This window comes from Podarcis erhardii (assembly GCF_964252035.2).
Source record: "Podarcis erhardii genome assembly, chromosome: 5".
Classification (NCBI taxonomy): Eukaryota; Metazoa; Chordata; class Lepidosauria; order Squamata; family Lacertidae; genus Podarcis; species Podarcis erhardii.
Window position 1 is genome coordinate 81,496,553 of NC_138509.1, and position 288,358 is coordinate 81,784,910.

A 288,358-nucleotide genomic window follows, 5' to 3' on the forward strand; every position below is an offset into this window, starting at 1 on the left:
CTTGTGACCATCACCGAGCCTTCTGAACTGCCATGGGAACACTGAAGACTATCGACACTCCTTTGTCAAGTCCAGATATTGCATGAGGGCGAGCCACACTGTTAGCTCTGCTCATAGAAATCTAACAGGAAAGCCATAACAATATTTACAGCCAAATGCACGGACAACAGAGTCGCAGGGAAAAACATGCAGGCAGATATTCCTTTCCCCTCCTCTATTAAAGGATATTTTCACAAGGAATTGCATTTGAATTTACAGGTTTGCCAGACGAAAGGGCCCCATATTAAGCAGGAGGTACGCTTGTTTTAAAGATGGTTATTTTAAAGATGGTTCTTTACACATAAACCAGCAGGATTGGCTGCTATGGTCTCTCCATGGTTAACCCTACACCCACTTGCGCCCATGTAAAGCATTCCATCTACAGGGTTCTTCTGATGGTATCCTTTTTTAAAATATATATATATATATATATATATATGTATTAGCATTTTTTAAAACAAGACAAAAACAAAAATAAGCAAAAAATAACAAAAATCCAAAAATCCAAAACTTAGCAACAATTAAAAACACATAACATTTCAATTACTTATTTTCTTTTAACTTGTTTCTCAGACCTCCTCACACCTCCCCTTCTTGTATTCCAATTTAAATTATTAGCTCAGCAAGTCCTTATTACTTATTTCTCAACCTTAACTTAATAATTTATTTTAACATGTTGTTATTTTACTTTTCCTCTTTCTTCCATTTCCTCAATTTATTTCTGCAAACCTTATTTTCATTTAGTTTAGACCATTTTAAAAACCAATTTTAGCTTATCCAAACTTAAACATCAATACTTATACATCACTGCTCATTCTTAAACATTTTTCCTAAAGTCGACCAAAATTTCATTCTGATGGTATTCTATCCTACTTAGTATCTACCAACTCTGTGAGAGGGATGCCACTTGCGTGTGTGTTAGGAGCTGGGTTCAAATTACCGAACTTTTCCATGTATAAGACTAGGTTTTGTTTTTTTTACTAAAAATGTTTAAAATGGGGAGTAGTCTTATACATGGGGGCAATCTCCCCCCCCCTTTTCTCAATTTCGAGACCCCCAAAATAGAGGGCGTCTTATACACAGAAAAATATGGCAAGTTTGCAATTAAAGGTAAACGTACCAAATTGATCACACTTAAGAACATAGGAAGAGGCTGTGGGGAAACCTCAAGCAGGATACTTCCGAAAACAATTCACAAACCGAAACATAGCCCTCCTTCAAAATTAGCACTTTTCCAAATTTTGCAAAGAAGTCCTCCGGCCCAGTAACATGTACAAAAATGCATTATATCAAGGGGAATTGATTTTCAGCAATGTGTATACAGTATTAAGCAGAAAGTCATGCGAAAATGTGCATTTTAGAAGTTGCACTAAAATGGTGGTGAATATATAAACTTCTAAAATGCACATTTTCACATGTGTTTCTGACACACACAAACACAAATAGTATCTCCAGGGCTACATTTGCTGGAAAAAAAAAAACTTCTGCACCAGGGTAGAAAAACAGAACTATGTGACCTATATACATTATGCAGGTTTGCTTGATTTTTTAAAATATTTGAATTATTCTGCTAGTCCTGAAAATCATCAGCAGCAGCTCTTCTACCTTCTGATAGCAGAACGTGAAATTTCATTACAGATGCTTTTGATTGCATATCCTTGTAATAAAAAAAATTCAAAAAGCTGACTTCATCAAGTGCAACATCCTGTCTCAATGTGAACAGGCAACGCTGAGCAGGGTAGAAACAATGAAGAGGTGCGGGGACTGTGGCTGGGATGCTTTAGGGACAAAGCTAAGAGATACTTCTGAGTTTCAGTCTTGGTGTGGCAAAAAATATCTCTATCACAACCTGATCTGGAAATATGGAGACCTGAACTTAATGCTGGGGAAATGAGAAAGGGAGAGAACCCAGAAATGACAAATTCTCCCATTCCTACTTGCATGGGAAGCTAAACATGCCATCTGACGAACTATGTAGATGCAAGCCTTTCCATGGTCCCAGGCTGGCATGAGATTAAACATAACACCACAGCAACCACACTGTTCAAGTGGGGCTTTATAAAGGAAGTTGTCTTGTGCTGAGTCAACACTGACTTGCAGTCTCTTCCCAGGGGTTCAGCCTGGTCTTTCCCAGTCCTACCTAAAGATGCCAAGAACTGAAACTTTCATCTTCTGAATTCAAAGCAGATGCTCTACCATCTGAGCTGTAGCCATCTTTCTTTCTTTTTAAGAAAGGAGACATGCAGGCTCCCATCTACCTCCAGCAGGCTTTAAACCCAGAGCCTTGGCCATGTTAGCACTTTGGTTGTGTAACTAGCCAACAGTTATCTAGTTTCCTACATGACTTCTCTTCCAGATTTTGGTTGCTGTTACTGTGCAAATATTATTCCCACTATTCGTGGCGAAGATGCAATCTAAGGGCTGATTTACACAACATGTCTCCTCGTTAAGCGGTTGATTTTCAATCAGTTTAATTTAAATAACTTTGCATATCATCAAACAGCTCAGTACAGGTGCATTTTTGAGGTGTTATAATTTCATCATTGGATGGATTCTGCTTATTAAATTGTAAGTTCCAATTCATTGCTCGGGGCGAGGGAAAGGACATCCTGTGAGCAATTGCTATCAATGGTGAGCTAATAATTGATTTCACTTCCATCAGAACGGGCAACAAGGTCAACGCTGTTATTATGCACCACTTTTCTCTCCATCAGGAGATCAGACCGAGCTGCAGCTCCACTAAAGTGACTCTCAAAAACATTTCGTGAGCTTCACTTTCATATTTGTATGATCTGGCTGATGCGGAACCACATTAAGACGGGAGGGAAATAGAGAAGAGAAACACCCCATTTTGTTGGCACATCATAAATTATTAACATGCTCTGTTTATTTGTGAGGAAATAGAGATTTTACTTTAAGCAGGGTGGCATTTAAACTTACCTTTTAACAAGGAACACAGTGGAGCGTCGCTTTCGTGCGTTTTGATGTCAAAATCAATGTTCTGTTTTTTTGTTACAAACCAAAGTTCTATTAAAACTAGTAGAAGAAGAAGAGTTTGGATTTGATATCCCGCTTTATCACTACCCGAAGGAGTCTCAAAGCAGCTAACATTCTCCTTTCCCTTCCTCCCCCACAACAAACACTCTGTGAGGTGAGTGGGGCTGAGAGACTTCAGAGAAGTGTGACTAGACCAAGGTCACCCAGCAGCTGCATGTGGAGAAGCGGGGACACGAACCCGGTTCACCAGATTACGAGACTACCACTCTTAACCACTACACCACACTGGCAATGTTTTAATCAAGACCTTAGCATACCCGTAGATTTGCCACACGTCCCTTGTGACAAAGTGTTCTGCATTAGCTTCTTGACTTCCTTGGATGGTGATGGGCCTCTCCTTTACCTGAGTTTCTGAAGCAGAGGCTGGATGTTCATCTGTCATGGATAGTGCTGTAGTGGTGGCAGCAGGCAACAGAGTGAGGCTGTGCCACTTCCCGGATCTCCAGTCGGCTGACTTGCTGTAGCATGCTGAGATGGTTGGCATGGTGCAAACACACCAGCAGCAGCAGGGGATTGGCTGTGCCAACCCATTTGCACTGCGTTGACACCATGTCCCTCTCCTCTACACCCTGGTCCATTGCTGTGCTTCAGTCAGAGGTCTGGTGAGCAAGCAGCCCTACCATGTGGCTCACCACAGAAGACTGGAGGATCGGATTTCCTTCTTTGGATGATGACTAGAATAGATTTCAACGGAGGCCCCGTCCAACCCTGATGTTCTATGAAAGAGGGAGGCTTTCTTTTTTTCTTGTTCTTTTCAGTTGTCTGGAAGTGTCCATGTTGTTGTTTAGTTGTTTAGTCATGTCCGGCGCTTCGTGACCCCATGGACCAGAGCATACCAGGCACTCCTGTCTTCCACTGCCTCCCACAGTTTGGTCAAAGTCATGCTGGTAGTTTCGAGAACACTGTCCAACCATCTCATCCTCTGTCGTCCCCTTCTCCTTGTGCCCTCAATCTTTCCCAACATCAGGATCTTTTCCAGGGAGTCTTCTCTTCTTATGAGGTGGCCAAAGTATTGGAGCCTCAGCTTCAGGATCTATCCTTCCAGTGAGCACTCAGGGCTGATTTCCTTAAGAATGGAGAGGTTTGATCTTCTTGCAGTCCATGGGACTCTCAAGAGTCTCCTCCAGCACCATAATTCAAAAGCATCAATTCTTCGGCGATCAGCCTTCTTTATGGTCCAGCTCTTACTTCCATACATCACTACTGGGAAAATCATAGCTTTAACTATACAGACCTTTGTTGGCAAGGTGATGTCTCTGCTTTTTAAGATGCTGTCCATACTTGACTGTAAACTAGACTCTATCTTATCTCTTAGTCGATGCTGCTGCTGACATTTAATTCCCCATTTTTATGTAGTAAAAATATTGGCCACAATCCCCCACACTGTTACGAACGCACACGAGTCCCATATAAACCAACAGGGATTTAAAACACACATATGTTCTAGTTTGTGGCAATTACATTAAAAGAAATAATGTGTAGGCACTTTATTTCTCAATGAGCTAACTGGGAAAACCAACACATGCTGACCCAGAGATGTCATAAAATACAGACAGCCCCCATAGTAAGTGAGTAGCATTTAAATGTCATGTTCAGTTGCTTAAAACTCTTACATTTGTTTGTTTTTAAAATAAAAAATTGTCAGATAATTCCTGGATCTATCTGCTATGAAAACAAAGAGGCACCCAATAACAGTCTGAAAATAGAAATTGAAGTGGGGGAGTTATACGGGCAAAGGACAAGAAGAAAACTGACAGTGGTTAGTAGATATAGAGGGAAAGAAACAGACCAAAAAAAATTGTTTGACCTGTAGGAACGGCAGCTTTAAGCAACCACAAACAGGAAGTGTTGCCTTCAGGAACCAGGAAATGGCAAGAATGATAGCAAAGGCCAAATTCACCTGACCTGAAAATAAAATGCAGAGGAGAGGGAGTGCGTCAAATTCAGAAGAGATTGTATAACTGTAAATAAAATGTTTCCTGCTGCTCAGAGAAGTTGTTGTTGTTGTTGTTTTCAATCTGATTGTCTAGTATTAGTTATATCAAACAATTAAGTGAGATCTACTGCTTTTAAAAATATTCTGACAGCACTCGCCATTTTCTTTACATGGGTCAAAAAACTCTGAAGACCGGGAACACTGCGGCAGTTCAGTCTTGCTTCTTTCTGCCCCAGTTCCTAGTTGTGGGACTGCACAGCATCATAGATTTGAATTAGATGCAGCCTCAACTTCATATCAGCACATCTGTCTGGAGTGTTTGAATGAATGGGATGAGGCCCCTCAAACATTTACCACGAACACCGATGACTGTGCATATTAACCCCCATCTGCAATCTCCAGTCAGAACATACTTTTTACATAAAGCACTCTCACTTTTAATGATCACACTGGCATAGATTCAAAGCATAAACAGCGGAATAATTATGCTTTTCCCTATGAGTTGTCAGTACTTGTTTGTAGCAACGATCAAGTACGATTGCTGTACAATGATTAATCAATGAGCCCACTCTCATTTGCTGGAGAATGATAGTAGAATTCTTAGAATGGGTTGGCTCCAAACTATTCACAATGAAAAAAGGGGGACAACTTAGTAGCCATGATTCACTTCTCATTTATTTCAATGGAACCAAAGTATGACTAAGGGTGCGATCTAAGCTCTGGCTTGTAGCTTTGGCCCTGCTGCTGGTCATCCAGTGAAGGCGAATGTTTGAAGACCCAGGACTGATAAAAGAAGGTATGTTTTCATGCAATGCATAGTTAAAAGTATGGAACCCGCTCCCACAATGATGGCCTCCTACATGGAGGGCAAGGCTATAAACACTACCACAAGCCATAATCGGGATGCGGGTGGCACTGTGGGTTAAACCACAGAGCCTAGGACTTGCCGATCAGAAGGTCGGCGGTTCGAATCCCCGCGACGGGGTGAGCTCCTGTTGCTTGGTCCCTGCTCCTGCCAACCTAGCAGTTCGAAAACACGTCAAAGTGCAAGTAGATAAATAGGTACCGCTCCAGCGGGAAGGTAAACAGCGTTTCCATGTGCTGCTCTGGTTCGCCAGAAGTGGCTTAGTCATGCTGGCCACATGACCCGGAAGCTGTACGCTGGCTCCCTTGGCCAATAAAGTGAGATGAGCACTGCAACCCCAGAGTCAGCCACGACTGGACCTAATGGTCATTATGGCTTTTTACAATCCATAATGGCTACGTTCTACCTCCACTGCCTCGCAGCACCAGCTGCTGAAATTACAGGTGTGCAGACTTCCGGTCGGCGCCAGCGTTTGATGGCGGTCCTAGCCTCGAGCTCCGAGGCAGGACTGCTCCGTAAGTTCGGGTCTTACCCGCTACGGCAAGCGGGGGACCCCTAAAATCACAGGCGCTGAAGCCTGTGAGCAAGGAGATTCGGTGGGCACCTTTGCGCCCCCCCGGCATCGTGAAAGAGCCTTTTTAAAGGCTCCGGAGCGGCATCGGGGTGAGCGCGGTGCTGAGGATCGCTACCCAGCTTACGGAGTGAAGCCGCGTCGCCATTAACGGAGAGCGCCGATTCCTTTCTGAAACTAAAGATTGGCAACAACAATACCCGTGAGTAAGAACGCAAAATTAAAAACGGGACTTAAAAATCTAGAAGATTTGGCTGAAAACGGGAAGGCAAAAATTAAGGAAGTCAGCCTCCCGGATCTGCATGATTAACGGAGCAATGAAAGACTGAGCTGTGATTAAACGGACTTTCCTTTTAACTCTTATTAAACCAGACATCGAAAGGATCTCCCCCCTGTAGTGCAGGAGAAGGGGGGGAGGAAACAGAATTAATTTAACCTGCAAAAGAAAGGGATAAGGAATAAAAAACCTCTGCTGCTGACACTTCTGGTCAGGCTGCCGGAGCAGCGATCGCCTGAAAAAGGAACTGTCAAGTGAGCTGTCAAAAGACAGTGGCTACAAAATAAGACTTATTTGAAACATATTAACGGGACTTTGGTGGATTACAATTTTAACAGTAAAGTGCTACAAATTAAAGACTCTTAGTGGGACTTTTGCCTTTGGACTTTCTGTTTCTTTGTTGTGGGTGCCTTTGGATGGTTACAATTGTCTCCTCTAGAGGGCTTCAGTTGTATTACGGTGTATCCAGCGGGATTTTCCACTTGCAACTTTCCTGTGTGAATGACCTTGAGTTATGAGCAACCCGCCAGAAGAAATTTCAACAAGAAGTAAAACAAAGCAGGCTCAAAAACAAGCTCAAAAAAGAGGCTCTTTATCAGGAGCAGCAGCTGCACAAGAAAAAATAACAGCAGCATCAATGGAGTCAATGACACAGGCTCTGCTCAAAATAAATCAGTCATTAGAAGTACTCACCAAGCAATCTGCAGAACTTACTAAACAGTCTACAGAGAACTCTAAGAAACTGACGGAGCTGACAACAAGACTAGACCTGAACACAACAACAATCTCATCTAATACAGATTCTATAAACCGTTTGGTTCAAGAGTCTACGGAAACAAGGAGAATAGCTGAGAGTGCTAGGTCTACTGCCGAAGAAACCAAAGGAAAGTTTGCGCCTATTGTAAAAAAAGTACATGAACATGATACAGCATTAGCCCTACTAGAACTGGAAAGGAAAAGCAAGAACCTGAAATTAAGACTGGTTCCAGAAGAGGAAGAGGACAAGCTTGGGGAATTCCTCACAGATAAATTTCAAGATTTTTGGAATGATGAGTTAGATGGAGAAGAAGATGAATTTGTGATAACCTCAGCCTTTCGGATTGGCAGGAAGCAAGGGAAGAAGCCAAGAGACTGTTTAATTACCTTGGGATCAAAGGAACAAAGAGACAAAATACTGAACCTACATTTCCAGAAGGCCTTGGTCATTAAAAATTCTCAGATCCAGATTTTCAAGGATATTCCTAAATACTTTTTGGAGGTTAGATCTCAATTTAAAGAATTAGTTGATCTACTTAAACAGAATAATATCCCATTCAGGTGGGAATTTCCACAAGGGTTGTCCTTTAACTTTAAAGGGAAGAAAATTAAAATAAAAACAAACCAGGATAAAGAACTCTTTTTGGAAAGAAATCAAGAGGATCTTCAGAAAGGAACTGTTAGTGAGGGGGAAGTACCGGACATTTCAAATCTATCATTTGGACTGAACCGAGCACCGACCGAGGAGGAACAACAACTTGGTGCAGTCGGTGGAAGAGCTACCCAGTAACAAAAATGTCTCTGCAACTCTTCAGCTGGAATTGTAATGGTTTGAACCACCCTCGAAAAAGGGGTCAAGTATTCCATCTATTAAAGAAGGAACATCTAGATGTAATCTGTCTACAAGAAACTCACATTGCCAGGACACATAGAAAACTTTTAACAAATAAGAGATTAGGACAAGAATTTATTTCATCAGATAGAGTTAAGAAAAGAGGAGTTGTGATCTATGTCAAGGAAAAATTTGAACCAAAACTGATCTTTAAGGATGACCAAGGAAGATACCTGGCAGTGGAAATTCAAATTTATGGAGAAAAGATTTTGATTGTTGGAGTATATGCACCAAATGAGGGGAAGGCTGAATTCTTCAAGAAGTTGCATGAGACTTTAATGGACTTTTTGGACTTTAAAATTATAATGATGGGTGATATGAATGGAGTTGTCTCCACAAACATGGACAAGGCCCAAAGACAAATAATATCTAATGATGGAAGACTACCAAAGACATTCTTTGAACTGACTGACACTATGGACCTGATTGACATTTGGAGAACTAGGAACCCTCTGGAAAGGGAGGGGACCTTCTTCTCTGAAGCAAAAATGACATGGACTAGAATTGATCAAATATGGACTTCTAGTAATCTGGCATCAAAAGTTAAAAAAATAGAAATCTGCCCAAAGACCTGTTCTGACCACAATGCTGTCAAGATGGAAATGAAACTGACAACAGCTGGAACCTTTAGATGGAGAATGAATGACACTCTCTTTGGAGATGAAGAAATTTGTAAAAAGGCTCAAAAGACACTTAAAGACTACTTCGAGATTAACCTGAGATCAGACACTGAAAAAAGAGTTATTTGGGATGCAAGTAAAGCCGTGATGCGTGGCTTCCTAATACAACAGAATTCAATAAAGAGGAAAAAACAGAATGAGAAGAAAGAGAAAATTTGGAATCTAATAAAAGAAGGGGAGAAGAAATTGAGATCTAAGCCTAAATCTCAAGAGATATTAAGAGAAATAAAATTCTATCAAACACAATATATGGAATTGATGAATCAGGAAATAGAATGGAAAATTAAACAAATGAGACAAAAGACTTTTGAGTCCGCAGATAAATGTGGGAAGCTACTGTCTTGGCAATTGAAAAAGAGGCAAAAATTGAATACAGTGACATCACTCGAAGTAGATGGGAAGTCTATTAATAAACCAAATGAGATAAGTAATTGTTTTCAAAGTTTCTTCAAGAAATTATACAAACAAGGGCCAAAAAACGAACAGGAGATAGAAGAATTTATTGGAAAATACGGCTTACCAAAAATCTCTGAAAATAATAGAAGGAGTTTAAATGAGAAAATCACAGATCAAGAAATAGAGAGCGCCATTCAGGATATGCAGCTGGGAAAATCACCAGGACCAGATGGACTAACTGCGAGATACTATAAAGCACTGAAGGATTGGTTAATACAACCATTGAAAGAAGTTTGCAATCAAATTTTGGAAGGGAAAAAGGCTCCCGAATCGTGGAAGGAAGCATTCATCTCACTTATACCGAAGACAGAAACTGAGAAACATCAAGTTAAGAATTACCGCCCTATATCACTCTTGAATGTGGATTATAAAATTTTTGCAGACATTTTAGCAAAAAGATTCAAAAAAGTTTTGTTAGAGGAGATTCACAGGGACCAAACTGGCTTTCTACCAGGCAGGCAATTGTCAGACAATGTGAGGAATATTATAGACATTTTAGAACTTCTGGAAACTGACATAAATAGAAAAGCTGTTTTGATTTTTGTGGATGCAGAGAAAGCCTTTGACAATATTTGTTGGAGCTTTATGAAGAGGAATCTCCAAGGGATGGGGGTAGGCAAAAACTTTGAAAATGGTATAAGTGCAATTTACTCTGAGCAAAAGGCCAAACTAATTGTAAATGGTATGGTTATGGACGAAATTCCAATAGAGAAAGGGACACGACAGGGATGCCCAATTTCCCCTCTATTGTTTATATCGGTACTGGAGGTTTTCCTAAATATGATTAGAAGAGACCAGCTGGTTAAAGGTATACAGGTCGGAACTAAACATTATAAGTTAAGAGCATTTGCAGATGATCTAGTCTTGACATTACAACAGCCAGAAACCAGTACAAAAAGAGTTTTGGAACTTATTGAAATATTTGGTCAGGTAGCAGGTTTCAAATTAAACAAACATAAGACAAAGGTGTTGGAAAAAAATCTCACGGTGGGGGAAAAAGATAGTTTTCAAAGAGAAACTGGTTTGGAAATTACTAAAAAGGTAAAATATCTGGGGGTGAATTTAACATCTAAGAATGTGAACCTATTTAAAGACAATTATGAGAAATGCTGGGCCGAAGTGAAGAAAGATTTCGATATATGGTCAAGATTGAGACTTTCCTTGTTAGGCCGAATTGCTGTTATCAAGATGAATGTATTGCCGAGATTGTTGTTTCTGTTCCAGACATTGCAAATTTTAGATAAGATGGACTGTTTCAAGAAGTGGCAGAAAGATATATCTAAATTTGTCTGGCAGGGCAAAAAACCCAGAATAAAATTTAAGATTTTGACTGATGCAAAGGATAGAGGGGGCTTTGCCCTGCCGGACTTAAAACTTTATTATGAAGCAGCGGCTTTTTGCTGGCTGAAACCATGGCTACTTCTTGAGAATACAGACATTCTGGACCTGGAAGGTTATGATAATAGTTTTGGTTGGCATGCATATTTATGGTATGACAAGGTAAAGGTACATAGAAATTTTAAAAACCATATTGTTAGGAAAGCATTGTATAATGTATGGAATCGATATAAAGATTTGCTTGAAAGTAAAACCCCCAGGTGGTTGTCACCAATGGAAGCCAAGGCGGTAAAAAGACTGAACATGGATACAGAGTGGCCAAAATATTGTGAAATTATAGAATATGATGGTGAAAAGTTGAAACTACAGAGTTTTGAGAAATTGAAACCTAAAGTTCGAGATTGGTTACATTATTTCCAGATCAATGAAACTTTTAAGCAGGACAGGAAACTAGGATTTCAGAAGGAGAGGTCAAAGTTAGAAACAGAATTGCTAGAACCCAATACCAAGAATTTGTCTAGAATGTATAATCTGCTGCTAAAATGGAATACACAGGATGAAACGGTTAAATCAGCTATGATTAAGTGGGCACAGGATATTGGTCATGATATTATGTTTGCTGACTGGGAGCAGTTATGGACCACAGGTATTAAATTTACGGCATGCAGTGCCCTGAAAGAGAACATAATGAAAATGATCTATAGGTGGTACATGACTCCAGTCAAGCTTGCAAAGATATATCATTTGCCCAATAACAATTGTTGGAAGTGCAATGAATGTGAAGGAACTTTTTATCACCTTTGGTGGACCTGCCCAAAGATTAAGGCCTACTGGGAAATGATCTATAATGAAATTAAGAAAATCCTTAAGTGGACATTTGTAAAGAAACCGGAGGCTTTTCTCCTGGGCATGGTCGGCCAATTGGTACCAAAGAAAGATAGGACCTTTTTTATGTATGCAACAACAGCAGCAAGAATCCTTTTGGCGAAGTATTGGAAGACTAAAGAATTACCTACTCTGGAAGAATGGCAGACCAAGGTGACTGAATTTATGGGATTGGCAGAGATGACCGGCAGAATTCGTGACCAGAAGAAAGAGACAGTGGAGGAGGACTGGAAAAAATTTAAAATCTATCTTAAAAATTGTTGTAAAATTTCGGAATGTTAAGATGTCAAGGGATTGGATACAAAGAATTACAGCTATAAATTGAAATTTATAAAATAGATTTTTTTTAAAGAGAATTAAATATAAAAATGGGATGAAGAATTGCTAAAAATTTTTAAAATATGGATGCAGGGAAGGGGAGGTTTGGGGAAGTCGTGTTATGTTTATTTGTTTTTTGTTTATGTTGTAAAATCAATAAAAAAAAATTTTTTTAAAAAAAATGAAATTACAGGTGTGCAGAGTGCTCATGCCTAGCTCACTGAATTTTCATCTGGTCAGCCATTCTGAAAACAGGATGCTGAATTAGATTGGCCATTGGCCTGATCCAGCAGGCTTGTCTAATGTTCTTCAGCTTATGCCCACCAGAGCAGAAGGTTGGGGAGCAGGCCAGCAAATTTCTGCGCCAGCCTGTAAATATACTGTACACCGGTGAAAGCATCACAACATTATTACACAGCATTATTAAGTTAAAAACTAGCAAGCTTAATGGCAGGATGTGAAAGAAGGCCCTTCCAGGAGATTAGCATTCATGCAGATTTCAGTATCCCTATCCTAAGCTGTGTTTGCTATGATAGTAAAGTCATTTTAATAGTATATGGGAGAGAAAATCCATTTTTTAAAAACAATCTTATAAAATGTTTTAAAATGTCTAAGATTTTTCTCACAGACAAAATATTTATTAGAGGGTGGTCAGTTCATTACTTTTGTCATAATTGCTTCCAGAAAACTCCCACATACTTAAATGTGAGCCAAATATTTCCAAGAGGTCCAACATTACTCACCCTCCTTACGGAATCTATTGGTTTGTGTTACTTTCACACACATACACACCACACTGAAGCATCTGAGCATTGGAATAGCTAAAAATACTCCAAACATCCCATTTCTCTTCAAATAGGATTCCATATGCCAAAGTCTTACTAGTGTAGGAAACTGAAATCATTAACAATATTTTTTCAATAACCTTGTCATATCTTGAGCAACCATAGCCTAGCTCAACCCTTTGATAGGTACAGATGTCCCAGTTCTTCACAGGTATTTAGCCTAGAGGTCAAAAACTGGAAATTGCCTTCCTTTTCATGGTAACTGTTGTCCTCTTTAGGTTACCATGCCACAATGTCGCCATGACAGTAGAATTTATAACCAGTAGAATTTTTTTAAGACAACTTTTATGATATTGTAATTATAGACATAGTGATAGCTTTGCGTACCCCCCCAGAGAAGATAGGCTGCAAACATTATTGCAGATTTGTGCTTGAGAACTGTTTGTGAACATTCAGTGATAGCACACCAACTCGACCAATCAAATTCAGCTATTCATCACCATTTTGGAGTTTAGAAGGCAACCCAGACTCCTAAAAACTGCAGGCAGTAGTTTTCTATCTTCTGACAAGCCACAACAATTGCTCAAGTACCCCTAACTGGAAATCCAGGACCGTCCCTGGAAAATAGGGACACTTGGAAGGTCTGGGGTACCAGGAAATTCAAGTTGCACAATTAAAGCAGATTCAGCGCTCTTCTGCAACAAACACACCCCCAGAAAACCTGGGCTTTTGCGGTAAGGAAAGTGACAGGAAAATGCATTAGAAAGTGTGGGATAATAATTGTTTGAAATGGCATTGTATGTCAGAATCAGAATTAATGCTCAATAAGCAGATGTTACAGTACAACTCTAAAGGTAAAGGTATCTATTCTGCCTTGGTCAGACCACACCTGGTATACTGTGTCCAATTTTGGGCACCACACTTTAGGAAGGATGTTGACAACCTGGAATGTGTGCAAAGGAGGGAAATGAAGATGATCAAGCTTCTAGAAGCCAAGCCTTATGTGGAATGGTTGAAGGAGTTGGGTATGTTTAGCTTGGAAAAGAGGAGACAGAGAAGAGATATGATAGCTATCTTCAAATATCTCAAGGACTGTCACATGGAAGATGGAGCAAGCTTGTTCTCTCCTGCTCTGGAAACTAGATCTGAACCAATGGCTTCAAATTACAAGAAAGAAGATTTCAGCTAAACATCAGGAAGAACTTTCTGACCGTAAGAGCTGTTCGACAGTGGAACTGTCTCCTTTGGGAAGTTGTGGACTCTCCATATTGTCCCCTCTCAAAACTGTTTTTCAGTACGAGAAGCAGTACTATAAAGTTCCACACTGGGCTACATTTTGTTGCTCACCACCCTGCATTATTCAGTTTGCTATGGTATATAGACCCACTTCTGAATAACAGGTACATTCCAGCCATCTTATAATATTACTTTATTCTTGGTGCTGTTGCTAAATTCCCCCCCCCCTTGACTTTCTCTGAACTCATCAGCAATCTATTTATATATTCACAATGTGCAATAAATTAGATCCTGAAGTGAGTTAAGGAGTCATTTTCCCCAGGAAAATTGACCATTCAAACCACAGTTATCCTAGATAACAGACTGACTATGTAAACACATTGCAACGTGTGTGTGTGTGTGTGAGAGAGAGAGAGAGAGAGAGAGAGAGAGAGACCCATTAGAAATCAGATATTTGCACACCTTCACTTATTCTGGCACTGAGATTCAAATTCTCTTACAATTTGTATTTTACTTTCTTAAAGCAAATTGGACCGCCAAGGCTACAATCCTACATGACTGATCATTGCTGCTAGAGTGACTCCTTCTTCTTCTTTTGCGATCACTCGTAGCCAAGTAAGATTGTCATCCATAAACACAGTTTTAACAATGAGTCCGTAAGTGACTGTGGAGGCCAATTCTGGATCCACACATCCTTCCACAGTGGGGACATTGGTTTCTGGGCGGGAGTTGAACTCAGCAGAGTGACTTAGGATGTAGAGCACATGCTTATCCACTGGCCTCCACCACCACAGATCAAATATTACTACATGGTCATAGGACCATGACATGGGATATTACAGAGGTGTGAGCAGAACGAAAGCAGCCATGGGCCCCCTGGATCCTAAGCCAGTCCGCAGAGATCCTGGAGCAGGTGCAACAAAAAGTGATGGAGAAACTGCTCACCCCTGTTCTCCCACAGTGGACAAAAACCAGGAGGATTACAGACACTGTAGCCAAAATCCTGCTCTGCCCCTGACCAGGTTTTAGGATTGCTCGGCCCAGTTGCATTCCTAGACTCACTTACCACAGAGTATGAACATCAAGTTATTACAGCTTAGTCCTAAAAATTTACAGACCAATTCACTCAGACGCAAGTCCACCGAGTTCAGTGGAGCTCATGAGTCTGTACTCATCATCAGAATTAAGCTCTCTACTATATAGCTATGTGTATATAGAGTAGCACTTAGAACACTGGATTATAGTTTCTAAATCCCAGAAACCCTTCACAGACATCTGAGTAGCTTTGTACTTTTGTTTCTATGTAGTTGATTGGTGGAAATTCAGCTGCAGTGCCTTGCATTAGATGCTACTAAAGCGACCTTGTGTATTGCAATTAAGCACAGCACAGTGTATCTATGAGTAGCGGAAAAGCTCACAAGAAAATAGATCCTGAACTGAAGTATGGTTGCAGATCAATTTTAAAGCAATTAAATCATAGGTTTAAAATGCAATGAGTTAATTATGAAATGAATGGAATAGCAGGATGAGCAGGATGCATAATCCATTAAAATGCTATTCCATTTGAAAAAATATTGCTTGTATTGATGACTGTCAAGTCTTGTAATAGCTATCATATCGTAGATGATACAAATCCATTGCTTCTCTAATCCTCTACTATAAATGTGCAGCTAGCAAAAACATTCGTAGGGTGTATATAATTGACACTTGAATATCCTGCTGAAACTCAGAGTGCTTAATTGAACATCAATTAACAAAGAATAAGGTGAATGTTAAAAACAAATCTGTCGGATCACAAAGACAGACAGCAATTTTCTTAGCGTGTTCCAAAGTACACAGGGGGATTTTCTCTCACTCCACACATCTTTCATTATGCACTTAAGACGACCGAGAGATTGATCTGTGTTTCCTCATGTAGTATCACACCAACGCAAGAAGTCTATTTACACGAACTGTTAAATGTGCCCATGTGTCTGTATTTTATAAATCTGGTTAGCCACATTGCGCATCATCATCATTACCTACGGGACCGCCTCTCCCGGTATGCCCCACAGAGAGCCTCAAGGTCCATAAATAGCAACACCCTAGTGGTCCCGGGCCCTAAGGAAGTTAGATTAGCCTCAACCAGAGCCAGGGCCTTCTCAACACTGGCTCCGGCCTGGTGGAATGCTCTGCCTCATGAGACCAGGCCCCTGCAGGATCTGATTTCTTTCCATAGGGCCTTTGGCTTGGAGCCAATTTGATTCCCTCCCCCTCTTTCTTTTTTCTTTTCCTTTCTCCTCCTGCGATGAGGCTACATTTTAATATTTTAATGTTTCAGTATTTTAATGTATTTTAATTTTGTTTTTAAGTTGTATTCATTCAACTTATTTTTATTATTGCTTGTTAGCCGCCCTGAGCCCGGCCTTGGCTGGGGAGGGCGGGGTATAAATAAAAATTATTATTATTATTATTATTATTATTATTATTATTATTATTATTTTAGTGGAATGGCAGGGTGATGCTACAACATATTCATACATCAGGAGTGAAACAGAAGGGATTCCGGATGAGAGACTTCAGGCTTGGCAACCCTTCTTCTGAAAGTTAAGCAATGTCTGCCGATCTTCCCCAAATGCACCCACTCAGGCAGCTTCTGATGAGGGTCCTGGGCAAAGATGTCAGCCGCTGCCAAACCACAACAATGTTTTCCTCTTGCAAGCATTGGCACAGGACTGAGGAAAGGAAGGCGGCTGCTGTGCACGTCACACATGTTTGGCCTAGGTGCACGTATTTGCACAGGTGTGACTAATCCTGGGAATACTTAATGAAACCCAGACAATGTTGAGCAATTTGTTTTGACCGGCTGAGGTGATAAAGCATTGAGACAAAGCAAGAAGCTTGTTATTGCGAGCATAACTGGAGAGTGCTTCCTGTTTACGAGGTTACAACCATGTCGGGGGCTGAATAAACTCCAAGGCCGGGGGCTTGGGTCTATTTTGAGCAAATAGACGCTGAGACGAAAATAGAACTTTTGAAACCTTCTCTCCCTTCCGGTCCTCTCAATTTTCTTCATGCCCTAGAATTCTCTCACCCTTAATTTTTCCCCAATGTGTTTTTTTACAGGGCGTTTGACTCCTACACCAACATGTGGTTATTGGGACCTGCTTTGAAAATGGCCTGATAAGGAGTAATTGCTTCCACAGGCTCCCCTTTTTATTTTATTCTGTTCTAAACTTAGCTGTCCGTTTTAAGCGTGTTTACTCAGACACAATCCCCTAGTGATTTCAATAGGATTTATGCTTGAGAAAGTTCACACAGGGTTAAGTTCACGTAGGGTTACTGTATTAGTTGCTTTTATAAGAAAGAATTTTTTACACCTTAAGGGCAGACATGATGCAGATAGAATGAACATTTATTCTTTATTTCCAATTCCTTTTAACCTTCCTTTTTCCAGTTTGGGGTGGGGAAGTGCTCACAGTAGAGAGAAGATTTTATGAAATGCAAACAAAAGATTAAAGAGGTCATTACAGCAAGAAACATGCAGAGAACAACTCAAAGGGTAAAATGCAATACAATCGGCCGAAATGTATTGCAAAAACACACTTGAAAAACAGGGCAATCCTAGCCCTGCCTGGGGAGCAGCAGAGAAGAACAGGAGATTGAGCAAGACATTCTTACGTCCTGCCAGACCACACAGGCCAAGGCAGAAGGTAGTGACCAGGGATGCTAGCATCCGTCAGTTTTGGTTCTCTCATTTTCCAGTCTTAACTTCCATCCTCCAGGCTGCTGCTGCTGCCGCAATTTGCAATTTATTTATTTAATACTCAGCAAACTTCATCAGCGTTCCAGTGCAAATTTCATTTTGCAAGCAAATGTGTAAAATTGTTGCAAGCAATTCCCCCCCCCCCCCCAGTTTTTGTGGATATTGTTGGACTAGATAACCGTGTTGCAGGATTTGGATATGTATGGATCCTGTAGTGTGACTGTGTTTTGGTTCTCATTCTGTTTCGGAAAGTGCAACTGGTCTAAATCCAGACACACGGTCTAGGTTTTTCAGACCACAACTGTGCTGCAACCCAGATTTTGCTGACTCTTGTACTTTGATAGAAAGACATATGGTGAGGCCTATGATTCACAGAGTCACAGGGACTCCTTCGAGGGGAAGAGGCATGGCTCAGTGGTAGAGCAGTTGTTTCGCCTGCAGAATATTTAGAATGCTGCTGGGTTTTTAGTCTATTGTTGTTTTTAAAAATCTTTTAAACTTTTTAATTGTTTTTACTGCGATTGCCTTGTTCGTTACCCTCATTCTTGAAAGTGTGCATGCTAAAGCTTTGAGTCATGACTGATTGGTAATTTTACTTTTTATCGTTTTATATCCAGGTGAATGAAGTTGAAAGAAAGACGGCGTAGAAAATTATATATCTCTTTCGTTGCCTAACTTGCCTAAAATGGTTTTCTTTCAAACCTCTCTCTTTTTGAGTTCCAGGGCTAAAGTTTACCTATGAATAAATTGAAGCCGAAGGTCCTGTAAGCCAGCCTTGACTTGCCAAATGATTTTTTTTCAAACGTTTACCCAGACTGCATTTCCACTGTGGGCTTATGAGTAAATATCCAATTTCCTCTCCTTTCATTTCTCAGCACTTTGTGACTTTTATGGTTCACACACAGAATTCCCAATGAAATCAATCAGATTTTCATATCTGACAGGTGAAGCCTGTGTCCCTTGGCTAAAGCAAAGGATCGGTGAAAAGGGGGGGGGGTAAATAAATTAGACTGGGAAGGGGCAGCAAAATAGCCCTTGTAAAGTCAATGTACAATCCAGGCAAAGTTAAGAATTTTTCAACCCTGCTTATTTTAGTGGCAAAGGCTTCAGACAGTACACAGCTTTGAAATGAATGACAATGCTAGGATTTCAGTACATCCCCCTCCTTCTCAGCTGCTCAAATATATTGGTAGAATAAGAATTTTTATTTCTTGATTTATTAAATTTTTATACTGCCCTTCATCCGAAGATCACAGGGCAGTGTGCAATATAGAAACACAAAATACATGCCATAACAACAAACAAAAACAATAGCCACACCACACGCACACACAAATTAAAAAGCCGTATATTGTTTAATTAGCTGAAGGCCTGGGAGAAGAGGAATGTTTTTACCTGGTGCCATTATTATTATTATTATTATTATTATTATTATTATTATTATTATTACCCCACTCATCTGGCTGGGTTTCCCCAGCCACTCTGGGCAGCTTCCAACAAAAGATTAAAATACAGTAGTCCATCAAGAAGAAGGCTGATCGCCGAAGAACTGATGCTTTTGAATTATGGTGCTGGAGGAGACTCTTGAGAGTCCCATGGACTGCAAGAAGATCAAACCTATCCATTCTTAAGGAAATCAGCCCTGAGTGCTCACTGGAAGGAGAGATCCTGAAGCTGAAGCTCCAATACTTTGGCCACCTCATGAGAAGAAAAGACTCCGTAGAAATGACCATGATGTTTGGAAAGACTGAGGGCACAAGGAGAAGGGAACGACAGAGGACGAGATGGTTAGACAGTGTTCTCGAAGCTACCAGCATGAGTTTGACCAAACTGCAGGAGGCAGTGGAAGACAGGAGTGCCTGGCGTGCTCTGGTCCATGGGGTCACGAAGAGTTGGACACGACTAAAGAACAAGTCCATTAAACATTAAAAGCTTCCCTAAACATGGCTGCCTTCTGATGTCTTCTAAAAGTCTGGTAGTTGTTTTTCTCTTTGACATCTGGTGTGAGGGCATTCCACAGGGCGGGCACCACTACCCAGAAGGCCCTCTGCCTGGTTCCCTGTAACTTGGCTTCTCGCAGTGAGGGAACCGCCAGAAGGCCCTCGGCGCTGGACCTCACTGTCTGGGCAGAACGATGGGGGTGGAGATGCTAATAGAGGCTAATGTAATGAAGGCGCCAGGCAAGCCTCCCTGGGCAGAGCATTCCACAAGTGAGGAACCACCACAGCAAAGGCCTGCTCCTGCGTTGCTGCCCTCTGGGCCTCTCAGGGAGGAGTCACATAAAGAAAAGCTTCAGTTGATGATCTTAAGCAGCTCATAGCGGCTGCTGGAGAGCGGGCAAGGAAGAAAGGCTACTGCTGCCAAGGCCCTGCCCCACATGATGTGCCAGCTTTGAGGGTCAGGCAGGGGGCAGGGCCACCCTGGTCAGGAAGAAAGGCAGAGCAGAGGGCAAGGAGTCTTGATTTTTTTTAAAGCAAGCTATGTGTGTCCACGTTTAATCTTGCCCCTTTCTAAAATTTATTTATCCGTGTGTGTTTTCCTTTTCATAAATCTACCAAAGACAGGGTTGCCATATTCCCAAATGAGAAAATCCAGACAAAGTTATTGGGGGAGGGGGGCAAAGTTGTTGAGCTTTGGGAACATCTCCTCCCCCCTCAAAAAAAAAACAAGTCCTTGGGCTTCTTTTGGAGTTTTTTACAGCATTTTTCTTAAAAAATCATTGTAGTTGCCATATGTCTGGGTTTCCCCGGGCATTTTGCTGATTCAGTGAAAATCTGCCCAGACGCTATTTTGACAGTCCGATTCCTGGATGTGTCTGTGGAAACCCAGACGTATGGAAGCCCTACCAAAGAAGAAAATAAATCTGGGATTAATGGGTTTTCTCAGGACGGTGGGAGAGTGAGAAATGTCCCTGTTTTCATCTGAGGAATGTTGGAGGGTATGTCAGGTTCAATCTTCAGTATCCCCTAACAGAGCTCGGAAACGACTCCTAGCTGCAACCGTGTTGTCAGAGTAAATGATACTGAGCTAGATGTTTTCTAATATTAGTTAAAGCAGCTACCGATGTTCCCATTTAAACAAGGCAGTTAGCAGCCCTGTGCATTTCCATGCGTTATCATCTGGGGGCTATCGGACATAACACTTGAGCCTAACATGTAATGCTTGCTCACGGGTACCTAATCTTCAGATAAATCTCAGGAACGCTGACCTCACCTGCGATCAGATCCAACTGCTGATATAAATTGCTGGCACACATGCATTTGACCATGAACAACTCCATCTTTCAGTGACTCATAATCTACACAATCTGAATACAGATTAGGAAGAGCAGGCTGGTGCTGAAACATTGTGTCTGAATCAGTTCTGAGCAAAATGAATGAATGTGAGGTTTGAAAGAAAAGTCATGTGGGGTTGGGGAAAAATACCGTATTTTTCGCTCTATAAGATACACCAGACCACAAGACACACCTAGTTTTTGGAGGAGGAAAACAAGAAAAAGAATATTCTGAATCTCAGAAGCCAGAACAGCAAGAGGGATCGCTGCGCAGTGAAAGCAGCAATCCCTCCTGCTGTTCTGGCTTCTGGGGTAGCTGCGCAGCCTTGCATAAGACGCACACACATCTCCCCTTATTTTTTAGGAGGGGAAAAGTGAGTCTTATAGAGCAAAAAATACAGTACTTGTCGGCATGTGCCCAGCATTGCCTTCTTGTCTTACGTGCGTGTAGAAGGACACACATATACAGTGGTGCCCCGCAAGACGAATGCCTCGCAAGATGGAAAACCCGCTAGACGAAAGGGTTTTCCGTTTTGGAGGTGCTTCGCAAAATGAATTTACTATGGACTTGCTTCGCAAGATGAAAATGTCTTGTGAGTTCCTGCGGGGGTTTTTTCCCTTTCCCCCCTTTTTCTAAGCCGCTAAGCCGCTTATCTGCTTATCCGCTAAGCTGCTAAAAGCCGCTAAAAGCCGCTAATAGCGCTAATAGTGCTAATCCGCTTAGCCGTCAATGGGCTTGCTTCGCAAGACGAAAAAACCGCTAGACGAAGAGACTCGCGGAATGGATTAATTTCGTCTTGCGAGGCACCACTGTATATCACTAAATCTGAGATTCTGGCACAAAACTGATTTATTTTTTTCCCAGACAGACATTATTTCACCTCCTTATGTTTGAGGTGACCTTGAGGAGTGTGAATACAATCAGCAAAGTCAACAGAACTGCCAAGGAACAGCTCGGCCAGATGGGAGCCACTCATTCTTACAGCTTCTGACTCATGTGTGTTGCGTGGGTGTGTGGCGGGGGGGGGGGGAGAGAGAGAGAGAAGTAGAGAAAAGGGAATGGGAATGGGAAAGAATCTCTTGCTATATTTAACCACGGATAATAGGAAGAGGTTCGGCTATTGAGTTGAGTTGTAAATAACAGTAAAATGAAATCACTTTTTAGACATTCATGACTCTATCATTATAGCCTGCTGAGAAAATGCATGAGTAATGAAGATTGTGGCTTGGAAAAACTCTGACCCACCCCCACCCCCACCCCAATATGCAGCACAGCTTCTACATTACGCAATATCATGGCAATGGCCTTTCTAAATGGAAGTGTATGTTCTTTTTCTGCTTGATGTAGTTCTGCAACAATACTTCAAGTCTTCTGGCTTGCTAAACCACATTTAAGCCCACTGCATTTTCTTCCCTCGTACTTTTGCCGCTGCAGTGAAAGTGGCTTCCAGACTGTCGCTATTTTGGGATGGGCTTAAATCATGAACCGGTACGTTCAGGTTGGGTAATTATAGCTGATTTGGCTCTCTTTGGCAACAGACCCACTCCCCCCGCCAAAAAAGAAACGGACCTTTCGTGATAAGGGAAGTGTCAGGAAAATCAGCTTAAAAGAGTTGGCCAACAAGAACTTGACACAACATCATATAACCTCCCTGCAGATAAATCAGAATGGATGCCCAGTAAATAGTCCGTGTTGTCCAAGCTCTCTGCAGACTTCGCGCAAACAAATCAGGATGAATGCTCAGCAAACAGGTCCTCTGGAAGCGACCCTAAATGGCTTTTAAAAATGAAAATCCAACTCTTTCTGCCCTGTGATGCTGCAGGACTATGCCCACTGACTGAAAGAATGAATGCATAGCAGGGGTGGCTGGTTCCCATTGCATTGGAAGATGAACAGTAAGTGGAGCCAGAACCAATGGCTGGCAGAACCAACTCATTCTAATTTTGCCCCCATCCTCCTCCCTGCTCCATTCTGCAGGAGGACAGACTGAGGCTGGTTGGGCAGTGTCCCATTTACCTTAATGAACCAGCCTCCACCAATGCACCCTCTTAGTGGTGGAGTAATAGAACTGCAAGCACATTTGCAAAGCTAAGCAAGGTCCAATATGGTTTCAGATTGGATGGGGACCTTGTGCTGAGATTCCTGAATTGCAGGGGGTTGGACTAGCTGACCCTCAGAGTCCCTCCCAACTCTACAATTCTGTGATTTGATTATTTTGGCCATGGGTAGGCAAACTAAGGACCGGGGGCCGGATCCAGCCCAATTGCCTTCTAATTTCGCCTTCTAAATCAGCTTGTTTTTACACAAGTAGAATGTGTCCTTCTATTTAAAATGCATCTCTGGGTTATTTGTGGGGCCTGCCTGGTGTTTTTACATGAGTAGAATGTGTCCTTTTCTTTAAAATGCATCTCTGGATTATTTGTGGGTCATAGGAATTCGTTCATTATTTTTTTCTTCAAAATATAGTCCGGCCTCCCCACAAGGTCTGAGGGACAGTGGAGAAAAAGTTTGCTGACCCCTGATTTAGGCTGTGATTCTGGAAATTTAGGCTGGACTCTAAGCCCTTAGGCAGAGTAACAGCTTAGGCAGAGTAACAGCAGCAGGGTTTGGATCTGATGTAACTGTATATTGGCTTAATTTACACTGGTTTGTTTTACAACAGCTTCTTATGCATGGGGTGATCCTAACACTTTTTGCTTTCCTTCCAAATGAATGCAAAGAAGATCTGTGCTCAATTTTTTCTAGGGAAAGAGTTCTGTTATCATGTGTGTCACAAAGAGAAGCCCCAACACTGAACTCCTGTCTGATTTCACAAGCCAATGAAGTCCAGAGCAGGTCCCCTTATGAGGATATTAGAAAGTGTGTGCAAGTAACAGCTGTGGGGTTTGTGAGGGTTCTGCCCCAAGTGAATTGCTAATTGTCCGATTATTTGGGTTCACCTGAAAGATCATCATGACTAAAGGAAAACTGATTCAAGTTTTTCAGATTATTATAAATGAGCAAGAGCAGAGGGGGCAAGGGTGTCTGGCTTGCTGGAATGCTGAAAACTCCAACAATGTGCTCAGCAGCCTTGACAAATATTTGTAAAATTATTTCCACTTTTACTTTATTTGACTAAAAAAAGCATTATGTTTCTGGAGAGCGCCCAAATATGTTAAGCAAAAGGAATGACCTACTGTGGAAAGGAATCACAGTCACAGAGGAACATTTTCGAGTCCTCCTTATTTTTATAGGCTTCATGAATGTAGTTATTGGAACTGAAGATTTTTGCACGATGAGCAAACTGACTTTTTGCATGTGCAGAGTTGTTGTCTTGTTTCTTCATTCGTTTTCCAGTTACGGATGACTCTGGAGGTGTACTTGAAAAAGTGTTGAGGAAATAACTAGTTCCTTAGCAATTTCAAACACTAGGAATGATTCCTTAAATGGAACAGCATCCTGATGGCAACCCAGGGACAATCTGTGGGCTGTTTTAGATATTTCCATATAACCAGTCAACACATGACTGCAAATGTTTTTTAGTTATTGTGTAATACAGTGGTACCTCAGTTTAAGAACCAACTATTTGGTTTACGAACTCCACAAAACCGGAAGTAGTGTCCCAGTTTGTGAACTTTACCTTGGTCTAAGAACAGAAGCTGAACAGTGGAAGGGCACCGCTGGCAGGAGGCCTCATTAGGGAAAGCGCACCTCGGTTTAACAATGGTTTTGGTTTAAGAACGGACTTCCAGAACAGATTAAGTTCGTAAACCTAGGTACCACTGTACTCCAAATCCCATTTTGGGAGGACAAGAAATTCTCTCTGCATATAATAGACGTGTGAGCAGGGAGTGTTAAGTAGTGGGTGAACATATCAGATGACACAGCGATTCTTCAAACAGCTCTTGTTTATTCACAGGCCAGGACAGAACTGAACTGAAGGGTTCAGTCAGCCTGCTTATATAGAGCTCCAGTACAATGTAACTGTAACAATTTTATAAAACTATCCAATCACTGAACGTCACTTTCGATCCCTTATTTGCATAACTATCTACAGTATCCCCCTGCTGGCCCAGGGTGAGAACTTCAGTACATAACAGGAGAGTAACCTTACTGAAGAGACAACTTTGCAAAGAGTGTCAGCCATGCTGTTGCTTGCTCCGCTTTTTAAAAAGTATCATTATTATTTATTAAATTTGTATGCCTCCCTTCATCCAGAGGCCCCAGAAAATCTCAGGTTCAATTCCTGGTAGGGATGGGAAAAACTTCTGTCTGAGATCATGAAGAACTACAGCATAGCTGTCAACTTTCAGATTTGAAAATAATGGATCAGCAGCCTCACCTGTCCCGGGGACAGTCTACGGGATATCTAACAATCCAGGATAGCAGCAGGAAGTAGCGGAAAACGGCGCTGGAATAAGGAAATTTCCTGCAAAAAAAGGGAAGGTTGACAGCTATGAACTACAGCCAGGTATCATAACACTGAGCTAGATGGGCAGTCTTCTTCTTCTTCTTCTTCTTCTTCTTCTTCTTCTTCTTCTTCTTCTTCTTCTCATACTGATATATTGTAATTAGTTGTAATTGTAATACACCATAATGCGCACTCAACACATGGGAAATGGCAAAGTGGCATTATGTTTTACAAATAGAATTGGGAAGCCAAAGAAGAAGAAGAAGAAGAAGAGTTTGGATTTGATATCCCGCCTTTCACTCCCTTTAAGGAGTCTCAAAGCGGCTAACATTCTCCTTTCCCTTCCTCCCCCACAACAAACACTCTGTGAGGTGAGTGGGGCTGAGAGACTTCAAAGAAGTGTGACTGGCCCAAGGTCACCCAGCAGCTGCATGTGGAGGAGCAGAGATGCGAACCCGGTTCCCCAGATTACGAGACTACCCCTCTTAATCACTACACCACACTGGCTCTCATGAAAGCCCTCATGAAATCAGCATATGATCATTAGGTAGATTCTCCATGAATCTAGCAAGACAGTGTTATTGTTTATAGGGCTTGTAGCAAGACAAGATGCTGACTTATAAAGTTAAGTGCCTTTACACTGCTTCTGAAACAGATTTTGGTTGATAAACTATTTCCCCTACTAGCCTGAAAAAGTACAAATCTCTTATAATAGCAACAAAAATCACAAAGTCCCCCCATCTGCTTTAGCAGGATTATGTTTAAAGGGCCGAAAGTTTTTAACCATATTTTTAGCAGCATCTTTCTGCGTGTGGTAGCATTTAATGCTTCACTGCAAAATTCAGAGCAATATAAAACAAACAGAAAGTTTTCTGCCAAATGAAACCATGGCAAAAAGTCTGAAAGTCAAGTATCTAATGATTTTGTGCTTCAGAAGAATCAATGTATTTCTTTAGTGTTTGCTTTCAATATTGATTATTACACATCACCTATAGAAGTCTGGACTACTAAAAATACATTCCCGTAAAGCACTCATCAAGGCCTCAGAGTTTATAAATGAAAGTTTTTTAGTGGCCACAAAAATGACTTCTTTTTTAAAAACACACACAATAATCTCCAAACAGGAGATTTTGTGGTGAAAGATGTTAAGGTGGAGTGACTAATATTAATTCATTTATGCTGATGCACTGTCTGAGAATTTTTGGCGCAGTCATTTACTACAGTTGCTCTCTGGAATGGACATACTTGCTGCTGCTGCTGCTGCTGCTGCTGCTGTTTTTTGTGTGTGTACTTATAATGGCACACAGAGTGGTTTGTCTGTACCAACATAGCTTCAGTAACATTCTGTGCTTAGCATATGGGGGCTCAGTTGTCCCTGTTGTAGTGCCTGCCAGTTTTGCAGCGTAATGCAAAAGTCTAATAAGGAAAGCAAAAACTGTATCGTTAGCACTGTGGAAGCCAAAATAGCTTGTAGGTGGAACATAGGAAGCTGCCTTATGGTGGTTCATGTATCCCACGATTGTCAACACTAGCTGGCCGTGGCTCCCCAAGGATTCAGGAAGAGGTCTCTCCCCTACCTGGAGATGCTGAGGATTGAACTTGGAACCTTATGCACACAATGCATGTGCCTTACACCACTGAGATTGCTGTAGTCCCATCTTTACTTTCTGTCCACATTAAGGGATAGAGAACCCGTGGCCCAACAGTTGTTGGATTCCACCTCCCATTCGCCATAGTCAACATGGTCAATAGTAAGGGGTGATTTGAAGTGCATTGTGTGTGTGTGTGTGTGTGTGTGAGAGAGAGAGAGAGAGAGAGACTTCAGACCACAGACTTGCAGTGCAATCCATTACATGTCTATACAGAAGCCCCTTTGAGTTCAATAGGACTTTTTTTGCAGTAAGTGTTTATTAGGATTATTTACAGATAGGTAGCCGTGTTGGTCTGCCATAGTCAAAACAAAATAAAAAAATTCCTTCCAGTAGCACCTTAAAGACCAACTAAGTTAGTACTTAGTATGAGCTTTCGTGTGCATGGTATCTGAAGAAGTGTGCATGCACACGAAAGCTCATACCAAGTACTAACTTAGTTGGTCTTTAAGGTGCTACTGGAAGGAATTTTTTTATTTTATTAGGATTATTGCAGCCCAAGCGGAATGGCATGAGCACCCCAGTTGAGTCAAATGAAAGCAAATTTTGGGGAGGGGGGAAATAATGAGCCCTAATAATCTGTTCCTTTCCCATGCAATTTTTTGTTTCGTACATCCAAATCCAGACACAGAAGAAGAAGAAGAAGAAGAAGGGAAAAAAGAAGAGTTTGGATTTGATATCCTGCTTTATCACTACCCTAAGGAGTCTCAAAGCGGCTAACAATCTCCTTATCTTCCTCCCCCACAACAAACACTCTGTGAGGTGAGTGAGGCTGAGAGACTTCAGAGAAGTCACCCAGCAGCTGCATGTGGAGGAGCAGGGAAGAGAACCTGGTTCACCAGATTATGAGTCCACTGCTCTTAACCACTACACCACACTGGTTATAGATCTTCAACATGCATGCTGTTGCAGACTAAAAACATGTGGTTGTTATCGCTTATTTTATTTTGTAAGGACATTTTTTAAAAAACAAATATTTTTTTCTTTAATAATGGATAGATAGCAATGTTTATTGTGGCTTTGCAGGTTCTTGATAATTGCCCTTTTAAAAAAACTTTACAGTTCCAGACAGGCAGTGCAGGTATCAACACCCTGATGAACTGACATGGCTGATGGGCAAGTCATACAGACCTGGTCTAATCTTTACTATGCTGTCCAGTCTCATCTTTATCAAACATTACCAAAGCAGAATGTTTTTGCAGCCAGCAAAAAAGAAGGTTGCTACAAATAACTGTTTCCTCCACCGTCTTATTAGCGCACCTGTCAAAAGTACCTGAAGGAGTTATCTGAGTGGAAATGCTTATGACATTCTGTTTTAAAAAGAAATTGAAGTAGATTGGAGGGGGGGGGGTTGTTCTCAAGAACACAATGTAACTGGAGCCTTCATAGAGCATACTATGGATATTACTGTATGTCAGACCTGGTTAGCCTCTTCAATCAATTTGCAAAAAGCTTTCAGTTTTATTGATGCTCATTTATGTAGGCAGAAATGGCTGGATTCAATTTGGACTTTAATGTACTTGTAATTAATGAGTGTTAATCAGGGTCAACTGCATGTTGTTATGCAGAAGATACACAACTGGATCTTCCATGTCTCTCTCTGTGTGTGTGTACTGCAGGGCCCATGGACACATTTGAAAACTAGAGAAACTGTTGTGGGCATCCAGCCCACACCATGACATATTCTATAGGCTACAACAGAATGCTTATTTAAAGCCTATTTTCAGTGTGGGAAGGGAACCCAGTGCTGGCATGTGCTCACTGGGACTGGTAGGTACAGAGTGGGCAGGCAAACAAAGCAAAGTGCCATCAAATTCAAGCACAATCTGTAGACATATCAAAGAACCCTATAGCGCAGAAAGAAAAATGAATCCAAATGATAACTTTTTTGAAGCCATGGGTTGTTGTTGTTTAGTCCTTTAGTCGTGTCCGACTCTCCGTGACCCCATGGACCAGAGCTCACCAGGCACTCCTGTCTTCCACTGCCTCCCGCAGTTTGGTCAAACTCATGCTGGTAGCTTCGAGAACACTGTCCAACCATCTCGTCCTCTGTCGTCCCCTTCTCCTTGTGACCTCCATCTTTCCCAGCATCAAGGTATTTTCCAGGGAGTCTTCTCTTCTCATGAGGTGGCCAAAGTATTGGAGTCTCAGCTTCAGGATCTGTCCTTCCAGTGAGCACTCAGGGCTGATTTCCTTAAGAATGGAGAGGTTTGATCTTCTTGCAGTCCATGGGACTCTCAAGAGTCTCCTCCAGCACCATAATTCAAAAGCATCAATTCTTCGGCGATCAGCCTTCTTTATGGTCCAGCTCTCACTTCCATACATCACTACTTCATGGATCCCCTTCATGGATCACTGCCTTGCCGTGGCGAAGGGGCTTGAATAACTCAGAGAAGCTATGAACTATGCCGAGCAGGGCATCCAAGATTGACAGGTCATAGTGGAGAGTTTTGACCAAACGTGATCCACCTGGAGGAGGAACCGGCAAGCCACTCCAGTATTCCTGCCAAGAAAACTCCATGGACAAAGAAACCATGGGTAGTGGTTCCCAAATGCTATAATCCTTTGAAAGCACAGGTGCTTCAATGCACACAGACACACAGGCATAACTTCTTGCAATATTGAATTGCGGAAGCCAGTTACTTGTGTATAGAGGTGGGTGGAGCTGTCAATTTTGTTCCCTTCATTTTCTCATTTTTCCGATCTTAAATTCAGTTCTCCACACATCTGCACCAATTTGTGAGTTAAAAAATAATAATTTGTGAACATCCAGTAGTGTTTTAGTGCATATTTTCCCCTAATAAACACATTTTTATGTATGCAATTTCCCCTAATGTACACATTTTTGCAAATCAATTCCCCCTAATATAATGCATCTCTGTATGTCGTTTTGACTAATAAATGCACTTCTGTGCACACTTTACCTCAGTAGCTGTGCTTTTGTCCACATTAACTGGCTGGAGAACTGTTTTGCAAAATTCAGAGAAGTGTGACTTTCAAAGGGAGGCTGTGCTTCAGTTTACATACTGTTTCAGAAAGTGTAGATTTGGTAGGTTCATCCTTAAATATGAGTTTCATAGAATTTCTCCCTCGTCCCTATTTGCGGATGTATTTCCATGGGTGGAAACTGCACTGTTTAGGAATATCTATGAGACAAGTTAATTCAATAGTCATCCCCCCACCCCAAAGTTGCCTCAATCTGCCCAGTGGTGCAGCTGGTTCTGGAAGCAGTTCGAGGGATCCCAGAGGATAGCAAATCTGCAAGGTACCAGGGATCACTAACAGAGAACTCTTAGCGCACACCATCACAGACCACCATTGCTAGGATTCTTTGGAGTAGAAGGTCAACTGGTAAAAAAGCAAAATAAATTTGTAAAGTGGATAAGTTACCTGAGTCATCTTTGGGGAGAGGAGAGATTAGTAGGAGACGGACAAAACACATTCTCTTGGCTTCCATAACTTATTCATTAGGCAACAGATTGCAATGTGTATATTTTCAAAAAGAGTTAGCTGCTCGGTTGTTAAAATATATTCTGCCGTCATAAACTTTTGCAATTGGAAACCTTCTTCTCGTTTCTAGAATCAGTGTGCTTGTGTGTCACCAGTTTCATTCAGCCTCAAACTCCATACTCTCTGTGTCCTTCTGAGAGACCTGCTAGGACCTCCAGTAAATACAAATGGAGTAATATGATACTTGCTACACTGACTCAGTAAAAATCACAACATTGTGTATTCTGTTTCCTGAGGAAATGCCTTAGAACATTGCTCCCGGAGGACTCAGAAAGTATCAATTCTTCTCATTATAAGAGATAATTCTACGCATCCCCCTATTGTAGGAGTCAAGTTGACTGCCATACACACTTCAAGCTGAAAACATAGCATCCGGACAGCAATTTAATATACGGCTGGCTCAGGCAGGCATATGACCCGTGAAATCAAAAGCTGCGCACCAGCTTTGTTTTGCGGCTCTTGCAGGTGTTAGGACAACCCCAACCATCTTTGCAGTCCTGCAGGTGGCAATAAGAGAAAGCTTACTAAGCCTCTAGCAGGCCTCTGAACATGGCTGCCGGGCTGCGCTCAACTTGGTGAGTCATGAGTTGTTCAAGCCTGTGCTACTCTATTCGTTTTAACAGGCAGCAAACCGACAAGACCAAAACAAGACATTTTGCTGACTGAGATGGACTAGCAATTGGACCCCATCTCCCCATGTAAAGGCATGTAATAGCAACTTGACTAGCTGGTTTATTTTGGCACCCAAGACAGAAAATCACACAAGGATATTTTCTTGTTTGCACAACAATAATAAATGAACAACTTACATTTTACTGCCCTTTCATGATTGCCTAAAATCAACCACCTGAGGCAGCTGCCACTGTCTGCCTAATGGTAGGGCTGGCTCTGGTCAGCAAACCACTCTGCCGTGGTCAGAGACAAGAATAGAACAATTATAAGGAAATTGGACTCCACTCAGCAAACATCTTAAATCAGGCCAGTGTCACCCACTGAAGTAAACAATATCAAAAATTGTTTACAGTGCACTTAATTGTTTCTCTGCTAGCATTGATGATTTGTGGTACAGTCATGCCTTGGGTTGAAGTAGCTTCGGGTTAAGCATTTTCGGGTTGCGCTCCACGGCGACCTGGAAGTAACGGAGCACGTTACTTCCGGGTTTCGTTGCTCGCGCATGCACAGACGCTCAAAATGACTTCACGTGCATGGACGGAAGCGGCAAATTGCGACCAGTGCACGCACAGACGCGTGGACGCGGGTTGTGTTCACTTCAGGATGCGAATGGGGCTCCAGAATGGATCCTGTTCGCATCCAGAGGTACCACTGTATCTCTGTGTAATGCAGGGATGGGAAACTCCAGATGTTGTTGGACAACTCCAGTCATCTCTGACCATTGGCAATGCTGGTTGGGGCTGATGGGAGTTGGAGTCCAGCAACATCTGAAGGCCCACAGGTTCCCACTCCTGCTTTAGAGAACAATGGTACATATTGCAACACGGCGCCCACTCAAAAGATTCATAATGAGCTCATTTAAATGACAATGATGAATGCTTGTGATGGATATGCTGATGTCTTGACAGAACAGTTTATTGCATGCATGTGTGTTGAATTTAAGACTCCAAAGATGCCGACATGACTTATCAATTATTTTCTACTTAAAATGCAGAAGGAATGACTTTTTAAAAATATACTTACAAACACATCTTACGATATGATTTGTGATTAAAACTCCATGTTCCCCTGGACTGACACTGTATAATGAATAACATACTCTCTTGTGTGCTACACTCAGTAAGAATTATCAGCTACTACAATGCATTTTGGAAAATGACCCTCTTTGAAAGGCATGCTCACCATGAGGTATGAGTAACTTCCGATCGCCCATTAGCTTTCTAACATTCTCGACATGTCATGTGACATGGAATAACGACTTTTGCTAAATGAGCACAATCTATGCATGCATTTTCAGAAGGAAACCCCATTGAACTCAGTAACTGTGCATAAAATTGCACTCTTAATGAGGGATAGCTTTGCAATTGGTGGGTTATATGAGGCCAGTAAAGCGAGTTGAGCTCCGCAACCCCAGAGTCGGTCATGACTGGACTTACCGGTAACTGTCAGGGGTCCTTTACCTTTACCTTTATGAGGAGGGTTGCAACTCAGTGGTAGCACACATTCTCTGCATGCAAATACTTCACTCCCTGACATTTTCAGGGCTGAGAAAGACTCCTTTGTTTGTTTCTAACAAGTAGTCAATATTCTGGAAAAACCATTCTTGATATAATTCATTTTAACACCACAATAACACTTTGGTCCAAACCCATTTAAAAATCAGTTGTGACTAAGATCACGATCCTGTGCACACTTTCTTGAGAGTAAATCCCTTGCTTTGGACCTTACCTCTGGATAAATCTCCATAGAATCGGGCTCTGCTGTAGCTGAGAACTCTAATGCGTTATTTGGATTTATTGGCACATTTTGCAAACACTTAGGCACTTGGTTCCGATACATTTGCCTGTGATTAACTTTGCCACACTAAAGAGGTTTCTTCCACATCTTCAACTGTATGAATTATTAACATTGGCTAATAGGTCAATGATACTAACAGATTGCCAAGCGTGCCAAATGTGGCTTTCTTTACAGGAAAAATGGCGGGCACCAGAGTTTCATTGCTTTTTCAAGGAGGGTCCAGGGCAGGTATCTGTTTTGGGTTTTGAGGCACTGGCAGCTGCTGGAGGAAGCTGGGCGCTGGCTTTGGCCCAGGGCGGCATGTGGGAGTCTGATCAGCAATGAACTATAAATCCAGCAAAGGAGTGACGTGAGTGAGAAACATTTTTCTTTGCTCTTCACTGTATACCCCATAAAATTATACTGTGTGTGTGTCACAGAGACACACAAATGCAGAGAGAGAGAGAGAGAGAGAGAGAGAGAGAGAGAGAGAGGTTTTAGCCATTCTAAATAAGCACTGCTGATAAAAATGATTATTTATGTTGCCAGTAATGGAGCATAAACAGCGCCCTTATTAGTAGGCAATTTCATGGTATCTGCTCAGTACTTCTGCGATTCCCGATTTTAAATGGATGCGTCCATTAATTGCCTCTCCACCCCCTCAATGTGAAAGCCTGATTTAGTTCAAAAACAGTCAGGATGAAAACACAGTCCTAGCTTAGGGATGGTATTTACATGCAGATCTTTTTGCCGTTGTGCCACAGGTCCATTACATGCTGTGTGAGTCATCACAATGCGCACTGTAGCAGTTGGCTGAAAATGAGAATGTATTCCATGTGTGAAAGTTAATCCAAATATGGAAATTGCCCTGTTTTGTATTAACTACTGATGATACAGCATAATCCCCGGGGGCGGGGGTTATTTTCTAGATGCTTATTCCTTGAAACTTGTGTGTGTGTGTGTGTGTGTGTGTGTCAAACTGGCCATATCTTTCCCCACAGTGAAGAAAGCTTTTTAATTCCCTTGGCATATTAAGAAACCAGTCTCTGGTGTGGCGTACAGCAAACATATAGAATGTAAGCACATTATTCAAGGTATCCAGATCAGGTGAGAGTCTGACATGACATCAGAACACAGCATCCTCCAGCAGCTCAGGGTCACAGGACACAGGGAACTACTACTGATCCATCTAGTTCAGTACTGTCTGTACTGATTGGCAGCAGCCTTCTCTCTCAGTCCTCCCTAGAGGTCCAAGGGATTGAACCTGGGATACTGTGCATGCAAAGAAGATGCTTGGCCACTGAGCTATGGACCTTCCCTGCTGTTGGAGGCCCAGTGTCAGAGACCAGGCTGAGGAGAGCTACTCTGATGAGGAATGGTGGGGGGCCTCCCCCTCCCTCTGCTCCTGACCAGGATCCTGAAGCTGCCCAGGAGCAGTGGAGCAGTATAGACTTGGAGCAGTGGTTTGAAGAGGGACATAGTTCAGAAGACAACAGCTGGGAAGAACTGAGTGGGGAATAGCTAGGAGAAGAACAGGGAAGGGGGGGAGAGAGAATTAACAGACTCCCTTTCGCTGGAAAGTGTCCAACTGATCAGTCCAAGGTCAAGGAGAGCAGATAAGGTGGAATGCCAAATGGTTTCAAGATCAGGTTGCCAGACAAGGAAGTGACGGGGGTGGCTCGGGGGGAAGTGGGTGGAAACCTTAATTGGGAGCGCCTTTCCTCTGAGAATGGAGTCTTTGTTCTTTCGCTGTGATTATTAAAAAATTATTTAACTGGTAGGAGACTATTTTTGCTTTGTTCTGTTTATCCACAGCCAAAGGGAGGGAGGGAGGATCCAAGATGCAGATATGGCAATCTGTTTGCTCATTTGGAAGTTCCATGATACACCTAGCCACCACAATTTTGTCTCCATCCTTTTAGGAGGCCATCTAAATTAGTGGTCACCCCTCCTTCTCTTTCGTTATAGAGAACTTCATGAGTTTTGTTACGTGCTGTGTGAAGGCATACTTTCTTCTGTCTGTCTTGGCCTGAACTTACTAACTAGATTGGCAGTGTGCACATGAACAAAACATACATGCATACATATATATGTGGTGCTTTGCAACATGGCTTCAAATTTAATTTTGGTCTCCGAGATTCAAAGTAAGCAAAATGAAGAAATGTCATATGCTGGTTCTCCTAACAACAGGAATATCGGTTACAGAAAATTTACATTCAAGTTTTCATTGCAGGCCATGTAAGCAGAATGCAAATGACAGTAACAAATGCAGTTTAGTTGCTTGGTATCAGATTTGGCACGTTCAGAACAATGAACCCAGACATGGAGATATTGCTTATTTTGCCATCTTTCATGAATAACCTTTTCCATGATCCACACAGTCCAGATTTTAATAAAACCTTTATTGATTTGCCTACAGAGGTTCTTCTTTTCTCGCAGGATGTTCTGTGGCCAATTTAGCCATGCAATAAACAAGGGTAATCTGTTCCACACTCACACAGTTCAAGGTTTATGAATATGGTGTGATACACAAAGAAGGAAACATAAATAGACATCCTTTCCCATAGCCCGAGACCCCTAACTAAGAAGGAAGAGTGATGTTTCTAAAGGTTCGCTCTCAAGACATGCTTCCAGAAAACAAATTATCCCAATTTTACTCAGAATCACAGACAATTTGTAACAATATTTATGAAACTGCCTTATCCTGATTGAGAACACTGATCTATCTAGCCTGATGCTGCCTGCTCTGACTCATAGAAGCATTCAGAGGTCTTTCCCAACCCTGGAACTCTTTTAACTGGAGGAATCAAACCTGAATCTTGAAGGGTAGCTCTACCATTGAGGTACTGCAGGTAACAGTTAGCACTTTACATTAGAGCACATTTTCCATCCCAGGGACCAGGTCCCCTCAAGGAGAACCTTCAAGTAGATTACCATTATGTTTCCTGGAAATTCACTTCCTCCCAGAAGCCTTAGGCACAACCCCTTATTTGCCCTACGGAAGTAATGGGAAACCTTTGGCCCTCCAGATGTTGATGAACTCCTAGCAAGCATGGACAATGGTAAAGGATGATGGGAGCTGCAGTTCAGCAACATCTGGAGGGCCACCCCTGCTCTACCGTAACAAAACCTAAGTACCAGTATGTGCAACAGAAATGAACATTTTTGCTTTGGTTAACTGCTTCCATTCCCTTCCCTTTGTTTCCTGTGTCAAATTTTAGGTGGTAAGCTCACTGGGAAAGAGACCACACACACAGGGATAGAAGACAGTCACATCCATTGCCCCTATCCACATTTGCCTCTTTACCCATCTCAGGCAGGAGGTCCCTGGCCAGTTGTCCAAAAGGGAATGTAAAAGTTCGAATTAAGCAAGCTTTGATTAAACTGCGGCAAACACAGAAATTCCTGGGCTCAGTTTATGCAAACGAACCAGGTTGGCTTGGCAGGGCCAGCTGAGTGCAAGCCATGAAGGAATAAAACAGAGTAAATGGCTCATCAATGGAAACTGTCACCAAGGGCAGAAGACTTGACAGCAGAGGGAGGTTTCCAATGCAACAGAGAGGTCCTTCCTTGCTGGGCCCTAGTGGGCAGAGGCAAAGGCCCAGTTTAGGGTTTCAACTTTGAATGAAGTAGGCTCGGGGGAGTTCCTTGGTTAGCAGCCAGGAGGAGAAGGAAGGGGAAAACCTCCATGTGAGCTGAGAATGGCAGGCTGAAACAAAGAGACACAGAGGACGGCTTTCTGCTGAACCTGGATAGACCCTCATAGGTAGTCAATGCTCCGCAATCCCTCCACCTAGGTGCAGGTTGTATGTATGTGTCAATAAACCATATATCATAAAGACATCACAGTCTCTGCTGTGCCCAATTTCTGGAGGAAAATTTTTGGGTAAGTGCCTGGAACCTCACGCCGCTCAGAGATGGGGTGGCATGTAGCAATATATAAAGGGGCCAGATTTGTGCTTAACTTCATATTTATTCCATATAAGAGGCAACTCGCCTAGCTTTGTTTGAAAGTAGCAACTACCATGTTATATAAGCAATGGCACAAGCAATTCCAAATAATCAACGAGACCTTAGATAAGATCAGGAGAGTATATAATACTGGATACAGTTGCGCCAAAAGCAACCTCTTGGCATAGTGAGCGACTTCTACAGAGTTAAGAGTGAATTTGGCCCTGTAGGTCTGGTATAAATTTCAACACCAGATAATAATTTTGGCGTGACTTCAAGGCTATTGAAGGAGGACTTGTAAGATGATCTCCCACCCACCCTTTTCTTTTACTTTCCTTTTCTTTTCAAATCAGACTAGCTAGAGTATGCATAACAAAATTTATATATTAAATTCAACTATCCTGAATGTATTCCGCCAGGGAAATCGTTATTGACATAGTAATACGAGCTAGATATAATCCTGGAAGCTCTTCAGGTTTTGTGCATAAGTACAGTCCTCCTTTCCTGGAGCAAGAAGTCAAGTATTCCCTTGGGTCTGGGAAAAGAGCAATTCCATCAAGGATAACAAAAGCCAAGAAAGCTTGATTATCTGTAACATCTGCATAGCTGAGATTGACGGCTGGTTACTGCGAAAGGAATATGAGCAGGTTTGGGTTTTTATCTGCTGCCTCAACCATTTTATGATCTGCTCTTGAACTGTTACGTGTTTTTAATGAGGTGGGTTTATTGACAACAGCAACATTATTTTGATATTTTTGTTCTCTTAGCCACCTTGGCCAGGGTCCAAAACTAATACAGGCATACCTAAACCCATGGAAATCATTGGGCATAAGCAGATTAAGCTGCATGTTGGATTTTGACCTTTGACTTGAGTGTAAGAAAGGCAAGATGTAAAAATAAATAAATGCACCATGTATTAACACTGTAAATGTGTTGGACACGATCCAGCAAAAGCTTATTGTGCTTCATGCCACTTTCTTATGTTGCTGTACATATCATCATCATCATCGTCGTCATTTTTTATTTGCATACAGTCTTTCTATCTTATAATACTCAAGGCGGTTTACAAGCTGAAGAAACAAAAAATGTACATCTTATAACAATCTAATGCAATACCAAAATGTAATAAAACAAAATTTTAAAATAAGCAACCTATATCAAATAAAGTAACACTCAACAATTATCAGAATAGTACAAAATAATAATATCAACATATAAAAGTTAAAGAGAAATCCACTCAACAGTTACAATAAATAATTTCTAAACTATAATCAAGAAAACAACAGCAAGCCACAGTACATATAATATAAAATATCAAAATGGGGGCTAGGAAATCTCCACCCAGTGTCCATTACCTGATTCCCATTACTTGTTTCCCCATGTAGAACTCCACTTCCACTGAAGTTGTCGTCTGCACATGTGCTACTACTCCTTCAAGCAGCACATGGCTATACATGGAACTCCTTCCACAGGAGGCAGTGATGGTTGCCAACTTAGATGGCTTTAAAAGAGGACCGGGCAAATTCATGGAGGATTCAGTTATCAACGATTCCAATTACTATATTCTACCTCCACAGCAGGAGGCAGAAATGCTTCCTGTGTTCCCCAGAGACCGCAGGAGGGGAAGAAGACTCAAATGCTTGGACCCTGCTCAAAAGTTTCCCACAGGCATCTAGTTGCAAGAAGAGGATGCTGGACTAGATGGAACACTGGCCTGATCCTGCAAGATCTTCTTATGTTTTTATGTTCCTATGATATCATCTGCGCAACAGCTAATGCACAGGTTAAACTCGGAAAATTAGAATATCGTGAAAAAGTTCATTTATTTCAGTAATTCAACTTAAAAGGTGAAACTAATATATGAGGTAGACTCATGACATGCAAAGCGAGATATGTCAAGCCTTTATTTGTTATAATTGTGAGGATCATGGCGCACAGCTGATGAAAACTCCAAATTAACAATCTCAGAAAATTAGAATATTAAATGAAATCAGCAAAACAAGGACTGCAAATAGAGCAGTATTGGACCTCTGAGAAGTAGAAGCAAGCATATGTACTCAGTATTTGGTTTGGGCCCCTTTTGCATCAATTACTGCCTCAATGCGGCGTGGCATGGATGCTATCAGCCTGTGGTACTGCTGAGGTGTTATGGAAGACCAGGATGCTTCAATAGCCGCCATCAGCTCTTCTGCATTGCTCGGACTCATGTCTCTCATCTTTCTCTTGGCAATGCCCCATAGATTCTCTATGGGGTTCAGGTCAGGCAAGTTTGCTGGCCAATCAAGCACAGTAATCCCAAAGGCATTGAACCAGGTTTTGGTACTTTTGGCAGTGTGGGCAGGTGCCAAAGTCCTGCTGGAAAATGAAGTCAGCATCTCCATAAAGCTCGTCTGCGGAAGGAAGCATGAAGTGCTCCAAAATCTCCTGGTAGACGGCTACGTTGACCCTGGACTTAATGAAGCACAGTGGACCAACACCAGCTGATGACATGGCTCCCCAAATCAACACAGACTATGGAAACTTCACACTGGACTTCAAGCATCTGGCATTGTGTGCCTCCCCATTCTTCCTCCAGACTCTGGGTCCTTGGTTTCCAAATGAGATACAAAAGCTGCTCTCATCAGAAAAGAGATTTGCATGTCATGAGTCTATGTCATATATTAGTTTCACCTTTTACATTGGATTATTGAAATAAATGAACTTTTTCAGGATGTTCTAATTTTCCGGGTTTCACCTGTAAACTACAGCTTCTGTTTTCAAATTGGATGGAAGCTGGTTTGAGGGAAACCACATTATCTCAAGAAACTACAGAATACAGATGGATTGTGGCTAACATCATGCGTACTCAGCTTCAAACACCAGCAGTGGAAGCGAGCTGGAGCCTGAGTAACCTGTAACGTGAACATATCCGAAGCCCTGTTGTTTTAACATCTTGGTCCTGTACATGTTTGTTCAGAAGAAAGTCCCACAGATTTCAGCCTGTCTTAAATCATAGAAAGCGTGTGCTACTCCAACTTGCAGTGGCAGCACAAGCGATTATGTAACTGGATTCCTCCCATTGTAATTTTATCTTCACACCCGGGGACATCTTCAAAGTGTAAGCTTTCTGTTGTTAGTCAGGCACTTCAAAAGAATCACTCCTTCTTCAAAGGGTTTTCTTCCCCGTTAATGGAGGAGTTCGGACTGATTGGGGTTGGGCTTAGTCATCAACAAGCTTGCTATTCTCTCACCACTTAGAGGCACACAGCCTAGTGACAGTCTCTGCCAAATTTTAATCGGAACAGACTATGGTCTGGGACACCCAAACACTCTGTATGTTTTAGAGATTCAGGACATGCTTAGTCCTATTGATTCCAATTTTGGGGTGGGGGACGTGGAATCAGTTAGAGCATTGGTTTCTAAGATTCTATCAGCAGAAGACCATGATCGTTAAACAGATCTACAATCCAATGCACAGTCAGTTGGGAATAAGCTGAATTAAACACACGTATTTCTGGGCAGATACGTATAAGATGGCACTGTAAGAAACTCAGCACCCTGGTTTCAGGGACAGAGCAGAATGTTTCAGTGCTTCTGAATTCTTCTGCCCTAATGTCAAAGCTGTGCTGGCCAAGAACCAGATTTGGTCTAATAAGAAATCATTGCCATATGGTGGCAGGGTGGAATCCAAACACAGCAGTGGGATATTATCTTTATAAGGACCAAACAAAATGCCACAAGGCCACAAGAAGTTTTTTTTTTGCACTCTCCAAAACTCTCCTTTAAGCTAGATGCTAGCGAAAACAAGCAAGGAAAACAGTAGGGTATGATATTAAAGCCCCAAAATCTTCAGTTTGTTGCTATCTTAAGGTGTCGGGTGCATGTAATTATAGTGTCAGACTAGAAGTGGAAAGAACTGGGTTTAAATGTTTTCTCCACCATGCAGCTCACTATGTTAGTCAGCTGGCCTACCTCACAGGGTTGTTGTTAGGAGATAAAATGGGCAGGGGGACCCTATACATCACCCTGAGCTTTAAAAAAATGTTACTTGCCTGTCTTATTTCCCAAAGAAATTCAAGGAAGCTAAAGGATTAATAAGTAGTATTATTCCAAACTAAACCCAATACAATGAAAAACAGATTAACAAATCTGGTCACCATGAAAATAAACACAACCTAAGCTAGTAGAAAAGTTATTTAATGAGCCAAAGGCTTTATTAAAAAACCAAGTCTTCATGAGGTGCATGAAATAATACATTGAATGAGCCTGTGCTCTTTTGATAATGAATAATAACGATAAAAGGTAATGAATAAAATGGACCCGGGGTGTGACTAGAGATTTGTGCAGATTTTTTTCCCCTGGTGAACACAGCTCAGTTCTTCTAAACTTTGCCTTACAAAGAGTACAGGAAGCTTGGATGCTGTAACCATCTCAACGCTCATCAGCATTTTCCAAGACAAAACGCATCATGGAAGTAAATAAAATCCAGATCACCTCCGCTGCTAATGACTGGGAGGTGATTTCTACATTGGTTAATTTTTGTTCAGTCTTTTGTAGCTGCCATAAATTTGTGCTTATCTCAGTTTGCTTTTGTGATTGTGATACAACAAGCGATTGGCAAAGTGCATTGATTTTTTCTTACAAATATCCCCTTACATTCAAGGTTATTACTGTTTTGGGTTTTTTTTGCCTGAAATGCCATTTAACTCACCCTGGGGATCTTGTGAGGACTGATGCAGAATGCAAACATTTTAAGGGCTTGTGCACTCATTAAAGTTTGCCCATCAGTTCTTTTGCTACTAAGAGACAACTATAAGGCCTAATAAGTTAAAAGTAGAGGTAAGCAAGAATCTGTGATGGAAAGGAAGGTAATTTCCTCCTCTCTGAATTCATCCATCCCCATTCTATCCCTGCCTGTGATTGCTTGGGCTGTGTTTAATGGTGTTACTTATGTTTCTGTTTTGTAAGCCTGTGTTTGATTTTATTGTAGAAAGATGGGGGTTAAATGCATGAAAAAATGCAATAAAATAAACTTCTCTAACTTCAAGGTGCTGCTACAAGACTCCTTCTTGTTTTTTCCTGCAACAGATGGACATGGCTACCCTTTTAGAAATAAATTCTGATTGTACACTCCTCCAGGCAGGGACCTGTCCTGTGGTTATCTGTTTCTGTCTTTAAAAAAAAATGTTCCGTTTCCACAATAAAAGCGTTCAGCAAGGCATTACTTATTTTTGTGAATATCATGGCCACTGGTATGTGACCAAAAGGAAACACCAGGAAGAACTTTCTGACAGCAAAAGCTATTTTGACAGTGGAATGGACTCTCTCAGGAGGTTGTGGACACTCCTTCATTGGAGATTTTTAAGAAGAGGTTGAAAGGCCATCAGTCATAGTTGAGCTTCTTGCATGGCCCTCGGGGTCCCTCCCAACTATACAATTCTATGGAAAGGTAATTCTGCCCACATGTCTCAAGACGTTTAACACCCTCCTTGCTCGACAGCCTTCTGGGTCGTCCTCCACATTCTCCAGGGAAAGGAAGACACCGACCTTTCTCCCTGGCTGGGAAGCGTAAGGGAGGCACCCGGCCAGGAAAATCGCAGCCTCCCCACTCCCTAATGGAAGAGGAGCTGCATTAAGCCCATTAACATCCGCCAAATGGTTATCATCAATTTTTAATCAGAAATAAGACCAGAAATATGGTAAGCAGCAGCTCCCAGCAGCAAGTAAATTTAAATAACGCCAATAGGGGAATCCAATCACTTAAGCGCAGGAACTCGAGCAGCAATGGGGGAGCAGAGGGGTGCGCGCCGCTACTCCAAAGGAGAAGGCGACAGACAGCTATATTAATGGAGATCGAAGCGCTGCAAAAAAGAAAAAAGAAAAAAGCCAGCCGATCCCTCGGACCCATTAACCCCTTCCTAGGTCGCCCTCTCCCTTTGGCGCCCCCCGCGCGCAACCAAACACACACACACACACCAGCACACAGCCGGTGCCAGATTTTCCCGCCTCTCGCCTGCAGGACCCAGCCGCGCGGGCAGCTTTTGCAAAAAGCTGGATCTTGCACGGCATCTCCGCACTCCGCAGCTGGTCCAATGGGCTAAAGGGAGATCCATCCCGCGGCTCTGCGGGGCCGCCTTCCAGCAGCCTGGGCGAGAGGCTCCTTCGGCGGCAGCTCCCTGGCCCCGTCGCCAGAGTTTGCAGCGCGCCCTGAGAGCGCATGCTGGACGGGGCGAGGGTGGAGGGGCCAGGGAGGTCCCCTCCTCCTCCTCCTCCTCCCCTCGAGTGATCCGGTGCCCGAGGGAGGAAGGAGGGCGAGAGGGGGTCAGGAGGAGGATGGGGGCCGGCCTCCCCCCGGGGCTGCTGGCGCTGGGGGCGGCTTTGCTGTGCCCGCCGCCCTGCCAGGGCAGCTGCGCCGAGCTGAAGTGCGGCGAGCAGGAGAGCTGCTGCAGCTACGGCAACGCCACCTACCCGGAGGTCAAGTGCTGCCGGCTGCCCTTTCACACGTTCCTGGACAACGTGGGCTGGTTCGTGAGGAAGCTCTCGGGGCTGCTCATCTTGCTGGTGCTCTTCGCCATCGGCTACTTCCTGCAGCGCGTCATCTGCCCGAGTCCGCGCAGGAACAGCCGTCGGCGCCCGGGACGACGCCGCCGCCGCGACGACGAGGACGACGACGACGACGACGATTGCGACGGCGATTGCGAGGGCGACGGGGACTCGCTGGCCCGGGGAGGCACCCCGCTCAACGCCACGGCCGCCACCTCGCAGGACTCGCTGCTCCACAGCGGCCGGAGCAGCCAGCCGCCGCCGCCGCCGCCGCCCCCCCTCCTGCCCGTCGTGTCGCCCGTCTTCTTGCAGCTGCCCAGCTACGAGGAGGTGAAGTATTTGCCCACCTACGAGGAGTCCATGCGCCTCCAGCAGCAGCAGCCCCTCGTCCTCCCCGTCACCAGCCTGGCCACGGGCGCGGGGAGAGGCCTCGCGGGGGCGGGCAGCTGAGGACCCGCTTTCCCCTAGGGCCCCCTCCCCACCACAAGGAGCTGCGGCTCCCCGAGGGGGCGGCGGCGCGCGTGGCCCGACGGAGCTGCCTCTTTCCGCGGAGACGCCGGGGCGGGTGGAGGGGGCGGGCAGGGGGGCGCCCCGAGGGGGGTCCCGCGCTCCAGGAGCTGAAACGGTATTGGCAACGGAGGGCAACCGACCCGCCGTCAGGGACTCAAAACGCCTTTGCCTCCTTCTGCCCGCCCGACGGCCCCGCCGGCCTTCCACGTCTGGGATTTCGGAGATACATCGATTAATTTTTTTTGTTAAGATGTTCATTAAGTGCCTGTGCCATGCATTCGAGTTGGACACGTTCGGAACTAGGAGAAAGCAAGATTTTATTATTATTATTATTTTCCTCCTCTCTTTTTCTTCTTGCCTCGCGGAGATGCCTTCCATTGTGTTAACGAACCTCTCTTCTCGCCGCAGATTAAAATCCTGGAAGGGGTCGATGAATGTGATTTTTGATTTCTGTTTTAATATGCGGCAAATGCAGCTCAAGTTGTTTTGGAATTTTATTTCTGTCTCCCTCCGGGAATTTTCCTCCGGCTGCAACCCTGAGCCCAGTTACCTAGAATTAAACTCCCATGAAATGCAGTGCTGTTTACCTCCGAGTAGACACGTTTAGGATTGCAGTCTTAAAAAAGCAAAGGGGGGGGGACGACCTCCAGCTGATATAGAGTCTGTGTCTTGCAAAGCTTCCTCTGAAGGCTGAGGTGGGGGTGTCAGAAGACATAGTCACCGTTTTGGGACTTTCATTCATTGCTTGTTTGGTTTCCCTGTTTTTAAGGAGTTTGCCACAATTCTCTTCCGAAAGATTGGGGGGGGGGTGGAGTTATCTTTATTTTTGCAGGCACAAAACTAGGCTTTATTTCACCCAGGTCAAAGACCCAGTTTGGCACACACACATGCACCCCACACATTTGCGTACACACACACACATAGGCTGGGGGCTTCAATGACGCCCATTTGGAGGCTTCATGGGGCAAAAAAACCCTGCTAGCCCTCTCCCCCCACAGCTACTGATTGATTTTTTGATGGTGGTTGGGAAACTCATGGAAAAACTTTCTTCGAAGCAGAGTATAAACTGCTGTTGATCCTTCCACTGATTGCTACAGGGATGGAAGTGATAAATAGTCACAGTTTTATGGCTTTTCTGATAATTTGGATTTTATCATTAGTGTTGGCCCTGACTGAGTACTGGTGGCGTGCAATCTCATCCCCATACAATTGTAGACATGGGTGGGGGTGCCGGTGCAGGCAGACTTGCCGCAAGAGCAGAGAAAGCACCCCACTTCTTTGGGGGGGGTCTCTCTTGGGGAGATGTGTGCTCCGGTGATGCAGCTCCCACTTCTGGCTAGGGCTTGCTAAAGATTCATGCTCGCCCTTTGTAACTGCACACTTTTTTTTCTTTTATAACAGGTGGGTTATAGATTAGTATACTGTATGTTAAGATTACATATAGCCTAACCTCTGCCGTAATATTTTAAGACTGCAATCCTGTACATTCTTAACCTGAGAGTGAACTCCATTTAAAATTAAGGGGGCATTTCTGAGTATTATTATCATCCTAATCATTTATGAATCACTTCCCGTGCGGCATCCAAAAGCTGTTTACAACATAGACACACATAAGAGGATTGCACTGCCAGACAATTGCAAACTTCTCCACCTTGCAACATCTTTATCTCTTATCTCCACCCACTTCTTGTTTGGTTTGTGGTTTTTGTCATTGGGCAGGGCTGATAAAAGATTTTTGATGAACTCAGAAGCTTTGTTCACTTCTGTTAGTTGGGACCCTCAACTGTTCCGTATGCAATTAATGTAGCACAGTTAAGGCGAGTTCAAATGTTGCCCAGGAGGCCTTGCTGGATCCCCACCCCCACCCCGACCAAGCTTCAGCATAAGGATGATACAGTGGTACCTCGGGTTACAGACGCTTCAGGTTACAGACTCCACTAACCCAGAAATAGTACCTTGGGTTAAGAACTTTGCTTAAGGATGAGAACAAATCATGCTCCGGCGGCAGCGGGAGACCCCATTTGCTAAAGTAGTGCTTCAGGTTAAGAACAGTTTCAGGTTAAGAATGGACTGGAACGAATTAAGTACTTAGCCCGAGGTACCACTGTATTTCCTTGGAAGGCTGTTATCAACATGGCTGAAATAATGTTTGCGAAGCATGTACCACACCTGAAACACTCAGCATAAGTGCAAAGTATGAAGATTAGGTAAATGACCTTAGATTAATAAACCATTTACTCTTTCCCCCACTACTTCATATTTTGCTCTGATCGACACAAACATTTAAGATCATTGCACATGCTAGGTCCCCACCTGGGGCCTGGGAGTCATGCAGTGCTGCAGGAAATAAAATTCCATTTTGGATCATTGATGGTGCCATGGAACATATATAAACCTTGGTTTTGATGGCTGTCCATGACCAGTTGGTTGCAGGCAAGAAGTGAGCTTCTGTAGCAGTTTCCAGCAGACTTTGTGATCCCATTGCTTGCCAGAACCACACAGTCCCATTTACATCAGTCAAACTAACTTTTGATTCACTACACTTAAGTGTTGGATTTACTACCCTGCGGCTGCAACATCTACATAAGAGTAAGTCCCAGAGAGCTATATGTGGCTTATTTCCAAGTAAACACGCATAGGGCTGAGCAGGCTTGGTGCTACTGCACAATAAGATCAGGTAAATGCTGTGGCACGTGCAGCTGATAATGCCTGCGGGGATCCATCATTGCCTGAGCCACCCAGGCGGCTTTTTCAAACAAACAAACAAACAAACACATTAGATTCTTAGCGGAAGTGTATTGGATAGTTTAATCATTTGTTATTGTATGTCACCATGAGGTTCTGGCATAATGGTGATAAACAATCAAACAAATAAAATAATAAAGGTAAAATCAAATTTGCAGCCAGGCACAGAGTTTCCTTGTAACTTGGGGCTCTATTCAACTAAATGTGGAAATGTGGAGATCTGAATTTACACATGGAAGAAAGAGAAACTGGGAGAAACAAAAATTGACAGATTCACCCATCCCACCTGCATCTGCAGAGGTCTTCCCAGGAGTCCACAGGGTTCCATTTCTCTGCCAAAACTAGGCGCAAAAGCATTCTATGGTAGCCAGTAGATTAGGTTGTGGTTTGTGCTTGGTTGCTGAGTGTGTGTTGCACACAACGGTTTCTCCAGTTGGCAAATGTACCCACAAGCCCCCAAAGGTTGGCAACCCTTTAATAGATTAACAGGCTCACATGGAAATAGATGGTCCATTAGGTGTCATGCTGGTCCTAAGGCAGGGAAGGATTTTCAAGTACAAAGCAGCAATGGAAACATAGCCAAAAGTGAACAAAAACCAGATAAGGTGATGTAAGATGGGTACCACTGGCTCCCAAGCATCAGCACCAGTCACACCCCTAGTGGCTGTATTGTGGACCAGCTGCAGTAAAACTTAAAAGTCACTTCTAAGCACATGTGGAGCTAAGTTTGCCTTGTCGGTTACAGTGCAAAGGGTTTGGGCACAAATTCAGTTACTGATTTTAGGTAGTCTGTACAAGTCTGTTGCTCCTGCAAGCTCTGTGCTTGTTATACTCGGACCCAGTCTGGGTAGTTTATTAATGTACAGTACACTGTACATGTGGGACGCGGGTGGCGCTGTGGGTAAAACCTCAGCGCCTAGGACTTGCCGATCGCATGGTCAGCGGTTCGAATCCCCGTGGCAGGGTGCGCTCCCGTCACTCGGTCCCAGCGCCTGCCCACCTAGCAGTTCCAAAGCACCCCCGGGTGCAAGCAGATAAATAGGGACCGCTTACCAGCGGGAAGGTAAACGGCGTTTCCGTGTGCTGCGCTGGTGCTGGCTCGCCAGAGCAGCTTCGTCACGCTGGCCACGTGACCCAGAAGTGTCTGCAGACAGCGCTGGCTCCCGGCCTCTAGAGTGAGATGAGCGCACAACCCTAGAGTCTGTCAAGACTGGCCCGTACGGGCAGGGGTACCTTTACCTTTACCTTTACCTTTTACACTTTTTACTTCTATGTATGCATCCCATGTTTCTTAACAGTCCAACTTCAGTCCTGCAATTTAGAACATTAGGTGAGTGTAAAGAAGTGCACTTAACACCAAGACTATAGAAAGTGTTTTGTGTGTGCATGTGTTTACTGACTCTTAGCAGGTGCACCGTATGTAAACAGGGAATTCAGTCAGTCAGATGTGCATTATAGGTGCTTCAAATCAGCATGGACCCACTTTATTGAAAAGAAGAAGCTAATACTGGCAATGCCCAAGTCATTAAAAGTAAGGCCTCTGTGCCAGGAACTCACCTTGAGACTCCCCATCCCCCTTGAAGCCAGAGATATTACATGAGGAGGTGAGGACGACAGCTTTTACTCAGTGTCAAAAGATTTCCTTTGTCCTGTCTAAAGATGAAGACAATCACAACCTTTTTAAAGTGGCAAAAGTGGTTGAAAGTGCTGTCAGTGCCTTCTAAACAAATGTGCATGTTTCTATCCAAAAGGGTGTGTAGTTATTGGGGGGGGGCAGATTTTGCAGGTTTTCAGCTTAGTTCAGTTTGAAGCTAGACACTGATGGGCACCTATTGACCAGTGCCCATGTCGTCACCAATATATAGACACACAACCTCTAGAACAGTCTTGCAACTGCTTTAAAAATGTTTGTAAACTTTATTTTTGTAAGGTGAAGAATAAATTTATATTTTTGAAGTGCAGGCCCTCGAGAGTTCAGAAACGCAGGCAGCTGCATGATGTATCGACAGACAGGCATGAACACAGATGAAAGAGCAGCACTAGATAACAAATACCTAATTCATTAGGATTAGGATGATTGCAAGCCTTTGCTTAGTTACCTAGGAGTAAGCTGCAGGTGAATAACCTGTAGTTTGACTGCACTTTAAAAGTTACATGGTCCCTCTAGCTCAGTCTCTTAGGGTTTCAAGCCCCACGTTGAGCAAAAGATTCCTGGATTGCAGGAGGTTGAAGTTGATGGCCCTCGTGGTCCCTTTCAATTCCACAATTCTATTATGTGTAGTAATCTTGAAACACCCTTCCCCAACCTAGTACCCTTTAGGAGCTATTATTCCCAGCTGGGTGATGGAGGGCACCAGATTGGGGAAGGTTTGTCCTATTTCTGTAGCTTGAATCTGATCAATATTTTATGGACTTTTTTTTTTTAGATTACAATAGACCTTTAGCTTCCATTCCATCTGCCGCAGTGCTGTTGTTTCGGATGTAAGCTTTGCAGGTGTCTCCTACAGCTTGTGGTTAAGGGACAGCGATACATTTGATACATTTTCGTATCTCAAACAGCAGCAGCATGTTTCGTGTGCTAATTGTTGTGTTTATTAGATGGAAGTGTTTTAGGAGAGCTATGCACTTTGCAAATGAAAATCTGTGGCATCCGAAACAAACTGTAATGTACGGCCATGGGGGGGGGGGAGCACAACAAAGAAACCTTAAATGGCCTCCATTATTAGTCACTTTCCTGCTATTGAAATGCACCAGAGGTGGAGCCAATGACTTGACCATTGCTAAAGGAATATTCTTCTGATCATCTATGAAAATATGGGGATGCGAACCAGGGGGGGAAAAAACATTGCCACCCTGCCCCTTTTCACCCAGTTCTTCCCCAAGATGCAGATTAAGTAACACCAAACCAGTGAAACAGTCAGCGGTACTGTTTCTCCAACTTAATTTTTGCCTCATAATGCTAATGTGAGATTTAAGGAAGCATTCACAGGAAAGTCAGCAGGCAGGAGGAAAGGTGTATGTCTACAGAGCACAGTCTCTATTTGAAAGCATTCTCTGTTTGTTCAGTTGTCCAGTCCCAGCACAGTTTAAAGTAAAAGAACCATATGAGTGGAACGCAGAGTCATGGAAGTTGCCCATCAAATGTTCACACCTGCACTACAGGCATACAGGTCACCTGGTTGTAGCCATCCACTCTGGTGAGCTGCGTTGCATTTAAAGTATAGCAATAATTTCCAAATTTGCACCAATCAGCATATGCAAATTGGCCCTCTTTTTTTGGCAACGGGTAACTGGCTACCTTAGCAGAAGGCAGTGTGGCTGGTACCTTTGGGATTGGTAAGGCAGAAGGGAAAGAGGACAACAGCTGGCGGGGTGGTCAGAGACAATGACAGGCAGAGCCAATCTCTTCTCGTTTCATCCCCATCCTCCTTCCTGCAAGTTCTAAAACTGATTTAATCCAAGACTAAGCCTAGTGGGACTAAGGAGGAGGCAGCTGACAGCCAGTGGTACCAAAAGAAGGCAAGCAATTGAGGGCTAGCTGAAGGCAGGAGGGTTTATAAAATTGAAAGTGAGCTTGGATGGAGGGAAAGCAGTGCGGTGGTTGTGTTATGCGTGCATGAGATTATTAGGTGTAGGAGGAGCGCCTGCTACTCAGTCTTCTGTCAAGCTCCCCCTCTCTTATTTCTGTTTTTCAAATTCCTCCTGATAGTTAGTAAGGATGGGGACAGATCCAGCTTACGAGAAAGGGCATTATGTGAGTGGGGAACCACTACTGGAAACATCCTTGAATGGATGCAACGCCAGCTGGGTAGCCCTTTTTGGTAGCACCACCACCAATGTTTCACCTGCAGACTGTAGGGTCCAAGATGGTTAATACTAGGGAAGCCTTTCCCCTCCTCTTTTTTTAGCTACTTGGGTCGCAAGCCATTTAGGGCTTTATATTATGGTGTATATAGCGCCTGGTAGCTCACTGGCAGCCAGTGCAGTGAAAGGACCAGTTCCACCAGGCTGTCCTACTTACCCATCTAGCAGCTGTATTCTGCAGCCTCCAGACGAACTTCAAGGGCAGCTCCACATAAAGGGCATTACAGTAGTCCAAGTGGGAGGTAACTGAAGCATGATCAACTGAGGTCATGCTAACCTGATCAAGGGATGGCTACAGCTGGCTGAGCAGCCTAAGCTGGGCATAAGCGCTCTTAACCACAGAAGCAACTTGAGACTTCATCATAACTGTCAACCTTCCCTTTTTTTGAGGGAAATTCCCTTATTCCAGCGCCGTTTCCCGCTGCTTCCAGGTGCTATCCCGGATTGTTAGATATCCTGTAGACTGTCCCTGGGACAGGTCAGGCTGCTGATCCCTTATTTTCAAGGCTGCTGATCCCTTATTTTCAAGGCTGCGGATCCCTTATTTTCAAATCTGAAAGTTGACAGCTATGGACTTCATTGACAAGTTGAAATCCAGGAATATGAACCTGTTCCTTCAGGGGGGATACATGTCCCGTCCCAGAACAGGTCATCTATCTAATTCCTGGACACAGGAACTAGCCACTTACAGCTTCAGTTTATTGGTCCCCATCAAGTTCATCACTGCCTGTAGTCCATGACCTTCACAGCATCCCAATTCTAATGGAATGGAGAGCTAGCACTGTGCACGAACTGATGACACGATGCTCCAAATCCCCAGATGATCGCTTGTAACAGGTTTCATATAGCATATAGGTGATAGGACAGGTGCTTGTGGGATCCCACACAGCCCCAAAGCCATGAAGCTGAGCAACAGTCTCCTAGTTCTACTTTTTGGCAGCAACCCTGCAAGTTAGGAGCAGAGCCACTGCAATAACATAAGAGCCCTGCTGGATCAGGCCAACGGTTCATCTAGTAGTCCAACCAGATGCCTACGGAAAGCAAAAAAAAATAAGGATCAGAGTGCAACATCAGTCTCCCTGCACTTCTACTGTGGAGGCCGATGCACAAAAATCATTCAGCTATTCTGTAATCACCCTTTCCTCCTTTAGCACGCCTTTGACATTCTTGTCATCCAAAAGTCAAACTCTCTCCCTAACTAGTTTCCTGCTTCTAATTACAGTGGTACCTTGGGTTACAAACACCTCAGGTTACAAACACTTCGGGTTACAGACCCTGCTAACCCTGAAGTAGTACCTCGGGTTAAGAACTTTACCTCAGGATGAGAACAAAAATTGTGTGCTGGCGGCACAGCGGCAGCGGGAGGCCCCATTGGCTAAAGTGGTACCTCAGGTTAAGAACGGTTTCAGGTTAAGAACGGACCTCCGGAACAAATTAAGTTCATAACCAGAGGTACCAATCTATTTCTCTGGTGATTGTAGTCTTTGCTTTTAGCAATGTGCTGCTTTAGATCTTTTTCTGCATTCCTTGCATTTCTTTTCCCCAAAGTTTGTCTTCCTTTATGTTCTCATTTAGACAAGACTTTCATTTTCCAAAAGAAGGCTCCTTGTCTCTAATAGCTTCCTTCACTCTGCTAAGCATGCTGGTATTTTCTGTTGGTACCTTTTGTGATTGATAGTATACATTGCCGGTGAGCTTCTATTATGGCAGTTTTGCACAACCTCCAAGCATTCTGGAGAGATTTAACCACCTTCACTTTACCTTTAAACTTTTTATCATTCTCCTCCTTTTTGATACGTTTCATCTTTTGAAGCCACATGTGATCTTTGGACTTACTTGGCAATTCTCAACTCACATACACGCTCAATTTGATAGTACTATGGTCCCTGTTACCAGCTGGTTTAACAAAGTTAAAATCATGCTTTGTAGTTGGTGTTGTGGCCAACCTATTTAGATCACCATCACTGAGGGTATTTAGAGACTGTGCCGCTTTGTTTGACTGGAACACAAATGTATTCAAGTCTATGTGAGGCCACCTGAAGTCTTGCATCAGTACAACAGTTCCTCCTGTGGATGCCTCCTTGATTTCATTCTGCATCTGCATCCTTGGCATTTTTCTTTGGTCTCCCTCCTTCCTTTCAGAGTGGTAGCATTGGCTGTAATGCTAAACACTGTTTGACAACCTAAAACGGAGCACATTGTGTAATTAACTTGAGTGCCTGCAGCACAATGGCTCCATCTGAGTTTCTGCCAATATTTCAAAAGCTGTTTTGGTTTTGAGGCTTGAACTGATATTTATTTTGCCATTGGTATGCTGCATGCACATGAAAACTACATTAAGGCAGGGACGGGGGACAAAATGTGGCCCTCCAGGCAGTGTAGATTTATGGTCTGTGAGGCCCTGTGTGCAGCCTTTTGGGGAAGCAGGGGGCAGCATTTGTTCACCTAGAGCCAGTGTGGTGTAGTGGTTAAGAGCAGTGGACTCGTAATCTGGTGAACTGGGTTTGATTCCCTGCTCCTCCACATGCAGCTGCTGGGTGACCTTGGGCTAGTCACACTTCTCTGAAGTCTCTCAGCCCCACTCACCTCACAGAGTGTTTGCTGTGGGGGAGGAAGGGAAAAGGAGATTGTTAGCCGCTTTGAGACTCCTTAGGGTAGTGATAAAGCAGGATATCAAATCCAAACTTCTCTTCTCTTCTAATGTGACTATGTCAAAATCAGGAGTGTATGAGGGGATAATAATGTTTCTTCCTTTGCACTGTGCTCATCTTTCTCAACACAACTTGGGAAGAATCACTGCTGTGGATCAGGCAGGAGGAAAAGGTGATGATAATGATGCCTCTGAAATGCCCCTCTCCAAAACAAAACAAAACCCTTGGGAACAATCAGGAAAGATGTGACAATAATGATGATAATGAGAATGCGTCAGCATTGCCCCTCCCCCAAAACAAATTGGGAACAATCTGGGGGAAGCTGATCTAAAAGTTTCTGACCAAAAGGTCCCAGCCCTTAAGATGAAAATATGGCTGAACCAAGTTGTGGCTGAGATCATTTTTCAAATTATGGGATTTTGTTTTTAGTAGGGAATTTGATTGCTTCTACAGAATGCTCCATTTTGATGTGTTTAGCTTATGAGGGCAGGGGGAACTGAATATGGACTAAAAAGAAGCTGGGGAGTGGGCGGATTGCAGGTTTCACTGAGAAGCAAATCAGGTTTTGTGACGCGGCACAATATGAAAGCTTCCTTTTCCACTATGTTCAGAATTAAACTGCAAAAATAAAAAATGAATGCCTTTTATGAGTCTTTGTTGCAGTTATTTTCACATCTCATAATAAGCCGAAATAATTGGGAAATCTTCATACATGGTTCAAAATACAAACATGGACGAAGGCTGGGGGTACCAGTGAGGTTTTAAGGGGCCCAGTATACTGAATGTAGATTGAGCCTCTGCTGCATTTTCCAAAGATGACAAATTTGCATCAAATTTGCATATACCTTAATTCACATGCACATTTGTAGCCTCTTTTGCAGATGGAGGTGGGGCTTAAAAATGAACCGCAAGTCCCGGGAAAACTGCAGTCCCTTCCAAATCAACCTGTCTTCTGCTTCATCTTGTGGCACACACTCTTAAGAAAAAGCCACCATCCTTTTCACTTTCTTCTCTTTGATTTGTAGAGAGGGTTTACATTTAATGGTAGGAACTGAATGTGTGGGACTTCCAACCCTTTTCAAGTTTCTGTGGTCCTCCAGATGTTGTTAGGCTTCAAATTCCAATAGTCCAGCCACAGGTTCTCCACCTCTGCCATGCGCTATGTTAGCCATTCAGAGCTACAAATGCACATTAATAGGTCTTCAGCTTCTCAATTTTTCAGTTATGCAGGGGAAATAGGACCACCAAACCATCAGGTTGTTGTTGTCTAACCAGTTAAATGGAGTTTGGGCAAATCAGGATACAGATGTAACTATGCTTTTAATTAAACATCTGGATAGAGCCACTGTGCCAACAGGGTATGATCCAACTAAGTCATACTCAGAGGATATACTCTGAAATTAATGGACATGGCTAACTTTGCTATCCATGCAGAACTTTAATCACAGGCAAGTGTATGTCAGGCTGCAAGATACTCCTTGTCTGAAACCATGGAGAGCTTCTGGCAGTTATTGTAGACGGCACTGAGCTAGAAAGACCAGTGATCTGATTCAGTTCAAGGCAGCTTGCTACATTCATATGCTATGTTCACTGGGTCTACTCCGAGTATAGCCTAGTTGAACCCTGTGGTGTTCTTACACAGCACATAATAAATTTACAGCCCAATCCTATGCATGTTTACTCAGAAGTTTCACAGGGTTTAAATACTTAGTGTACATAGGACTACTGCCCTAATCACTGGTACCACGTGGTGTGATGCCCACTGCCATCGGAGGGGGGCTTTAAATGTATCAAGACAAATTTATCCATCTATCCACCAGTGGCTTGAGCCATGGTAGCTAAAAGGGGAGCCTGTATATCCAGAAGCATTATATATAGAGTGGCTGGGGAAGCCCAGCCAGATGGGCGGGGTATAAATAATAAAATATTATGATTATGATGATGATGATTATTATTATTTGGCTACCAGATGCAGTGAATGAACAACAGGGAATGATTTTCAGCTTCATGCCCTACTTAGGAGCTTCTCGGGAGCATGTGGCTGGTTACTCTCGGAGTGCAGGACTGGATGTGCCTTTGGTGTGATCCAGCAGGGCACTCCTTGTGTTCTTCCCCTTGGAGCATTTGAAGATGAAGATCCAAGTGTTTTTTATTTGCCCACAAAATCCTCACAGGAGAGAAAGGGAGGTGCATTGTTCCAGCTTATCTCAAATTTTGATAAAAATGGTACATTTCTCATTTATATTTAATACAAGCCCAAATTACTCCAGTACTGCAAATTATATTATGGGAATCATTTAACATTTCTGTGAGGGAAGCCAAAGCAAATATGCCAGGATCCTATTACTTTTCAGATTTGTCTTATGCTTTGAAAAAGCATTTTAACTTGGCACGAGGCCCATTTGAAACCGGGCCTGGAGTGTTTTAGTACTTTAAAAACCTTACTGGGGTGTGTAATAGCTTGGCATATCCTTGAGGCTCTTGTCAGTGGGACGTACATTTTTGGTTCAGATTTTGCTTCTTCTGGATTTATAAAAAAATGCAAGCAGTGCAATTTTTATTGCTTATCACAGAATTGCTTCTCTCTATCAGTTACGAGCATGCTACAATTACTTTTTTTCCAAGAGTATCACAGAATAAAAATAACAGAAGAAATTAAAGAAAAGTTGTATTGCAAAGTTATGCATTTTCGCTGTGGCTAAAAAGTATGCCATAGCAGCAACTACTACCTAGTGCAACCAGAGCATTTATAAATGTATTAAGTGCACAAGTACAAGCCCTGTGTGTCCAAAACCTGGGGACGCGTGTCCATTGGGAGACGTTCATTCCCTCGTGGAATGTTTCTTAAATGTGTTGGAATGTTAACTAGGGGTTCTGTCATCAACTCAACATACCGAACTTGAGCTCTATAATAACTAATTGGATAAAATAAAATATGAAGTTAAAACAGCATTTGAGAGGGTCTGTTTTGAGAAATTCACTCTTGCTCACATCATTTGCTAGCACAGCTACAGTGAGAATTCTCATGATGCCAGTGCAGATATAACACTACTGAATGATTAGACATGGCCATCAACTGGTTTGCTGAAATCGTGCCACCTCTTTTTTGGAGTGCAGATGTCTCTTGCTGAGATTAATCACAGACAATTTTTATATTGGCATTTATGCTAACCATCTTTGGAGGTTGTCAGGGTTCCTGTTTGATTCAGTATCTGAAACAATGGTTTAAAGCTGGCTGTTGATGCTGGAAGCAGGAACCCTTAATACTCCGAACCGTAGTTAACATCAGTGCTGACATGGTTAGGGCCTGCTCAATGGATTTGCACTCCAAAACAGGGTTGCCGTCTCCCTACCAAAATTGTGAGAGACCACCGCTGCAATGCGGATGTGTGACATCACACACACACACACACACACACACACACACACACACACACACACAGGCCTGTTGTGGTGGCCAGTGGTGGCGGCTCCTCTTCCTCCTCCTTTCTGCAGCCAGCGAGGCACCCTTTTCCACAGGAAGGGGGTCGGATGAGGAGCTGGAGCTCAGGCCACACTGCAAAGGAAAAATTGGTCACCTGAAATCATACACACTAGGTGGGCCTATGGCCCACTGGGGTTGGGGGAACCTCAAGATCTGGCAGAAAATGTTCCCCACTATTTTCAAACCTGCGGTTTCCAATCTAAATGATTCTGTATTTCAATTACTAACTTATTAAGTGGACAGATATCAGGCTTCTGTGAATTTTAAGTAAAGATATACAAATGTCTAACAAAATGCTAGGGATTAATTTTGCTCTCCCCCCCCCCCCCACTTACTGTACTGTATATTAAAGTCTACAGCTTAGAAAATGATGGACCCTAATAAATTGTAAGTCTAATAAACCATTATAAGTGCCTGATCCATAATAAATCAATATTTTCAGTAACCTCTTTCACTATAGGTTGCTCTTTCATCATTGACAAAGACAGATTTTTCTGAAAGTCATTGGAAAGATAAACCAGTTAAGCTAAGGTTGCCAGGAATGCAAAAAACAACAACAACAACAAAAACATCCTAGTACTTTTTTCCACATTGCTAGAACTCTCTGTTTCAAAGAAAACCATAAAACATTTTCAATAGATGACGCAAATGACATCATTTCTGATTATTGCCATCACACTCTCCTGTGTGAGTGTCTGAGGGCCCTGCTCCTTCCTGCCACTCACCACCTGGCCCAGGGCAGGGCCTGAAGTCTCACAGGGACTGCTGCGCTCTGCTGCCCAGAAGGACTCTCCTGTGTGAGTGTCTGAGGGCCCTGCTCCTTCCTGCCACTTACCACCTGGCCCAGGGCGGGGCCTGAAGCCTCACAGGGACTGCTGTGCTCTGCTGCCCAGAAGGACTCTCCTGTGTGAGTGTCTGAGGGCCCTGCTCCTTCCTGCCACTTACCACCTGGCCCAGGGCGGGGCCTGAAGCCTCACAGGGACTGCTGCGCTCTGCTGCCCAGGAGGACTCTCCTATGTGAGTGTCTGGGGGCCCTGCTCCTTCCTGCCACTTACCACCTGGCCCAGGGCAGGGCCTGACGGGCCTCACTAGGACAGTTGCTGTTACTGCTGGAGGGGTGCAGAGTGCTTTTAAAATGTTTTAAAAATTTCTTTTGAATTTTTTGTATGTGGGGTGGGTGGGGGTGGGATGGATGTTTATTGGGCCTGGGAATTTGTTTGATTTTACGTTTTTGTAATTTTTACTGTTTTTTGTTTGTATTGTTTTATTGGGGTTTTTTTTAAGGTGTTATTTTGTTCTTAAGGGGAGGGGTCAGGGCTGCCGGGGAGTAGGTCCCAGCCAACAAAATGGCTGGGGCATGGTCCACAGGGGGGGATGCACTGGGACAACCGATCTCAGTGATCACGGGTTGGAGGAGGAGTTATGCTAAGACCAGACCATGTCATTACAGAGGAGGCAGGTTTAGTCGTTGTCTGAGGACTATCCCTGCCTCCGGGTCTGGTCCTGACCGGATGAATACTGGAATCAGCAAGGGATACCCACATGACCTGAAGGTGCTGCTGTGCAATGCCAGGTCAATGATTCATAAGACCACTTACAGATAGGTAGCCGTGTTGGTCTGCCATAGTCAAAACAAAACAAATTCCTTCCAGTAGCACCTTAAAGACCAACTAAGTCAGTTCTTGGTATGAGCTTTCGTGTGCATGCACACTTCTTCAGATACACTGAAACAGAAGTTTCCAGACCCTTCTATATAGTGAGAAGGTGGGGAGGGGTATTACTCAGAAGGGTGGTGGGAATGGGTGATTGGCAGATAGCTGTGATGAGCCTGTTGACAACTCTTAACGACTGCAATAGGTCTTACAGGAAAAAGCAAGGAAAAAGCACCCCTTGCTTTTTCCTGTAAGACCTATTGCAGTCGTTAAGAGTCGTCAACAGGTGCTTCAGGTTGTGGCGGATGTTCTCCTGGAGACACCTAGCTTGGTTGTCCATGGGGATTTTAACATCCATGCCGACACGACCTTACAAGGGGCTGCTCGGGACTTCGTGGAAAGCATGGCCTCCATGGGGCTGTCTCTGAATAAGTCTGGCCCAACCCATAGCCGCGGACATGCCTTGGACCTGGTGTTTACCTCTATGGATGTTGGTGATCTGACACTAAGTAAAAGCGAAACGAAAGAAGTGCCATGGTCAGATCACTTCCTGGTGCAACTGGACTTCTCTGCGACCCATCCCCTCTGCAAGGAGGTGGGACCGATTCGGATGGTCCGCCCCCGCCACTTAATGGATCCAAATGGTTTCCAGAGAGTGGTAGGGGATGCTTTATCCCATGTTGATGGCCTTTCAGCCGATTCCCTGGTGGCCCGCTGGAATATGGAGTTAACCAGGGCTATTGACTGTTTGGCTCCGAAGCGCCCTCTCCGATTTCATGGAGCCCGGACAGTCCATTCTTGGGCAAGGTGATTGACCGAGTGGTTGCTGAACAACTCCAGGCACGCCTGGAAGAAGCGGACCATTTGGATCCCGTCCAGTTGGGATTCAGGCCTCATCATGGGACTGAAACTGCCTTGGTCGCACTGGTTGATGATCTCCGGTGGGCTAGGGACAAAGGTGAGAGCTGTTTCCTAGTTCTGCTGGATCTCTCAGCGGCGTTTGATACCATCGACCATAACATCCTTCTGGACCGTCTTGAGGGGCTGGGAGCTGGTGGCACTGTCATACAGTGGTTCCGCTCCTTCCTCCTGGGCCGTGTTCAGAAAGTGGGGGGGGGGGATGTGCAGACCCCTGGGCTCTCACGTGTGGGGTGCCTCAGGGTTCTGTCCTCTCCCCCATGCTTTTCAACATTTACATGCAGCCACTGGGAGAGATCATCAGGAGGTTTGGGCTGGCTGTTCATCAGTATGCGGATGATACCCAGCTCTACCTTTTTTTTAAATAAGAACCAGTGAAGGCGGTGAAGGTCCTGTGTGAGTGTCTGGAGGCGGTTGGAGGATGGATGGCGGCTAACAGATTGAGGTTGAATCCTGATAAGACAGAAGTACTGTTTTTGGGGGACAGGAGGCGGGCAGGTGTGGAGGATTCCCTGGTCCTGAATGGGGTAACTGTGCCCCTGAAGGACCAGGTGCGCAGCCTGGGAGTCATTTTGGACTCACAGCTGTCCATAAAGGCACAGGTCAATTCTGTATCCAGGGCAGCTGTTTACCAGCTCCATCTGGTACGTAGGCTGATACCCTATCTGCCTGCAGACTGTCTCGCCAGAGTGGTGCATGCTCTGGTTATCTCCCGCTTGGACTACTGCAATGCGCTCTACGTGGGGCTACCTTTGAAGGTGACCCGGAAACTACAACTAATCCAGAATGTGGCAGCTAGACTGGTGACTGGGAGCGGCCGCCGAGACCATATAACACCAGTCTTGAAAGACCTACATTGGCTCCCAGTACATTTCCGAGCACAATTCGAAGTGTTGGTGCTGACCTTTAAAGCCCTAAACGGCCTCAGTCCAGTATATCTGAAGGAGCGTCTCCTCCCCCATCGTTCTGCCCGAACACTGAGGTCCAGCTCCGAGGGCCTTCTGGCGGTTCCCTCACTGCAAGAGGCCAAGTTACAGGGAACCAGGCAGAGGGCCTTCTCGGTAGTGGCGCCCGCCCTGTGGAACGCCCTCCCATCAGATGTCAAAGCGATAAACAACTACCTGACATTCAGAAGACATCTGAAGGCAGCCCTGTTCAGGGAAGTTTTTAATATGTGACATTTTAGTGTATTTTTCATCTTTGTTGGAAGCCACCCAGAGTGGCTGGGGAAACCCAGCCAGAGGGGCGGGGTACAAATAATAAATAATTATTATTATTATTATTATTATTATTATTATTATTATTATTATTATTATTCTGGCAAAAACATTAGATTTATTTTCATTGTTTCGTTGACCTGACCACGTAAAGGTGACTTCTCTGCAATTAAGAGAGGGTAGATATTGTTGCTCAGTGAATAAATACAGCAGCTTCCTTGAACAATTTGGAATAATGTTCAGAAATGACACATGTTCCAGACCAAAAGGCATTGTATTGCATAAACACCCTTCTTTCTGATAATGCTTCAAGATTAGGGTTCATTTGTCTGAACAGTCACCTTAAAACCCCATAGCGCTCTGGGAATCATGTGTGTATAGCTCCCTCCTCAGCAACAGGAACCCTGGCTTGAAGAGGGCTTTCTTGTTAATATGTTTTAAATGAATTTTAAAGTTTTATAAATGAACGTGAAATCTACATTTTCTCTCTCTTCAGCTTCATATTCGTATTATATTTATATAGTTGTTATGGATAATATTGTTTACAATGGATGATAACGGCTTCTACGTAATATAATTAGAGCTCAATTGAGTCCAATTAGGCCATAATGACAAACAAGACAAAGACTTGTGCTTCAAAAATCCTCACTTCTGCTCTGAAATTCAAGGTAAAGCTCTCACATTTCATTGAAGGGCTCCATGATCTGACTTTGGACATTATGGTAAAAATGTGAGTCTCCTGCCATTTGGCTGTCCATGCTTCTTATGTACGTTTGACACGGCACTAAATGATATGTAAGACTGCTTTCCTGGCTAACAGGAACAAAGCCTGTGGTGGATTTGTAATATTTCAAAGTATTGCAAATGCTTAAGGAGAGAATGGTTTCATTTAGCAAGTTCATTAACAAACCGAAACACGTAATAATTTATGCATTTATTATGAAAGGCACAGCATTTCCATTAACACCAGTTACAAAAGGATTCCAAGTAATGATTTACTGTACAAAAATATTTTACTACTGATATCACCATAAAATATTGTGTTTTGCCTATTAAACAATCAGGACATTAGTGCTGTATTCTTGAAATCATCGGCAATGGAGATACTTTGGACAAGTAATGAGGCTATACCAATAAAGTGGCTTGAGGTTTTTCTAAATCCCCAGTGCACTGGTGAAATACCATATATAAATAAGGGACATGGGACAGTTTACCATCACAAAATGCTTTTAAAGGATGGGGATATCTGAACCTTTTCAAAATAGAAAGGCCTTATCACCTAGCATTAACTATTTCTAGAAAAAATAAGTGTCATTTTAAACAAATACGTTTTACAACATATGCACAGTGTTAGATGGATTACTTGCTATGTTGAACTTGGGAGAAAATTAGTTTTTTAAAAGTATCTCCAGTTTGGTGTTTGTATATGCTGGTATTCATTGTACAGAGTTTATGTTTTGTATACTTCAGTGTCAACAGAAGTTAGTTCAATTAAGGACTACCCATTACATCAACCATCTTGTATGCCACTGTCTATATCAACAAAATTTGTTTCATGCTAGCTGCTTCTGCTAAAGTTAACCCTGCAATCTCAAAATCATTTACAAAAGAAAAACAAATCAGAAACTTTATTAAATTCCTTGGAAATATTCATTATCCAGCAGTTTCAGGACTTCAGTCTGTGCTCATGGTATAATGCTTCCCCAGTTTTCAGGCAGATTATACTTCTGACCCATAAACTTGTATACAAAAAGAGCTTCCTTAGGCATAAATATGTTTAGGTAAGCGGTCTGCTTTGAAAATAAATTCCATGCTTGTCTATTCTAATCTTAATAGTTGACCATTTATTTATGTGATAGTTTCCACTGCCTCAGCTCTGCTACCAAGACCAACAATTTTCTTTTGAGAAACCAAGTCAGAGAACCTGATTCTGGTAACATATGCCATGCTCACTCCAAACTTTTCATATTACCATAACCAGAATAGGATTGTCGTTCGTAGCATAAGATGACATACATACAAATTCATTTGCATTAACAATAAAGCAATAGCTATAGAAAGTCCAGGATATGGGAGTCAGGCTCTACTGTCCATCCCAAAATACCAAGGCTTACCAGTATGCTGAAGTAGCAGAGTGATAAAACCACTACTTAATATAATCAGCATGCCACTTAGCGCTGTATGGTTACGCTTGCTCTGACTGCTGGTGTAGCTGCAGCTCGTTCTCTCTCTTTAGCAATTTCCAGTTCTATTTTGGCTTTGATTTTATCCCAGTTGACTTCAAGCTGCAGAAGCCAGGGGGCGAGGGGGAGAGAAAGTATCCATTAATCATAATTATAGTAGATGCATATAAATTAACCTGACAAGTCTTTACTTTATATGTTACATCTGCTACAGATTTCTTCATAACTTTCTGCTTGTTGGCCTTTTGTGGCTGGGCAGCTTTCTGCAATGTGTTAGCAAGATTAAGAAACTAAATCTTGGTCCTATGGCAGCGATCCAGACAAGCCCATGTGGGTGCAGCAAATGCTTCTGCATGCAAATGGATTGCCAATTTTTCCTTCTGTTGGCAGCCCCTTGCAGCTCATGGGTTGTCACTCTGGAAAGTCCTCTGACTTTAGAGGCAAACTTGATTGCAGGGTGGGGTTTGCTGCTGCTGGAGGGGAACTGAAAAGGCCCTTGTATGTGCAAAAGCTGTACTTCAGATCCTCACCCAAAATATTAAAATACATCATCCAAACATCTAGAGGCATTGTGCATCTCAGTTATGACTTTAACCTTTTCACTGATTTTGATATCTCTTTTAATGGCTCTAGGATATGCATAAAGTGGGCTCTGATGGATCTGGCATTGCTTGTTTTCTCTAAACCTGTTGACTGGCTGCTGAATGTGTGTCCTGACCACTTAAAGTACTGTTTGAGGTGATGTGGTTATATATAAAAGCCCTAGCTAAGGTTTTGTATCTGTAATGGCACATTCATAAAGGCAAATCAACACTTAATGTTGCAGCTGCGAAATGAACATGTATGTGTACTGTAATCCTACATTTAAGAAATGGAATTTGTGCATATTTTAGAACCTTTAGAAAACAATGACTCCTAAATATTTTCAAGGAAAGTGTGTGTGTGTGTGTGCAAGAGAATGATATCCATCTTTTGCCATATTCACTGCAGTTTGTACCACAGTTTCACAGCAAATACAAAAAACAAAAAAACCTGTTAATTTTATTAGAATTAATAAATGTCTAGGATCTAAAGAAGTAAGAAATATGTTCTCTAGACCCAAAGAGTTATGCTTGTTTTTATCAAACATGACCCCATGTCACATGGAAACAGATTTTGAAATTGATGGGAGTTTCAAAAGCAGCTTGTGATCTGTTAAAGAACTCAGCTGTTAAAATTAAAAAGGCAACTGGCTCCTTGCAGAAGCCCCTTGCATTAGCTGTTTGGATTTCAGCCTGTATTCCCCCTTATTGTATATTATGTCTCCACTTCCATCAAAGATGGCACAAATAACAGTGGTGACTTAAGAGCCAAATGAGGCCTCCCTTTACCACAACTATTTTATGTTGTTTCAGAAGGCTGCTACTGAGATCTGTTATAGTACAATCAAAACTTGCCAAATATTGCTGGCCAAGTTAAGTCCCACATGCTGCTTTGCTAAATCTCTATCCCTCTCTTACACAGGAGGAGCGTGAAGGCTATGATGCAGATTGCCAAAAGCTGCATATGATTTTCAGATAATATTTATTATACCTTACTAAAAGCTATGCTAAGCAAAACAGCACTGGGGGTTTTGCTGTAGTAGCCCCACAGGATGTCAACCCAAGAATAGGCTATGACCGCATCTGTTACTGAACCAGCTTGCACTGGTGAAACCTCAAAATTGAAAGCTTCAGAAACAGAAACCGCCCCCCAACCTTAATGTTTCTAAGGGAAAGGGAAAGGGACTCATGACCATTAGGTCCAGTCGCGGACGACTCTGGGGTTGTGGTGCTCATCTCGCTTTATTGGCTGAGGGAGCCAGCGTAAAGCTTCCGGGTCATGTGGTCGGCATGACTAAGTTCCACCTATATTACTCAGCTGTGTAATATTTACACAGCGTGACTGTCAAAATTGTCATGGGACACCCCCTGACATACTTTGGGCCCAGCTCTGTAGACATTAAAAATTAAGCCACAAAATGCAGACCCTGAAATCTAAAGATAATAAACAGTTAGTTTTATCGGCTACTCTAAAAGCACAAGCACAAAGTATTACTAATATCATATTAGACTATAGTTTCAAATTGTTTCACAGCTATAATGCTGACTTTCTGACAATGTAAAGCACAGCTTCCACAAATACTTGCCCCTTCTGCATACTGCAAAAACCTCTGATTTGTTTCTTTTTTACCAAAGTCATCCAAGAACTTTTGTCGGTAAGCCAGAACCGTGTCAACGTGTGTCTTGTGTTTCACTGCAAGTTCTAGTGCCCTAGAAGAAAACAATAATGAGCTCATCAGGCTGAACTCAGAAACTGGCCTAATTACAAATGCTTTGGTTTTTATAAAAAAATACATGCTGTACAGTGACTACACTGGTGGAAAGTTTTCTTGACATAAAGCAAGAAGAAACCTAGCATTAGTGCTGGCAATGATGTCTAGGCACTAGACGAATTTTATGAAGTATGTTATGAGAAGCAGTCATATTTCTATTGTCCTTACAGTGCTATTAAGAAACTGAAACGTATCTTCCCCATATAATATACTTTGCTCAAAAAGTTTATAATGTATTTAAAGCAACATTGCTGCTTTCAAGAGTAAAGAATGATTCATATAACTATTGGAGAGACTCTAAACACAAATAATGCCACTCTGTGATCCCTGTATTGCTGGAGTTAAAAATCTGTGACTCCAGGGATTTCCACAAGAGACTTTTGGGGTTTATCAACAGGAGAAGCCCCTGGCTCACCTAAAATAGGCTTGAGGGATCCCAGCTATTATACTTAAGGCAAATCATAAATATTATACATAAGTAAGGAGCAAATAGACCCAGTTTGGTCTTTCATAGAATCGAAGAACTTTAGATTTGGAAGGGACCCCGAGGGTCATCTAGTCCAACCCCCTGCAACGCTGGAATCTCAACTAAAGCATCAATGACTAGAAATATCTCAACTAAAGCATGTTTAAAGTAGAATGGAAGAGCAAGCACACTCTCTTCTCCGCGGGAGGTGCTACATTGGTGACTCACTTCTACAGTTAAAACGAACCACCACCAACAAAAACAGCATAATAAATATTATGGGTTTTCTTAAATATTATGGGAGATTGCTCTGTCAGTGCTTGCCTGATGGCAAGCACTCTTCCCACACATGATGTTTTTTTTTGGGGGGGGTCTCCTGCCCCCCCTCCAAACCAATTTGGGAGCAAATAGGGTGAGGGGAGGAAGAAAGCCCCCATTGTGCTAGTATACATGTTCATGCAGGCTTCAGCTAGTGGGACCTGTTAGCTGAATCCGGCCCTTCTTTTACATTCATAAGAAAATATATTGCCTTCAGGGCAGAATAATAGGATTAAATAGTCTTTTTTCTCCCAAATATTTAGTGTTCAAAACAATTTTAGTTAAATGTCAGGGAACAATGACTAATAAAATAATGGAACTGACTTACAAGTATCTCGCAATAGCATTAGTTGAATCTGTAAGGCACATGCTACATCCATAAGAAACATATTACCTTTCCCAGTTGTAAAGGTTAATGTTGACTTGAATAGCTTGATAAATAAGGCCAGCTTGAAGAAGCAGTGTTTCAGCATCGTGTACATTTCCACTGAAAAGCAGGATATGAGCCAATCTTGATTCCTTTGATGGAAGATCTTTAATAGAACTGATATACTGAACTTTGTCGATCTGTTTTTTTATTTAAAAAAATGCAACAGTTATAATAAAATTAGTGCATTTAAAGTTACGTTGCAAGAAACTAAGAAGCCAAACTATTAAGGCAAATCTACTTACTTCACCTATTGATGCATAGGCTACTTCTGCTGTATTCATATCTTTACTGGCTACTGCCATGGCAGCTAAACATGCCCACAATGTTTGATCCTTAAAGTGAAAGAGAAGAAGTTTAAGACAATCATTTGTTTTCAGCCAAAGAAAAATGAGCAGAAGTTAAAGTCTATGTCAAGCTGTTAAAGTGTCACTGTCGTCCCCCATCACCCTACCCCACATTTATTCATTTCTACTATTAGATGTCAAGGAAATAAACAACTGTCTGACTTTCAGAAGACATCTGAAGACAGCCCTGTTTAGGGAAGTTTTTAATGTTTGAAGTGTTATTCTGTTTTTAGTGTTCTGTTGGAAGCTGCCCAGAGTGGCTGGGGAAACCCAGCCAGATAGGCAGGGTACAAATAATAAAATTTATTATTATTATTAGTAGTAGTAGTATTAAATATGGGCTGCAAACAGATTTGCCAGTAGATATTCTTTCTCCACGAAGAGGGGGTACTCTACAATTAAATTTTCTATTTGAAGAAGAACATTTGTTCACTACTGACACTGAAATATAAGCAGAAGCCAGAGGTAACAGAAAAGAACCAAAATGATGGACAATAAAAATGTCAGATTCTGCTTTTAAACTATGCTACAAGAGACAACTGATATATTTATTTTATCATGACAATTTCAAGTGCATGCGAATAAATCAGAAAGTTACAAATTCCATACATATTATAGCAAAATTACTTGATGAAACTTCATTGTTAATTATAGTAAATATATTCCGATCTAGGTAAAACTGTTTGTAACCATATTGTTAAAGCTACCAGATATGAATGATACAGTGGTACCTCGGGTTACAGACGCTTCAGGTTACAGACTCCGCTAACCCAGAAATAGTACCTTGGTTTAAGAACTTTGCCTCAGGAAGAGAACAGAAATAGTGCAGCAGCGGGACGGCGGCAGTGGGAGGCCCCATTAGCTAAAGTGGTGCTTCAGGTTAAGAACGGTTTCAGGTTAACAACGGACCTCCAGAATGAATTAAGTTCTTAACCTGAGGTACCACTGTATTTCTATTTGCATGCAAGAGGGGCAAATGCATTATACAAAAATTAGTGTAGAAACCAAAGCTATCTGATAGTGCAATCCTAACCAAGTCCACTCAGAAGTAACTACTACCGGATTCAATGAGGCATTTCCCCAGGTAAATGGGGTTTGGGTTTTTGTAAATTACTGCATAACCCTGCCATGCAAACAAATAGAAGTGAGTTAGCAACTCATTTATCTGCTTGCCTTGCTGCCCTATGCTTCCATTCCCACCTGCGGCAAGGGTATCTGTTGCCAGGAGAGACAGCCACCATAGCAGTGAACTATACTAATGAGACTGTTCTTGTTTCAGAAGACAGAAAAGAGTCAGAACACAGTGTTGCATGTTCCCTTTTCTCTTCTGCCCTTAAAAGGCTACTAACCCTTACGCGTATGTACAAAAAACATAGAATGTAAACACTGTAATGGTGGCTGCCAATGCCTACATTTAAACAGCCTGGACAGGCACATATGACAGCACTCTGGAAGCAGGTGTGAGCCAAATGGCAGCCAGTCAGAAGAAAGGATGAGCAGTTTGCTACTCAGCTCAGGCAAATGACCAGCTGCATCAATGAGGATCAACTGCATTTTAAAAAGCATTTTGAAAATTTTGGGGGGAATTCAATCCTACAAACCTGCATGCTCTATTTCAACTTTTTTGGCAGATAAAATGCCAGTTATAATTTATGATAATTTGAATTAAAAAGAGAGATAAGAACATGTCTGCAACTTCATAATAAAGAAAAGAAATAAGGCTTTACCAGAATGTAATAATTTTAGAATTCTCACTGGCTCTGAAGCAGAACGGTGTGGAACTCTTTAGTGCATCATAAGCTAGTTTTTAAAAGCTAGGGGAGTTTCAGAAACACTTTATGATGGGACATAGAGAGAACTCTTTGCATGGCTGAGGGCAGACCCAAAAGCCTGACAAAGTTCATATTTCAAAGTCCATTTTTCAAAAGTTGAAGTAGTAATGGGTATATAAAAACTACAAAAAACTTACTCTGCTGCAGAATTTTATATTTACCTTAACAAAGCGACATAATCTGACAGCATCTTCCCATTTTGAATTGTTGACATATTCATGGAGTATGGCTGGATAAGGTGAAATACTGATGTGAATAAGTGAGCCATCGGCTCTCCTGACTGTTACTTGACTTCCAGCAAAACTCACAATCTGGGGATTTTTACTAAATTCGCTGTTGAGATAAAAAATATCATAAAATTATTTGAATGTTGAATAGTTTTGTCTAAAGCAGGGATTTCAAAGTTTCTGGGCCGGTGGGAATATCTGACATTTTGAGAAGCTGATGTGGGTGCCACTCACAAAATGGCTGACACGAAGGTGTGGAATAACACAAAATGGCTGCCACATCTAAAAAAACCAAGAAAAGAGACAAGACTACAAAGTAGTGTAAGCAAGCCTCCAGTATCAATTGCTCCCATCAATGGTGGAAAGGCACTTACATCAACCACTTAGAGAGAAGCTCCTTGCATCTCTCCATAATGAAAAGAACTATGGGTGTGCAATCCTGCCATCCAATGAAATGTGGGCATGTGGTCAATGTAGGGTCTGTGCTCAATGTCTGTGCTCAATGTAGGAGAAACTGAGGAAGCACTCAGAATAGCATTCTCTTAGTATTCATTGCCTATCAATGGAAATATGACCATATTCTTCACGTCTATATACCTCAATTTCTCGTCTGGTCTTTTGTGACATCACATTATTTTAATTTTTTGTATCAGTCACACCTCATAAAATAATTTATCTAGACGATATACAGAAAACAGAGTATAAAACAAGTTCAAAAAACACGCACATTAAAATGAATTAAACACTGAATTCAAACAGCATCAAAGCAAAATGTAAACCATAGAAAACAAGAGATTTAACTCAGCCAAAGAGGTAAACACACCTCATAGGAGCTAAAAATCAATCATCAAGTGGCAATAACTATGGTTAAATAAATACAAAATGATGTTTAAAAAGCATGAGAGAATAAACAGTACATTAATGTCAGTGCCAGATGAGCCTCTCTAGGGAGAGTGTTCAATAGCTGGGGGCCCACAATCAATGGCAGTGTGCCACCATTAACTATACAGGGGAGCTTATAGATTAGCACATAGCAGCTAGGTCTATTTACCACCCTAAAAATGAAAGTAAATAACCAGAACAGATAGTTGCTTCAGGTGGAGAGATGGAAACTGATAATTTGAAACTGCAAACTTAGTAGCTCAAATTTAGCCCCTGATCCAAATTAAACGATGGCCACTCATACTTGTTTTCGCCTGTAATTGCACCCATGTTTTTCACACTGTGGAATCTTACTCCCAATGGTTGTAATGGAAAGTATTTTATTGATGGGGGTACTATTAATTAAACACTAGACGTAAAAGTATATAATACCTTGCATCCCTTTCATAAAGGGTTTTTGGTAAGATATCTTTGTCTACGTATACCACATTGGGATAGTACCAGACTGTGAAGCGTGTATCTTGAAGTCCACAGAGTATGTTGCATGTGTCATTCCACGCCAAAGTATGCACCATTGTTCCTTAACAGAAAGTAAGCAGAATCAAGTATCTGCTCAAGCACATGACACTACAGTATAAATATCAGTATCTTCAACTCTTCTCTGCCAGTGAATATGACTCTAAGTAACAGTTTTGTCTTCTGAGTAAAATAATGTTTATGTTTTACTTCCCATAAATTAGAATTTGTACCCTGAAAGATTATCGCAGAACAAACAAGCACAAGCCTGCGAGAATTCATGGGTAGTTTTTTTAACCCCTTTTCTTGGTGTTCCTTGTGTGTGCTCTGAAACTTCCTCTCACTGTAGAATAGCAGGCATGGGTGTCTTGTTTCCCCCTCGCAGCACACAGGATTGTGGCTCAGTCCTCCTACTGGGGTTTTATCCCTCAGTGTCTGCAGTATGCCCTCTCTAACATCAGCTGGGCTTCCTCCACCTCTTAAAAAGGAAGTGAACATGTGCTGGTCTACTTAGGTGCAGAACCTGTATGTATGACTGCACCGAGAACACAAAGAAGTACTGAGCATATAATTTTTAATATCACAAATTACTGTTGATTGCTTCATGTACAGTATTTTAGCTTACTTACTGGACACCGTAAAATTATGTGCAGATATTAGAAACTGAAAATACCATTGGCATGACTTAATCCACGGTTGCAAGTCAATTATGGGAATTAACTCCTGGAATATTGTCCACCCACCCCTAAGGGATGCTTCTATTTAGAAATATAATTTCCAGAAATTTTGATTCCATGGGAAAGAACCATTTGGGTGGGGTGGGGTGGGGTGGAGGGCTTCAGGAAAATGGAGGGCTTTCAAGAAAAAAGATAATAATTTTTATTTTGTCAGTAGTGATGGGCTAGAAAGAAGGGGATAAAAATCTGTTGCATAAAGTTAATTCTTACCTATTTTGATAACTTTCTGTTCTTTACCAAATCTCTTCACTGATGTTATATAAAGGTCTCTATTTTTGTCAATAAAAGCAATCTTCCTTTCATTTGTATGTCCTTTTTGGTCTAAGGCAATTTCCATGATTTCTGTCTATATTATAAATCAGTAATATTTCATGGAGTTAGGAATTAAATGCTTTGTTTAAAAAACAAACAAGAATGAATTATAGGAATAAACATTTTGCACATTGATATTGTACACTGAAGGACAGTGAGTTGGTCCAAGAAGAAAACAGGAACCTGGGTGTTCCACTTTCAGATCCTGCTCTTTTATCTACTATACCACACAAGCTCACACTATGCAAAGTCAAAGGTATAACTTATACCAGGTCTTGAGTCCTCTTGTAATAAATAGGCTGAATTATTTTTTAAACAGAATAGTGTGAAGTCTAAAAGTGGGCAATATTACATTAATATCTTAAGTCACAGACCACTTTCCTTTAGAGCCATGTTTGGGCTGGGACACATCAGTAGGCCATGGGTCTCCTTTCAGGTGATCTCCTTAAATTGCCTGCTCCAGTCCCTAGCCATGCCAAAGCATTTTGGTTGGACCAATCCCAGCACTAACAACTGTGAGTAAAATTGGCCAGGAGACAAAGAGTTGGTGAGGGGAGAGGTCTCCCTCATTTGAGGGGAAAGGGCCAAAGGAAGTGTTGAAGGAGACTGAGAGATAAAAAATTAATATTTATTATTATTAGATTCAGGTAGGTAGCCGTGTTGGCCTGACGCAGTCGAAATAATAATAATAGCACCTTAGAGACCAACTAAGTTTGTTCTGGGTATAAGCTTTCATGTGCATTTTGTGGTATTTGAAGAGGTCAGTGGTTTGAATCCCCATGACGGGGTGAGCTCCCATTGTTCGGTCCCTGCTCCTGCCAACTTAGCAGTTTGAAAGCTTGTCAAAGTGCAAGTAGATAAATAGGTACTGCTCTGGTGGGAAGGTAAATGGCATTTCCGTGCACTGCTCTAGTTTCACCAAAAGCGGCTTAGTCATGCTGGCCACATGACCCGGAAAACCTGTTTGCAGACAAACGTCAGCTCCCTCGGCCACTAAAGCGAGATGAGCTCAATAACCCCAGAGTTGTTCGCGACTGGAGTCCTTTACCTTTTTAAAGGTGCTACTGGACATTTATTTATTTATTTATTTATTTATTTATTTATTTATTTTTGTTGTTATTATTATTATTATTAACAACAACAAAGAAACAGGGAATACAAGAGGAAAGCTGTTCTAGGAGGAAGAAGTTAAGTGAATGTAAAAGAACCAGGAAGTAGGGATGAAAGAAATGAGCAGCTGGGGGTAGTGATAAGGTAGAGGTTGAATATGAAAGGAGAATGAATCAAGAAATGAAAGGAGACAGGTCAAGAAGCACGTGGGAATGGGAATAAGAAAACGTAGGAAAGAGACATTTGCTATTTAGTGCAGGGGTCATGAACCTAGTGCCCATGAAGACCTTCACTGGCACCCCTGAGGCCCAGACTTTGAGTTTCATTCATTTAAAAATTAAGTCTCTAGATCTCCAATAAAAAAAGTTATGAACAAAATGTGTATGGCCTAAATATGGGGGTGTGGAGGGGAATGTTATTATGATTATTTTATCATCGTGCTATTATTGTGTTCTGTATGATGTTTGTTATTATGCTCTGTGAATTATGTTCTTAATGTTGTACACCAGCCTCAGATCTTTGGATATAGGGTGGTATATAAACAACAAAAACAACAATAAATGTTCATTTCTACAAATGAATTAACTTACTCTGACCTGTATCTTATTGCTTTAAAAAACAAAGCACAAGCACAGTTATTTTTAAAAACCCAAATATATCAAACATCTGGCCAAACTGGCAAAATATTTTTTCTGACTTTTAAAATTGAAACCTGTATTTCATTAATTAGATGTGCGTAATTTCTAAACTCCCATTAGCTAACTGCTGAAACAGCTATATTAATCTCAATGATCACTGAATTAAGATTTCTCTCAATTTCAATCAACACTGGCTGATTTCTAACTGATAACATGCTGGGATACTTGGAACTCGAAACTGGGAACATAGCCAAGCTACAAAGCAGAAAGTTATTCATGCAACCTCTCTTTCAACAATCTGAGCTCACAGAGGTTTTCAGCAACATTACACCTGCCTCTCCAACCTAAATTACAGAGGATGATTTCCAGTGTTGGTCTGCTCTGATGATGACTATTGATATTACCCCAAAATATTAAATGATACTACGTACATTACCTTATGAGCAAGGGGCTTCCCATCGCCTAAGGGCTTTCCAGCTAAAGGCTCAAACAGGTAAATAACTTGAGAGAGAGAGAGAGAGAGAGAGAGAGAGAGAGAGAGAGAGATTATCAATAAATAATTTGACTGTTATACTCTATTTATTTTTAAGTGTTTTTGTAATGAGGATAGAAGGATGGCATGGGAACATGGTATGTTTTATTCTTCATTTACTATACAGTGGTGCCTCGCAAGACGAAATTAATCCGTTCCGTGAGGCTCTTCGTATAGCGGTTTTTTCGTCTTGCGAAGCAAGCCCATTGACAGCTTAGCGGATTAGCGCTATTAACGGTTTAGCGGCTTTTAGCGGATCAGCTGATAAGCGGCTTATCAGTGGATCAGCTGATAAGCGGCTTAGCGGCTTAGGAAAAGGGGGGAAAAGGGGGAAAGAACCCGCAGGAACTCGCAAGACATTTTGTCTTGCGAAGCAAGCCCATAGCGAAATTCGTTTTGCGAAGCGCCTCCAAAATGGAAAACCCTTTCGTCTAGCGGGTTTTCCGTCTTGCGAGGCGTTCGTCTTGCGGGGCACCACTGTAGTTTAAATTTTGTGCCATGCATCTCTTAGCTGGTCCTTTGTTTTTCAGGGTACACAATAGTTTACAACCTTTACTTCATTTACCTTTTCCATAACCTTGATAACATAAGACTGAAAAAAATCATGGTAGAGCTGGGGTGTGAGCCAGGGTTTCACATGTCTAGATGTAACACACTGCAAAGGCCACTCTGAATCCCAGTTCTTGTGATTTCTGACCATTTTAACAATATAACCACAAAGCAAAGAATAGCTGCTTCATTACTGCAAATGGAAAATCTATACACTCTTGTTATATGACTGTAAGGAGGAAAACCCCCAGGTACTTTTCATCGGAATGCTTTGAATTGTTATTATTGTTAGTAATTTGCTTGAGAGCTTGATTTGTGCTAGAAACCTGAAAGACTTATAACTGAAATTTAACAACTGGACAAAGTTGTGTCCTTTTGCAAGCTGCTAACTCCTTGGGCCAAAATAGGAAGTTTTGTAAACAAAAACTTGTACATGACAGAAAAATTAAAATGTGATTATTTTTATCCCTGCTCACTACATTTTGTCATAAAATGATTAAATCTTTCAATTAGACTTACTGGAATATAACATGAAATATTGAAAAATAAAGGATATTAACAATACAATGCAGGATCTACAGTTTGTATGGTAAAGTGCTACTGTTAAAAAAAAGATGAAAAGGTTAAGTAGGTGCACATAGCTAGCGTCATAAAACAGAGTTTTATCCTATGTACACCATTACAGGGGAGTAAATCATATTGAACTCAGTGGCACTTACTTCTGAGTAGACAAGCATGAGATTTGTGAGTTAATATATTAATTTACTTTATACAAAGTCACATTTTATACAATGATTAACCCCATGTTTACTGTTCTCAAGACAGGAAGGTTAGAAAAACTAGCACATGTACAATCTGAAATAAATGTTGAATAATTCAGCAAATGCAAGGAAGGGAGTGATTAATTCCAAACAGATTTTAAGCATTGACATCACATGCCAAATCCAGCTGATAATATGTCATCTATATTCCATGTGGCATGCACGTTTAACTTTAAAAGACTCTTCCATTTGCATTTTAGCATAGTGTCATGAGTTTCTTTTAGAAGGATACAGGATATTGGTTTGCGGTCACTGGTTATATTGGCAGGAAAAAACGATGTTATGAGAACAGGTGCTGTTCTGATGTTGTTGGTTGCATATGAAAAGGAAAAAGAAGGGTTACATCCAGTGCTAGTTTGAGCCAGCTGTGTAAACACAGGAAAATAACTTGTGACTTGAGACAGTGCTGTGCTCTTTTTGATGTAAGGTTTCCCTTGTCATAGACACTGTTTGTGTTTTTATCAAAACCAAAAGTTTTACTAACTATCATGATGTTCTTTTTTATATATGAAGTGTATGTATTACAAACCCCATAATTTCTCAAAAAAGGAAGAGGAAGACCAGAAAATAGATGGAAAACACAAAATATTGTCATCTTTTGGATTCAATAATTACTGAAGTGGATAAAAGTGGAAAAGGGATAGTTAAGAAAAGGCAAAGCACATGACCTATCAACTCCCATGTCATACTCACAATAGCCGATTCCCAGCAGAGTATATAAATATTGTTTAGTGCTTTTTTAAAAACCCTCTGTTAGGTTTTAGAAATTGCCTATGTCACCAGCAATTGGGAAACACTGGCCTGCAAGTGCTCCAGTTGGAGAACAGCCTTTACCAAAGATGTCGTGGACTTTGAAGGCACTCAAACTCAGGACGAAAGGGATAAACAAGCTAAGAGGAAGGCACATTTGGCAAACCCTCACCATGATCAACTACTGCCCGGAAACCTATGTCCCCACTGTGGAACAACGTATGGATCCAGAATTGGCCTCCAGAGTCACCTATGGACACACCACTAAGACCGTGTTCATGGAAGACAATCTTACTCGGCTATAAGTGATGACCAAAGAAGAAGAATGTCAACTACAGGCTATTTTGTACAGAGGTTACAGATGGAAACAAGCCCTAAGACATCCAGTTTTCCTGGATAAACTTCTTTAGATGTAGCACAAGGAAATGCCTCTTCAGAGAAAAAGAATTTCACCCTTCAACATCAGTGGGCAAGTGGAGGTCCTTAGAAAACAAGCAGCAATGAAATACGCAACCTCTTGCAAGGGAAATTATGTATTCTGATGTCTTACTTTTGGAAGGAAAGTGGAATACACCTAATATTTTACTGAGATGATTTAATAACTTCTGGGATTTTGATTAAATCTACGTGTGCTAACAAATAGCAAATTATTTCCCACCATTTCTGGGATTTTCTTGACTAGTTACTGAAACATATTTCCTCTCTGGTGTCATTTATTCCTGCTATCTCTCCTGGAGAACTATTGACTGTTTACTTGACAAACGTCAACAAGCCAAAGATAAGCATAAATCCAGAACTATCAATAAGCCTGCAAAAAAGAAACGCACACAAAAAGAAACTATTGTTGCTGCACACATAACAGAAATACATTGGCTATAACCAAATTTATGTAAGTAAAAATTTGCTTATACCATGGGGTTCTCCCCTCCCTTATCCCCACTTTAGCCCCTCAAAAGCCTCTACTAAAAGACAAGAGATCCTCAGGAAAGGCCTCGGATATAGCACAGGGGGATAAGGAGGAAGATGAAATCTCCATGTGATTTTCAGTTATGCTTCCCTCAATGGAGGGTTGGCTAAAGACATTTTAGCACCTGAGGCGAACCCCCAAATAACAGCCCCCTCCCCACCAAGGAATAAGGGGTGAGGGAAGCAGGAACAAGGCATGAAGAAAGATCAACAGTGGGATCCACTGCCCCTGTGGATCCTGCAGCCTGAGGTAGTCACCTCACCGTTCCTCATGGGTGGATCAGCACTGCTTCATTAGGAATAAATGAGGAAAAGTTACTCTAATTTCAAATACAGTCATACCTCGGGTTACAGACGCTTCAGGTTGCATGTTTTCGGGTTGTGTTTTTGGGTTACTTCCAGCTTTTAGCGCTTGTGCATGTGCAGAAACACTAAATTGCGCTTTGCGCATGCGCAGAAGTGTCGAATCGCAACCCGTGCTACAGGTTGCGAACGCTGTGGGTTGCGAATGTGCCTCCCTCACAGATCACATTTGCAACCCGAGCGTCTACTGTACATGTTTGCTTGTTTATCTAATAAATTTATATACTGTGGTGCCCCGCAAGACGAATGCCTCGCAAGACGGAAAACTCACTAGACGAAAGAGTTTTCCGTTTTGGAGGTGCTTCGCAAAACGAATTTCCTATGGGCTTGCTTCACAAGACGAAAATGTCTTGCGAGTTCCTGTGGGGTTTTTTCCCCTCCCCCCCCTTTTCTAAGCCGCTAAGCCGCTTATCCGCTAAGCCGATAAGCCACTAAAGCCACTAATCCGCTAATAGCGCTAATCCACTAAGCCGTCAATGGGCTTGCTTTGCAAGACGAAAAGAACGCTAGACGAAGAGACTCGCGGAACGGATTCTTTTCGTCTTTTGAGGCACCACTGTACCGCTTTCCAAGAAGACCTCACTATTGTAACAATAAGCATCATTTTCAAACAGGATACATTGACATGGAACAAGGACAATTTTGAACTGCAACCAAGGAAAGACGGATTGACCCTTCTTATCTGTGATATGCCACTCCCTATTGAAATTAGGCTTGGAAAATGACTTATTTTGGCTACAGCAGAAGAATTCTTTCAAATCTAATGGGGGGGGGGCATTTGTGAGGTGGAGTAATCAGTTGAGGAGGGAAGAGTTAAGCTGTGACCTATTGAACCCTCACTCCATTTCACATTTAGGTTTGAAAGAAACCTTCTATATGCTGCAATAGATTCTTTGAAGCCTAACTTAAGTAGGAGAGAGAGGATGCTGAAGACATCAAGAAAAGGCTTGGTAGGTGCAAGTGCACCCAAAAGTGATACATTGACAACCCCATATTTACTTCTATTTGCTCAGAAGAAACGTTTTATGCAAAAATAACAATTTTAATGTCTGTACAACATACCTTTTTCATCAGATTTATCTCTTATTGCTAGGGTATCATTACTCAAAGAAATGGTCTGAACATTTAGTATATCTGTTCTCATTCCTGGAACCTTCGGAGAGGAAATTAAACGTCCTTCATAAGAATATAAATATAGCCCTCCACCATCTACAAGAAGAAAATGCCTATAAATAAGAAGCAGAGGAGAAAATACTGATTAACTATTTTCACACAATGCTATTAACGTAATTGTCTATATACTGTATTATTATTTCTTGCATAATTTAAAAATGCATTGATTCAAGTAAGTATTTTCAAATAATATATCAATGCACAGGCATTTGTAATCAAATGTCTTTCCTTTACAGCGTTAAATATTAAAAACTTCCCTGAACAGGGCTGCCTTCAGATGTCTTTTAAAGATAGGATAGCTACTTATTTCCTTCACATCTGAAGGGAGGGTGTTCCACAGGGTGGGCGCCACTACCGAGAAGGCCCTCTGTCTGGTTCCCTGTAACCTTACTTCTCGCAATGAGGGAACCGCCAGAAGGCCCTCGGCGCTGGATCTCAGTGTCCGGGCTGAACAATGGGGTTGGAGACGCTCCTTCAGGTATACAGGACCAAGGCTGTTTAGGGCTTTAAAGGTCAGCACCAACACTTTGAATTGTGCTCGGAAACGTACTAGGAGCCAATGCAGATATCTCAGAAACGGTGTTATGTGGTCCCGGCAGCCACTCCCAGTCACCAGTCTAGCTGCCGCATTCTGGATTAATTGCAGTTTCTGGGTTACCTTCAAAGGTAGCCCCACGTAGAGCGCATTGCAGTAGTCCAAGCGGGAGATAACTAGAGCATGCACCACTCTGGTGAGACTGTCCGTGGGCAGGTAGGGTCTTAGCCTGCGTACCAGGTGGAGCTGGTAGACAGCTGCCCTGGACACAGAATTCACCTGCGCCTCAATGGACAGTTGTGAGTCCAAAATGACTCCCAGGCTGCGCACCTGGTCCTTCAGGGGCACAGTTACCCCATTCAGGACCAGGGAATCCTCCACACCTGCCCGCCTCCTGTCCCCCCAAAACAGTACTTCTGTCTTGTCAGGATTCAACCTCAATCTGTTAGCCGCCATCTGCCTCCAGGCACTCACACAGGACCTTCACCGCCTTCACTGGTTCTGATTTAAAGGAGAGGTAGAGCTGGGTGTCATCTGCATACTGATGAACACCCAGCCCAAATCCCCTGATGATCTCTCCCAGCGGCTTCATATAGATATTAAAAAGCATGGGGAGAGAGGACGGAACCCTGAGGCACCCCACACGTGAGAGCCCAGGGGTCTGAACACTCATCCCGGCCCAGGAGAAAGGAGCGGAACCACCGTATAACAGTGCCCCCAGCTCCCAGCCCCTCTAGACTTTAAAGTTCTCTAATTTCTCCTCTGCTTAGGACATCTAATATTACATCAATCTGATACTGAAATGACTTGGCACGCATTCATGGTAATATTTGCATAATGATACATACACTTTATTTAATGATACATACACTTTATTTGGAAAGTGAGGTTTTTTTGGCTAACTGGTTTAAAAGGCAAGTGTTAATGATAGAAATTCAAAACCTACAACACTTACTTGGAGGGGAAATTATTATCAAATCCAAAGCAAGTTTAACCACACAGTGGTACTACTGTACACAGATTTACTCACAGAGTCAAGATTGCTGAGTGTCACATTCATGAGCATATAACAGGGCAAGCAGAGCATATAGCTCTAGATTATTCAAACAAGGTCAAGAGTCAGATCTAGCTGGGAAACTACTTCCCAAACAGTATCATCAAAGTCAACACATATATTTCTTCCAAATATGATCCCACTAGTAAAGGTAAAGGGACCCCTGACCATTAGGTCCAGTCTTGGCCGACTCGGGGGTTGCGGCGCTCATCTTTCTTTATTGGCTGAGGGAGCCGGCGTACAGCTTCCGGGTCATGTGGCCAGCATGACTAAGCTGCTTCTGGTGAACCAGAGCAGCGCACGGAAACGCTGTTTACCTTCCTGCCGGAACGGTACCTATTTATCTACTTGCACTTTTGATGTGCTTTCGAACTGCTAGGTTGGCAGGAGCTGGGACCGAGCAACGGGAGCTCACCCCGTCATGGGGATTTGAACCGCCGACTTCTGGTCAGCAAGTCCTAGGCTCTGTGGTTTAACCCACAGCACCACCCGCATCCCTATGATCCCACTATCTCACCCTATTTAAGTAAACATTGTTTTAAGTCATGCAATCAGCAAGTTACCTTTCTGCCTGTAAAATTAAACTGACAGTTCCTTCTTTAAGGTCAAAGATTAATGGTGTATTCCAGTTTTTAGTCCTAAAACAAAGAGCAAGACAATATACATTAAGAAACAACAAAAAAAGAGATAGTGTACATACTTTAGTTATATAGTGCGATTTTCACAGATATATCAGCTTGAAAACATTGTGGTAAGATTTCAAAAGAATCATAGGACAGATAAGTATTTATCATTCCGTTTATATAACAAGAACCTATTTCACATTTTTCCAATATGATTTTAAACTAGGGCCAGACTAAGACATTTTGGCAACTGAGGAGAACCACGAAATGGAGTCTCCCTAGCCACCAGGGAAGAATGATAAGAATAATTTTAATAATAACTTTATTATTTATACCCTGCCCATCTGGCTGGGTTTCGGAGGAGGGGTGAGTGAAGATCTATACCAGGAGCAAGGGAGATAAAAAGATCTATATTGGGGTCTACTGTCTGAGGTGGTCGTCTCATCTTGCCCCATGGGTGGGACAGCCTTGTTTTAAACATTAGTTACAGCTTTTATGCACCAGTACAATGTACATGGACATCAGCTTAATGCCCATAGAGCTTTGCCATATTCCCTTGAAACAGAACTTCCAACTGTACCCCTAAACTTTGTTAGAGGACTTCAAACTTTAAAAAGTAATTTAGAAAGTTAGCACGAGTAGTGATTAAAAGGTTACAGACCAAAATAGTGCACAGTTGCACTGGGAAACAGGATGCCAATAAGCAGTAACATGTGGCTTCACTGGGAAGGTCTCACTCATGGGAAAATGAACATAGCTAATTCCATTCACAGTTATGAGAAGTTTATGTCATTTAGCTTAGGATGCTTCCCAAATCAAATCATGTAGCTGTGAAAAATTCAAGGTTTTTAATTGATCAGATGGCTGTATCTCATTAATTCAGGCTGCTTACGAGAATATGTAACACTGAAGAGATGTTGAAACTACTAAATGCCCATAGTTCAAAGAGGCTTTAATGACTCTGTCTCGAAATTCCAGTAAATCCACTGCGTCATTAAGTACATTACGGACCTAGTGGGAACAGAAGCCAATGGTTAAATAAAATTTAAATAATTTTGAAAGCAAAGGCAAAGAAGTAGCCTTATTCTTAGCTCTAAGAACAGTACAGAATGTCAGGAAATGAAGTTAATAATGAATATTCAAGTGTTTATATTTCTCAAATTCAAGCTTTAAAACTCCCATTTTTGTATTTTAAAGAATCTAGGGCCCATAATTTAGAAACTATTGAGCTGAAGATTGTTAATGTATTGAGTGAGACCTAGCAATATGCAGTGTGCTCCTATGTATCTTTATTCAGATCAGTAGTGTAGGGCTGCAGCCTTCTTTGAGGTCAAAGACTGAACACATGACTCCTAATAAATAAGACTCATTTTCCTTGGCCATGGGGTAGTACTAATAGTGCTTTCCCAGATTATTGCAGCAACAGACTTGGGACATAAAGAGAAAGGCACCCTGTGCCTCAGTTGTTCAGGGCTTTGTTAATTACATACTGGTATCATTAGATACTGGTATCTGAGAAGGCTTCACAGAAAGCTGACATTTGGAAAGTGAAAGTTGTTAAAAGGGAATAGCTCCTCCCATCCTGAACATGGAAATACAATGATAATTCACAATTAATGTCACTTAACTATTTATAAGCAGTAAACCAGGGCAGGACCAGTGGAGATCTAGTCAGTTCTGGTTTCCAGAATCTTATAACAAAAGTGAACTAAAGCTTTTATATAAGATTGAGAATGATATGTTAATTGTGCATTTATTATTATTTCTAAACAACATGGTAGAAGCTGGGCTGAAAACTTTTCTTGAGACAACCCCAAAACAAGAATTTAAATTATGTGCAAGTCATTTGCATACACTGCTAGCGAAGACTCCTTTGTATACCTTTCCCACGAAGCTGTACAAGCTAAATATAACTAAAGCTTCAGGGATTACTAGACAGAGTCATTCATTACGATTCGCTGTCTGGGAATGAATACCAAAAATATGATTTTTACCTGCCAATTTGTCTTCCATATTCCCAGACACTGACTCATAACATCCCACCCAGTGGACAGATGGGTAATATAGAATTTCTGTTGTTGCAAGTTTTCCCAATTATATATTCAGCATCAAAGACAACTTCACTTCAGGCCAAAAGATATTTAGGTGCCTAATTATAGATTTGGGAGCCTAACACTGGGCACCCAGGGCTGAAAAGCTTGGCCTGAACTCTAATACTGAATGTGTAATTGAGAAAACTTGTAACAACAGAAATTGTATATTATCTCCCTGTCCTCTGGGTGGGATGTTATGAGTCAGTGTCTGGTCAGCGAGGACAGAACATTTAGCAGGTAAAAAATTAATGCATTTGCTTTCAGATACTCAGACTCACATTTTAAATTTAGGACCATGTGTTTTTAAATGAACCTACATTCACAATTCTTTTATGCTTCCCTTACAATAAGGTAACCATAAAATAGAAAGTTGCCTGAAAATCTTTAATTGGGTCTAATAAAAGGCTCTTTAAAATATTCTGTAAGCAAGCAGATTTTAGGTATGAAAAGCTTATGGTTTCTCTAGGCTGGACAGCTAGTAGTAAAAATAAGTCATAGTAGATGTTTTACCTAGCTGAAAACTATTTTAACCTGGGGCTGAAATATTCTGGGCAAAGTTTCATCAAGAAGCACTATTAGGTTGGGGGGTAGTGCTTGGCTAATGTACTGATTTTGTGATCAAAGAAAGCAGACACATTTAGCGCTATCCCTGCTCTTAGCAGAAAAAACCTGCACTATAGAAAAAAAAAACAAACCAACAATGCTGCAGCTGCTATAATGGTAAACCACAGCTGTGTACATGTACAGGTTTTTTCCAAAACCAGTAAACCAAGGCTATCTGTGCATGGACTATTATGCTATTGCTTCTGCAGCTGTGACTTTGTTGCCAGCTGCAAAATAATTTCTAGCATAAATGTGTGTTTTTTTAATTCTGAATTTCCAGCCACTGCAGTAACCAGAGGTATACTCTACAGTCAATTTACTCCAGAGTAGCCTTCCTAACATCAACAAGCTCACATTGGATTGTGAGAATTGACCTCAGTTCATAAACATATTGGTCAAAATGCTATTATCACCAGGAGCATCCTGAAAGCTGCTCAATCCAGCTGTCTGATGAACAGATCTCCTGGGGATAGTTAGCTGGCCATAGAGACGGATGTCACTCACTCATTCACTCAGTTCATCTACAACTGAAAAGGATATTCGAAAAGCACCTGTTATTTTCTGCCAACATTTTGTGCTCACATTTGTGAGCCACTCACAAAGCTTGAAACATCCAACACATACCTCCATTGTTCTTCTTTTAGTTAATGTTATTCCAAAGTTTTTCCACACCCAGCGCTGTTCCACAACATGAGCAAAAATCACGTGTCCATTTCCACAAGCCCCCGCTATTTGCGTGCCATCAGTAGACCAAGCAATATTAAATATGCTGCCGGTGTTTGGCTTCTCTAAGGCATAGGACCACTGCAAATTTTAATAAAAAAAAAAGTGCATACTTCCACTTGTAATTACTTCTACAGTACACAATGCATATATTACAACAAAGCAGTAATAATGCTCTGTGTATGTGTACGCATACAACATCTTTGTCTATCACTCTTAAATTATTTGTCTTTGGACAGTGATAGGATTACTTAGTTTTCTGTTCAGCATCCAGGACAGTGAGGACACTAAATAAATGTTAAATGGTTTCTGAAGCAAAGGCATGAACCTAATTAGCTAACAGTAAGGCAATGCTATTCCAGCTTTTTATTAGATGAACTGAGTGCAAAATAAAAGGAAAAAAGTTGGTATGTCTGGGATAATTTCACATAAAAGTCTAAATCGCTAAACAACAGTGAACACTTGTTATGTGGAGCAGACGATTTTTGTGAAACAGTTTTAATAGGTATCTGTGGGTGGGGAAGTATAGAAGGGAAGAGCTCTCTTTGTGGTTCCCTTGCAGGTGCCTCCGTCTAGAGAATGCTAAAAAACAACTAAAACAGCACATATACAGACACAAAATGGGACAGAGGTTGATTCAAACTTCATAAATCTTATTTGAACAAAGGGCAGAGAAAGTAGCACTTTATCTATTGTAGATGTTTTGTTGTTGTTGTTGAAAGCTCCTCCTTCCAAAGTCAAAGGAGCAGCTGTATTAAGTCTTGCAGCAAAGATATATAACATGATGAGACATTTTAGGGACCAGTCGATTTACTGTGGCATGAGCTTCCATGCACCCTACACAATTGCCCCTCAAGTCATATTCTGGCTACATTAGAAGACAAATGCAGAATAGTATGCAAAGTGTTGGACTTGAGTCAGGGAGATTCAGGTTTAAAACCTTGCTCAGCCATTAAAGCTTACTAGGGTTTGGGGCGATTACTACATTTTACTCTAATATATTACACAGCAGTGTTATGAACAGAAAAGAATGATAAACTTTTGGTTTGTCCTGTTGCTACTATGCCTTATCAAGGCCCATTGTGTTTGCAAAACAGTTCCATATCATGATGTACTTTGCAATCAGTTGTGTCCATTATTATTACAACAAGGCCAATCTACCCTAATGTCCAACGGCAACATACTCACTGGTTTAAGGTTAACTGGTTCCATTGTTAACCCTTTTTTTTAACATTAATAAGTTTTTCCTAATGTTCAATCCAAATCTACTATCCTGTACCTAAAGACCATTAGATGTATTCCTGCCTTCCAAGGCAGCAGATATAAAGTACCGGTATTTGCTTCTTCTACTGTAATATCCCTTCAAGTATTTGAAGAGTGCTGTTATGCCCATCCCAACCCTGCCATGGCTTCTTTTCTCCAGGCTAAATGTACTTCAACCTTTTGTCATAGGACTTGTCTTCTATACAGTGGTGCCTCGCAAGATGAAAAGAATCCGTTCCGCGATTCTCTTCGTATAGCGGTTTTTTCGTCTTGCAAAGCAAGCCAATTGACAGCTTAGCGGATTAGCGCTATTAGCGGTCTAGCGGCTTTTAGCGATCAGCTGTTAAGCGGCTTATCAGCGGATCAGCTGTTAAGCGGCTTAGCAGCTTAGGAAAAGGGGGGGAGCGGGGGGGAAAACGCGGGAACTCGCAATATTTTTTCGTCTTGCGAAGCAACCCCATAGAGAAATTCGTTTAGCAAAGCGCCTCCAAAACGGAAAACCCTTTCATCTAGCGGGTTTTCCGTCTTGCGAGGCGTTCGTCTTGCGGGGCACCACTGTACTCTTGACCATCTTCATTGACCTCATCTGAACCCATTCCAGTTTGTCTACATCCTTCTGAAAGCACAGCACCCAGCGCTAAGGTAAAGAACTCCAGCAAAAGTCTGAATGATGCAGAATGAACACTTCTCATGACTTGAAACCTATTCATCCACCAAAAGTTAACACTGCAATATACATTATTTAAATAAGCCGTGGTCTGTCAAAAGCAGAGGAGAAGAGAAGTTTGGATTTGATATCCTGCTTTATCACTACTCTAGGGAGTCTCAAAGTGGCTAACAATCTCCTTTCCCTTCCTCCCCCACAACAAACACTCTGTGAGGTGAGTGAGGCTGAGAGACTTCGGAGAAGTGTGACTAGCCCAAGGTCACCCAGCAGCTGCATGTGGAGGAGCGGGGGCGCGAACCCGGTTCACCAGATTACAAGTCTACCGCTCTTAACCACTACACCATACTGGCTCTTGTAAATTGTTACAAAAGCACTTGTAAATTGTTATACAGTAGAACTTAAATCAGAAAAATGACACTGTTTTTGAGGATATGCTTTCCTCATAGTAGTTTCTTCAGATGGGAATGACTTTGTGGTTGCTTTCCAGAGCAATGGATTAATATGGTAAATGATGGAAAAATCTTCAACGATATTATGATGGTGGCATATTTTCTTGCATCTCATTTTGTGTCTATTTCAGGCTTAGTAATCAGTTTTTGTAATATGGGCCTGAACAATCAGGGGAAAGCAGGAAGCTCTTAACATCCTTTTCTAATGAAAATGATCTAAGGTCATTTCATGCAATACAATGCATGAAAATAATACTGAGGGCCAAATGCTCATTAAATTGTCCTACCAAAGAATCTGATATAAATACTAAGCAGATGTACTTCCAGGCCATAGTGCAAAAAGTAATAATATTTGAAATAAGTTACAGCTTCACAAAATCTATTTCACCTAAAAGATGATAGAGCAATGCAGATACCTTAGTAGTACAAGGTGACCTGAATCTTCTCCAAGTATACCTTCATGTATTTGTGATTTTCTCAGTCTGCATATGATGCAGAAGGTGACACACCTGAGGGAGGGGAGTCATGTATGAGTTCCTGATCTAATAATTAAGCAACTGTGAGGCCACAGAAACTTGGCAGGTCTACCTGTGGAAACAATTGTATTTCCAGTAATGTTAACTGTGGCTATAACTATCAATGGCTCCTGTATATCCAGACTTCAATTTATGGTTGTAGTATGGGTGAAGTGGGAACCCTGGTTAGTACTAATTGCAATTAATGGTCCAGTATGGACCATCTCAAGGGACGTGGGTGGCGCTGTGGGTTAAACTACAGAGCCTAGGGTTTGCCGATCAGAAGGTCGGTGGTTCGAATCCCCGCGATGGGGTAAGCTCCCATTGCTCGGTCCCTGCTCCTGCCAACCTAGCAGTTCGAAAGTACATAAAAATGCAAGTAGATAAATAGGTACCGCTCAGGTGGGAAGGTAAACGGTGTTTCCGTGCACTGCTCTGGTTCACCAGAAGGGGCTTAGTCATGCTGGCCACATGACCTGGAAGCTGTACGTTGGCTCCCTCGGCGAATAAAGCGAGATGAGCGCCGCAACCCCAGAGTCGGCCACGACTGGACCTAACGGTCAGGGGGTCCCTTTACCTTTACTTATGGACCATCTCAGGAATTAGTGTTGGGTTGGGTTCTCCTCCCTAGTCCCTCCCTCCCCTGATGTACTACTTTGGAGCTTTTTTGTTGTTGCTTGTATTAAGCCAGAGTTCCGTGTTACATCTGAACCAGGTTAACCAGTTGTCAAGTCATGAAAATAAGCCTTCTCCTGAATGCTTAACTATAGTTTAGAAATCAGGAATATCACATTTGCATTCATTGTATACTGTACAAGGCATATTATTAACATAAATAAGCTTTTAGGACTTATTGTAGCATAATAAAGCAGCAAGTCCTAAGACCTGTGTTTTGAAGACTATAAGACAGCACTGCTCAAACTGAAGATTCTGAAGACACCAAGGCAACCTTTCCTATTTAGAAATTTGGTTTTCACTACAAAAGAAAAATAAATTCAAGTTTCTGAAACTCAGAACAGTCAAACCTAAACAGAAGAACAATACAGAGTAAAAGTTTTATAAGTAAAAATAGCACATATTGAGAGATCTAGATACATGTGTCAAATAAAAAAGTTTAACATGGTATTAAGCCTGGCACAAGGTTACTCTTACTTCTCTTGAAGAAAGATTGTTTCAGCCCACTTGATTGTTAAAGATTGTTAAAAAGGCCCACTTCATTTTCAAGGGAAAGGAAGCCAAAAATCAGATCTTATTACAAGAGTTCTAAATCAGTATATATGAATTCACCAACCTAAGTTTGGTTTTGGGATATGTGCAAAACATTAAAGTGTACACTTGATTTCTCAGGAGCATATTAAAAACACCAACGATAAAATTACGACTGTGTTAAAATTAAGTATAAACACACTTCTACAAAAATCTGTGTTTGGGTCTTTGGGTTTCTCTCTAGAGATTAAAAAGTTTTGTGAGAACCAAAAGCAGCAGCATACATATTTCTTGTAATTAGAAGATGCTGTCAGCGCCTCTGTAACTGATGGGAAACAATGCACTATAATAGGTTATTTAAAGCTATGGGGGGAAATAAATACATTTTAAAATGGGTAACTTGTAGAATATTATTACAGCCAAACTTCAGTGACATTTGAGCAGCGTTGCACATTTTTTTCTGTGTGTTCCACCTTATGGCTGCAAAAAAGGATCCATAAAAAGGTATTCCATAAACACATAAAATGCAGAATATATTTTATTCCTACAAACAAACACAGTGGAAATTGCATCACTAACGAGATGCTCACTGGATGCTCACTGTATACATGGCTAGAAATGTAACCTGTAGTCAAGTGGACAGGCAAGTACCAGACCCAGTATCTTTTGTGTTCCTAGCTGGCTTTGCTCCATACTGGTATTGCTTTTTCCTCCAGCGGTTTTTGCTTAGATTCCTTGTTTCCTCCAAATGGCTATAACTTGAACTTCTTTATCCACTGTTGCCTTTCTTTGCTGCTATCCCCTTTTCAATCCCCCATGTTTTGACCTGCTTTCCTTCGTTAGCCCAGCCACAGCTTCCCTTTGCTTGGCCCATCCTTCTCTGTTAGATTGTCTGGTTTGACCCCTCACATTTGGTTGTACAAGGTTGTACTTTTACATCAGGGGTGAAGAACTGGATCAGGCTGGTGGGCCAGATCCTCATCTACCCTAACTCTTGCCAGCCAAATTGGACAGGTGAGCTGCCTATCTGTCAATCACCTGATACCACAATGACATCATGTGATGCAGTGCTTTGAAGCCCTGGCAATCAGCTGACTGTTGTAGTTTCAAAGTGCCATGCAGGACTCTTTAAAGCACCAATGATATGCTGATAATTGGGAACTGAAAGCTCTTTGAAACCCTGACAGTCACTGATCTTTAGCCAAATAGATGGGGAAGGTGCAGAAATACTTGGAATGTAGGAAACAACCCAGTCAATGAAGTGCTAAGCCACCTATTTGCCCCCTACAAAAGCATATGCAGCAGCTTTTGCTCTCTCCAAGCCATTTGAATACCTCAGACTGGCATCCCAAAGTGGTTGTCCAGTTTGCTTCTTCAGTTGGGCCAGCCCTATTTGTTTGATGTGTAAACCCTCCAAGGTGGCTTGCTAGTGTATATAATTAACAAACCAGAAGTGCAGTGCCATAAGCATTACTTGCATGTGCATCTGCACAAAATTAACATTAAATCAACTTTAGTATTTGCTTCTGGGCGGAAACAGCTGTAATACAAAGGTTTTGTATTACCCATGAAACCAAGGTTTATATTCACTGTTGTATACAAAGCTAATAGACTAATAGTGAACTAATGTACAGTGGTACCTCGGGTTAAGAACTTAATTCATTCTGGAGGTCCATTCTTAACCTGAGGTACCACTTTTATAGCTAATGGGGCCTTCTGCTGCCACCATGCGATTTCTGTTCTCATCCTGAAGCAAAGTTTTTAACCTGAGGTACTATTTCTGGGTTAGCGCAGTCTGTAACCTGAAGTGACGGTAACCCGAGGTACCACTGTACTACAACGGTGATTAAGAACTGAAAACACTGCTACCTTTTAAAATAATTTCAGTCCTCCTGTCATTCTTAATCTTGGAATTTAGTCAATGATTTGGCTCTTTACTAATCTAATATATGGATTAAATGCATAACCTACTTTCAAATATTAGGATCATTATCTCATCTAGTGAATTGTATCATATCAAAATGTGCTATTCTGGAAAAGAATTGCTGCCAAAAACCTCTTTTTAAATTCTGGTTACAGTGCACTGTCAAATTTCAGTAGAATTCTACTCAGTCATTGCCAGTATATTCCAAAGAAATCAATGGGGGGCCACAAGGGAAACCAGTGTAATTTATTTAAAGAACTGAATTTGGTAAAAAATAAATACATTCAAATATATAGGTCATACTAGGGAAAACTGGGATGCAATCCCTGAACAGCATTAAGGGAAACAAATTTGCTAGGTCTACAGTTATTGAATGGAAATATCATCTTCAATGTAGTAATGCATTTATTCCATGCATAGTAGCTACCGGTACTTTTGAAAGAGTAGCCTATCAATTACATTTTTTTTTTTTTTACAGAATCAAAAGCAACAGTTTTAATTATGGGATAAAATAATTCATGGTGCTTTTTTCATTTCAAATTGATACTGATCATGGAGTTTAATCCCAATAGAAAACTACAAATATTTGCTGACAAACACATATTACAAATACAGAATACAAAGACATATTTGCAGATGCAGCCTTCGGGAGGAAGGTACTGCAAAGAGTGGTACAGACTTCCCTCCTGGATACCTCAGTTGATTAGAGCATGGTGCTAGTGGCACCAAGGTTGCAGGTTCGATCCCTGTATGGGACAGCTGCAGATTCCGGCACTGCAGGGGGTAGGACTAGATGACCCTCAGGGTCCCTCCCAACTCTATGATTCTCTATTATAAAGGAAATCTTAAGACTGCTTTTTTTCTGAGTACAAAGTATCATGCAAGTATGAAGAACAAATACGTATCATACGTATTTTATACTCTAGTCCAATGCCACAGTACAACGATCATAAGAAGTAGTCGTTTTAACAGCTTTGTTATGATGAGAGAAGTGGCAGTAAAAGTAAGTAACCAAATGTGACTGAAAATAAAATGGCTTTCATGCACTCTACAGAGTTTAACCCTTCACCATGCAGTTTAAATCATCTAGAAAATATCTCAGCACATTCTGAAGTGAAGAAACAAAATGCCATTGTAGTCTTTGTCAACTGGTTCTCTTTATTATCATTGCTACCTACCTTCATTTACAGGAGGGCAAAGAAAACAGTAAGGAGATTATAGAAACTTGCAAATAATGCTTTTTACACAATTCTTGTTTCAGATTTATATAATGTTGTCAAGCTTTATAAAAACTCATTCCCATCAATCTATTCTGAAATGCGAGCAGGAAACAACACAGAGTGTAAACTCTTCCTCTAGATACCTGAGGCCAGGGCAAGATACAGGTTTAAATTCCATCCCATTATTGTGCCCAAGTTTCATTATCTTCACAGTCAAGGAAGTGGTGGTACAGTCTCTACTACCAAAAATCCCTCTGAAGGTAAAAATATTTTCTGACCACCGCTCCACCTCAACCACATCTTCAAGAAAGGGCACAGCTACTATAATGACTACTCATTTTAAAAAGCTACGCTCATGCATTTGAATGATGAGACATATGGGAGATGTCCTATTGCATAGAGTAGAGATCAATAATATAATTAAAAGTTAGTATGCAGAGGCATTCACAATATAACAAAATATTCAGTAGGAAAATGTGTTGCCCGCAAGTCTAAAAAATACAGATGATGTTCCAATACTTAGACTAAACTAAACAACTGTAGTAGAGTTTTATTTTTGTACAATAGTGCACAGGTTAAAAAAATCCCTTAAAATCTGCAAAAGAATTCAGAACTATAATAAAAATGGCACTAACCATTGTCTAATGGGGTTCAATTAACCTCTGGTAAAGAAAGCAGAAAAGTAACATTCCTTTATATGAAGGACCAGATTGACTAAATGATTGTAACAACAAAAAATCATGTATATGTGTGTGTGCACTCGTACTGACTGTGGCTTATAATGTTCTTTATGCTTTATATAAATGTTTCTTTCATTCTCTGGGGCACTGAGAAAGGGGTCCTCTCTTGTGATTCATTTTCTGTAACTGCGGGGGTGGGGGAATATTAGAAGGCCTCAGTCCTTCCTGATTTCTATTTCTGTGTAAGAGTAATGTGACATGGCCAACAGTGTCAAAGCAGGCATACAAACCCACAGGAAGTCACCCACAAGGTATGTATGAATAGTCACAGGCGTCAGGCACTGGTCTTTTCTTCAGACACTTAGCATTTTAAAAATCAGGGACAAAGAAAATGCAACTTTTTATGTATTATATGTAGAAGTGTGTTTGGCTTTGAACATAATCTATGCCTGGCACAAATGTTAAGAGCACCTACCAAAGTTAATTCTAATACTGGGTATTATTGCTTTTCATGAAATTGCATGACATTTTAACTGAAGTCTGTTTCTAAGCAGTACTACTGTAAAAGTGGCACGCATATACACACACACACACACACACACACACATAAAGGAACAGATGAAAAGCAAAAAAGAGATGGAAGTAAAAGAGTATTTGTTAGCGTATTTAATTAAATTATGCTTTGTAACTAGTTGCATATGCTGTAGAAGGGTTAATGATATGTATATCTCCTGATGGCTCTCGAGGGAGCAATTCGCTGATTCAGCTCCATTACATCAGACACAATAAAAATGTCTGTGTTGACCAGAAAGCCAGGTCTGGTTCTCTTCAAACACTATCACACTGGTTATGTGACTCATTCTCTCTTCTCTCTCAGCACTAGCATTGGCTAATTCTTTAGGAGCTATTTATATTTAAGTCAAGGAAAAAAATTGCATGAAGCAGCAAAAACGAAGGAGGCAAGCCTCATAAATTATTCCTGCCAGCTGTAAAGGAATAGATAGTATCTGGCTTTAGCTACTGTTAATCCCCTCCCCATTCCTCTGTAGGAAGAAAGTCCCATTTTAAAGTATTTTTCTGTAAACAGACTTAACTTCAATATTTTATGTTGTGTGTTCTGTAATAGATGAAATTACAAATGATTAAGAAAAGTCTCTGTAAAGTTTGTGTTTCTTCTCTCATTCTTCTTATGCTTCGAAACAAATACACCACCTATATATTTTGTGTTTATAAATAAAAAATAATTCATACCGATGCCAGACTCATAAACAATACAATGGATTAGAATTCTCACTTTGCCTATAATTGTTGAAAGAGTGGAGTAGGTTTTTTTTCCCATTAATAGCCTGAATGTATGACACAGTGGTTGAAAAATGTTTGGGAGTAACTAACATCAGGGTTTGCAACAAGTGATGCTTTTACTTAGACTCTGAGGAGGAGACTGCAGACTATCTTAAGGCTATGACTAAATGCAGAATTTGGGGTTTCACCATTAAGGTAGCAAAATGGGAGCAAAGTGGAGGAAAGCTGAATATCCAGCCTAATTGATTAATGAACAGTTCTGGGAACCTGAAAGCTTGCTTATTGTTTTGTACTATTTTGGTGGATCCGTATAAAGGCAATGACCAACAATGGATTTTGAAATCTTTCAAGTGGACCAGATTCGGCTTCCTTTCAATCCAGAATCAACACCCGACATTATGAAACATTTGCCAGCACCCATAAACTCCAACAGGGTCCACCAGTGCTGCTATTTCCAAATGCCCTCCTCCAAGCACCCTCTACCACATGCCCCTGCTCCAACTGGTAGCACTGCTGCAACCACCAGCCTCTGCCCCTTCCAAGCTAATCCAGTCGTTGTTATTCATCAGTCTCAAAAGACTATGAAAGAGTGTGCCACTGAGGTCAAACTGTTGGAGTTACAGCGCCTGTTGTGGCTGTAGAAACCAATATGGGATTGTTGCAGCTGGGCAGATGAAGGCATCTGGCTGTTACAGATGCACCATGGTATTTCTTCTCTCTGCGCTCCCTCCCAGTGGTCATTCCTCCTCTGGTCACTGTTGTAGATACACAACCAGACTGTCTCCAAGCACTGAGGTCGTCTGCAAGGGTTTCCACACAGCAGGGTTCATGTTGCCAGTCTTCATGCCATGTTTGCAGACATCTTTGTAATGCAGAGTTGGTTTGCCAATAGGTCTGATGCCTGAAGCCAGCTCCCTGTAGAGCACATCCTTGGGGATCCTGCCATCTTCCATTCTGTGGACATGACTAAGCCAACGTGGATATCGCTGAGAAAGAAGTGCCAACATACTGGGAATGTGGGCATGATAGAGCACATCTTTTTTTTTGAAACTCTGCCCTGCCACGTGATGCCCAAAATCTTCTGGACACAGCACATATGGATTTCGATGTCATTCCTGACAGGTATAACATTCTCCCATACCCTTTTGGAGAGAGCTATTGCCATAGCTGCCTTACCTACACTTTTCCAGCTCAGTGTCCATGGAAAGTATGCTGGTTATGGTGGAGCCCAGGTAGACAGAATAGTCCACCACCTCAAGCATGTGGCCACCAATGCTGATGCGTGGAGTGCTGGTAATGCCCTGACCCAAGATGTTGGTCTTTCTTCATGAGGCAGTGATGCTGCAATAAACCAGAAGCTGACTGGTTGATCAGCTCCTAGCCCATTACCTCACAGCTGCTGGGTTAAGTTATTAACAAGTACAGGTGTGCAGCTCCCCCCCATTCTCCACCCACCTTGAATGAAATTTTCATGTGTGAAGAGGATTCTTCCTGAACTCCAGCATAAACTCTATACTGTTGTATTACAAAGTATTCTCTCAGATTTTCAATGAAGGGCGGCTTCCAACAAAGATTAAAAATACATTAAAAACTTTCTTAAACAGGGCTGCCTTCAGATGTCAGGTAGTTGTTTATCTCTTTGACATCTGCTGGGAGGGTGTTCCACAGGGTGGGCGCCTCAATTAAAGAAGAAATAATGTTTAATTTAAAGAACACTCTTCTAGGCTGTAACTGAATTCTAAGAAGTGTAACTGAATTCAGCAGGCCACATCTTGAGTTGCAAATAATTTACAATTCGAAAATTTAGTAATTTGAAATCCTATTAAGCTCTACTAGAAGTAAATCCTGCTGTTTTCAATATGGCTCACTCCCTAGTAAATATGAATAAGATTGCAGTCTGAAATTAGTAAGCCTGCGAATGTGAACAATGCATTCAGAGAAGTTATTCAGATTATGGCTTTGTTGTGACAGATTTTGGGGAAAAGTTTCTGACTCATTTGCGATGTTCTCACATACCACTAAACCACTATTTAGCACTACATGCATGAGCTGGAATGAGCCCAAGCACAGCCTTGGGCTCACACACTCCCCCTACCTTTTCCACCTCCTGAGCAGACTGGATAAGGATTTTGCCAGCATTTAGCTTCACTTTCCCCTAATCTTGACTTCTTGTTGCATATAAACCAGAGATTGTGGTTTATCAGAAACTCTGGTTAGTTAAACAAGCTAGCTTCATAACTCATGGTTTGAAGTTTGCTTATTTTGAAACTGACTAGTTTGAAATAAACCATGATCCCTGGTTCCTATGCAACAAGTCAAGATTAGGGGAACATGAAACTAAACACTGGCAAAGTCGTTCTCACAGCTGCATGGGAGGAGAGGATTAGAGATGTGAAAGCCCAGGAAAAAACAGGAAAAATGGAGGGGGTACCCAAACTCCCCCCATTTTCCCATTCTTTCAATTGGGTGGGTTGATTTTTCCAGTTTCTTTCCAGGCCTTCACATCTCTGGGAATGATTTATTTTAAAGCTTTGTTCATGTTCATTCCTTGTCACTGATGTTGTGCAAACCATGGTTTAGCATTATGTTCTATCTGGGCTAGTGTTACTTTCAAACATATTCTTCTATTATCTATTGCATTATCAACAATGTATGTGTTACAAGTATACCTCCCAGCCTTCCTTCAAGGAGCTCAATGTGGTATATACGGATTCCCCCTCTTATCTCACACGAATCCTATGAAGTAGGTTAGGAAAAGAGACAGTGACTGGCCCAGAGACTAGCTCTATTTTACATGGTAATCCACTATCCTACCCTAAGCTCTTCATCTTATTCTACAATTGTCATTATTATTTCTAAGTGATTGATGAATCATGGATTCCAATATTCATAATCTGAGTCAGGCTAGGTAATAGGTGGGGGCACACTGCTTTGTCAAGGAAAATTAAGGCACCACTCAAAATATTAAAGCTGTACAACAGGTGCCAATATGATAACAGTTGTTTGAGGAAGGACTAGAAGTCACAAGCTGTTGTGAAATGAAAGTAAACTTCTGGACTATAAAATACTAGTGCAACGTGATTTATTGTCTGCTAATCATGTTCATAATTGAGATGTAAAGCACCTATATTGTTTTTTTTTTGTGGCTGTGAATCCTCACCATGAATAGTGTATGCAGAACAGAGAAGTAGGAGACAAAGACTGAGAGGAAGCAGGAGAGGAAGGAAGTATTAAAGGACAAGTTAGTGTGGAATGGAGTGAGAGGACAAAAGAGTATGAAACTGGGAGATGTGAATCGTATCAAAAATGTTATGTGTTAGAAAGTTTTATTTTTAAAAGCCAACATAAAAATTTATGTAGCATTTTTTATATTTCAGTATAAAACACTTTAATACCAGACTATTGCATACTAAAGTTACACTAGCATAAGACCCTTTCATGGAGTGGTAAGGTGTTGAAAGGGATGGTAACCCTATTGTTACAAACTTAGCTCACTCTTATGCCAGTACCCTGAGGAAACTCTATTTCACTCTTTATAATCATATTTAACTATTATCAAATAGAATATACTATGGCAGATGTGAATCACTGTAACAAGAACTAGTCTTCATGATTGATTAGCAATTTACCTACTTTAATGCTTCAGCTGCAAACACTGTCTTTGGAAAATCAATTATTTTGGCACAAAATCGCAGCTTATTTTATGAACAGCATACTTTCTGGTCTGAAAAGATTATGATTGAAAAGCTCCAAACAATACTATTTTGTCAGAGAACCTTAGTCAACCTAAATCAGAAATAGCCATTTATCCTTTTTTTTCTAGCCAGAAATAACTATTAAACTATTAAACTATCTAGCAAAAACAACTATTAAAGAGATGAAAGTTTAAAAATGTAAAACTAAATATCCCACCTTCTCAGTTGACTAAGAAGTATTTTAGAAGTAAAAATAAATTAGTGATGAATAGACCTTGAAGCTATGATTTATAATAGATTTTCAGATTCAGAGGAAAATGATAATTTCTGAACTTCCTTATTAACTACATTTAATATCTGTTTCTAATTTGCTATATATGTGAAGCGATGTGAATTGATCATTTGCAGCACATTTTTTCCTTTTGATTTAAATGTCAACTTGGACACATTTTGAACTCTTGGGCATGAGTAGCAAGAGGAAAGAGAGTAACATTGTTCAAAACAGTTCTAGAAACATGAGTGAAACATGCATACATGAATAGAAATCTGAAGCCTAATTCAGCACTTCTGTGCAGAGTCAAGGAGCACATGTGTGCAATTACACCTCAGACCCATGTCATTCACAGCCCACAGGGAGGGTGGCAATCCTAGTGGAGTAATCAGATTACCAGAGGCTGAAAAGAAGCTGGTAGCAGTTTATGTAGTGCTATTAAGTGATCCCTGCCCGCAAAGAACTCAAATTCCTCTCAATGCTATATTAGCCTCTGGGATATGACAACTCCATTAAGAACGGAAGCCTGCTCCCACCTCGCCACATGGGGAATCACTACCAGCATATTCCCGCTTATCAGCCGGAATCCTGAATAGGCACATTTCATTTGTGGGCATTTCATCCACTATTCAGTCTAAGAGGTATTTTGATCAGTTCCTCGTTCCTGCTTGAAAAGAGGTGTCCTTCTCCACCACAAAGCACACTTAAAACCTGCCCTGAAATGATCCATCAAATTTAAGAAATAAATATACAACAAAACATTAAAATCATAACTTAAAAGCAGCTATTAAAATATTCAAATGATTATTAAAATCAACAGTAGCTAAAAAGAAATAGCACACTTGTAACTTCTACATGCCTGGATAGACTTGCCTAAATAAATTTGCTCTAAGCAGGCACCAGAAAGTGTACAGTGAAGGCACTTGCCGGATGTCAATAGGAAGGGACCTTTTAATTGTAATTTCTGCTACACTGAAAGACTGATTTCTTCAAAGTGCAGAATGGGTATTATGTGGCACCTGAAACAGGGCCAGTTGTGCATACTGAAGCAGTCAAGTGGGCACAGATGGGGTAAAGTGATGCCTCAAGTAAACTGATTCCAAGTGGCTAAGGCTTTCTATACCAATAGTAATACCTCAAACATGGCCCAGTAGCAAATAAGTAACCAGTGCAGATCTCTTGGAAGTGTTGTATGTTGACAGGGGAATAAGACTGCTTATTAATCACATAGCATAATGAAAAGTTGAAAATCCTTTGAATGTAAAACTTTAAATTGGAAATATAAGATGTACCAGTGAAATTTCTTTACTATTTTTCTTTACTACTAAGTAAACAAATATATAGTATATACATTAAAAATTCTAAGTTATGGTCCAATTTTATAAAGTTTAAATTTTTAATGTATACAGCATTCTTTTCTAAAAGTGAATCCACTAAGCACACCAGGAAATAATTTATAAAGATACCCCACTGGACAGACACCCCAAAACAAGAGTTATTCTCAAATCATCAGTTACTTACCCCAGTTTTATCACAAAGTCGTAAGGTGTGAAAGGACCCCACAGCAAATAACTCCCCATCCAGAGCCCAAGCAACAGAAGTGATAGGATACTCATGCGACTGTGAACTATACAATAGACGACCATAGCTATCCCACACCTATAAAACCATTAAAAGATCATTGCTAATGACATCATATTTCAAAGGAGTCTTACTTGTTTTCCAAATACAAATCATGTTTCAGAACTACATAACATTTCTTGTATATTACCCAAAGTGGGAGCAATGGCTATTTCCAGTCCTTTCTCCACTCCCACCCTTTATATCCACTCTCCAAGTGGAGGATCTGTCCAGATCTTTCCCTTTGCTCTACATGCTACAATGGATTAAGGTTCATAAATAATGGGATACCTTGGATATGTGTGGCTGGGGGTACTACTGAAGTAATTGACATGGGGGAAACCAAGAGTAGTACCAGGTCTGCTCAGATGTTTTATGTATCTCATCATCAGTATTCTGTGCCCCCAGTTTGATATTCTGAAGTTCATTCCTTCAAATAGTCACCTTACCCCACACCTTATTTAGAGTATGTGCACAGGCATTTCCTTCTTTGGACCAGTTACACAGCATGAGATCCTTGGAACACTATGTGATCCAAGTAAAAAGGTCATTTGGCTTGCTCAGTATGGGCAGACTGAGGTAATATGGGTTATATCCAACTAAGTTCTATTCATAATAGACTGATTAGAATTAATGGATCTAATTTAGTAATATCTATATCTATATTACAGGTTTGATTTACCAGTCTATTTAGTTTTTTATGATGCAATCACTCTTACCTCGCTGTTCTTCTATGAAAATAATTTTTGTTCTAGTGTGGGCAGGCATAAGCAGTACTTTAAAAATATTTAGCCATAAATAAGGTTGGCTGATATATTTATTCTGAAGAATAAAAGACATTTAAAGGAATGTGTTCTGAATAACAAACTCTTTTACTTCACTGCATTTTTGTTGTTGAAAATAATACATACCTTGTATTTGCAATCTTCACCAGCTGATAGAATAAGATCATTGACAGAGTTCCAATCAACTTTTAGAATAATTCCATCATGAGCTTTCCACTGTAGAAGAAAATAGAATTGAAATAAACTTTTTAAAAAACAAATCAGGAGGATGTTATTATTTGTATATTACAAACAGCTACAATTGCAAGATGTAAATTCTATTATCATTCATTAAATTTGTATACTGCCCTTCATCTAAAGATCAAAATACAAAAATACAAAATGAGAACACAAAATACATAATAGAAACAAGAACAAACCAATAACCCCTACTCCCACAAACACATTTAAAAGCCCATAGAAAGTTAATCACCACAGGCGAGGTTAAAGAGAAACATTTCCCCCTTGTGCCTAAAGATACGTAATGAAAGCACCAGGAACACCTCCCTGGGGAGAGCATTCCAAAGCAGTTCCTGTACCAAAACAGGGCCTAAACACCAGTTGAAATGGATCCAGAAAATCTAACACTGGCCCAACAACATATCCAGTGTCCTCTGTCTGCTAGCACAAGGGCTCTTCTGCTGGAGGACAGGTGAGTTTTAATATAGCGCAACAAGGGAATCCAATGCAACCATTACTCTATTAAAAAATCAATGTACAATGATTACATAATCTATTGTACAACAAAACAACCTGCTTATCCATTCTCTTTCACAACAACTTTCTGCTGGTGTAAAACATTTTGCCAGCAGAACAAGCAGACCACTAAGTGACCTAACTTAACACTATACTGCATACAATTCTAAATATTAACAGGTTGCAGTTTTAGGCTGGCAGGCCATTTCAACCATATTGGGGGGGAAATAGCAGCATAATTGATAAGTTGTTTTAAAATCAAAGCTTTTAAAGGTCATGTCATTTGAGGACAGCTAAGATTAAATAAACTAACTATATATACAATAAACTGATATAGCCATATATTACTTTTGCAACAGAGCTCTCTCTAAGTTAGGTTGCACAATCCATATAAAAACATTTGGATAGATAAAAGTTAAATGTTCACCCACTGTGTACTTTTTGGATAATTTTTTTTTAAAAAAATGGCCTAAGTTCTGCAATGTAGGATGAATAGTTATCAATCCACATGTGTTCCAATGTTTAGGACTATATGCACTTTTAGGTGTCAGTCCTGTTAAAATGCTGTGCTGGTGCACACTTAACATTCATGACTGATTAACTGTGCTTGAACAATCAGGACTGGGTTGCAAGATTTTGTGCTCTTTCTTCCCAGTGGTTCCCTACTTGAGTGAGTGCAAATCCCTTTCTCCCCAGCCTCCTCAATCATGATTAAGCATTACATCAGCACCACTTTCAACCACAGTTTCTAAACTTATTTCAAATTCTGGCTAAGTCTGGTTAGCCTTAATTGCAGTTAATATTGATCCCCTGTAATGCTTAACTGTGGTTTTAATGAGTGATTGTGCAACCTCTGTTAAGGAAAGTAGAAGTGTTATGTGTACATACAAACAGTTGCACTACCTTTTAAGAAGCGTAATTAGAATTATAGCACCATGTGAAGAGAATGCCCATTTATTTCACAGGATTACAACAACTGCCTTGAACTATCTGGTGCCAGGCAAAAACATTCCTCTTTAGCCTGGCTTATGGCTATTAAATAATCTATGGCCTGTGGGGGAGTGGACAGTTATTACGATGACTATGTCATTATTACGCTGTCTGTCAGTATGTTTTTATTATGTTTTATTCTTCTGTAATGTGCTTTTTATATTGTATACTGCCCTGGGATCTTCTGATAAAGGGTGGTATGTAAACTGAATATATAATAATCCTAATAATAGTTGTAATGTGGATACTGAGGCTCTGTTCCACACATGAACTTGCATATATGAAAGTACTGTATTCTCTATACCAACACTGGTGAGTTAGTCCTTAACACTGTTGTGAATGACAATGTTCCTGCCAAAATAATAACATAATAATAATTTTATTATTTATACCCCAACCATCTGGCTGGGGTTCCCCAACCACTTCTGATGCACACAATGTTTTTTATTATATAAATATTTTATATAAATATATATAAATATAAATATCCTGAAGCAGTATGAAAGGCTAAATCCCATTTTGCATTACAGTAATGGTTACCTGCAGAACTTTAGCATTTGGTTGAAGTGGTTTGATAATCAACTGCTTTCCTGATGTATAAAGAATCTTTTCAGAATCAGGACCCCATGCTACTGAATATATTGGTGTGCCTGTAGAAAAGCCCGAGAAAAGGAGAGAGAAAAGAAGTAAGGATATATTAGCAGTGCTTTTTTTCTGGGGGGACGCAGGGATACGCATACCCCTAAATATTTTGTGAATCTAAGTTTGGCCTCATTGAGGGGCAGTATTTGAATATGAGTAGGTAAATCCCCTTCATGGATCACTGCCTTGTCGTGGTAAAGGGTCTTGAAGCTATGAGCTATGCCGTGCAGTGCCACCCAAGATGGACAGGTCATAGCCAAGAGTTTAGACTAAATGTGATCCACCTGGAGAAGGAACTGGCAAACCACTCCAGCATATTGCCAAGAAAACTCCATGGACATAAAAAGGAGAAGCTTTGAGAAGAAAGTGAGAGTTTCCAAGGCATGCTCTGGTTCATGGGGTCACGGAGAGTCGAACACGACTAAGACGACTAAACAACAACAAGGTAAATGAGAGTACCCCTAAAAAAATTTTTTTTAAGGAAAAAATACTGTCTATTAGTAAGAAATCCTGCTAACTTGCTGAGTAAGGCCCAATATTTTCTAGCACCGATATCTGATCTGTTTTAAAAAGGCAAATTTACAGAGACTGGACTGTTAAAAATGGATGGAAGTTGTAACCAAGGTCAGCTACTGTGGCATGCAACTATTATTTATTTATTGAACTGGGTGGTTCACAGAATAAAAATACAAGATAAAAACACAAGATACATAATAAAAACAAGAACATAACAAACCAATAACCCCAACTGTTGTTGTAAACTTACAAACCACTACCTGGGAGGGACAGGCCCATGGGCACCAACTAGTGAGATGCGTTCTTGCTTGCCAAAAGGCACTTGGAGGTTAGCAGGCCAATAGGTTAAGAAAGCAATGATACACAGGGAATTCTCTTTTCCTGAAGACTTTACAAAGCATAAGCCTCTATTGGAAGGTGTTTCTATCTGGGCTGGCTTCTTGTGGAAATGGTTAGGGTTTTCAATGGAGTACTAAAGAGAAATCCAATGTTGTGCTAGAGGATTTCACTTTTCTCTCCTCCCTCCTGCACTCCTCCACATGTGCAGAAGGAGGGGAGCAGAGGAAGTCATGTTGTGTGAGCAGAGGTCCTTTCTGAAAGCAGGCGAGCAGAATTAGATGTCGTCTTTAGATTTTAGGTCTTTAGTTATTGTTACGTATTTATCACCAGTGGGCTAATGAGTTCAAACATAAAGAGTCCAACTCCAGCTGGCAGCAATTTCAGTCCTTAAAAAGACAGCACATCAGACTAATCCAGAGTACCTGGAGGGGAATAACCAAACTCAGTGTTGATGTATGTCGAAGTTTATGTCTGTACAGGATCGAAGCAGAGCAGGAAGGGCAGGAAGGAGGAGCTGAGCAAATAACAGGGATTAGCAGCAGGCTGTTTCTTGTTCCTCAATATCAAAGAACCAGATCAGAATTGATAGTTCTGACAGAGGATCAGAGATATTGCACGACCTGCATCACTCTATCTGGAGTTTGTTTAGATCCTGCAAGTTGGCATTAGATCTATGAACAGCAAGAAACATAAGAATCTGCTGAAACAGTACCATGGCTTTAGACTACAGCAATGCTAGTGCCACCCTTATTGGATAGCTGTGACAAAGTGGACTCCAGAGACGCAAGCAAGGGTATAAGAAATGGCCTCGTTGCAGGGACTGTGAGGTGACCGATTTCAAAGTGGTATATAAATTTAGTCTCTGTTTGATATCTACAAGGTCCCAGCTTTTAGGACCTGGTGTAGGCTCTGATATGGCTTTATAGCACTGTTATCCCCAAATCCTTATACCGGTAATCCCATTCTGCTCTAGCTTTAGGACTGTAACACAAGTTATATTTTATGGAATAAAGTCAAACTTTCTCAATGCTAACATCTTCTGAGAATCTCTCATTGCTATACCACCAGTAGCAAAGCTATAAAACAGCAAAGTTCTAGCAGAAGACTGCTCTTAAAAACATGATTCAAACAACAGCCAAGGGTGTTGAAGATTAAGAGAGGTACAGTAGAGGTTGCTGCTGCCACTGAGAGAGACAGGAAAAGATAAAGAATGGAGATTGGCTATATGAGTTAACATAGCTGCATTCCACATGCTTAGAAGGTCTGGGCTTGACATATACAGTATTAGCTATCATTACAGATTTGGATTAAAAGGTCTGTTGGTATGCCTAGGTCTAATTAAACTAATTAAATTACTTAATTAAAAATATATACCGTAAGCAAAAGCAGGGAATAATCCTTTTGATGTAATGGGGTTTTAATGTGCACTGCAGATGCTACCCGTGAAACTTTGCTTCCTTTCACACGCATTAAAAACAGATAGAACTGACATATTTTTCAATACAGTGAGACTTGCCTGATTAAAAGTAAAAGATACTAGCATGTGCCTTATCTGCATTCCAACAGTAAAATCTGCACTGCTTGAAAGCTACATGTATATTTACAGATATATAGGGTTTTATAACAATGGAGTGCAGATTTCAGATATCATTACCACCTCAATCAATAAATTAAGATGCCAATGAATATTAGATTGCTTTGGTTTATTTTATTTTTATTGGCAAAGGTGCTTTGGTTGCTATGGTTAGTTCCCATGAACCCATATTCAAACAGTATTTTCTGAATTAGGCCCTAGTAAATAAGTGAAAGGTTGAGTTTTGAAAACGAAATGTAAAATAAGTTTTCTTGCCCTTTTTTACCCTCCTTTGTTATCTAAGCTTCAACTTCTTCTCTTTTGTAATATGTGATATATATTCTACACAAGCTTCTATTACAGTGGTTTTAAAGAACCTCCAAATGTGCTGATGAGATTTTGACTATGATTCTCCCTTTGTGCTGTCTTTTAACTTATCCTCTCACAGCTCTTTCCAGCCTGAGGAAAAAATACAGAGCGCTGTTCTGCAGACCTGAAAGGGCACAACAGGGGCAACATACATTTCAGGGCTGAACAAGGAAGCTGGAGTAGCCCCACAATGATCTGTCTAGTACAGTGGTACCTCGGGTTACATACACTTCAGATTACAGACGCTTCAGGTTACAGACTCTGCTAACCCAGAAATAGTACCTCGGGTTAAGAACTTTGCTTCAGGATGAGAACAGAAATTGTGCTCTGGTGGCGCGGCAGCAGCAGGAGGCCCCATTAGCCAAAGTGGTGCTTCAAGTTAATAACAGTTTCAGGTTAAGAATGGACCTCTGGATCGAATTAAGTACTTAACCCGAGGTACCACTGTAGCAGAAACAGGACTGTGGTAGCAGGCAGAAGAAGCAGGTGGGGAGGACAAGGCAACTGGAAAAGAGGCAGTGGAGAAAGGGCAAGAAGGCGGGATATAAGGAAATTGTACATTTCTATAAGTGGGAGTCTGGACCCAAAAAAAAAAAAAAAAAAAACAGTACAAATTCCACTAAAAATAGAAGTAGCAAATTAACAATAAGGCAAGAAAAAAATGAATTTTAAAAGCAGAGATGATAGTACTGTATCTATGTGGGAGGAATTTTGAGTGGGAAAGATTGGGAGCTCATTTTTCACTATATTCCAACATGATACCCAATAAGAGAAACCGATGAAACAGCCAGAAACACAATATTTGGGAGGCAATGGTAGGGGCAAATTCGAATGTTATGGTCCTCACACAGAAGCTGGAAAGAAACATCTTCAGCATGATGGAGGATTGGGGACGTGTAATGAGTGACAGCATTTTGACTGGCCACAAATTTATGTACAATGGTACCTCGGGTTACATACGCTTCAGGTTACATACGCTTCAGGTTACAGACCCAGAAATAGTACCTTGGGTTAAGAACTTTGCTTCAGGATGAGAACAGAAATCATGCGGCGGCGCATCAGCAGCGAGAGGCCCCATTAGCTAAAGTGGTGCTTCAGGTTAAGAACAGTTTCAGGTTAAGAACGGACCTCTGGAACCAGAGGTACCACTGTATTGGGATGAGAGCATGCAAAGGCTGTGAGGAGTCAGAAGACAAGAATCAGGACTCAAGCTAGATTTAATACTCTCAACTGACTTTCTTTATCCTTTAGATTTAAGAGTTGGGCAAATAGATTACTAAAATAGCATAATATGTTATTATCTGAAAGGTAAACTAATTTATTAGTTTTTACTAGCTTACCTTCTAGTATCCCGGGGGGCGGGGCGGACAAATCTGCTTCATTACCTGGGGCAATTCTAAATTGTGCTAACCCTGTGTATATGATCCAGTCAACATGAAGTGCTCTGAAGAGTAACTGAATCAATTAGTGAGCACAATCCATGTTACTTTGTATAAGCCTATGAAATTAAATAAAACCTTTTTTTAAAAAGTTGCCTTTCCTTCCGTTCTTGCCTATCCTATCCTTCTTTGCTCTCTCAGTCCATTTGTCCATTAGGCCTAAGTCTCATATTTACGCTAAGTGATGAGCATTTTAATAAGAAATCAGAAAAACTGTGTTTGAAATTAAAATACTTCTGAATACATTCACTAACTTCTGCTAAAATTATTTTTATAATGCATTTCAAAAATACACAAATACATCTAAAATGTTAAAAATATCAGGTAAGAATAATATCCAGTATTGCTAGCTTGCTTGAACACATGAGACTTTCAGAAGAAAGCAAGACCCTGCCAGGAATAAGGCACAAACATTCTATTAACTGTGTTGATAGAAAACTAAATGTCAACATGTACTGTTGGCTCATCTTGGGGGCTTTTCACAGCAAATGAGAAAACATGCTGCATTTGTGATAGAAACTTCCTTCAAACAGTTGAAATCTCTTTGTCTTTTATTTTTGTGGTTAGAAATATATTTCATAGGCTAAGAGAATTCAGAGATTTTGTTTGAGAAAGGAAGAGATAAAGGTCTGACATTTCACCAAACCCAACTGCATGTGACTTCTTAATGTCAAGAGAGTGCAAGATCTAAATGTACAAAGGTAAAGAAGAGTTGGGTGTTTTGAATGAAACAGAAAATGAACACAAAATATTTTACTGAAAAGTACTGAAAAGTGCATATTTAAAATATATTAGCTCCAAATCACAATGAAATATCCTCAGTTATGTTTTATTCTATTTGTTTATAAAAATAATAAAACTGCCTTTCAGAGTACACTGCACTCACAAGGTGGTGTACAAAATTACATTAACAAAATAGACTATATAAATCACAGATTAAACCACGCTACAGACCTTTTATAAACAGCAGAAACAATGAATGAAAACACAACAGTTAAGTAAATACAGATCAAAATAAAAACAGCTAAAGAGCTTTCTTAAACATTCTAAGCTCGGTATAACTCTTGTGCTTAACAAAAAGAGAAAGGTATGAACAGATGTGCTGGAATGTGGATGAGGATGCACATTCCAGTGAGAGTAATGCTCCACACTCAGATACGCATATTCCAATGCATATATGGATGCACATCTGATTTGTGGGTATCATTTTAAATTAATGCAAGTGATTCATGCATGAAAGCCTTCTTAATTGGTTCATCTACTAAGAGGCAGATGATTAATCAATAAATGTTCCCTTTACATAAGAATATAGTAAGAATCCTGCTGGATCAGACCAAAGGCCCATTTAGTCCAGTGGTCAGCTAGATGTGTACAATAGCAGTCTCCCCACTTGTAATTCCCAACAACTGATATACAGGGGCATACTGCCTCCGACAGTAGTGGTGGAACATAGCCATCGGGGCTAGAAGCCAGTGCAGTCTTACACTCCATGGATTTGTCTGGCTGGAAAGCTACCACTGTTGTGTTCCTACAAGTGGTAGCCAGCATAGGAACACCTCTTATTGGGCATGGTGAATGGGGAGAGGCAGCAAGGGGTGCAGCAATTTGCCATGTCCTGGGAATGGAGAGATAACGCACTGGAAAATGGAGTCTATTACCATCATTAAAGGAGGGACAGGCAGATGATGCTTGTCACCCCCTCCATTCTAACTTCCAGGAGTGCCAGCTTGGCCCCGCGACCGTGGGTGCCTGGGGTTGTGGGTGCCCAGCCCCTTCATAGGGAATTTTGTGGGTGTTGGGCACCCAGGGCCCCAGGGAGTTGGCACCTATGCCACTAAATCCTAATGGGACCTGGGTAGCCATGCTCATTAGTCCTCCCACATGTCAGTCAAATAAAAAGACACACCAGTCCATAATAAAACTTGCCTCATCCACAACTTGACATCTTGTGTGTATTACCAAGATCTGGGTGGGCAAGCAGGGTGGTCCTGACCTCACAATTTCACATCACCCCCAAAGGCACACTCCTCCATTGTCTTGTGAAACAGACAGATGCGAACAACAATTTGTGGTACAGGGCTATTGAAGAACCAACTAATTCTTCTGGGAATGTAGGAAAATATATATATATTGCAGTTACATAAGATATAAAACACCTTACCTTGTTGTGCTAAAGTTGATCTCAGCATTCCACTCTTAGACCATATTTTGACTTGTCCATCTTCACCAACTAGAACAAAGGAACATTTAGCAATGACCTTGCAACTGACTGAATTAAAATTCTCAATTTTAACACTCAGAATTTTAAACACTGTATTAAGTTAACCACACTGAAAAAACAAATTTAGCATACAGTACAATAAAAATTTCCTAACATTTTCTGAGGAATCACATGCCACATCATCTCATTCATCTGGAATTCCTATGCCACTCCAAAATAACCATAATAAATCATGCTCCAATGCAGTATGTCAGTGGTTGGGGGTGGGTCATAACAGGAGGCTTCAATTGACTGGAAGAAGTGATGTAATAGCCAGTGATTTTCATGTAGGAGGTGATAGAATGAGCATGACCCTGTTTGTCCCCAAGATATATAGAATGGGAACAGATGCACACTCTACGTTATAAAACTATGCTTCCTCGGAGGGTGGCTATTTCAGGGCACTGAGATTAAATGACACAGGTGGTGTGGGCCCAAAGGTTTTCTAAATCTGCTAACATTGCAATAAGTAAGGCTGGGGAACAGGGAGGTTAGCCTGTTCTCCCTCTTCCTCCAAGTGAGGGCAGAACATGCAAAATAGGAGGGGATGTAACAAGACATCCAGATGCATAAAGAAATGGAAGCACCAGGTAAGAATTTATACTGAGATAAACATTGATCATTAATTAGTTTATTTTTTTGGTTGGACCTAAGAAAGATATTACTCTACTGCTAACTTTTGGGTTGTTTTTCTAATGGACTAACAAGACTACCTGCTATTACTGTATATTGGCATTAAAGTATTTCATTGTTATAGGCAAATATTTGACAGTGAACAGACAACAGCTATTCACGGCTGGCCCAAAGCGTTTTGTTACATCACAAAAATTATAATTTTGCCTATATGCTTCTTTGTGTCTTATTGTCTACACAATAAATGACCAGGAATAGAGCAGGATACTATTCCTTATTTTTTCTAAAATGATTGTCACAGTGTTGTGCTACATATTAGTTCATCTATACTAAATACTATCCTGATTCCTGGGTCCCATCATTAACAGATTAGAATCCTCATTGCACCTATTTGCAAGCATTCAAAAGTGATTAAAGCTAGACATGTAAATGTTAACCATTTGCAAATATAACATCCTATGAAGGGTCTGCAATGCAGGAATCTCAACTAAAGCATCCAAGACAGATGGCCATCCAGCCTCTGCTTAAAACCTCCAAGGAAGGAGAGTCTACAACCTCCCATTCCACTGTCAAAGAGTAGGAGATAACACCCCACAAATAAGCTCCTAAGCTGTTGATATGTGCCTTCCTCTTTGCACAGTTATGGTGCATCTCCTTTCCACAGGAGGGTGGGGTGGCCCCCTCTTTGCTTTTACTAGCAAGCAAAGATTATTGTGTTCTGTGTGTTGCACTGTGACAGGGTCTTCGAACAGCAGGTGTCCTTTTATGTGTGTGCTTTTACATGTGTTTAATTGTTTTTGGTGTTATTTTTAATAGGGTAACATTATATATATATATATATATATACACACACACACACACACACACACACACACACATACATACACACACACACACACACACACAGGTACCTCGCAAGACGAATGCCTCGCAAGACGAAAAACGCGCAAGACGAAAGAGTTTTCCGTTTTTTGAGTCGTTCTGCAAGACGAATTTCCCTATGGGCTTGCTTCGCAAGACGAAACGTCTTGCGAGTTCTTGCGCGTTTGTTTCCTTTTTCTTAAAGCCGCTAAGCCGTTAATAGCCGCTAAGCCGCTAATAGCCGTGCTTCGCAAGACGAAGAGACTTGCGGAACGGATTAATTTCGTCTTGCGAGGCACCACTGTGTGTGTGTGTGTGTGTGTATATATATATATATATATTTGCTTTCGTAGATTTTCACGGGTACAGGAATGCAGGTTTTGGTGTCCTCGGGTGTCTTCCCGTGTAAAAGTTGGGGTGTCTAGGCGACGTACATTGGACAAACAAACAGACGAATAAATGCACGTATCGCAGAACACAAGAATGCCGTCAAAAAAGAAGAAAAAACTTCCTCTCTTTTCCAACACATGAAAGAAACAGGACACGAAATTAATTTTGCAGATTCCAAATTGCTCTTTAACACGGAACATCACCACAAGAGAATAATCATGGAAGCCATCGAGATAGAGAAACACCCTCACAACATGAACAAGCGTGACGACACATCCCGCTTGCCAGACATCTGGAAATTAGCCCTCCCCACAAAAACTGACACCAGATCCAGAGGCACACAGAACGCCAACACCAATCAACCACACCAGACCCAAACCCAGACCCTCTCCACAGATGAATTACAGACACCATCCAGTAGCCAATCCATGGTGGCACCTCCGGATGCTGCACCCCCCTGCAATCCCTACACAGATCTGGCTGACACAAGCCACAAAACCACAGCTCGCCCCTATACACGAAGCCAAGCCAGAGCACAACTAAGTACAGTACAGCCATCTTCTCAGGAAAACTCTTCACAAAGTTCAAGAGGTCAAGACACAAAGACTTTAACAACTAATCCACACCTAATGACCCACCTAAGTGGTACTCAGGATATCACTCAAGAAATCACTCAAGATATCTCTCAAGTAATTAAGGAACAAAAGAAGAAAAGGCACACTAGCCTGGAAACTTCCTCTCTGCCCAGAACATTGGAGGCTATACACCACACCCCCTCTACAGTATTTATAGGAACTCAAACACTGAGATCCTGCTCTGTTCCAGTAACAAGAAGCCGAAAGCACCAGCCTGAAGATGACGAGTGAGACCTCGTTGAAACGTCGCCTAGACACCCCAACTTTTACACGGGAAGACACCCGAGGACACCAAAACCTGCATTCCTGTACCCGTGAAAATCTACGAAAGCATATATATATATATATATATATATATATATATATATATATATATATTCAAAAATAAATGATCCTGGAATTTTGTCACTCTGTGCAATTGCTTCTGTTGCTGGTATGCTTGGGCCAGCCCTATAGCTACTTACTGTTTTAACCAGCCTCAACAATTTAGTATCAGCAAACTTGACTATCTCTCGCCTTACTCCTAACTCTGCCTTATTTTCACTTATATAAACACAAGAATTAAATGACAAGCAGTTGCTGTGCATTTATCATGCTGTTGCTTCAAAAGCTTGCTTAACAACTTATTGAACTTTATAGGAGTTGAAACTACTCACATGTGATGCAGCCTGTGGCTAGTTGAACAGTGGGTACTGACCCTTGGCCAGCAGATATTGATTAACAATCATTTATTACTTTTGCCATCCTAGGACTGTGGATGGAGAGGACAATGTGCCTCTGAATAATAGTTGCTAGGAATCTAAAGTGGGGAGAGTGATGTTGTGCTTGCTGGCTTTCCATAGTCATTTGGTTGGCCACTATGAGACCAGGAGGCTGAACAAGATGGTCATTTGGTCTGATCTAGAAATGCTTTAATCTTCTTGTGTTCAATGAGACAGAACCTCAATCTAGCCCCTCTCAATATTCAGTAGACATTTAGTATGTTTTCAGTCATGTTAATTTTGTCACTAGATTTCAGGAAAGTACATGTTCTTTTCTATGAATGTTATACTTCACTTTTGAAGACATACTTTTGAAGACAGTTCTCCTTCATCACATTTTTACAAAAATATCCTCTTACCTGTAACAAGTGCTGTTCCCTCATAATTCCATCTCCCTGCAAGTACAGCTCCACAGTGGGCTTCTACACTTTTTTCAACTCTTCCAGTCTTGGAAATCAAATGGAACTTGCCTACCCAAATTTGACGTTGTAATGTTAGAAATCAAATATATACAAGAAGGTTCTTATCATAGCTGTGACATTGGTTAAAATAAACAATTATCTGACAAATGTCACTTGATTCTTCTAAACCTTTTTCTACTTCCTTGACTAGCCAATTAGTGATCATCCCATAGCCCAACAAATAAGCAAATTCTTCAGTTAATAATCCTTCCTATTAATCTCATATATACCAGAAGTGAAAACTTTTTTCTAGAATTAGACATTTACATCCCATTGAAATCAATAGGACAACAACTTAAGTCCCACTAACAACAGTTAACTTTAGCTGGATTAGTACCTCTATATTGGTAAACAGTTATGTATCTTCCTATACATTACCCAAGGAACCCTTTCCCCATTATTTCTTCATCCTTCTATAGGCTAGTTTTTCTTAGTTTTGCAAAAGCAGATATAATCCTGAATGCAATGATAGGCCTGTGATAATTCGATCCTAACAAGGAAGTATTTTTAGAAAATGAAAACATTAGTTGTTTTAAGAAAATCCTGCAGTGCTGGCCTCTCCCTGATCAAATTGATCAGGTCACAGCTACCATCTGTGATGTCATGGCACTCACTCCCAGTTTTGCTGGAAAGTCTTGCCCCTCAAGCTAAAGAACAGATCACCTCTCATCAATAAAGCCTCTCCTCCTCCCAGAGGGGAGGAGTTGTGAGCAGGAGGCATTTCCCATGTTTAGCAGGGGGCGTAATGCCCCCTGCTTTGCTGTCCCTGCGCCGCACCCCCTGGCAGCCATCCAATCGGGCGGGGGCAAAATGCAGCCACACCAACACTTCCACCTCATTGTGATATGTGAGTTTCTGGGAAAACCTCTCATCTCCCACTGAGAGCAGCACTTTTCAGCCAAACTAAAGATGGAATATGCTCACATGCTATCATCATCATCATCACCTACATCTATAGCAGCTTTCTCCAATCTGTCTCCCATCAGATGTTTTGGACTACAACTTTCATCAGTCCCAGCCACCATGGTCTACAGTCCCAGATGATGGGAATTATAGTCCAAAACATACAGGGTATCAGGTTGTGGAAGCCAGATCTAGAGAAAGGTTAGTTGTGGCACATTTGAATGACATCTTATAGTCATTCTGAATTCCAGTAGAGTGGGGATAGATATAAGATGGTCAGTTCATTAATTGTTGTTTGTGGCATATATCAGATACAGAAATCTATACTGGTGGAAAATGTTCGTACAAGAAAAACTTTATTTCGTGAACCAGAAAGACTGAAGTTACAGCATTCTATTATGGAACAGTGCCTTAAGATTTGAAGGTAAAAAACATGTTGGGCAAGTGACCAAGACTGAAAAGATGGATTCAGAGCAGAGACATTCAAACTGTGAAAGACAGCTAACTGATCTTCTCACAAATCCACTGTCAGCGAACAGATCATAAGCAGAGAGTTATCTTGCAGCCTCATACAGTTTAGGAGTCACTTGATGGGTGACACTGGCCATGAAGACAATTTTAAAATAAAATAAAATCAGATGCTCAAAAACTCATTTGGTGTCTGTTGGCATGAGTGGACATATCAAGATTTTTTGAAAAACTTTACTGTTATAGGCTGCATAGAAAAGTGAAAGCTTTGACCATATGCTTTATTCATAATATAGTTTGGAACAGAATGTGAAGGGACTCAGTTTCAGCCTCACATTAATTCTCAGTTTTATAAAATACTGCTCCTTTCTTCCTGTTTTTATTATTTAATGAAACCATAAACTGTTCTCAAAGTTGAAGCTGTTTTGCAGTTCTGGAAGGTATTCAAATAAGAGATTAGAGGCCTATTCAAGTACAGCATGTACAGAACCATGTCTGTTATATTCATTTGCTACCACAGACCTCTTAAATATTCTGCTCTGATTTTAATGATTAGTCATCAGTATAACGAAAACTAGTAGAAAAAGAGCCAACATAATTTTTAAGGAACCATTACAGATTGTATTAGATGAATAATTAAAGTGGTACCATAAACATATTTCATATGGGAAGGCAGATTGTAATTCCACCAAATAGATCTCTACATACAAACTAAACAAACGAAAAGTTATTAATCAGGAAGAAAACATGCTATAAACAAAAAGGAGAAAGGTTATTGTGTATAGCAGATAACTGAAGCTCAGCTTTTAACATATGGCATTATATGTACTAGAATATGTAAGTGCTGGATTCTAGATAGAGATCATAGTTCTAAACAGAATTTTAGAAAGCTGAAGAATTATAAAGATGCTAGGAGATACCTGTTATAAATGTCAGTTCTTATAATCCTGCCTATCAGGCATTTCTTGTTGGCAGCAATTCCCTTTGAGGGCATAGTAGTCCTGTGTAATAAGGGCATTATGACCCCTCTGACTACCTTTGGCTTAGCTCCTGGGATTTTAGAATCTGAATTCCAAGTTCTACAGGCATTCTTATAAACTAACCAAAGGGGTTTTCATAGCACTTTGGTTGAGTGGTAGAAGATCCTTTCATACAAAATGGTGGACAACATCTGCTGCTCAAAATATATCTATTGAGACTTGCTGAACCAGCTAAAAGGAGCATGATGACATTTTAAAAAACTACGCTGCTCAAGTATCCTTGAATATGCTGCTGGGATTGTAGAGAAGCACTGAGCCCATCCTCACCTGGGATCCAGTTTGCACCCTTATGGAGGGGCAAAAGAGAGAAAGCTTCAGGACTATCCCATATTTATAACAGCCTGTTTAAAAGGGCTTTTCACTTTCACTACCTCACCTATGTGTTACTGAACCCCCTTCATGGAATGATGCCAACAGCAGTGTTGACTTTGAAAAAAGAGATCTGGGAACATACTAAAATGGAAAATTTGCTATTCTGGCTCATCTTACAGGCATACACAAGGAGGCACAATCATCAGGGGGACATTCAAAGTTCAGGTCTCACACACTCCCGTTGCATAAATGATGTGCCAATGCTTATGTATAAATACTAATTTTAGATTCTGAATGTTATGAAATAAGACTAGTTGCTAGTTGGCAGGGTAAAAAGGGAACTTTTATTGTAATCCATAAGGATTTTAGAGTCTTTCTTTTGGTTTTGGTTTAACCTTACTTAGTACAATCTTGCATGTGTCAAATCTTGGAACCCTGTTCCTTTATTGTCACAACTAGTGCTTTGTCAATGGGCAGTGACTCTGACAAAATTAGGGAATGGTCTGGACCACAAACCTAAAGTCCCATTTAGAAACCTGAGTGACTTTTGATAAGAATAACTGGAGAAAACCTTTTGGACTTTTTGTGTGGAAGGGAAATTATCACTATTCTCTCATATCCCCTTATGAAACGGATATTAGCATATGTCAGAGAACTAATGCTAATTAGTTCCCCTTCTCCTCCTAGTGAGAATGGTGCCAAGTATGTAAAAGTGTTTCAGTAACTTGCATTGAGCCATTTGTATATGCTTTCCCAGACACCCAACATAGCACTAAGGCAATCCTTCAATCAGTGCAAGGATTTCTGATTGTGCAATGCAGCATTCTCCCTATCTCCTTTGTCCTAAATCTGCTCTAGAGGTTCTTAAAACCCTACATATTTGGGCATGTGGTGAGAGGAGAGCAAGTCCCATTGTGCAAGTGGAAATCTTTGCACTGACAAATGCCCTCTGTATGTGAAGTTAGTTGTAGAGAAGCATCATGAGCCAAATCTCCTTTGAAGTGGCCCATTCGGTATTTGTTTTCATGTTTACCATATTCTTACTGTATCTTATAAATGATAACGAAACTCCCATGTAATGCTGACTATGGCTTACTGCAAATGAGCAAGTAGAGGCTACTTTGCTCCTCCCCTTTTTTCTTTTGCTACTGCTCTGTGCTTGAGTTAAACTGCAGTTTCGCTCAGCTAACTGTCTGAAGCAGGGCTCAGGGTTTATCTCTTCCAAACAGTCCACAAGTTGTAAACCATAGGATAAACCTTGGTTCCAGCTTGTGGTTTGTCTGGAGAGAGCTAAACTACAAGCTCGGGTCTGGACAATAAGCCAAACCACAGCTCAGCGTAGCAGAAAACATCCAGGGAGGAGCAAAGTGCTACAATCTCCTCTTTGGAACCCCACGTTTGTAGTAAGTCATGGTTTGGCTTAACATTATGTGGGAGCTGGGCAACTGTAAACATTTCAGCAAGGAAACAGCTTTTTTTCTCTTTAATGAAAAACCAGAGGGAAAATGTAACCCACACTGAGCCTCTGAGATAGAGCAGGATAAAGTGAAGATCCTCACTTTGTTTTGTTTTGTGTTTACATTTTTATGCTTGTTATTTTATCACCTGTCTCCTCAAAATATAATGGGATAAAAAATAAATATGGATATTTCCCATTTTGTAGCAATGTTTTCCAAGAATAGTTCACATATGTAAGATATTGGGCTATTATGGTGCCAAGCACCATAAAAGCCTTTCTATGAAATCCTATATCATGTATAGGTTACCAGTGTGGTTGGTCTTAAATGTGACAATCACAGATGATTAACTCAGCAAATCTAGGAATTCTATACTACAGCTTTGTTTTTCAGAAGATGTGTTACTCCTGTTAATCTATGAATTATAGCAGCTGTCTAGTTAGATATACTTCAAGACATAATGGTCCCTCTATTACATATGTGGTAAAATAAAGGTCTCAGTGGGCACTTTCTACTTTTTACACTGCTATTAAAAAATCTAAGATGCATTCATAAAACACAGGGAACTCAGGGGAATTCTGGTTTGCAATATTAATACCATAAATAAGATTAAAATTGGTGTACTATCATGTAAGAGGGATTCTCTTGGTTACATTCATACAGAACCAATTTGTAGGATTTTGATTGATGGCATAGGAATGCTCTGAGAAACACATTAGTGGAATATAATGTCTATATATACATAACAGTTGCATTGTTCTCTTTTCAGTGGACATAATATGTTTCTTTAAAAATGTCTTTATCAATCTTCATGTTGTAGATGCAAAGGAACATGAAAAAAGTCCTGTCCTGTCAGTGTAATAACTTAAAACAACTTAGGCTCAGGATGACAACAATGGTAGCTTGTTCATTTATAGAATCATAGAATCATAGAATAATAGAGTTGGAAGAGACCACAAGGGCCATCGAGTCCAACCCCCTGCCAAGCAGGAAACACCATCAGAGCACTCCTGACATATGGTTGTCAAGCCTCTGCTTAAAGACCTCCAAAGAAGGAGACTCCACCACACTCCTTGGCAGCAAATTCCACTGTCAAACAGCTCTTACTGTCAGGAAGTTCTTCCTAATGTTTAGGTGGAATCTTATTTCTTGTAGTTTGGAACCATTGCTCCGTGTCCGCTTCTCTGGAGCAGCAGAAAACAACCTTTCTCCCTCCTCTATGTGACATCCTTTTATATATTTGAACATGGCTATCATATCACCCCTTAACCTCCTCTTCTCCAGGCTAAACATGCTCAGCTCCCTTAGCTGTTCCTCATAAGGCATCGTTTCCAGGCCTTTGACCATTTGGTTCATTTGCTGTCTAAATGTGTGTGTGTGTGTGTGTGTGTGTGTGTGTGTGTGTTAGGATAACAAAATAAAACTATTTGGCTTTAAAGAGATGCTTTATCTTTTGAGTTTTGCAAGTTGAGTACATTTCCCCCTTATGCCTTTGATATTGTCAGGATTTTTTAAAAAATACTATAAGTGTGCATTTTTAAATCTTCAGCCATAATTATATCAAACAGATTGTTGTATGTATAATACATTCTATTTTAAAGTATACACAAGCATATACAGCTACTTACATTAGAGAAAAACTTGTTGTCATTTGCCATAAACAACAACGTCCACTGTTTGCTTGGAAATAAGTCAATTTACTTCAATAAATGTCCACATGAATGCATCTTCTACCTCTCCACATCAGAACCAGTGAAGGCGGTGAAGGTCCTCCATCTAGAGGCAGATGGAGGACGGATGGCAGATAACAGATTGAGGTTGAACCCTGACAAGATAGAAGTACTGTTTTTGGGCGGGCAGGTGTGGTGGACGCCCTGGTCCTGAATGGGGTAACTGTGCCCCTGAAGGACCAGATGCGCAACCTGGGAGTCATTTTGGACTCTCAGCTGTCTATGGAGGTGCAGGTCAATTCTATGTCCAGGGCAGCTGTCTACCAGCTCCAACTGGTACGCCGGCTGAGACCATACCTGCCTGCAGACTGTCTCGCCAGAGTGGTGCATGCTCTGCTTATCTCCCACTTGGACTACTGCAATGCGCTCTGTGTGGGGCTGCCTTTGAAGGTGATTCAGAAACTACAACTAATTCAGAATGCGGCAGCTAGACTGGTGACCGGGAGTGGCCACTGGGACCATATAACACTGGTTCTAAAGGATCTTCATTGGCCTCAGCCCAGACACTGAAGTCCTCCTCAGAGGGTCTTCTGCTGGTTCCCTCACTGTGAGAAGTGAAGTTACAGGGAACCAGGCAGAGGGCTTTCTCAGTAGTGACGCCGTCCCTATGGAACACTCTCCCTTCAGATGTAAAGGAAATAAACAACTATCAGACATCTGAAGGCACTCCTGTATAGGGAAGTTTTTAATGTCTGATGCTTTATTATGTTTGATATATTCTGTAAGCCACCCAGAATGGCTGGGGAAACCCAGCCAGATGGGTTGGGTGGTATTATTATTATTATTATTATTATTATTATTATTATGTGGGTGCAATGAGATATGAGACAGTGCAGGACCCAATTTTTTATCCCTTATAAAGTGTGGGTGGGCAGATGATTTAAGGTGCAACATATGTCAGTGGGAGGGAACAGCTGGACCTCCAACATACCTGCACATTTGATTTTTCTCTTGGGGTGCTTCCTGCTAGCTTTGGAGACCCCCAAGGAGAAATACAATTAGGGTAAAACATGTGAAGACAGGCTCTGGATTGAGAGGATGTGACCAATAGTGAGTCCAATGGTCAAGAAGGCGGTTTCTGCACATGCTATAGGGGGAAGTGAGGGGCAGATGGGGCTCATGAGCCTGGGATGGTAGCCCATCTAGGAGAAGGAAAACTCTTGATTCTAAAGAAAGGGCTAAGGAGTAAACTCTACACATATCTGGAGTGGAGTCCCTAAGACAGTTAGATGGCAACTACAGCAGCCAAGTTGGTTCCAAACAGATTGCTCTGCTTTCCCTTGGACCACATCAGCAAGGTCAAGAGGAGGGACTTGTTGTCTGGGCAGCCCAGGATTTCCATAAACACTGTCCAGGCTTGCGTCCCAGAGAAGTCACTTCGGTACTGTTAACACAGCAATTTGACTTCACCCCCAGAGGCCCACTCCATTGTCTTTCAAGACAGATGGATGCCAACAAAACACCGGCAGGTATCAAACAGCTGGTCTGCTGTCATTATGTCCATTTTCAGCCAACTGTCTTAAAGCATTCACTTTTTCTACTATGCAAAAGTAGCTTGCTGTTGTGCACTTCTCCAAAGCGAACAGATAGAAAATTATTGCTTATTTTCCAAGGGTTGTATCCAGCTTATAGTCAAAGTAGACCTACTGAAATCAATGAATTGGGCTAATGTATGTGCATTGATTTCAATGGATCTATACCGAGTATGAGTTAGTTGGATACAACTCTTCTGAATTACCCATTTAGCAGTCTTATTAATGTCACAATGGATGCAAAATCAAGAAAAAATGGCTAATAGGTTTGCTGACTATAAATGCTTTCTCCTTAAAAAAGATCCCTTTGAGAAAAAGTAAACAAATATGGATTAATTGGATTAAAGTGTCAAACTAATCAGTTACATTAATGCAAAGTGAAAGAAGGAAATTAAACTGAAGTTGGGGGTACAAAATAAGCTATGTTCTAGTACAACACACTATGTGGGGCTACCGCAAAGCATGTTCCAAAAAGAAAGCCAGATTGCTTTCTGGCATGCAGTTTGTTGACCATATTACACTAGGTTTTGTAACAACTGCACTGGTTTACAATTTGTTTCTGGGAACCATTCAAGGTGCTGGTTCTTAACTCTAAAGACCTAAATGGTTTGTTGCCAGAGTATCTGAAAGGCCACCTACCTTTAATTTAAGATCACCTTTGGCGGCTTCGCTATTTGTTGTACCAGCAAGAAAGCTAGATTGGTGGAAACATAGGACAGGGCTGTTGCTGTGGTAGTACATTGTCTATGGGACTTTTTGCTCTGCATGACTTTGGCTGGTTTTAAGTGAAATTACTTCCACATTTTTAAAAATTTAAATCATACTAATCTGCCATGGTATTGTTTCAAAGTTTTGAAGCTAACTTTTTTCAAATTGTGGATAGTCTCAGTGGTTCTTTGTGGCCAAAAGGCAACTCAGTATTATAAATAAAATAAATTGCTTATCAAGACAGATACCTGATTTACAGTTAGAATAGATACCAGAAGAAAAAAATCTCTTCTACTAGTCTTGACATCAAAGTCTCTGATATAGACAATTGTCCATGAGTGTCACAAGGAAAAATGTGTGCAGTATTCAATATAGCTCATGATTGCCATTATTCTTATTTGCACTAAAAGCAAGTGGAAAGGAACCATTTAATACAAACCACACCAGGACAACAGGGATTGCACGTAACATAGCATATATGTGCATCTAGGCAGAGCCGATTCAGCTTACCAGAGCTACTCTGCATGTAGATCTAAATTTACCCTTTCCCCCACATCCATACTACTGCTGATCTACACCTATGGTGTGCTCAAGGCAATTTCTGGATTGGACCAGGTAAGATTTTGTTCTTAAAAGATACACCAGTTACAAAGCTGTAGCATTCTTACTTGAATTGCTTGCAACATCCCAAAACTTTGATATGTTCTTTCAACTGCTACTGTGATTAAACTACTGTTTTCCTCTAGAGTGAAAACAAATCATCCCAAATACTTGCTTATGTCTGACCAGTGTATTTACAGCATAAGGTTAGAGCCCAATGTTTCAATGCAAGGGAAAGCATGCACCCAGAGTACAAAATACTGTAAAGTTGTACAAAATCAAGGATCAGAGAAGGTGACACTTGAAAGGAGTCATAAAATTAGTGATTAAAGATGGTGCATCATATTGCATGATAATCTCAGCAGAAACTGTAGACTCAAGAGCAGTGCCACTTAAATGACTGGACATTGCTAATTTAGGCCCATTAATTTCAAAGGAACTGCTCTAATTCATTTGACTACAACTTTGCATATTGACAAAATGAAATACTTTCAAAAGCATTGTACTCTAAAATAAGCTATATACATCTCCATGGTGACTTACCATCAGAACTTGTAAGTACAAAGTTCTCAGCGTGAGTTTGTCTCTTTCCACCAAAACTTTTGGGAAACCAGTGAAGATCGATGGGATAGATATCATCAGGAAGCTTCGCTACTTGTGTTGTCTCACCATTTAACAAGTTCCATTTAATAATTTGGTGATCATCACTGCATGAATAAAGATCGTCTGCTGTTGTCCAGCCTACACAACTAACCAATTCCTTATGTTTTAACAGAATTAAGGAATTTAAGAATATTGGTACAGTTAAATCCTCATACATATTAGCAAATACATTATTTTTTCTTCATTAAACTTTTTTGAAAACATGAATTACCATAAAATTATTTAAACAAAAAAGATGCAAGGGGTTGGTAAAGAGAGCTCAACAATTATACATACCGATAATACTTTATTTCTTACTTATATCTTCTTTACAGTATTTTTCTTTAAAGGGTTTTGAGATGAAGGAAGAACTCAAAACGTCTATAGCAGTGTTTCTGAAAATTGGGTCTCCAGCTGTTGTTGGACTACAACTCCCATCATCTCCAGCTAGCAGCAGCAGTTTGAGAAACACTGGTCTATAGTGTGCACTTATAGGTTGTAACTGGTTTTGCAAGGCCTCTTTAGTTATTATACTATTAGACTCATACAAATCATGAAAATGATTAAGGCTTTTTGAGCACCAAGCTTTAGCATCTCCTACAGAAAATCTTCCTAAAAAGGAAGGATAGTATGCTGATAGCAATAGGAGAGGTGTACCTGGCCTTAATACACCAGTCCAGGACTTTCAGGCATGAAATATGCAAAGGGATAGATTTTAACCTTCTTTACAAGTGCTCTTAAAAACCAACAACTGGATCAAGTTCATAAAGGATTAGAAAAGTTGCATCTGCTGGTTGTCCAAGCAGTAAGAAACCTGGAATATCTTTGTGGTCCATTTAAAGCTGGCTTAAAAATATGATGCTGGCTCTTAGGACTTAGAAATACAGTGGTACCTCTGGTTACGAACTTAATTCGTTCCAGAGGTCCGTTCTTAACCTGAAACTGTTCTTAACCTGAGGTACCACTTTAGCTAATGGGGCCTCCCACTGCCACTTTCCTCTTTGTTTTCCCTTAGTTTGAAAAGGTCCATTATGATGAGCACTAACCAGGAATTACATGCAAACCATTATTTGAAACTATGTTTTGTAGGTAATCCAATTTAGTGCTTATTGGTTTGCCCAACTCAAGAAACAGCAAACAATATTTTTTATTTTACAAGATTTATAGACTGCTTAATTAAAAAAGGAATTAAATCGTTTACATAAAGTAGTATAAAGCGCAACCCACAGTTGCGAACGTGATCCGTGTGGGAGGCACGTTCGCAACCCACAGTGCTGCGTCTGCGCACACATGGGTTGTGATTCGGCGCTTCTGCGCATAGCGCCATTTAGTGCTTCTGCGCATGCACCGAAAACTGGAAGTAACCCGTTCCGGTACTTCTGGGTTCGGCGCGCAACCCGAAATTGCGTAACCTGAAGGGTCTGTAACCCGAGGTACCACTGTACTAATTAACCAGAAAAGAGAGCAGTGAATATGTGAGCCCATTGTATGTTCTGGGTGGTTTGGAGGCTTAAAATATATTTTAATTCAACCCTTGATGTCTAGTGCAAAGCTTTCTGTGCTTTGTGAGCCAATGGTGTGCTACTCTTGTGCTGCATGGATCATATGTGTAGTACAAGGAACTTGAATATGGGGATACAGAAGTAAAATCAAATAGCTAGCACTAAAACTATTTACAATAACTTATCAACCAATAACCATTTGCATGTCTGAGCATCAGTGACTTTTCCTCACAGATTTAAAAGTTCCATGATAACATCAGTGCATGAACAGGAACTAGATTCTATATGGGCGCTTCCTTTTCTTCCACACTTCAGTGCAACAGATGCTGTTAAACTCTGCATAATTTTCCTAACTCAAGCAGAAGCAAATACATGGGCAGAAGGATTATTGCCCCTCCTCAAAAACTGTGCTATTTTCTCAAGGAATGTGAGAGTTCTGTTGGATAAGACCAAAAGCCTATCTAGTCAACCATCCTGTTTCACAAAGTGGCCAACCAGATGCATCTGGGAAGGCAACAAGATGATTAGACTGACCAGCTTAATTGAGAACATTCACTTTAGTTGTGAACATGTTAATAGTAATTTGTATTTTACAAGTGGGGTGCCACAGTTCCTGATACCTTTTTTTTTTTTAATTCTCTTACACAGATGGGATTATTCTAACAGCCCTTAAGATGCTGTTCAATGATAAGTCTTCTATCTTCCCTGGCTGCACAACAATATCAATATCCATTTGCTCAAAAACAGTAGGTCTGATGTTACTGCCTGAAACTGGACCGGTTTTCATGTCACAGTAAATGACAGTTAATGGGTTTTTGAGAATGTGCAAACCCTGTTTAACTCTTCTCCTAGGACAAGCAAGAGCAACACAGATAGCTGAGTGCTATCTGAATCAGGTATCATAGTTTGCTTTCCTTACAACCCTTGGCTGACAATCACTGTTTGTTTGGAACTAACGTGAAGTTGGTGAAGGTCCTGTGTGAGTGTCTGGAGGCGGTTGGAGGTTGGATGGCGGCTAACATTGACATTGAATCCTTACAAGACAGAAGTACTGTTTTGGGGGGACAGGAGGCAGGCAGGTGTGGGGGACTCCCTGGTCCTGAATGGGGTAACTGTGTCCCTGAAGGACTAGGTGTGCAGCCTGGGGGTCATTTTGGACTCACAGCTGTCCATAAAGGCACGGGTCAATTCTGTATCCAGGGCAGCTGTTTACCAGCTCCATCTGGTACGTAGGCTGAGACCCTATCTGCCTGCAGACTGTCTCGCCAGAGTGGTGCATGCTCTGGTTATCACCCGCTTGGACTACTGCAATGCGCTCTACGTGGGGCTACCTTTGAAGGTGACCCGGAAACTACAACTAATCCAGAATGCGGATTACTACAACTAATCCAGAATGCGAGAAGCCAAGTTACAGGGAACCAGGCAGAGGGCCTTCTCAGTGGTGGCACCTGCCCTGTGGAACGCCCTCCCAGCAGATGTCAAAGAGAAAAACAGCTACCAGACTTTTAGAAGACATCTGAAGGCAGCCTTGTTTAGGGAAACTTTTAATGTTTAATAGACTATTGTATTTTAATATTCTGTTGGAAGCTTCCCAGAGTGGCTAGGGAAACCCAGCCAGATGGGCGGGGTATAAATAAATTATTATTATATTATTATAAACAAATCACACTGATACCAGGTTTAGACATAACACTAAGCCAGGGATTGTGGTTTGCTGCTCGCATTCACACTAAGGGATCAAAGGCAGTTTACCACAATATGTAAACTGGATCATTGTAGGACAAAGCGTATTGTCAAAAATTTTGTGTCTTTCTAACAGGGTTTGCGCTCTGAGAGATACAAAATTTTATTTTGATACATTTGTGATTTTTTAAAAAACCACATTGTTACAAGCACTGAGAAATATCAGAACATTGTCAGCTATGCCTATGACATAGGTTTGAGATGAACAAAGGATATGTTTTGGTTCCTTCAACAGAGATGTCTTTAATCTCATTATGATTTCTGTTATTGATCATCCAGTTGCTACATTGATAAAAAAATCTTCTTGGTTGCACAGTTAATACCTGTAAAACACATACAAAAAAGTAACCTGTACTAAAATATTAATACTCACATTTTAATCAATCATTACCTTCTCTGGCCCAAAGTGGTAATGCAATGTGCTACAGATTTATGCATAAAGATGAGGAAGTGTTTGTATTAACTTTGCAATATAGTCAGATACTTTGGGAAAGCTCTGGACCCATTCCTGGCAATAAAATGCTAAGTTACAAACAACTGTTGGAAGAAAAAAATGTTTACAAAAGGTTCTGCAGAAATAATGGACTTTAGAGAACTTCTTCAATTGCCATAACTCCCATTAATGTAAATTAATGGACACTTTCTTATTCACAAGAGAATATGCCATTATGCACAACATATGCCCTCTAACCTCTTGGGATTCCAGCAACATAGATACTACAACCCACCAAGGAGTTACTATGCAAGGATTTAGCATCAGAAGCAGGCCTTGCAATGATTTGCAGTCTTTTGGTTCCTGGCAGTCGACTACACAATATTGGTTTTGAGCCTATTGTGCTTTATTGTTACTGATTTTGTTCTCAATCATTGGCAAAGCTTTAACTGATATTAACTGACCAGACAAAGTACCGGTAACACCTAGGCAACACAATCCAATGCTTGTTTACTTAGAAGTAAGGCCTATTGACTTTAATGTGGCTTACTCTGATATAAGTGTGCAATGAATTGTAGCCTCAGAGTGAAATATAGGGTTCAAATTATAATGGACATATGGATTTTTCCCCCTTGGGAATTTGAAAAGAATGGGGAAAAGTTATTTCATGATATTTTTAGTGCAGAAAAAGCCTCTAAGTACCTTCCATAATCCCAAAGCACCAATGTAGAATAAAATCCTCATTCCTTTTTTTTTTAAAGCATGTGCTGAAAAAAAGCATGTGCTGAAACAGGGGGACAACCTGCTTTAGTTAACATCTTCCATTGGCTTCTATGAAATACTTTACTTTCTCTTATTGATGCTGATGCTCCAAATATGAGCAGAAATGGCCATGCGTAAAGATGGCTTTGCCTATGACTCTAGGACCATTTCATCGACAAAGTAACCTCTGCAATCAACCAACCAGCCAATCAATCACTGCAGTATGGGAACCAGAACATTTTGTTTCGAAGGCTACATCTGTACAACAGCAGCAGCAGCAGCATCTTCCGAACCCCGTTTCTTTTCAGGGCTTTGAAAGCTGATCCGAGTAAAACGGGAATAAAAATGAAGGGGAAAGCTGCATGTCAGGCTGTAGGCAGGCCTCCCTTCACCCCCCCCCCCTAAAATCCACTGTTGCTTTCTATCCCCGGGTTAATAACTCCCGAGAGCTTCAGTGGGGTCACCCCAAAGAAGCGACAGAGAGGACTGCAACCTGGGAGCCTGGAAAGTAATACGAGAAAGAAAGGCACCGTTGCGTACCTGGCTATATAACACATTTTTGCAAAACCTGAGCATACTAAAGACCCCGGAGGCTTCGGCGGCCAGTCACTCGCTCAGGTCTCTGGACCTGACCATTTCCCATTCCCTCGCCCGCCCGCCCGCCCGCCCGCCTCACACCTGCTCCTTCCTTTTTTACCTGCGCAAGGTGAGCACCTAGTCCAAGCGCACAGCGCCGTACCTCTGAGAGGCACTCGCAGCGCTGAGGCCTCTGCTCCTTGTCTCCGCGCCCGCTTGCCAGTCAGGTATTCCCGCTCCAAGAGCCCTCAGAAGTTCGCCTTTCTGGCCAAAAGTACTCCCTCCCTCCTCAGCACTGTTGATGCCAACCGTGAGCGGGAAGCCGTTCGGTCTCTATAGCGACTTCCCGCGAGATTTCTCGCTCCCCCCCCACCCCCCGCCCGCGAGGTTTCGTTACACTCTCCTTCCCACCTCAGACCCTCCCAGAGCGTGTGACGCCGGCCGTGACGTCAGGGGGCTGACCTGTCAAATTTGTATTAAATGCTTCAATATTTTAATATATCTCTCTATATACGTATAAAAATCAGTTTCTCGTTATTCCTCCGCTGCTACTGTATGCTCTATTGGATCTTGTTGCTAGGTGACCGATTCCGCCTGTCCGATTATTCGCGGGAGGGGCTCGGCTCCTTTCCCCTTTTCGTTACATTTGGATATTTTATATTTTAATCCTATGTTCAAAAGCATTCTATACGCACGTACACATATACGGTATACTGTATATACTTCTCTATTTTTTGGAGGGGAGGAATGCTGAGGAAAGCATGACGTGACAACATTCAACCCCGCCTTTCCGCTAACTAACGGAAAACAAGATGGCGGCGCGAGAGGGTTTTCCCCCCCTCCTTTTTCCTCTCTTCGTTTTTTTTCCCCTCCTTTCAAACCTGTGGGAAGCCGGCCCCTTTTTTCATTCCCCAGCGTGCTTTGCGCGTTTCTAACGAATTTCGTTACGAGTTTGCCGTTTGGGCGCCATTTTCGAGTGTAGAAGCCGCCAAGGCTGCAGGCAGGAAAAGGGAGCTTTCCGCAGCTCGCGCCGCAGCTACGTTGGGAGCGCCGTCGGCCCTCGCTCCAGCTTGCCTGTTCTGGGCCGTGGATGGGGACGAAGTACTCTGACTCTGCCTGGTAAGAAGACCTTTTGGGGGGGAGGAACTGTTGTTGCTTTTAGGTTTTTGCGGGAAGAGAGTTTTGAGAAGCTTCCCTCCCTGCGGTTAGAATGGAGGCTGAAACTTTCAGTAAGGTTCATGGACTTGGCTGGCGCTTACTGGTACTTGGGAAACTTGTTCGCTTTAAAAAATTTTTTTTTCTTAAATATTAAAAGCAAAACGCCCACAAACTATTCTATGAAGAAAAAGGCGGCAGCCTTCTCTCTCTCTCTCCCTCCCCTCCCCAAACCGGCCGCTTTTTCCTTCTCCCCCGCTTTCCCCCCTACCCGCCTCCGTGGGGGTGGGGTGAAAAGCTATATTTGCTGGCGATTTCCGTTGCTATCGGTACAAGCAAGTTAGTCTCCTTCCATTCGCTCCTTGCATTTTTTTTATTTTTATTTTTTATTTTTTGCTGATTTTGGTATAGGCTGTCAGAGACGATTTATAATCATAATTTTCTTTTAAAAATAGATTCTCCCCCCCCCCCGTGATTTTTATAGTCGCCTGAAGGATTTAATTCTTAGCCGTTGGAGGGGTGAAGTAGATATTTCCCCTTCCCCCCTCCCGCGAAAAAAAATTACTTCAACTGGTTGCTCTCGGTAAAGAGGCACGTACGCATCGGAGTCTAAGGGGAGGGAGGGCTGGATGATTCCAATGCATTCTTAAAGAGCAGGCATGCCAAACTATTTATTTTTTAAAACTTCTGCGTTCGGTTCACAGCAAAGTTTTTTTTTTTAATTTTCATTTCGCGGCCCTGACCTGATGAGTGATATTTGGCAGTAGTAGGTCTGTAAGTGCTTTTAGTAAAGCACCACTAATTAGACCCCCTTGATTGGAAGCAAGCTACGAAGGGGTGGGGTGCGGGGAGGAGGTGATGGATTTATGAAGGGTAAAAAGCCCGATTCATTTATTAGGGCGCTTAATTTCCCACAATACTTGTGAGATAACGTGCATAAATTAAAACAGCCGTTGCTTTGCAAACCTATTAACGTTTGAAAGCCAACGTCACTTCTTTCAGTCGGATTCCTTTGGACTCCTGGAGGCTATAAATGTCAGTGAAGTATAACTATTACAGTATCTTTCCTGAGTATGCTATTGGCTTAAAGAGAACGTTAATAAGCCTATTTAATTATTGGGTGTGGGTAAAATTAATACAAAACAGTCCGCATCCTATATGCATGGGCTGAGATTTTTTATTTAATGTCAGTTATTTGAAGAGGTCTTTTGAACATGATTTTAATAAACCTTGATTATGAGAAGCAAATTAACATCTCCCCTTTCAGCCCCCCCCTTATGTTATATACTTAAATATGGGCTTTCTTGAATTACTCTGTAGTCAGGTACCAGTAAAAAAAGGTTGTCCTCATTTCAAGTTTTACAGTTATCTTCATTGGAATAAAAGAATGAGAACACATCTTGTTAAGGACTATTAAATTATTTAAGCAATACTAGACTAATTCTTGAGTCTTGAACCTGAACAGAATCCTTTAAAAATAATTCAAATAAAGGGCTGGAGATTACACTTCTTTATTGTAAAGTGATTTCTGCATTTAAGGAGATTACACCTGTTAATTCTGGTTAATAAAATAGGCAATATTTTTGTTTTCTATTAAATTAGTTAACTTTTTAATATATTGAGTTAATATGACAGTTGTAAATTGTCACTTACAGTGGAGAATGGGAGGAGAGGTACTACATACTTGTCATAATAGCTTGCCAAATTGCAAAAGTAACCCACATTTTAGATTAATATTAGACACTGGACACACAACTTTATCATTTTTTAATGTAATATTTAGGTCATTGGGATTTTTTCATTTGCATTAACAAAGACGATAACAGGGCTTCTGTAGTTTGGTTGTTTGGAATCGGAACAGCTAACTGAAATCATGCCAAGAAAAAGAGCTAAAATATCTACAGCAGCCCATCACAAAGGCAATGAACCCTTGGATGACTCCTTCAGTGATGGGGAACCTGAAAAAGAAGCCAATATGCACACCCCTGAAGTACCTCAGCAAGGTCAGTTTCTCTTCATCTTTATATATTTGGCTCATAAACTTGGCCGTGGAGGTGTCCTGCTTAGAAGCTAGGACAAGTCCAATTTTGCCTTTAACTCTGTGATGTTTTCCACATTAGTTATAAATGTTTCAGGTTAATGTGGTGTTAGAGGCAGTATCTGTCTTCTTATTCCTAGTGTTTAGCCTGTACTCCTTATATTGTGCCAGAAAAGCAAGAAATGATTTAAACAGATAAAATTTTGAGGTGGTGTGAGAGTAGTTGTTTGCATCTTGTGTGTCCTTAGGCAAGTACTGTGTATATTTTAAACATGTTTGAGCTTTGCATCTTGTATTGAGAACGTCTGCATGGAAACGAAGCCGTAGGCCACATAATACAGTACATTGGTCATCAGACATTTAGGATTTTATTGGTGAATGGGTTAAAAACTGAAAAGTGACACCAACAAATTATTCAAAGAAAACGTTGCCTCAATGAGTTAAAAATTTGTTCTACGTCTTCTTGAAATCTAAGTGGCCAGTTTTCTCTGTGTGTGACAAACTTCCTGTCTTTGAGGAATAGTGCTGTTGCTGTCATTACAGCTTGCAGGGCATTGTGCAGAGATCCTCAGACCACCTCCTTTACAGTGTACGTAAGCTCTGAGCATGCCTGAAAATGCAAGTCTGTAGAAAAAGTTGTTTTCTTTGGATTTGTATGGATGAAAGACTCTTAGTGCCAGCATATTACTTTGAAAATGTTGTGGCTTTAAAGTACAGTTCTAGTGGTAGAATAAGTTCGCTTGTAAATGGAAGCAACGTTCTAGATCCTTTCCCTAGTAATTCAGCCTGTGGATAGAAATATGTTGATTCTTGTATAGTAACGGTGTTACTGGAAGGGGGGATTCTTCTGTTTTTACTACAGAGATGAAATATTTGTAGGTGTATGTAGTCATTAAGTTTGTGTGTCTTTCTGCTTTTGTTTGGAAATTTCTAGCAGTCTCAGACGGAGTAGTTGACAATCGCAGTTTAGAAGAGATTTTGAGTAGCATCTCTCCTCCCCCACCTCCAGCAATGACCAATGAAGCTGGAGCTCCTCGTCTCATGATAACTCACATTGTAAACCAGAACTTCAAATCTTATGCTGGGGAGAAAATTCTAGGACCGTTTCATAAGGTATCTTTCTTTTTTAAGTGACTTCTAAGTTGAGGTAAGACTCTTTTGACTTAGCTGGTCATAGTAAAGTGAAAATTACAGATTGCTAAGTAACATGGGGGCACTTTAAATGAAAGAATGTGAATTACTATTGTCTGTACTTCTGTTTTCAAGATCTTGCTTTCTGTGGAATTCAGCTAGAAAAGGATGCATCTTTTTCTGTTATGAATAATTATCAATAATTCACTTATACAATATGAGTTCATGTTAATTTGAAAACATATCGATACCCTTCAAGTAGCTAATTATAAACATGTTTCTTTGTAACATTTTGCTTGCTGAATGCAGCTCATTTTGCAGAGTTCACAGGATAAAACTTCAGAAATTTGAGCTAATAGGAGGTGTCTTTGAATAGGTTGTACTTTTTACCGTTGGCTGTAAAAACTAAGCTTTCCAGTAGTTCACAATTTCCTGCACTAGGTGTAATGATATTTTAAACTGTCTACAACGCAAAGAAGCATAATTGCTAGTGGTTATTAAAGTGGAGTGCTTTCTTTTTTCTATTATACAGCGTTTTTCTTGCATTATTGGACCAAATGGCAGTGGAAAGTCCAATGTGATTGATTCTATGCTCTTTGTTTTTGGTTATCGAGCACAAAAAATAAGATCCAAAAAACTTTCAGTTCTGATCCATAATTCTGATGAGCATAGTGATATTCAAAGTTGCACAGTAGAAGTTCATTTTCAAAAGATCATTGACAAGGTATGTTTTACTTTTGTTAAAGCTGGGGAAGGTTTATCATATAATGTCCTATATCATTTTATTGAAACATTGTGCCTTTCTAGTTCTCTGTGTTAGAGTTCTGAAAGGTATTTGATATACTTAAAATCTAATTCTGTGCATGTTTACTCAGAAGTAGGTGCCACTGTGTATTGGGGCTTAGTCCCAAATAAGTGTGCATAGGACTGTAGCAGTGGAGTTCCATTTCTGCTTCATAAGTATATTTAACTTGAAAAGTATTCTTGTCTGTACATATTACTTACGGCAATGTAAAGCTTATTCTGCTTTCAGTTTAAAGTATGTTTAAGCTAGATAAGCATATTACAGGAATTGCTGTAGAACTGAAAAGGTTTTATATGTTTCAGGCTAGATACAGGGTTGTGTGTGGTGTATATGTAAACTATAAATGTACTCTGAAAGACCACCTTAAAGTCATCATCCTTCCAATATCAACATACACTGACTTAAAATAAATTTTTAAACTAATTTTTGGTATGGTTTATTATAAATTACAAACCTGTAGACACTACATATCTGTTTAAAATTACATGATTTGCAAATTTTTTATATTTCCCCTTTCACAAGGGAAATAAATTTAAAAATTTAAAAAAAAATGTCCAGTAGCACCTTAGAGAACCAACTAAGTTCATTCTGGGTATAAGCTTTCGTGTGCATGCACACTTCTTCAGATTCACTGAAACAGAAGTCACTAGACCCTTATACAAGGGTTAGTGTTAAACTAAATTCAAATCATTTCTCTTACTTTTCAAATTTGTGTGTGGGTAATATGTTAATATTGGACAAAAATGGACATCCGTGTGCATTTTTAAAAATAACCCCAATTAGCTCAATAAAACATTACCAGGTTAACTGTCCAAATAGTAAAACCAGGAGGGGGATTCTTTGTACACAACTGGGGATGCTGTTGTGGCTGTGTGTGGTGTTTTTTTTAATTGTCAGCATTGGTGGTGTAATGAGCTGAAAAATAATATTTTAAAATATATATTGAAACACTATCCTTCTAAATTAATACACATTTAAAATAGAAATAATACTCCATTAAAGCCAGCCACAATACAGTCATATCTAATCTTCCATTTATGCTTTTTTAAATAATAAATCACTTTTCCATAAGTAATTTTTCTGTGGATTTTCATTGGAACAAATTTAAGCTCTCAAGGAATTAGGCTAGGAGGACAAACAATTTAAAAAAATATTTTGTGGGATAAAATTTCATAGAAAAATATTTTTGCATTTTTTGAATATGGATTAAAACATTGTATGTGTGGCTTGTCAAAGATCTGCTTAAGTCCATGCTTAATAATTTGTGTATATTTTTAGGGTATTTTTTTTAATAAAAAAGATGCTGTATTCCCAGTGTTTTAAAACTGCCTCTTTAAAATGGTTAACCTTGGGTACTGAAGGTTTTCTTTGCTGAAAATTGGGAGTAACTTCTTTGAACTGATAGGAAACTGCTTTGCAAGTTGACAGGAAGAAGATAGGAGAAGGGTATCTGTTCTACAATATGGTGGTAGGCAAAAGACTAAGGCTACAATTCTATTCATAGATATTTTGGATTATCCCACAAAACTGTGTTGTGATTGCATATTTTTTCAGAAGTAAATATTAGTCTGCACATTAAGTTGTTGAAATCATATCCTACTAAATTTAGAAAAAATGGAGAAGTTCTGTGTTTCCAAGACATTATCTGACAACAAAAATGCTGGCCAGACTAATAAAGTGCATATGTTATAAGATTTATTACGAGTTTTAATGTCAGAGTTAGCTAGGATATAACAGATTTTTGAAAATAAATTATTTAATTTTGAAATCTTAGGTAGACCTGTGGCTTAAAACTAACAATTGTTTTTCTGGGTTTGTTTTCCTTCAAAACAGGAAGGGGATGATTATGAAGTCATTCCCAACAGCAATTTCTATGTCTCCAGAACAGCCTACAAAGATAATTCTTCTGTGTACCATATCAGTGGGAAGAAATCAACATTTAAAGATGTTGGGTTTCTACTTCGAAGTCATGGAATTGACCTAGATCATAATAGGTTCTTGATTTTACAGGTAATTCTTTGAATAATATTGTTACTAAATTATTGTTTTTCTAACCGCATTAGTTTAGGTATATCGGAGTAAGTATTGTGTTCCAGAAACCTTACAGTACTCTAGCAGCACATCATGATTTGTATGTCATAGTAAATATGCAAGTCATTATATGCTGCTTTAGAATTTTAAGGAAAATAATCTTTTCTGGTATTATGGGGGTTTTTTTTTGCGTTGTAGGCAGACAAGTGAGTAGAACAATTGTTATACTTGTTCCGCCCTAGCAGCACGTAAATATTGGTGTAGTGAGATAATCTTAACCCCAATATTATTGTGCTGCTTAAGCGTAGCAGGGATTAAGCAACATTGTTGTTTCTTTCTGTCCTACATGCCATGTTAATTCAGTACTGAAATGTATAGATATTAACTACAGTATATGGTTGAAATGAACATTGCCATTTTCCTTTGACATCTTGACATTCCTTTGACATCTATTGCATGAATAGATACAAAATTAACCAAATCATGCACTCTGAAAGATCAAATTTCATCATTTACAAATAGTTTAAATTTTCACAATATTGCATGATGGGACCATTTATAACTGAATTTAACAACAAATATTCACTACTCATGCTACTTAAATAAAAGTTTCATATGTGACACAAACAATTCCTCTTCTGGGAGAAAATTGGTGTAACTTGATATTTTCTAATTTCCACTTTCTGTTTCATGATTATGGCGGAATCCCCACACTAATCACCAGGGAAAGACTTGTAAGAAACCTAGCTTTTTGTTACAATTATATATATAGTAATATAAAGTATAAGTAAAATTTAAGTTCAGTTAAATGTACAAGTACTGACACACTCAAAACCTTTTTCTTCAATGATAACTTATTGTGATAGCATGGAATCTTAAGAACAAGTACAAAGTACAGATTTTATTTGGAATTCATTCAGAAAATGTCAGGATACTATAGAAGGGCAAGCACCAGAAGTTATAAAGGTTGCAGTGGAAGGGTTGGTCTTCTGTACAATGCCAGCAAGCGTTGGGAATGTTCTTTGACATATATGTTGTGTGGCCTGTGTGCCATTTGAAGCATGGCTCTGCCTACAAGCACTCTGATGTAAACATGTACTGTATGCTTAAAGGGTATGGTCTCATATATGTATGGATACAAGCAGTGTTAAAAACTCATATAAGCTAATCGCCAGATGGCACCTTAAACCTTGGTTACGATTGCCACAACAGAAAGTCTAGGTGCCATCCTCCACCCCACCCCCCGTGAAGTTTGTTATTATTAATTTCATTTCTATACTGCTTTCTCTTCTAAAGAAAATTTCTCAGTGTGGTTTACAGCACATTAGAACATCAAATAAAACAACCCAGAATAAAACAAATTCAAGGTTGAAAGAAAATATTTCAGATCCTTTTCTAAGGGACCTTTTGCTTTCCTTGTATTTATTCACCTGTTTAATTTATATATCTGCCCCATAGCAGAAGTACTGAAGAAAGCCAGTGTGGTAGAGTGGTTAGAGTGTTTGACTAGGACCTGAGAGTGTTTGACTAGGACCTGAGAGGGTTCAAATCCCCACTCGGTCATGAAGCTCACTGGGTGACCTTGGGCAAGTCACAGCCTCTTAGCCTACCTCCCAGGGTCGTCGTAGGGATTAATTTTAGAGGAGGGTGAACCATGTACTGTTTAAAGAAAAAGGTGGGATATAAATGCAGTAAATAAGCTCTTCTGCTTACCTGCTTAAGAAAGCTGAAGCCAGAAGGTAATGTCAGTCGCCAACCTGGCATCTAGAGATCTCTATATAGTTGTAATTGGATTTGCGCCAGTCACAAACACACCTGGCACCTGGGGGATTTCTAGCACTGGATACAAGAATTTGTTTAGATTTGTTTGTTGCTTCCTTTTTTACCATATTCAGACAGGATCAGATTTTAATTTCATTGAACTTTGAAGAAATCAGACTGGTTTTATAGTTAAGAATAAGAAACCGTAACCTTGTGTGGAATTAGAGTAGCTGGATAAATGAATGCTCATTCTTTCAATATTTGCACAACTTTCATTTAGCATTCTTTTTTTTCATGTACTTCATTTAATTGGTTACTTATTCATTGTGTCATAATGGGAATGCGTCATAATGGGAAGGTATGCTTCTCAGAATTGTTAAAATCAATGAATGAGTGTCATCAACCTGCACATTTTAGAAGATTAATAATAGTTAGTTCCTTCAAAAAATAATAAATACTTGTTTTCACAATTAGCTATATAATATGCTAAAAGACCCTATTTTTTAATGCCCCAGGTTAAATAATGTACAGATTTATTACCCTATTCCAGCTCTTTGAATTATTTGTATTATATAAAGAGGCATTATTTTCTAAGCACCCATACCTTTATAACTTATGATAACCTGTATGATTGGTTGGCAAGCTACATCCTTGAATGGTATTATTGTTTTCATTGGGCAACTGAGTAATTGAAATGTTGCTTATATTTGATTTGGTAAGCGATAATATGTACTATTTCTGTTCTAGTTTCTTTCCTTCTATCTCTCAAGTTCAAAAATGGGATATAACTAAATGCAAAACTAAACTAAGTTGATTTTCTGAAGCTTTCTGTATAGTACTTTCTAGAACATTTGAAGGCAAGTGGTTTGGATTTAAATCTAGACAATCTAATTAAGAAAATTCCTAATCTTAAATCAAGTTTCCATTTGTAGTTTAGATACTTATTAGACCAATCTACACACTAAGGACCTAACTATAGGCTAACTTATTTTAACCTCTATGTAGAACTAATATAGTTATCTGGAAGATAGTACCATTATTAATAAATATTTAGGTAGTGGTTTGGCAGAACGGAAGGCAGTCAAGCTTGTTTACCCAGTGCCCTGCTCACCCTCTCAGGTCTCACACTGCCAGGGCAGAAGTAAGAGCAGAGCAGCACTCTTGTGCTTATACATCTTCAGTTTTGTGTTGGATTTTGGCTTTTTTACAGTTTTCTTCTACAGTGGTACCTCGGGTTACATACGCTTCAGGTTACGGACTCCGCTAACCCAGAAATAGTACCTCGGGTTAAGAACTTTGCTTCAGGATGAGAACAGAAATCATGCAGTGGTGGCGCGGCAGCAGTGGGAGGCCCCATTAGCTAAAGTGGTGCTTCAGGTTAAGAACAGTTTTAGGTTAAGAACGGACCTCCGGAACGAATTAAGTACGCAACCAGAGGTACCACTGTATTGGAAACAGTTGAAACAAAATTGACTACACTAACTCTAGGTCTAGTGTAGTTTTCTTCCTGATTTGGGGGCATGTCGGGGACTAGGAAGACTTTACATCCATGCCTTCCCTTCCCTCTATCTCTGGCACTCCCCCTTTTCTGCCTTACTGATGTTGGAGCTCTAACATTGGTAGGGCAAGGCCACAAGTTTCCAGTCAGAGCTCCCTCTCTGAGGTTGTACCTCTCATTTAGTGTAGGAGTTTCAATGGCTCCTATAGCCCAGGCATGTCCAAAGTTCATTTCAGTGGCTCAACAATCTAAAAAAAGGTCAACAACTGTGGTTGGCCCTTTGGTCCGCCCTCACGGCCCTTCACTTCATCAAATCTGGCCCTCTTTGAAAAAAGTTTGGACACCACTGCTATAGTCTCTGGGATTCTTCTTCAGGGGTCATAGGATAGCAGGGCCTATCTCTTAGAAAAAAGTTATATGAAGCATTGTTTATTTAACTAATAACTTACTCTTTTCTCAAAATTTTGTGCCTCTCTGTAGTAGTGTGGTAACTAGAAGTTAATGATGCACAATATACCAAAGAATTGGTTAGTATTTTTTATTTTAAACTATGGATTTTTCCCCTCAGTGCCATTCTGTATACCTTCGAAGAAACTGAGCAAGAACCTTTACTTGCAGGTTAAATGGTACTAAATGGCAATGTGGCTCAGAAGGATGGGTTTATAGTCGAATAGTATTTGTCCATCTCATGCAAAACTAATTTTCATGTGTGGTTGGTAGGTAGAGATATAAAAAGGGACTGTTTTTAATGTGTTGGCCTATCAGGATACTTAGCCCATTTGGACTCCACTTCAGGCAACAAACTAAATTGGGCTGGTTCTACATGAACATTCATTGCAGATGACAGAACCCAAGAGAGATCAATGGAGGTTTCTGTTCCTGCATGTGGGGTGGGTATCACTAACTTTACTTTCTAGCTAACTTGCTTTCCCAGCTGTGGACTGATGCTCCAGAGGACCCCATGGGACTTTTTTGTATGGGGCAGTGAAGGGTGGAGGCTGACCATGTTGTACAAGTGGTGAGCCACAGAAATGACTCTATGAATACCTGTTCTTAAACAAGCAGCATAAGTTTAATGCACAAGATGACCCCTGTGGGTACGGCATCTGCTATGACTTGCTAGTCTTCGGCTACCAGTTTTGGACTCATAATAAATTTTAGCTGGAATCCAGAGATCCCCATGCATAAGTGGAAAGGGCTTCCACTGAGAGAAGGATTGCCTATTCTTCTACCATGTGCAGCTCTTCACTTAATGTTGAAGCTCACTGTTAACTGCCCCCTCCATGTTCAGCGGGTGTGAAGTATATCAGAGTTTAGGTGTGCCTGAAAAAAAATCTGCAAGCAATCCTTTGGATCTCCTGGTATGTCCCACAGAGGAACTTACGGTCTGCAAATAAAAACATCTTGAAGATCCCAGGCCACAGAGAGGTTAGACTGGCCTCAACTAGAGCCAGGGCCTTCTTGGCCACGGCTCCAATCTGGTGGAACGCTCTGTCACAAGAGACTAGGGCCCTGCGGGACTTGACATCTTTCCGCAGGGTCTGGAAGACAGAGCTGTTCCACCAGGCCTTTGGTCAGGGAGCAGCCTGACCCCCCTCCTCTGGCAATCTGCACAGAATTTTGCTTAATGGTTGCCATCAATTTGATTTTAATTAATTTTTATAATGAAATGTTTTTAGAATCGTTGGATTATTTTGATTGTTGTTAGCCGCCCTGAGCCCAGCTTCGGCTGGGGAGGGCGGGATATAAATAAAAATTATTATTATTATTATTATTATTATTATTATTATTATTATTATTATTTATTATTTTCCCAGCCAAAATATGTGAATGTAAAGATGTAATTATAGTTCTTGACCTCAGCAGCTAGTTGTTTTTTCTCGTGGTTCTTACTTCACATAGAATAGCAGCTTTATACACAAACTGTTTGATACTGTGTCACATGATCTATATGGAGAGGGTTCCGGATTCTAGCTTATAGGTAACTTGGTTCCATTTACTTCAGTGAGTCTTGGATGCAACTGTCAGTTTTATTATAATTTTAGGTTTGTTTTAAGATACTTGTATTATATTCATCTTTTCTTTCCCAGTTTATATTAAAAGATAATCTTATAACTAAAGTTATATTTTATTTTAGTTGTCTACTATCCATGATACTTGAAGAAAAAATGTTAAGTTAGCAGTTATTCTGTAGCATCTTTGCTCAGCTACAAATAATCAATTTTAAAATGTGTAGTAAATTTAAAAAATAATTTTAATAAAATTTTGATTACATTTTAAATGCATTTTTCTTGAAAATCATCTTAGGTTTGAAACCTTTGGGAAAAAAATTTACTTGTCTGCATTTTAATAGAAAGAACAACTTTAAAGTTGCATGATTCAACCAAATTCATCATTTTAATTCCCTGGTTCTTATAGTTAGTTAAACTTTCCCCCATAAAAATCAGTGACACCTAAAAAAAATGCTTAACATTTAACTGGATGAGGTTCAAATGTATTTGCTAAACACCACCACACAATTTTATAAGTTTAGCTTCAATGTATACTTATACCAGTTATGATTTTTGTTAAAAAATTGCCATTATTCTTGCTTTAAAATCACACAGGTTCCTAAATCTGCACATCACAAATTGAATTTACTTTGTACACAATGCAGCTTTTAACAACAACCTAATTTCTTAAAACTGGTAAAAGATAAAACTCTGAAGTATGTCAGGGTGTACTCAGATCAATTTCAAAAATATTGCATGTTTATGGTATAATTTAAAAGTAGAGGATTTTTGGTTTTGCATGTGGTGAGTTTTTATTTTGTATGATGTATGCTAACATCTATTACTGAAACCAAACAAAACTTAAGAAAAATCTGCCACAGTTGAATAATTGCAGCAACAACAAAAACTTGAGTTTTCCTGACAATTTACAAGTAGCTTGTATGCCTCATTTAAAAAAATTACACAAGCAGTAAAATATTGTTCCTGTCGACTATTACACTTTCATTTATTTTTTGAACATGTAGTACAGAGACTGTAATGGATAGCTCTTACAAGTCTATCAACAGATCTCTTAATCATTTATGTGGGATAGTGGTTGCTTTCATTGTTTCCTTCTCTACTATAAAGGCATATTGGAGCTTGTGCAGTTTAAGCATAGTCAAGTCATACTAACATGCTTTTTTCAATGAAAAAGTATTGAGCACTTTCTTAAGTCTCTCCCAGTGAAAGCAAATATATTTTTAACAGTGCAATTCTATACATGGCTACTCAAAAGCAAGTCCTACTTAATTCAGTTGAGGCTTATTCTGAGGAAACTGGGTATAGGTTTGCAGCCTAAAATACTGCACTGTGGAGTCTCTACACATTTTAAAATATATTGTAACTGGTTTTAGTATTTTTATTGTATCTGTAAGTTTCTTTGAATCACTTGAGTAAAGTGACTAATAAAATAGCAAAAATAATGATTTTAAAAACAAACCTGTTTGATTTGCATTTCATAGAACATAATATCCAGAATGTTAAAAAGCAGTATTCAGTAATATTTCAGTAAAACTTATTTGGTGTGTATTGGTTACCCAGAGAAGCGTTTTTCTGTTGAATCTGAGGGTTGTGTCATGGTTCCCCCCTCCCTTTCTCTCTGTATTTTAAAAATAGTGAAAGTGAGTATTAAGGATTTCTTTGCTCACTCTGTTGTTGTGTGTGTGTGTGTGTGCGCGTGCGTACATGCACACACACGTATACCAAATCAAAATAAAGTATAGAAGTTAAAGAATAAAATCCATGCAAAAATACAGTCATGTATGGTTTATTAAATTATTCTTTAGTCATTGTTTCCTTTTTTAATAAAACATAATTTTATTTTAAAAAAACTAGTAGTATCCATATTAGTAAAATCCATTGTGTAAATGGCAGTTCTTTATTTTAATGATTATATCAATGTTTGAGGTGATTATAACAGTGTTATGTATGCAGTAATTTGTTTTTATAATGCAAAAATGCAAATAGCTTTGCCAGCTGAAATCAACAAGTCCTTGTCAGAAGAGTAGTGAAAAAAGGCTATTTAACACTTAATGAAATATTAAAATAATGTCAAGTGAAAGTCCCCAGTGTGGATAATTTTTATCAGGGTTTTCTGTTTGCACTTCTAATATAACATATCTAAAATCCATACTGATTTCTTTATATAATAATTAAAATAGTGATTTTCAGCTAAGTTGGGTCCACATTTATGTATTGCATAAATAATAGTGTATTTATTATTTTAGAAAATTGTACATCATATGTTTTAATAAATAAATTACTGTTTGTGTATGACTTGAGCTGCACTGAGAGAGTGGCTGGAAATGAATTGCATACGTAAGTGTATTTTATTTTAAAATCTGGATCTTTTCTTTGACTATACTTTGTATTCAAGTGCCCAGAATTTTATTTAAAAAAGTGCTGGATTCAGTGTCTTTCAATTTCTATGAGTTGGATATAAAACTTGTTGGTTGGTAATAGCTAATACTCATGGTTTCAGTAGAGAACAGGTTGTAGAGCTCAGGTAGTTTTGTCATTTCCCAGGTAGACTCTTGATTATGATGAGTTATTAGATGATTTTTCCTGAAGCTTAGTGTCTCAGTTCAACCCCACAATAATAAATGTAAGTGTGCTGTTGGGCTATATTTAGAATATTTTTCCTTTTTAAAAAGGTGGATATTCTACCATTTTTATTTTTATATAAGAGAACCTCTGTTTGATACAAGCTCAATATATTGTAAGTGTAGTTCATATGTTCATGCTATGTTCAGATGGCCTTTTTTAAAAAATAAAGCTCCAAGTTTAAAACACTATGTTACAATGAATTTTAAAAGCTAAAAGACTTTATCCACCCATCCTTGGCATGTGATTGAAGCTGATGGAGAAATGATGTCCACTGCTATTTTGCTGTTCTCTGAGAATTCTGAACTACAGTTCCTAGATGGGTTGTCTGATTTTCAGTACTAAAAGGTTATAGAACAGAATCTTCTCTCCTGGAATTGTACTAGCCTTTGGACAGACTAAAATATGCAACTTGGTTCAACTTGCACTTCACTTCCTTTTTCTTTCTTTTTTGTTCCACTTTCGTTGCATATGCCCAGTTTCATTGCTGAAATTACTTACCCAATTATTTTTTAACCAACCATTGTAATAGTTACTAATTCTAGTCTAACATCAGACTGAACTAGAGTAATATCAAATTGCAAACTGTTACTGTTGTGTAAGGAGTGGCTGTTACGTGTGGCCTGACCAGTGATGATAAAGGTTTAGCATGGCCTTAGGCATTAAACAGTTTGCCCACTTTATCTTTGTTAGCCAGATATTTTCAGGCTCCCATCTTCAAACAGAACGACTGGAAGGAAAATATATTTATTCAGGTTAATAGTAATATAGGCTCAACAGCAAGCACAAGAGCCAGAAGTCATTATTTTGTGGTACATAAGAAAGGTGAAAAGTTCATAACTGAACAGAAATTACAAAGATGTCCCAACAGTTGGCACATCTCTCCCGCCAAGCTATTAAAGACAAGACAGTAGGAGATTGGCTGTGAGACACTCACCCTCAGAATCTGTTGTGCATAACATGCATGCTTCAACTAGGCAGGTGCATCTGATCCCACCCAGAAAGGGATGGTGACAAGACCACCTACTTTGTCCAGATCCAGCGCTCCTCCTGTTCAGCCCATACCCTCTGACTGGTTGAAGTCTTTTCCCTTGACATGAGGTTCTGCACTCCACATTAGGAGAGGGGGTTGGCAGATATGCTTTCTTCTCTCTGACATCTAGAAAGAGAAGGAAAGGACCTCTTTTTTCCCTTAATCCTTGTGGGCCCTTTCCAGTCCCCATTTGCTGCAGCTTCCTCCTCTTGAGTCTGGGGCTGCCTATTCATGCCAGGTCCTGCTTGGAGCCAAGGGGCCCATGACAGATAACTGGCTCAGGTTCTAAAGTAATTGGCGTTATTTTATGTATATAATCAATCAATATTCAATCTTTCCTTAAACCTTATAGTATCAAAAACTTACTTGGCGTGAGTCTTCCTGTTTGGTGCCTATCACTGAAAAGTACATACCTTGTTGACATTCCCCTCCATAACGTAATGTAATTGCAGTAATTCAAATTATTACTACCTTTTTTAAAAGGCAGATTATAAACTATTGCATAATATCTTATGAATATTATATGTACTTGATAATAATATTTTCTTAACATGTAGATAGTCGTGAATATAGGTGTGCATAAACAAATAGCATGCTCAGCGTTTCCTACATGTTGGCAAAATATTATGGTTTCCAAGAGTGATTAAATATTTGTATTAAAGCAAACACTCTTTCTGATCCATAGGCTAGACAATAAAGTCTATTCTCCAAAGCCATAGATTGAACTTATTTATTTATTTATTTATTTATTTATTTATTTATTTATTTCTCTCTCACCACCTTTGTACTAATTTGACCTGCAGTAAACCATTGTGAGCCTGTCTTTGAGAGATGTGTACCAGTACAGGGCTTAACATTACCACCCCTGTGTGGGGTACTGGTTACACAAATTGGCTGTATTTGCATGCAAAGCTGAAACATGGTTTAGTGCTGTGTAGACAAGCCTAAGCAGAGTCCCAGTTATTCCCCTCTCCAAATTTCATTTTTTGTGAATCTTGCCTTATAATTTATGTCTGAAGTAGGGGTTCTGCCCTAAAACAAATTTCAGTTAGTTTAACAAGTCAGTTTCATAACACACAACATTGTAAAATTAACCAGTTTGCTTTAAACCATTACCCCTGGTTTAAACATAATGGTAAGTCCTGATTTTTCTTTAAAGTGAAACTAAATTCTGTCAAAGGCCTCAGCCATAGGAGTACATGTGAAAGTTAAATGTTTTGGTCAACTTTGTTAAAGCTCAGCTGTGCTGTCTACTTCGCTTCTAGTGTTTTGTGCAAATGAGGGCCAAATGGAAAAGCCTGGTCAGTTGTCCACCCTTGTAGAAGAAATTCAGTTTATGTGAAATCTAAAACAGTTGTATGGGTTGCCTCCTCATAATTTATTATACCTCTGTTATGATACTGTAATTGTAGGTATATATTGTTTGCTGCCTGAGGCACCTGTGGGTGGGATAAAAATAAATAGGGATCTCCGCCTGCAGAAAAAAATCACATATGCTTCAGTGAAAATGTCATTAACTCAGAGTTTTGTGAATTTTCCCTATTTAAGATCTCAAATTACAAACATATTAATTGAACCAATTCCTTATTGTTGTCACACTTGTAGCTAGGAGCAACTACATTTGTGGTTTTGAATAGAGGTCTTACAAAATTGTTACCAAATCATCTTTTAGGGGGAAGTTGAACAAATAGCAATGATGAAACCAAAAGGGCAGAATGTACATGATGAAGGCATGCTTGAATATTTAGAAGACATAATAGGATCAGAACGATTAAAAGAGCCCATTCAAATATTATGTCGAAAAGTTGAAATATTAAATGAACAGAGGGGTGAGAAGGTAAGACTTTGGATTACTAATTGTTGTTTTTAAAGTATAGAATAAAATAAGTATTGTGTGGAGTGCTGCTCTTCAGGATTCCATCCATTCCATTTTATTCCCCTCTTCAGCTCTTACTCACCAGCATTCAGTATTCTATGGCCACTGAATGTGCTCAGTCCTCATTAGGCTGTGTTTCTTTGTGGGAAGAACGAGAGACACAATTCAAGCTACATTAAAATTCTGGATTGCCCATTGATTCCTATAGCCTAGTCAATCTTCCATCCTTGGGGTCATTTAAAAATACAGCTTTTCCTACAGTGGAGGAAAGTGTTCTTGCATGAAAGAGAACCAATTCTAGTCCTGACTGTGTCCTAGAGTCAGTGCTGACAGAGCACTGTCAGCTTTTTCTTGGGACTTACCTATCTATTCCCTGTTTTCTCCCCTTCCCCTTTGGGGTATTGAGTCAGAAAAGGCCGCACAAATGACGTCTCAATGTCAACCCAAGAAGTAGCCAATTGAGACAATGACATGGTTCTTTCTATGTATTTTTTTATATATCTAGATGTGTCTTCCCAGATACTCCACTTCACTCCTCCTTACCTCTAGTTTCCCGTTTGTGCATTTTAAAGTTGGATTTCTAGGGCCACTGAGCATGTTCGATTGTCATGGGGCTTTTGGGAGAGTTGGGTTTTTACTCTAAAGATATTGTATACTTTTGGAAACCTTGTTAAGGTTCCTCTCAAATATCCTAACACACACCCTCTTGTATGTGGTTGGTACTGCTTCCACTATGTAAGCAATAATGCTTTCTCTGAGGATTTGAATTAATATATATAGGATAGTATTTAGCATTATCTTTTTGATAAGCCTTTGCAAGTTTCAGGATTACATTTTGCAAATACTGTGGGAGGGAGGGAACTGATATTTCCTGGACCAGAGTGAGCTGGGTGATTGCAGTAGAAAAACACAATTCCTGTCATTCTACTGGTTTGTGCCCATGGTGTGTTACGTGCTGTAAAGCTCTTGTCTTTCCTGTTTCATATAAAGTGTTTTTATGGTGTGCATATCCGAGCATTAAACCAACCATTATTTATGAAATATTCTGTCTAGTTGAACAGAGTTAAAATGGTGGAAAAAGAGAAAGATGCCTTGGAAGGAGAACGGAACAAAGCACTTGAATTTCTTTCTCTGGAAAACAAAATGTTCAGAGAAAAGAATAAGATTTGTCAGTACTACATGTAAGTAGAATCATTTGATATGATTTAATGTGTGTTCTTTACACCCTCAAATTAGATCAGAGGGAAGTGGAAGATTTGGGGTAGTTGTGCTGCTGTTTCTCCACAGCAGGGGTAGTCAACCTTTTTATACCTACCGCCCACTAATGCATCTTTCTTGATGGTAAAATTTCCTTACCGCCCACCAGTTCTCAATGGAAGGAGGATTCGGCTTGTGCCATAGAACCCCCTACCAACCACCTAGAATCCTGAAACACCCACTAGTGGGCGGTAGGGACCAGGTTGACAACCCCTGCTCTACATCATAGTAAATACAATGTGTTGGCTCTAAAGGTAGTTGCATTTAGTCCCCACTGAAATAAGTGGAACATAACTGTACCTAACTTAGTCTTGATTTAACACATTGCTTTTAGATTCAAGTGGTATGCTGCTCCTCTTAAATACATTTTATTTGAGGGGAATAGTATGGCATAGACATCCCAAAGTGATTTATTTACGGGGACATGAAAGATTTAAAATGTATGTTGCCAGGTCATCTCTTCAGTGAATTAATTTAGAAGGATTGGTGGTAGTTCCTACTTTGGAGAACTGGGGTGAGGCTCTTATTATTTAATTAAAATGTATATTTGAATACCTTGAGCAGTGAGAACCTGTGCATGACAACAAGTGTTGTGGCACTGCTAATGCCAGAGCAGCTGAAGCACAAACAAGTTGGGTGGAATACTGACTTTGCTCCATCTTCCTCTTAAATACCTATTCTACCACCTTGGTACACTTTGGCTAGCACTTGGGTGTGATGGGTCTTCATTCAAGGCTCTATCTAGGTCTCACAAGTTCTATCATTTAGTCTGGAATTTCTTTGTATAAAACTCTGGCGCTACATGGGAGTTTTCCACAGTATGAGTAGTGACTGTATTGTGGGCTGCTAGTGGTGTAAAATACTCTTAAAAAGAGTATTCACCTTGACTAACTTCAGTTGCTCTAAATTTTGGGGAAATAAATCCTCCTCCTTAATATTGCTAATTTTTTGGTTGATAAATGCGAATAGGTGATACAGTGCTTGCATAGCAAACTTTTTGCTGTCATGAGTCCTGTGAATGTCCTGGAGTGTTTGGTCAGTTCCAGAGGAGGAGAGGAAGGAGATTGGAGCGTTAAAACTAAAGGACTCTGGGGAGGGTCCTAGCAGAACGATGGAGGTGGAATTAGGACCCCAAGAAATGTCTGATCCTGGGGAGGTATTCTTCAGCTTGTATGGTGGAGATCTGGATCAGGGGAATGACCAAGTGAGTTGTTGGAAGAGTGGCCCACCCCAACTACATCAACACCCTCTGCTCTGCCAGCACAAACAAACTGTGGAGAGCCAACCCACTCAGGTGCAGAGGGAGTGTCACTTGTTGGATCAGTGTCTTAGCTCATGCTTCGCCATGTAGTTAACTTCTCATGTACTAGCTGATTTCTGTACCCTGTAACTTTCCTTACCTATGATTTGATCTAAAAATTGAAGCCTTTGCCAGAAGTGGAGTTGAGTGTTGAAGTTCTTCATCCAACATGGAGGGCCAAGAGAAAATCGGCCTTGGAAGGGATTTTCAATGGGTGAAGAGGACAAAGAAGTTGCTGTGTGTGCTGGCACAATGTTGGATCTCTCCCAACTATTTTAGTATCTTTATTACGATGAGAACAATTGTCTGCATTATCAGACGTGTGAAACCTATCTTTTTCTTTTTTAAAGTTATGAGTTGCAGAAGCAGATAACTGGACTGGAGACCCAGAAAGAAGAAATACATGAAGATACTAAAGAAGTTAATGAGAAAAGCAGTAAACTGTCAGATGAAAAGAAAGATAAGAATAAAGCTCTGAAAGAAATTGAAAAGTAAACATTAATAATTCTATTACTTTGCAGGCGTTAACAATATTTGAAATTTGCATTCATGTTGCTGTTTTGGTGCATTTTGTGCAATGAGCATGACACTTTGCTTCCTTTGTTGTTGTCATCCATCTGTCTCAGGAGACAGTGGAGTGTACCTCCAGGAGTGAAGTCAGACCACTGAGGTGACCTCCCCAGAAGGAGCACAATGTGTCCACCAGAGATACTACCCCTCCCCTAACACCCCATATATATATATATACTTTGTAAAAGTTTTTTTTAAAAAAAACTAGCTTAGTATGATCATACCGTCTTTAACTGATTGAAAAGGTATGTTTCCTCTTTCTAGAAAACTGAATAAAATCACAGCATTCATAGAAGAAAATAAAAATACATTTAAACAGCTCGATTTGGAGGATGTTCAAGTAAGGGAAAAACTAAAACATGCAAAAAGCAAGTCAAAAAAACTAGAGAAGCAACTTCAGAAGGATAAAGAAAAGGTATGCCTGTAAACTTCATTCTGATATGTTTAGGCAAAATACTATTGAAAATTGACTTCAAAAGGTCAGTGTTTGCTTCATTATGCTATCTATCTGAAAGCGTTTTCTCAATGTGCTATTAAAAATTTTAGAATAAAATCTGGAGCCCAAGCCTAAAATATTTTATACTCTGAAGTAAGACTTTTATATTTCAGTGGGATGCTTCCTAGTAGAAGAGGCCCGGTGGAGTGCAGCAGCAGCAGCAACCTTTCTGCAGTGGAATTACTGCTGCTTACTGGGAGGGGTGCAGCAGGGAGATTGGGGGTGCACAAAGCACACTGGTGGGAGTGCTGGATTGACTCCACCAGTTCATTCACACAGCTCCAACAGCAACTGCACTGTCAAGTGAGGTAGCACAGTGCCAAGTGAGGTAGTGCAGCAGCCGCTTTCCCTCGTGTCCTCTAGCCAGCCCCAGAGCATGAACTCTATATTTTGGTCTGGATTGGAGAGAGAATTGGGATAGGGGGAGCTGGAGAGCAGTGGAAAATAGGCATCGAGAGAGTGTTCCCCACTTTACACAATTTCACTTATGGGCACAGGGCCCTGGAATGTAACCCTTGTGTAAGTGGAGGGATTCCTGTATAATCTCTTGTGCAATAAAATCATTTTTAACTTTATTTATTGAAAAGTTTATATCTGCCTTGCTTGTATATAACACCCAAAACAGATTAAACACGAAACCCTTTTAACAACCATTATCGTAGAACAAAAAGTTGAAAGACAGGTGCATATTACCAATCCAAAAATGACACACCTTGTCATCTAGCCAACTATAATGTCTGCCTAACCAATAAGGTCTGAAGGCAAAAACAAAATAAAACAACACACTAAAGTGGGGGGGGGGGGGAGAACAGCCAGGTGGATCTCCTAGGATGAGGAATTCCATAATCTGGGTTGCCTCTATAAGGAAGCCACACTGGAAGAGTGGCAGATGCAGCTGATGGACTATATGCAACTGGCCGAGATGACTGGCAGAATCCGTGATCTGGGAGAAGAGAAGATGGAGGAAGACTGGGAGAAATTCAAGATGTATTTACAAAAACATTGTAATTTGGTTGAATGTTAAGAAGGATGCTAGATTATAAAAAATTGGCCACCACTAAATTAGATTTAAATTTGATGATAAGTGAGACTAAAAGAAAATATAAAAATTTTTTAGAAGAAGTGCTAGATTATATTTGAATGAGTGGACATGAGATTGTAAACAAGTTGATAATTTGTTTGGAAAAAACTTTTAACGATGTAAATGGGAGCGGGAGACGCGAGGGAGTCCAAAGAAGTGATGAAATTATGTTTGTGACAGAAGTAAGATTGTTTATTGTTTTGTGCATTTATATTTAAAAACTTTAATAAATATTTATATATAAATATATATATATATAAGGAAGCCACTTTCCCACATTCTTTGCCTCATGGCAGGGTGATACTGGCCAGTTATTCCAGAATGGCTATGCCTACCCAATGCAGTTTTCTTCATATGGGGTCAGTGTGCCCCCACATTTTTGAACCACAGAAACTTATGATGATTGCTGCCTCTGTAGCCTGTACTTTTCTACTTAGACAGGCATATTTTGCAATAGACATGGGCTACCACATAAGTGCAGGTGCTTTGCAAAAGGTTATACAATTCTGGCAGCTCTCTTGTTGGTATCTGACTAATGTGTTCTGCCAGCACAAGGATTTTTGCAAGTGTAACGGAACTTTCCTTCCCTGCACCCTTAAATCTGTTCTAGGGGTTCCACCAAGCCTCCAGAGCAGATTTGGGGGATGGTGAAGGGTGTGTGCAGGAAGGGGGGTGGAGATCTTTCACACAAGCAGAAATTATTGTGCAGATGGAATGTGTTATTTGGATAACTCCCAAAGTAGCTGAAATTGGTCTCTAGTGAACCAGTTATTGGTAAGTGATCTTTTCCTGAGTAAGAAAGGAAATGAATTCGTCATGAGCAAATGTGTCAAGGAAAAAATTGCAAAAGAGGCTTTAGTGTGTATCTTATTGCCTGAATCTTCCTGAAAAATAATAGGATACTTTTCATGTTACACCTTCATGTTGCTATTGTCAATCTAAATTTATAAAGTGTAACAAATATATTTAATTGGTGCTACTACAAGGTGCTACGTAATACCTATTCTGCATTTGTAAAACCCCAATTGTTTAGTGTGGCAGCACCTATACTTTGAAACTTGCTGCCTATAGATATCAAGCAGACACCTTCACTGTATTTTTGGTGCCTGATAATAACATAATTGTTTAGACAAGCCTTCCCAGATACTTAGAAATGCTGATACGAATTTTAATCTGTTATACTATTTTAACTCCTGTAGCTCTTATCTGTTTTAATATGTTGTGATTTTTTTCCTGATTTTATAGTTTTATCATTTGTAAACAGCTTTGAGTTTTTATGATCAAGCAGTGTATAAATTTTATGAAATAAATAAATATGAAATAATTCTTCTAAGCCACCTGTGCTATGAACAATTGTGCTTAATAGATCTGCCAGTGAAGTGCAGTTTATTTGGTGAAACTGGTTTCCCTGTTGGAGAGACTGTTCCCCAAACTGAAAAAAATAACATTACCTTTTTCATAGGTTGAAGACTTGAGAAGTGTTCCTGCCCGTAGTGAATCTGCTATTGGTGAAGCAACAGCTAAGAGAGAGGTTCTAGAAAAAGAAAAGAAAAGGGTAGAGGAAAAACTAAAAGAAGTTATGGACAGTCTTAAGCAGGAAACTCAAGGATTGCAGAATGAAAAAGAGGTTTGTACACTTGATGCATTCAGCTATCTCCCCTGGAGTCTAGAAGCAAATCAGCATAATTAAGCAAGTAATAGGCTCTCTTTATCTCTTCTCGGTCAGAACAGAAGTTAAAGTATATTGCAGAATAGAAAAGACTCAATATGGAGGCCAAATGGCCGAAATATTGGGAAATAATAGAAAAAGATGGAGACAATTGGAGGTTGCAGAGTTTGGAGAAACTAAAGGGGAAAGTGCGAGATTGGTTACATTATGCTCAGATTAAAGAAGCTTTTAAGTCAGATAAAAAGTTAGGATTCCAGGTGGAAAAATCAAAGTTAGAAACAGAACTGTTAGAACCCAGCTCTAAGATACTTTCAAGAATGTATAACTTGCTGCTAAAATGGAATACACAGGATGAAACTGTCAAATCAGCTATAATAAAATGGGCACAGGACATAGGGCATAACATTATGTTTGCTGACTGGGAAAAGTTATGGACCACAGGTTTGAGATTTACGGCATGTAATGCCTTGAAAGAAAACATTATGAAAATGATATATAGGTGGTACATGACTCCAGTCAAGCTTGCAAAGATATACCATGTGTCTGATAATAAATGTTGGAAGTGTAAAGAAGCTGAAGGAACATTCTTCCACCTCTGGTGGACTTTCCCTAGAGTGAAGGCTTTCTGGGAAATGATATATAATGAGTTGAAAAAGGTATTTAAGTATACCTTCCCTAAGAAACCAGAGGCCTTTCTTTTAGGCATTGTCGGTCAGAGTGTGCAAAAGAAGGATCGAACTTTCTTTATGTATGCTACAACAGCAGCAAGGATACTCATCGCCAAATGCTGGAAAACTCAATATTTGCCCACACTGGAAGATTGGCAGATGCAACTGATGGACTATATGGAACTGGCAGAGATGACTGGCAGAATCTGAGACCTCGGAGAGGAACTGGTGGAGGAGGATTGGAAGAAATTTAAGGACTATTTACAAAAACATTGTAAATTATATGAATGTTAAGAAAGATGTAAGATTCGTAATGATATGGCTCCAATAAATTAGTTATAAGGAATATAAGTATAAATGCAAAGGAGAGATAAGACAAATTTTGGATAAATAATATCCTAGAATTAAGATTTAAAGAATAAGAGTGATTTAAATTCTAAAATTTGAGACTTAATATTGGACAATTACATAATATAAATCGAAATAAGTAAATAATTTGCTAGAAAATTTATGTGTTTAGAGTGCAGGAACAAGAGTTGTGAGGAAGTCCAAAGATGAGAATGAAATGTGGTTATTGAAAAAGAATATGTTTTCATGTACGTTGTTTATTGTTTAAAAATTTAAAAAAAAATTATTATAAAAAAATAAAGTATATTGCAGAATAAACTAAGCAGCCAGCCGAGTAGCAATTACTTCCCTGCAAGCAGCTGACACCTGCTTACACTCGTGGCATTGCCATTGCACTGTACTAAACATCCTGGAAATACATATGAGCATTATTACTGTCTTATAGCATTTCCCCTTTTGAAGGCCACTGTTTCTTACTAAGGACATTCATTGGCTGCACTATGCTAAGTGGATTCAACACTGCTTTTATCTCTTGCTTAACTAATACGGAGCTGTGAACCATGCATACATGCATGCATATGAGGTTGATTTTCGCTTTCCTGTATTAACACCAGAATACAGAGGAAAATGGCAGTTGACATAATCTGGCTGGTTGTCTGGTTGGTTTTTCAGATAACCAGATCTGCTTGTGTGTCTTTGTGCATAATGCTATTTTTATTCTCCAGTAAGGGAAATGTAGTGCTTGTTAGCAAAAGGAAGAACAGTATTGATTATGGGTGAGCAAAGCAAGGGCTGCATGATCATTTATTTGTATGGCTGGATTAAATCCCTTGCTACGTATCTATAAACTGAAACTATCTGAGTTAATCTGTGTCATTTATGCAGTGTATTTTATATTTTGCATTTTTGTCAAAGTGGTTTACAGTTTAAAATAATGCCTTCCAATCTAGACCAGGTGCAAAAGGGATGAAACAACAAGGTGTGAGTGAAAAAGAAAGCAAATTCAGATATAGACTTTCAGACCATTAGCCGAAAATGCTCATTGTAGGAGATGGTTTTGGGATGAAAGGAGCTAAACAGTCCCAGCTGAACCAATGGAGAGGGCTTCTTACTTAAATATTTGAAAATATTGTGGTTATTTACAAAAGCAGAACTAAAAACTGAATTGAATCGATCTGCAAAACCAATAGGAAAATACATTTTACACACACCAACGACTTCAAGATTCACCAAGGTGGAATGACTGCTGATAGAGGTAGTTCTAGATGGGGAGGAGACAATCAACATTTCACTGAAGCTGGTTTTGGGAGGGGGGGTCGCTGGCTTATCTCTACTTTTCAGGAGTGGCATTGCAGCTGAGAAAAACTATTCTGGCAGAATTGCCAGGATCTGTGCATTACCACTTGAATTGTGAGCAAAGGTTTTGGTTTTTTTAATATGACCTTTACAAATTTCATTTTCATAGGACAAAGAAAAAGAACTCATGGAATTCAGCAAAACAGTTAATGAAGCACGTTCAAATTTGGAGGTGGCACAGTCAGAACTTGATCTCTACCTTAGTCACCATAATACTGCAGTATCTCAGTTTAAAACAGCAGAAGAAGCTCTTCAGACTGCTTCAGGAACACTTAAAGAAAGGTTAGCCACTATCAAAGAACTGGAGTCAAAACTGCCTCAAGCTGAGCATGATCTAAAGAAGGTTAGACGTTACTGAAGATTTGTTTATATTCCTGAAATGCTTAACTTCATATTGCAATTTAAGTGTTACTACTTTTCCCAGAAATGTTTGGTGTCAAGACTGTCAGAACTATTACTATCAATAGTATTAAAACCTGTAAAGACACCCTGCATAGTTCCTCTACAATTACTACTTTCTTAGATGGAGCCCCACCCCCACGCTTCTGCTGTTGCTACTCTAGGAAGGAAACAAGCCAGAGGGTAGTTTTGCATTCTGTGCAAACCAGCACACATGGTTTGTTAGGGGAAAACAAACTACAAGTACTGTTTCACACGTAACATGAAGCCAGCTTCTGGCTTATTCCCCCACTCCAATGCAGTAACAACACAAGTGAAGGAATTGGGGATTGTTGAGCAGCATGCATCAGTACACTGCTTGTTAACATTAAACTAGTTTGATAGAGTGGAGTGGAGGACACTCATTGAATAGGATAACTTCTCCCACTAGGCTGGATAGGCAGTTCATAGATTCCATCTTGAGGGCGTGCACCCAAGTTATAATTCACTCACCTTCTCCATTTAGTTCTGTCCCTTAAGATATGGCCCCAATTAAATTCCTTTTACATGGGCATTAATCCTAGAGTCTGAGTAGGGTTTAGATGGTCATCTCTCAGTGCAATTTCTACAGTGGGTGTTAATAGGTTGGGATGTCACCAGTTTTTTCTTCAAATAAAATATTTTTGTAAATAATCTCTTTGAGGACCTGAAAGGTCCTATTCAGTTTCTTCATCTAACTACAAAATCCTTGTATGCTGTTGACACATCCTTTGTATCCACTTTCCAAGGTGGTATGTGATGCTAACAGGAGGATACGGAGGTGGAAAAGAGTTGCTATTGAACTGTTAAAATATTCATACAGGCCAAAAATGTGGAAACAGATATTGAGAGTGAAAAAGTTTTATTTAATGATATATTTAATGATCTAGCTGAATAAGGGAACTTCTGCACCAGGACATCTAGAAGTGATAATTATGGTGTCATCTCCTAGACATTAAAAGTTCAAATGCGCCTGTTAACTCAGAAAGTCTGGGAACCCCAGCTTAGTTCCTCTATAGTGGAGTTTGTTACTAGAAGAATACCATTTCTTTAGAAAATCTCAATTCTGTAATGAACTACTTCTGGAATTTTCAAAAACAAAATAATTTAATGCCTTTTTCATTTAAGAAAGAGAATGATCTTAATAAACTTGTAAAAGATGAAGCAAACATCAAGAATTATGTTCAAGATCTGCGTCAGAAAGTAGAAGAAGCAAGAAGCTCATTGGCAATAAATAAAAGTCGAGGAAGAGTTCTTGAAGTTTTACTTCAACAGATGAAGTCTGGGAAAATCCCTGGAATTTATGGAAGACTAGTAAGTTCTTAGTTTTCTGGCCATTTCTGTATTGTTCTTTTTCCCATTGCCAGTGAAAGGTTGTCAGATTGGGTAATGTCTCCACTTTGTGGTTGAAGGTAGGAATAGAACTAGAGGGAAGTAGGCAGCTCCCATAATTTAGCTTGCATTCTGCCTTGTTTGAAGTAGTCACATCATTCTCAAGCTCCCATTCTTCTCAGGCCAGCCTTTGTTGTGCGTTTTATTGTATTTCTCATTCACCTGTTGCAGCATATGTGTTGTTTGCAGACATCCCCTCTTCCCTTTAGTACAGCTTAGCAATTTGTCTCCTTCAGGTGTTTTATTGCATGGTGTTCTTCTAATGGAATTGTACGGTGTTCTAATGGGATCAATTTCTGGATAGCAAAAGTTAGGGACATTCTCTTCCTTCAGGAAGATCTTTGTAAACACTCTCAAAAGACACATACAAAGCAACTATATCTTCTATCCCTTTTTAGTTGGCCTCATCTACAATTTCATATCTGTCGCTGAAACATTTCCTTCATAGAGCTATGCTGAAATGCAGAGCTGTACAGTGGTACCTTGGTTCTCAAAACTGAAAACCCGGAAGTGTTCCGGTTTTCAAATGTTTTTTGGAAGCCGAGCATCAGATGTGGCTGTCGGCTATTGTTTCCGGGGCGCCTGAAGCAATCAGAAGCTGCGCCTTGGTTTTCGAACATTTCAGAAGTCAAATGGACTTCCGGAATGGGTTAAGTTTGGTGCTTTTGTTTTTGCTATTTATTTTGTGTTTTTGTTTTTGAGGCTTTTTTGGTTAATTTGTTTTTGTGACTGTGTGGAACTCAGTTCAGCTATTGATTGGTTGGTTGGTTGGTTGGTTGGTTGTGTGACTGCAGAAATGGATAAAAGCCCCCCATCCAAACAATGACTATCAGCAGCTCAGGTAAGAAAAAAAAGTAATTTTATTTTTTATCATCTACAATACTGTCTTAATTATTTTATAGTACAGTACATTGATTATTGCTTTCATTTTATGGCTCAGTGGTCTCGTTAGATAGTAAAATTCATGTTAAATTGCTGTTTTAGAGATTGTTTTTAAAAGTCTGGAACAGATGAATTCGTTTTGCATTGCTTTCTATGGTAAAGCACGCCTTGGTTTTGGAACGGACTTCCGGAATAGATTAAGTTTGAGAACCAAGGTACCACTGTACAGGGATTTCTCAGCTCTCCAGAGACCGCCTTTGAATCATTTATGACAGTGCCCCTAAGAGTGTTTAAAATCCATTTCCAAGTACCTATCACCTCTTCCTGCAGGGTATCCGAGCTGAATGCTTTCTCCAGTCTCCACTGTAAAACATTTGTGTGTTTTTCATAAGGATAGGGTAGTGTTGAGGACAGACCCAGCTTTCATACCCAGTCCTATCAAGGTTCCATAGACAACAATAATTGGTTGTCGCAACCAGCTGTCCAGATCCTTGCCACCCTTTGAAGCAGGCCTAGCACTCTAGCTGCCTGAAGGGCCATGAAGGTTTACATAAATAGGACCAAAGTTTTCTGGCAGTTTGTCATTCCACTCAGCTTCTCTTAGATCTATAGTTAGGGAAGTAGGAGTTTTTTCTATTCAATCACCTTATATATTAATAATGTATGGCCTGTTTGAGCTTGGTGAATATGTAGACTTAATTATGGGAGGTACCTCCTTCCCCCAAGATCTGTTTCTGCTTTGGGCTACAAGGTTTACCCAACCTGATCTTGCACTGGCAATGTAAAGCTAACCTTCAGATAGATGCACAGTGGTACTTCTTCTCTTTATCTGAGTAGGCTAACTTGGTTAGTGAGAATATTTAGCAGGGGAAGTTGTCGTACTTGGTAAACCCAAGACGCTGAGGCAGCTTTTGAGAGGACTGCATGCACAATCATCTCTCCAAGACAAAATTTGATTTCCAAATTAAATAAAAGGTTACTCAGCCTCTCTGAGTCTTCAAGGAAACATGCAAAAATACTGGGCAGCAGCATTTGTCTGGCATCTCTGGATGTAACCAAGCTACCTTTTTGTCTGTATTCACCTACATTACAGTATTGGCCCGAATATAAGCCATAGCTTCAAATAAGCTGCACCTTTAAAATGTTAGAGGGGTTTTTTCCTCTGGTGGCAGATGACAGAAACTATGACACCACGAGACGGGTGTAAAACCAAACAAATAAAGGTTTTATTACAAAACAGCAAAGCTTGTGGGTCTTTTTCCTTGCAGGCAAAGTTCAAACTGCAACTTTTCCTCCTTTTGTAGTCATGACCAGCTATACCCAATCTGCCCAAAGCTCACAGAAACAGTTCTTAAAGGTACAAACATCTTTACTGTTTCTTTGCAGAATGACTTCCAACATAAAATCCATGGGGAGGAGAAAGGGGAAAAAGACAATACCTGACTACGGGTACCATTCCCTCACACTCCCGGGCTGCTTCCTGGGGGGCAGTCGTGCCACTTTGCCGGCGGCCTTCCCCCCGACAGCTCGGGGGAGGGTTGGAAGCGGCGGGAGGGCTGAGCGCTGTTGCTCCATGCTCCCGAGCTGCGTTGCTCTCTGGGTGGGGTGGGGGAGCTGTGCCGCTTTGCCAGTGGCGTAAGGTCGCAAATATAAGCTGCACATTTTTTCTCCAAATTCCAATCGTGAAAAGTTAAAGTGTGGCTTATATTCGGGCCAATACAGTAATATTTCATTGTCTCTTCTTCAGTTTGGAAGCCAATTGCCAAAGTGCCCTGTGAACCTATTATGCATTCTGCCCAAGTGTAGCTACTTTAAGAAGAGATTAGCCAGAACAGTATGCAAATTTGAGCAACTGCCTTTTGAGATAGTACTCCATCGCATTTGTTCTGAGCCATCATATCTTAGTTAACATCTTTTTCCCCATAGCTTTCAGGAGAGAGTTCTGCTTAAATTCTACCCTAAATCATGGGAGCAGTGTGAAAGGACATTAAAACGACAACGTGAGAAGTTCTTTTATGTTAAGGGATGAGATCCATTAAAACCAATGGGACTTACATGCAATTATGCTTAAGACTGGATATCTGGTACTCATATTACTAACCTAAGTGCTTTCTTTTCTTGCTACTAGGGTGACTTGGGAGCCATAGATGAGAAGTATGATGTTGCAATTTCATCATCATGTGGTGCGTTAGATCACATTGTAGTTGACACCATGGATACCGCTCAAGAATGTGTTAAATTTTTGAAGAAGGAAAACATTGGAGTGGCAACATTTATAGGGCTTGACAAGGTTTGTAATAACTTTTTTTTTAATAGATAACTTTTTAAGTTGAATAAGTCGAAGTTGCATATAGATTTGTTTTTACATTACTATGTTCAGCTGGTTTTTACAGTGTCATTTTTTAGATTTTAAAATGGCTTATAATAGTAAAACTGTTTTATATATGATGGGTACAAATACTGTAAGGATACTTGTATAAATAGTATCTTATTATAGCCTGTTAAAATAGTCTTACTAGTGACAGCTCATGTTTGTAATAAACATAACAAAGTCTCAGTTTTTAATATGAGTAAATACATACTAGGAGTTATATATCTGCATAACATAGATTTACATAAGGGAAAAATGGTGCTTCAGGTTCAAACACATATTAGAGAGTAAACCCTATGGAGCTCAGGGAGCTTTATTTGAATAAGTCTGTATATGATTGCACTGTTGTAATAAAGTATTTGAAAACAATTAAAATATGAACAAAGATCTATGTAAGTAAACTAAAGAGGTATATCAAGGACCTGTGCAGTTCTTGATGGTTAGTTTACTCGTTTTGTGGTGGTTTTAATCCTTCCAGATGACAGTATGGGAGAAAAGCATGGGAAAAATCCAGACTCCTGAAAACATTCCTCGTTTGTTCGATATGGTAAAAGTTAAAGATGAGAAGGTTCGCAATGCTTTTTATTTTGCATTACGTGACACTTTGGTAGCTAATAACCTGGACCAGGCTACAAGGGTTGCGTTCCAGAAAAACAAGAGATGGAGAGTTGTAACTTTACAAGGACAAATCATAGAACAATCAGGTATTTAAATTTTTTTAAGTTGTGGTTAAAGTTTTATTTGAATGAGAAATAAAGAATTGCTAATTTGTTCTTGGTCCTTCCATAGGTACAATGACTGGTGGTGGAGGAAAAGTAATGAAGGGTAGAATGGGATCCTCTGTTGTAGTTGAAACATCAGAAGATGAGGTTAGTATGCTTTCTCTAACACCTTCTGGATTCCTAATGAGGAGTGGGAAGAATCTCTTACTGGTTACCTGCCAAGTGAAATCAGTGGGACAGAAAATACCCATCTAGTGCCAGGGTGGCTATGGTCAGGGGCACAATCTGTGGATATGATGGGGAATGAAGGAACTTTTCAATCTGGCAGATCGAACATCGCTCATAGAATGCCCTATTTTGGCCCCTGCGACCTCTGGGACTGGTGTGCTTGCTTGGTAGCAGAGATGCACTTCTATAGTAACACCCCCAGCCAACCTTTAGCAGGGGCTATGTTGGTTCTGAAAGCTCTGCTTTTCTTATATTAAGTCTAGACAGATAAACACTGAAATATATTTTGATGAATTGGGGGCTTTTTTAGTCTGGTATTGAGAACAGTTGGCTCTCCAGATGTTGAAACACAACCCTCTCATCATCCACGTTCATTCACTAGCTGAGGCTGTTGACAGCTGAAGTCCAATAACATCTGGAGGGGCATAGGTTCCCCATCCCTGGTTTATTTGCATGTTATATACATTACTTTTTTTACATTTTATAACTTGTCCCTAGGTAAATAAAATGGAATCTCAGCTGCAAAAGGATCTCCAAAAAGCAACACAGTTTCAGGAACAAAAAGTGCAACTTGAAGAAGCAATATCAAAATTGCACCAGAGCATTAGAGAAATGAGGAACACGTTAGGAAAGTACAGTGCAAACATTCAGGTAATCATAAGTTCGGCTAAAGATACCTTACTGCTTTTTCTCTTAGCTCTGGATACACCAGTCATGTCTTCTGATGGAGATTATCCTTTAAATATACTATCTTATATGAAGGATTTCAGGTATTTTAAAACTTGTTCAAAACACAGGCAATAAAAAAGTGGGCTGTTTAGCTTTGGCTGTTGATACTTGTTCCTGCATTGTATGGAATAATGTTAAGAGCAGTTATTTTGAAAAGAGTGTTTGAGCCAGAGAGAATGTTAAAAAAAAACCCCCACAGATTTTAGAAAAGGCAGGGCAGACAAACTAGTTTAAGATAGGGAAGAGAAATTGTCTCCAAAAAGAAAAGGCAAAAGGCAAGTTGTACACCCTATTAAAATGTTCTTAAAAACTTATAATGCACCTAATGTTTTCTGGGAAGCCTGTGGGCAGCAATTATCTTGGGGGTCTTTTGCCTATATTCTGAGCCAGCACAGGCTCTCATCTAAGAGTTATTTGTTAAGGTCTGTCTCCCAAGTCCAAGGTTAGGATCTTTCTTGGAGTTAGTCCTTCAGTCTAAAAACCCCCCTGAAATAATTATGTTAGTTGGTGTGGGCTGTTTTAGCTATTTTTATGTATGCAAATGTTTTATATATGTTTTTATTGTGTTGTAAATCACTGCTAGATGCCTCATAAGGAATAGTGCCACAAATGAAATTAATAGTAATTAATAATTGTGTTCTTTAGAGTTTGTCAGAGCAAGAGGCTCACTTAAAAATCCAGATTAAAGAACTTGAAAGAAATGTAATTGCTGCAGCTCCAGACAAAATCAAGCAGAAAGAAATGGAGAGAAAATGTCATTGTTTCAAAGAAGGTATGTCAACATTGCAGTAAAATATAATTGAGGGTGAATCATAATTGATGTGTTTTAGGGGTCACCCACTTTTTTGGCCCATGGGCACATTTGTGTGGGGAGGGAACCTGTACACGCAGATCCAGCTTTTAATCTGCTCACTATATAAAACTTCACTTTTCTGAACCTACCTCTTTGTGCCCCTCACTACTATCTGCTAGAAATCAAATAAGAGATTCAATAATTTGGAGTCTATTGTATTTCTATTCAGTAAAGCTATCCTTTCCAGTTAGTCAACAAGCCTGATGCTAGTAGTTATAGATAATTTTCCTTGTAAGAAAACTATTCAATCTACAAAGCAAATAATTTAACAAATGCTGTTTAGGAAATTACAATTGAAGTAATGCACTCATTGTATTATAGCTAAGTATACAGTGGTGCCTCGCAAGACGAAATTAATCTGTTCCATGAGTCTCTTCGTATAGCGGTTTTTTCGTCTTGCGAAGCAAGCCCATTGACAGCTTAGCGGATTAGCGGTTTTTAGCGGCTTATCAGTTTAGCGGATCAGCTGCTAAGCGGCTTAGCTGCTTAGAAAAAGGGGGGGGAACCCGCAGGAACTCGCAAGACATTTCCGTCTTGCGAAACAAGCCCATAGGGAAATTCGTTTTGCGAAGCGCCTCCAAAACGGAAAACCCTTTCGTCTAGCGGGTTTTCCGTCTTGCGAGGCGTTCGTCTTGTGGGGCACCACTGTACATTTATTTTGCACAAAAATAAATCTTGTAAACATATAAACATTTGAACACGTAGTTTGCTCATACCATACTGTTTATATATTTAGCATTAGAAATATTAATCAAGTTGTGGGTTTTTTTGGTCTTTTTTTGTCTTACAGATTATGACAGAGTTGCTGTAAAGGCTGGTAAATTGGAAACAGAAATAAAGAGATTGCATAATCTCATAATTGACATAAATAATAATAAGCTTAAAGGTCATCAAGACAATCTTGATAAGATAAACAAGGAAATAGATCAATGTTCTTCTGCTATTACTAAAGCTCAGGTGGCGATCAAGACAGCAGATAGGTATGGAAATGATTTTATATCCTTTGGAACCAACATAAAAAATAAACAGGACACTCATTTCATTATAGTGTTTAAAGAAAACAAGCAGTAATGGATTTGCAACATAGTAGCTGATTCTTTTTAAAATAAAGGCTTCTATTCTTAAAATGTTAATTTGTGTGCTAATAGATTCTGTGCTTGTGTTGTGTGTTATCATACACAGTGGTACCTCAGGTTACAGACTCCGCTAACCCACAAATAGTACCTCCGGTTAAGAACTTTGCTTCAGGATGAGAACAGAAATTGTTCTCTGGCGGCAGCGGGAGGCCCCTATAGCTAAAGTGGTACCTCAGGTTAAGAACGGACCTCCAGAATGAATTAAATTCTTAATCTGAGGTACCACTATATTTAGCCACTGAAATAGTGTGTCAGGAAATCCATGGACAATGGGGTAGGAAATAAGTATCACAGGAAATGATAGAAAAGTAGGAAAACGTAGATGAGTCGTCTCCAGAAATTGCATATAGTCAGAACAACTTTGGAACCAGCCCCACATGACCATCCCTACCTTTCTGAAGTAGGCACACTGAGCAGGCCTTGCACCCCACGCAAGGCAGCGAGCTTTTAAGTTCTCTGCCTCGCTTACCAGGCTTTGAGAAGCTTCTTCCCAGAGCCTGATAAGCAAGTCTGAGAGCTGTGAAGCTCTGCCATGAGAACCCTATGCAGAAAGAGCTTTTAATTCTCCGCCTTCCATGTGTTCAGTTTGTGCAATTTCAGCTGACCAGCTGCCAAGCACGTAACGCTGCAATTGCACAAGTTAAATGCACAGAAGTTGCAAGTTAGTTATATTTCCAGTCCTTTCACTCTATAGATATTCAAAATCTGTTGTGTGTATTTTTCATAATGAAAACAGATTTTCGAAATGGAAATGTTACATCCCTTTGAATAATTAAAGATGGCCATCATATCACAGTCTTCTTATGTCAATATTTTGTTTTATATTCCATTTTTAAATTTGATTTATACTCAAGGTTTTAATGTCAGTAGAGTAGAGGCTTCTTACCTACTTTATTATTGTATTGTATTTGATAGAAACCTAAATAAATCAGAAGATGCTGTTCTCCACACTGAGAAGGAAATTGAAGAGAATAAAAAAGCCCTCCAAGACTTAACAGAACAACTGAATACACTAGAAGAAAAAGCTGCTAAAGTTATGAATGACAGCAAAGAAGCTGAAGTATGTATGATACTAACTTACATTCTTTAAATAGGGTGTGTTTTAAAAGATGCAGAACAGTGTATTAACACTAAAAGTGTATGTGATGTACAAGTAGAGTTTTAATGCATGTGGTAATAAAATCCACTAGAAGTCTTCAACACCAGCAAAAATTGTATTTAAGAGAAAATATGATTCAGTTGCTCAATTTATTTATATCATTTTAATGGTACGCTCACATTGCATAAAAATGAGGCGCTGTTCACTCCAGAGAATTTACTATTAACACTTAAAAGCATTACTCTTCCTGTTCCAGGTAATAATTCTATATGCAGCTATATGCATCGTCTATTTTGACGATGGGTATTACCTGTGTTTTTTCACATTTTAAAGAGACATTAGCATCTAAAACAAATTGGAGCTCTAGAAATGTAAACCCTTTCTGATAACTGAATAATAAAAAATAAACTTCCACCTATGATCTTTACTTAGGAGTCTTTGCCAGAGATTCAAGCGGAACACCACTCTATGCTTCAGAAAATTAAAGCTATCCAAGATGAAGAGCATTTGCTTCAAAAAGAGGCTCTTAATATTAGGCTTAAAATTGAACAGCTAGACAGTCACATTGCAGAGCATCAATCAAAGATTAAATATTGGCAAAAAGAGGTAAACACTTTATAATACCTTACTATTTTAAGAAATACTATAATATTATGTTTTGGGGGGAAACTTTTTTTTACTGCTTTTCCTAATCCTGCAATATAGCAGGAATGGGTTCTTTGTTTTTTTGTTTTTTATATTGCATGTTATCTATCATACAGCAAACTACCAAGATCCTGAAAAAACTATAAAAGTCACAGACTATGCCTCATGGAAGAGTATACTATATTCATATCCCACCCAGTCTCTTTATTATCTAGAGCCACTTTGCTGTCCGCAAAGCATGAGCCTGGCTTACTTTTTTAAAGAAACAATTTAATTTCTGCAGTGTCCTGTAAAATAGGGAGCACATGCCTTGCATTGCTACAATGTCTGTTTGATATAGTTAAAACTCCATACTATCCAAGATTTTTTTCTCTTGTTTTCTGGCTTGAAAGGGATCATTATTCTTATTTGGATCACACTCAGATAGTGCCTAAGTCAAGTTTGTTAAATCATAAAGTTGTTTAGTTATTTCTTACCAATAGGCTGCTTTTTCATCAGAAGACCTTTAAAGTGACTACATATATAAATCTTAAAATATCAAATAAAAATGCACAATTTCTAGATGGGTGTGTGACTAAGAATGCAAACTTGTTCTATTAACATACAGTTAAGGTACAAGAAAGTTCCTTAAAAGTGTAGCTGTAGAAATGTGAATATGACTTGTTCATTAATTACTTAAAATGTATTTTAGATATCAAAAATATCACTGCATTCTCTGGAAGATGAACAAGTAGAAGAACTTGCAGTGCTCAGCCAGGAAGAACTTGAGGCTATAAGAAACCCGGATATTGTAACCAATCAGATAGCTCTTTTAGAAGCACAATGTCATGAAATGAAACCAAACTTGGGTGCCATTGCTGAATATAACAAAAAGGTAATCATACTTTTTTAAAACCAGTATCTTGAATTCGTACAAGCAGTTACAGATCTGTGGCAAGACTGTTACCTGAAATGCTTGTTCTCCTAGTATTTCTTGTTTGTCATTGAGAGAACCTCTCCTTATAAAGAGCTAAGTGGCATTACTTCCAGAGGAAATTATAAAGTTTATAGATTCCTTACAAGTGCTCACTTCAGCTAGCATGCTTTAGCAGGAAGAGATTGGATGAATCCCATACCAGAAATATTTCCAAAGGAAATTGTGGGCTTGTTATGTGAATGCTTACCTATGATTTCCAAGAGAGTGCATTGTGTTTGGTAAGCAGGACCTGTGTGTATAGCCCAGGCATAGGCAAACTCGGCCCTCCAGATGTTTTGTTTTTTTTTTTTTGGCCTACAACTCCCATGATTCCTAGCTAACAGGACCAGTGGTCAGGGATGATGGGAATTGTTGTCCCAAAACATCTGGAGGGCTGAGTTTGCCTATGCCTGGTATAGCCCAACTTCTAGATACCTTCTCAGAAAGTCTCTTCTTTCTCACTTTTTGTATGGAGCATTAATTGATGGAAGGGGAATGCTAGGACAGCCTTCTTATGTCCTTCCTTTGCACAGGTGCCAAACATACAAGTCAGTTACTTCATAATCAATGTTCGAAACTCCCATTGTTCTAGACACATTTGTGACAGGGAATTTCATTAGCATGAGCAGTTTCTGAGTTCTGGGTGCAGTACTGCGCCTGAGATTTCAGATTAAAACTGCAGAGTGGAAGGAAAGGAGGACCTTTTTCTGCCTCCCCACTTGCAGCTACAATCTGAAGATTGGACCCTCTGAAGAGAGACCCTCTTAAGAATATTAGGGGGTGGGGTAGGCCAGAGAAGGACTAGACCATGTGAAAAATGGACTTAATATTTTAACTGCAGTTCATTTTCAGCTTTGTATTCTTGTTATTAAAAAAGTGAGCCTAGACGTTTTGTTATTGCACCCATAACCTAACCTATGTTTAAGGAGCCATTTAGCTCCTAGCTTTCATATCTCAGTTTCTAACACTGTTCACAATGGCAACAGAAACTTACCTTTTGTATATTAAAATTCTGGATAAATAGAATTTTGTACTTAAATCTATCTGATCCTTAACAGGAATACTTAGGAGTCATATCGAATATGCACATTTGTCTTATTTTCAATTTTTAGGAGGAACTGTACTTGAAACGTGTGGCAGAGTTGGATGAAATAACCAATATGAGAGACAAATTTAGGGAAGCTGAAGAAGATCTTAGAAAACAAAGGCTTCATGAATTTATGGCAGGATTTAATGTAATAACAAATAAACTAAAGGAAAACTATCAAATGCTTACATTGGGAGGAGATGCTGAACTGGAGCTTGTAGATAGTCTGGATCCTTTCTCTGAAGGAATCATGTTCAGGTAGGTATTTTCTGTAAATATCTTGAAGGTATTTTGATGGTCCTTTTACCACTTATATGTGGTATATTTATGCTCATTAAATGTTGACTGCAGAATTAACCAAACTTGGCTGACTCACATGCAATGCTAAATTATAGTTTAGTAGCATTAGAAGGATTGTAGCCCCCTCCACTGGTCTACATAGTTGTTAAGATTGTGAACTAAGACAAAATTCACTAAACTTGTTTTTTGTATATAGAGCTGCCATCAGATCCTAATTCAAAATACTTAAGTGGCATAATAGCGCTCTACCAAACAGCACTGTTGTAAAATTGCTAAGATAATGTATATAGCATATACTTCTAACCTGCTTAGCACTGCTTAAAAGCTTGGTTGTGGAGATTGTAAATAGTAAGCTCATAAATATATTCCTCTTTCTTTCAGTGTTCGTCCACCAAAGAAAAGCTGGAAGAAGATTTTCAACTTGTCCGGTGGCGAGAAGACACTTAGCTCGCTGGCTTTGGTGTTTGCTTTACATCATTACAAACCAACTCCTCTTTACTTCATGGATGAAATTGATGCAGCCCTTGATTTTAAAAATGTATCCATCGTAGCATTTTACATATACGTAAGTAGTACAGAAGCCATTATCCAAGTTTTACATTTTGTGTAGTATCAAATTAATGCTAGTTTTGTGTAAAATAATTAGGAAAGGTCTTGGGTATGTCTGCTTCTGGTGCATGTCAATGAAGAGCAGTGTTTCTCTGACTGAAGTGAAGTTACCCAAAAGGAAAGGGTTAAGTCCCAGTACTGTCCACAAAAATAAGGAAAATGTCATTAAATCTTTGAATTTACATCTTAGTTGCTTGGAGCCTTCCCCAGTTTGCGCTTGCCTTTACTCCAGAACAGCTTTTTTCACAAACAGGCAAACCTGTTGACGACTGTTAACAACTGCAATTGGTCTTTGAGATCTTATATAGAATGTCCTGGGAGACTGAAGTGTTCTCCTACTGGACATAAATCTGACATCAGGAATCACAAGACAGAGAAACCAGTAGGAGAACTCCCAGGACATTCTATACAAGATCTCAAAGTAGCTGTCATATTACAAAAGAATTTCAGAAATAGACTGGAAAGAGAAGTTGTTGAATTACAACTTATTACCAAACTTAAAACCATGGAGAGACCTGGTCTGAATAGAGACATTGGATTCTTTTCTCATTGTACATGATAAAGCTATTTTAGGCCATCTCATCCCTTGCTTTTTCCTCTAAGATCAATTGCAGTCATTAACAGTCGTCAACAGGTTTACCACACCTATCAGCCAATCACCCATTCCCACCACCCTTCTGAGTAATACCCCTCTCCACCTTCTCACTATATATAAAGGTCTGGTGACTTCTGTTTCAGTGTATCTGAAGTATTCATACACACAAAAGCTCATACCAAGAACAACCTTAGTTGGTCTCTAAGGTGCTACTGGACAATTTTTAATTTTTTTATATATATTTCTAATGGATGAGATTGAACTAGTCTTGGTGGTTGTTAATTACTAGCACTACTGCTTGAAAAAAACTGGGAAACTATTGTGTGTTTTTTGCCAGGCTCATTACAAATCCTAACTGAAAATATGTTTCAATTTCTAGGAACAAACAAAAAATGCACAATTCATCATCATCTCTCTGAGAAACAACATGTTTGAAATTGCGGATAGACTAATTGGGATTTACAAGACTTACAATACCACAAAAAGTGTTGCAACAAATCCCAAAGTGATTGCATTGAAAGGACTTGCTGAACTTGGTTCTGTAGGGTGCTCCTGAATACAGAAATGACTTCTATTCAACCAGTAGACTTTTCTAATGAACATTTCCTAAAACACATTTCCCCCCAGTTTGTGTTTTTAAATGCGTTAGCAATTTTTTCAAAGCTACTAGCATGTTGAAAGAAAGAAAGAAAGAAAAGGAAGTTCTAAACTGCAACTTGATGTACATTGCTCTGTGGTGCTTAGCAATCACCATTCCATGCCAGTACACTTTATTTTTGAGGTAAAGCCTATAATTGTTTTTAAAGCATTTAATGTTTTTATTTGTTAAAATAAAATCATAAATTGACTGAGGTGTGATTTCCTTGTATTCCTGCATATATACCAACTTCTAAAGAAAACTGAAATGTGTGGAAACTATAGGTTCATATTACATATACATACAGTTGCAGAAGCCCTCACCTCCTTACCATTGTAAGGTTGCAAAGTTGCTTGTATTCTCCAGCGTTTCTTGTGCTGCAGCAGTCTGCTTCTGGAGAAATGCTGGCCTTGGTTGATAGGAGGGCTTCCAGCAACACTCTAGGTGTATTTCTCAAATTGAAAGTTAAAGTTTTACTTCAGCTTATTTCTCTTATGGGACAGAGGCACCATTTCAAGCCTCGTTTTTGTTGTGTGACAGAAAGAGCATCCCTGAGGAGAGATGGCCTTTCTCCTGGTATACCTTCCTGCACTTAGCTTCCTCATCTAACACAGAGTGGAAAAGGAGCTTCTGCCAAAGCAAAATAAATGTGTAGCCCTTTTGCACTCCCCAAACCAATTTGCTCCTGGAGCAACTGAAGGTTTATCTGGGTACAGAGGCTACATCTGAAACATGAAGATGAGATTTCTAGTTTCTTGTTTTTAATAAAAATGTTAACTGAAGGTATGCAATGGAATGGGATGAACTCCACCAAAACAGGTTCCATAAAAAGATACTTTGTTTTGAACACTAGATGTTTTCTTCCCTGGTCTTGTGCCGTATGGGTGAGGCTCAGGGAAAGGAGACATGACTCTTGAAAGAAGGCAGATGCAGCAAACCACATGTAGTGCAAGGCTGTAGCTAGGTGGTGCAGTTCTCCTGGTTCACTGAATAGTTGACAACCCTCCACCTCCTGGGAGATGTATTAATTACATTTAAGCCTCTGCTGAATGTATTTTTTTTCTTTTGACCTAGATGACTAGATACCTTAAAAGATCCGAGATACAGGCCCATATGGCACAATTAAGTGCTACTGATTTCAATGAGATTTATTCCCAAAGTAACCAATATATGTCCAGTGGCAAGAACATTTATAGATTCCTACTTGTTCATTTTACTCTAAGTATACCCTTTGCAACCCAGTGATAAGGATATGATCATTGGTCTATGGGAACCTGAAATTTACAGGCCTCTGTCTCCCAAGTGGAATGTTTCCTGACTACATTATATGTGCACAACTGATTTTGAAAAGACTGAATCCTCCTTTCTGGAAAATTTAATCCTTAACACCTCCACACACACCCCATAATGTGAATGGTACACAAGGGCAGCAAAGTTAAGTTTTTCAAATTTTATTTAAAATACCTTCAGAAGTAGGTTTGTGATAGAGATGTGACAATTGTCAGCAAAAGTTGTTCGCTGTAATACAGATTAAGATATTAGTACATGGAAAAATACAAATTCTGCAATCCGAAAAACTGGAAAAATAACTTCAATACTTTTTTTTTTTTTTTTTAACATTTTAAAAGCATGAAGCTGAATACGTAATAAAAAGCCCCACAATTCTTAGGAAATAAATTACAGGTGCAAGTTACATAAGGCTGTGGTGGGTGAACAACCAAAATATAAATCCCATAGGGACTGCTCCACTAGGCAAGATATCCAAGTCCTAAACATGGTAAAGTGGTAAGATTGGCAAATGATGTACTAAACTACTAAGTACAGTAGTTTAGTTTTCAGTTCCCATCTGGCTCTTGTGATGTGGTCCAAAGGAAAGTAGAGCAATACATTTAGCACCAACATGGATGCAGGAGTTATTCCTTCTCCCACAGATACCGTATTGGCCTGAATATAAGCTGCACCCAAATATAAGCTGCACCTTTAAAATTCAAAGTGGGGGGGGAGAGAGAATATCTGAATATAAGTATCATAAAAGCCAGTTTTTGTAAGGTGAATTTAAGCTGCACTTTTTTTCACGGTTAGAATTTGGGGGGAAAGTGAGGCTTATATTCAGGCCAATACGGTATTCTGCAAGGCAGGGGTTTAGTTTTCCTTCTCCCAGGTGGGCTGCCTTCCCAGGTTGAGGAGCCACATTTGCCCCTCAATTCTCCCTCTACAGCAACATGCAGAAAACCTCAAAAAACCCTTCTTGACCGTTGGACCCACTCTTGGTCTCATCCGCTCAATCCACTGCAGCCTGTCTTTGCATGCAGGGACAGTGCAGAGAGCAGCAAACTATTCCAGGAACATGACGTCCCCCACCAGAAGTACTACCCCTTGCCTAACACCCCATAGATATGGAATAGCTTATTACCAAATGCAGCAGTGCCTATTTAAACATACAATCCACATCCAGGTCTGTGCTGAAAACTTCAGATGATCAGTGCGGGACACACATTCACCAGAACAGTGATGCAGTTGTCCAAAGGAACATTCATTTCCTGTAACACACATTTAGAGTGACATGACATCTTGGAACTTAGATGGGGCTGTCGCCTGCAGGGGTTATGTCTACTCTTGAATCTCTCCAGGAGGCACTTCTAAGGTATTTATAAGAAAAATGTTCCAGCGCCCTTCTTAGAACTGACTGTTGAGCCATAAAGGTAGAAATCCTGTGAGATTTCTAATAGACCCTTACCCCACTCTGAAGTAAGCTTCATAAAAAGTAAGATACCTATTTCTGAGTAGAAGTATTAAGAATTGTGGTGTATTATGAGATAAGCACCTTGCCAACAAAGGTCCGTATAGTTAAAGCCATGGTTTTCCCAGTAGTGATGCATGGAAGTGAGAGCTGGACCATAAAGAAGGCTGATCGCCGAAGAATTGATGCTTTTGAATTATGGTGCTGGAGAGTCCCATGGACTGCAAGAAGATCAAACCTATCCATTCTTAAGGAAATCAGCCCTGAGTGCTCACTGGAAGGACAGATCCTGAAGCTGAGGCTCCGATACTTTGGCCACCTCATGAGAAGAGAAGACTCCTTGGAAAAGACCCTAGTGTTGGGAAAGATGGAGTGCACAAGGAGAAGGGGACGACAGAGGACGAGATGGTTGGACAGTGTTCTCGAAGCTACAAACATGAGTCTGACCAAACTGCGGGAGGCAGTGGAAGACAGGAGTGCCTGGCGTGCTCTGGTCCATGGGGTCACGAAGAGTTGGACACGACTAAACGACTAAACAACAACAACAACATGAGATAAGCAACCTAGTCTGTTGAAAAGTTTAAGTCTACATCTCTAATTTGATAAACTGTGTAATTCATTTATACAAAAATGTACAATGAACATACAGAAACATTGAATCCACCAAATCTTATGCCAGCATTAAAACTCGTTTCAATTACAGCACACTATTGCCTTCTGTGTATATTCCTAACATAATCACCAAACTACATATACAGGTACAGTTCTGGTTTGTAGGGTTTTGTGATTTCCTACAACAGCTGTAAAGCAAACACCTAATGTTCCCAGAAATGCTGTTTTGTCGCTTTGGGAATTATTGGCAGCTATTTTTCATACTGCGCGGGTGGTGCTGTGGGTAAAACCTCAGCGCCTAGGACTTGCCAATCGTATGGTCAACGGTTCGAATCCCCGCGGCGGGGTACGCTCCCGTCTTTCAGTCCCAGCGCCTGCCAACCTAGCAGTTTGAAAGCACCCCCAGGTGCAAGTAGATAAATAGGGACCGCTTACCAGCGGGAAGGTAAACGGCATTCCGTGTGCTGCGCTGGCTCACCAGATGCAGCTTGTCACGCTGGCCACGTGACCCGGAAGTGGTTGCGGACAGCGCTGGCTCCCGGCCTATAGAGTGAGATGAGCGCACAACCCTAGAGCCTGGCAAGACTGGCCTGTACAGGCAGGGGTACCTTTACCTTTTACCTTTATTTTTCATACTAGTTAACAATTAACTTTGTTTTTCAGGGAAAAATGCATTTTGAAATCTTTGGTACTTAAAACATTAAACACTGATGGGGCAACTAAGAAAATTAGTGGAAGGTTATAGGGTACTTAAGATTAATGTGTCACTAAAATACTATGACATTCATTCCAGCTCTTTTTGCACTAAATAATATTTTGGAAATAGCGTTTATAAAATCTGTAAAAGTGTAAGTAATGACAAAGGAGGATTGAAGGTCACAAAGATGTGACAGCAGAGGATGCTAACTCAAGGGAAAGTCTACTATAGCTCCCAAACTGCCTTTACAGGACCCTTTAATCTTTACTTCTTTTTTATTATTTACACTTTACTTATATCAGTCTGTGAACATATTCTGAGACCAGAAATTCCCATGCATTGGTTTCATTTTAATAAAATTTCCATCCCCTTACTATAAATTGTTGCTGGTAAATCAGCCAATAAGCTCAATCATCTGATCTTAATGGCTACCATTCTAAGTTTAACAACAGGCTATAAGAATCAGTTTTTAAAAATTAAAATAATCCATGAGGTCCTTAATATAGCACAGGTTGCTACTTGAAACATTCACATGGAAGGAGGAAATATTCTGTATAGGCATTCAAGTAGAAAATTAGAGGTATACCACAGGGTTCCCACCACCATCTGAAACCTCTTACTAAAATCTTGATAGAATGTTTCCAAGGACTCCATAACAAAGGGGAATGCTACTTCCTTTACAAATGGAAAGGGATGTTGGCTAAAGATAATAGTAGCCACAACTAGGGAAGTGAGTATAACTGCCAGAGGCTTTAAGGACCTGAAGAATTCTTTACGTGGGTTCTTCTCCTTTTCACAGCCATGGCTACATGTTTTTTCTTTTGAAATTAGCTTTATTTTGGGAATGAGAATCTTGTTGACCTGACTAATTTCACTTTTGGACCACACATCTTTCAGCACCTGCCCTATTCGCGGGTAGATTTCAACAGGCTTTATATCTGGTAACGGCTTTTCCTTCAAAGCTTTAACACGCTGCTGAATATCATCAACCTTCTCCAGAAATAAGAGTGGAGATTCCTCCTCCTGAATGGCTGTATTCAGTGACATCAATTCAAGTTGTTCTTCCCGTATGCCTTTCATATTTTCAATTAGAGGTTCATATTCTGTCTCAATTTGCATGTTCACTTCTTCCAAAGCTGCAAGCAAAGCTTGTTTTTTATGATCAAGTAAATCACTGAGTCTCTTGAAATATTGCAACACAGTTTTTTTATCCTCCTGGACAATGCTCTCACATTGAGCTTTATGTTCTTCCAGGTTTTCAATAAGTAAACACACTTCACTCCAGTGTTTATCTGTCAGCTGTTCAAGGAGTTTGCCAGGAGTTTCCTTTTCTTTCATGTAGGCACTTTGAAGGTCGTCTATGGGATGGCCATGGTGTTTTCCTATTGTAAGACAATGGCCACATACTAGTTTTTTGTCTTGAAGACAGTAAACATTTAGAGGTTGTCTATAATGTTCACTACACGTAGCGACATCTGGATGGTCCTCTTGCTGATACTTTTCAATTATAGCCTTTAATACAAAGTTGACAGGCAAAGATTCTGTGCCAGTCGGTGGAATTTCCACAATGCTTCTACAGTTGGGACACTTCAGTGGAAGTCTTAAGGGTCTCCATATGGAAAAATTGCCTGATAACTGAAGAACACTTTCCAAACAGTTTCTACAAAAAGTATGTGAACATGGCAGTACACGAGGGTCATCAAAAATACTATAGCAAATGGAACAAGTTAGTTCCTCTTCAAAATGATGCATTTCCTAAAAATAAAGAGGGAAATGTTTTTAAAATTATATATATATATGTAAAGTATATTAGAATCAAGTCATTCTAAGTTGGTTTAATTAAGCTACAGTTTTTATTGCATGTTTTTCAACATAGTTCAAGAAATTAATATAGAAATTTTTTTGTTTTTTAAAAAATGTGGAATGGGCCAAAAACTAATCAGTTATATATTACGGATTCCCACTTACTCTATAAAATGATGTGTTGCCAAGCTATAACTAGCACAACCCTCTAATGAAGCAAGAAATGCGTTTCTGTCAAACCATCATACATGGACCATATGATCAAAGAAATCAATGCTGCTTATGACCTATAAAGTATATATCCAAATTATGCCACCACTCATTGTTTAGTCATCTTAGTCATGTTCAACTCTCCGTGACCCCATGAGCCAGAGCATGCCTTGGAAACTCACTTTCTTCTCAAAGCTTCTCCTTATCTATGTCCATGGAGTTTTCTTGGCAAAATACTGGAGTGGTTTGCCAGTTCCTTCTCCAACCACCACTCATATATACAGTTTATATGGGGCTAATGTCATAGGTTTTCTATATATTTTTTATTCAAGTACATTTCTGTTCTTAAATAAAAGTATACATTAGCTATGCAAAAAGACACTTTGAAATCATTTCCTCTTAAGCAATGGATGCATTATCACAGGTAAACTAAAGAGTATTTTGAGGTTCATTTATGTCATCAGCAACATTAAGCCATAAATGCACTTGTTCATCATTGCAGGACTTTTCTTGTCAGACTAGGGCTGCCTACTCATGTTCAAATCCCTACTCAGCCATGAAGCTGAGTGGGTGGCCTTGTGCTGGTCACCAATTCCCAGCCTAACCTACCTAGCTCAATTATAAGGATAAAATAAAGATGAGATGCTGTATGCCCAACTAAACTGATTAGAAGGGACGGATAATAAAAAGGTGGTAAGCCGCAAGCTTTAAAGGAAACAATATGTTTTAAATAACTTTCCCGCATCTGATTTGTATTAAAACTGAAGACATAGTTCACCCAGACCCAAATAAGGCTTCCTTTTAGAGAATGTTATGATAAAGATTGCTCACTCTTAGAGGAGCCCACCTCTTGTATCTCTGCAGGAGCTACTGACCCATATATGCCACCAATTTGGAAGGAGGCAAACCTAGAGCAGTGACTCAAGAGATGCAACAGCACCCTCCCCTTCAAGTGCAAGTAGTTCTGCTGTCTTTCTGAATCAAGAGTGATGAGTGGTCCAAGTGTACTCAGTGTAGCAGAATGAATAATAGGAAACAAAACAGTAAATCATTCAGAGTCAAGGGAGGTATCTATTCCTTGTAGCATCCCAGCAGGGACAGCACACACTTTGGAGATGACTTCTTCAAAAAGCTATATAGAACTTTTTTGGGAAGGAGTGCTTAAAGGAAAAAATAAAACAAATGTCATAAGGTAGCCAAATGTTTCTTTTCCGCTCAAAGAGAATTTATGTGAAACTTAAATGCATCAGATAAAGTTAATTAACCCAATAAAAATCACTGTTCACTTTAAAATAGGATTGTGTCTCCTTCAATGGGCAAAGGGAGAGGAAGTAGGACCAGCAAGACAAAGCAGACAACATTTCCCACAGCTCACCCATCCAGTCAGTCAGCCAGTGTTGTGTAATTGTTAGAGCAGGGGTGCACAAACTCTGGCCCGCCAAATGTTTCTGGACTACAACTCCCATCAGCCCCAATCAGCATAGTCAGTGATGAGGGGGGTGATGGGAGGTGTAGTCCAACATCATCTGGAGGGGCTGCAGGTTGTGCACCCCTGGGTTAGTGTTGGACTAGGGCCTAGGAGACCAGGGCTCAAATCCTCGCTTGGCCATGAAGCTCACTGAGTGATCTTGGGCCAGTTGCCGCCTCTCAGCTTGACCTACCTCACAGGGTGGCTGCGTGGATTCAAAGAGGAAGTGGAGAACCATGTACACCACCTTGAGCTCCTTTGAGAAAAAGGTGGGATACAAAAGCAATAGTAATAACAAGTGGGCCAGTGACACTGATGACAAGGTCCTCGAGGCACTGCCAGTCTAAAGGTGCTGCAAAGGTCTTTGGGATGGGAGGCTGGAGCGGCACAAATGGCTGCAGGAATCTATTCTGTCATGAAGACAGACAAGGTTTACATGATTGCGCAACACTTCAGCTTCAACTATGATTAACTATGTTTTAGCTTTTTCTATTTTATCTGTAAACTGCCTTCAGTCACAGTCTGGGGGGAAAGCAGTAGAGTGGTATCTCGGGTTACATACACTTCAGGTTACATATGCTTCAGGTTACACACTCCGCTAACCCAGAAATAATGCTTCAGGATAAGAACAGAAATCGGGCTCCGGTGGCACAGCGGCAGCAGGAGGCCCCATTAGCTAAAGTGGTGCTTCAGGTTAAGAACAGTTTCAGGTTAAGAACGGACCTCCGGAACGAATTAAGTACTTAACCCGAGGTACCACTGTATGTGATTAAATGTAAGAACAACAACTATGGTTACCACCAAACATGGCTTAGTGCTAAATGTTGGCAAAGCCTTTGAAATGTACCTTGCCAGGAAAAATCAGTATTGAAAATCACATGTTCATTGTCATTGATTGTTTAGAAAGGGGGAATCCTTCAGAGGCTGTGCCATGTTAAGTGTCAGCTTCAGCATCCTGCAACCTTGAAGTTTGTTTTTTTTATCACAAGGTTTTTAAAAAATAGAGCAAGATCACCTAATTTTGGTCAGTCGTGATTTGTGAACATTCCTTTGACCTCTGCTCCATCCAGAGAACAGCAGGTTGATAAATTACCTTCTCTTAACTGTTTCCTTCAGGCAAGGAATGGAGCTCCAGAGTTAAGCAGCCATTCTCTATTCCATGGCCACACCCCTTCTCCAAAGAGTCTTTTGGACTTGCAAATAGTCTAGTTGTCCTGTGATTGAAGTCTGGAACTTATTGAGTCTGTCTTATTGAGCACTGAGTCTGTCTTCTTTCCTGGTGTTCCAGAGGAAATGCTTAATCCTCACTGCTGAGAAACTCCATTGCACATTTACCATTGTCATCTGAGCGGTGATCAGGAATCTTGGCAATGGGATAATTTGCTGCAATGTTGTCTCCAGCTTGCTCTCTGAAACTTGTGCAGGAATGTAAACACAGTTTTGTGACTGCAGAATTCCTGCCTCTTGCACAAGATAGAAAGCCCAGCCTTCATCCCACAGTAATGGTCCAGGCTTCAATAGCTTCATTAAGCGCCTGTTGCAGGAAACTCAAGTTATGTACTAGAAACAGCACCCTTGTACAGGTGTTACACCAAATGATCAGTAAATACAGATATTATTTTGCTTGTGTAATGATGTCCAAGGTGTCTTGATCCAGATTCTCCTTTGTTTTGCTTCTGGGAAGCTGAGATTGCCAGAATTAACTCAGAGAACAAGCTTTTAATGGAATCTTTTGACTTGACGTGATGATGCTCATAAAATCTGACAAAGTCAAGCTGTTCTCTGGAGTTAACTGAAGTGGATATCCACATGAGTCATCATTCTGAAAAAAACAGGTACAAAAGGTACAGGAACTTGCACCTGATTGTGCTGTTATCAAAATGTTTCTTCCAAAAATATTAAATTAGTGCCAGTCTCTTCCCAAATACTACATTCGTTGTTAAGAAGTTAAAGTTCCAGCATGTCCAAGATAATCTGGGGATTCTTCTTCTTGCAACACCGTCCAAAACTGCATTCCTTCTTGTGCTGCTGGCAAAGGATGCCAGGAAACCAAAAAAAGGTCTGAAAATCATTTATTTGATTTGTAAAGCTGTTGGTTTTATCACCAAGTTCAATTGAAGGGTACAGCTATGAACATACTGGGCAGTAGGATATAAGTCCTGGATCCTCTTCTGCATTCCTATGTGCTCCCCACAAATTCTGATTGCCCCATTGTAGCCCTGAACAAAGAGTTGCTGCTTGTTACGTCTCCTCCCAGTACATTTCTTTCAGCTGCTAACGCACAGCTATAACAATAGTATTCCTTCAGTTTGAACCCATTGAACCATTCCATTGGTGAGCAATTACCATACGGGTGAACACATTGGCTGCGTCCTCAGTTTCAATAGTCAGAAAATGACTTTAAATAGTCACAAAAAGCTTTTTGACTTCTGTTTAATATGATGCTTCACCAGCATCTATATGCAGTCAAGCATATTGTTTCTTTCACAGACCTTAGAACACTCTGGAACTACGTACGTGAAGTTCCATGGATGAGTCAACGGACGTCAAAAGAGTAAACATTAGTTGAATACAACCATGGATTTTCTGAATCCGGCAGGCAGAATTCAACACTGCACTCTTCCAATTGTTCCGTATGCACAAACACCCCACTTCCACCTGAGCACTGTTCTGAAGGTTCTCCCAAACCTCCTCCTGGAGGCAAATTTCAGGGGACATGCAGTGGGGGAAGAGAGCTGGGTAGAGCTCCATGGTACAAGTGGGGCTGGTTAGGTAAATTCTGCCTTGTGTCTTGTCATGACCACTAAGCATCAGTGGAAAAGCACCCCAGAAAGGCTATTTCCGTTGTTCTTTTCATGACTGTGCTCTCTTACACACAGTTGCCTTTGTCCACCGAAGAACGTAAGAAGTGTCACACTATGCTTCAAAGAGGGACAACTGTAGATTTTGGCCATCTGTCATGGGTGCTTTAGTTGAGATTCCTGCATTGCAGAGGGTTGGACTAGATGACCCTCTATGTCTTTGCCAACTCTACAGTTCTATGATTTACATCTCCCCAACAATTTGGCTTAAGGTTTGCAAATGATGGCTTGTTGGGGAGCCACAAGCTAGAGTCCCTGCATTGCATATCCCACATATGCAAGGGGAAGAGCAAAACAGGAGTAATCAGGCAGAGCGTACCAACATGCTGCTCATTCACAATAAGCCACGGGTCATAAAATTTGGTTGGTCATTCATGTGAACACAGCTATTGTTTAGGAAATATATGATGTAGTATCGGCAGGACACAACTGAAATCAGTGCTTTAAATTTGCATTTTTTTCTGATTTAAGTAACTGACTTGATATGACTCAATTTTAATCAATCTACACTGGTTGCATGGCTAAGGAAACAGTAGTAATGTACCTTAAAAATGTAAACAAAACCCAGAGTATTTTGAGAAAATTCCATTAGATACTACAGAAAAATATAATAAATAAAACAAACAGCAAAGTACAATTTTCAATACTCACCGAGAAGATATAGTGAAGTAGTATTTGTCAGCCCTGGGATTGGTATATTCTAGAAATAACAGTTCTCTATTTATCTAGAATAAAAAGTGAAGAATTTGGCAATTATGTTTTCCAAGCTGGACATTCAGGGGTGATAAGCAGTAAGGCATATTTTCTGAGCTGAAGTAGTGATGCAGAAATCCTATAATTATAATTTATTCACAATGGGCTGAACCTGACTAAGAATAAGGCAAAAAAGTTTGTTCTCAGCAGGGAAACCTTTACCCCCATTCCTTAGTTCTCTACCACTCTGATGACTAGTAATTATATGAAAGGAAAAATGCACTCCTGCTTACAAAATTTTATTGCCTCATCACTGATGTTTCTCACCAAATAAAACAAATAACTTCTTTCACAATGACCTATAACTCCAGCATCAGTGAAACTTGTTTTAAAAAGAAAATGCTATGTATTGCATGGATATTTTGTTGCACATCACACAAAATAATACGCAATTAGTCTTCCAATGACTACAGTACAATTTCTTCATAAATTAAGAAAGGGGCGTGGCTCAGTGGTGGAGCACATTTCTTCCAAGCAAAAGGTCCCAGGTTTAAACAGCAAAAGCCTCGTTTGAAATCCTGACAAGGTACTGCCAGTCTGTGTAGACAATACTAAACCACTTAGCCTCTTGGGCTTTCCGATCACAGTTTGAATGTGTGCGATGGGGTGAACTCCCATTGCTTTGTCCCAGCTCCTGCCAAACTAGCAGTTCAAAAGCATACCGGCACAAGTAGATAAATAGGTACTGCTGCTGCAGGAAGGTAAATGGTGTTTCTGTGCGTTCTGGTACTCGTCATGATGTCCCATTGCGCCAGAAGCAGTTTAGTCATGCTGGCCACATGACCCAGAAAGTTGTGGACAAATGCCGGCTCCCTCGACCTGAAAGTGCAGATGAGCACTGCAGTCCATAGTCGAATTTGACTGGTTGTCCAGGGGTCCTTTACCTTTACCAATGGACTAATGCTCTAGCATGGTATAAGGTAGTTTCCGATGTTCTTATTATACTGACACTGGGATTGGAGCCAATCTTTTTTCTAGCAGATTTTTCTTTGTCCCGTTTTATGTTTCTAAAAAAATCTAATATTGTGCCTATATTTCACAGAAGGCCCTTCCTATGCTTCTGAGAATTCTCCTGTGAAACCCACCTGGAAACACATAGGAATTGCCATAGAGGTTAATTGTTACTATGGTCATTTGAATTTAAAAGTAAAAAAATTATAGTTCCCTTATCAGATACCCATCTAGGAAATCATAGAATCATAGAGTTGGAAGAGACCACAAGGGCCATCGAGTTCAACCCACTGCCAAGCAGGAAACACCATCAGAGCACTCCTGACATATGGTTGTCAAGCCTCTGCTTAAAGACCTCCAAAGAAGGAGACTCCACCACACTCCTTGGCAGCAAATTCTACTGTCGAACAGCTCTTACTGTCAGGAAGTTCTTCCTAGTGTTTAGGTGGAATCTTCTTTCTTGTAGTTTGGATCCATTGCTCCGTGTCCGCTTCTCTGGAGCAGCAGAAAACAACCTTTCTCCCTCCTCTATGTGACATCCTTTTATATATTTGAACATGGCTATCATATCACCCCTTAACCTCCTCTTCTCCAGGCTAAACATGCCCAGCTCCCTTAGCCATTCCTCATAAGGCATCGTTTCCAGGCCTTTGACCATTTTGGTTGCCCTCCTCTGGACACGTTCCAGTTTGTCAGTGTCCTTCTTGAACTGTGGTGCCCAGAACTGGACACAGTACTCCAGGTGAGGTCTGACCAGAGCAGAATACAGTGGCACTACTATTTCCCTTGATCTAGATGCTATACTCCTATTGATGCAGCCCAGAATTGCATTGGCTTTTTTAGCTGCCGCGTCACACTGTTGGCTCATGTCAAGTTTGTGGTCAACCAAGACTCCTAGATCCTTTTCACATGTACTGCTCTCAAGCCAGGTGTCACCCATCTTGTATTTGTGCCTCTCATTTTTTTTGCCCAAGTGCAATACTTTACATTTCTCCCTGTTAAAATTCATCTTGTTTGTTTTGGCCCAGTTCTCTAATCTGTCAAGGTCGTTTTGAAGTGTGATCCTGTCCTCTGGGGTGTTAGCCACCCCTCCCAGTTTGGTGTCATCTGCAAATTTGATCAGGATGCCCTTGAGTCCATCATCCAAGTCGTTGATAAAGATGTTGAATAAGACCAGGCCCAAGACAGAACCCTGTGGCACCCCACTAGTCACTCTTCTCCAGGATGAAGAGGAACCATTGATGAGCACCCTTTGGGTTTGGTCAGTCAGCCAGTTACAAATCCACTGAGTGGTAGCATAGTCAAGTCCGCATTTTACCAGCTTCTTTACAAGAATATCATGGGGCACCTTGTCAAATGCCTTGCTGAAATCAAGGTAGGCTACATCCACTGTGTTCCCTTAATCTACCAGACTTGTAATTCTGTCAAAAAACGAGATCAGGTTAGTCTGACATGACTTATTTTTCAGAAATCCATGCTGACTATTGGTGATCACAGCATTCCTTTCTAGGTGCTCACAGACTGTTTGCTTAATGATCTGCTCCAGAATCTTCCCTGGTATTGATGTCAGACTGACTGGGCGGTAATTATTTGGGTCCTCTCTTTTCCCCTTTTTGAAAATAGGGACAACATTTGCCCTCCTCCAGTCTGCCGGGACTTCGCCTGTTCTCCAGGAATTCTCAAAGATGACTGCCAGTGGTTCTGAGATCACACCTGCCAGTTCTTTTAATACTCTTGGATGCAGTTCATCTGGCCCTGGAGACTTGAATACATCTAAACTAGCCAAGTATTCTTGTACTATCTCCTTAGTTATTCTGGGCTGTGTTTCCTCTGCTGAATCATTTGCTCCAAATTCTTCAGGTCGGGCATTGTTTTCTTTATCGGAGAAGACTGAGGCAAAGAAGGCATTGAGGAGTTCAGCCCTTTCTGTGTCCCCTGTTTGCATTTCACCATCTTCTCCTCTGAGTGATCCCACTGTTTCTTTGTTCTTCCTTTTGCTACGAACATACCCATAAAAGCCTTTTTTGTTGCTTTTAACCTCTCTAGCAAGCCTGAGTTCATTGTGTGCTTTAGCTTTTCTGACTTTGTGTCTACACATGCTGGCTATTTGTTTGAATTCCTCTTTGGTGGTTTCCCCCCTTTTCCATCTTTTGTACACATCCTTTTTTAATCTTAACTCAGTTAAAAGTTCTTTAGATAGCCACCCTGGCTTCTTTAGGCACCTTCCATGTTTCCGTCTCATTGGTATTGCCTGAAGTTGTGCTTTTACTATCTCCCTCTTAACAAACTCCCAGCCATCATGAACTCCCTTTCCTTTTAGTATTACTGTCCATGGGATCTCACCCAGCACTTCCCTAAGTTTTATGAAGTTGGCTTTCTTAAAGTCAAGAAATTGAGTCCTAGTATGCTTGGCTGCTCCTTTCCGCTGTATAGTAAACTTCAGAAGAGCATAATCACTCGCGCCTAATGATCCTTTCACTTCTACCCCACTAACCAGGTCATCAACATTGGTTAGGACCAGATCTAAAATGGCTGTTCCTCTTGTTGCTTCTCCCACTTTCTGGACAATGAAGTTGTCTGCAAGGCCAGTGAGGAATCTGTTTGACCTTATGCTCTTGGCTGAGTTTGACATCCAACAAATATCCGGGTAATTGAAGTCCCCCATTACCACTCTCTCCCTTCCTTTTGCATGCTTGGCCATCTGTTCCAGGAATGCATCATCTATGTCCTCCGTTTGGCTTGGGGATCTATAGTAAACTCCAACAATGAGGTCACTGTTATTCTTCTCCCCCTTAATTTTGACCCAAATGCTCTCACTTTGGCTTTGAGGTTCTAAATCTTGGATCTCTTCACAGGTATACACATCCCTGACATATAACGCCACTCCTCCTCCTTTCTTGTCTGGTCTGTTTCTCTGAAATAGATTGTATCCCTCCATTATTACATTCCAATCGTGGGACTTATCCCACCAGGTTTCAGTGATGCCTATTATGTCATATTTAGTTTGCTGTACCAAGAGCTCAAGCTCATCTTGTTTATTTCCCATGCTTTGCGCATTAGTGTACAGACATTGAAGTCCATTAATCATTCCCCCGTGTCTCTTATTTAAGGATTTTTTCCTCCCACCACTAGGTCTGCATGCTATTTGCTCCATTTGGTCTATGACATTTGGATGATCATCTTCATCAATTGATAGACTCCTACCTTCAGGAGCACTGTCTCCCTCCCCCACATTAGTCAGTTTAAAGCCCTCCTGATGAGGTTTTTGAGATTTTTGGCAAAAACATTCCTCCCAACCGTTGTGAGGTGCAGCCCATCTTCAAGAAACTGCAGTCACTGATCTAAGAATCCAAACCGTTCCTGTTTACACCATTTGCAAAGCCAGCTGTTCACTTCCACTATTTTTCCCTATCTCCCTGGGCCACGTCATTCAACTGGGAGGACAGATGAGATGACAATTTGTGCATTTAATTGCTTCAATTTCCTGCCCAGAGCCTCGTAGTCTCTTTTGATCTTCTGGAGGCTATTGCTTGCAGTGTCATTGGTTCCCACATGAACCAAGAGGAAGGGGTATTTGTCAGTGGGTTTTATGATTCCTTGCAGTCATTCAGTTACATCTTGGATCTTAGCCCCAGGGAGACAGCACACTTCCCGAGACATCTTGTCAGGCCCACAGATCACTGCTTCTGTTCCCCTCAGTAGGGAATCCCCTATCACCACTTCACGCCTCCTCTTAGGTCTGGTCAGGGTTCTTCTGTGAGCTTTCCGTTCCAAGGTCGCCTGCACGTTCCCTGAGGACTGACTTTGCTGCTCGTCTTCATATACCTGATCGACTGTAATGAGGGAGAGATCCTCAAATGGAGTCTGCTCTTCGTCTTCCATGCTAGGGGAGAGGACCTCAAAGCGACTGTGTATTTCTAAACAATCAGAGCGAACCCTGGGCCTCCTACTTCTTTGAGTCACGTTTCTCCATATATCTGGCTCCTGTGTTTGTGAACTAGCCTCCTTCTCAGGGGAGTCCCCTGTCTCCTCCTTGGTGGATACGGTGTGCTCTGTTGCTTCCAAGAAGAGCTCCAGCTCTCTAATTCTTTGGAGCGTAGCTACACGTTCCTCCAGTTGCTGGACTTTGTCTTCTAAGAGGGCAATCAACATGCAATTGCTGCAGGTAAAGCTGCCTGCAATCTTTGGCAAGATGGCAAACATTGCGCAGGAACCGCAGGCGACTGCAGCTGTTGCCTCACCCTCCATCTTGAGAACGTGTCGTTGGGGGTGGCTACAACGGTCCTCCATCATAAAAAGCATGAAGACAGGACAAATAACCCCCCCCAAACCTAGATCTCCCCCAACAAACGTTTGAGACTAGCTCTCCTAAATCTAAAAGATGGATCAAACTGTGCGCGCTGCTAGACGCACGCCGCTGCCCTGCAAGCTCTGATAAGCTCCTCCCACAGCTAATCAATTCACCTGCCTCAACAGAAACCCTGCCCCCTCTGACCTTTGCACAGGGAGAGCAGCTAATCAGCCACAAAGAAACACACACCCCAGAAAACCCTTTTTGCTCCTTCTTCAGCTGCTGCCCTGCAAGCTCTGATAAGCTCCTCCCACAGCTAATCACCTGCCTCAACAGAAACCCTGCCCCCTCTGACCTTTGCACAGGGAGAGCAGGTAATCAGCCACAAAGAAACACACACACAAGAAAACCCTTTTTGCTCCTCCTTCAGCTGCTGCCCTGCAAGCTCTTGGTAAACTGATGCCAGTTTACCAAGAATTGTGACTATAAACCAAACACAATGTGACTATAAACCAAACACAATATAGCTGAAAAGTTCAGCTGGTTGCATGGGGCTGACTGTACCAAGGTTGCAGGTTTAATGCCTGTAAGAGACAGTTGGATATTCTTGAATTGCAGGGGAATGGAATAAATGATCCTCGGGGTCCCTTCCAACTCTTATGATTCTATAAAATAACTACCAAACTTTTAGAAGACATCTGAAGGCAGCCCTCTTTAGGGAAGCTTTTAATGTTTAATAGGTTATTGTATTTTAGTGTTTTATTGGAAGCCGCCCAGAGTGGCTGGGGAAACCCAGCCAGATGGGCGGGGTATAAGTAATAAATTGTTGTTATTATTATGAGATACAGTGGTACCTCGGGTTAAGTACTTAATTCGTTCCGGAGGTCCGTTCTTAACCTGAAACTGTTCTTAACCTGAAGCACCACTTTAGCTAATGGGGCCTCCCGCTGCTGCCACGCCGCTGGAGCATGATTTCTGTTCTCATCCTGAAGCAAAGTTCTTAATCCGAGGTACTATTTCTGGGTTAGCAGAGTCTATAACCTGAAGTGTATGTAACCTGAAGTGTATGTTACCCGAGGTACCACTGTATCTGCTTAAAATGGTTTAAGTCACTGAAAGACAGGCAAGCTTATTTAACTCAAGCTTTTATTATTCTGGCATGTGTCAAGCATCCACAAGTGCAAATGTAGCAAAGTAGGTAGGTGAACAGAAGAGAAATACTTTATGGAAGAAATACAAAATCGAATCTGAACTGAGCTTAAGATGGAAAGGAAAGATCAGTTCCCTGGTACTTGTTTCTTTTTAAACGCAAGTTTGCAAACAAAGTCTGAGAGTTTTTCAATATTTATTAAATGCAAGTCACTGTGAACCACGAACATTTTACATTCTTAATCACAAATTAATATAAAGGGATTGAAATTTAAGGAAGTTTAAATAAGGGCAAGCTGTATATGCTTTAGATCTGGACCCCTCCGGTCATTTATTTGCCAAGTAGCCCCACTCTTGAGTTATGGTATTGTTTAGATACAAATAGCTGGAGGATCGTGACCCAAGAACAGCCACCAGAAGGGGCATTTACAACTTAAGGGATAAATCAGTATAGCAAGAAGTTGACTACAAACGATACTTGCCTTTGAGTTTTCAGGGTCTTAGGACAGCTGTATTGTTCCGATATGCATCCAAATGCCAGAGCAGAGTGGTACTAACGAAAACGCCACGAAGTTCTTGGTGGTTACACTGTTTTCCCCCTCCCAAAAGGAGTTATCTTTACTGTTGCTCTTCTTTTTACCTACAGAAACAGGAGCACTTTTCAAGGCTCTCTCCGCCACTCCCTTAATTTCTCCCAAAACACTTCGGGGACGGGGCAGTCACGATGGCAACGACCTAGTACGCCCATAAAAGCCAACCCCCCCCCCCCATTTTTATTCTCCTTCAAAATAATACACGTATCCAGCATTACAGGCTCACCTCCACCTGCGGCAGCAGATCCCTCGCTCCCGGCAAATTCCGCTCAGCTTCCCCTGAATGGATCCCAGCCGGGGGCTGCTAAACCCTTCTTCCCCTCTTCCTCCAATCAGAATCGCCGGAAAGGAGGAAAGGGAAGCAGCCACGGCAGCTCGCTGCTGCGCACGCGCCTGGACAAGCCGGTAGTCTCGAGCCAATCAACCGCTTCGGAAGGATCAGTTCAAAAGTAAACGGCCGGACGAGGGAGGAGAATTTTATGAACGCGGTACAACAGTTCCCTCAGGTCAGCCGTTAACGGCTGCTGGAGCGGGCTGCGCTTTAGAACATATTCTGTGTGTTTTTGCCCCTGTTTCTTTCTTATCCACACACCCGCTAAGAAACTTTGGATTTCTCTTCCATAAACGGTGGATTATTTTTTTTAAAGGGAGAAATTAAAAGTTAAAACATTACCAGTCAGGCATACTTTTTAAAATGATGTGATTTTAAGAGGGGGGAAAGTCAACATAATATTGGCAACCTAACCATGCAGGCTCAAGCCACCCCAAATTAAACTGGGCTAGGCCCCATTGATTTCAGTAGTAAAAAAGGTAAAGGGACCCCTGAGCATTAGGTGCAGTCGTGACCGACTCTGGGGTTGCGGTGCTCATCTCGCTCTATAGGCCGAGGGAGCCAGCGTACAGCTTCCGGGTCATGTGGCCAGCATGACTAAGCCGCTTCTGGCAAACCAGAGCAGCGCACGGAAACGCCGTTTCCCTTCCCGCCGGAGCGGTACCTATTTATCTACTTGCACTTGACGTGCTTTCAAACTGCTAGGTTGGCAGGAGCAGGGACCGAGGAACGGGAGCAGGGACCGTCGCGGGGATTCGAACCGCCGACCTTCTGATCGGCAAGTCCTAAGCTCTGTGGTTTAACCCACAGCGCCACCCGCGTCCCAATTTCAGTTGTAGGTATGTGCTAATAACTGAATTATTGCACTAAGATTTTAAAATAGCTAACTTTGTCTGGGTTGTGCCCAAAAGCAAAAGCTCCTGATTAGGGGAAAAGAAGCACTTGTGCCATCTGTCTACAAATATAGAAATTCACATATGCAACCAGTTGTCAGTGTAGAATCTCAATCTTCCAGAATTGTCTGACATAACCAAGAAATGAGCCCTATGCTAGTATAGGCTTAGCTTGCTAATTCACAACTAGTTAGTTAGCAAGTTCACAGGCTCTGTGTTTGCTCATAATGCTAAGTCAAACTAGCTGAAGAAGTGTGCATGCACACGAAAGCTCATACCAATAACAAACTTACTTGGTCTCTAAGGTGCTACTGGAAGGATTTTTTTTATTTTGTTTTGACTACGGCAGACCAACACGGCTACCTACTTGTAACTAGCTTACCTGTGGGTTACCAAAGCATAGATTTCAGCCACTGTTCCCACACTACCAGATGCTAAGCCATAGGTTAGTTTACCACTACACTTGGATCCAGGCTTGTGGTTTATCTCCACCAGATAAGCGACGTAGGAAAGTAAGGACAAGCTCTTAGGCAAGTGAGCACTCTTCAACATTTGCACTAAAACAGTGCTCACTAACAGTTTCTCGCCATCCTGGAAAAAAGTGACAAGTGGGGTGCTGTAGGGTGCTGTCCAGGGTCCACTGCTGTTCAATGTGTTATAAACAATTTGGATGACGCAATTAAGGAAATGCTCATCCAGTCTGCAGATGACACCAAAACTAGGAGGGGTAGCTAATGCCACAGAAGACAGAATCGAGATTCAGGATTACCTTAACAGATTGGAGAACTAGGCCCAAACTAACAGAATGAATTTCAATACGGAGAAATGTAAGGTTCAGCACTTAGGAAGAACCAGTTGCACAACCATAAGATGCAGAACACCTACATGTGGAAAGGATCTAGAGGTCTTGACAGACCACAACTTTAACGTGAGTCAACAGTGTGATGCAGCAGCAAAAAAAAGCTAATGCTATTCTAGGCTGCATCAACATAAGTTTAGTGTCCAGATCAAGGGAAGACAAAGCACCTCTCTATTCTACCTTGGCCAGATCACACCTGGAGTACTGTGTCCAGTTCTGGTTGCCACAATTTAAGAAGGATATTGACAAGTAGGAACATGTGTAGATGAGGGCAACCAGAACAACTGAGATGAGGGGTTGGACTCGATGAGGGGTTGGACTCGATGGCCCTTGTGGTCTCTTCCAACTCTATGATTCTATGAACCCAGATGATGGTATGGAAACCAAGCCTTATGAGGAATGGTTGAGGAAGCTGGGTTTGTTTAGCCTGGAAATGAGGAGACTGAGAGGAAATATGATAGACAATCTGAAAGGCTGTCATGCTGAGGATGGAGCATGCTTATTTCCTCCTGCTCTGCAGGGTGGGGCATGAACCAATGGATTCAAGTTACAAGAACAAGACAAAGAACTTTCTGACAGTAAGAGCTGTTTGACAGTGGAACAGACTTCCACAAGAAGTTGTGGACTCTCCTTCCTTGGGGGTTTTTAAGCAGAGGCTGGAAAGCCATCAGTCATGAATTATTTAGTTGAGATTCCTGCATTGCAGGAGGTTGGACTAAATGACCCTTGGGATCCTTTCCAACTACAATTCTATGATTTATGATTCTAAGTCTCCAAGCACCTTGTTAAAGATATGTTAACTGAGCATTAACAGCATACTGATGTCATATGATCCCAAAGATACAGATAACTTTTGTTATCTTCAAATAGACAGCATCAGTAACACAATCTCTGATTATGGCTTATCAAAGTCAAACCCTGACCTGATAAAAGATTTGACTAAGTAGATAAATCTCACTAATGACCTGGGCTAATCTAATATAGATAGTGGGCTGGCTGGTTTATAATCCAATCTCACACATTTTCAAAATGTATGGTACATTTGTCAATAGAAAATGCTTACCTACTTCTCCAACACAAAGTGTCAGAAGTCATACTTTGGCCACTGTTAAAGGTAAAGGTAAAGGTACCCCTGCCCGTACGGGCCAGTCTTGACAGACTCTGGGGTTGTGCGCCCATCTCACTCAAGAGGCCAGGGGCCAGCGCTGTCCGGAGACACTTCCGGGTCACGTGGCCAGCGTGACATCGCTGCTCTGGCGAGCCAGAGCCGCACACGGAAACGCCGTTTACCTTCCCGCTGGTAAGCGGTCCCTATTTATCTACTTGCACCCGGAGGTGCTTTCGAACTGCTAGGTTGGCAGGCGCTGGGACCGAGCAGCAGGAGCGCACCCCGCCGCAGGGATTCGAACCGCCAACCTTTCGATCGGCAAGTCCTAGGCGCTGAGGCTTTAACCCACAGCGCCACCTGCGTCCTACATTGGCCACTGTTAAGAGAGGACAATCCTGCAGCCAAACTGTGTCAAACTAATGCCTGGAAGGAAAGTGCTTCAAATGACCACTGGCAGATAGTGATATCATTACGCGTAAAACAAAGAAATATTATGTCATATGGGCTATATAACATGATTTGGTCTTACTATTTTAAAGCTAACTAGTTCAATTTCCCATTAGCTTTTACTGAGAATGATTTACACAACCTTTCTAGAGGTATGGAGGTAGGGTTTCAAAAGTGACATTTTTCTCACAGTACTGAATTAAATCCCGAACCCTGTGGCTGTGTTGTTTAGACCAAACACCCTTACAAGATATGTAACTGTGTGAGACTATAGTTTAATAGAATCACAGTTAGTTGTTCTGCCCCCGAAAAGGGAATTGTGGTTTAATTTCAGTTTACTAACCAGGACCTTAAACTTCAAACTATAATTTAAGGTCCTGGTTAGTAAACTGACATTAAAACACAGCTCCCCATTTTGGATGTTAAGTCCCGAGAAAGAAAAGGAGGGGGAGCATGTGGTCGTCTGCTTGTCCTGCCTGCTAAATTAGCAAGTCTGGAAATGAATGCCTGAACCAGGTCAGTACCATACTCTCACCACTTTTTCACTTTTCTTCAGGTGGCAGTGGAGATTCTCTGATTTCTAAACAAGCAACCCTGTTCAACATCTGCACTAGACTGTCCTGGATAGAAAGCCAAAGAAAAGAATGCAAAGCGCTCCCTCTTTCGGACACTAGAAAAAACTGATCTCAACAATGAAGTGGATATGTTATATAGCACTGAGTGATTGACATTGTGATCTACCATCTGTTCCACAGATAATCCTCAAGACTTCATAAGTGAAAGAGCTCATGTATATTTTCTCTATGAACTAGAGTATTTATAATTTATTGAGTCATGCTGAAGTAAAAATGCAAACATACTGAGATATGTCTGGTAAAGTAAGCTTGAAAAAGCAAATAATGATATAAATTTGCCACTGTGTCATAAATAATGTTATGCTTATCTTTCCAGAAGACGTAAACACCTGTCTATCCTGATAAAATTAAATTTATATTTTACAGCCTCTCGTGTAAACATCTGGGAAATGTCTGGAATTGTGTCTGGAAAGATAAAATCCCATTCCCTTCCTCCCTAAATTAAATAGGCAAGCTTTGACAATACAAGCCTTCCCTCCCTCTAATCAGTGTTGCTTCCAACAGTTTTTTTTCCCCCTTAGGAGACTTTATATGAAACCAAATGCATTGAATTTGTTTTCTGTGAGCAGACTCATCACCATAGTTCCACTTAAGCCAAGCAGAATGAAAGTGAATGTATTTCACAGAAAATCAGGAATGGAGCCATTCTTATTAATTTTTAGACGTGTATGTACATCCACTTTACATAAATTCCTTAAATGAATAATCTAGTCACAGGTGCCAAATTTCCATTATCATGGTGGCATTTTTAAAAGCCACTGCAATCATTGGAATCAGTGGTTTCATGTTTTGTCATCCATATGAATCATGGATAATCCAGGGGCAGATAGCTTGTGTGCAGAAAACGTGTAACCCTTGCTTTTTGTTTTGTTTAAATACTTTAGATCATGGTATGAGGGTCTTGTTGTGCTGGAATCCAAATTGGCATTTGTAAAAAGGTGCCAACCTGGATTCCAGCAATACTGGTGAAAATAATACCAGAGCCTTAAGCACACTTCTTTGAAAGTTAGTAACAGTTTGAGTGCAAAGGTCTGGAGCAGATTTTTGCTTTGCAGGGAGGTAGACCTGACCAAAATGCAATGGCACAAGTTACTGCTTATACCATTAGCCACTTGGCCTATCAACAGTATCGAAGAATGTTACATTAACTGCTCCCTCAACATTCTGTAATAAACCTTAACAAGAGAGAACACAGTAGATTAAACTTTTTATTACTGTTTTGCACATTTCATTTTATGTCATACTAAATATGGTAGTCATGTGCGGTTATATTTTTCCATATATACACTTTTAATGTGTAAAGTATTCAATATCAGGCTCACCTTGGGGCAGCAGGATAGCAATGCTACCAATAAAAACAAAAGTAAAACCATGCCATGGCTGGAAGTATATTTATTTGATTATAATTTTATAGTTCAGCAAATATAGAATTAGCCTTGTATTAGCTATTATCATTTGCTGTGGACTAGTTATTGCACAACGTAGTTATCAAACTGAGCTGCTTGCAAAGTTCAGGCCAGCTAAAAGTGCACTGCTTGTATTATTTTTATTAATTAAATGTCTATAGCACCCTTCATCTGAGTAACACAGGGTGATTTACAACATGCAGTGTCTCTAGTTGTTAAAACAGAACTACTGTGCGATCTTTAATAAAGCCTTACCTTGTATAGTTCAGTGTCTGCTGGAGAATGATCACAAATTTGAATCTCTTTCTGCTGAAGGGGTGTGGGTTTAAATGATTTTAAACAAAGTACATTTGAGACTGCCAAGAACCAGCTAAGACAAACAGATACAGAAAACATAGTGTGATGTAAGCTGAGAATTGAAAACTTGAATGATACATTGTCAGTGAAAGAAAGCATTTTATTTAATCCATTTTTGGGGGGAGGGTTAAGATAGTCTTGAATAAGCATCACTGTCCACATTGCACAGGGCTCCCAATACTGTTAGAGTGCACTTACTAATGTGTGACAAAATCTGTAACTTAATACATCTGCTTTTGTAAATTTACAATAGGATACTACAGTACTCATTTTCTGAGTGTTTGACACTGGTGTCCTTACTGGAATTTAAGGAGTTTCCCCTTCTAATTAACTCTGGTAGTTGTCAGTACATTGCCTCATCTTTAATTGTGGCTCTCATGGTTTATTGTTTTTAAAACTGTAACGTGCATATAAGAACAAAAATTTCTAAACTGTATTTAATTACTAAAAGGCAGGATGCCAAATCTGATGTTTGACAAGAAATCACATTCTGTCCCTAGAAAGCAGTTAAGTTTTTCATCCTATATGTGTGAGCTACCATTAGTCAAGGATGGTAGGACAATCTGCACATGTGTGTTGGAACATGTTCTCAACATGTTCCTGATTGAACTCTGGCAGTGGAAAAAGGTTCTGGATGAAAGAGAGTCCTGGAAAACTGAGTTTGCTCATTTTCTCCTCTCTCCCAACACGTTTTTGTTTTGCATGGTGTCTTTTCAGATTTGAAGTTCGAGGGCAGCCCCGAGTTTGTTTTTAGTTATAAACTGCCCTGGGAGCTTTTTTAGGCCGAAAAATTGAATTTTAAAAAGAAGAGAAACCCCCAAAACTGCCTCTGGCACTGGAGGCAACACATAGCCGTGATGACTACTAGTAGCTATTGACAGCCTTATCTTTAATGAATTTGGCCAATCCCCTTTGAAAGCTGGTGGCCTTCACCACAGCTTTTGAGAACAAATCCCATAGCTTTAAGTATGCGCTGTGTGAAAAACTACTTCATTTCTTCTAACGGGATGACTCCGGATTCCGACACGACGTTGAGGGGGGGGGGAGTTATCCCATATATACGCAGTGCCTAATTTTAAACACCTCCACGGCATGCGTTTTGCCTTTTAACGAAACGCTCGAGCCCTCAGAAAAATCAGGCGGGAAAAGCGGGGCGCCATTTTTGCGCCTCGCGCCCCCTCCCCCCCCCAACTGCCAACCACCCTCCTTACGAGACGAACGGGCCTCGGTTCCCTCAGAGCCAAGCGAGGGCAGGAGCCGCCCCTGAGGACACGGGCCGCCTTAGGCGCGGCTCCCGAAGTTTTGTCTCCTCGGCGCGGTTTCCTAAGTTTGTCGCCATGGAGAAGGCGACCGGCAGCCTCGGGGAGTCGAAGATCGTCCGGCTCATGCTGCTGAGGCGAAACCGGCTCCGGCGCAAAGGGAGCCTGGCGGCGGCGCTGGCTCAGAGCATGGCGCTGGCGGTGCTGGGCACGGCAGCCGCCTACCCCATCTGGGTGCTGGTGGAAGACAAGAAGCGGAGGGCGATTGTGCTGGGGGCGTCCTGGGCGATACGGCAGGACAACCCGGCTCCGGGCACGCCGCTGCTGGGCCCGTCGGGGGGCCCGATCATGCTGGCCATCGCCTGCTGCTGCTTCTTCAGCGTGCTGACGGGCTCGCTGGCTCTGGCGCTGGACTTCGTCGGCGCGCGCCTGTGCCGCTCGCTGGCGCCCCTCTTGCACTGCGTCACCGCCATGCTGATCGCGTGCACGGCGGCGCTGGGCTCGTGCCTCTTGGCGCTGATCCGCGAGCGGCTGCTAACCCAGCCGGAGCTGCAAGGCTTGTCGGCCAGCCCCGGGCAGAGCCTCTTCTTGGCTTTCCTGTCGTGCACTTTGGCTTCCACCGCCACCGGATTCAGCTGCGTGTCGCCGGCCCGGCTGGAGCCGATGCACTCGTCGTGGGACGTCGGCGGGGCCAAGTCCTTCCACGGCACGTCCGCCACTTCCCTGCCGGCGGCGGCGGCGGCGCCGCTGCACGACGAATTCCTGCCCTCGGTTCCGAAGCGCAGCCACGCGGGCAAAGTGCATTGGCGCGAGTACGTCAACCAGCTGCCGCCCATCTTCCGGGAGGAGCTGAGGCGGCGGCAGCAGCAGCAGCAGCAAGCCGAGCACGGGCACAGCTCAGGGGAGCAGAAGGGCCACGTGGAAGAGGGAGAGCCCGTGTCCAGCGCGCGGGGCGCCATACGCCAGGGGACCGCGAAGAAGGACGAATCGCATGCAGACACTCTGTTTCTAGGGTGAAGCACCCAAGCCCAGTTGATTAGGGAAGCTACAGACCACCACAGCGGGAGAATGAACGCCAGCGGGAAAGGGCGACAAGAAAACAGTTGCAAACTACCTGTCGATTTCCTTGAGAAAGATGGAGCTAGTGCGAATAAAGGAGCACTCAAAGATGACGAGTGATACTAAAGGTTAAAAGAGTGACTGCCTTATTTCTTTCGAAGCTGTCATCCCCCTTCCTCTCACTAAAGGATTATCCTTAGTTTAACCTAGGAAAAAACGGCATAAAACATTTATTTCCGTATAGGAATCAAACTGTAACCCCAGAAATGAATGATAAAATAACATTGCTTTTTATTTGCCGCTTACTGTACACTGAAAGGTCCACCACTTCACCTTGCTACTAGGATGCCTTAATGTTTCAGCACAATCTGTTCTCAAACCTGAAATATATATGTAAGGGGGAAACAAGATTCAGGACCTCCATGTTAGAAACCATCTTCAAAAACAGGGGATAAGGAACCCATGGGCCACTTGATGTTGGAATCCTAGTCTTAAAAAGCACAGGTATCATAACCACTGGTCAAGGACGATAGCTGTAGTCAGACATGTGGAAAACCACACATTCACCCATGCCTTAAAACAAGTGTGGTGGTGGCTGGGGAAAATCTCTAGTGAAAATGACAAAGGACAACTAAATGCAAAATTCCCCAAATAAGCCTGTTTTATAAAATGCTGAAAAAGTTTGGACATTTTAAAATGTTTTTTTTATATATATATTTAGTGCAGTTGCTTCAGCTGAACAAGTCTAGATGTGCAAGGACTTAGCCATTTAAAATGGCAGCCAAACTCTAGATATGCACATGCCAGTTTAACATGCAAATTACATTTTTAGATTAGATTGTGGCTACTGTGCAGAGCAGCTTCATCATGCTGGCCACGTGACCCGGAAGTGTCTCCGGATAGCGCTGGCCCCCGGCCTCTTAAGTGAGATGGGCGCACAACCCTAGAGTCGGACACGACTGGCCCATACAGGCAGGGGTACCTTTACCTTACTATGCATACTTCCACAGAACCATGTGTAAATTCCATGATGAAGCAATATTACTGTATAGTTTAAAACAAAAAAAAATCTAGTTCTTTCCTAAACCCTTAATAAAAATCCTTACCTCTCAAATATTATTATAGCTTGTATGTAAAATTTAGAATAGGAACAATTGACTGGTCTACAAGTTCTTTTAGATAACTACACATTCCAAAGCTTCACTAGTGTAGAGCATTTCCAAGCCATAATAGGAATATACCAAGCTATTCTTGATGTCCTTTTAGGCCAAGTTGTTGTTTTCAACCTCTGTATTTCTTGCAAAGCATTATCCATGGTTGCTTATGTGCTCAAGCCTTCAACCAATATTCCCAATTGAAGTTTGTTGCTATCTTTTACTTTCTTCACAACATTTGCTCCTGGCTATTTTAGCCTCCTTGCATACTTTCTACCATAATTGTTCCTTTAATAGAACACCACTAAGATGAACAGGATGCTCCACAATTTGCAGTGGAAACAATTCTCTGCAATTCAGTATCTTAAAATCCAGAACTTGTGACATGTAGCTTCAATGCATTCAGGACGGTACTGCTCATACCCAACTTCAGAACTGTACTGGTTTTTGAAATGGGTATTTTGATGAACAGTGTTATTTGTGCTTATCTGTGTATAACTAGAAACATTTATAAAAGGGTGGCGGTATTTCCACCCGCCCCCCCCAAACCCCTTTTTCTCTGCTTTCAAAAATTGCTAGTGCCTGAAACTAACTTAGCAGAGTTTCCCATCTTTTCTTAAGTTGCCCAGTATCCAAGGAGTTCGTACATGAAGATTAGCAGGACTCATGCACTTCCCCTCTGCTCCTGTCCCAATTCCCCTCCCTCTTTTCCTGACTTAAAAAACCATAGCTCGCCACCCAAAGTGACTGTGATTTACCTAAAACTGAAAAAAGGAGAGGGAATTGCCATGCACAGGCACATGTGTTGGTATTATGTTTGAACAATACCAATAAATTATTTCTGGAACCTGCCTACTATGCATTAAACACAAGCAGCAGCAGCAACGTATACAATTTCACACCTGGTCATTCCACAAAGAATAGTTTTAAGAAAAACTGAAGCTTAGAGAATTACTATTTGTTATCAAATGAGAATTACTATTTGTTATCTTCTGGTAGAAATAACACTTTGAAACCCAAACAATTTCAGTAGTTTCTTATTAATAGGAAAACAATTCTGCTAAAGTAGATTACAGTATATTGAATTCTGTGGGAAGGGATAGTTGTGAAAGTTCTGGGACAACGGCTATGTATGTGACTGCATTTTTACAATTGATTCAGTAATAAAGGAGTAGAAAGGAGGGTATTTCATTGCAGATGTTTTTCCCTTGTTTTAAATAATTTGTGGAAAGCATGGTCTCAGGCCTAAAGAGGAAAAGAACATATTGAAACTATGCTGCTGAGTGAATGGGACAGAGGATCTACATTCAAATGTAGTCAATTTGTGTGTGGCAACCTACAATTGATGAAGGCTAAGAGGCATGATTTCAGAAAGGGTGAAGGGGATTATCAAATAAAAGCATTATAATTTTGTTCTACTTGCTTAATCAAATAATGGCACACAAAAGCAGGTTCTGTAAATATTTGTATAGACAAAAATGCATACACCAATGTAACATTGTTGTAAGTTTTAATGTTTATTTTCCCCAAGACAGCCTAGCCTGCATTCTACTTGGATAAATTTCACAAGCTAGTTTTCTGCTGCATCTAGTTTTAAACTTTTAACCATGTTTCTGATGACAAGGAATGCTGCAAAAATACTCTAGTCCAACAAAGAGTTATGATCACAAAATAATCTTTATCCATTCTACTGCGTTTCAGAATTACCAGCTGATTTAAAAAAAAACAACCACAAGGTAGATATAGATGCTAATGGTGGCTAACCTGGTATGTTTTCTTATAGCAAACTGTTGTTCATGCAACACTTGTGCTCAAAGGGGAAGGCACAGCATTTCCTACAATGAGCCACCTTATAAAGAGTTCTCCTTTTGTACATATTTGCAATGTCACTTTTAATTTAGTGTGCAGAACCTCAAAACTGAGGTATTATTCCAATTATAAAAACCACTTGCATTTGGTATGCAAGTTAAGAATACAAAGTTCTCTCTAAAGTGGCTCAAAATAGATTGTTCATGGCTGCCTACATCTAAAGATAAAAAGTCTAGAACAATTGGACAGATTAGGTGGTATTATTAACGGTGTTCAAACCATGACTTGATTTGTACATCTATTCACATCTCCAATCTTTTCAGCAGTACATATGCACCAAATTTTATTTTGAGGTTTCCATATCATTTTCATAGAAAACAAAGTTTGAAAACAAATAACATTGAAACACAGCACGGTATCCTACCACAACAGAAACAGCTGGTTACAGGACTCAATAAAATCTAAAAATGAGCTATGCTGTAAATTACCACATGCAAAAATAGCTTTATGTCGTCTCTGAAAATGAAAAGGATGGTGTTAAACTTATTTTTTTATTGTTTTCTAGTATTATATGGCAATTTGTGTACTGCAACACAATAGTTGGAAGAGGGAAACGTTTGTATGAGTTTCATGCAAAAAATCTACACAAATTAGTTTTGATGATATGGAAAGCTTTTTTTTTGTAAACAATGAACAGTCATCTGGTGCAAATGCACAGGGAAGCCTTCCTCAAAGTTTTCTGACTTTACAAGCAACTAGTAATAAGCCATACAGGAAAGAAAATAACTAAAATAAAAGGGGTGGGGAATAAAACAAAACACAGGCTGCAGGAGTAAAACCATAGTCTGCTGCTAAACCGGTCTCTGTTTTTGTGTCCAGTGTTAACACTTATACACTCCTTTTGATGATTGACTAGGGTTATTATCAGCCCCCTGAAGGCAAATCAAGCTTGCATGCGTTCACATACAGCATCACAACCATACTCTCGTACACACCCCACTCCAAGACTAGGAGTCTGCTTCATGAGCAAAGAGCCCCAGATTTGAAACACACACGTGGCCCCACAGCACTGAGTCCAGACATTCACTCAATGTTGTCCATTCACACGGTGCTTCATTAGCAAGACCTGGGCTCATTCTCCTTGGACTTATATGGGCATCCTATTCTCCTTTATGCTTACATGGCTTGATGATGGAATAGTACTGCATTTTCCCCCCACAATTGCGCTAATTAAGTCAATGTTCCTCCTCAGGCACTGAAGATCTTTGACCTGTAGCCCTTTTCCTTTGAACAACCTATATAAGCATTCAGTGTGAAGTTTTTCATTACATTTTGCCACTCACTCTCACTCGCACCCACTCGCCATCTTGACTTCATTCGGGCTTTTCTGTGATTCCAAATGAAATCTTCACCATTTTCTTCCCCGATTTAATGCAGCAGCGGATCCCATGAGCCAAGCTTGATGGATCAAACCTTATTTTATTCAGTGCTGCATTGTACCTAACTTCCAAAATACCACTCTAGAACTGGAACCCTTCTGCAGGTACATTGGCAGATGAATTGAAACCAAATGTTCCACCTTGTATTGCCTCTGGAACAAGGCTTGGATCTTCATCTATCTGTAAATGAACCACAAAGACCAGAAATAAGAATCTTCCAGGCTTCCAGTCCCACCTGCCTCAATGGAGGCAGCCCCGACAATAGCAGGTGATCATTGGCAAATGAAAACAAGAATGACAGAGGGCAAATCATCATTGCAAATTCACCCCAGGGATGGGGGGAACGGGCTTCACTTGCAGTTCGTCTCGGTACTTGGCTCTTGCTCTGGCATGGAATGCGCTGAGTGCAAAAGCACTTTGCCTGGCGAAAACCCTCCTATGCTGCCATTAAGAAGAGGAGGTTCTCCATTGAATTGGATCCTTAATTGGCTTTAAAGTACTCGCATGTGATGGAAAAAGGTTGCAACAACATACTGTGGAATATACCAGCTACATGGGTCAAAGGTTTGAATTGAGATAAGATTTTCTTCGGCGTGAGAGCTGGTTGGGGAGAGGGAACCCCACAGTTTGTTTATTCTAAGCTTTTATATATTTATGATTCAGCAACCCTCTCGAGAATATAAGATAAAAAGATATTTACAAGTGAGGAAGGGACGTTGGAGTAATAGTGATATTAACAAGCAAAAATGGAAACAGATTGATCTGAAATGAACGGAGGGGGCGGGGAAGCTCAAGTATGACTATGTTGGAATTATTAAGACCCGGGGGTCAGCAAATTTTTTCAGCAGGGGGATGGTGCACTGTCCCTCAGACCTTGTGGAGGGCCGAACTATTTTTTTTGGGGGGGGGGGAATGAAGGAATTCCTATGCCCCACAAATAACCCAGAGATGAATTTTAAATAAAAGGGCACATTCTACTCATGTAAAAACACGCTGATTCCCAGACCATCCGCAGGTCGGATTTAAAGGCGATTGGGCTGGATCTGGCCCCCCGGCCTTAGTTTGTCTACCCATGATTAAGACAGATTAATTCCCCTCAACTCTGTTTAAAAACAACAGACAAGGAAAAAGACTGAGATTTTTGGGTGCTACTGATGGAATGTAATCTAAGATAAAGTTTAAATGGGCCATAAATCTCTTGCTGGAAGGAAAAGAATTTGGGGGTTGTGATAAGAACACTGCAGCGATTCTGGGAGTTGGAAAGGAGTATTAAATCTTCAGCACGTTCGAAAATTGCCCACTTTTTCCTAGGCTGAGGGGAAAATGGCGAAGATCTGCAAAATGTTTTACTAGTGAGACAGAATGGTTTCCAGCAGACTGTCGCCAGTTCTGAGACATTGAAGCAAGGGACGGAGAGGTAAGACCTCTGAGAAACTTTGAGATTCAGTTCCGCCCCAAGCCACAATGGGAAAAAACAACAGCTGGGAAGTGAAAGAGACAACACCATATACGGACAGAAGGAATCTCCATGGACATAACAGTTTTCACATGCAGGGCAGAATAAAGATAAAGTTTGAGTTCCTTACTTGAAGCTTTATATATTTATATATTGTAACATCACGAATGGAAATCATTAATTATGTATCTGTTGACTGAGGGATTATTATTATAACTGAAATGTAACTGACATTGATTAAGATTATGGAATGCAGTGATATAAGATCGGAAATGCACCCAAACCACCATGCGGGGAGCCACTTTAACTAAAATGTATTAATTGGAAGTTGATTGACATTTTCATAATTGTATAATTTGGGAATTAATTGTTATTGTTCTAATTTGGCTATTACTGGGGGTATATTGGAAAACTAATAAAAAAATAATAATTCCAATCCAACCAAAGTCCACTACCAGATTTTTAACATTCAGTACTTTACTTCAAAATACTCAGTTTCAGAATTATGTACTTACATCATCTGAAGAGAAGAACTGATCAATGATCTCATAAGCCAGTTTGTAGATGTCTTCATTTTCATGATTTTGTAGTTGTTCAATTTTCTCCAGCCCTGTAAAGTTTAACACAAAAAAGTTGAAGGAACCCCAGACTAGATGTAAAAATGAAAACAAATGTTTTTTCAAAACACACTGGTAACCAGTATGTCCACAAATCATATTTCTCCATAGAAACTATGAAAATATTTCAAGATCTGTGACAAAGAAACAAAAACAAAAAACTGAAGGATCACTTTATCAAATCTAAGACCTTGGTATACAAAGGCAAATTTTTAATCGTACCTCCACATTCTTCAATAAGGTTGGCTATGGTTTCTGCCTCCTCTTCAGCCATTTTTAATATATTACTTAGCCCATCCAGCACTACTTGTACAACCTGAGCATCTTTTACTGTTAACAAGTTGCAAAAGGGAGGAATTACATTTTGTTGAATTAGGTACGCCACCTAAAAAAAGGAATAGAAACAGACATTAAGCCAATTAGGATCAATACAACTTACATAAACTGCTTGGAGGTTTATATGATTAAACCATAAACAAATTAAGAAATAATAATAAATATACTAAGTTAAGAGTATGGAGAAAAAGGAGAGTTAATTAAAACATTTTCAAAACTACAGAAATTCAAGTAAAAGGATTCTCACTATACTCAAAAAGCATTATGTCATCTAATAACTCATAATTGGTTTTGACTTTAAAACCAAACAGATATATTTTTGTGAACTCATATTAAATATGTATTTGATGAATTTGGACATAATAAATTATTGTAAATTGGTGGATTCTAGCTCCAGATATCGAGGGGGCTTGGCTTTTAGAATAGAGCATCATGCAAGACTCACCTGTGAGGCTACTGATTTACGTTTTTAAATCTGCAAGGAACACCAAGCGATAGCAAAATAAACCAAACCAAACCTTGGATCCAAAGGTGCATTACAGAAGCAAAACTCGACTTCGCTTCATTTTTGCTGCACTCTCCCCTATTACTCCAGATTTCACATCACCACATCCCATACTATTCTGGAAGGTCTCTGTCCCTCAAAAACATATTTCAGAGGGGTGCAAGGGACTTTAGTGAGAAGGGCAGGCAAACCCTATTGCAGGAGCATCTACTGTGAAACAAGCTTCTCTTGAGAATAGAAATGCTCATAAAATATTGATTTCTTCCTCTCCCCACCCTCCACCAGTTGAGAAAGAACAGCATTGCTAGGCCTACATTCAAGGCTTACAATGCAGCTCTCCCGTCTGGGGCATTTTATATGCATGTGCGCACTCAAGAGAAATCCAAAGGATAGGACCCATATCAATGGCTTCAGGTTACAAGAAAGGAGATTCCAACTTAACATCAGGAATAACTTTCTGGTGGTAAGAGCTGTTCAACAGCGGAATGGACTATTTTGGAAGGTGGTGGACTCTATCACTGGAGGTTTTTAAGTAGAGGTTGCAAACAGAAAAGTTCTACACTGGTCTGTGTGAAATTGATCAGAATTGGTTCTAAGTGGACGAACTGATATGTTAAAGGCAAGTATCAAATAATGAGCACAATGGTGGTTCTTGCAAGAGGACCCATCTGTGGCTTTGATCTAGTATAATCCAGTGAAAGTTATACACTTTCAAGTCCCATTGATGTCAAGGGAAGAATTAAGTGTTTGCTTAAAAACTCTCCCACTGAAATAAGTAACACTTCCTAATGGTATCATTTGGTTGAATTGTGCTTCCTGTTTTGTACGTTCCTTTACTGTTTTAAAACAGTCAGTCAGCCAAACTAGGTTACTTACTTGATCTTTTCTTCCACTGATTGTCAGGTTGCTTATAGCCCAGGCAGCTTCTTTCTGTGTACCAAAGTCACCCTAAAGAGAAGACAGTTGGAGGAATATCTTTATTGTCTACACAGGGGGTACACTCAGGCAAGTAACATGAGCTGATTCAGGCACCAGTCTTGTGACCACAGAAGAAAAACAGTGGATGAGCAGAGCCTCCATATCCCAAAGCTAAGACAACTGGCTTTAGGACGCCAGCATCTGAGGTGTAAGTCAGCCACAGCAGGAAGAGCTGGGACCCTTCAGATGTTTTTGGACTGCAGCTTCCAAAATCCCTGATGGTTGGCCATGCTGGCTGTTGCTGATGAAGTTGGGTGTACGCACCAAGGACTGAAGAGATGCTACAATACCTGACCTTTCATCTGAAACAAGGACCTAGGCACAGCTTACCTGCTGCCTATCAAATGGGAGTACAGGGAGAAGAGGAAAGTACTGAAGAAAATCTCTATGACTGGAAAAAGCCCAGCAGAGGAAAAAGTGATGGATGGGTGGAGATCTTCAGGTGAGGATTGGTGGGCATAGGAAGAAAAGTTGAGCACCTCCTATCCAACCTGGAGGCCTCTGCTGCTTTAATTACTTTGAATTACTCAGACTGTGGGTCTCTTGGGGGCAGGCACCTGTCTAGCTGGAAAAACCAGCTTACTGCGAAGAGTGGCCTAGAACCCTCCATCAAGCATACATACCCAACCAGCATAGGTACCCAACCAGCACATTTTACGTTCCACGGCTGTTTCAGTACAACACACACATAGAACAATACAAAAGCTTAGCAAAAGATTGGTTTTGTCTAACCTTATCTAAAAGGTGTATTATCATTGGCACAAGGTTAGCATCTATTACTGCCTGGACTTGCTGCTGATTTCCTGCAGTGATGTTAGATAGGAACCAAACAGCTTCCTGCAACAACAACAAAACCATGATTTTAAAAATATCGACAAGAAATACTTTGAATAACGAAAGTATTCATCCATCTCTGTAGAGCTAGACTTCTTTTAAAGGCGCAATACTGAGAACTATTTAAATTTGATTAACCACACCCAGGCAGCGGAATTCTGCATCAGCTACAGCTACTGGACTGTCTTCAAAAGCAGCATGATGCAGCCTGCATTGGAATAGTTTATACAGAAGTTTATTAGAGCACGGATAATGGAGGACAAGTTGTTTCACTCCAGGAATAGCTGTAGCTAGAAAACTAGTTGGAGTGGGGCATAGTGGCTTCTTGGCACTGAAGCTACGTGGTCCAACAGTGACAGCTTGGAATTGAAGAGCCCTCTCAAACTATGAACCTGCTCCTTCAGAGGGAGTGTCTCTTACTGGGATTCAGTTTCAAGTAACAATACCCAAGGATGGCATGCATTTTTAAAAATTGGCTTTAACACTACTGCAGTTTAGAAGATCAGTATTAGATGGAACACTTTGTAGTATAACAGGTGCCAGCTGTAGCACTATGTTTATCTATATGTTGACAATTTTATCTATACTTGTTTAAGGGTTTGGTGGATTTTACCTGTATTTTATTCAGAATTTTATTATGTACTTTATATATTAGAGACTTCTGTGGTTAAGTGGTCTATAAAACTTACTATTTTTTTTTTAAAAAACTACCTATAGAAGCATAAATGAAGTCGCTACTAGTGCAAATATTTTTTGATAAATGTAGAACCCAAAGAATGTGTAATTTTTGTTTCCCATTTAAATCTTGCTTATTCTTGAGTATGGGAAAAATGATGATTTCCTAATCTAAATCATATGTTTTAGGTGTCATTAAACTGAACTCTTGGATCAGATCACATTCCTTTTGCCTAACAAAAGGAACCTGTTAGAGGTTTAAAATGTCTAGATGCAAACTGCGAGCTTATTTTGGGCTCTAATCACTGGCAATGTTGCAGTAAACCCAGATGATTTAGCAACAAGGCCTCAGATGCACTGCGAAATCAACAGCTTCTTTATCAGTGCCCACAGTTTACATCACTATATAACTTTTACACAACCAACCCCTTTTACTTCAGACTAAAATTTGCCCCCCTTCCCTAATGTACACACCCCTTACTATTCCCTATTCCCTATCCCCTATTACCTCCATTTCATCATTTCCAAGAGTCAGTTTATAATTCAGGTGTAGGCAAAAGACAGGCTGGAGAACCACTGACCAATTTTTGATGAGCCACCTTATATTTAAAGGCCACCAATTGCTAGGATATTATTTGTAATATTTATTTTAGGTCCTGCTCTTCATTATAACTGATCTTAGGCCAGGGTACAATAAAAATCCCGTTAAAAAAATAACCATAACCAAGAACAATGCTGGACTAGAAAGGGTTATATCTGATGCACCACAAACAAACAAATAAATATGATCCTTGCAAAGGAATTGCTACATTACAATTTCTACAAAAGTCAGAACAACCTTTCAAGTAAAGAGATTGACGATTATCCTGTACTTTTGTTTGATAGATATGTCACACAGTCCCCTGGTATCAATTTTCATGCATTCAGCGACATGCCCATTTTCATACCTTATTAATTTTTTCTTTGGGGTGAGTCAATAGGGCAGGGAAGTGTGAAAGAGCTTCACAATTCAGAACTACCTGGGTCTGTTCATCAGTACCAGTAACAATATTTCCTACAGCTCTGAGTGCAGCAGTCTGAAAGAAAACATTTCCAAAGTTAAAACCTGATGGCTTGAGCAGCCGTTTTAAAATCAAGCATTATAGTATTAAGACTACATGATTTGACTGAGGTTGAAATCCTATTCATTTACTTCTGAGTAAGTATGTACAGGATTGCACAACACAGCTTTAATAGATCAACTGTACCACTTAAATCAGGCAGAAGACATGGTTCTCCCCCAACCCCCAGCAAAAATAAAAACTTGTAACTTTACAAATCTGACAATGAAAGATTTGAGAAATTAGGATTTCTGAAACAGCTACTGTGTTGAGCAGCAGATTCATCTTTTTCATGAGCCAAATTTGATGGTGAAAATGGTAATGGGTTGAGCTGGTATTACACAAATAAACCTTAGGGTCACACACTTAGTAACTTCCTGGCTTTCAGCAAATCAGTTGGCCATTGCATCTGAATTGAGAAACAATGGTTTGTCCAAAGCCTGATTTGTTTTGTCAGATTGAATGACAAGCAATGGCTTGCTAAAAGGCAGGTTACAAATCACAGTGCAAAAAAGAACTTAGTGCCGCCTCTCCATATACTTCATTATATCTGAACCAATCTACAGTACAACGACTTGCAGTTTGTATCCAGAGCTGGAAAATTGAAGTGGAAGGACCTAGCACCCATTTTAAACCATTTTGACTCTAATTTGTTAGCATATCCCATATTCCTAAGTCTGATAAAATGAAATATTAAAGAACACCTCTCTTTTACAATGAGCATTAAACCTGCTAGTTAATAAAAGCTTGCACTCAACAGAAACAAAAGCTACTGTCCTTTTATTTTTTGAATCTATTTTGTCCTATGGGGACAGCAGCTTTTAAAACGTTTATTCAAGGCAAAAACACGATTCCACATTCCACAAAATATGAGAAACATTCAAGTCAGATTTTTTTTTTATATTTCTGAGCTTGACAAACACAGTGACTGAACACAGTAAGAATACAATGTGCTTCATACTGTAAATTTCTAATGCAATGCTGTCAGCAAAAATGCTTCAAATAAAGGAGAAATGGTACAAGACTCACTTGCACTTTAACTTCCTGATGGCTGAGAAGAGGAACCAAATGAGGAACTATCCCCGAGTCTATCACCATCTGAATCTGTTCATTGCCTGAATCTGTTAAGTAGGAGAGGGCCCAGACTGTATCTACCAATATCTGTTCAAAAATCAACAAAGACACATTAGAGTAATACAAAGGAAGTTCTGCAAGACACAATGAGTCATATATAAACAGAAGCATCTCCCATTGAAAACAGTGATGTTCTCAGCCTACTTAGTATTTTAAGTTTCTGCAACATACCACAAAATAAATCACAGAGGGTATCTGACAAAATCCGTTGGAAATTTTTGTTTCATACTTGCTTTCAAAAACATTTCCTGCTGAATCTTAAAAAACGTTATGCTGCCAACTCCTCAGCTATGACACTTGTCTAATTTCCACCAGCAAGCATATACACTATATCAAAAGGCCTCTGGCCTCTCCTATGTATTGGCAGAGTGGCTTCTGATTTTGTTGCAGGTTAAGTCCCAACCCAGCTAAGAACAGAACGTACAGAGAAGCAGGTTCTGCAGGTTTATTCCTGAACTGAATGGGTGTTGCATACAGAGAACGGCTGTCCAACAGATAAGTGCCTCAAACGCTAAGCCCTTCCAAAAAGGATAGAATTGTCCCACTCAGCTGATCCAGAATGACAGATCTGGTAGGTATTCTTATTTTAAGGGAATAATCCCGTCCACCACCAACTTAGTGCTTGCCTATGGATATATGTTAAATAGAGAACCAGTGGGAAGTCTGTGCAAGTCTCACCAACCCCTGTGGGAGATGAAATTTGTGCCAGTTCACATACCGGTAACTGTTCTGCTGTTACCGGGACCATAGCCCCCATGTAAACTGCAGGTTGTCTGTATTTGTAAACTGTCCCTCAGTTTTGTGGGAGCACTGACTTCTGAAATATGTTTTACTCCTTTGAGAGACTTTTGCTTCGTTAATAAGACTGACAAGTATCCACCAATATAGCCAAAGAGGCACAAATTGCTTTCAGGGGTAACCTGGCAAGGCTGTGATTTGTTTTTTCAATACGTGCTTAAAATTAATCAGTAAACAGGCCGTGCAATATTGAGATACTCACATTTACATCTGTGTGATGAATTAAAACACAGAGTGCTGGGAGGATCTAGGAGAAAGAGAAAAAGGTATTCAAAATTCTGCAGGAAAGCTCACAGTGATAAAATTTCAACAAAGAAGTAGTTTTACCTCCTGGATCGTTTCCATTGGTGGAGGCGGGTCTTTGTGGCGACACAAGTTGACCATTACCCAAGTAACATTTCTTAAGAAAGTTATGGGAATAGATGGGCTGATGAATGACAGCAGAGGCTTCACCACTCCAAGACTAATGACATAATCTCTACACTGGGGTCCATCACCTGTATAAACATGGAGGAGCTTGTGGGTAGAAGAAATATCAACACTGGTCTATCAAAATTGCTTTTCCCCATTAGGATAGCTCTCTCTGTATGTGAACAGTTTGAAATAAGCAACTTCCAGGTATAGACTCAGTTTGTTAGAATGGTTGATTTGTAGAATTAAGAGTTGGAAAGGGTGTTTGCAAGTCATCTAAGTCCAGCCTCCTCCTTGATGCAGAAAATCTACAAAGGATGGCTCTGGACAGAGAGATGCCACTCCCAAAAACTGAATCCATTTTTAAACTGCTGTTGAAATTCTTTTCTAAGGTTCAGCCAAAATCTACCTTCTATAACCTGCCCCTTTTGGGAAAGCAGAAAACAAGCCCTTGCCTTTTTCTGTAACAGCCCTTCAGGCATTTGAATAGTGTTGTTGGGGCAGCATTTGAAATAGTGAGAAATGAGAATGCTTCTACATTTCAGTATTTTTAGCCAATGTGTAAAGTCAGAGTTATGATTGACAAGTGCTATGGAGAAATTTAGAGTAATACACATTTTAGAGAAGACCCCTAAATAACCCAGGAAGTCCTTTCTCCAAAAAATTGTAGAAGAAACTGAATGTTCATTTTCAAACTTTCTTCTTCTTCTTACCTAGTAGAAGCAGAACAGTTGCTGCTGAGAGAAAATAACTAAGAAAACCAGTACTTTAGTGTAGCTGTAAATCTGATTTTTTTTTGGCGCCGGGGGGGGGGGGGGAGAGAGATTCCACACTCCACCCCTAAGCATGAACATTATAAATCCGTTTTTGTTACAAAAAAGAGAAAAGGGTGCTTATCAATGTTCTGTTAACATGGTTGTAGCTATTATGAGACAGAAATAACTACAACAAATGCTCTTAGAATACACTGCCTGCTTTTTAACAATTTAATCTTGAATTTTTCCAAGTATGGGCATCTTGGCTGCCATAAATCTTATGCCTCATCTGAACTCTCCCCTCCACATACTCCAAATACCATGCTAGGTTGTCCACTGAAATGTAGTATTTCCAATCTATGAAAAGCCAACAGTAAATTCAGGAAACTTGAATACTTTGCATGGTTTGGGGAGGTGGGGGGGGGGAACAGGACTATTTTTTGTCACTAACAGCTATGTTGTAAGTAGACATTCAAGAGGTTAAGCCTTTTGAAATATGGAAATGCAATTGTGGAAAATGTTTCACCAGTGAGGCCCCTGATTTATTTGTGAGTTCTCCAAAATAGAATACAAATTGGTGTATGACATAAAAGGTATGCAAATATATGCCCTCTTTTGCTGCGGAGGGCCCAATCCATATATAATGCACTAGGTCTAGAAAATCATGTTGACACCTATGCACAGGATACACTATGACTAGATATATTAAGCTGGCATAATAGCTTCTTTAACCTGTCCTGCCCATTTTTGGACATGCATAAAGTCAAGTATGAAGTCATAGCCTTCTTGGCTGAGTGTCCTAGAAGACCTGCCCCCTGTCTTGAAGGCCTTTTCCCACCTGGCCTGGGGGAGGAGCTGACTGACTCCAGCCAAAAAACCAGAGGCTGCTGAACAGACTCTTGGGCTGGAGTTTTGTTTTGTGAGCTTTGTTGGGGGGAGGAGATTGCTGCTGCTCAGCAGCAGAAAAGCTATAAACTTCTGATTCTTAACTGTTGTAGTTTAAAGGATGTAGCTTGATACAGAGAACTAGAAATGCATATGCTATGCATAGGTATCAGATATTCCACCAACTTGGGGGCTTTGCTTGCTGTGTGATGAATACCGACAATAAGTGCACCATGACCTGAATAACTCATGTAATATCCTTCCATGTGATTTACTTGTCTGAACCTTCATGTGCCTAACTAAAATATGCTTTGGGAAAACACTCCCCTGCACCAACACACAGAACTGTGTACAAGGCATCGCTGGAGAAAAATAGCTTTCATACAGTAGTAAAATTCTAAGCAGTTCTCATTGTCATAGTAGTGGAGTTTCTACACAGAAATGCAACAAACCTATGATATTGCCTAAAGCCCATACTGCCTGCTCACAAACATTTTGATGGGGCGAATGCAGCAACCTCAAAAAAAGTGGGACAGCATCTGCAAAATAAGGAAAAATATCATTATGACTCATTTTTTTTAGTTTCCATAGCCCTTTGGCTAAGATCTAAGATTTAAACTTTAAATCATGCAATATATAAACAGCCATTCCTGATTCAAAGATATTCAGATTGCAAATCAGGCATAGCCACAATTTGTGTAGTTATCACTCAACTGATACATAATTTCAGGGACTTAGTGCATGGAACTGAACCTCTTGAGAAAAAAGAAGTGCCTTTCTGAACCTCCAGTTCTTCCTCCAAAGCACTATAATGTTCAAAATAAATCTTTCAAATTTTGTCCAACAGGCAAGATGCACAACTGTGTCTGTAACTTAACATATCTCCCCAATGAGATGTAGCACACTCAGTATGCAGACAGAACAATGATGTGTAAAAGTGGAATTACCACACACTTATTTATGTTCCTTTTGCATTATGGCTGAAGGTAGCATAAAGCCTCAGTCATTGCCACTTCAGTTTTGCAAAGCTCTACAAAGAGTATCCTTCTCCTGGGGAATACCGTATTTTTCGCTCTATAAGATGCATCAGACCATAAGACGTACCTAGTTTTTGGAGGAGGAAAACAAGAAAAAAAATATTCTGAATCCCAGAAGCCAGAACAGCAAGAGGGATCTCTGCGCAGCGAAAGCAGCAATCCCTCTTGCTGTTCTGGCTTCTGGGATAGCTGCACAGCCTGCATTCGCTCCATAAGACGCTCACACATTTCCCCTTACTTTTTAGGAGGGAAAAAGTGAGTCTTATAGAGCAAAAAATATGGTACTTCTAAGGATGTAAGGCACTAAAACCCACTGACAGCACATTTTCAATTTTCTATATTTTTTTATCTTTAAGCATCCATTGGGTTGGATCCAGAACTCCTGTGAACACTGTTGACAATCTTTCCTACTTCCTGCAGCCTCTTGAACAGCTATGAAGTGTTGGGATAGCTTGTGGAATAGCATGAGAGGTGTCACTGGGATTTGCCGAGGCGGCAGGGAAATTGGTGAAAACCACCTTTCCAGCAGGAAACCCGCATTGGTTCTTCATCCCCTCTGAGAACTGAAGAAGTCCTTTCACTCTGGTAAGGGCAAGTCTGGATCCAACCCATTATAAAAGAAAACTAGAGAAGTAACTCTTTTTTAAAAAAATATAAAATATAAAATATAAAGTCTTTTATACTGATCAAGAAACACTGAAAACAGTCATATATCAGCAGTGGATAGTTCTTCAGAGATATTCTTCAGATTATATATATATTAAAGGCAATTCCACATATTCAAAATGATGTCCAAACACTAAACAGCAGTTAATCTTAGCTACGATTAGTGAAAATAAGTCAGTTTAAAAGCTTGGTTGGCTTGTTTCCCACTAATCACAGTTTGTCTAGGTTCAGATGTCACAAGCTGAAGTTGTTCTAAAAAGGAAGAGAGAGTTTATGGATGCCTCTTCATAGTGGTGCCAGAAGGAAGGCGGGAACTAGGCTTGTTATTGTAATGCTAAACTATGGTTTAGTGTTACATGCAAATTTGGCCACAAGCTCCAAATCAATTCATTGCTTACTAAATCCCATATTTCTGATCACAAAGCGGGAAGACCTTCAGTGCTATCCAAATTTAATTTCAATTTAGAGAGATTATGTGCACATCTTCCTTTTCAGTGTATGATTCATTGATTAGCATTTAGAATTCAATCATCCTGGCTACAGCATCAAAGAACCAACTCACTGGCACATGTGAATGAATACACAAAGAAGAAATATAACATGTGCATAGTTCTACTCAATCAGCAAGGCATTTTTGCAGGAGTTAAGTACTGATTAACTTACTGGATTGAACGACAGCTTGCGTTTGTTCAGAAGTTCCGGATGCAATATTTGTCAGTGCCCATGCTGCTTCAAACTGTAAAGATGGACTAAGAATATAATAAAAAACAAACAACAGTTTATTACAATACTTTTGATCAACTGCTTGAGAAAACAACTATTCCTTTAAAGGCACATACTCACTTGTCATCTCTTTCAAGGCAGTGCACTAATATGGGTAATATTCCAGATTTTATTAAGTCATCAATAGGCGGGTTGCGATCACTGGAGAGTAGTTTTCTATTCAGAAATATTTGGAAAGTAGAATATCAAACATTTCGGGCAAAGTTCAAATGGCTCCAATTGATTATTATAGCTAAAAACATGAAGAGCAGCTAACAGGGATTTCACAGCATACTCCATTTCCTATCTTAACATAAAAATTAAAAAATATGGTAGTAATTATTCTGATATTTCATAAGTAACAATCAAATACAATTTAAATTTAAACCAGTAATTCTGAATGCATTATCTTATTTCCCCACCCTCTTGACATTTGTAAAATATATTTTGAAGTCCAAAATGTCTTAAATTAAATCAAAATTAAACTGAAAGGAGATCAAAGGCAAGCAAATGTACCCATTTGCCTCTTTTTAAAAGAGAAGACACCTGGGCCAGAGTGCTAGACAGTACAAAAAGATGCTCATTATCCTGCTACAGAACATCATACACAGAGATTGCTGGTGATTGAAAGAATTGAATAAGACTGGTTCTCTCCTTTTTTAGTGGGTAAAGTTCTTGTCAGGATGGAGAGAATGGGTGGCTGCAGAAATGTGGAATGCTCTCCCCCAGGGAGGTTTCCCTGGTACCTTTGTTACAAATCTTTAGGCGCCAGGCAAAATCACTTCTCTTCTCCAAGGCCTTTGGCTAATTAAACAATCTATGGCCTTTAAACTAGGGGGAGGGTGTGGGTTATTGTTTTCATTTGTTATTGCATTATGCATTCTTGTGTTTTTATATTGTAAACCACCCTGTGAATGATGGTATATAAATTTTATAAATAAAATAAAGAGGTACGTGTGTGAGCGGAAGTGTGAGGTGCCAAGCATCTTGAGCAAAAGGGTATAGGGTGGCTCTAGTCCTGAAGCACCACCCCTGCCTTAAACAGAACAAAGGTTTCTTTTATATCTTGGAGAGAAAAGTTTAGAGCTGGACAACTGGCTGGTCAAGTATTTCATGAGGCCAAAGAATGACACTACACATGTGACAGTCTACTGCTGTTTATTTCATTATTTCATTATCAAGCCATGTGTTAGCAAGAGAAGGAGTGAGAACTGCTTTTCCCCTAATCTTGAAGCAGTCAGGTTCATACCCATGATACATTAGATAATGCATGAAGATAGAACAGGTCAAGCTGTTGCCACTGATATATGGGAGAGCTGCCTTTAAAAACTGACATTAAATATTTTAATATATTAATGAAATATTTATAGACCACACTTTATCTATCCAGGTACTGGGTCTGAGTCCAGAATATAAATCAAAAAAGGCAAAAAAATATGAAGGCAGTTAAAACTATGACATCAAAATATTGAAACCATGGGTAGCCAACATGGTGCCATCCAGATATTGCTGGACTATAAAGTCCCATCAACTCCATCCAGCCTAGTCAATGATCAGGGATGATGGGTGTTGGGAATTCAAGAACATCTCAAGGAAACCAAGCTATGAATAAATATAACCCTGGGATAATCACTCATTTAGAAATTCTTAAAATACCCCATCAAATAAATCAGTCTTGATCTAATACCATCATGATAGCAATGTTGGCACCAGCAGCACTTTTAAATGAAGGGTATTTTACGTATCAGGTGCAGGTTCGTTCACTTTCCCTGACAATGGAACAAGGAGAAGAGCCCCTCTGGCAACTACTTCTTCAGGTATGTGACCCAATACCTTGAACTGGGCTCAAAAGCAGATAAGCAGCCAATATAACTCTGAAAATTGGCTGAAAAGCGACTCTATCTGGCCGGTAGATAGAATTCTGGCAGCTGCATTCTACACTTATTGAAGCTTTCAGTTTGTCTTCAAGGCAGTCTTGTAACTTCATGGAAGTTGCAAGAGCATGGACTGCTGTGGCAAAATAGTCCCTGTCCAGCCAAAGCTGGTTACTTTCTTTGGCTCTTTTTAATTCCTCTCTTAATTTAACTGTTAAGATGGCCCTGGCATTCCAGGATAAAAGTTAAAGAGGGAGAACACTTATTTCATGAATCATTCAATTACATGTTATATAACCTTCTTGAAAGTTATATTTGGCAAACTAACAAAACATCTGACCAACCATCCAACTTTTATCATCTATCAAAAGTGCACTATTTTAAAAAAATACCCTCAAACAATTTCCCTTAAAATATATATAATTTTATGCCCAGTTACTTCTGGCATTTTGTGAAATATTGATTTCATCAATATTTGCATGCGGAAAATGGAATTCAATTGTTGATCAACTTGTGCTCCAAACCATTTTATAATATGTCAAATACAGATTATCAAAGTAGTGTTCACATTAAGAGCACATTAAGAGAACCAACATTTTCGGTCATAACACAGTACAGCTGCCGATTCCATTAACAAACTGTACTACCATAGAAGAAAGCATATCTGAGTAAATTATTCTCTTACCTTGCAGCCTGCACTGCACTTAACTGGATACCTTGGTTGTCACTTGAAGCATTCTAAGAAATAAATATATTTAAAAATCAGGACTTTCACAATATAAGTGAATTTTAAAAACAGAAGTGGTTAAGATACTTACCTGCACTATTGCCTCTAGAGACGTGTTTTGCTGAAACAAATATCAAAGCATTAGAAATGCATTCAAAAAGACATACGTATATAATATTTAATCACCAATTAGTTCTTACCACTCTGAAGTCACCATCTATATCAGAATCTTCACAGATATCTTCATGAGGTACGTTCCGTCTCTTTAACAGATGCTCATCTCTTTTGTTCTTTTAAATACAAAATACAAATTACATTCAGATATCTGCTTTCCCCAATGCTTTAAAAGTGTATTATAAATATTTGTAAAATTTTAAAAATGCAAATATGTAATGTAAGAAAAATGCAGTGTACAAAGCAATAAAAAATATTAACGGCAGAAAATACCATAAGAGGCTTTTAATTCATATTACAGTATAGAAAAAGTAAATGTGTTACATGATTTACATAACCTGACACAGTACACATTTACATTCACTATTGATAATTTGCCAACCAAATTTTATGTTCATATAGGTAACAGTTTTGTGTAATTCTAAAGCTTGCATGTTCCAAAGTTTGAAATGATCAAGTACATAAACTTTTTGGGGAGGAACAGAGTAATGGAACATAAGAGTGGTCTATTCATGGAGTTTTACATGGAACAGTTGAGGAATGGCAGCCATGGATGAAAAAGAACTATGCAGTTGAAAGGTTACTGTAAGTCACTTTAGAAATATCTATAATTCTGAAAAGCAGCATAAAAGCTAACTTAGAACAGTACCCAACAAAGTAGTTCCATTAATGAAAGGTCTGGCTGCATAAAGGAACTTCTCCCTCACATCTCCCAGCATATAACTAAATCTTTTGAGAAGATCTGGAGAAGGCATGGGGCGGTGGGTAAAAGGAAATCCTGACACTAATGCAAGCACTTTGTTGGGTACCAACCTAAATAAATAAAATGCCTAATACCAATCAATTTTTTTTGGCCAATTATATATATATAGGTGCCAACCTATTTACTCTCAAACAAAATTCTTATAGATATGCCAAGGAAACTGGCATTCTACTATTGGATTATGGATCTTACATTAATACGTATATATGCATTTACTTGATATTGTTCTTTTCCCACTCCAAAGTTTCAGACTTTTTGGGAGGAGCAGAGTGATGCAAGCAAAAAGCAAGTTGTCTGTGCAGAAATGTGCCTTACATGGCAATAGTCAAGGAACAGCAGCAATGAGAGAGAAAGGAGTATGCAGAGCAAATAGCTATCCCCGAACATCGGAAGCTCTGTAGACCGCCTCTAAATTCTGAGCACGTATCATCCCAAACGTATTTTAAAACTTTTTCTGCAGTCAAAGTGAGAGCCAAAATTCTCCTAATACATTTAATACAAATAACCCCAATTATTTTTGAAAAGGATTTTCCTTACTACACATGCCCAATTAAACTTCAGTGCAATTTGTATCTACATAAGGAAAATAAGTATTATCAGTGATACACACCAAAACAAAAAAGTCAATTGTACAGCAAGGAAATAACTTGGGTAAATAATTACTTTATAATGTGCAAAGCTTAAAGAAATCCATAATTATACATAGAAAACAATAACACATATTTAAACAGCAGTATTAGTAGAGCTGAATGCTTCAAGAGAAATCAAACAGAGGTGAGACGAATCAAATTTAAGCAGTTTAGCACTGCAGCTAGTTAGCAATTAAAACATTGACCATAGCTGGGAAACTTCTAATGACAGGGAAAAGTAGTATTTCAGGAATGAAGCATCTGGAGTTTTCCATCAACAAATAAGAAACATAAGTTTGTAAATTTATGAACTTTGTATGTTAGCCATACTCGGTGAAGAACCATTAAAACCTAAGTCAATTGATTTCAATGGGAATCTGCAAGTGTGACTAACACTAGTTTTCACCCAGAGCACAGATAACCTATTTCATTCTAAAAACTGCACTGCCTTACAGGAAACTTTCTGAGGGTGGCATGTCAGTGTTGAGTGCAGGCAGAGTCAAAAGAGGGCAAATCAACAGCAGGCTACATTCCAGACATGCAGAAACCAGAGATTTCCACAACCACCCTCAAGCAAGAGGTATAACTGAAGCTCATGGACACACTGCAGTCACACAAAAGCATTCAAAAAGGACACAAAGCAGGTCAAGGGATAAGGACTAGGAGAGTTTCAAGGGCTGAAATGCAAGGCCTGGAGGTTTTCATCCTTGCACAGTACAACCGCATCTTGCGTGCAATTAACTTGTGCAATTTCAATATTGCATGGCTGAAAGCTGGCTAGTTGAAATCCTGCAAATTGCATGCACGATGGAGAGCTTAAAATTTCCTTTTGCATGTGATATGGAAAGAGCTTTTTATCTCTCGGACGTGCTTACTGGGGCTCTGAAATGCTCTCACAAAATCTTGCAGGAACTCAATAGCCCTGCAAGATAGCGTGAGAGCATCCCAGAGCATGGTAAGCAAGAGTGGTTATGCTGGGGTGATTTGGGTATACGAGTTTTTTCATATATGTGCCATCCCCGGAACATAATCTTCATGCAAGATGGTTTTGTATGATAAACTGAAGTCACCAAACAAAATTGACTGGTATTAGATTTAGGGCAATTAAAAAATAGTACTTCACACGGTTCATAATTAGCCAATGGAATTCACTAAAAGATGCAGTAATGGCCATTAGTTTAGGCAGCTTTTAGAAAGATTAGAAAGTTTCATGTTCTCCTCTATGGATAGGCATACTATAGGATCTTCTAATATATGAGTGCTCTCCCATGCTTTCTAAAATATAAGGGAGCTTTCCCATCCAGTCTACAGATTAGCATTTCTTCAATGATTATAGCAGAAATGTCAGGATGTTTGCCTATTTCACACTTCAAGCCAACAGTATGATGAGCAGAAGCAAATACATCACACATAAGACTAATCAGGTTCATTACCAAGCTACTAAACCACACATGTAGCATCCTGCTTTGGAAAAGAAACCAGTCTCCTGGTTAGCATCCCTACAAGCTTCCAGCAACATTTTTCTTGCTTGAAAATTGAGGGGCACACAAAATGGAGGGCACAACAGAAAGCCAGACTTAATCAATGCAATGATTTTACTGTAAATGTCAAAATCTCACCTGTAACTTAAAGCTATTTGTCATATATTCACTTGAAGGTAAAAAAGAACTTCAGAATTCATTGGGGGGGGGGAGAGTCAAATCATGCTAACATACTAAGTGAAAAGAGAAACTGCGCAATTTCTTAATGCTGTCAATAAAAAGGCATGACTGTTACATTACTTTAGAACAATGCAATTCAGGAGATAATTGCTAGAAATTATGGGCTTGATCCAGTCTAAAATGGCAGAGCTTCTGCGGCTCATGTTCCTTGACTGATCAGAGATGGCAGAGGATTTTTTAACATGGGGAAAGGGAAAGGGAACAGAGCACATTTCTATATTCTTTATGGCAGTGGTTCACAAAGGGTATGGCGCGCCACACTGGTGTGGCAGATGAGGATGGCAAGTGTGGTGGGAAGATTCAAGGACAGTCAAAGGAACATTTAAATAGTATAGTCTAGTAAATTTTTTTTATTTGTAGAATATGGATAGGTATTTTTTCCAAAATCAATCACTGCTCAGAGTTGTTTCTTTTTGTTTTCCAATGTATTTATTATCAATAATTTTTTTTTGTGTGGCACGAACCAATTTTTATTCTAAAAGTCTGGCCCTGAGAAAAGAGTTTGGGAACCACTGCTTTATGGGGACTGCTGCACCTGCAGTGGATTGGATCAAGCCCACACTGAATTAGGTGATAAATAGCATTAAATCTTACCTTTCTTAATTCCACAACAACTTCATTTCGTTGTCTTCTCATAGTCTGTAAAGTTACACAAGAAAGTTACATCTAGTTTCCACTGTTTATTAAGGCACAAACTACAGTGTCTTGAGACCTAAATGTCAATGTGGGGTTCAAACAATTCCCCACATTGAATTATAGGTTAACTATTCGAAGCATGAAAACTGCATACCCTTTGTTGTGGTTGTCTGAATTGGCTGCCTCAAGCCTTAAAAATGAATATTTAGCATTAGAAATTTGATGAAAGAAAAGTAGGTACAGTATTCAACTACTGAAACCAATGTAACTAGTTAAGGGGAAGCCTGGGGTCATATTTTAATACATGGTTTTTCTTTTATAGCTCTCATGTTTATTTTTCTTATTTATATCTTACTTTTCTTCCATCATAGAACCCAAAGCAGGGATCACCCATCTAGACACTGACCAGAACCAGACCTGCTTAGCTTCAGCCAAGGAGATGGGTGATGCTTTTAGATCATACCCTCATCCACTATGGCAAAATGAAGTAACCTAGCTATTGCCGAATCTCATTCTCTCATGAAAGTAAATCTGATACAGAAGATACAGATTTAGTCTCTCTATCTGAATACTACCTAATGTTAGCAGTGCTTTTCTTCTAGAAAAAAAAAGGTACTGTTACTATGTATACTTGAGTACTTGCAGAAAAGAAACACTAACTGTTAGGCAGTTGACATTTTTACTAATTGTATACAGACCAGTGAAACCTGCAACAAAATAAATAACAGTATCCCACCTGGCCTGAAAAAAAGGATAGCATGATCAGGTCATGGGTGTGAACAGAAGGGAAGGGGGGGGAATCAATATTTGTTGTTTTCTAAGCCTCCTGGACCTTCTTCTGCTGTGCTACATAAAAACACCAGAAGGATCAGTTCTAGTGCTGGCTGTCAGACCTGAGCCATTTGAGGGGCCAAAACAAGAAAGGAAAACCACTCTTTTCCTTTCCTTCCTTAAACATCCCTGTACATTACAGGAAGTGGGGGTGATTTCTAAAACATTAGGAGACATAGCCTCTCAAACCTAATCACACACCCCTTATTTTCTTCAGCTGGCATCTACATCTATATTCACTAGGAAAGCCAAACTCAGCCAGGTCCCTGAGCAGACTGAGTATACATGCATCTCATAATTCTCAAAGTTAGAGAATTGTGGAGTGCGTTCTGCTGGTGCTACTTAGCTCAGGGAACTTGCCTACACTGTTCCCTGTCTACCATCACTGTGGTACTTTAAAGAACGGGGTGAAACAGCTAAGGAAGCTGTATCACCCCGTCCCAATATTTTTAGGAAAACTTTAAATTGATCTAAATAGAAGATTGACAATTGCTTTAAAGAAGCATATTTTCATACCAATACTATGGCTTTCAAAAATCAGCGTAGATCTGTGCCAAATTTAAAAAGTACTTTAAAAGCAGTGACAAAAATAAGCAATGGATAGAAAGATTATAGAGAAGGAAAACATCTAAAAATACAACCCTGTCCAACACCTAACCAACAGTACTGTTGCTCAATATTTAAAGTAAGTATTTCAGGCATGTCCATTCATGTTCTATTGTCCAAAACTGACATTGACAGCCAGAGGTTTCACACCAAGGATTTCCTATAGGAAGGCGTTTCTAATACACACCCATCGGCATACATAGAGGCAACAAAATATCTGATTAAACTCAGACAGGGTCAATAGTTCAAGCATGAATGAAAATGTGGCTTATAAAATCTGAGAATATGTTGAGAGCCACTGCACAAGCAAAATTAATAGGGACACCAGAAAATCACTAAAGCACCCCCTATAGCATTGGTTCTTAAGGTTTGTTGTACTCATTCTACGTACTTGGAAACTACAACTAATTCAGAATGCGACAGCTAGGCTGGTGACTGGGAGTGGAGAACACATAACACTGGTACTGAAAAACCAACATTGGCTCCAAGTACGTTTCCAAGCACTATTTGAAGTGTTGGCGCTGAACTTTAAGGCGCTAAACTGCTTTGGCCCTGTATTCTTTGACATTTCCATTGCAGAAGACAAGTTAGTTCTTTGTTTAAATTTAAAGCAAAGTGAATTGCCTCTTCAGCAGGTGGCATGAATCTTAAAGATACCAGTCCTTCAATTTTCTCCTATATTAGTATAGTCTCAGGGATCACTTAAAACAATACCATGTTCCACTGAATTGCTAGAGACTCTGTCCAGTACTGCTCATCTCACATCTTGCCTCACATCCATAAAGATTGGCAATATGGCTTTGAGTTGCTCCTGCCACCTTCTCCAGTTTGTACTTATATTTCTGAAAATCCAGTTTAAAAAACTGGAGCTGCTAGTCCAAAGGCAATCTTAATATCACGAAGCCAATATGTATCCTCTGAAGTACAAAATGTGATTTTAATGCAGAAGTGACTCCACTTCCAGGATCAAGAACAAATTTCTGCTATCTGCACAGATCTAGGAACCCTCTGATCAGGTCTCACCAACTGCACAAGTAAACCAAGAGATTGCTTTAGGTCAGTGTTTCCCAACTGGGGGCCATATGGGAACGCCAGGATATTCCAAGGGCACCACAGGTGAAAATTGCGTAAATGGGACACCACAGCACAAGGCTAAGGGGCCACAGAGGGAAGTGAAGAAAAGAAATCAGTAAAAAGTAAAAAAAAAATCCTGATTGGTTGGCTATCCACTTGGCCAATCGCAAGCAGATAGGGGTGGCAGCCCACGAGGGCCTAACACTTCTTTTTGCCATGTGTGTTTTCTTAGAGCACTCCTGGTTTGTTTCCTGTGGGAAAGGGCGATCATTGAGCCCATGATCCAGAACCCCCAGGTCAGATAAGTGCGGGGTGGGGTGGCAATGGGTAGGCCAGTGTGAGTCAGAGCTGCTGGTTGCTACCACCAGTGCTAGACCCAGTGGCAGCCTGGACCTGGCTCTGCACGGCATAGGGTGCAATCCACCCCAGCACCTAGCTGAACCAGGTTGTCTGGTGCTGCTGATTTGCATCTAGTAAATAACTAAGTGTCTACACAAAAGAAAGCCACACTGAGTTCAGTGAGGTAAGGGTTTGTGGGGCTATAGTGTTTTATCTGGGCAGCCAAGGCTCCTCTGGACAACAATATCTTTTTGCACCAGGTCAGTGAGGACCACTTGCTTTTTAAAATTCTCCCATTTTCACATAACTCCCTGTACGCCTTTTGAACTGTATCTGTAGGTTTCCCCCCGTGTCAAATAAGTGTTGTTTACTTTTTATAATACATAGAACGTGGATCTCCCTCGGGAGGTTCTGGACTCTCCTTCCTTGCAGGTTTCTAAGCAGAGGTTGGATGGCCATCTGTCATGGATGCTTTAGCCGAGTTTCCTACATTGCAGGGGGATGCACTAGAAAGATGACCCTTGAGGTCCCTTCCAGCTCCATGATTCTATGTTTTTCAGCTTCAACAATATTTCATTATCATTTTAGGTAATTGTATTTTGTATAAATTATAAAAATTATAAATAAAACACATTCTATTTACAAACAAAACATTTAAATAACTACTTTTCTACTAGTAGGATAGGGAGGCATGGGTGTAGCCAAGATTTCTGTTAGGGGGACAGAACCTCAGATTTGTATTGATTTTTACTTATTTGCGAGGCAGCTGCCCCCCGGGCTATGCTCTTGGGGGTCCACAGGTCAGGAAACATTCCTTTAGGTGACGGTATTTTTAGATGTAGCAATAAGAACAGTGCATGATCTGAGATTATGTCTCAGGATCTCTTGCAATGACGGCATGTAATCAGAAATGTGGGTCATCGTCCTCTGAAATATTGTAGAGGATCCTGTGATGCATCTCACTCAATATGCACTCGAACTATGTAGCAAAGTATTTCAGGAAGGTCCTAAATCTTCCCACACTCCAACTACAAACTAGAAGATTTCAGAGGTGTAACATTCAGAATGTAATGTCCCCGAGCTTCAGCATCAATACAGAATTGCAACATTATAAAAGTAGGATTTGCTGATGACAGCAGGGCAGAGCAACTTCTGAAGGAACCATTGAGCATAATGACTCTTGAAAAAATTCAAATCACACTACAAAATGCATCTATGACAAGCATTAGGAGAGCACTATAGCAAAGGTTTGCTATAGGTCAATGTCAGAGAAATACCGATATGTAGAGTTGTACCCCAAGGGTCATCTAGCCCAACCCCCTGCAATGCAGGAATCTCAGCTAAAGCATCAGTGACATGGCCATCCAACGTCTGCTTAAAAAACTCCATGGGAGAAGCGTTCACAAGCCCCTGAGGGAGTTCCACTGTCCATACCACTGTCAAACAGCTCTTACAGTCAGTGTTCTTCCTAATGTTTAGTCAGAAATTCCTTTCTTGGAACTTGAAGCCATTGGTGCGGGTCCTACCCTCCAGAGCAAGAGAAAACAAGGTTGCTCCATCCTCCATGTGACAGCCTTTAGTTATCTTAAGATGGCTATCGTATCTACTCTCAGTCTCTTCTTTTCCAGGCCAAATATAACCAATTCCTTCAAACCATTCCTCATAAAGCATGGTTTCCAGACCCTTGATCATCTTGGTTGCCCTCCTCTGCACATCACCTTCCAGTTTGTCAATATCCTTAAGTTGTGGTGCCCAGAACGGGACACAGTACTCCAGGTGTGGTCTGATCAAGACAGATTAAAGCAGTACTTTCCTTGATAAGGATATTATACTCTGTTGATGCAGTCTAGAATAGCATTAGCTAAGCATGTGATCTAGTAAGACCAGTCTTTTTCACATGTACTACCGGTAAGCCAGATGTCCCCATCTTATATTTATGCAGCTGGTTCTTCCTGCTTAAGTGTAGAACCTTACATTCATCCCAACTGAAATTCATTTTGTTAGTTTGGGCCCAGTTCTCCAATCTGTTATGGTCATCTTGAATCCACATTCTGTCTTCTGCCACATTAGCTACCCATTCCAGTTTGGTACCATCAGCTAACTTAATTGGACCTGCCTCCATTAACCCCAAACCCCACTACTCCAATAGTTAAAAAAAAAGACAGCAAGCTGGTTGTTCAACTCCACAACACATCTAATTGTTTAAAACACAAAGCTAGTTTAAAAACCTGTGTTTGGACTTTACAAAATAGGTTTATTCATAGTCCACTAACCGTTAAGTAGTGTGGAACTGTGTTATTGATTTGCTCCCCTGATATATGTTATCTTGTATAACCTAATGGGCTTATTACTGTGACATAACTCTATGTGTGCTCAATTACCCCAAGAAATCCAGAGAATGTAGATCTGAGCATCCTAGGCTTTTTCAAGGAAGATATGCAGTTTTTTGAAGGGGGACTCTAAATGCACATCAAATATCCTGCACCCACAGCAAATAATTGGATCAGAGTGCATGAATACTTTGGCAATCAGAGCCTCAGAGACACTAATTTCAAAATGACATAAGGTATCTCGTACACTGGCATAAATCATGTTTCCCCCTGTCCTTTTCATTACTTTATCTCACAATGATCAAATGTTATCTGTAAAAATACTACTTCAAAATTTATCTCTGAAAAAAATGGGTGCTTTACAAACTCCTGAAAATTAAATCATATGTTGGATTTTCCAACTGCACCTTGGAAACTAGGATTGCAATTCTAAACAAATTTATTGGGGATCAAGCCCAGCACAATACAATGAGAATTAATTCACATGTGGGACTGAACTGTAAAGCTTATTAGAATTAAAAGTGATCCAGTGTAAAATGCAGTGTTATAAAGGCTTATGTTAAATATGCCGATTCAGAAACAGCAGAACAGTAAGTAAATCCAGATCATGGTCACAAAGACAGATGGATTTTGGATGACTAAGGAATTTGATTCAATACTGGGGATCCCTTTGTCCTGGGAGCACAGGACTCAGGCAGAAGGTCTGTTTTCAGGAGAGCAGGGAAGTGGAACCTAGGACTACCATGAAATATTCAGTTCCACACCCCATAGAGTGCTGTACAATCCTACTCTACAGAAAAGCAAAGTGGGAAAGCCCTCTTTTTAAAAAGCTGTATAGTTACCATGTCAACAGCTGACAGACTAATTCCAGTATTTTTCATGTTTTGAATGAAAGCTTTAAATAAGCATATCACAAAACAGATGCAAAATGTTCAGCAGTTGCTGCCTAGAATACATGACATTTATGAAGAATTCAAAAGTTATGCTAGCTGCTGGCAAGTATGCAGGTAAATTAGTGAAGGGCAAAAATTCAGGATATTTTCCCAACTGATTATTCAGAAATACACAATATTTCTATGAAAAAATGAAAAGCAGAGGGCAGCAGTATACAAGTCATGGATTCTTCTTGGAACTACAGTTTTTTTCAGAGAGATCAAGGCTCTTGAAAAAAATGCATCAACCTCACACAATTAACCACTTTCACGTAAGGAAAAATTGTGATTTTTAGGCCTCTCTAAATGAAACATGAAGTGACATCTTATATACATTTACTCAGAAGTCCCACTGAATTCAATGGGATTTACTCCAGACAAGTGTATATATATAGGATGGTAGTTTTAAGAATAATAGCTATACTGTGACTATCTTCTCAATTTAAAGATGAGATTGAGGCTAAAGGACTGTTTACCAGCAATTCTGGGGGCAAGAGAGATATAAACTGGGACATATTGCTTTCATGCACTTAACAAATACATGTTAAGTGCCATGGGTGGCCAATCTGTGACACAGACAATGTAATTGGCTGGTATCTGCTCACCAAAACTGTGTGACTGCATGTTCCATAGCTCAGCATCTAGGGGCACAAACTATCTCATGGCACACCAGGGGGTGGGGTTACATATGTATTCATTTGGCTCTAGATTGGCACATGCTCAGAAGAAGAAGAGTTTGGATTTGATATCCCGCTTTATCACTACCCTAAGGAGTCTCAAAGCGGCTAACAATCTCCTTTCCCTTCCATCCCCACAACAAACTGTGAGGTGAGTGAGGCTGAGAAACTATACCACGCTGGCTCAGACATGCCTTGTGGAATCAGCTAGCCAATCAGACTGACCACCATTGTTATACAAGGTTGTGTATAACTTGGGACAGAATCCTGAGCTGCTCCAACCTGTATTGATATTCTACACTACTGAAAAGAGGGGTAATTATGTTTACATGCTTTTGCTCTCCACAGCTGACTATATCCAAAGCCAGATCTTTGACGAGACACTTGAAGTCATACTCTTATTTTATTTTTAAACACAGGGAAGACAAGCTGTCAACTTGGTGAAAAATACTTGGAAATATTTCCCATTTAACTGCTTTAAGTTTAAACTAGCATTTAAATAAAATGCATGTGAACATGTTTCTGCTGAACACAGGTGAATGGTTCTGGGAGCAGTTGCTAACTTTGAAGAAATGCTGATTAAAATTTGGTTTTAATATGGTCAACTGCCTGTTTGCACTGTGACAGTGCGGCTAAGTTGGCTAATTACATCGAGTACTGCCAGGTAACACGGTAGTTTGTGTGTGTGTGTGTGTGTGTGTGTGTGTGTGTATACACACACACACATATATAAATATATAAAACAAACTGGCAGTACTCGATGTAATTAACCTCAACCACACTGTGTATATATATATATATATAAAACATGTAGCGTCCTCAAAGCTATTTTTGCCGTGGTGTGTAGCTCACAAAGTCTGGTTCCTACGGAGAAAACGCGTGTCACGGGAAGCGGAGAGAGAAAACAGAAGAGAAAACATGTCATCTGACAGGCCGTTTCCATGTCAGGCAGCTGAGTGGGTGGGTAGAGAGGGGCGCCTCCATCCGCTCCAGCAGGGCTGCTGCCCCCCTCCCATTTCCCGCTCTGCTAACCCTGGCCCCAGCTACTGCCCCTTCCCACCCGCCTGCCGGGAAAGTCCGAGGCCCAGGACGGAAAGGGAGAGGCAGAAAAGGCCTGCCCCGCTCTCTCCTCCAACGCCCCGCCGCTCGCGAAGCATCCTCGCCACGGCGAGCAGAAGCGGCCAGGCCTGGGCCCTCCCAAAGCCGGCGGGTACGGAGTGGCGACGCGTCCCCTCGTGAGGAAAAGCCAGCCAACCCCACCCACCCACCCGCCGGCCGGCCTGCCCTGTCTCTCCGCTGACGGAGCGGCCGAGTCCGGCTCAGGCCTCGCCTCGAGATAGGTAGGCCCCGCCACGGGAGATTAGCAGAGACGCCACAGCCAACCGCCTCTGCGGCGCAGGCCTTGTCCGAACTGATCCCCGACCTCGCTTGCCGGCCCCCCCGGCCCCTCCCTTCGCGCGAAGCGGGCTGCTAGGCCCGGGCTAAGGAGGGAGAAGAGCTACCTCCAGGTCTCGGCCTTTGTTCTTAAAGTTCTTCAGCCGTTGGTTGTCCAGCTTCTCGTTGTCGGCCATGGCGGGAGGTAGGGAGCGCGGCCTCTCCTCTTGCCTCTCCTCCCTCCTCTTTCTCCGTCGACACCCAGGCCGGACCCAGCCGGGCCCCTTCTTCCCGGCGCCGCTTCCGCCCCTTCGCCTCGCTCGCTCGCCTTCCCTTCTGCGCCGCGGCGGGTCTCCCTGGCTTGCTGGCGGGCTGGCGGGCCAAACCGGGCGGCGGCCTCCTCCTCCTCCTCCTCCTCTCGCCTGCTCAAGTCGCTCCCCGCTGGCTTAGGCCTTCCCAGGGCGGCGGAATGTGCCGGTAGCGAAGGGAAGAGAGAGCGAGAGCGAGAGAAAGATAGGGGGGAGGGAGGGGAGGGGACGGGCATGGGGCAGGGGAGGAGGCAACAGCCTCGCTCTCAGACGGACGGCAACGGCCACGCCCACCTCTCCCTCCCTCCCTCGCGCACGCGCGCGCGCTCTCCCTCTCGCTCTCTACCCCTCCTCCCGGCACCACCCCCCTCCGACAAGCGCTGGCCTGATTGGCTGGCTCTCCTTGATGGGCAAAGGGGAGGCTCGCCGGCACACTGGGAAGAGTGGAGGTGGGTGGGAGGAAAATACGCTTTCGAGGGGGAGGGGGGAGGAGGAGAGGAGAAGAAGGCGGGGCCGTGAGGGGAGCGAACGGCGCGAGCTCGTGTTTCGCAGCGCATTTCCTTCCCCAACCGCCAGGGGGGAAGCGGCTCTTTCCCCGCCCCCTCACGCGCGCACACGCCCAGGCGCGAGGCCCTGGCAGCCATTTTGGGGGCTGTGAGGCGGCTTCGCGAGCGCCGTCCCCGGACTAGGGCACGCCTGGGTTGTTTTCGGCAGATTTCTCCCTTCCTTCGTTTCTTTCCTCCCCCACCCACCGTCGTATCGGAGAAGAGCCGGAGAAGCTCGCGGAAAGCCCTGGTTCAGTAGTTGCGCACTAAGTTGCGTTGAGTTCAGTGGTGCGAGGTTAACCCTCAGGAAAACGCGGCGTAGGATCGCAGCCTCTGTGTGTGTGTGTGTGTGTGTGTGTGTGTGTGTGTATATATATATATATATATATATATATATCTTTGGAAACTTGAGTCGCCAGAGTCAGCAGGTAAGCCGCGGGGGTCAGGCATGTCCCGGGCGGAGGCACGGTAACGCTTCTTCCCGTCTCCGGCGGCTCCTGCCAGAAAGGTCCCTTGCGGAGCAGAGGCGGACTCAGCCTCGCACACTGCCAAGAAAGAAGAGGACGTGAAATCGGGCGCGTCCTAATCTGAACGTTTGAAAAGACGAAACGGCGCTGTTTTATTGCGCCTGCTGGGAGAACCGAATACAGAAGCGACCCGGGCGCCGTCCCCGTTTTGCTGTCCTCTGCGGTTCCATTGGCAGTTGCCAGGGTTGTAATAAACTTATGAACTCTTGTTACAGTTGTGATAATTGTATTATTCTCGACTTGGGTTTTTTCTGAGGGCACGGGGCCTTCCTATGCAGAAATTGTGCACGTGATAAAATTATCTTAAGACTATGGTTCCCAGTTATTGGGGGTCTGCGGGATGCACTCGGGGGTCCGCAGCTCCATCCCTTTCCTCCCCCCAAAAACTTATTTTTTTTGTCATTTTGCATGGTAATATTGCAGGTGTTATGGTCTGTTTTAGTGCTGTGTACTTTTTCCACATGTTGGCCAAAATCGGTTTTGAAGTCATACCGCAATAACGATTCTGACCAGCAATACGCAGCAATATATATCGCTCCTCTCATGAGGAAGAGCAGGGCAGCTGATTTCAAGGCCCCGTGGATATCGCAGGACGTTTCTGAGCTGAGGGCGACCAGGGCAGCCGACCTCACTTCAAGGCACCGAATTCACTTCAAGGTACCGTGGCACAACCTTCACCTTGGCACCAAGGCTGAGCAGCTTCTCCCAGTCAACAGGAAAGCAGCAGCAGCTACAGTGGGTGTGCATCATCGCTAGCTGTACCCCCCATCCCCTCCCACTCAAACCATGTATGCAAGGTGACTCCATTTCCTCTCCTCCCCCCACTCATCTGATCTCCCTGACTGCTTCTTCCCTCATGCCTACATCGTGATATATCGGAATATTGTGATGTTTAGCTGCTGATATATCATGATGTTTAAAACCTATATCGCTCAGCCCTAGCCTGTTTTTTTAATACACCTAAAATCCTTTGCTGATTAGGGGCTACCCCATATTTTGTTCAAAAAATTGCTTTGCAGAGGTAACTACCATTGAGTTATCAAAACTTTCAAAAGTAGAGGGGGCTGTGGCTTGGCTTTTAAAAAATAGGGGGTCCTCCATAATTAGCTAATTGGGAACCACTGATCTAGGGCAAGAACTTTAATAATTTTGCACACACACAAAAAAAGGCAAAACAGGAGATGCAATCTTTTCTACTTTGGTTTTTTGAATATTGGTGGGAACTCTCTCCTGCTGAAAATTCTTAAGTATCTAGTGTGACATTCATACTGTCTCCCCACCTGCTGCTCTTGCATAATTGTTAACTGCATGTAAAACCATAGTATGTGTTCCATTCCATTCAATGCTCTGCTTTTGGAACGAATCGGGAAATGAGCATTGGGAAGAGAAAATACATCTTGGTGGTGGAATGGGTGCTAGCCAGTTGGTGCCAGTCAGAATTAGCTTCTGTTGCTAACTTACAAAACTAGATTATTTTTTCAACAAAAATAGCAGGTAGCTGTGCTTGTTCATTAAAAAACACACAACCAAAACCAACAGTTCCTGTAGTAGAAAGTCTGGAGTCCAGTTCCCATTGGCTTAAGACAGGAAAAAGTTTATGATGGGAGAGTGAAGGGAAGCAAGGGTTAGTAGGTCACTCTGATCCCTGCATGGTGCAGTGCCTGAGCCAGCAACCTGTGTTCTCCTTGAACCTTTTCAAAATGGTGAAAGCAGAACAAATACAGGCATCCTCTGATTCTGGTTGTTTTCCAGGTTATTGCGCATGATGGTGGAACACGCATAAGCCTGTTCTGCCCCCTTTCTGGCCACTTTTGTGTCCCTCTGATGTGTACATGAGCAGTCACCATCACACGCATATCAAACATGTAAATTGGTCATTGCCTGTACCTGAAAGGGAGAACACAAGGCGTTAATGTTCTTTTTTGGGTCCTGAGTAGTTCCAATGGAATAATAAACCTGTGGAGAAGGCATGGGCTGGAGAATCCCACAGAGACCAAACAGACTTAAAAGGTTTTGTTTTCTGAGGGGAAGGGTTACATAAAACAAGGGAATGAAATTGTGAACCTGGCTAGATGAGGGGTTTGTATACTAGAGTGGAAGTTTCGAGCAACCAGTTTTGCAAAAAATTTTGCAACCAGTGAAGCTTCTGCACTACTTTAATGAAGACCTCAGCACATTTCAGCATGGTTGAAAAATGCTTCTTGGATCTGAGTGTTCTATATTGTTTACATACATCATATGCAGGAATTATCATCCCCATATGTTTTAGCTTCTCTTATATAAAATTCCACATGCTACACAGTTTGAACAGGCATCTTTTCAACGTTTCACCAAATTTTAAAGTTTTCTATTGCATTAATTTGGGGTGGGGGTTGTTCCTTTGAAAAAACAAGGATAACTTTTTCCTGCATTTTCTTCTGGACCTTCACATCTTTTTCTTAAGAGTAAGTTAAAAAATTTTCATTTCAACTGATAAAAGCTGATCTTTATGCATGGAATTCAAATATGTTTTTTACTTAGAGTAGACCCACAAAAGTTAATGAACATGACTAAGTCCATTCATTTCAATGCAACTACTCTGAGTATTATTATTATTATTGGCCTTTATTCACATAGGTTTAAACAATAAAATCCTACAAAGTCATCCAAATACATTGCCAAACACATACAATATATAAAAGACTAGATAGCCACCGTTGAATAAATCAGGCAACTTTCAATTTAGTTTTAAAGATCTCTGCTAAATACCCCGAAAAAATCTTGGTAGTTTACTCTGAGTAAAACACTGAGTAAAACTTAGTTGAATACCACCCTATGTTCCCATATTATATATTTGTATTGTTATTTACTGATATTATGTATAGTCACTATCTTTCGATAAAGTTTGTTAAAATATGTTCCTGTTGCTTGCCTGTTACCTGGGAATATCAGTGCAGACCATAGTAGGAATATTGCTAAGGACTTTGTGCTGGATCCAAGATCTCATATTTCCCAGTTCTGTAATGATCAGAAGCTTATATCCCCTACCTATGTTCCATAGAAATGATTATTGAAGCCATTGCTAAATTAAGAAATAATTTAGGTTGTAATTCTGTGCATACCTGCTTTGCAATAAGCTTAATTCAAAACACACCCACACTCACTTCTGTAAACATGCATGTATAGAGTTCTCCCTGTAGTTTGAAGACAAGCTTAGAATATTCACATGGGAAAATGGGAAATGGAAGCCAATTAGTTTGAACATATTCTTGTCATTTAACATTAAAGGAGGAAAATTTACAATATTCATAATTTAGTATGTGCCCCCCAGACACCTTATCCCAGGAAGTTTTCCAGTCAGTTGCTTGCCTGTGAATCTGGCTCAGCAGACGTTTTTCTAATTGCTTAGACCATTGAATAGCTAGCTCCAGAAACTTTCATGGGAGACGGAGACCTGCTCTGGTAAAGGGTGAAAATAAGCCTCTTTGTTGACTTTCCTTTGACCAGAGCTGGCTGGTGTCACCCAGTCTTAATCACTGCCAGGCATCTCTCAGATTAACATGCACACCCAGTTCAGAGTTGAGAAGCAGGCTTAAATCCTGACAGCCAAGCTCAGTAATGGACCTGTGCTTGGGATTTTTATTCAAATATCTTCTTATGCTTGGTTGTGTTTGTTTGTTATTTTAATTGACTCTTAAAGGCTTGTTACTCAGTGCAGTCCCCAAGTTGCACAACTAGGCAGTACCTGATTGACAGAATAAAATAATAGAAATTCTGCAATGATCTGTCCAATAAACATTTCCACTTTTCTATATTGTGCAGCTTGTTTTGAACTTCATATGCAACAATAAGTCATTTCTTTGGCCACAGGCTGCCATGGCACAAATAAGATTAGAATTTTGCCTCCAATGCAAGCTGAGACAGAGAAGAGTTGATAAGGAGACAGCCTGTTTGCTGTGCACATGTAATTTCAGCAATAGTAACCAGAGTAGGCAAAAATTAATGGTTTGTGTAAATACTGTTCTTTTCAAGTTTGCCCTAGTTAAGGAAGTCTCTTTCAAAGTTAGGAACAATTGCTGAGAATTTATGGGAGTTCTTTTATCTCGCAAGTTTTTCTGGAACTCCCCCAATGTTACAGCAATGTTCAGCTCAGTGATTAATGTCCGTCCCCCCCCCCCCCCGAACTTAAGAATGATTTGCTGGTACACTATGCCTGCTTATTGCTTCCTACATCCCCTGCTGCCTCCTTTCATTCTTACACTGCAAGCTCTGCATTCACAAACCACAGCCCTGCCTGGGGGAGTTTCATGGGGCACTGCTTCTAAGCTGGGCTCTATCTACTCCTGCTTCTTTCCTTTATACTCTCCTGTCCATTTCTTGTTCCATCCTACAACAGATTGTGTAGGCGTATTTTTCTTGGGGGGGGGGAGGAGTGCATTTCCACAACAGCTCTGCAGGAAGAGAGCCTCTTCTACACCACCGAGGACCCACAAATTGATTCAATTTGCTTCTTTTTATTGCCGCCACCCTATCTTTCAAGCCATAAAGATTCCCAAGTGAGCTTGCTTTATTTATTTAACAAAAACTATATACTGCTTGATAGTAAGAAACCTCTAAGCAGTTTGCTTATTTATGTAAGGTTTACTTACTTATGTAAAAAAAAAAATGACTGATATCTCAGGGATGGAGCCGCTGGAGCAGCTCACGGTCGCCATAAAAATCTATCGCAATAAAAACCGTGTAAAATCTCCATAAATATAATATGCATGTTGTAAACAATATAAAACAGCATGGAAGAAAATCCAGCCGTGCAAGCGCCCATTAACAAATTTCAGGAGCTTGATCAACAGCCTGGGAGAACAGTTGCATTCACCTTTCTGTAAAAGGAGGCATTTCAGCTGTTGGCAGCTGTGTGGTCTGCTGCCGAGCTACATGCTCCTTTCTTCCCCATGGAACTGTAGGTCTTTTCACTGTCCAAAGGCAGAAAGAGAGAAAAGTTGGAAGCCTGGGTGTAGCCAGGACTTGGGGGGGGGGCAGGCCTTTTGGGGGGGGGGGGAGGACAAAACCTCAGCTCTCTATTTATATTGATTTGAAATACACCCATGGTTGGCAGATAATTAGTTGTCTGGCTGCACACTTCACATATCTGGGATTGAGGGCCTACACACATGGTAGACTTAGCCAGTGTCTGAGATGCCACTAAAAACAGCCTTCCTTTAGCGGTTGTGTTTATAACAATTGGGACTACTTGCTGGAGGAGACTCTTGAGAGTCCCATGGATTGCAAGATCAAACCTATCCATTCTGAAGGAAATCAGTCCTGAGTGCTCACTGGAAGGACAGATCCTGAAGCTCAAGCTCCAGTATTTTGGCCACCTCATGAGAAGAGAAGACTCCCTGGAAAAGACCCTGATGTTGGGAAAGATGGAGGGCACAAGGAGAAGGGGACGACAGAGGGCAAGATGGTTGGACAGTGTTCTTGAATTTACTAACAGAAATTTGAAAAACCTGCGGGAGGCAGTGGAAGACAGGAGTGTCTGGCGTGCTCTGGTCCATGGGGTCACAACTAAACAACAACACCACACGGATCACTCCAAATTCACTCTGCGGACCACATGGTGAATTATCTGTGTGGCATGAAGGCTGTAGATGTTGCCTAAATAGCTTGGTAGATAGTGCTGGAGAGGAGTCAGTTGTCATGGTGCATTCTGGCATCAATGGCACATGTGAGGTAATCGGAGCAAAATTTAGGTTGCCAGGTAGAATACTGAAAGCCAGGACCTCCATGGTAGCGTTCCCTGAAATGCTACCGGTTTCATGCAAAGGGCCAGCTAGATAGGCACAACTCTGTAGTCTCAATGAGCCGATGTGAGGATGGCTTTGGATTAGTTAAGCTCCACTTAAACTGGGATGAAACCAGACAGTTGGTGCTTAAATTTAGAAGAAGAAAGGTGTCTTAGCAGTTGAGAAGGGTCCAGTTCAGAACAATCCCCATAGGGGACAAAACATTGTAGGTCAAACAACAAGCTGTTCTGAGAGTCTTTTTGACTAAAGGGCCAGGTATAAAATGCTGTAAGTACCGTAAATATGCGACAGCCCTCAAATAATTGAATCAGAATTGAAATTTGTGATTATTTACATATATTTAAAATTGAAGGTTTAAGTGGTATGTATCAATGCTACATAAGAAGAAAATGCAAAATGTTCAAACTAGAACCTTCAAAAAGGCTTTCCTAAATAACCAATGAACTTTGCTATTTGTTTTGAAAGAATTAATCCTGTCTGGATTAATAGAGACAATTTATCAGTGTTTGTTTTGCAAGATCCTACCTAAATCTTCATTTTACATGAAGTTACAGCATTTCACACTGGCTCCTTCTGTACTTCTAATTGCAATGGGTGTAACAAACCAACAGATGGCTCACTTTTGAAAAGCTCTTAACTACAGCAGAGTGCCTCCTTGTGGTATTCTATGCTAATAAGGAACTCATTCCTTGAATGAGGATCCTTGTGTAGCCAAAATGGCACCATCCATGCCCAAGAGGAAGGTGTAAGCAGGTTTGGGAAAACCCCAAGGTTAGCAGGAGTACATAAAAATCTTCAGGAACATAAATACTAAAGGGTGCTGGGGTTGGGGAGTGGAGACAGACCCAAAAGAGCCTAGTAAGGGTTATGCATGATCAGCTGGCCAGGGAATTCTGACTGCTGGGTGGGTGGGGAGGAAATGGAATGGAGTTCCTGGAAAAGGGCAAGGCTGGTTGGAACACTCTACTGGAACATATTTGTCAGGGGCTCAGGAGCAGAGGCACAGGAGAGGGAGGAAATGGAGAGTGAGGGGGAGGAATCCGAGGGAAGCACAGGAGATGAAAGTGGTCCGAGGGATTCCGTGAGCCTCTCCAGCGAATCGGAAGATTCACAGAAGGGAGCGCCGATGGCCAGGGCAAGGGGGGTGCCAAGGGGGAAACCCCAGAAGGAAGGGGCCAGCGGGGACTCCCAGAGCAGCAGTTGGAAATCAGGACCAGCTTCCCCACCAGAGCGCAGTGGGGGGGAGGAGTCCCAGGCATCGGGACCAGTGTTCTCACCACCAGCGAGAGGAGATGAGTCAGGATTGACCACGCCTCCATCGGAGAGCGGGGAAACGGTCAGGAGGAAAGTTACCGGCTGGGCGCGCGCACCAAGTTCAAAGGTACAGGCGAGCGGCACAGCAGGCAGCCCGGATAGGGAGCCAGGTCCTAAAGCCCGCCGGAAGGAGGGGCAAGACTCAGGGGGGTCAGTGTCAGAAGAGTCCAGAAAGGAGGAAACCCCAGGGGGCAGAAAGACCCAGAGGAGGAAAGAACAACGGAAGAGGTGGAGTAAAGCTAGAGTCTTAAACTGGTGTCTAGGAGGCGGAGACTCAGATGGAGCTTCGCCGGTCTAGCTTCTAAGATGTAGAGTTGCACGCTGCGGTTTGGAAATGGAAACTAACCTTCAATAAAGACTTTTATACGTTATTACTGGCTAGCGTTGGTCCTCTGTGAGCTGGGACCTAGAGGCAGCTCTGACAGTAAGCTCCATCTCACAAAATAAAACCTCGCAACGTGAGTGGACGCAGCGAGGGGCGAAGATTGGTGCTTCGCGAGCTCACGAAAGCAAGACAAGATGACTACCGAAGAACACATAACAGCCCTGCAAAACGCAGTGGCACAACTTAACTCGGAAATACTGGCATCCGGGAAGAGGGAAGACCAAGCCGCTGCTGTCTGCAAGGATCTGCAAATCAGGTTGGAAATGTTGACTAAACAGGGGGCGCCGGGAACCAGACCAGAGGGGATTGGGCTGGGAAAGAGAGGAGGCAGCCTTGTGTCGCATTTCGATGGGAATCTGCAGCAGTACTCTAACTTCAGAGCAGACGTGGTTTTCGCCCTAGAATTGCTGGAGAAGGACTTTAGGGATGCGCAGGAGAAAGTAGGCTTCATATTAACGCATCTCCACGGAGACGCTAAAGCGTGGCTGCGGAATCTGTACCGAGACAAAGACCCAGCCCTCAGAGATGCGAAAGCCTTCATTAAGGCGATGGATGCGTGCTTTTTATCAGAGATTGATGTAGATATCGCCAGAAAAGAGATACATGGGTTGAAACAGGGGAGAGCCACTGTAAGACAATATCACTCCCGTTTCTTTGCACTGGTCAACGCGCTGGGATGGGAAAAAGATTCAGCTGCCGTCAGAGACCTGTTCTGGGAGGGGCTGAACGGAGCTGTGAAAGACGAAATTGCGAGGGGGGAGAGGCCCCAGACCACTAAAGACGTGATCCAGAGAGCGCTGACGATTGGGGTGAGGCTGGAAGAACGTTCCTGGGGCAAAGACGAAGGGCGTTGGGGACGCACACCGGCAAGAGCACCGCCTTTCTTTCCCAGGGAAACAGCGTGCGCTCAATCCACGCCCCCACTGGGAGGGGGAGAAGAGCCGATGGAGTTAGGTGGTGCCAAGGCTCAGTCAGCAGCCAGAGCCCTAACGCCAGGAGCAGTCAAACCTAAGCCTCCTAGAGGGAACAGGAAGTGTTACATCTGCGACAGTGCTCAGCACATGGCGAAAGAGTGTCCCCAGAGGATTCACAAGCACACTGCAGCCTCAGCGACGGTTACAGAAATAGTTCAGCAGAGAGAACCACAGCAGGGAAACGACGGAGTCTGGCTGGAATCAGAGGCACTGGGGCCCAGCCAGACGAGTCAGTGAAGCAGTCCCCAGGGATCTTACAGCCCACCAAACCAGTGGTGCAGCTCACCGCATCGCTTCAGCTGCCCACTGGACTCACCATGGAAATCCCTATCACCATTGACTCTGGCAGCAATGCAGACTTTATAGGAGTGGATTTCGTCACTCGACATAGCATAGCGCTCCTGCCTGCCACGATGCCGTTGAAAGTGGTGACAGTGGACGGCAGGGAGTTGCTAGGGGGACAAGTGGTGCAGCAAACACCGCCAATGGTGATGCAAATTGGGAATCATCGCAAAATCATCAGCTTCAACGTCACCCAACTGTCGGACACTCCCATAGTGTTGGGCATGAGCTGGCTGGACCGGCACAGTCCGGCATTAGCATGGTACCAGCGCCAATTGACCTTCAGCTCTTCCTACTGCGCAGCAAATTGCATACTGCCTACCCAGGAGGATGAGGGGCAAGAGGATGCTCCACAACTACAGCTAGGCATGGTGCAAGCGGTACCCAACAAGTACAAGGCGTTTTTGGAGGTCTTCTGTGAGAAGGAGGCGGACAAGCTACCTCCCCACAGGCCCTACGACTGCAAGATTGACCTCCTGCCGGGGGCGACGCTGCCAACTGGAAAACTGTATTCCATGTCTGAGGATGAAATGCAAGAACTCAAGGAGTTCATAGATCACAACTTGCAGCGGGGATTCATCCGGGAATCCAAGGAAGTGGGGGGCAGTCCCGTGTTTTTTGTGAAGAAGCGGGACACGCCCCAAAAGAGGCTGGTAGTTGATTACAGAATCTTGAACTCGAAAACTAAGCCCACAGCCTTCCCCATGCCCAAGATCGATGACCTGCTGGCGACGGTGAGGAAAGGTCACATCTTTACCAAGTTTGATCTACGCGGAGCGTACAATCTTATACGCGTGCGAGAGGGCGACGAGTGGAAGACGGCCATGTTTACGCCGCTAGGCACCTATGAATATAGAGTTATGCCGTTTGGATTACAAAATGGTTCCCACTGTTTTCAAGCCTTCATGCACCACGTCTTGGCGGGTCTCCTCTACAAGAAGTGCGTCTGCTTCCTGGACGACATCCTGATCTTCTCGGAGTCGCAGGAGGCCCACGAGAGGGATGTCAAGGAAGTCCTGCAGAAACTACGAGAGCACAGGCTTTACGCCAAACTGGAGAAGTGCCAGTTCGACGTGACGGAGGTGGATTTCCTGGGCTACAAGCTGTCAGACAAGGGACTCGCCATGGACAGCGCCAAGGTCCGCTCAGTGCTGGACTGGAAAAGCCCGCGCAATCGGAAGGAGGTCCAGAAGTTTGTCGGCTTTGCCAACTTTTATCGCAAGTTTATCAAGGGTTTCGCTATGCAGACGGCAGCCATCACCGACACCCTCAGCTCCAAGAAGAAGAAATTCATCTGGATGGAGCAGGCGGAGCAGTCCTTTCAGAAACTCAAGCGTCTCTTCGCGTCCGAAGAACAACTACTACATGTAAACCCCAGCAAACCCATGAGGGTTGAGATGGATGCCTCAGACAGAGCTGTGGGGGCAGTCCTGTTGCAGCGAGATCCACAAGGGGACTGGAGGCCGTGCGCTTTCTACTCCAGAAAACTCAGCAAGTCGGAGCAGAACTACACCATCTGGGACAGAGAGTTGCTGGCCATTCATGCCGCGTTCAAGGCGTGGCGGCACTTCCTCATCGGAGCCAAGCACACAGTGCAGGTCCGCACGGACCATAAGAACTTGGAGTACTGGCGCACGGCGAGGTTCCTGAACCAGAGACACATCCGCTGGGTGGAGTTCTTTGCAGATTTCGACTTCAGGATAGAATACATCCCGGGAGACAACAACATCATGGCGGATGCATGGCGGATGCTATCCAGGAAACCGCAGTATCTCGAGGAAGAGGCACCGGCGGCGGCCAAACACATTTTCGCACCAAAAGCGTGGGCATGCGCCTCAGCCACGGTGGACCTGGACGCAGTACGGCGCGCGCTGCAGACGGACTCCTTCGCACGAGCCAAGATGGAGGAGGTGCGCCACGGCACAGCGAAGGATGACGAGTTCCAGATCCGCGACGGACTGCTCATCCGCAAAGGGGCCCTCTACGTGCCGGGAGACGACCTCCGCGCGAGAGTACTGCAACAGTTACACGACGCGCCCAGCGCCGGGCACTTCGGCAAAGAGAAGACTGTGGACTTAGTAGCCAGAGACTTTTGGTGGCCCAAGATGAGGGGAGAAGTCGCGGATTACGTCAATAGGTGCGACACCTGTCAAAGGGCCAAGCCAGTACACAGGCCGCCGGCGGGACTGTTGGAACCGCTACAGACCCCGCTCGAACCGTGGGAGAGGGTGGCCCTGGACTTTGTCACTGATCTGCCCAGCTCGAGGGGCAAAACAGCAGTACTCGTGGTAGTAGACTTGTTCACCAAGATGGCCCACTTCATTCCTTGCGCGAAGGTGGCCACAGCGGAGCAGACTGCCAAGCTGTTCATAGACCACGTGTTCAAGGTGCACGGTCTACCACGGTCTATCCTGTCCGACCGGGGGCGCCAGTTCATCTCCAGCTTCTGGCAGAAGCTGATGGGCATCCTGAACGTCAAGGTCAGCCTAGCGTCAGCAAGACACCCGCAGACCAACGGGCAAGCGGAGAGGGTCAACGCCATCATGCAGCAGTACCTGAGATGCTACGCGAACCAACAGCCCTCGACCTGGGTGGACTACCTACCGCTGGCCGAGTTTGCCTACAACAACACGAAACACGTGTCCACGGGGGTGACACCGTTTTTCGCCAACAATGGGCGGCATCCCAGAACCTTCCCGGGTTTAGAGAAAGTGGGGGAGGGGGAGCCGCAGGGAGCAGAGGCCTTGGCAGCAGAGTTACAGGAGGTCCACGAGCAGCTCCGAAGGAAGTTAGAGCTAGCAAAACACGCGTACAAAATGCAGGCAGACAGACACAGGAGAGTTGGGGAGGACATCCAGGTGGGGGACTGGGTCTGGTTGGCAGCCCAGGCAGTGCCGGCCAGATCGTTAGCTAAGAAGAAGCTCGGACACAAGCAGATAGGCCCTTACCAAGTCGAGGCACAGATCAACCCAGTGGCCTTCCTGTTGACACTCCCGGAGGGATCCAGAATGCACCCGGTCTTTCATAGATCGGTGCTCACGCCCTACAAGGCACCTCACATGTTTCAGGCGCCAGGGACAGCACCAGACCCACTCAGGGAAGCGCCCACGAAGGGGGGGTCACCGAGAGGGGAGCCACTCAACGAGGCCACAGCGATTTTAGACTCGAGATGGGGGGAGGAAGGGATTGAATATCTCCTTGCCAGGGAAGACACCCCGGTCAGCGCCAACAAGTGGGTACCGGACTATGCCGTGGAGGAGCAATGGCTCAAAGACGAGTTCCACGCACTTTTCCCACACAGGCCCATGCCGGCAGATTATTTCGATGAATATCTTTTCACACCCACACTCTCAGCCAGCACGTTTCAGGGGTTCTCTTCAGCTGAGGACACGACGCTAGAGACTAGCTCTCCAGAGGGATCGCTCTCGGGGTTTGGCACAGGGGGCTCCTATTGGTGGAGGATCAACCTGACGTGGGGTGGCGCAGGGAACTGCCGAGAGGGTCATTGCACGCAGCATCACCCCAGGCGACAGGGGAAGAGGGGGTCATGGGCGAGTTGGGGGAAGATCCCAGGTTCGAACACACCGCCCAGGAGATGGAAGCAGAGGAGATCGCCGTCGACGAGACCATTGAGGACTTCCCGGACTTATCTGGCTGGCTGCACGCCATGGGGGACGAACTGTATCCTGCACTCACCCCCACAACACTGGAGCACCCAGAACCCGCACCTGAAGAGGGGGAGGGGGGAAGGGGGGGCTTCGAGGGGGGAATGGATGTCAGGGGCTCAGGAGCAGAGGCACAGGAGAGGGAGAAAATGGAGAGCGAGGGGGAGGAATCCGAGGGAAGCACAGGAGATGAAAGTGGTCCGATGGATTCCGTGAGCCTCTCCAGCGAATCGGAAGATTCACAGAAGGGAGCGCCGATGGCCAGGGCAAGGGGGGTGCCAAGGGGGAAACCCCAGAAGGAAGGGGCCAGCGGGGACTCCCAGAGCAGCAGTTGGAAATCAGGACCAGCTTCCCCACCAGAGCGCAGTGGGGGGGAGGAGTCCCAGGCATCGGGACCAGTGTTCTCACCACCAGCGAGAGGAGATGAGTCAGGATTGACCACGCCTCCATCGGAGAGCGGGGAAACGGTCAGGAGGAAAGTTACCGGCTGGGCGCGCGCACCAAGTTCAAAGGTACAGGCGAGCGGCACAGCAGGCAGCCTGGATAGGGAGCCAGGTCCTAAAGCCCGCCGGAAGGAGGGGCAAGACTCAGGGGGGTCAGTGTCAGAAGAGTCCAGAAAGGAGGAAACCCCAGGGGGCAGAAGGACCCAGAGGAGGAAAGAACAACGGAAGAGGTGGAGTAAAGCTAGAGTCTTAAACTGGTGTCTAGGAGGCGGAGACTCAGATGGAGCTTCGCCGGTCTAGCTTCTAAGACGTAGAGTTGCACGCTGCGGTTTGGAAATGGAAACTAACCTTCAATAAAGACTTTTATACGTTATTACTGGCTAGCGTTGGTCCTCTGTGAGCTGGGACCTAGAGGCAGCTCTGACAATATTGTTGCAGCTCCCACTTGTGCCAGCTTTTTTCTAATGCAACTTTGCAATGCCTGTTTCTTTGGGGTCAGGTGAAGATCCAAAGGAAGTGACGGTGCCTTACTTAACTTGAGAGAAGGCCGCCTTCCCCCTTGATTTTTTTTAAAGATAGACCTTTTGAATTGACTTTCACTTATCTTAACTCTTTTCCACTTTCAGTTCCAGTGTAGATTGCACTAAGGATAAATACCATTTTTAAAAATTTATTCTCTGGCTGTATATCTTAACCTTAACTGGCCTGGGGCTGACCTTGTGAAAACTTAGCTCATTTGAATAATTTGATCTGACTTGTAATGCATTAGGCTGATTAGAAAGCAAGGACAATTAGAGGCATGTTAACGATAGGATCTAGAGATGTAGGAGCATTGATAGCAAGAGAGGGAAGTTCTAAAGTTCATGTGTTCCAGTTCCTGACTGCGCCACTTCTGTCTAAGTCTCAGGAGCACCTATACCTATTTTCACAAAGATCACAGACTGACATTACCTGAAGTCATTTGTATGATCAAGCTCTTCCACACAGTGGAACACGTGTGATATCTTAAGCTTTTACTGTACATTTTCAGACATTTTAAATAAAAAATATCAGGAAGCTAGATATGTATTTGTCGTAAAATACAAAAATGTCCATGCTATTTTTTTATTTTATTTTTTAGGAGATAACACATGTAGGATTAAGGAACCAGGTATCTAAGAGGCATTTGCAGCCCACGATTTTGATTTCAGTACTGTACTGGACCTGTGCTCGTATTCCCTTTCATAGGAAGATCTACTCCAGGTTTTCCTCAAAGCTACCTGTGCTGGTCCCGGGGGGCTTACAGTGCGGCAAAGTCCGAGTCCAGTCCGAGGTCGAGGGTGCGGTATGGAGGCTGTCTGTCAAAGCTGAAGCGGGGTCCAAGACAGGGAGTCAGGCGAGGTCAGGAACTCTGGCAGAAGAGCAGGACAGGGTGCAGACAGGTACCAGTTACCAACAATGTTGCTCCCGCAACCTGGGACTGGGCAGGCTGACTTTTATCTGCCCCGAGGCATAGGGTGGTCCCGGTCTACAGGTGACTTGCCTCTCCTAGCCCGGAGGCGAGCACTCCTCCTACGAGAACTTTGTTCCCTCCACCTCTCTGCCCTGAGCCTCTGCAGCTCAGGAGAGGCTGGAGGGTTACCGGATCCAGAGGCAACCTCACCTTCCCCTGACGGGGCTAAGAGTGGAGCACCTGCAGGCAATGGGTCCTCCATCACCTCAGGAGTCAGAGCAGACTCAGCTGGTGTCTGCTCCTGAGGATCCAGCACAGGTGAGGACCCTTCAGGCTCAAGCCCCAACCCTGGCTCAGCTGGTCCTGGAGGCAGGGACTCCTGTGCAGGCTGGGATTCCTCAGGTTCAGCCTCTGAATCTGATTTCCAGGCCATCACACTACCTTTGTTTCAGCAGTGTAACGTAGGGTGTAAAAAGTATTTTAGCTGTCATGATTAAACAACGAAGAGTTAGAAACTTTTGCTGATTTACTGTGTGTCACCCAGAGACCTGCCAGCGTATCAAGCTCCATCGGTTATGGTTGTGGATGATGGGAGTTGCAGTCTTAATGTCGAATGAAGAGCACCATATTGACCATCCCTAGGCAGTGGCGCTGGAGCTGGGAGTGTTCAGTACCCTTTTATGTGCTCCTTTTCCTAGGATGTGCACAAACTGCTCAGCAAACATTGACATTGTATTCCTGAGCTTGCTGCTACAGGACAGATGTGACTCATTCCACAAAGATGTTTCCAAGCGAGCCACTGTGCACCAGTTGGAGGGACAGGGCGGGGCGGAGGTACCTAGGTTTCGGGAATCAAGGAACAATGGCCTTTTAACTTCAACAACAGTATAGAATTGTTGTCTTTAATAAGCTATGGACAAAATGAATGCATCAAAGGAAATTGGTTTTGTTCTGTTTCGATGAAACGAAATGGAGTTTTGTGCTAAAATGCGAGGTCCTCCTTGCTTCAACAGAACTCTGCCATTGCCCTCTCTGGGCAGGGTTTTTGTTTCGGGTTTGGGGAGGCGCTGTGTGTGATAGGAATTTTGAGGTCTTAAATATATGTTAAATGTTCTTAAGTGTACCAACCAAGCACGTACATAGATCAGCACAAGAAGACCAACCTGAAACCATTTTTGATTCCCAAACTGACCAAATGTTTTCTCTGCAAGGTCAAAGGAAAATGGAAAATCCTCCTCATTGTCTTTTCCTTCACAAATCCTGTTTTAAGGGCACATTTAAGATATGAATAGGGTGTGAGCTTGTGACCTGGCTCAGGAACAAAGTATTTATCATTACAAAAGACTGGCCAGGCTCCCCAGGCAATTCAATCAAGTGACCATTAAACAGGTAACCTGGCAGAGGAGATAAACAACATTCAAATTTCTGTTTTAGACCACCTTTTCTGTGATGTAGGTATGATGTTTGTGGGGGTGGTGGTCTTGGGTTACACCCCTTCTGTGATGTATGTATGTATGTATGTATGTATGTATGATATATGGAGGGCTGGTCTTGAGCTCCAGGGCAGGGAATTTAAAATGTCTATATAAGGGCAGGCACGCCTTGGTTCTGGGTTCCTCCTCCCTCCTGCATGTGGTGAGTGAGGACCCTGTTGCAACAGATCAATAAAGATCAGGCTAGTAAGCTGCTTTGCTTCTCAATATTCTCTGGTTGGCCTCTGTTATTTTCTCCTACCAATAGGGAACCCACGTAAGGACTCTATATGGGCTCTTGGATACCCCATAAGGGGGAAAGGGGCAGATTTTTGTTTACAACATGTGTCACATCAGAATTCCTTTCACCCCTCTGCCTTGGCTTCCCACCAAGAGTTAAAATTCCTGAGCTTTCAGTTAATCCCTTCCTCCTAGCATCTGCTGGCAGCTTTCCCAGTCCAGTATGAGATGAGAGGGATTGGCCCCCTTGAATGAGGAATTCCAACTCTGCCTCTCTCTGGGCCCAACCTTCTGTGTACTTCCCAGATTTATTCTCTTGGCGGGAGTGTGGGGCAGGCGGCCAGGTTGAAGAGAAGAAACGTAGGCCTTTTTATGCCCTGTGGGGAACCTTCTGTGTAAGAATACCAAATCTACAGCGGACTGGATTGAACCCAGTGTGATTAACTCAAGGACCTGAAACAAAGGTGTTATGTAGTGAAGTTTCACTCTGGGCCAGCAGGGGGATACTGTAGATAGTTTTCACTCAGGTCTGTGGATAGTTTTCACTCAGGTCCACGTCAGTTATTTTAGGCAGGAAACTTTGGGTTGTTGTTGCTACAATGTTGACAGCCGGCTGCCTATATAAGCAAGCCGGCTGAGCTGTTTGCTGTTCAGTTCTGTCCAGCTTGCAAGTAAAGAGCTGCTCTGGAGAAATCGCTGTGTCGTCTGCTATGTTCGCCCACAACTTAACAAAAAGCTTCCAACAAACCATTTCATGACTCTCCAAGTAATAAAACTGTTCTAACGGGATGTGCAAACATTCCCAATCCATGTAAAAGAACAAACATATATACATGATACAAATTACACAAGAGTTTGAAAATCGACTCTCAAAATCTAGTTTCTGTGGACTACTTTCTTAAGCAAGAAATGTTTTTCCCCCAGTCTTCGAAAGTCTGCTACATACTTGGAATGGATCCCTTCTTCTAAATATGGATGCAGCAGATTCGCCAGTTTGGAAGAGGGTTCTGTTGCAAACAAGCAGGATTTATCCCAGCCAAGGGAACAGATAATCCGTGAAATGACCTGTTTATTCACCCTCATATGTTTGCACAAAGTTTGGGTGGAGATTATAAGACGTTGACTTTTTACTTGGCATCATTTCAGATTTGTTTCTTAACACAGTTCTAATTTGGGGCTAGAGGGCAGGGAAATGGGTTTGTTGCACAACACTGCTGAAATTGCATTAATTGTGCACTCTTGAATCCCACCCACAAACTTGCGGCAGTCTGGAAGTGCCTGCAGAGAAAAGTGAGCTCCTCTTTAATAAATAATAATAATAATAAATTTTTATTTATACCCCGCCCTTCCCGGTTCAAAAACCGGGCTCAGGGCAACTAACAACAAATTTAAAACCCTTTAAAACACTTAATTATAAAATTTAAAGAGCCACTTATGTTGCATGTATAATTAAAACAATTATAAAATTTAAAGAGTCACTTATGTTGCATGTATCAAAACTGAAAGTGGAGTAAGCTTCTAGATGTCACTGTTTCAGGCCTGTCTATTTACCTAACAAACTGGTTTGACCACATTAGCTGCCCCCTTTTTCTGCAGAATATTGTCGTACAACTATAAAATCACAGGGTTTAAGGGGACCCCCCCTCAAATAATTTAGTCTAACCCCAAACCATTATAGACATCTAATTCAGCTAGAAATATAATTCAGCACCTTTTGCCCACTTCTCTTGTCAAATCTTTGTTTCCAATCAGATGCCACAAAAGGTAAACTCATAGGGAAAGACCAACTCACAGCCAAATTCACAACAATAATTGTAATTCAGTTTTTATGAGCTTGTGATAAAAAGCCCATGATTGTATGTTGTCAAAGGGCAAGCAAAAAAACCAATTAAATTGTTTTCATCAGAAGCTGTTTATTTTATAGCTTCAGGAAGGCTTCAGTTACTCTTAATTGTGCTCCGAATCAGAAAATGACTAAAGTCAAGTCTTGCTTAATTGCTTTGTACATTTGGGGATTTAGGCCTCAGTGGTTTTTTTTAAAAAAATGTTTATTATGTGCATGTTGTCTCAAAGGATGGCAATCAACAGAGGATGAAATCAATAGGCTTACATGTACAGAATATGTCTATAAATATGTAGGTAATCTAGAATCCAATTTAAAATTAAATAAACAGGGGGAAATTCTATAGTTCTAGGCAATGCGTATTGCTTTCTCAACCTGCCTCTAACATTTTATTTTCTTTTAAATTTGTTGCGATTTACCTTCACCCATCCAGCATCCTTGCTTTTGTTATATTCATCCATAATGCCTTAAAACGTGGCTATATTCCATAATCTTAGAGGGGAAAATATGAAGCAGCGAGTTAAGATTTCAACCTTAAAGGCACAGCCTAGAACCGTTGACATCAGTGGGGAAACTTGAAATACAGATTGTTAATAAGATGCATTGAAGCCATACATATGTTTCATAAAGATAAATATAATTTTAAGACAGAGCAGGCTGTTTTCCAGCGATACATATCAAGGAGCATGAGTAATTAATATACTTCAATATTTCTCTCCATCTCTAATAACAGGTGAATGGGACATTCTTACAACTGTCAATGTAAGCCCTTTTGAACATTATCTAGATTCATATATGAGGTGGGATAGGCAAGGAGGAGGCTGCTAGAGTCCCAAATCTATTGTCCTTCATTCCCAGTTCACTGTGACTGGGAGTGATAGGTCTAGTAGGCAAATAATGTATACAGTGGTACCTCGGGTTAAGAACTTAATTCGTTCTGGAAGTCTGTTCTTAGCCTGAAACTGTTCTTAACCTGAGGCACCACTTTAGCTAATGGGGCCTCCCGCCGCCGTTGTGTGATTTCTGTTCTTATCCTGAGGTAAAGTTCTCAACCCGAGGTACTATTTCTGGGTTAGCAGAGTCTGTAACCTGAAGCATCTGTAACCTGAAGCGTCTGTAACCTGAGGTACCACTGTACTCTTCATTAGTGATGTTAAATTCTCGAGAATAATGAGAATATCAGAGAATTTTCATTTAAAATAGGAGAATATTCATTTTAATGCATTGAAAATCATATAATTTTAATGCATTGAAAATCATATAATTTTAATGCATTGAAAATTATATAATTAGTTAATATATATGTTTATTCATGGGTAAACTTGTTCAGATGGCAACCAAAAACTTTACAGATACTTTTATTCAATGGGGTAATACAGTGATTCACATTCTTTGATTTGTTTTTTTGCTCCAAACTTGAAATTGACTCACATTAATCACTAAGCCTGCCACTAACCGTATATTTACCATCAACTTTGAATTCTAATGATGTTATGCATGTATGAAATGTAGCTTTTAAAGTAAAAGGAATATAAAAAGAAACCTCAGGTCTGCTACATGAGTATGTTCTTTAATAAGCATATCTGCATGGTACAGTATTTTCAGTGCAACACTAATAAAATCAATGTAAAGTTTAAAATAAATGCTATTTCCAGAAAATAAAACACAAATGATCAGTAATGACAAGTTACATAACATCAGAAATGCAAATCACTATCTGCTTAGACAAGTAAGGCAACACACAACATATTTAAATTATAACTGATAAATTGGCACAAGAAAGAAATTTATTTTAAAAATAGGCATTAAGTAACAAGTCTCAAATGTTTATAAATTTATATTGACTTCTCAAACATCTTAAGAGGATAAGTCACCATCTTCATCTCCACTGGTAACAGAGCTTTCAGTTCCACACTGATCATCTGTCAATCTCTGGAAAATGGCACCTTGTACCATTTAATGGCACTGCAAAAAACAGTTACTGGCACTAAATAAAAATATTTACGTCAACTGTTTAAATCAAGGCTACCTCACATGCTGTTACACATAATTGTATAGGCCTAGGTACTTTAAGTGTATAAAGCATCAAAGCTACTTCTGTATTAAAAAAAACCCCACACTGTATGGCAAAGGGTATAGAATTGCTAAGAATAAGGTCACACTAAAACAGAAAAAAGGCTATTACATATAGCTGAACTACATACGAATTCAAATGTTCATCCAATTAAATGAATGGTGTGTTGTTGTTTTTTAAAAAAATGTTTTCTGTAGCTCACATTTCAGAACTGCCAATGGTGAATGACACAATACCCCGTAATTTAACTAGATTTAAAAAAAATCATTATTCATTACACTGGCAATATCACAGCTTGACTTATTATTTACTAGATTTTTTAAAATGTGGGTTGTAAAACTGGTTCTTACATTAGAATTTACAGTTTGTGGAGAATATTCTCTGGAGAATATTCTCACCTCACATCACTACTCTTCATCCACCCTTCACACTTGAAGGCTATCCCTTCCCAATATAACCCTTTCATATATATGAAAGTGAATATATTAAGGATTTATTTAAGGGAAGAGTTTGACTGGGAAGCAGAATAGGTTAACTATATACACTTTGAAACAAGGCTAAAAACATGCGGGTAGGGGAACTCTGACTGCAATCAAACTTTCTCCAGTCAACTGTTGCATAGTTTTCTTTGGCAGTTATACCACTCTTATTATGGGTACCAAATATTTAAAATTTCAAGAACATTCCAGTCCAGTTTTATGCCGTTTCATCATCAATGAAGTTGGGAATTGCATTTATTCATTAAAATGCAGCAAAACAGTATCTCTGAAAACAGTAAACTGGCTTGGGATAAATATGTTCTATCTTAGAAAAGTCCGAAAAGCAGCACCAGATATTCCATTAAATGACTGACTTTCTGTCCCAGTCAGCTTTGAGTATGTTAATCTTGCTTGAAAAGAGCAAAAGCTTCTTGTTTAGATTTCATGCAGGATTTTGCAAAGGACGTCACTTTACGAAACCCTTCGGATAAGCCCTCACCTGTAATTGCACAACAGGGTTGTACGTACCAGTTTCGGTCATGGCAGTGCTTTTTCATGTTCAGCCTCCTGGTTATTTCCTCAGCACTCAGAGCTCCAGGAAGATCCTGTTTGTTTGCTAGCACAACCACAGGCACGTTCTTAATCCTCTCATTCCTCAAAAGAAGCTCCAATTCTTTCTTTGACTCTTCCAACCGCTGGTTGTCTGTGCTGTCCACAACATAGACCAGGCTATCCACGTCCTCCAAGTAGTTGCTCCAAGCAGGCCTCATTTGGTGTTGGCCCCCAACATCCCAGACAGTTAAGGCAATGTTTTTCCCTGTTTCAAGCATCTCCACATTGAAACCAATGGTTGGCAAAGTTTGGAAGACATCATTAAATTTCAGCTTATACAAGAGGGTGGATTTCCCTGCTGAATCAAGCCCAAGCATTAGAATCTGGGCTTGTTTAAACTGCTTAGAGTTTGCAAGGCCCATTCTCTCTACAGTACCTTGTTGCTTCTTCTTTCTCAAAAGCTGTTTCGTTCAGATGACGATTATCATTTTTGCCGCGTCTGCCTTTCTTTGTTTCTCCAGTGAGCAAAGGAAGAAGAAACAGAAGGCCAGGCTTGCGCTATGTGAAAAGAATAAGAGCATTTATGCATTTGTTCTCCGACTTTATCGCTGTTGCACTGTGCAAACAGAATGTGATTAAAATATAACCTTAGCTGCCTAGCTGGAGGGTGGAGTTTAATTGAACAGTCACATAAGCCAAAGGTTGACCAGTGTCACAACTCAGGTCCACATAATGACCATATTCTTGTGTTCTGGGGTATTCGTCTCTCTTACTGTGTAGGTGGGTGTAGTTTTGTAATGCATGCTCTTAATCAGCCACTAACCCTGTAACTTTCTTAGACTTTGCTCATGCCACTCAAACCAGGGATGGTGAACCTCAGGCCCGGAGGCCAAAGGTTCTCTCTTTGGGACAGAGGTAACTTGGCTGCTGTATTCCATTCACTGGTAACCTCCAGATTGGATTATTGCAATGTGCTCTACATGTGGGGTGTGATGGAAAAGTTTGGTTTTGCTGGGCAGGTTGAGTCCCCAAGTGTTTTCTTTTTCCCTGCCAGCAAATGGTTAATGTAATAATAATATTATAATAATAATTTATTATTTATACCCCACACATCTGGCTGGGTTTCCCCAGCCACTCTGGGCGGCTTCCAACCGAATTAAAAAAGAACATAGTGTCAGACATTAAAAACTCCCCTAAACAGTTGTCTTTTAAAACTAAAATAGTTCTTTATTGCCTTAACATCTGCTGGGAGGGCGTTCCACAGGGCAGGCGCCACTACAGAGAATTGGCCAAGGTTCCAGAGGAGGGTGGGGTTTGAAAAGGAGAGGATTTGGAGAGACAGTTAGATTTGGAGAGACAGAGAGGAGAGAGAGAGTTGGTTCTGGGTAGAAACATCCACTATGAGGAAAATATCACAAGCTAGAGAAAGGAGTCTCTGAATTTAGTGTGAAGGACAGTGTGTGGTGTCCTGTAAGAGTAATTAGACCAGGAATTAACTGGGAGGCTGAGGCTGAGCCAGGAGAATTAGAAGTTTTAAAGAGACAGTCTACTTAGGTCTCATTCCAGTCAGGAGGGGAGAGATTCTGCTACAAAAAGAGAAGACTCCCAAACCAGTTAAGAGGGGTGTGGTGATCCCTTGGGTCTGTTACTTGGAGTACCTCAGGAGTAGGGTTGTCTAAGGGGTGTGTAACTGACAGAAAATACCACCGTGTTTAAGAACCAAAGTATTGTTTAAGAACCAAAGTATTAAGCGGCAACAGCTGTGCAACATCTGAGAAAGCATTGAAGTGAAATAACATCATAATCTGAAGTATCCTGTTTCACCCACTTGTGTCATAACCTTCCTTTGTTAAATAAATTCTTTTTTGTTTTTTTTTGAACAAATCCTGCCTGAGACTCCAAATTATTAAGTTTTCCCTCACGCAAGTCCCCCACAAGATAATTTGGGGAAGTTTGTGGGAATTTGTGGAAGAGGTGGGTGCACTATATTTCAGTGAAGTAAGGGCCCAACGGCACCATTGAGCTGTCCCATGGGACTCCCCTGAAAATGACTCAGAAGCTGCAACTGGTCTGAAACACAGCAGCCAGATTACTGGTCTTGCTCAGCACTAACATGTGGCCCCCAGAAGAGAATGTGGCCCTTGAGTTGAAAAAGCCAGACCCCCCACACCTTAAACAGCTGCATTTATCAGGCATGTTTAAACAGTTAAACAGAATAGCTTATCACTGCCCTTTGCCCCTTGTTCTCCAAGAGATCTGCAAGAGATGAGGACTGATACCCAAGTGGTCATAGGTCAGGAAGCTATCGGAAAGCAGGGTGAAGCAAGACAGCGGCAAATAACCAAAACAAGATAGTTCACTTGGAAGAGCTGGAGGGCTTTGCTGAGGATCCGTCACCTCTATCAAGGGTAAGCAAACCAAGAGCTTCCTGAATTTTGCAGACTGGCTTAGAATTACCCAGTTTTAAAACTATCCCTACAACATCTGTTTTTAGAGATGTAAGGACTAAAAGCTAAATCTGGCAGACTTCAGCCTGCTGGTGCAAAATCATTTGTTGTTATCAAAAAATGATAAAAAATAGACCACCAAGGGAAAAGTGAGAGCAGGTATGTAGCACTTGAGCAGTGAGCTCACTGTGGAAGCATTGCCACCAGGTTTTGCTTAAAGTTACTTCTTGTTTCCCAGCTTGAGCTCAAGGTAACCATTCCTGCGAATTTGTAGTTGGTTGTGCACAGCTCTGACTGGTTAGAACCAGTATCGTCATTAAGTCAGCTCCCCAGATGCATTTCCCCACTATTTTAGAATTTGTTATAGTGTATTATCAGCAAGTTGGAGTATTATAATAATTGTACACTTAGCCTCTAAAAATACAGGGGATACAGGACAGTGGTTAGAGGGTTGGGCTAGGACCTGGAAGACCAGGGTTCGAATCCCCATTGGGCCATGAAGCTCACTGGGTGACTTTGGGTCAGTCACTGCCTTTCAGCCTTACCTACCTCAAAGCGTTGTTGTGGGGATTAAATGAGGAGAGAGCACCCTGAGCTCCCGGGGGGGGGGGATATTAAATACATACATACATACATACATACATACATACATACATACATACATATGCACATACTTAGAACACCTGAAGTATGGAGGGAGGAAACAACTGATTGGTTCTGCATTCAGTTCACTCATTAGTACTTCTATCACTTGTATTCCAAACTCAAGAGGAAGCCTGGCTGGTGGGGGTGGAAAGTAGGGATCCACTGTGACTACTTTTCTTGTTCTTCAAATATTTCTATGTGCCCTTAACAGGCCAGACTGTCTCCACAGTCTTGTTGCTGAGCAACAAAGTGCAGAGCTCAGTGGAGTGGGAAGCCGGCCAAATTAGAAGAGCCTTTGAGATCTACTTGCCTGGGCACATCTGAAGTCAGATATAATAATAATAATTTATTATTTATACCCCGCCCATCTGGCTGGGTTTCCCCAGCCACTCTGGGCGGCTTCCAAAAAAATATTAAAATACTGTAATACATCAAACATTAAAAACTTCCCTAAACAGGGCTGTCTTCAGATGTCTTCTAAAAGTCTGGTAGTTGTTGTTCTCTTTGACATCTGGTGGGAGGGCATTCTACAAAGAGGGCGCCACTACCGAGAAGGCCCTCTGCCTGGTTCCCTGTAACTTGGCTTCTCGCAGTGAGGGAACCGCCAGAAGGCCCTCGGTGCTGGACCTCAGTGTCCGGGTAGAACGATGCGGGTGGAGACGCTCCTTCAGATATACTGGACCGAGGCCGTTTAGGGCTTTAAAGGTCAGCACCAACACTTTGAATTGTGCTTGGAAACGTACTGGGAGCCAATGTAGGTCTTTCAAGACCGGTGTTATATGGTCTTGGTGGCTGCTCCCTGTCACCAGTCTAGCTGCCGCATTCTGAATTAGTTGTAGTTTCTGGGTCACCTTCAAAGGTAGCCCCACATAGAGCGCATTGCAATAGTCCAAGCGGGAGATAACCAGAGCATGCACCACTCTGGCGAGGCAGTCCGCAGGCAGATAGGGTCTCAGCCTACGTACCAGATGGAGCTGGTAAACAGCTGCCCTGGACACAGATTGAACCTGTGCCTCCATGGACAGTTGTGAGTCCAAAATGACTCCCAGGCTGCGCACCTGGTCCTTCAGGGGCACAGTTACCCCATTCAGGACCAGGGAGTCCTCCACACCTGCCCGCCTCCTGTACCCCAAAAACAGTACTTCTGTCTTGTCAGGATTCAACCTCAATCTGTTAGCCGCCATCCATCCTCCAACCGCCTCCAGACACTCACACAGGACCTTCACCGCCTTCACTGGTTCTGATTTAAAAGAAAGGTAGAGCTGGCTATCATCTGCATATTGATGAACACCCAGCCCAAACCCCCTGATGATCTCTTCCAGCGGCTGCATGTAGATGTTGAAAATCATGGGGGAGAGGACAGAACCCTGAGGCACCCCACAAGTAAGAGCCCAGGGGTCTGAACACTCATCCCCCACCACCACTTTCTGAACACGGCCCAGGAGGAAGGAGCAGAACCACTGTATGACAGTGCCACCAGCTCCCAGCCCCTCAAGACAGTCCAGAAGGATGTTGTGGTCGATGGTATCGATGTTTCCTAGATCCAGCAGAACTAGGAAACAGCTCTCACCTTTGTCCCTAGCCCGCCGGAGATCATCGACCAGTGCAACCAAGGCAGTCTCAGTCCCATCATGAGGCCTGAATCCCGACTGGAAGGGATCCAAATGGTCCGCTTCTTCCAGGCGTGCCTGGAGTTGTTCAGCAACCACTCACTCAATCACCTTGCCCAAGAATGGAAGATTTGAAACTGGGCGATAGTTGGCCATCGTGGCCGCATCTAAAGATGGTTTTTAAAGAAGCGGTTTAATAACCACCTCTTTCAGCGGGTCTGGGAAGGCTCCCTCATGTAGGGAAGCATTCACCACCCCACGAAGCCCATCGCCCAGCCCTTCCCGGCTAACTTTTACAAGCCAGGATGGGCAAGGATCAAGGAGACAGGTGGTTGGTTTCACTCGTCCAAGCAGCCTGTCCACATCCTCAGAGGTAACAGATTGGAATTGATCCCACGCAACTTGACTAGACAGGACTCTAGCACTCTCCCGCCCCAGCCCTGCTCCCACGGTGGAGTCTACCTCTTCCCGAATCTGAGCGACTTTATCTGCAAAAAACTTTGCAAAATCATTGCAGGAGATCATGTGGCCCGTACTGGGCCCCGATGTAGCAGGTGGTTCCGCTAAATTGCGAACCACCTCAAAAAGTCTCCTGCTGCTGTTTTCTGCAGATGCAATTGAGGCGGTGAAGAAAGACTTCTTCGCCGTCACTACCGCCACTTGGTAGGCTCGACGTTGAGCTCTAACCCGTGTCCGGTCAGCTTCAGAATGGGTCATCCGCCACCGGCGCTCTAGCTGTCTCAACAATTGTTTCATTGCCCTCAGATCCGTGGAAAACCACGGGGCTGTCCTGGGGTTGGGTGAACAGCAATCTGCGTGGTCAGATGGTCCAGGGGGTCAGGGAACCTGATGATCAGAGGGTCAAGACCAGCAGGAAGCAGAAAGGTATGGCCAGCAACTACAAGCGTTGTCACCAGCATCTGACTGCTGCTGGAAGCTCTGCTTAAGAAGGTTGATGCTGGCTGGTTATCATCAGAGCCTTCTCCTCCGTATCCCTGAAGGCTGATCAGCTGCAGGTGGAGTCACTCCCCCCTCAGGCTGTTGTGCACAGGTGAAGCTGATTCCTGGCCCATGACAAAAACTCTGAATCAACATCTTAGCTGGGCACAGTATTTCCCATAACTAAACTGCATGCCTGCATCCATCTAGCTCTAAACCAGACAGGAGATTTGCTGAGGCAGCTTTGAAAATAAGAAAGGAGGATCTAATGGTAGGAAGAGCCACTGCTAAATTGCTAAGCTCTGAACTAGAAGTTCTGCTATACAGTGGTACCTTGGTTTAAGAACAGTGTTGAAGAACGATTCGGTTTACAAACTCCACAAAACCGGAAATAGTGTCCCGGTTTGAGAACTTTACCTTGGTCTAAGAACGGTAGAAGGGCACCGCCAGCGGGAGACCTCATTAGGGAAAGCGAGCCTCGGTTTAAGAACAGACTTCCAGAATGGATTAAGTTCATAAACCGAGGTACAACTGTAATATTATTTCTAAAGTTGACACGCAACCATACATACATACAAGTGATTTGTTAAACCAACAATAAAGCACCTCCATAATCAAATGGAAGAAGGGTAAAACAGCTAGTAAAGAAGAATAGCTGCAAGTAATAGTACTATTTCTTAACACTGAGGCTCAAGAAGGGTAATAACACTTCCTAATCTCAATATCCTGCGAGGCCTCAACCGGCATTCCTCTATGGACTGTTCCAGATGACCAGTTTACTGAGCATTCATCCTGATTTGCTTGTACAAATCTATGCAGTGGTTAGACTATGTCTGATCTTCATTGAGAATTTTCCTTCCTGATTTGTTTATGAGGCAATTAAATGACAATGAGCATCGATACCGATCTGTTCCGGTACTCCTCCTAAAAGTCCTATTTCAGATAAAGAAAACTTTATAGGCTGAAGTATTTGTTCAAGGCCATCTTGGCAAGCAAGCTATCAACTGAATCATGTTTTTATGTACCGGTAGTTTTTATGTAGTTTTTCAATTTCATTGTTCTGCATGGGACAATGACAATAAAGATATTGTATGTCTCTCAGATCAAAGTCCAAAATTACATTTTGTGATCTGATGCTTACAAACTCTGCTACTTGTATTCTCCTTGAACAAACCCGTGGCACGAGGTGATCTTGTAAAATTATAAATGCAACTTGTCCCATCAGGCCAGAATTATGATGAGACATAGGCCCCCAACAAATGAAAATAAGGCATTAAGATTTAAAATTCGGCTACACAATACAGTGGTACCTCGCAAGACAAAATTAATTCGTTCTGCGAGTTTTTTCGTCTTGCGAAGCACGGACTTTGGAAAAGCTTCAAAAATCACCAAAGTCTTCAAAAACCTCAAAAAAGGCTACCACACCGCGTGCTATGAGTTGCTCCTCGAAGTGAATGCATGGTTTTACGAAAAAGGAAACAAACTTGCAAGACAAAGGAAACAAACTTGCAAGACGTTTTCGTCTTGCGAAGCAAGCCCATAGGGAAATTTGTCTTGCGAAGCAACTCAGAAAACGAAAAACTCTTTCGTCTTGCGAGTTTTTCGTCTTACGAGGCATTCGTCTTGCGAGGTACCACTGTAATCTAATCAAGTTTGCATCATGCACCGTGCCTGATTTTTAAATATCTGAATGAATACAACTCCCATTAAGTCAATAACCACCGCAGACCTGATAAACGTAATTTTTAATACTGTAGCCCACTCTTTGCCCGATAAAGGTTCCCGGAATTTATTATTGTTTTAATTTTATTTTAGACCACCTCTGTTCTGCTGAATATACAAAATAAATCTTAAGCAGTGTACAGCAAATTTTAAAAACACAAGTATTACAGAAATATACAAAAAATGAGTAGAAATCAATACAAGGGTAATAACTACAAACTGATTTGATTAAGTTGGCAAAATATTTTGGTGAAAATATCCAACTATCAGCATGGGAAAGATTATGGAATAAAGAATGAAAATTTATGGCCTGTTATACACTAAAAGAAAATCTTTTGAAGATGTTTTACAGGTGGTATATAACTCCCAGAAAACTATCCAAAATGTATAAAATGAGATCTAATATGTGCTAGAGGTGTAAACAGGCAGACGGGACACTGTTTCATATGCGGTGGGGTTGCAAAAAAATTAAGAATTTTTGGGATGTTATATATGAGGAATTGAAAAAAATGTTTAAGCAAACTTTCATAAAGAAACTAGAAGCCTTCCTCTTAGGCATTTTAGATTCAGATATTCCAAATGAAAAAAGAGAATATTCTTATATGCTACAACAGCAGCAAGAATAGTAATTGCCAGAAATTGGAATGGAGAATCAGTACCAACAAAAGAGAAATGGCAGGATAAATTATTTGAATATCTTGAACTGGCAAAAATGATGGAGACAATTAGGTGATAACCAAACCTAAAGTTCAAAAAGGAGTGGGAAATTTATAAATAATATTTAAAAAAACAGTGCCCTCAAGTTAAAACCTGGACATGCTTTGATTAATCTTCGCAAACCACAATATGGATAATAAGTATAGTATTCAGATAACAGAACAAATGATGAAATGATTAAAGAAGCAGTTTATTGAACAGATAAGACAGACCCGCTTTGAGGAAGACGGAAGTCTATTGGGGAAGATAAAGAATTGGAAATTAAGAACATGGTGGCATTAAGTTCTTTTGTAAGAACGTATGGATTTATGGATGTATGGATGTTTTTGCTATTATTTTATCATTTTTGTTAATTTCTTGTGTATGTTTGTTAACTAAGAAAACTAATAAGAAGAATATATTTAAAAAGAACATGAAAAAATACATACATGCATACATACATACATACATACTGATATCAATACCATAATAGAGTATGGATGCTACTATCTTCTAGCTCCCCTTCGCACTCAATATCTCTCTCATCCTCCTGGCTTTTACTCAGGAATCTACCTATCCATCCTGGCTCCAACACAGGGCTCAAAAGCTCACAGGTCTCCCCAAAATACGTCACACTTACAAAATTCAGTAATAAGACCGTCCCTGCCCATGGCAGACCCAGTACATTTTGTCATTTGAGGCAAAACAACAAACCACACACACCCTGCCACCACCGCCTCCTCCTTCAGAGACCCACCCTGTGTGCTGAAGGAGGAAAGGGAGCAAAAAGAGCTCAAATCTGCCGCCAGAGTTGCCTGCCTCACCATGTCTCATAAGCAGGCAGGCCCTGCCATGCCCTTTGACTTACAACCTACAACTGATGATGTACAGGAAAAAGGGATTGAGAAGGAGAAGCACACTGGAATATAACTGAACTTAGAATGTCTGTCCAAGGGCCCGTTTGGATGTTCCCTAAAGGTCTCTTCCCTATTCATAGATTGTGCTTCTTCTTACACAGTGAGAATACCCTCCAACATTTCACTCATGAAAACAGGGACATCCTATTCAATAATATTAATAATAATATTACATAATAATAAATAATATTTCTACATTGCCCATCTGACTGGGTTGCCCCAGCCACTCTGGGCAGCTTCTGACATATATAAACACATAATAAAACATTTAAAAAACTTCCCTATACAGAGCTGCCTTCAGATGTTTTCTGAAAGTTGCTTAGTTACTTATCTCCTTGGCTTGGGGATTGCATAACTCCATACCCTCCAACATTTCTCTGATGAAACTAGGGAAATTCTAAGGAAAATATGACACAACTTTGATAATAATAATAATAAGAAGAAGAAGAAGAGGAGGAGTTTGGATTTGATATCCCGTCTTTCACTCCCTTTTAAGGAATCTCAAAGCGGCTAACATTCTTCTTTCCCTTCCTCCCCCACAACAAACACTCTGGGTGGCTCCCAATAAAGTATTAAAAACAATACAGCGTTAAATATTAAAAACTTCCTTGAGCAGGGCTGCCTTCAGATGTCTTTTAAAGATAGGATAGCTACTTATTTCCTTCACATCTTGGCAGAAAGTGAGGAGGAAGTAAAGAACCTCTTAATGAGGGTGAAAGAGGAGAGTGCAAAATATGGTCTGAAGCTCAACATAAAAAAAAAAAAACCTAAGATCATGGCCACTGGTCCCATCACCTCCTGGCAAATAGAAGGGGAAGAAATGGAGGCAGTGAGAGATTTTACTTTCTTGGGCTCCATGATCACTGCAGATGGTGACAGCAGTCACAAAATTAAAAGACGCCTGCCTCTTGGGAGAAAAGCAATGACAAACCTAGACAGCATCTTAAAAAGCAGAGACATCACCTTGCCAACAAAGGTCCATATAGTTAAAGTAGTGATGTATGGAAGTGAGAGCTGGACCATCAATAAGGCTGATTGCTGAAGAATTGATGCTTTTGAATTATGGTGCTGGAGGAGACTCTTGAGAGTCGCATGGACTGCAAGAAGATCAAACCTATCCATTCTTAAGGAAATCAGCCATGAGTGCTCACTGGAAAGACAGATCCTGAAGTTGAGGCTCCAATACTTTGGCCACCTCATGAGAAGACTCACTGGAAAAGACCTTAATGTTGGGAAAGATTGAGGGCACAAGGAGAAGGGCACGACAGAGGACGAGATGGTTGGACAATGTTCTCGAAGCTACAAACATGAGTTTGACCAAACTGTGGGAGGCAGTGGAAGACAGGAGCGCCTGGCGTGCTCTGGTCCATGGGGTCACGAAGAGTCGGACACGACTAAACAACAACAAGGAAAAGAGGGACATTCCGTGACCACATCAGAAACCGTGACGATTTGTTCCATGATGATTATCAGTGTGTAACACAGAGGTGGCACCAGTTAGGAGGACAAAACCACAGTTTAGATTTGACTTGCAGCGATGTGGGCCAGAAGTAAAGCAGCACGTTGGGGAGCAATTACTGATTTCTAATTAAATCCAAGGCTGAGGCTATGGGAGAAACAAGACCCCTTTGGCTGGTCAGTACTGTGAACCCTCCATTGCAGGCTCAGGTTGTGTATATGTGTAAATAAACCCTATATCATACAGACACCAGAGACTCCGCTGTGCCTCATTCCAAAAGGAAACATAAACCCTGGGTCTGCGTCTGAAACCCCTGGAATCTTGCACCACTTGGAGAGGAAGGCAACAGTATGTTCTGATTAAAGGATGTTTAAATGTTCCTGTTCAAATTCTTACTGTGTTATCTTATAGCTGCAAATGGCTTAGAAGCTGTTTTGGCACATTAGTGGTACATATCAAATAAATAGGGTGCAGCAGAAGGAGAGAAAAAAACAGCTCCCTGGAAAAAGGGGGGTGGGAAGTCGACAAAAATAAGAGAAAAGACAAAATTGTGTTAATACAAACGGAGAGTTGGAAGGGACCCAAGGGTCATCTAGCCCAGGCTTCTTCAACCTCGGCTCTCCAGATGTTTTGGGCCTACAACTCCCATGATCCCTAGCTAGCAGGACCACTGGTCAGGGATGATGGGAATTGTAGTCTCAAAACATATGGAGGGCCAAGTCGAGGACCCCTGATCTAGTCCAACACCCTGCAATGCAGGAATCTCAGCTAAAGCATCCATGACAGATCAAACCCGGATGTTGTAAATACAGTACAGTGGTACTTCGGGTTAAGTACTTAATTCATTCCAGGGGTCCGTTTTTAACCTGAAACTGTTCTTAACCTGAAGACCACTTTAGCTAATGGGGCCTCCCGCTGCCGCCGCGCTACCAGAGCACAATTTCTATTCTCATCCTGAAGCAAAGTTCTTAACCTGAAGCACTATTTCTGGGTTAGCGGAGTCTGTAACCTGAAGCGTATGTAACCTGAGGTACCACTGTACAGTGTTTTGGCTGTATATGTTAAAAACGTTGAAACATAATGAAACATAATTGAAAAATAAATACATAAAACCTAATATTTAGGAATCAGTTATATGCTAAACTGTCCTGCTACTCTTACTGAGTTCGTCTTCATCCTATATTCTAATTCAGTTCTCTGAGTGCTGTTGCTTATGTAGCCACAACAATGACGCCAGCCAAAGGGAGGCACTGGAATAACCAACTCGTTAAAGTACAACCCCCCCCAAGCCCAACCTAAAAGTTCTAAATAAAACATGACACACCTTGCACTTTCTAACAAGCCTAGATAAGGAATGTGCATGTTCGGTACCCACGCAAAGAATGCTGACAGGAAGAGACCCGTAAATCAAGTGGGAGGGATAAAAAATGGAGTAGCCGGGAGAGAAACACCCAGTTATATAAAAGGCTGCCGGGAAGGACTTTGCTTTCCTTGCTAGCTCAGCTTCTGGTACGACTTGAGCCTCGCGGTTATTTCTCCCCTCCTAGCGCAAGAAGCATTTGAAGCGCAATTTTTTTTAAGAGTCGCACAGCGATTGCATTTGATTCCGCCACCCCACCCCCACCCCGTCTCCCCTTTCCATTGCCTAGGAAAGAAAGCACGAGTTTGAACCATCACGAACTTCTGCCTTTCCCCTTTAAAAAACAACCAAAACAAAGAAACTTTCCCCGATTCACTTGCCGAGAAACTGCGGCTGCTACGCGAAGCAGCGCAAAGCGATCAGGAAATCCGGCCTGCAAGCGCAGGGGTCGCTCGCCGGGAACTTGCACATGTCTGACTCGCTTGCGTCTCTCTCTTCTTTCTCCGGGAAGCCATCGCCGGCCGGAAAGGAGGCGCGATTGCCATCTGGGTTTTGCTGCAGACCGGCTGGAGGGAGCGGGATCCGGGCCCGGAAAGCAGAAGCCAGCCGGCGGAACTTTCGGAGAGGTTGGCGGTAAGAAAGGAGACGTGGGTGGGGGAAAGATGGGGGAGGGCGTTTTCTGCTGCTTTCAGTCGTCTTTCGGGGTGGGGGTAGGGTAGCTCATGAAATCCGCATTTTTCTGTTATCCCGAGCGATTGGAAACGAGGACAAGGCTCCTTGCCTTTGGCTGCCGCTCTCTGAAACCCAAACAAGCATGGAAACAACAGGGGGAGTCTTGCGGCAGCGCCTTAAAGACATAATGGGATTTTGTGTACGCACCGTCGGGTGCCTGGATGAGCGGCAGCTTACCGGTCAGATTTATAGACAGGGGAACATCGAATGGCACTGGGAGGCAAGGTGGTGGATTTCCAGAGCATAAGAAGTTCATTAAACAAGCATTTGCAGGAGTGAATTGGTCACCAAAGCTCAGCCACGCCCTACGATCTGCCCTGCGCAGATAAGAGGAAAAATCGGGACAAGGAGAGCCCCCGGGGGATGGACGGGGCTGGGTTGCAGTCTGTGGATTTGTAGATTTGTAGGGCGACCGTCTAACCACGTGCAATGCAGAATCCTCAACGGACGCATCCATGACAGATGGCCACGTGGAGGGAGATAAGGAAGGGATGGCTCATCAGTGGAAGATGGGAAGTGGCTCAAAATGGTTAAGGGTCGGGATGAGTATGCAATTAGAGTTTGAAACTGAAAGCGTGTACAGTATATAGTACTGAGGTCAAGCTGCCTCTTAAAATGGTAAACAAACAGTACAACATCCACACAAAACCAGAGGTGGACTTTGGCAATATTTCACAATATGGGGCTCTCTGAGTGGCAAAATGGATCTTCTCAATAATGGGCCTTCTCTATTTTGCACCCCCTCGGCTCGATTGACACCCTGTGTGGGGGAACCGCCTACACAGCCCTAAATCTGAACAAAACATTCCCCATCTTGGAAAGCATTTGCAGATACTGTACTGTATTAGATTTCAGGATCTGAACTGTGGTGCAGTGCTCCAGATGGTTAAGCACGCCCAAGGGTCAGGGATGATGGGAGTAGTCCAATTACTTCTTGATGGACTCCAATGTCATCAGTCCCATCCAGAAGAGCCAGTGTGGTGTAGTGGTTAAGAGCGGTAGTCTCGTAATCTGGGGAACCGGGTTCGCGTCTCCGCTCCTCCACATGCAGCTGCTGGGTGACCTTGGGCCAGTCACACTTCTCTGAAGTCTCTCAGCCCCACTCACCTCACAGAGTGTTTGTTGTGGGGGAGGAAGGGAAAGGAGAATGTTAGCCGCTTTGAGACTCCTGAAGGGGAGTGAAAGGTGGGATATCAAATCCAAACTCTTCTTCTTCTTCACAAGGAAGTCACTGTGCTGTCTACTTTTTCTTAGTTTGATGAGAAACACCCACCTATTTTAAGGTGTGCTGTCCTGCCTTCAGTTATGTCATGAGTCATTCCAGCACTTTAACTTGGCAGGGATGAAATCTTAGATGGTGTGGTGTGGAAAACAGTGCAAAGCTTTTGCTGCTGTCTAGTTTCCTTCATGCCCAAGGATCACATTTCCTCTCATGCCAGGGACAGATAATAGATTCAGATGTCATTCATTATAGTCCTAACAATGCAGTTGGTTCAGGTTCTATGGCCTGTGCTTTGGGGAAAAGCTTAGCGGGACTCATTCTAAATTAACCACTTTGGATTCATGTGATGAAGCAAAGATTTCTTGCGGTTCATATCCAAGGTTTATGTTTTACCCCAGCATGGCTTCACTTGTCTCTTCAAGTTAAAACATTATTGCTTCCTGTCCTCCATTATCTGCAGGCATTTCTGCACAGACTTGAAGAAACTCATCTCTTTCTCTTAACCAAATTCACCTGACCCCATTTCCTTTAATATCTCCTTCTGTTCAATGCACCACTGCATATGACATACTTTGGTAGCAAGCATTAGCCCTTTCCCTGTGCTTTTATGAGCATCTTGTTCTTGCAGAGGTTACCAGGTCTTAGGGTTTGTCTCCATGCCACAAACTTGTAGATTTTTGCAGATCAAGTTGCTATTAAAGGCACAGGAACAGGCAATGCTGACCTTTCTCTAGACACCTGGTAACCCATTACCTAAATTAATCAATCCCTTTTTATTTGTTTGAGAACAGGAACTCCATGCTCTTCTCTAGCTTACTAACAATGGGCCTCCTGAACCAGAAGTCCCATAATATTCAACTTTTTATGTCATTTATTGCATTTGGTACCTTGGTTTACAACCATAATCCGTTCCGGAGGTCCGTTTGTAAACCAAAACAGGTTGTAGCCCAAGGTGCGCTTTCATCAATGGGGCCTCCCAAAATTTGTTCGTAATCCAAAAAAAAGGTTGCAAACCGGGACACGCACTTCCGGGTTTGACGTGTTTGTAATCTAAAACGTATGCAAACCAAGGTACCACTGTACTGCCTTTCTGCCAAGGCACCCAAGACAGTTAACAATTTAAAAATACTAAAACAAATAAGTTATATAAAGTATAGAGTGACAGAGTCCTCTCAGACTGGCTGGGGCCAATGGGGCATGCTCCCTGGCCTGGTCTCCCTCACTTCTGAAGGTGGGAAAGGGCTGCTCTGAAAGTTCTCTTAGGATATTGGTTCTTATTAGGAGACAATGTTCTTTGCTTCCTGGCCTGGCCTTCCTGGTTCCTCCTCTCCCTCACCTGCACCCCCAATCACAGACCCACTTTGAGGGCAGAACTGGATAGTGAACTTCAAACAACTGTCTTTTCGTGTGTGTCAAAGTTGATCAGGCCTGAAATATACAGGATCTTTTCTTTGCAAAAGGGAATGCGTAGATACCAGGGTAAAAAACTATGTCACATATGAAAATTAAAAACTTAATTTGCTAAACTAATGTTACTGCAAGGGCATTTTCAACTTAATGAAGAGTCACCCTGGAAATGGGGAGTAGAAACTGGAGTGAAATAATTAGCCTGCCTTGGCAGACTAGTCCTTAATTCACACCTACACACCAAGGACTCAGGCTAAGGATTCTGTAACAAGCACAAATAGAAAAAAGGTGAGTGCTGGAGACATATGTTGCTTCTTTAGATTTTGCTGGGATACTCTTCTGCCAGTTGAAATCCTTTTTTCAGACTTCAATGAATCTTCTTGGTCTTCTCTTTGTGGGATAACCAGCCTCATATAACCTGTTGGTTGAGTCTCATTATTGCATGAAGGGGTTAATATCATAGAGCAGGCATAGGCAAACTCCGACCTCCAGATGTTTGGGACTACAATTCCCACCATCCCTAGCTAACAGGACTGGTGGTCAGGGATGATGGGAATTGTAGTCCTAAACATCTGGAGGGCCGGAGTTTGCCTACGCCTGCCATAGAGTAAACTGTCCTACCAGGCACTCTCCTTATCTTAGGAGGAAATAGGTAATCAAGCCTATGTTCCCCCACAGTCTACCTAAGAAGTTCAGTGTGTGAAGAGGTTTGAACTGGTTAGACCACATGGCTCCTGCCAGCCTCTCTTGAGTTCCTATACCATAATTTAGGAACCTGCCCTGCTTTGTAGCTAAGCCAAGGTTTACTGCCTGCAACTTTCTGAAGCACATGAATATGACCTTTGAAGCATTGGTAAGTAAACAATTTTTAAACTTACCAGACGTGTGGTATTTTTCGTATGCTGAGGGAAGAGCGAAACTTTAGAAAGAAACTTACCATATTTTCAAAACTAGGCATCTAGGGGTTTCCAGGGGTTTCATCACTTGAAAAGGAAGCACTGGGTCATTTTCCATTTTGGAAAATGTTCCACTTTACATCACAGCTTGAAAGGGGGTGGGGTGGGGAAGCTTTTGTGTGATATTTATTCTTTCCTATCAGTGCGCATCACATGTTCAGAGTAATATAAGAAAAGAAAAAGAGGTCCTATCTCCAGGGAGCTTACAGTCTAACTTCTAACTGTGGGAGACAGCAGGAGAAGGGAATGGAGAGGACAGAATAAAGGGATGAGTGCAGTTATGCAGATTCAAGTTTTATTAAGGAATGTATATGCTGCCTTTGGGGGGGAAGCTCTCTAAAGGCAGCTTACAAAACATAATGAAAACAATATAAAACAACTTTTAAAAAATGCATATTAAAAAATCAATTAGGAAGCTAAAACAGCTGCAGTTTAAAAACTAGCACAACACTTTTTTAGTAAAATGCAAATTAAAACCAAAACAGTTTAAAAGTCCTTTTTAAGAGCTAGCGAAAGTGGGGGGCCACCATGCACATTTCCTTCAACAGAGAGTTCCAGAGATACAGGGCCAGAACTGAAAAAGTTCTTTCCAGTCTGCTGGAACTTGATGAGAGGCCTCTGAGGATACTTGCTCCTAAGGCCCAGGCAAATAGATTCAACCAGCAAAGAGAACTACAAACAAGCCTCCAACAATGAGGAGGATAAGTAAACAGAAGCAAAAGCTAACATTTTGTTGCCGCCCTCCAGACTTCTTGTCGAAGAAGCACACGAAGAAGGGCCTCAGATGATGATCGCAGGGTCTGGGTCGGTTCATATTCAGCGAGAAATGATCCTTGAGTTATTGCGGTCCGGAGCCATTTAAGGCTTTATAGGTCAAAACCAGCACTTTGAATTGGGCCCATAAATTAATTAGCAGCCAAGCAGTCAGGCCAAGATTGGCATTATATGCTCAAGGAGCTTCATGCCCTAGTGAGCAACTTGGCCACTGAATTCTGCACCAGCTGAAGTTTCCAAACTGTTTTCAGAGGCAGCCCCACATGTAATATATTGTAGTAATCTAACATTGAGATTACCAGAGTGTAGATGATAGAAGTTAGGCTATCCATGTCCAGATAGGGGTGTGGCTGGGCCAGCAGCCAAAGCTGATGGAAGGCATTCTGTGCCATTGAGGACACCTGAGTCTCAACCAACAGCATTGGGTCCAAAAGAACCCCCAAGCTGGGCCATCATGGGCAGGAAGAACCACTGCAAATAAAAAAACCTCCGTGATTCCCCCCCCCCCGCATCAAGAGTGCTCCCACCACTGGTTTGTTAAGCCATGCGCATACAATATTAGCCACAGTCTACATCTATCCTGTATTTTCTTGAGAAATACTGCTTTTTGAGGTATTTCTCCTCAAAACAGCTTTGCTCTGATTTGAGAACAGAAGCCACATGTGAATTGAAACACAGCGGGGGAGAACTACCTTACAGTGTTTTAAGTTGGCAATGTGTATGCAGCCGTAGTTAAAAACAAGTTGAATCGGCAACAAAATGTTGCAGTGTGGAGTGCTTCACTCCCTGTACTCCATTCCTTCCATATCTAGTTGTGCACCCCCCACACATGCAAAAAGTAGTGTTTCGTGACCCTCAGCATGCTCAGTCCTCGGTGGGGCATTTTTGGGGTTTTCCCTTAAAGGGTTTTTGTTTTGGTCACCCTAACCCTTCTTTGTACAGTGGTACCTCAGGTTACATACGCTTCAGGTTACAGACTCCGCTAACCCGGAAGTAGTACCTCGGGTTAAGAACTTTACCTCAGGATGAGAACAGAAATTGTGCGGTGGCGGCGGGAGGCCCCATTAGCTAAAGTGGTACCTCAGGTTAAGAACATACCTCCGGAACGAATTAAGTTCTTAACCCGAGGTACCACTGTACTCCCCAACCCTTCTTTTGCACTGCCTAACCCTTCTTTCGTACTCCCCAACCCTTCTTTTGCATTGCCTAACCCTTCTTTCGTACTCCCCAACCCTTCTTTTGCATTGCCTAACCCTTCTTTCGTACTCCCCAACCCTTCTTTTGCACTGCCTAACCCTTCTTTCGTACTCCCCAACCCTTCTTTTGCATTGCCTAACCCTTCTTTCGTACTCCCCAACCCTTCTTTTGCACTGCCTAACCCTTCTTTCATACTCCCCAACCCTTCTTTCCTACACCTACAAACCTGCTGTTTCCCTCAGGGGGTGTTCATTTGCCTACATAAGCACTAGCACTGAAAGCCTGAACATCAGGGAGGGAATGGTTGACTCAAGAACCTTGTAAAACAACTCTCTGATTTTAGAACTGTGGCTGCTTCCCTACAGTTTAGTGTAACTTCAGCAGAGGGCAGCAAATTCCTTCTTCTGAAAGTAGGCAGTGCTGGTGGTTGTTTTACTTTCTGAGAGAGGCATAGGATGTGAAGCGGGAATGCCTGCAAACTGATTGCCAAATAATATTCATTTTGTTTTTTAAAAAAAGAGAGTAGAAAGTGGGGGTTGTGGATGGTTGCTGGAGAACCCTGGGTGAGAGACAGAGAAATGTCATTCTCCCAGGGTGAGAAGCTGCGAGGAGAAAGGAAAGATCCCAGGTGAGAGCTGGGATGAGTGAATTTAGTCTGCGGGTGTTAAGGGCTAAGAATTATTTTTTAAGAGAGGACTCCGTATCCTACTTATTCTGTTCATATTTTTTGTAGCTGCTACTTTATTGTACAGTGGTACCTCAGGTTACATACGCTTCAGGTTACATACGCTTTAGGTTACAGACTCCGCTAACCCAGAAATAGTACCTCGGGTTAAGAACTTTGCTTCAGGATGAGAACAGAAATCGTACTCCGGCGGCGCAGCAGCAGGCCCAATTAGCTAAAGTGGTGCTTCAGGTTAAGAACAGTTTCAGGTTAAAAACGGACCTCTGGAACGAATTAAGTACTTAACCCGAGGTACCACTGTATTCTGAAAAACTTTAATAAAAACCTCATACCTGAAAGAGAGAGAGAGAGGTGAAAATTTTGATTGAGAGCTGAAAATTTTGAATTGGAGTTTGGGGGAGAGACACAAAACATTCCACTAAAACAACTGTAAATTTGCTCTCTGCTTGACTTCGACCCATCTTCAATTTGTACACCACATTGTAAATTTAAAATGCCACTCTGTTATTCATTTACCTCAGATTTCCCCCAGCTAAATGCCTTTAATGCCTGGTATGGAATTCAGTGGGGTTATAACCATTTTAAGATTGTAGACGTGGAAGGTTCCCCCCCCCCCGCCCCCAAAGGATTTTCATCGCCCATCATTCCCTTGTTCTTCAAGTATGATTGTACATGACTGGAACAAAGGACCAGTGAAACATTGATCCCAGCGCAGTATTGCAACCAGCCACAAAGACTGTTCACATGTTCCATTCGCCAGCAGTAGCATCTGTTCACTTAGTAATGTTTGTGTACTAATCCCACAGCTCTGTAAGGCAGATTATACACAGGAACATAGGAGGCTGCTTTAATGAGAGTCAGGCAGTTTGCCCATCTAGATCAGTGTTTCCCAGACTTGGGTCTTCAGCTGTTTTTGGACTACAGTTCCCATCATCCCTGGTCCTGCTAGCTAGGGATGTTGGGAGTTGTAGTCAAAAAACAACAACAGCTGGAGACCCAAGGCTGCTTGCACCAGGGATGAGGAACATGGGGCCCTCCAGATGTTGCCGTACCACAACTCCTATCATCCCTGCCATTTATTATTATTATTATTATTATTATTAATAATAATAATAATAATAATAATATAACGCCCTATACCCGGAGGTCTCAGGGCATTTCACAGAATAAAATCAAAATATAAAACCACAAAATACACAATCAAAATAAAAACAACAACCCAATACCCCCTCCCAACCCCCACATTTTAAAAGGGCATAGGATGTCAGGAAGAACTTCAGTTTCTTAGGGCAAGACTAGCTCAGTTAGTTAGAGCATGATGCTAATAATGCCAAGGTTGCCGGTTCGATCCTTGTATGTGACAGCTGCATATTCCTGCGTTGCAGGTTTTTTTTTTACTAGCTAATCCTCCCAGTTCTACAAATCTGTGATCCTATGACTAGATGTTAGGGAGTCGTTGCAGCTCCATAGTTTTCATCTCTTCCCCTTGTTGTTTCACATTACTAGATTACAGCACATAGTGTCATGAAGCCGTACCAATGCTGCCTCCTGTTACTGGTTGGACAGAGAAATACACAGTGTATAATGATGCCATGTTGTGCCTTGTGCATGAAACCAGGCATTCAGAGAAAAGAAGGAGAGAGAGAGAGAGAGAGAGCGGGGGGGGGGGGGGAGAGCTGTAGTCTGTTAAGGCGGTGAGAGTTTTAGGAGACTCCTGTTCCCTTCACACAGCTACACTTTCCCTCTTCTTGGAGTCAAGGCACTAACTCCTTGGTAGAGGTTGGGCAACCAGTGAGTGCCCCTCTTCAGTTTCTCAAGACATCCCTAAATACATTGAAATCTTGAATTTGCAAGAAATCCTTTTCATCCCTGCTCCACTGCACATGCTAAGCAGTGAACAACATATTTAGTTACAGATAGGTAGCCGTGTTGGTCTGCCATAGTCAAAACAAAACAAATTCCTTCCAGTAGCACCTTAAAGACCAACTAAGTCAGTTCTTGGTATGAGCTTTCGTGTGCATGCACACTTCTTCAGATGAAGTGTCTGAAGAATCTGAAGAAGTGTGCATGCACACGAAAGCTCATACCAAGAACTGACTTAGTTGGTCTTTAAGGTGCTACTGGAAGGAATTTGTTTTGTTTCAACATATTTAGTTCTGCTTTCTGCATTTATTTGTCTCTGTGGTGTACATCAGCTAATAAGAGTTCCCTCTAGTGGCCAAAGGAGTGGGGGGGGGGGAATCTTCTTGGTCTCACAGACTTTAGAGCTAATTATCTCACGTAAAAATTGTGTCTGTGTTTTTATGGAAAAGCATTTGGACCACTGTTATTTTATTTTTCACAAAAGAAATTTGCACTTTTGTCCCAATAAGCATCAGCTCCAATGAGTTAACACTTTTGTAATGGAAAATAAGGCATGCAGACCCAGACAAAAACCCATATTGTGCAAAATGAGCTGAAGAGGAGCTTTATTTCACAAGGGCTGTCACATGGAAGACAGAACAAGCTTGTTTTCTCCTGCTCAGGAGGGTAGGACTCGAACCAATGACTTCAAGTTACAAGAAAGGAGATTCCGACTAAATATTCGGAAAAAACTTTCTGACAGTAAGAGCTGTTTGACAGTGGGTTGTGGACTCTCCTTCCTTGGAGGTTTTTAAGCAGAGGTTGGATGGTCATCTGTCATGGATGCTTTAGCTGAGATTTCTGCATTGCAGGGGGTTGGACTAGATGACCCTCGGGTCCCTTCCAACTCTTAAGATTCTATTTTGATCTGCAGGGCAGCAAACATCAAAGTTTTAAAACAATACAATTTAAAATGAAATAAAAGCATATCTCAAACATTTAAAGACAATTAGAAGTGTTTAGCATATCTAAAAACCATCATGCACTCTCACTAATTCCAAGGCTGCTGTGGCCAGTACAGTGGTACCTCGGGTTAAGAACTTAATTCGTTCTGGAGGTCTGTTCTTAACCTGAAACTGTTCTTAACCTGAGGTACCACTTTAGCTAATGGGGCCTCCTGCTGCCGCCGCACGATTTCTGTTCTCATCCTGAGGTAAAGTTCTTAACCTGAGGTACTACTTAGGGTTAGCGGAGTCTGTAACCTGAAGCTTCTGTAACCTTAAGCGTCTGTAACCTGAGGTACCACTGTATATTTCAGCCATCAAACGCCTGGGTATTTAAATTTTAAAACAGGAATGTTTTAACATTTCTCCTGAAAGTCGATAAAGACGGAGACATCATATGCTCAGTCACTGTAGATACATTTATAGTCCCAGAATTTTATTATTGAATCTTGAGATGATGTATGCATTTGTTTTATGTGCAGCGGGATAAATGTGCTTATGCCGGGCCTCACCACTTACATGGACCACACTCATCAAAAGACATGTGAACTTGCCTAAGTTGCAATTTTTGTGCATTCCTAATAAGCCATAAAACAAATGGAGAGCAACTGTTTTCCTTTGATAGCATCACTTCTGGTATGAAGGTTCAGGTATACAGAATGCGAACGCCAGTGTTCTCCACATAGTAATTTTCTTCTTCACTGGTTTTTCTTTTTCAGCAAAGTGTTTATTGCCCAGCTCTTCTCTCCATAGCTCAACAATCCTTTGGAAACGCGATCGAAAACTCCCGCTTCTCTTTCTTCAGATTCAAGGACCGATGCCTTTGCCATCCTTGAGAAAAGCTTTTTTTGGTCTGTCCCTTGCCTCAGTCATATTCACAGCATGGTACATAGTCGTCCCCTCCAACAATGTGGCGGAATATAACAACTGGATGTATTTCTATGACTACGAGCCCATCCATAAGCAGAACTTCCTCTTTACGCTACGCGAGCGATCGAAATGTGAAGACAACAATCCGTTCCTCATCATTTTGGTGACATCACGGCCTACGGATGTGCTGGTAAGGCAGGCCATTCGAGTAACCTGGGGGTCTCAAAGATCCTGGTGGGGGAACCAGGTGTTGACACTGTTTCTGTTGGGCAAAGGAGCAGAAAGCGACGACTTCGCAAGCTTATCTATAGAAGATGAAAGCATTCTTTATGGTGACATCATCCAACAAGACTTCATTGACACTTACAACAACCTTTCCTTGAAAACCATCATGGCTTTCAGATGGGTGACGGAGTTTTGTTCCAGTGCTAAATACGTTATGAAGGCAGATTCAGACGTTTTCATCAACACGGGCAACTTAGTGAAATTCCTTCTGAATTTGAATGCCTCGGAAAACTTCATTACCGGCTACCCTTTAGTGAATAGCTTCTCTTACAGAGGATTTTATAAGAAAACCTATATTTCTTACACGGAATATCCCTTTAGGAGGTATCCTCCATACCTCAGTGGACTTGGTTATGTCTTCGACACCAGACTGGCTGCAAAGGTTTATAAAATGATGGGTCATGTTAAGCCTATTAAGTTTGAAGATGTCTATGTTGGGATCTGTTTAAATATACTTGGTGTGAACATCTCCATTGCAGAAGATAAAGAACTCTTCTACTTGTACCGAATTCGCTTTGATGTTTGCAAGTTCAAGCACTTGATTGCTGTACATGGTGTATCGCCCCAGGAAATGGTTTCCTTCTGGCAGGAAATAACAAGAGAGACTTCACTTCTGTGCCAGTGATTCCATCCTGTTTTAAAACCCTGTTACTTCAAGCCTGTTTGCTCCCCAGCAGAGCAGGGGTGGGCAGATTTTAGGCTGTGTGTCCCTCCCCCCCCCCCGCCCACAAACCAAGAACTACTGTCAAGAGCCAGGAAGAAAATCTGTAAGCACCTTCCAAGTCTACAAAATGTCTTTTCCCAAATGTGGTTCACCAGCTGTTGTTGGACTACAACTCCCATCATCCCCAGTCACTGGTCTTTGCTAGCTAGGGATGATGGGAGTTGTAGTCCGACAACAGCTGGAGACCCAAGTTTGGGAAACGCTGCTTTTTAGAGGTTGAGGTGTTCGATGCTCTCCCAGCTTCTGCAGTTTATACGACATAAATTTGTGAGGACTTTTGTGAAGCTAGGAAATGATTATAAGGAAAGTCTTATGCACCAGTGGACATGCACATATCGGACACTCAGCGGGGCCCATTATAGTTGCAAAGTTCTGACCTTATGCTTCTGCTTCTAGCCACCGTTAGAAGGGGGAGGCAGGACATTTGGGTGATTCAGCAGGAATGTCCTTTGCACAGCCTCTCCCAACCTGGTGCGCTCTAGAGGTTGTTGCGCTCATAGCTCAAACCATCTGTGCCCACCGGCCATGCTGGCTATGGCTGATGGGAGTCCAAAACATTTGAAGGTCACTTTCAGAAATGTAAATATTAGTTGAGTAGTTGTGCTTAGTGCAATACTGACAGAGGCCTGCTTTGTGCACCACAGTAAGCCAGAGCAGGGCATACCATGACTCCATGAACATGCTGGTTGCCAGTGAGGAAGTGGCACTCGTTTTCCTCCTCCCTGGACTTCTTAGCTCACCGCAGGACGTGCTTTGGCTCAGCGTGTCATCCAAACCAGGGATCGTGGTTATGGTGTCTCAGTCGTGACCTGTAACCATAGATGGTTGTTAAGGAGGGAGGAACCTAACCAGGTTCAGGCAACATGCTAAGCCAATCCATGGCTCCACTGCCATTTTGCACTGTCCTAAAAAGCACAGGGAGGAACAAAAATGCCTATGGCCTCCTCCTCGCGAGCCATTGTTTTGGTGCTAAACCATGGTTTGAACTGGGTGCGTGGTCAATGTGATAGCCTGTTACCACATAATGAAAGATACGCTTTCTGCAAATGGGTTTGTGCATTCTGTTCCTCCTCCTTTAAATAAATTTAGGGGAGGTATGTATTACAGCTCCGGAGAATTGAAAAGCACTGAAATTTAACAGTGGCTAGATAGTTATCCACTGCCGGTCATATCTTGACATATCTAAAACTCTTGTTTAGGTTTGCTGCAGTACTTTTTTATTTTAATAAGTTTTTACTGGTGGTCTGATAGCTTTCAAATCACGGAACTTCCATCCATGGGAAACTCACTTGATTCCCTCAGTAAAGGGAACCTCAGACAATAGGTCAGCACTCAGAGGCGTACCTAGGTATTGGAGAGACTGACTCTCGCTGTTGAAACTTCCCGTCCTTCTCACATCGCAGCACAAAGGTGTGCGTTCGTCCCCCCTTACCCTTATTCCAGACACTTTTTGAGACAAGTAGAATGGAGGAATTTCTAATGTGGCAATTGTGGTAATGTGATTGGGGGTGCATGCCGATACAGCTTCTTGCCCAGGGATCCTAGGGATGCCATTGTCGACGCTTCACTGCTTCAAGGCACATTTGAGATAAGATTCATTTATTTCTATAATTTCTGCTCTTAATCTGCACAAGCATCTAAAATGCAAAACAGCACAGTAGCCGAACCATTGCCATTCCTTTGAGAGCAGCAGCGATTTAAAAATGCACTGAGAGCCAGAACTAAATAAGTAAATGCCCACCGAACCATTCCGGAATCCTCTGCTCAATCTGGAAAAAGTTGTTCCTCCTGTGTGTGTGTTTTGGTAAAACACTTATAGATATCCAACTACGGTGTGGTCCAAAACTCTTCCCAAGCTGCAAACCAGCGGCTTCAAATGTCATGTGATAGGTCATTTAGCTGTTGTTCTTAGGGTTATGTTTTGTTTTCTGTAGTTCTTATAATATTGCTGCTGTATTGTTTTCATATAATATTAGTACTTCGTGAATTTTGAATAACGGGAAAGTGGAATAAAAATGAATGTTGGCTCTACCCTTGCCTCCGGTCATGAGGGGTGGGTCGTCTTCAGAACTCCAACTGGTCTTGCATTCTCAGGAGATCCCAAATGGGCGGGATCATACACAAAGAGGTCGGTTAATCACCTTTCATCACTGTGTGTGTCTCCCTGCTCCCCAGTGGTTTCCTTTCGCCTCCCTTTCTATAGATCCCTGCCTTTTCATCTCTCTCCCGCTTTCCTGCTCACTTCTAGGAATAACAGCTCCCGCTCCTGCTATCCCATTGCACCCTTTCTGACACAGCACCCACTCCCTTTTTAGCTTGCTTCATCTCTCGACTTCTATCTCTCTTCTTGTGCCCTAACCATCCCGGTTCCTTTGCCTCCTCTGTGTTATTCCTCTGTCACTCCTGTCCTCCCACAACCCACCGCCTTGCAAGGACCTGGCTGAGACACTTCTAACCACTGCATCCTTTGGCTGCTGGCTGTTCCCACCCTCCAGGATCCCCTCGCAATCTGTATTCAAATAAACACATTAATTAAGATGTTTTTGATTTTTTTTTTTACCTTTGGAGCGATATTTATTAGTGTTAGGACTTGGTATAAATTTATGTGGCTCGTGACCTCTCCTGGAAAGTTTCCCCAGGAAGAATGCAGTCCTTCGAGCTGAAAAAAGTTCCTCATCGTTGCCCCAGCAATTCCACTTACAGCTCTTAAAACCAATTGTCTTGTCCTTGGCAACATTAGCTTAGGATGCTGTTCCTTTTTTTGAAGGGACAGGGAACTCCTCCAACTTAATGTCACTTCAGAAAAAAAGCGCATGGCCGTAGCTCATGACTAGTGGGAACTGCAACATAATCTTGCAGTGGATTCGCTGGAGAAGTTCTCCCCCGCACACCCCAAGTTTGTGCATGTGTGTCTCCTTGGACCTTTCCACCGATTCCCTTGGTTATGCGCTGGCTCATTTGCCAACTGCCTTTCTCTCCTGCTCACCCCATCCTTTGTGTGGGGGCAGTGCATACCAACTGTTGCTTTCCTTATTTCCCTCCTCACCTTCCTGTTTCCCACCATCCCTGGGCAGTGCGAGAATAATCCACACACCCCTTTCAAAGCTATTGCCTAGCTAAGGCTGAGGTAACTTCCCTTCTGTTTTCTCTCTCTGTGTGTTCATGTGTGCTATTTGTGTGTTTCCTTGCTCTCTGAGGCAAATGTGTATGCTGTGTCTTGTGTTTTTTGGAAGGGATGGCTCATTCCACTTTGTGGAGCCACGTTTTAGAAATGTATTCTCCGTGGGGTGCTCAGTTTTGCTGACAAACTGTAATGGCCAGGATAGGGGATAAATCCAGTTTGCTGCTGGAGGGAATGACGATTTCTGGTGTGGGCTGTTTGCTTTCCTGATGCAGAACTCAAGCAGGGATCAGAATCGTTTATTCCTGCATAGGACGAGGACGTGTGTGTATCAAAAGAAACAGCAAGACACCATAACTCAAAAGAGAAAAGAGGCTTGTTATTTATTTAAATATGCTCCTTTTATAGCCTTTATTTTTTATTTTAACCATACAACCAAAGCCTTCCCCCACCCCCAAATCAGTAGTTTACACTTCCTGTAGACATTAACATAGAATCTGCAGTTGCATGAAAGATATATTCCTCACACATTTAAAAGGAAGGGGGGGGGAAGCTACTTCTAACGCACACACTGAAAGATACAATGGTTGCCCACATCTAGAAGTGACAGAGCACCGCCACTTTTAGGTTATACTACAGCTAATGTTATATTTACATTTCATTTGACCGTGTTTCAGATTGTCTCTTAGAGACAGATGTAGATTAAGTACAAAAGAAACCTACTAGTACCAAGAATTATGAGGTTTCACCAGTTCCTTCCTTTCTTGCGCATTATGGTCAAAAGTGCTGGGTTTGGACAGGTTAAAATGAGTTTGAATCATGATTTCAGTGTGCGGTTGTAGATGCAGCACTGAGTTCGTTTTTAAAACCAGCAAGAATTGCTTCCAGAATTCTTTCTGAAGACTACCTTAAGATGTGCACAAATGCGATGTGACAACAGCATCTATGTGCCGAGAAAGGTGTCTGTTCTCTGGCTTGGCTTCAGCCTCGTCTGGAAGAACTGATGGGCACAGTGTGCTTTCCTACATGAACATCTGCATACATCTCATGATGCAGTTATACGCCCGTGTTTTTAAAATAACCGATGTCGAAAGATTAGCAAAGTAGAAAGCAGCTCTGTAGCTGTCCCAGATTTGGCTCCCTTATTTCACATTAAAAAGGCCTTGAGCTGCTATTGATTGGCTTTGGCGAAAATGGCATCGAACACCCTTGTGCTCTCAATTCAACAATGTAAGAAACGTGTTCTGATAGGGTGCCTTGCAGAGAGAGAGAGAGAGAAGCATTGCTGTTAAACCAGAGTAAGTGGTCTCTTAGGTCCTACTGCATGGAGAATGAGTTGGTCCACCAGGACTGTAGCTCACTAGTCAAGCAGAAGGTCTCAGGTTTGATTCCCAGAATCTCCAACCAGGGCTAGGAAAATACCTTGCTGGAAACCCTGCAGAAGCTGCGGACAGCCAGTGTAGACAATATGGGCTTGACTCAGTAGAAGGTAGCTTCCTGTGTAGTGGCTGAGACTCTCACCCGTTCCCATTTGCTTCTGAGTCACCTCAGTGGCTCTGATAATTTAGTGGTGCATTATTCACCAACCCTTTCCTGAGTCCAAGTTACTGTAGACCCTTTTTTTTTTTCAGAAGAAGGGAGTAGGGATTGTGACTTAAATTGCAGCTGTAGTAAATAATTTAAGACTGCAGCAGTGCTAAGTTTTATGAAGTGCCAGGGCAAAGAGGTTTACTTTTGGCCTGGATATCTTTTAAGTATTAATTGTTCTGATTGTGGATAAGTGCCAGACTTTTCGCTGAAAACCTGCCAGAACCTTTTACTTACTTAAAGAGTGACTGGGTCATACGTAACCCTAGGACTATGGAGGGAGGCTTGGCAGCAGCTAATGTTGCTTTTAAACAATACTCTGCAATTAGGGGCAATTTCTTCTGAGAAATTATTTAAGGCAGACACGTTTATGGCTGGGAAAATTAAGATATGGCCACAATGTTAAGAGAAACGGCTCCAGCAAATGCCACTTTCCCCAGCCACGATACTCATTTTTTAATGAAGTGTTGCCTTCTGGAAGCTAAAAACATGTTGGGCTGATGCCCCTGTTTAGTCACACTGAAATTAAAGTGACAGTATTGCTTTACTGAATTTTAGAACTAGTTTAAATTCTAGAAAATCAGCTGTGTGAAGAAATCAAGAGTATGATGTTTTCAACAATTCTACATGATGAATACACCTGTCTACCTTCACAGATGCCTTTTATTCTACATGAAAGAACATGCTTCTTCTAAGGTGGTGCCTTGATGGTGGCTGTTTTTAAAATCTCCTGCTCGGACAGTTGGGATCACCTTTTGAATCGACTAGAAGGTTTTCTACTGAATAATCTAAAAATTTGCTAAACTTTACAGTCCTGTCCTATCTAGATGCTACTTTCTTGCTGCATTTCTTTTTGTCTTAAATGTCCTACTCCACATGTTTATCTCGAATGGAAGAACAATTACACTACAGCAATTGCAATGTCACATTAATAGCAATCTGCTGGGGCAGACACATATGGATTCTGCTACTTAAAATAAATTATAGGGTGTGTGTGTGTGTGTGTAGATATATGCACATATGTATGTTTTTGTGGAATCATTTTCAATATCTCGTTCCACAATTTAAACACACCTGCTTTTCAAAAGACAAATCCACTTATAGTACCAGAGCAAATGTTTGTCATTAAAAAAAAAGCATCCACAAAAATGCCTCAGAACCACAAGTTATGGTTAGCTGAGCTTTCAGAACAGGGCACAGATGATAGTTTTCATTCCAGAGCTGCAACAGGGGTGACAAATAAAATATTGTGGGGGCCCAGATATGCCCCACCCCACATAATCATATGGTGCGGTGCGCACACACCATTTGAATGGCAATGCCCATCAACTTGGGGGGGGTCCTACTCAAATGTTTTACTGCGGGGGCTGAAGCCCCCACAGCCCCTAGGAGTTGGCTCCTATGAACCCCTAAGAATTTTGGTTGGATCATGTCAGTTATGTGAGGGGGACTATGGGAACTCATTAGGTCAACTTTGCGCCCTAAATGTTGGAAGCCCGTTGTCCATGCTGAATGTGCATCCATGCGCTCATGCCTAGGGGAATCATAGAACTGGAAGGTACCCCGGAGTAATCTACTCTAACCCCCTGCAATACTCAGGACTGCATGAAGTATGCACAAGGTAAACAGGCACTGGTACATGCAATTGCCACAAAGAGAGCTCCAAAATTTATAGCCATAATTATATGTACCACTGTACTTTACATCTTGCACTATGCCCTTTCTAGGTGCACATGGAACTAATAACTGAAGCAACTATGAACAGTGGTGCCTCGGGTTACAGACGCTTCAGGTTACAGACTCTGCTAACCCAGAAATAGTACCTCGGGTTAAGGATGTGAACAGAAATTGCGCAGTGGCGGCGCGGTGGCAGTGGGAGGCCCCATTAGCTAAAGTGGTGCTGCACGTTAAGAACAGTTTCAGGTTAAGAACGGACCTCCAGAACGAATTAAGTTCTTAACCTGAGGTACCACTGTACTACCATGTGAGCCATCCTGATTTTAACCTTGTAAATCCCAGCCAAAGTGAACACTTTAATAGCCCATTGATTTCAATAGGAGAAATGAAACATGCTCAACTCTATTAAAATCAATGCGGCTAATTAAAAAAAAAGTTTCATTTTGGCTGATCATGACCATAGATTTCAATGGGGCTGAATCACATCTGTGTTTCTATAGGTTGTGCCCCCAAAGTATCATCTTCTACATATTGTGCCACCAGTTTTATGAACATTTCCGGATCTAGATGCTTTCAGTGACTACACAATAAATGTTGATGGACTATCCCTACAATCCAGGGAATAATGTGCACATTGTATATACCATAATGCTGTAAATCAAGGCTGGGGAACCTGTGGTCCTCTAGACGTTGGGACGTCCATCAGTCCCAATCAGCATGGCCAACCGTCTGAGTTGACAGGAGCTGCAGTCCAACATATGGAGGGCCAGAGGTTCCCTACCCATGTCATTCCCAGGGAAATGCATGCCCAACAGGCTTAGATACACATAGCTGCATAAACTAGATTGGTTAAATACCTTGCATGATTCCAGTCTACAATTGGATTCATTTCTCTTTACAGAATACTTGTAGTTTCCTAGACCTAGATCTTAACCCCTGTGCAAACCCACTATTTAAATCCATTTTCACATCAAACACATTTATTATTTTCACATCAACTGTAAATGGTCATATTTCCTACCATTTCTTAATTCAGTATGAAAACATTGTTCGCTTTCTCAGGCCCCACATAGCCATAAAGCTAAACTATATTTGTCCCTACACATTGATTCTTTAACTCCATGGTTAAAGTGGAACCATAAACTGAAGAGGGTTTACAAGTCATTGTTGGCACTAATCATGGTTATATATTACACATGCAGTAGGCTAAGCACGGTTAGGCTTGTGTTATACTAATTCCACTAATCTTTCCAAACAAGACCCATTGCTTGGGTCACAACATGCCTGCTCCCCTAGAAGTCGTTACCGTGGTTAAGGCAACTTATTTGCCTCATCAGCCTTTCTGCTTGCAAGATAACAAGGTTCTCCTTGCTGGTTTCAATACTGCCTCCTTAGATCTCATCTTCCAACAGAGCTTCATTCAGCAAACTAAACCATGGTTTCACTGTATGATTGTGATCTTCACTAGGGTTAAGGCAACAATCTATGGTTGATTATTATGTTTGTACTGGGCTAAAATGGAATTAGAAAATCACTGAGATAGCTATCAATAAGTCAACGCAGCGAATTCCTGACACATTATAACAGGTATGAGTTGTAAACTTGGGTCTAAAAGCACCATTTAGTAATCTGGTATAACTCTTTGAACTCAGTAGCCATTTCCCCTTTTTTCTTTTTTAAAACTAAGAAGGCATTTTTCCTATTATTGAGTGTGTGGCAATGAACTATCTCAAAACGTCCTTGCATATATGATAGGAATTAGTTTCAAATTCTCCAGATGTGGTTATGCAAGTCATGTTTCTGTAGAAGTATTATTTCTCAAGTCAAGCAATTTCTGCTCTTCCATTAAGCCATGCTTGTTGGGTGCTTATTTCCTTATGTAGGAGCCTTTCCTACAAGAAGAAAACTGTAAACAAGTCTATAAATATTCGTTTGAAGCCATTAATTCCTAATATACGGTGTGAGACAATTTTTCTTTATGCCTAGCTGGCTGGGCAAACGAGGCCTTTTTAAACACTTGACTGAATCTAACCTGTGTTCTGTAATTGTTTGCAGACTATTGCCTTTTCACAAGGAGCTTTCCCCTCCTTAGATGTTTAAAAAATGGCTTTGAACAGAATGCAAATTAACAAACATGCAGGTTTCCGTGATAACCCAATTATCTTACACACTGATGATAAATCACCATTTCCTCTTGCTCATTTTGATCTATGCTATGTATAATATCTTCTGGACTTGTAACCTGCTAGCTATCAAGTTTTGTAAAGATCCCACATACTTCAATTTTCTGATCAATAATCAAGATGGGGATGAGAAATACATTTCAGTTATTTCTTCCTCTAATACATTTAATGGTTTGTAAAGCTCGTATCAATGACCTAAATTTCCTACATTTTAAAAATGTCACAGTTCCGAGAATTCAGCTGCACCTAAAGTAGTAGGCTACTGACTAGTTTTGTTTCTTACTAATGTTTTTTTTCACTTTTATTATATACTACTACCTAAAGTAGTAGGCTACTGACTAGTTTTGTTTCTTACTAATGTTTTTTTTCACTTTTATTATATATTTTTTCTTGAATTGTACCCCCCTCTCTCCCTACTTTCATTGCACCTTTATTCTGCTTATGAATGGGAGTCTTACTGGTCTCACATCAAGGCTGCTGAGCAAATCTGCACCTACTTGGGTTTTCCATAGCAATGCACTGCCAGCTGCTTCTACATCACTAAACTGGGGCCCCTCTTCCTATTTCAAAGCAACAAGTGAGTATCACATATCACAGTTTTTACTCACCTCACACAGCAACTAAGTGAAAACCAGCATTACAGGAGCCTAAAAGATTTAAGCGCCTCTTGAAAATAAAACCAAGTAGTGAAATTACCGGGAACCTGGCACAGGGCCTTCTCGGCAGTGGCACCCACCCTGTGGAATGCCTTTCCATCAGATGTCAAGGAGACAAACAACGATACAACTTTTAAAAGGCATCTGAATGTATGATGTTTTATTATGTTTTTATATGTGTTGGAAGCTGACCAGAGTGGCTGGGGCAATGCTATAAGATGTGTGGGGTATAAATAGTAAAAATATTATTATTAGGAAGGCAGGCCTTGGAAAGCTGTTTTCAATGCCATGATCAGTTGTGCTTGTGAAAAGCAATGGATCACAAAAGCCAATGTGATCTCCCGTTCAGTCACTCCTTTAGTACTGGCTAGGGAAGGGGCAGGTAGGAGATGCCAGAAGAGGCAGAGAACACCCATGAAGTAGGCCATGCATCAAAGGATTACAACAAAGGAAGAATTGGCCATGGCTGAAAAAGATGCAAAGTGTGACAATGGAAAGGTTAAAAAGGCCATTAAAAGAGTGAGGTTATGGATGGTCCCTCGCCAACATCTATCAATGTTTTACAACAGCATCTCGTTCTTTTGCCACTGCATAGAATAAGGGTTAGCCCAAGGTTAAGTGAGATTATTGAAAACAGTTCTTTGCAGGAAGCGAATAGCACTTCTAGTTTTGATTCTGCTCCCACAGAAATGTGAGACCAACTCTTTCAATGACCTCCACTGAATCTGGTTGCTTATATCCTTTATCTACTCTTACAACAAATGTGCCAGCCCAATTAATCCTCCAAAACAATCTGGCCTGATCACCATGCGGACTGGCACCCCGAACTCAAGCTCAGTGGTTGAGCAATGGCTTTTCATGCAGAACATCAGATCCAATTCCCTGCATCTCCAGGAACAGCAGGGGAAAAAGCCCTGGAGAGCTGCTGCCAATCAGTGCAGACAGTACTGAGCTACATGGACTTGTGGTCTGACTCAAGTCTAAGGCAGCTTCTATGTTCCAATCTAAAAGATCCTGGGCAGAGCTGGTATCCTTGGGCACTGATTTGATGCATGCTGTTAACCCCCAGAGCCCTCTGCCTCTATCTCTTATTGCAAGGAGAATGCATTAAGAGTCAATTGTACTTTGCTAAAAGCATTGGAGCCATACATTAAGTCATTCAGTTAAAGGAGCTATTATTCCACATTAATATAGGAGGGCAGCAAAATAGGGGCAGGGATAAGGACTTTGTTTGTATTTACCTGCCCAAGTGGTCTGACACTGGAGTTCATTTGTTTTGAGAGTGCACACAATATACCGTATTTTTTGCTCTATAAGACTCACTTTTTCCCTCCTAAAAAGTAAGGGGAAATGTGTGTGCGTCTTATGGAGCGAATGCATGCTGCACAGCTATCCCAGAAGCCAGAACAGCAAGAGGGATTGCTGCTTTCACTGCGCAGCGATCCCTCATGCTGTTCTGGCTTCTGAGATTCAGAATATTTTTTTTCTTGTTTTCCTTCTCCAAAAACTAGGTGCGCCTTGTGGTCTGGTGCGTATTATAGAGCGAAAAATACGAGTTAACTGAAGACAAGGGCAAGAAATAAGAGACCAGAAGGGTGAAATACACACTTTGCGTATCTTAATCCCTTGCTGTGTTATTTGCAAGACACTCCTATGTTTCAGGGAAAGTAAAGAACACCTTCCTTGCTGCCATTGAGGGGCATGGGTTATCTGTTGAGGGGGTCCTAAGTATACCTACGGGAGGGATGAGGAGGAACCTGTAACCTTCCAGATGTTACTGCTTTCCAGCTCCCACCATTTGGCCAGCATGGCCACGATGGGCATTTGAGTTCAACAACACCTGGACGGCCACAGGCTATCCAGATCTACAGCAAATGAAGAGAGAGACTGCGCAAATGGCACTTCCAGAAGTGCTAAAGTCTAGCAATAGCCCACCTACTAATGCACATTCACTAGAACCTAGTGGCCATGCTCTAGTATGTGAATGGAGGCCTTCTCATTCACTTCCATCAGAAGCGAAATTGTCTCCTAAGAGGGCGTTCTCCACTATATGTACTCAAGTTTCCCTCTTCATAGAAGAGAATGGGAATCCCTTGCATGCATATGGCTTTGAATTATAGCTTACTGACATGACCCAGCAGCCCACATGTCTGTCTTTCTTTCTTTCTTTCTTTCTTTCTTTCTTTCTTTCTTTCTTTCTTCCTTCCTTCCTTCCTTCCTTCCTTCCGGAGGGCAGCAACGCTACACAGGTGAACCAGGGTAGCACCCACCCACCTTTCTTCAGCTCACGGAAACATACACTTAGCTCTGCACATGCACATCAGAGCCAGCAGAAACAGGCAGGAGATCATTGGCCGCCAAGTGCGTTTAAAGCAGTTCAATGGGTAACCCGGGATCAGAACCCTGCTGAACAACAAAGTGTCTCTTGGTAAGCTAGGGTATAAAATTGTGCAGCCTCTGCAAGTGAAGTTTATGAAGGCAGCACCACTCCACTGGCCCATCTGCCCATTTCCTCGACCATGAAGCTATCAGGTGATGAGCATTATGGGGGATTAAGTAGCCAGGTCACACCTACATTATTAATCAATACTGGGATTGGAAACGTCCATTTTCTACAGCAAAGCATATGATATTCAGAGGCTCCAAAATACAGCTATACATAATCAACACTTTTAATTCCTTAGGCCGGCTTTCGATTATTTACATAATTAAATACCCAGGCCACCAGAATTATTTTACCCTTGTCCATCTTTTTTCTTCTTTTTTTGAATTAAGCTTCCATTCTACTGAAAAGCTGCTGGTGGTGCGTGTGTGTGCACGTATGTGTGTGAACTAGGCAGCAAGTTCACATTTCAGCTTGTTCGCTTCATCAACAACCCTGCCTTGTATCTGAACACACGTTGATAACAGAATGAAAATAGTATTCTGTGCTAAACACTCAGCTGACTTCCGCAGGATCTTCATACCTCCAGCCCTTACAACAATCTGTGATATATATATATATATAATAATTTCTGCAGGCATAGCCTAGTCCTGATATCCACCATGTCTAGAAGGAAGAGTCAATGAATGCTGCTTGTGCAATTTTTCCCAAGGAGCATGGACCTCAAAAGCTACCCGCTGGATGGAATTGAAAACAAGGCAAAGCACCATTCAAGGCATGCACACAGACAGTAGAAACAGACAGCTGGAAAAGCTCAAGAGCTTGTCCTTACTTATGTGGCAGGAAGGATGTTTACCTATGAAATGAGGGAGAAGGATGGCCTGTTGTGTGCCCAGCAGGCTCCCTCCTTCACCTCCTCCTATGAAAAGACAGGTCAACAGTTACAAATTTGTTTGCTACCCACCTTCCTACTTCTGCACTTTAGCAGGGCTTGGGGACAGAGAGCAATAGCATTAAAACAGAGTGCATGCCGGGGTGGAGATAGTTACAATGGTGAAAGTCCTGTGTCGCTTCCATCAATTGCTCACAAGCCATTCTTGTCTTGCCCCGGCCGTGCCACTCCCAAGTTGAGCTCCTGGGCGGATGACTAAGAAATCACAGCTGTTCAAAATAGCCAAAGCAGTTGATTAGCCTTTGAGAATGGGAGAATTTATCCTTAAAAGAGTTGGAGAAAAGAAAGCAAGCATGAGCTTTTTTTTAAAAAAACAACCCCACACAATGGTTTTGAATGCGTTTGCCACATAGCTCTGCTTTTCAAAAAAAGAAAGAAAGAAAAGGAAAAAATGTGATTTCTTTTTCCTCTTTTCTTTTTGGATGTACAGTCTTAATGCTAATATACTTGCTACAGCTGTCTACCATGTTGAAGTGTAAAGGTTTGATGAAGGAGTTCGCTGAGAGAGAGAGAGGCAGAAAGATAGGAGAATTATTATTATTATTTTACTGGTCTTCTGTTTTACTGCTACTCTTGAACTTCACCACCATGACTGTTATGTTGTCAGGGCAGCCTCTGTAAAATGACTGCAGGACTATACTCTTGGCTCCAAAGTGTGGCTCATCCAAGCGTTCTTTGATGAACCGTACGGCCTCCTCGTTGCTGAAAGCATCCCACAGCCCATCAGATGCTAAGATCATGAATTCTGGCTGAAGTTTGTCCAGGTCAAAGGTTAGGATATCTGGGTCAGGGATGACAACGTTCAGATTTTTCAGTGGGTAATCTCCAAGGGAGCGGGACATGGCCAGGATCCCCTGAACACGCCAGGAACCATTAAAACTGATGAAGCCACCTAAAGGGAAGAAAAACAAACAAACACACACACATATTGTATTAAATTGCTTCTGCATGAGGTTGTTCTCAGACACTTCTGTGCCTCTGGGCTGTAAAACTAGTTAGAAAACAGAGAAATTGTTTTGCTTTGCATTTCTTATTGTGATCTTTCTTTCCCAAGCACTCCTCACATTTCAATGCCCCCTTTCTACCTTCCTTCCATTCCCCATAATACACCAGTGTCTCTGCTGCTAAGACGTAAGGAAGGAAAAATTCCTCAGGGAAACCATTTAGGAAACGTGAAGCTAAGAGCGAAGTTTCCTTCTTTGGAGAACCATTCCATTATAACTATACTTCTTGTGCTTCGATTCAATGAAAACTTTGAAGAAAGGAAAACACGCCACCATTGCAAGGTACTATTATAGGATGTGTGTATGTGTGTGTTAGCTTGAATGTGATATTTGAAATCACCCCCAAGCTTGTCGTTTTGTATCTACAAGATGGGATTCTGCTAAAGTGGTAAAGCCAGTCTTTCCGTCAAGTTATTGGCTGTAGACAAGTCTGTTGTGTTATCTCTTTGCATGACTAAAGAGTACAAGTGACTGGTTGCCATAGAAATTAGTAGCTGGAGATGTTTTCAGAAGATGGGCTAAAGAGGGCAGGCCTTCTTCCTGTTCCCTGGCTGGTCTTGTCCATCTATGCTGAATCCAAAGCTATGACTTTATCCACCCCAAGAAAGAAAAGAAAGAAGGAAGGAAGGAAGGAAGGAAGGAAGGAAGGAAGGAAGGACCCTAATTGAGGGACAAGATTTGTTGGGTGTGGGTGGCGCTGTGGGTTAAACCACAGAGTCTAGGACTTGCCGATCAGAAGGTTGGCAGTTCAAATCCCCGGGACGGGGTGAGCTCCCGTTTCTCAGTCCCTGCTCCTGCCAACCTAGCAGTTCGAAAGCACGTCAAAGTGCAAGTAGATAAATAGGTACCGCTCCGGCGGGAAGGTAAACGGCGTTCCTGTGCGCTGTTCTGGTTTGCCAGAAGCGGCTTAGTCATGCTGGCCACATGACCCGGAAGCTGTACACCGGCTCCCTCAGCCAATAAAGCGAGATGAGCACCGCAACCCCAGAGCCGTTCGCAGCTGGACTTAACTGTCAGGGGTCCCTTTAAACAGATCCCAACCATCTTACGTTCAGCCCGTATATATGTTTATATAAAAACTTTATATTACAAAGATGCCAGTCTCTAGTGACTCTCATTCTAAAGAAACCAAACACAAGGTATGTGTTGGCACCCTGAACTATCAAACTGTGCATGTTGGGTGTGCATAACAATGCCTGTAAAGTCGAAATTACAGCTTCCTCCTGATTTGAAGATGCTCTCAGAAATGAAACTCATGAGTTGAAGATCTCTCTCGCTTCCAGCTCAGGATGTCACCACATGGCATTTCTGCCCTTCCTCACTTGATTTCACTGGCGGCTGCTGCTGGCAAGGTAACACACCTGCTGGTGCTGCAAATATTCCTAAATATCAGTAGGAGGGGAAGACGAGGAGGAGGAGGAGAACTTAACATCTGCATCATTGCTGCTACCATTGTCTCATGGGTAACACCCCAAGGCTGGACTCCTATGCACTTTGTTTCTTAGATCCATTGGATTAGTCCATTAAAAAAGAAAGGAAGATGTACTGTGAGAAGAAAAACATATATATATATTGAGTAGCATGGTTAACAGTGTTACGATATGGATGCAATGCAGCTGCAAACTGCTAGCTTGAGAGGTAAACATGATGGGAATGTTGGGACTGTTCCGTGGGAATCAGAGGGGCAGTCTATTCACAGTGCGAAGCACCGGAATTAGCTCAGAGTGTAATATGAGTTCTTCCGTTTATTCCTATCCAGGAAGTGTTTGTTACTATACTGCTAGAGTTTGAAGAGAGCAGTCATGTTTTTGTAACGCTGCAAAGACAGAAATAAAGGCATGTAAATACATTTCTGTCTATCTCTTTCCCCTGCCCGGGGGGGGGGGGCAGGAAAGAGGGGTGTGTTCCTCTCATGTTTGAGAAGAATCGCCAATTGAGACCTTGCCTGCGTTTGCTGGGGAATGCAGCCAGGGAGGTCATCAGGGAATCAAGCCGGGTGCCTACGATTGTTGCCAGTTCCTCTGATAAAAGGCTTGATATCCCAACAAACAGAACCTGCATGAATGGACTGTGAAGATCATCTCCTTGGAGTTATTTCCTCCATTTTGAAATCCATTTTGAAATACCCAAACATTGCTACAAGGCGTTGGGTTGTGTCAGTATCCAAGCCAATGCTATTGAAATGGTTGTCACATGAATTCCTGGAGGCAAGTACATCCTTATGTGTTTTGTATATTATTTTTTTTGCTCGCCAAATAGATATGACAAATTGCTGAACAGCAAGAAAATATCAACCTTTGTTTCTGACATTTGCCATACAGTGATGTGCTCAGGCAGCCTGCCTCCTAGCTCTAACCAAGCCCTCTTTCTCCCTTCGGCACAATTCAAGAAGAGGTTCGCACTCATTTAAAAAGATTTATGAAGGCGGCAGCACATCAGATACACACTTGTAAAGACCAAAATCTCACCCTGGGGTAAAAAGGAAAGGAAATAACACAAATGAAGTTGATCCTCCTCCTCCTCAAGGGTCCTTGGTGGAGCTGTAATGCAATGATCCAGAAAAGTCTTTTGAAAATAATCACCTCACACTTCAGAGTTCTAGGAAGGAAAAAGGGGGAACGTTCTGGGTACAAACAGCAGGCCTCTTACTTAAAGCAAAGGATACGGCAGGGGAGG

General features: G+C 41.4%; 8 protein-coding genes and 2 long non-coding RNA genes across 20 annotated transcripts in view; 5 read left to right on the top strand and 5 right to left on the bottom strand.

Annotated features, from left to right (window-relative positions):
- Positions 1-38,837: 38,837 nt before the first annotated feature.
- On the top strand, positions 38,838-94,499 carry LOC309342322 (putative membrane protein C3orf80 homolog). 2 transcript variants are annotated; one of them, XM_081862859.1, is made up of 2 exons: positions 38,838-43,911; positions 93,874-94,499. In XM_081862859.1, exons 1-2 carry the CDS (start codon positions 43,372-43,374, stop codon positions 93,877-93,879), a joined length of 546 nt encoding a protein of 181 aa, XP_081718985.1. In that variant the 5' UTR covers positions 38,838-43,371; the 3' UTR covers positions 93,880-94,499. The 2 variants fall into 2 exon arrangements, with proteins under 2 accessions (XP_081718985.1, XP_081718984.1); XM_081862858.1 differs by lacking the exon at positions 93,874-94,499 and having other exon boundaries at positions 38,838-44,520.
- Positions 61,542-126,673, bottom strand: IFT80 (intraflagellar transport 80). Its single transcript, XM_081862375.1, has 20 exons — positions 126,486-126,673; positions 124,807-124,916; positions 121,250-121,468; positions 111,855-111,965; positions 108,117-108,185; positions 101,618-101,727; positions 99,479-99,568; positions 98,469-98,606; positions 83,657-83,836; positions 81,229-81,347; positions 80,277-80,351; positions 78,014-78,177; positions 73,407-73,471; positions 71,121-71,256; positions 70,090-70,237; positions 68,710-68,881; positions 66,615-66,704; positions 66,337-66,509; positions 64,973-65,096; positions 61,542-62,907 (listed from the first exon to the last, which is right to left on the bottom strand). The coding sequence occupies exons 2-20, from the start codon at positions 124,844-124,846 to the stop codon at positions 62,794-62,796; spliced, it is 2,337 nt and encodes a 778-aa protein (XP_081718501.1). The 5' UTR covers positions 124,847-124,916; positions 126,486-126,673; the 3' UTR covers positions 61,542-62,793.
- Positions 126,674-127,341: 668 nt separating this feature from the next.
- On the top strand, positions 127,342-167,938 carry SMC4 (structural maintenance of chromosomes 4). 3 transcript variants are annotated; one of them, XM_081862135.1, is made up of 24 exons: positions 127,342-127,483; positions 129,336-129,522; positions 130,492-130,670; positions 131,221-131,412; positions 133,327-133,503; positions 144,123-144,287; positions 145,380-145,507; positions 147,234-147,374; positions 147,718-147,868; positions 150,493-150,657; positions 153,181-153,414; positions 154,617-154,802; positions 157,891-158,052; positions 158,612-158,837; positions 158,923-159,002; positions 159,582-159,734; positions 160,458-160,584; positions 161,456-161,645; positions 162,717-162,861; positions 163,333-163,506; positions 164,237-164,419; positions 165,613-165,845; positions 166,269-166,452; positions 167,471-167,938. In XM_081862135.1, the coding sequence occupies exons 2-24, from the start codon at positions 129,393-129,395 to the stop codon at positions 167,645-167,647; spliced, it is 3,882 nt and encodes a 1,293-aa protein (XP_081718261.1). In that variant the 5' UTR covers positions 127,342-127,483; positions 129,336-129,392; the 3' UTR covers positions 167,648-167,938. The 3 variants fall into 3 exon arrangements, with proteins under 3 accessions (XP_081718261.1, XP_081718262.1, XP_081718260.1); XM_081862136.1 differs by having other exon boundaries at positions 127,347-127,483; positions 129,303-129,522; positions 130,495-130,670; XM_081862134.1 differs by having other exon boundaries at positions 127,348-127,483; positions 129,303-129,522.
- A 3,741-nt stretch (positions 167,939-171,679) lies between these two features.
- Positions 171,680-189,051, bottom strand: TRIM59 (tripartite motif containing 59). 4 transcript variants are annotated; one of them, XM_081862705.1, is made up of 3 exons: positions 189,003-189,051; positions 178,771-178,844; positions 171,680-173,532 (listed from the first exon to the last, which is right to left on the bottom strand). In XM_081862705.1, exon 3 carries the CDS (start codon positions 173,527-173,529, stop codon positions 172,306-172,308), a length of 1,224 nt encoding a protein of 407 aa, XP_081718831.1. In that variant the 5' UTR covers positions 173,530-173,532; positions 178,771-178,844; positions 189,003-189,051; the 3' UTR covers positions 171,680-172,305. The 4 variants fall into 4 exon arrangements, 3 of the variants coding, with proteins under 3 accessions (XP_081718831.1, XP_081718832.1, XP_081718830.1); XM_081862704.1 differs by lacking the exon at positions 189,003-189,051 and adding an exon at positions 186,083-186,226 and having other exon boundaries at positions 171,700-173,532; XM_081862706.1 differs by lacking the exons at positions 178,771-178,844; positions 189,003-189,051 and adding an exon at positions 174,638-175,790.
- LOC309342405 lies at positions 186,245-191,803 on the top strand. The gene is made up of 2 exons (XR_014156780.1): positions 186,245-186,362; positions 190,051-191,803. It is a non-coding gene; the product is annotated as an uncharacterized lncRNA (long non-coding RNA).
- A 5,054-nt stretch (positions 191,804-196,857) lies between these two features.
- Positions 196,858-226,647, bottom strand: KPNA4 (karyopherin subunit alpha 4). Its single transcript, XM_081862549.1, has 17 exons — positions 226,377-226,647; positions 218,044-218,088; positions 214,363-214,452; positions 214,254-214,283; positions 214,121-214,173; positions 211,643-211,738; positions 211,463-211,548; positions 209,549-209,635; positions 207,373-207,542; positions 207,248-207,292; positions 206,143-206,274; positions 204,961-205,089; positions 203,237-203,341; positions 202,403-202,474; positions 200,908-201,070; positions 200,584-200,678; positions 196,858-198,792 (listed from the first exon to the last, which is right to left on the bottom strand). The coding sequence occupies exons 1-17, from the start codon at positions 226,443-226,445 to the stop codon at positions 198,694-198,696; spliced, it is 1,566 nt and encodes a 521-aa protein (XP_081718675.1). The 5' UTR covers positions 226,446-226,647; the 3' UTR covers positions 196,858-198,693.
- A 254-nt stretch (positions 226,648-226,901) lies between these two features.
- On the top strand, positions 226,902-227,836 carry LOC309342415. Its single transcript, XR_014156791.1, has 2 exons — positions 226,902-227,464; positions 227,514-227,836. It is a non-coding gene; the product is annotated as an uncharacterized lncRNA (long non-coding RNA).
- Positions 227,837-248,466: 20,630 nt separating this feature from the next.
- ARL14 (ARF like GTPase 14) lies at positions 248,467-249,048 on the bottom strand (the record flags this gene model as incomplete). The annotated part of the gene is made up of 1 exon (XM_081862874.1): positions 248,467-249,048. One exon carries the CDS (start codon positions 249,046-249,048, stop codon positions 248,476-248,478), a length of 573 nt encoding a protein of 190 aa, XP_081719000.1. The 3' UTR covers positions 248,467-248,475.
- An 11,842-nt stretch (positions 249,049-260,890) lies between these two features.
- On the top strand, positions 260,891-274,149 carry B3GALNT1 (beta-1,3-N-acetylgalactosaminyltransferase 1 (Globoside blood group); the record flags this gene model as incomplete). 3 transcript variants are annotated; one of them, XM_081862723.1, is made up of 2 exons in its annotated part: positions 260,891-261,054; positions 270,994-274,149. In XM_081862723.1, the coding sequence occupies 2 exons, from the start codon at positions 260,891-260,893 to the stop codon at positions 272,018-272,020; spliced, it is 1,191 nt and encodes a 396-aa protein (XP_081718849.1). In that variant the 3' UTR covers positions 272,021-274,149. The 3 variants fall into 3 exon arrangements, with proteins under 3 accessions (XP_081718849.1, XP_081718850.1, XP_081718851.1); XM_081862724.1 differs by having other exon boundaries at positions 260,925-261,054; positions 270,960-274,149; XM_081862725.1 differs by lacking the exon at positions 260,891-261,054 and adding an exon at positions 264,290-264,635 and having other exon boundaries at positions 270,960-274,149.
- An 11,059-nt stretch (positions 274,150-285,208) lies between these two features.
- PPM1L (protein phosphatase, Mg2+/Mn2+ dependent 1L) overlaps positions 285,209-288,358 on the bottom strand; it is a 187,698-nt gene continuing 184,548 nt past the window's right edge. For all 3 annotated transcript variants that reach the window (XM_081862762.1, XM_081862760.1, XM_081862761.1), the window contains exon 5: positions 285,209-285,570. In XM_081862762.1, coding sequence (XP_081718888.1) covers positions 285,224-285,570 — 347 coding nt within the window. In that variant the 3' untranslated portion in view covers positions 285,209-285,223. The remainder of the gene's footprint in view (positions 285,571-288,358) is intronic.

Coding starts and splice junctions, on each gene's coding strand:
- LOC309342322 (XM_081862858.1), top strand. CDS start 43,372: ATGGGGGCCGGCCTCCCCCCGGGGCTGCTGGCGCTGGGGGCGGCTTTG.
- IFT80 (XM_081862375.1), bottom strand. CDS start 124,846: ATGAGATTAAAGACATCTCTGTTGAAGGAACCAAAACATA. Junction 111,966..121,249: donor TGTACTTACAAGTTCTGATG/GTAAGTCACCAT, acceptor AAATTTGGGTAG/GCAAGTTCCATTTGATTTCC. Junction 66,705..68,709: donor GATTATGTCGCTTTGTTAAG/GTAAATATAAAA, acceptor TTTCACTTTAAG/GATCAAACATTGTGGGCATG.
- SMC4 (XM_081862135.1), top strand. CDS start 129,393: ATGCCAAGAAAAAGAGCTAAAATATCTACAGCAGCCCATCACAAAGGC. Junction 133,504..144,122: donor ATAGGTTCTTGATTTTACAG/GTAATTCTTTGA, acceptor ATCATCTTTTAG/GGGGAAGTTGAACAAATAGC. Junction 165,846..166,268: donor TCTGAAGGAATCATGTTCAG/GTAGGTATTTTC, acceptor TCTTTCTTTCAG/TGTTCGTCCACCAAAGAAAA.
- TRIM59 (XM_081862705.1), bottom strand. CDS start 173,529: ATGCATCATTTTGAAGAGGAACTAACTTGTTCCATTTGCTATAGTATT.
- KPNA4 (XM_081862549.1), bottom strand. CDS start 226,445: ATGGCCGACAACGAGAAGCTGGACAACCAACGGCTGAAGAACTTTAAG. Junction 209,636..211,462: donor GCAAGCTGTCGTTCAATCCA/GTAAGTTAATCA, acceptor CTTATTTTGCAG/ATGCTGTCCCACTTTTTTTG. Junction 202,475..203,236: donor TAATACACCTTTTAGATAAG/GTTAGACAAAAC, acceptor TCTTCTCTTTAG/GGTGACTTTGGTACACAGAA.